This window comes from Aethina tumida, chromosome 1 (genome assembly GCF_024364675.1).
Source record: "Aethina tumida isolate Nest 87 chromosome 1, icAetTumi1.1, whole genome shotgun sequence".
Taxonomy (NCBI): domain Eukaryota; kingdom Metazoa; phylum Arthropoda; class Insecta; order Coleoptera; family Nitidulidae; genus Aethina; species Aethina tumida.
In genome coordinates this window covers 26,646,428-26,934,785 of record NC_065435.1, presented here as the reverse complement: position 1 = coordinate 26,934,785, position 288,358 = coordinate 26,646,428, and the positions used below count along the sequence as shown (strand labels likewise).

At 33.0% G+C, this 288,358-nt stretch overlaps 1 long non-coding RNA gene across 4 annotated transcripts; it reads left to right on the top strand.

Moving 5' to 3' along the window:
* Positions 1 to 140,386: 140,386 nt before the first annotated feature.
* LOC126264217 (uncharacterized) lies at positions 140,387 to 276,845 on the top strand. 4 transcript variants are annotated; one of them, XR_007546980.1, is made up of 3 exons: positions 140,387 to 140,493; positions 164,944 to 164,983; positions 276,785 to 276,845. It is a non-coding gene; the product is annotated as an uncharacterized LOC126264217 (long non-coding RNA). The 4 variants fall into 4 exon arrangements; XR_007546979.1 differs by lacking the exon at positions 276,785 to 276,845 and adding an exon at positions 229,885 to 230,007; XR_007546977.1 differs by lacking the exon at positions 276,785 to 276,845 and adding an exon at positions 211,389 to 211,511.
* Positions 276,846 to 288,358: the final 11,513 nt, after the last annotated feature.

Genomic DNA, 288,358 nt, shown 5'->3' with positions numbered 1-288,358 from the left:
TTATTTACTGAGAAAAGTAATAAAGTTAACCTAAAACGTCAATACGACATTTGAAAGGTGATTTCTCGTAACATCTGGAATAAGGGTTCTTAAATTGTCAGCAAACAATCAATTGGCATTAATTGAAAAGTTAACCGGCCGAGATAATTACGTAACCTAGCGATTTGCTGTAAATACACATCTACAGCAAGAGAAGTTGTGGACTGCATAAATCCCCCCACATGTGTCATTGTGGACACAAAACGAGACTCAAAGGCAAAAACTAAGATAAATTTACTAGTTGACTCAATAAATTACGTGCACATACAAGAGAGTAGTACTGCAAAATAAGTATGGGATAACTCTTGGTTGACACGCTGTGATGGGCTGCTGCATGATCTCTGTAATACTTCACTTACTGCATGTTAAAACGTAGAGAAATATGTGAGCATAATAATGTGTACTGCTCACAAGCTCAGAAACATTGGTTTCGAAGTTGACGATGAATGGCTATTTACAGTGCTACTCTCCAGTCTACTAGAATCCTATCAACCAATGATTATTGCTATTGAAAGCTCCGGCATGAAGATAACTTCAGTTTCTGTGAAATCAAAACTATCACAAGATGTTAAACAACCTGAAAGTGACTCAACAGTATTGTCAGTCATCAAGAAAACAACCAACAACCAAGTAAGGATTCAAGGTGCTACACTTGTAACAAGTAAGGTCATAAAAGTCCTCAAATGCAAATCCAGGACCAAGAATGTTCAACAAAAAGCAAGTAGTTCATCATATGCTGTTGTGTTTGAGGCAACATCCAGCCAAAATGACCCATGGCAAGTGGCTTCCGGTGCATCGTCACACATGACAAGACGTAAGAACATGCTTGAAAATATGACTCTGTCATACATAAAATCAGAGTCGCAGACAACAAAGTATAATCTGTGCAATGCTCAGTACAAGTGAGGTTGGACCATTATGACGATGAAGGTCAAAACAAAAAGGTGCTTTTTCCAAAAGTATTATGTGTTCCTAAACTGGCAACAGATTTATTGTCTCTAAGTCAGATTATTTGCGGTGGTCGCCAAGTAAAACTTGACGGAACAGTCTGTGTTATGTGAGGGTCGACTGGAATAGTATTAGGACTAGCATTAGTCTTTTCAAATCTGTTTAAAATTTGTTCCACATAAATACTAAAACTTTCTATTTGCATTCCCAAAATATTACTTGGGGTTTCCATTATTTTAATTCCAATATGTGTTTTTCAGTTTTTTTTTAAATTAATTTAGTTCTGATTCATCAATTGAGAATAACAGGCCATCATCAACATAGGCACAACTAGCATTTCTTCTTACTGAAATCAAATTTACTTGAAAGAAGGCAACTTTTTTTAAATTACATATTTTGAATATGGTTTAATTGGACATTGGATGTTTTGTTTATATTGTAACGTCTGGCATATGTCACAAGGAAACGTAATCTTAGCAACATAAATGTTATTTTCTTTTATTTGATAAACAAAATTCTTTCGTTGCTACTGAAACTTGAAGGTTCGTGATTTCCGTGATTTTTCAGGACTCGTAATCGAAACCTTCAAACAAAAAGTTGCCATTATTGTAATTGTTTAAATATTTCACTTTTTTAAATCAACAGTAAATTATCATGGTTGATTCTTTCAGCTTGAATTAGTGAGCGACAATTTTTCTCTTTCACTTTTGGTTGGGTTATCACTCTCCCACAACACTAAGATACCAATGTTTCCATATTTGCTAATTTTATGAAGAAAATTATTATGTTCCTCATGTTTGGATGACAAGTTCAAATAATGTCAACACAACTTTTAGACCAAATCATGAAATATTGATTTCTATTCTACAATTTTCTGCGTAAAGATTTGCAATCTTTTTACAGTAGAAATTTATAAGTAATAGCATTTTTTGTTGGTTTGTTACATATATATTTTTAGTGTCTCCACGTTTTCTTGAGTGTTCCTAACGAGTACGCACGTTTTGACAGCTCTCTGACAACTTAGTCAACTAATGTTGGAATATTTTCGTTCTGGTTAATTGCTGATCTTATAATCGCGATACCGATTATAAAAAGAGGTTATTTTATACGACAAAGCATCGCAGAGCCTGGGATCCTATTAACCAGTATTTTTCTAAATATCTACTTTATAGTGCAACAAGGGCACCATAATTAAAAGGAACGCTTACACTATTATAGACATTCAAGAAGTGAGACACGATTACTTGTTCTACTTATATGTTCCATACTTGCTTTAAAAATGTGTTAAAATCGTGGTAGTAACTCTCCATATGCGTTGAATTGTAAATGGAGTTCTTAGGATGCTTTATTTAAATTTGCAATTTGTAAAAAGAAATAATTTTTGAGGGTATTAGAGAGTTTGATGAATAACCCGAAAAGTTTTGACATTGACAGAATTTGGAAGGGCGTGACAACTAAGTTGACTTATTAATTACTAGTCAGTAATAGATGATGTTAACAGAGAAATGGAAAGATTAAATATTTCTACGCATAATTTCTTCTTCAACAATAACGCATACTTTAAGCTGGAATTTATATGCTAAATTACTGTCCATCCCATTTAAAAATTGTTCTGCAATCAGTGCTTTTTAATAATATCTGTATTCTTGAACCTCTGTGTTTGAACTCTTTCAGCACCAGAATATTCACCAGCTTTTCTTTTACATTTACGCAAATTTATTTTAGTTTGAGCCAAACCAACTTTTCTAGATAAACTACCGCCTAATCTATTACACATTTCTAAATTTCAAACATATTACATTAAAACCTTTTACCTAAAGTGTAACTTTCGAAAATAGTGTTGATTTATTTTTTCTAAAAAACTAATCACTTTATATTACAATCGTTATGATTATCTACAGTGGAAAACTTACTTGACAACTCCAGCCCAGTTAGTTAAGCAAACAATAAATCATGGCAGATTCTATCAAATGCCTTTTAAAAGTCTGTATAAACAACATCAACCTGTAAATGATAACTGTCGAATTGTTATAAATAAGAAGGTTGGTCGCAGAAGATTTACATTTGCAAAACCCGTGTTGACTCTCATTTATAATATTTTGGAACTATGGCATAATTATTTTGGAAATGAATTTTTTTGGACAATTATGGAATACAAAACATTTTTCATACAGGCCTAAATTTGTTACAAGTAAACTATCTCCATTCTTTAAGGTAGGTATAATAAATGAATTTTTCTGTGCATTAGGAAATAAAGCACATTTTAAAAACAAGTTAAATTTCATGGTTAGAGGCTTTGTTAATTATAATCCACAATTCATTCAATACTGTAGAAGGAATATCATAAGGACCTCTATTACTAGATAAATCTGACTTCTGAGTTCATTAAAAACATCAATCTGGAAAAAATTATTATTATTTTTTGAATATAAACAAAAATATTTTCATGACAAAACGATATTGTTTAAATTTGTGTTTGCATTGAAAGCTAAAAAATGAAACAAACAGCACACGTGTAAAGAGTAAATACTTATTTCTTTTGTAGTTTTCGTCTTTTCAACGACGAAATTGTGAGTTACCAAATAATTGTTCAAGTTCAGTTTTGAAATCAAATTACATTTTGTACATATTCAGGTTCCAACAGCAATGAAGGCGATATGTTTATTAATCAAAAGTAAAACATACTTTTGTTGTCTGAAGAATATGCAATGCTTTAATACAATTCAATATACATAAATTTGAACATTAAGGAAATTGGGTACCTCTGGAAACGTCGGCAGACTTTCGGGTTTTATTGAGTTTTTCACTTAGCTTGTCTCTTTTCCGGACACTACACATAGTTTATTGATTTAGTAACCGATGTTACCAGCCAAATTAACAACCCTTCTCTTTCGAATTTGGTAACTATTATAACTAAATTCAAACAGAAGAATGACAAACAACTCACACCAAAATTGTTACTATCAACAATATTCCCTGGCTGCTAACCATACTTTGAACAATTGACAAAAGTTGCTAACAATAAAAGACTTTTCTGTCGTTACCAATGGCAGCGGTAACGATCGTCATTTATCCAAGTTTGTGTAGCAACTACTGAAATCTGTCCATCTTTTGTCTGAATTTAGTTAGTTACTAAATTCAGACAAATAAAAAAAATTGTTTACTTGGTTGGTAACCTTGGTTACCAATTCAAGAAACAACTGAATTAAGTTTTGGTTTTCGTACTATAAACAATTTAATAACTGAATTAGCGGTCATGAAATGCGAAAACAGCAAGCGTGCCTGCAAGAAGTTCGAGTGCTTCAGAGTCCTATTGGGACCACACGGCACTTCGCCAGTTCCATTTCAGAATAAGTTCCTATTAAGAGACAAAAACGGTGAAATAAGAAACTGAAAAAGCGCCTCAAATCCAGGTTCGATTGTCAGAAAGACACAGCTAATTATTGTAAAGCCCCAGTTTTGATCGGCTGCATTAGACTACATTAGACTACCAATTAATTCTCAGTATCGTGTGGGGACTTTAAACATTTTTAAATCTCTGTTAACTTTTGAGTGGCAGTCATAGGGTGTTTTAACTGGATTGTAATCTATCATTCTGAATTTCTCTGAATATATTTTTTTTGTTTAAGTGTTACTCCTTTCTTGCTTTGGTTAATTTCTATTCCAAAAAACACTTAGCATTCTTTGATCTTGATTTCTCAGCTAATTTTCTCTTAATTTCATTACCAGTTTGTTTTTCGACAGTTCTTTAGTACTCCTTAAATTTTTCAAGAAATTCTCCTTTTGACATGAGAAAATACACCTAAATGTTAGAAGATATCTTGATCCACCACTGGTTCTGACTCGCATTGGTCCGCAGATGTCTGAATGAACAATATTCAGTAACTGCTTACTTCTCTGTCAGTAAAGGGTATCCTTGCTTGTTTACCTCGTTGACATATGTCACACCACGTTGGTAATTTATCGTTATCCAATTTTATTTATACTTAATCAAATAATATAAAATATATAAAATAATTGTTTCAAAAGTGCCATACATCTTTGGAAATCTCGCATCCTTTGATACTCTTGAGGTCCGATGGGCTTATGCATAGGATTATGTCCGCATTTACCTTTTTATCTTATTTACATCCACGTTTTAAGCGCTGATTCACTTTTTGTATCAACCTGACATATAACTGGCTTTGATACTTCACCATTAACGAAATCCCAGGTATCGATTTTGTTAAGTAACGCCTCTACCTGAATCCGCCTCGTGTCGAAATTTTCTTTGGATAGAAGTTCAATTCTTGTCCCACACATCGCCATCTCGAATTCCATGTTTCGATAGTACGGACCTACGTTATAACTCATAGTACATATGAGAATTAAGCTTGTTTATTCTAATTATAATTTTAGAATAGTGACGAAGTTATTCTTCCTTAAAATTTAATCTGTACTGTAATCAGTAAATGTGTTTCCTAAAATTATGTCGCATATATCATTTAAGTACTTCTTTCCACTAACTAATTGGAGGTTAAAATTAATTAAATTAACCACAAAACTTAAACAAAATAGTTTTATTTGGAAAGTTATATTATATTTAAATATTTGGGAACCACATTTATAGTCATTTAGTGTAAGTTGAAAAATAAGGATGAAATTGATTCGGAACAGTTCTACCATTAAAGTTATTATAACTCATCTCGACATTTCTTTGCTCTGTCAATTTGTTGACACTGTGGATTCAAACAAATAGAATTATAACAAAAAATATAACTGAACCACAATTTGATGTAATATTAATACAATATAAGATCAAATCAAATTTATTTGAAAGAGGACAACGTGTTTCCAAATCACATATTTCGAATTAGGTTTAATTGAATTAACCATAACTCTTGCCTATAATTGGACAGGCTGACATACATCATAAGGTGACGTAATCTTCCTTCGTTGCTACTGAAATATGAAAGATTGCAAAATGTCACTCAATACAACACTCACTCCCAAATGTTCGTTAATTTTGTAATAACTAATTAATTAAAATTTTATTTATGTGTATATACATCAGGCAAGTTACTTGTTTTCAATTTCATCCCCCACGTCTCTTAGTAGCAAAATATATTTCTGCATTTAAGTATAAAGTTAATGAAAACAATTTCTATTCACATGTTAATTATCTGTCAGATTCACAGACAGTATTCCTTTGATGGAAAATAAATGTCGTCGAGACATCTACAACTGATTTGATTTCAGTGACTCGTAATCGGAACCTTCGGACAGTAGGTTCCTATTATTGTAACTGTTTAAATATGTCACCTTTTTAAATCAAAAAATAATTCACGTAGTTGATTCTTTAAGCAAGAATTAGTGAGCGGCAAATTTCAACTAGGTACTGAATTTCTCTCTTTCACGTTTGGTTGGATTATCACCCTCAAACAACAATAAGATACCAATCTTTCTAATTTTGCTAATTTTATGTCAAAATTTATTTAGATTCCTCATGTCTAGATGACAAGTTCAAATAATGACAACACAATTTATAAACAAAATCAAATCACAATTTTCTGTGTAAAAATTTGCAATCTTTGTTGAGTTGAAATTTATAATTAATAGCTCATTTGTTATTTTGATGAAATTTTCATCTACTTTAGTGCATATATATTTTAAGTGTCTCCACGTTTTCTTGAGAGCTCGTAACCGCTACGCACGTTTTGACAACTTGCTGACAAATTAGACTACTTGGGCATGTTGGGGTATTTTCATTCTAATTAATTGCTAATCTTATAATCGCGATTATAGGAACCTGGGATCATTTTAAGTAGTATTTTTCTAAAAAAACTACTTTACCGTGCAATAAGGTATAACATAACTGAAAAGAAAGATAAACATTCAAGAGGTGACACACAATTTACTTGGTTTATCCATATGCTATATGCAGAATCTTAACATCTACTACATGTCTCATCGGTATTCTAAATAAATGATTTTGCAAGTAAATTGCGTCTCAATTCTTGACTCTGTTATAGCGTAAGCTTTATTTTCAAGAATAAGATATTTTTTCGCATTGTAAATTAAATTATATCAGCAGAATGCCACACAGTTAACTGTGACAGGAAAATAGCTCCTCGATTATTATTATAGGATCCTGTGTTCAGAATATCTCGACAATTTAGAATAACAACTTTGTATACTTGGTAAGGCCATTATAAAATCGGCCAACAAGCAAAATGAAATAACTCCAACATCAGTTGACAGTTAGTTGTAAAAACACACGTACAGAACCAGAGTTCTCAAAAACTTATTCTCTCGTTTTAAGAAATTGTTAATAAATAATTTCATTATTTATTCCATATAGTATTATTCAAGTCTTAACCATTAATTTAAACCACACACATTTTCCATTTAGATTTGATTCACTGATGTTAATCATCAAATTTGACTTCCATTAGAAATTATGTGTTATTCCTCATGAATTACATCTGAAATAAATTAATGGCGTGTATGTAGTTGTTGATTTTTTGAATGGTGAGAGACCTACTGCTCTAAAGTTTCGCAGCATCTCTTGAATGTTGAAATTGTTAATATTTTAAATTAAGTTTTGGGAAAAGTTGTAAATAACAGATGCTAGGTTACAACAAGTGTTCTATTGTTTTTTAAATTTGGATTCCCTTAGATACATAATTTATTGCAGTTAATCAAGGCGGAATATTGTAACAATTACATTAATAACGAAATATATCTATTTTAGAGCTCTGATTTCAAATAGTGTTAATTAATTGTGAAATTCTCGGAAATCAAGCCACATGAAAATTTCCCGTGGGCTTTAATTTTGCTGTATCAAAATATTACCATATCATATCATATTTAAAGTTCACTCAAATAAAGTTAGGACATATGATATATTAACAAAACACTAAAATGTCTTTGAAACTGTAAAAAAGAATCCCGATTTGTATATATATCAAAAGTTAACCAAAGTTATACAATATTACAGAGTACAGAGAGTTTTTAGTGTAAAATATCGTGTTATATATACCGCCCCTTTGGTTGACTGAATCAACGCACTACAACGCCGTATAATCATATTGAGACATCCCTAATTAAAAATCGCTCCGTTATTTTCCTTCTTTCAAAAAAATCTTTGGTCACTGTGTTTTTCATTCTCTTCTACAATATGATTTATTCAATCAATTTTTGAAGATCATATTTGCAATACCCTCAAAAATTATTACTTTTCACAGATTGCAAATTTAAATAAAGTATCTAAGAACTCCATCTACATCCCAACGCATATGGAGAGTTACTACCACGATTTTAACATATTTTTGAAGCTAGTATGGAGCATACAGGTAAAGCAAGTAAATTGTGTCTCACTTCTTGAATGTCTATAAGAGCATAAACTTTCATTTCAATTATGATATACCTTATTACAGATATTTTAGAAGAATACTGCTTAATAGGATACAAGGCTCCGCGATGTTTGATTGTATATAATAACTTCTTCCCATAATCGGTATCGCGATTATTTGATAACCGAATAAGCAGGACGAAAATACTACAACTTTAGTTCTCGATGATGTTGTCAGTGTTTTGTCAAAACATGCCTACTCCCAAGAAAATATGGAAACACTAAAAATATATATGCACTAAAGTAAATGAAAGTTTTAACAAAACTGCAACAGATAAATCTATTAATTATAAATTTCAACCCAACAAAGATTGCAAATCTTTATTTTCCCAGAAAATTGTGAAATAGTATGAATTACTATTTCATGATTTGGTTTATAAATTGTGATAACATTATTTGAACTTGTCATCCAGACATGAAAAATCTAAATAATTTGCGACATAAAATTATCAAATATGGAAAGATTGGTATATTAGTGTTGTTTGAGGGTGATAACTAAAGGTGAAGGAGAAAAATTCAGTGCATAGTTGAAATCTGTCGCTCACTTATTCAAGCTGAAAGAATCAACTACGTGAATTTACTGTTTATTTAAAAAGGTGAAATATTTAAACAGTTACAAAAATAGCAACTTACCGTCTGAAGGTTTAGATTACTAGCCCTGAGAGTCACTGAAATCAAATCAGTTGCAGATCCCTCTTTGACATTTATTGCTGCTGAATAGATTGCTGCTAAGAGAAGTTTCAACTATTATAAGGTGAGGAATATAATTGAAAACAAGATAACTAGCCTGATGTATAAACACTTAAATAAAATTTTAATTAATTTGTAATTACAAAATAAAACGAGTGGGTGTGTGACTGAGTGACATTTTACAAACTTTCAAGTTTCAATAGCAACGAATTGTTTGTCAAAAAATAAAATAACATGTCAAATTTTGTTTCTTTATGGCATATGTCAGAAGTATGTAATTTAGAAAAAAGTTGTCTTCTCTCAAGCAAATTTGATTTGATTCTTACTTTGTATTAATATAACACCAAATTGTGGTTCAGTTATATCTTTTCTTATAATTCGTTTTAATCCACGGTCTCAGCAAATTGACAGAGCAAAGGAATATCGTGATGATTTTTCAATTTGTTATAATATTTTTGATGATAGAACTGTTTCGAATCAATCTCATCCTTGTATTTCAACCTACAGTGGATGACCATAAATGAGATTCCCAAATATTTAAATATAACATAACTTTACAAATAAGACTACTTTGTTTAACTTATGTCGACATTTTAATACTAGTTTGGTGTTATAAAATGGTTTCGACACATTGCCAATTTTTTCAACCTCCAATTATTCAGTGGAAAAATATACAGATATATATATATATATATATATATATATATATATATATATATATATATATACCGTACGAAAAATGCTCTTCGTGTCTGGATGTTGTAAGAGATGGATGCACGACAAAGAGAGAAAAGTTTTGCCCGGTAGTAAGAATCCCTACTCTCAGAGACAATGCGCCAATTAATCTTTGCGAATGCATTTAGTAACTCTCCGTATGGGTAGGGATGTAGTTCGATTTCTTCGGATGCTCCATTTAAATTCCGTAACTTTGTATAATTTTCAATCTGTAAAATGAAATATTTTTTGAGGGTATATCAAAAACAAAAATAAGTATTCTAAAAATAAACTACTTTTTTCAAAATAAAAATGTATCCCAAAAATTAAATAAAATATACTAAAAACAACGTCTGCGGAGACGAACCGCATGCTAAACGCAGCAAAACCAAATGATCCCCTCCAGTCAGTTCGGCCCGCCCACATAATTGCATGTATATCTTTCCTTTTTGTTTACAAAGGGGTATTGATGTTCCGTCTCAATATGCGAGTAGACACGCTCATCATTTTTGATACGGTATAGTTATTTAGGAAACACCTTTTCCGTCATAAATTACAGATTAAAATATAAGCAAAAACAACTACAGCACCATTCTAATATTATAATTACTATAAACATGCTTAATTCTCAGATGTTAGATGAGTTGAAACGTATGCCCATACTATGGAAAACTTTCCATAAAATGAAAGTACCTGCTTTAGTCCTCAGCCTTTTTGATAGATTGTGATTTTTTCTTGTATTTTTTTCGGCTTTCTTGCATATTTTTTCATATTTCATAGCCTCAGAGAAAATAGCATGCCCTCAATCTCCGGAGATCTATCTTTCAACACTCTAATCCGGAGATTGCATGCTTGCATGATATCCAACCCTGTGAATCCGACAGATACAAGAGACCTTGTCTCTTGGCTGTCTAGACCTCTGCGTCTCTTTGGGACATCTTTTCTTTACCATGTAGCGATTGTTACGTACCTCTTTAGTTTTCCCTTCTATTTTCCTAAACCTTTGTGGTTAATTACTCTTAGGCCATGATCTTCGCATCGGTGCCCGGAGAGGCCTCCTTGTTCCAATAAACAAAAATCATAATTTATTCTGAAAACAAATCAATGTGTTGTTTTATGGAGCGTTATTCTGTGTTTAGTTGGGAATTCCTGTAAGTATAAGTAATGAATTTAGCCAAAATTATTCCCTAAAAATAACAGTTTGGTACAATCGGTTTCATTTCTAGCACTACTGTACATAAGTATTTCTTCTAATTACCATTTTCAATGAGAAAGAACCTGTTTTGTATGTGTAATAGTTTTTGCTCGAAGGACCAATGTTTTGTATGTGCTGGACTAGTAAAACTGCCAAGTTTGTTATTTTTCTGTTTATTTTGCTCGGGGCATCTGAACGTTGTGTGTTGCTCTCGAGCTGACTTAAAAGTAAGTAACTTAAAGCTAATTCACCCTAACTAACTAAGGGGAGGGGGTTGCGCATTAGACGTTGCCAATGTTGACAAATGCTCTAACATGCCGCCCGCCTTGAAAATACAATTTTCAATAGACAAATAGAATATAATTAATACATTGGAAATCAGAATAGGAGTCATAATAGAAAAGTCAATCACAAGGTAGCGCACACACTTTCGAAATTGCTCGTTTTAGCACACCGGTTGTGCTTTTTACACTCACTACACGCACTTCTCCATCTTCACCAGGATGTAACTCAAGAATGCGTCCCATACGCCACTGTAGAGGGGGCAGTTGATCGTCCTTAATGATGACAAGAGGTCCTGGTTTGAGGATGTGTTGACCCGCTTGTTTCCATTTCAACCTGGCTTGGAGTTCGGACACGTACTCTTTTTGCCAACGTTGCCAAAAGTGGTGTTTCAGTTGATCCAGTCGTTGGTAATTATTGAGTCGGTTGACAGGAATGTGGGAAAGGATAGGTTCAGGGATTGAAGTTAAACATTTGCTAATTAGAAAATGACTCGGCGTTAACGGAGATAAATCATCTGGATTTGTTGATAATGGACTTATTGGACGCGAGTTGAAAACTGCTTCAATCTGTGACATTACCGTATAAAACTCTTCAAACGTAAACTTATCATTGCCTAATATTCGCCTCAAGTGATGTTTAAAGCTTTTAAAACCAGCTTCCCATATACCTCCAAAATTAGGTGATCGCACAGGAATGAAATGCCACGTAATACCTTCTTTATTCAAGAATTGATTAATATTATCTACGTTAGTGTCAACAAACAGAAATTCTTCTTTCAATGCGGAGTCTGCACCAACAAAGGTGGTGGCATTGTCGGAATATATGTTGGAGGGCAAACCTCGACTAGCGATGAACCTTTTTAACATTTGTAAAAATGCCTCTGTGCTCAAATTAGTTAATAATTCTAAATGGATAGCCTTTGAAGCCATGCAAACGAAGACACAAACATAAGCCTTTATGAATTTTGCACCTCTTGTTATTCTATCTTTCAACAAAAATGGTCCTGCGTAATCCAAACCAACGTTTGTGAAAGGATTGAACTGATTAACGCGGCATTCAGGCAGATTACCCATCAAATATTCCGTATTCGTTGGCTTAGCCTTAAAACATCGAATACATTTCCGAATTATTCCTCGACATACGGTGCGACCTGAGATTGGTCAATAATTATCCCGTACGGAATATAATAATTGTTGAGGTCCGCAATGTAACAGTCTGACATGCTCATTTCTGAGGACCAATTCTGTTAAAACATGACTCTTTGGTAAGATGACAGGATGTTTTTTGTTAAAATTATAATCACCGTTAACTAATCGACCACCCACACGTATTAAATTGTCGTTATCAATAAACGGATTTAAAGACAATAGTCAGCTTTTTTTATTAATTGGCCTTTTATTTACCAAATCATTATACTCAGTAACAAATGTAGTTTGTTGCATTACACGTAGCAAAACTACCATAGAATTTTTTAATTCGGTACAGCTCAGAGGGCCAGATAGTTTTTTTTTTCTTTACAATTTGAAATAAATCTTAACATGTATGCAACAACGCGCTTTAATTTTGTTATCGACGAATATCGTATGAAGATGGATTCGTCTGTAATGGTTGTTTGCAAACAAACAGTTTTTTGCTCTGGAATTATATTCGGTTCAGATTCCGTAAATTCTGGCCATTCTGACTTATCTTTAATGAGCCACTGTGGGCCATTTGACCAAAACGTGGAGGTTTTTAAAACATCTGCATTCGTACCTCGTGATAATAAATCTGCAGGATTTGACTGAGACCTTACATGATTCCATTGTTCTTGTTTTGTAAGTGACTGAATCACACCCACGCGATTTGCAACAAAGGTTTTCCAACGCGATGGACAACCTCGTATCCAACAAAGAACAATCGTGGAATCTGACCAAAATAATTGTGCTTGAATGTTGAGTCTGATTGATCGTCGTACCTTGTCTGTTAATTTTGCGAGTAATGTTGCAGCGCATAATTCAAGCCTTGACAATGATACCTGTTTAATTGGCGCAACCTTTGATTTGGAACAAAGCATTTGAACAAAGTACTGATTTTTAACCTTACATCGTAGGTAAATACAGGCACCGTAAGCCGCTTCAGACGCGTCTGCAAAACCGTGGAGCTCACATTCCTCGTACTCTGGCTTCAACACAAACCGATCAATCTTCAAGTTATTCAAATTTTGAATATTATTTACAAATTCTGACCATAGACTGGATAAATGAACAGATATGGGATCATACCAATCTAGTTTTTGTAACCACAATTTTTGAATAAGGATTTTTCCCAAAATTGTGACAGGTGCAATCAATCAAATATTTGACCTATTGTTGACAAAATGAAACGTTTGGTTGGAAATTGTTGAGAATATTTAAGCTGACTTGTTTCAAATTGAATAATGTCGTTACAAGCATTCCATAGTATACCAAGCGTCTTATTATTGTCATTTGGTCCCAAATGAATTAATCCATCATTTAAATTGTTATTTACTTGAAATTTAGATAACAATTCTGAATCATTACACAACCATTTGCGCAGTTCGAACTTGCCCCGTTGTAAGATGTTTGACAGTTCTCGCTGAATGCGCAGTAACTCTGCCTTTGAATTAGCACCCGTAATCACATCGTCTACATAGAAATCATATTCAATGATCCTGCTAATTTCGGGAAACTCTGTTGAGTGATCCATAGCTAATTGTTTCAAACATCTAACACTTAAGAATGGTGCTGATGCTGTGCCGTAAGTTACGGTTGCCAGCTCATAGGTTTGTATTGCTTCATTTTTGTTGAATCTCCAAAATATTCTTTGCATGCATCGTTCATCAAAATGAACCAGAACTTGACGATACATTTTTGATATATCTCCTGTGAGAACATATTGATTAATTCGGAATCTCAATAGTATGGAAAACAACTCATTTTGTATGGTCGGGCCGCTGCATTGAACATCATTTAGCGAAAGACCGCTACTTGTCTCGGCCGACGCATCAAATACAACACGTATTTTTGTTGTCAAACTTGCTTCTTTTAAAACCGCATGATGAGGTAAATAATATTGAGTACCAATCTTCTCATCACCTACATCCTCGACTTGTTTCATGTGTCCTAGGTCGATATATTCTTGCATGAATTCATCGTAACTTTGTTTTAAATGGCTATTTTTCGCTAATTTTCTTTCTAGCGACTGAAATCTATTTAATGTTCCTTGCCTTGATTCGCCTAGCTGACCTTTTTTGTCGTTAAACGGAATTCGTACAATGAATCTGCCAGACGAGTCGCACTCATAATGATCTTTAAAATGATTCTCGCAAAACTGTTCCCTTTCATTAAATATTTGATACGAATCACCTATTTCCTCTATTTCCCAAAAACGCTTCACGATTTGATCAGTTTTGTTTACGACTAAACAATTGACTGAATGCCTCTGATTCCCTTTACTCCATCCTCCTATAACGATCCACCCAAAGGACGTATTTTGCAGCATAGGATTATGTTTTCCCAGTGAAACACGCTCAGGCAGTAGAACCTTCCAAAATATGTCGGCACCCAATAGGATGTCGATATCATTTTATATATTGAAAGTAGGATCTGCCAAAGTAATACGACTTGGAAGTGTAAAGTTATATTTTGGCATTGTAGTAGAAGGTATGGGTTCTGTGATCTTATTCATAATTAAACATGAAACGCATGTTTTGAATGAACCTTGAACAGAAGAAATGTCGAGTATTGTTTGATATTGAATCTCCGATATAGTTTGACCAACACCAGAAATTTTAAATTGGGTTTTGTGTTTATTTAAATTTAACATTTTAACAGCCCTTTCAGTCGCAAATGAACTTTGGGACCCGTTGTCAAGTAGTGCACGTAGAACTTGATTGTTGCCTTGTGCATCTGTTACATGAATTAAGACTGTTGACAAGTAGACTTGCCTTTGTTCATTTGCCACCGAGTGATTGACAATGGTAACTGGCACTTCAGTGTCAGTGACAATTTCACTGCCAACATGTGTCTCAATATGTAGTAAGGTATTATGCCTTTTGCCACATTTTCGACAACTAAATGAATGGCATGTTTTTGTGTTGTGTCCCTGTCTTAAACAGTTTAGACACAGCTTAAGCCTTTTAGTTTCTGAGATACGGTCATTTATTGAGAGCCCTTTAAATTTATTACAGTTGTAAATTGCATGATCCTTTTTACAATAATAACAACTGACCTTGACAGACACAGTGGCATACGCGCTTGATTTGAATGGTTTGTTCTTTGGCTTTTTAGACCTTTCATGTTCCAGTTTCTCTAAAAGCTCACAACGCCCTTTTAGAAATTTATACATATCCGCCATGTTTGGAATTTGTGAGTTGTTGTTGACGATCTCCCATTCGCGTCGGGTAATATCGTCCATTTTGGTTGCGATTATGTAAATTATAAGAGTATCCCACGTATCTGTCGGCTCGCCCAAAGATTTTAGAGCACGCAAGTTTTTTGTCACAGAGTCGCAGAGATCTCGCAATTGAACATGTGATTCCTTTGTAACATTTGGATGATCGAAAATGGCTTTAATATGATTGTGAATTATTAGGGACTTGTTCTCGAACCTATCTTCTAACAATTGCCAAGTAATATCATAATTATATGCAGTAATTTCAATGGACTCGAGCAGCATCCCCTTGAAGACACGAGCGCAAATAATAAAGTTTTTGAACGTCGGACAAAGATTGATTTGCATGTATCAATGACTTAAATGCATCGCGAAATTCTAGCCAACCGTCATAGTGGCCCTTAAAACAAGGTAGATTTATTGTAGGCAATTTTATACCTGTAATTGGATTGCTCGCGACTGTATCTGATGATGACGTATTCGATTGTGTTTGATTATTTATGGTATAATCGTTGATTAATCTAGTAATTTTTGTTGTAACGTCATAGAATGAATCTTCAAACTCCGCCAATTCAGAACTATCCTCATTACCTTCGAGGTAGTATATTTCTGTAGAAATGGAAGAAAATTCATCTAATATACACGAATGTTTTTCCAAACGAATTCTTAATTGTGCTATTAATTCGTCATTAATGATTGCGGTGTCTATAGAGTTTACGTAATTATGCAACCTGGTCAGCTTGCCTTTGATTGTACGACGTTTACATTGTAATTTCTTAATGCTTTCAGTAGACATTGTGATCGTTTTGTTTTTCAAATGTAAAGAATTTTTTAAATTGGCAAATGTGCATGCAGGTAGTAGATGGGAAACAAAGACTCAAGTGGTTGTAGACACGTGTTACGCAGGCCTTTCGACTTGAAACCAATGGTTGTGGACACGTGCAATGCAGGCCCTTTTGACTTGAAACCCTGGTTTGTTTTTGAAATGACCTTGATGTTGCTATGGTTGTTGATTAGACTTCCTTTTGCTGGAATTCTTCTGGAATCGATGCCAAATCCAAACTTGACTTGCCTGCACTGGTTATTTCAACTGGAACCGTTGCCAATTGAACACTAATTGCTGTTTTCGGTACGACGGAACTTATCGCCACGTATTCTTCTGTGTGTTGAACAGGTGTTTTCCGTTCGCCCTTGCTTCTTGCTAATCTTGTACACGTAAATCCGGCTCGAAGGACCAATGTTTTGTATGTGTAATAGTTTTTGCTCGAAGGACCAATGTTTTGTATGTGCTGGACTAGTAAAACTGCCAAGTTTGTGATTTTTCTGTTTATATTGCTCAGAGCATCTGAACGTTGTGTGTTGCTCTCGAGCTGACTTAAAAGTAAGTAACTTAAAGCTAATTCACCCTAACTAACTAAGGGGAGCGGGTTGCGCATTAGACGTTGCCAATGTTGACAAATGCTCTAACAGAACCTCATTAATAAAGAGAGAATATTTAACTATTAATTTCCTGTGGCATAGACAACTACAGTACTTACATTGCAAAGGCGTACAGGATTTGTACAGAAAGCGACTGGTACACGGTAATAAATTGGATAATGATAAATTACCCATGTGGTGTGACAATGTCAACGAGGTAAGCAAGCAAGGAAACCCTTTACTGACAGAGAAGGAAGAAGTAAGTAGTTACTGAATATTGTTCATTCAGATATCTGCGGACCAATGCGAGTCAGATTCAGCGGTGGATCAAGATATATTCTTACATCAATAGATGATTATAATAGGTGGTTCCAGGTTTTTTCCTTAAGTCAAAGAGAGAAGTTTTTGAAAAATTTAAGGAGTACAAAAGAGCTCTCAAAAAACTAACTGGTAATGAAATTAAAAGAGAATTAGCTGAGAAATTGAAGATCAAAGATTGCTAGGTTTTTCTTTAGAATAGAAATTAACCAAAGTAAGAAAGGAGTAACACTTAAACAAAAAAAATATGTTTTAGAGAAATTCAGAATGGTGGATTGCAATCCAATTAAAACACTATATGACTGCAACTCAAAATTTAACAGAGATTTAAAACCATTCAAAGACCTCACACGATACAGAGAATTAATTGGTACTCTAATGTACTCTAGTGTAACCGGCTTTACAATAATTAGCTGTGTCGTTGGATGTGGTACCGCCTTCCTTTCTGCCAATAGAACCTGGATTTGAGCCTCCTTTTCCTTTTCTTATTTCACTGTTCTTGTCTTTTAATAGGAACTTTAATAGGGTCACTAAATAAAAACGAAAATATCACTACCAACACTTTTCCGTAGTTGCTACCGAAACTTGGTTAAATGACGATCGTTACCTCTGCCATTGACAACGACAGAAAAGTCTCTTATTGTTAGCGACTTTTGTCAATTGTTCAAAGTGTGGGTAGCAACCAGGGAATATTGTTGAAAATTACAATTTTTTTTGAGTTGTTCGTCCTTCTTTTGTCTGAATTTAGTTATAATAGTTACCATAATCGAAAGAGAAGAGCTGTTAATTTGGCTTGTAACCTCGGTTACTAAACCAATAAACCATGTGTAGGGTCCGGAAAAAAGAAAAGCTAAGTGAAGGTGAGATACAGAGAGTGAAATAGTGCTTACACAGCTTTGTCGTCTAAACTAGGGATGCTATCGGTAAACTCTGATAGTACCCCTACTCCTAACGCTAATCCCAAATCTTTGTCCCAACTAGCCACCCCTACTCCTGCAAAGTCTCCCAGCTCCAAAACTCAGAAAACTTCTTGGAACTCGGTCACCCCCAAGGAGGTGATGTCGAAATTGTGTAACTACGACGCACCCCACCATTTATGGTTCAGTGTTGAAATTTATGTATATTGAATTGTATTAAAGTATTTTAGACCAAGTACCCTAAGAATTAGAAGAGCCTTCTCATAGAAAATAAACTCCTTGTTATTAAAGTAATTATTTAACGTTTCTAATTGAATGGAATTATTTGGTAGCACTACTGGCTAGTCGTCTCAGTCTCAGTTTCGGCTCGTATTTTTTGACAACTCACTGACAATCTTGACAACTGATCTTTGTGTAATTTTGTTTTGTTTGGTGTCCGATCCTATAATGCTCTTTGGCGAATTACAGAAAGAGGATATTTCAGTCTGCCAAAGTGTGCGAAAAATGGGATCATATAAATATTAATCAAGGAGATGACCCAGCTTACAAATTCCGATAATATGCATTCCTCAGTTAATTTAATGCTGTCTTGTTAACCCAAAGTAGTTTACCTGAAACATTCTTCTCAATTTACAGCGCAATGTAGCTTAGGCTATTATAAAGAATGAAAAATTATAACACAACTTAAAACAAATAATGTTTCATTTTCTCTTGGGAATCCAATTGTGACTGACGGGATGACCTGTAGGAGTGTACTGAAACTACACATAAACTGTTAAAATTGTAATTTGAATTGTGCGCCTGTAGACAGTTAAGTTGTAATTTTAACACTAAATTCTTAAATATAAGTTTTTCTCCTGAAATAATAAATTCTTCCAAGAAAAATTAACAGGTTATGGAGCCAGAAAAGCCCAGGGAAGCCCAGAATGGCTTACTTACTGAGAAAAGTAATGAAGTTAATCTAAAACGTCAATACGACAATAGAAAAGTGTTTTCTCGTAACATCTGGAATAAGGGTTCTTAAATTGTCAGCAAACAATCAATTGGCATTAATTGAAATGTTAACCGGCCGAGATAATTACGTAACGTGGCGATTTGCTCTAAAAACATACCTACAGCAAGAGGAGTTGTGGAACTGCATAGACCCCACCACATGTGTCATTGTGGACACAAAACGAGACACAAAGGCAAAAACTAAGATAAATTTACTAGTTGTCTAAATAAATTACGTGCACATGCAAGAGAGTAGTACTGCAAAAGAAGTATGGGATACGTTTTCATAAGCATTTGATGACTCTTTGTTGACACGCTGTGATGGGCTGCTGCGTGATCTCTATAATACTTCACTTACTGTATGTCAAAACGTAGAGAAATATGTGAGCAAAATTATGTGTACTGCTCACAAGCTCAGAAACATCGGTTTCGCAGTTGACGATGAATGGCTAGTTACAGTGCTACTCTCCGGTCTACCAGAGTCCTCCTATCAACCTATGATTATTGTTATTGAAAGCTCCGGCATGAAGATAACTTCAATTTCTGTGCAATCAAAACTATCACAAGATGTTAAACAACCTGAAAGTGACTCAACAGTATTCTCAGTCAACAATACCAACCACAAGAAACAAAGTAAGTAAGGGTGCTACACTTGTAATAAGTAAGGTCATAAAAGTCCTCAAATGCAAATCCAGGACCAAGGATCATCAATAAAAGAAGAAATGGAAGAAACAAATCAAATTTACTTGAAAGAAGACAACTTTTTTCTAAATTACATATTTCGAATAAGGTTCAATTGGACATTGGATGTTTTGTTTATATTTTAAGGTCTGGCATATGTCACAAGGAATCGTAATCTTAGCAACATAAATGTTATTTTCTTTTATTTGATAAACAAAATTCCTTCGTTGCTATTGAAACTTGAAAGTTCGTAAAATGTCACTCAGTCCAACACCCACTCCCAAATGTTCGTTTAGTTTTGTAATTACTAATTAATTAAAATTTTATTTATGTGTATATACATCTAGTTATCCTGTTTTCAATTTCATCCCTCACGTCGTCCGTATCACATATTCAAACTAAATTATAATAGTTGGAACTTCTCTTAGCAGCAATCTATTCTAATGGAAATATAAAGTTAACAAACAAAAACAATTTCTTTTCACATGTTAATTATCTATCAGAATCACAGACAGTTTTTGTATGTCGACGATAGATCTGCAACTAATTTGATTTCCGTGACTTTCAGGAACAGTAATCGACATCTCCACAATAATGGCATCAAGTTGCCATTATTGTAATTGTTTAAATATTCCTAACGAGTTCCTAAGGAGTCCGCACGTTTTGACAACTCTGGGAATTTTGACAGCTAATGTGAGAGTATTTCGTTCTGCTTAATTGCTGTACTTATAATCGCGATACCGATTATGGAAAGAGGTTATTTTATACGACAAAACATCGCAGAACCTGGGATCCTACAGCAGTATTTGTGTAAAAAGCTACTTTAATGTGTGGGCAAACGCATCAAGATATGCTCCAGCTTTTCTTTTACATTTACCCAAAGTCATTTTAGTTTGAGCCGAACCAACTTTTCTAGAAAAACTACCGCCCAGTCTATTACTCATTTTTAAATTTCAAACACATTATATTAAAATCTTTTATCTAAAGTATAACTTGCGAATATGGTGTTGATTAATTTTTTTATAAAAACTAATCACTTTACATTACAATCGTTATGATTATTTACAGTGGAAAAATTACTTGTCAAATCCAGCCCATTTAGTTTAGCAAACAATAAATCATGGCAGATTCTATGAAATGCCTTTTAAATGCCTGTATAAACAGCATCAACCTGTAAATGATTATCAAGAGCACCAACTGTCGAGAGGTTATAAATAAGAAGGTTGGTCGCAGAAGATTTACATTTGCAAAATTCATGTTGACTCTCATTTATAATATTTTGGAACTATGGCATAATTATTTTGGAAATGATTTTTTTGGACAATCTTGGTAAACAACAAGTAAACTATCTCCATCCTTTAAGGTAGGTATAACAAATGATTTTCTACGTACGTTAGGAAATAAAGTAGATTTTAAAATCATATTAAATTTCATTGTTAGAGGCTTTGTTAATGAGAATCCACAATTCGTTCAATACTGTAGAAGGAATATCATAAGGACCTCTATTACTAGATAAATCAAGACTTATGAGTTCATTGAAAACATCAATCTGGACAAAATTATAATTACGTTTTGAATATAAACAAAAATATTAGATTTGTGTCTGCATTGAAGGCTAAAAAGTGAAACAAACAGCTAACGAAGTGTAAATACTTATTTCTTTTGTTGTTTTTGTCTTTTCAATGACGAAATTGTAAGAAGTTACCAAATAAGTGTTCAAGATCAGTTTTGAAATCAAATGATATTTTGTACATATTCAGGTTTCAACAGCAATGAAGGCGAAATTTTATATATTTTCTTTGATAAGATAATAATAAAACTTAAACATGTTTTTTAGCTGCTTTTTTTCAATATTGTTAAACTTATAAATTCACATCACATAATTAGGACCTTCCTACTTTCCGCATATTTTGGCAAATTGAAATAACCTCTCTCAGTAATTCGCCAAAGAGCATTATATTATTGGACACCAAACGAAACGAAATTACACAAAGATCAGTTGCCAAGATTGTCAATGAGCTGTCAAAAAATATTAACCGAAACTGAGATCTGAGACGGCTAATCATTAGCGCTGTTTTCTCCCAAACCAATTTAAAAGTTTCTTCTCTATGAGAAGTCCCTTCCAATTCTTAGTGTACTTGGTCTAAAATACTTTAATACAATTCCATATACATAAATTTGAACACTGAACCATAACTGGTGCATTGTAGTTAGACAATTTCGACATCACCTCCTTGGGGGTGACCGAGTTCCTGAGTTTTGGAGCTGGAAGACTTTGCAGGAGTGGGGGTGGCTGGTTGGGATAAAGATTTGGGATTAGCGTTAACAACTCTTCTCTTTCGATTATGGTATCTATTATAACTAAATTCAGACAGAGGAAGGACGAACAACTCAAACAAAAATTGTTACTATCAACAATATTCCCTGGTTGCACTTTGAACAATTGACAAAAGTCGCTAACAATAAGAGACCTTTCTGTCGTTACCAATGGCAGCGGTAACAATCGTCATTTATCCAAATTTGAGTGGCAACTACGGAAAAGAGTTTGTTAAGGAATGAAATTGCACATTGATACTTGGAACCCCTCTGTATAGATGCCCTAACGCAAGCGTCATGCTACGCAGGGTTTTTAGTTCTTAGTTTTTAGTCTTTGACGTTTCTAGCCGAGTGCACACTTTGTAATAATATAATAAACGTTTAGTGTTCTTGTAACATCGACTTTTAATCTCATCACACTCACACCTCAGTTTTCAAAAGTGTTTGTAGTGATATTTTTGTTTTTATTTAGTGTCCCTTTTTGTCTGAATTTAGTTAGTTACCAAATTCAAACAAATGAAAAATTTGTTTACTTGTCTGGTAACCTTGGTTACCAATTCAAGAAACAACTGAATTAAATTTTTGTTTTCGTACTATAAACAGTTTAATAACAGAATTAGCGATAATGAAATGGGAAAACAGCAAATGTGCCTGCAAAAGTCGAGTGGTTCCGAATCCTATTGAAACCGGACGGCACATCGCCAGTTCCGTTCTATAAGAAGTTCCTACTAAGAGACAAAAACCTTGAAAGATGGAAAGGAAAAGGCGGTTCAAATCCAGGTTCTATTGGCAGAAAGAAAGGTCAACCGCCCGGTAAACCCTGAGCACGACTCCGTTCCAAGTTCCGAAAGAGTTAACTATCTAAAGTAAGTAACAACAGCAAAATTCGGCAAAGCGCCACACCGACATCAGACCCCCAAATGCTGTTAGAGATAGCGTTCGTTCTTCTGTTTGAATTTAGTTATAAGAGTTGCCATATTCAGACAAAAGAGAAGAGTTGTTAATTTGGCTGGTAACCTCGGTTACTAAACCAATAAACCATGTGTAGAGTCCACGAAAAAGATAAGCCAAGAGGTACCCGAAAACTAGACGTTAAGATTAAAATCTCGGAACTAGAGGGTGAATTACAACGAATGAAAGTAAGTAATGCAGTAAGCTGTCTGCCTATGGAGGTGTTCTCGAAATCCTGACGACGCATCCCTGTGCTCACCGAAAGGACACGGAAGCACTGGAAGTATTTGTTTCCATTAAGGTCAAAACACAAAAGTTAATAGTTAGAACATGCCTGCTTACAAGGCGACGTGGAATGATAATGCAAGGTACTCAGTAAAACGCTTATTGACTATCTTACAACATTGGTGGGCTGTATACAACTAACTCTGCTCTTACAACTTAACTCTGTTTCTATAACTACGCTCTTCTATTGTTTTTATTCTTCGTTGTCATCACAACCGTTATACACGATGTCTAGATATTCTAACATAACTTGCCTCGAATGAATTGGACCAATGATGAGTAAGTATAGTGTTTGCATGAATACTGAGGTTTACACTTTAAACTATCAATTATGATTGGTTGATTGTGTCTTATGAAATTTTATACAATATGTTCCTATTTTATCTATCTACATGTAAAAAAATTAAGAACTAAGTTTCCTAAGTTGTTCTCCAAAGAGCTTATAAAATTAACTATTCGTTATTCATAGGTAGACATTTGAATTCCGTTCCCATAAACAAATTTCAATTTTGTTCATAAAATCAGGTAGACCAAAAAGTTTTCTTTACTTGTTTACCTCCAAACTTTAATCAGTTCAAATATTTCATACGAACCACATTTCTCTGAAGTTGCTCCTACGCTTCAATTCAAAATTATTAGTTAAATATTCTCGCTTTTATTAATGAGTCCCTGCCTCATTGGAAATGATAATCGGAAGAAATACTTGTGTATAGTAATGCTAGAAATGAAACAGATCGTATCAAACTGTTATTTTTAGGTAATATTTTTGTCTAAATTCATTAATTTACTTACAGGAATCCCAACTAAACAAAGAATAAGAACTTTCATGTATATGACGCTCCTTAAAACAACACATTAATACCTAATTAATTTGTTTTCAGAATAAATTAAGATTGAAATCTTAAAGTACGATGCAAAAAGCAAATGGTGTAAAGATTCTAGTGGCCCAAGAATTGGATTTAAATGTAAGTATAATTTTCATCTGTATTCAAGATTTTTATAATTAATGACATATTTTATGTTAAAACACACAATTAAATTATATAATTTAAATGAAAAACAAATAAAATTGGTATATATAATAAAATTAATCTTTAATATTAATTTTATATATCTTTTTTAAAGTATTTCGACGATTCGTTGGGCACGACGAGTTACGTTCACATGGAAAGGCTGATTACCATCATATAAATGAAGATGAAATGAGCCACGACAAAACCTGACAACATCGGCAAATATTTTCTCTGAGGCTATGAAATATGAATAAAAATCCAAGAAATCCGAAACAAGTACAAAAAAAAATCACAATAAAGAAGAAAACATCATTACCAAGAAACCGTATTCAAAAGTTCTAGCAAAAAGACTGAGGACTGGAATGTTTCCGTTGGAGGTCCACATATCTATCTCTGTATATAGCAAGTACTTTCATTTTATGGAAATGTTTCCATAGTGTGGATCTAGGTTTCAACTCATCTATCATCTGAGAATGAAGCTTGTTTATAGCAATTATAATTTTAGATTAGTGCCGAAGTAATTTTTCCTTAAATTTTAATCTGTACTGTAATCACTAAATGTGTTTCCTAAAAAAATATGTTCCATATAACTCAGTACCTCCACTGAATAGCTGAAGGTTAAAAAAATCGACAATGGGTCGAAACCATTTATTAACAACCAAACTTATATTAAATTAACCACATAACTTAAAGGTACACAAAGTAGTTTTATTTGGAAAGTTATATTATATATAAATATTTGGGAATCACATTTATAGTCATTTAGTGTGGGTTGAAATATAAGTATGAATTTGATTCGGAACAGTTCTACCATTTAGTATAACTCATCTCATCTCGATATTTCTTAGCTCTGTCAATTTGTTGACACTGTGGATTCAAACGAATGGAATTATACCAAAAAATATAACTGAACCACAACTTGATGTAATATTAATACAATGTAAGATCAAATCAAATTTACTTGAAAGACGACATCCCTCACCTCTCTTAGCAACAAAATATATATCGGCATTTAAGTATAAAGTTAACAATGTTAACAAAAACAATTTCTATTCACATGTTAATTATCTGCAGAATCACAGACAGTATTTCTTTGATTCAAAATAAATGTCGACTGATTTGATTTCAGTGACTCGTAATTGAAACCTTCAGACAGTAGGTTGCTATTATTGTAAATGTTTAAATATCTCACCTTTTTAAATCAAAAGATAATTCACCTAGTTGATTCTTTAAGCAAGAATTTGTGAGCGGCAAATTTCAACTAGGTACTGAAATTTTTCTATCACGTTTGGTTGGATTATTACCCTCAAATAACACTAAGATACCAATCTTTCCAAATTTGCTAATTTTATGTCAAAATTTAATTAGATTCCTCATCTCTAGATGACAACTTCAAATAATGTCAGCACATTTTATTAACAAAATCATGAAAAAGTGATTTCTACTTCACAATTTGCTGATTTGAAATCTTTGTTCAGATGAAATTTATAATTAATAGCTCTATCATTTGTAATTTTGTTGAAATTTTCATCTACGTTTGTGCATATATATTTTAAGTGTCTCCACGTTTTCTTGAGAGCTGACAAATTGGACAACTTGGCCTTAGTTGCTGATTTATAATCGCGATTCTAGGAACCTGGGATCCTATTAATTAGTATTTTTCTAAAAAATCTTTATAAACATTCAAGAGGTGAAACACAATTTACTTTACCTACATGCTCCATACTTGCTTTAAAATAAAGTCCAAATCGTGGTGGTGAATCAAAACTTGAAGATTGTGATGCACAATATAAATTGAGCTTTGCGAATGTTATTTGATGGGATAAGAACCCTTTAGAAGATAAATAAAAGTTTTTTGTGCTCTTCGCAATAACTAAATGAACAAGTTTAGAAGGTAAATTTACCAAAAAATAGTTTTGTACATAATCTGGGTTCAATAGCAACGAAGGCAGTTCTTCTTCCTTTCTATTTACCTGGAAGAATATCATCATCTGACACATGTCTGATCGGTATTCCAAATAAATGCTTTTCTAAGAAAATTGTGTCTCAATTCTTGACTCTGTTATAGCGTAAGCTAAATTTTCAATAATAAGATGTTTTTTCGCATTGTAAATTAAATTGTATCAGAAGAATGTTTCACTGTTAACTGTCACAGAAGGAGAGCTCCTCCATTATTATTATAGAATCCTGTGTTCAGAATATCTCGACAATTTAGAATATCATCTTTCTATATTTGGTATCGCCAATATAAAATCGACCAACAAGCAAAATGAAATAACTGAAATATCAGTTGTCAGTTAGTTTTCAAAACAAACGTACAGGACCAGAGTTCTCAAAAACTTATTCTCCTGTTTTAAGAAATTGTTAGTAAATAATTTCATTATTTATTCCATATGGTATTACTCAAGCCTTAACCATTATGTTAAACCCTACACATTTTCCATTTAAATTCAATCCATTGATGTTAATCATCAAATTTGACTCTTTTAAGAAATTATGTGTTATGAATTACATCTGAAATAAATTGATGGCGTGTTTGTAGTTGTTGAGTTTTTGAATGATGAGATACCTAGTGTTCTCAAGTTTCACAGCATCTCTTGAATGTTGAAATTGTTAATATTTCAAATTAAGTTGTAGGAACAATTGTAAATAACAGTTGCTAATTTACAATAAGTGTTGTATTGTTTTTTAAATTTGATTTCCCTTAGCTACATAATTTGTTGCATTTATTCAATCATATTGAAACAGTTACACTAATAACAAAATATATCTATTTTAGAGCTCTGATTTCAAATAGTGTTAATTCGTCATGAAATTCTCGAAAATCAAGTCACATGAAAAATTCCCGTGGGCTTTAATTTTGCTGAATCAAAATATTACCAATCATATTAAAATTCATTTAAGTAAAGTTAGGCATATGATATATTATCAAAACACCAAGATGTCTTAAAAACTGTAAAAAAGAATTCCGATTTGTATATATATCAAAAGTTAATCAAAGTTATACAATATTACATAGTACAGAGAGTATTTAGTGTACAATATCGTGTTATATATACCGCCCCTTTGGTTAACTGAATCAGTGCACTACATCGACGTATAATCAAATTGAGTCATCCCTAATTAAAAATCGCTCCGTTATTTTCCTTCTTCCAAAAAAACCTTTGGTCACTGTGTTTTTCAATCCCTTCTACAATATGATGTATTCAATCAATTTTTGAAGATAATTTTTGCAATACCCTCAAAAATTATTTCTTTTTACAGATGGCAAATTTAAATAAAGCATCCTAAGAACTCCATGTACATCCCAACGCATATGGAGAGTTACTCCACGATTTTAATATATTTTTAAAGCAAGTATGGAGCATATAGGTAAAGCAAGTAAATTGTGTCTCACTTCTTGAATGTCTATAAGAGCATAAACTTTCATTTCAATTATGATATTATTATTATTATTATTATAGATATTTTAGAAGAATACTGCTTAATAGGATACAAGGGTCCGCGATGTTTGGTAGTATAAAATACCTTCATTCTATGATCAGTATCGCGAATAAGCAGAACGAATATACTCCATCTTTAGTTCTCGATGTTGTCAGTGTGTTGCCAAAACACGCATACTGTCAAGAAAATATGGAGACACCAAAAATATATATGCACCAAAGTAGATGAAAATTTTAGCAGAACTGCAAATGATAAAGCCATTAATTATAAGTTTCAACCGAACAAAGATTGCAAATCAATATTTACGCAGAAAATTGTAAAATAGAAATTACTATTTTATGATTTGGTTTATAAGTTGTGTTGATATTATTTGAATTTGTCATCCAGACATGAGGAATCTAAATAATTTGCGATATAAAATTATCAAATATGGAAAGATTAGTATATTATTTGAGGGTGATAACCAATGTTGAAAAAGAAAATTTCAGTGTTGAAATCTGTCGCTCAGTTATTCAAGCTGAGAGAATCACCTACGTGAATTTACTGTTGATTTAAAAAGGTGAAATATTTAAACAGTTACAAAAATAGCAACTTACTCTCTGAAGGTTTAGATTACGTGCCCTGAAAGTCACTGAAATCAAATCAGTTGCAGATCTCTCGTCGACATTTATTTCAAGTTTCAATAGCAACCAATTGTTTGTCAAAAAATAAAATAACATTTATGTTGCTAAGATTACGTTTCCTTATGACATATGTCAGAAGTATGTAATTTAGCAAAAAAGTTGTCTTCTCCCAAGCAAAACTTGATTTGATTCTTATATTTTATTTCACCAAATTGTGGTTCAGTTATATCTTTTCTTATAATTCTATTCGTTTTAATCCACAGTGTCAGCAAATTGACAGAGCAAAGGAATATCGTGATGATTTTTCGATTTTTTATAATATTGTTGATGGTAGAACTGTTTCGAATCAATCTCATCCTTATATTTCAACCTACACTGGAAGACTATAAATGAGATTCACAAATAATTAAATATAACTTAACTTTACAATTAAAATTACTTAGTTTAACTTAAGTCGAAAATTTAGTTTGGTGTTATAAAATGGTTTCGACACATTGTCGATTTTTTCAACCACCAATTTTTCAGTAGAAAGATTTACAGCTATATATAACATAATTATTTATAATATATACAACATAATTATTTAGGAAACGCATTTACCGTCATAGAGTACAGATTACAATAGGAAAAATTTCTTCGCCACAATTATAAAATTATAATTATTATAAACATGCTTAATTCTCAAAATGAAAGTACCTGCTTTATACACAGACAGATATGTGGAACTCCAACGGGAACATTCCAGTCCTCAGCCTTTTTGGTAGAACTTTTGGTAATGCTGTTTTCTTCTTTATTGGAATTTTTGCTTGTACTTTTTTCGATTTCTTGGATTTTTTTTCATATTTCCCGATATGTGGCTTTGTCATAGCACATTTCATCTTCATTTATATGATACTAATCAGTCTGTCAATGTGTCAATTCCTGATGTCCAACGAATCGTCGAAATAGCTTATTTGTTTTTTATTTAAATTAAATAATTTAATTGTGTGTGTTTTAGCATAAAATTTATCATTAATTATAAAAATCTTGAATACAGATGAAAATTATACGTACATTTAAATCCAATTCTTGGGCCACTAGAATCTTTCTAGCATTTGCCTTTTACATCGTACTTTCAGATTTCAATCTTAATTTATTGAATTTATTCTGAAAACAAATTATGTATAAGAGAGGTAGGTTTCGATATGAACTGATTAAAGTTTTGTGGTAACCAAATAAAGAAATCTTTTTGGGCCACTTGATTTTATGAAAAATATTTAATTTTGCTTATGACCACGAAATTCAAATATCTGCAAATGAATAATGAATTGTTAATGTCATAAGCTCTTTATAGAACAACTTAAGAAACATAGTTCTTAATTATTTTTACAGGTAGATCAAGTTGGAACATATTGTATAAAATTTCATAAGATTTGTGCTCTCAATCATTAACATCCATATTGCTTAAAAGTAAATCCCAATCAACTAATGACAAGTGATAGTTCAATGAGTAAACCTCAGAACTCATGAAAACACTAAACTCATCATTAGTCCAATTCACTCTGGGTAGGTTTCAATCTCCAGTTACTAAAAATATATCCACTGATGCACAATGATTGGATTAAAAATCAGAACCACATGCTGGTAAACTGTTCCAATTATTCACTTTTGGCTTTTGACCATAATGGATATAAAGACTTCCAGTACTTTCATGTCTTTTCGGTGAGCACAGGGGTGCGTCATCATCAGACGATTTCGACATCACTTTTATAGGCGTGACCCACTTCGTGGAAAACTTTTGCGTTTCGGAGTTGTGGGGTGGCTAGTTGGGAGAAAGGATTGGTGTTAGAAGTAGGAGTATTTCCAGGATTTACCGAAGGTGTCTGTAGTTTAGCAGACAGCTTACTGCATTACTTACTTTCATTCGTTGTAGTTCACCCTCTAGTTCCGATATTTTAATCTTAAGGCCTCTTGAAGCGCCGGCAGACTTTTGGGTTTTATTGAGATTTTCACTTGGCTTGTCTTTTCTCCTCAAACTACATATAGTTTATTTATCTGAGTTTGAATCCGAATATAAACGCACACTGGTAAAATGTAATATTTTTCAAGGAAAAGAATAATATATATTAGGGCAAATTTTAATATTGATAAGATTTAGATGATTGAGATAATGTTAGAAATTGTTCAGTGTTCAAATTTATGTATTTTGAATTGAATTAAAGCAAAAAGGTCAATACACTAACATTTAGAAAAAAGTTTTCATAGAAAAGAAACACTTAAATTAGTTTGGCAATATTGTGAAGACTGATATGGAATACTGTTCGTATTCTTTGACAACTCCTTGACAATCTTGACAACTGATCTTTGTGTAATTTTATTTTGTTCGGTATCCGATCCTATAATGCTCTTTGGCGAATTACGGAAAGAGGTTATTTCAATCTGCCAAAATGTGGAGAATGTGTATCGTATAAATATTACTCCAGGAGCTGACCCAGCGTACTAAATTTGATAATATGCTTTCCTTAGTTAACTTAATGCTGTCTTGTTAACCCTAATTAGTTTACTTGAAGGATTCTTCTAAAAAAAATCTAATTTACAGCGCAATGTAGTTACACTACTATAAAGAATGAACAATTTTGACACAACTTAAAACAAATAATGTTTCATCTCCTCTTGGGATGCCAATTGTAACTGATGCGATGACCAGGTAGGAGTGCACTGAAACTACACATAAACTGTTAAAATTGTAATTTGAATTGTGCGCCTGTGGACAGTTAAGTTGTAATTTTAACACTAAATTCTTAAATATAAATTTTTCTTGAGAAATAATAAATTCTTTTAAGCCCAGAAAGACTTATTTACTGAGAAAAGTAATAAAGTTAACCTAAAACGTCAATACGACATTTGAAAGGTGATTTCTCGTAACATTTGGAATAAGGGTTCTTAAATTGTCAGCAAAAAATCAATTGGCATTAATTGAAAAGTTAACCGGCCGAGATAATTACGTAACCTGGTTATTTGCTATTGAAACACATCTACAGCAAGAGTAGTTGTGGACTGCATAAAACCCCCCACATGTGTCATTGTGGACACAAAACGAGACACAAAGGCAAAAACTAAGATAAATTTACTAGTTGACTCAATAAATTACGTGCACATACAAGAGTGTAGTACTGCAAAATAAGTATGAGATAAATCTTGGTTGACACGCTGTGATGGGCTGCTGCATGATCTCTGTAATACTTCACATACTGCATGTTAAAACGTAGAGAAATTTATGAGTAAAATAATGTGTACCGCTCACAAGCTCAGAAACATTGGTTTCGAAGTTGACGATGAATGGCTATTTACAGTGCTACTCTCCGGTCTACCAGAATCCTATCAACCAATGATTATTGCTATTGAAAGCTCCGGCATGAAGATACCTTCTGTATCTGTGAAATCAAAACTATCACAAGATGTTAAACAACCTGAAAGTGACTCAACAGTATTGTCAGTCATCAAGAAAATTAAAAACAACCACAGAAACAAAGTAAGGGTCCAAGGTGCTACACTTGTAACAAGTAAGGTCATAAAAGTCCTCAAATGCAAATCCAGAACCAAGAATGTTCAACAAAAAGCAAGTAGTTCATCATATGCTGCTGCGTTTGAGGCAACATCCAGCCAAAATGACCCATGGTAAGTGGCTTCCGATGCATCGTCACACATGACAAGACGTAAGAACATGCTTGAAAATATGACGGCTCCTGTCATACATAAAATCAGAGTCGCAAACAACAAAGTATAATCTGTGCAATGCTCAGAACAAGTGAGGTTGGACCATTATGACGATGAAGGTCAAAACAAAAAGGTGCGTGCTTTTTACAAAAGTATTATGTGTTCCTAAATTGGCAACAAATCTATTGTCTCTAAGTCAGATTATTTGCGATGGTAGCCAAATAAAATTTGACGGAACGAGCTGTGTTATTATGAAGAGCAGAAGTGAGGTAGTATCTTCCTACTGTAGCTTTATGTTAGGGTCGACTGGAACAGTATTAGGATCAGCATTAGTCATTTCAATTCTGTTTAAAATTTGTTCCATATAAATACTAAAACTCTTTTCGGTGTAGAGTCGAATTTGGCATGCCAGCAGCAAGGGAATTGTTTTAACCCATATGGTGACTTGTTCAATTTACATACCATGTTTTCGTCATGATCCAACCCTTCTTGTTAAGTCATAAATAGGTGTCTTCAAGTTCTCCATATTAAAATGCTGTTTTTACGTCTAGTTACTTGATTTTGTGATTATTTTGTACAGCCAAAGATAGTAACGATCGTATTGAACTGATTGTTTGTGCAAAAGTTTCCTGGTAATCAACACGTGCAATTTGTCCATATCATTTCACACACAGATGTGATTTGTAACGTGGTCATTAAATAAATGAATCACTGTCATTAAAGTTATTATAACAAATCCAAAAATTCTCTCGATATTTCTTTTCTCTGTCAATTTGATGACACTGTCAATTAAAACAAATAGAAATATAATAAAAATATAACCACAATTTGATGTAATTTTAATACAATGAAAGAAACAAATCAAAATTACTTGAAAGATGACAACTTTTTTCTAAATTACATATTTCGAATATGGTTTAATTGGTCATTGGACGTTTTGTTTATATTGTAACGTGTGGCACATGTCACAAGGAAACGTAATCTTAGCAACATAAATCTTATTTTCTTTTATTTGATAAACAAAATTCCTTCGTTGCTACTGAAACTTGAAAGTTCGTGATTTCCGTGATTTTTCAGCACTCGTAATCGAAATCCTCAAACAAAAAGTTGCCATTATTGTAATTGTTTAAATATTTCACTTTTTTAAATCAACAGTAAATTAACGTGGTTGATTCTTTCAGCTTGAATTAGTGAGCGACAATTTTCAACTATGCACTGAATTTTTCTCTTTCACATTTGGTTGGGTTATCACTCTCCCACAACACTAAGATACCAATGTTTCCATATTTGCTAATTTTATGACGAAAGTTAATTAGATTCCTCATGTCTGGATGACAAGTTCAAATAATGTCAACACAACTTTTAAACCAAATCATGAAATATTGATTTCTATTCTACAATTTTCTGCGTAAAGATTTGCAATCTTTTTACAGTAGAAATTTATAAGTAATAGCATTCTTTTGTTGATTTATTACATATATATTTTTAGTGTCTCCACGTTTTCTTGAGAGTTGCTATCGAGTACGCACGTTTTGACAACTTTCTGACAACTTAGTCAACTAATGTTGAAGTATTTCCGTTCTGGTTAATTGCTGATCTTATAGGTTATTTTATACGACAAAGCATCGCAGAACCTGGAATCCTATTAACCATTATTTTTCTAAAAATCTACTTTATAGTGCAACAAGGGCAACATAATTAAAAGGAACGCTTACGAAATTATAGACATTCAAGAAGTGAGACACGATTACTTGTTTTACTTATATGTTCCATACTTGCTTTAAAAATATATTAAAATCGTGGTAGTAACTCTCCATATGCGTTGAGTTGTAAATGGAGTTCTTAGGATGCTTTATTTAAATTTGCAATTTGTAATAAGAAATAATTTTTGAGGGTATTAGAGAGTTTGATGAATAACCCGAAAAGTTTTGACAGTGACAGAATATGGAAGGGCGTGACAACTAAGTTGACTTATTAATTACTAGTCAATAATAGTTGATGTTAACAGAGAAATGGAAAGATTAACTATTTCTACACATTATTTCTTCTTCAACAATAACGCATACTTTAAGCTGGAATTTATATGCTAAATTACTGTCCATCCCATCTAAAAATTGTTCTGCAATCAGTGCACCAGAATATTCACCAGTTTTTCTTTTACATTTACGCAAATTTATTTTAGTTTGAACCAAACCAACTTTTCTAGATAAACTACCGCCTAATCTGTTACACATTTCTAAATTTCAAACATATTACATTAAAATCTTTTATGTAAAGTGTAACTTTCGAAAATAATGTTGATTTATTTTTTTTAAAAAACTAATCACCTTACATTACAATCGTTATGATTATCTACAGTGGAAAACTTACTTGACAACTCCAGCCCAGTTAGTTCAGCAAACAATAAATCATGGCAGATTCTATCAGATGCCTTTTAAAAGTCTGTATAAACAACATCAATCTGTAAATGATTTTCAAGAGCAACAACTGTCGAATTGTTATAAATAAGAAGGTTGGTCGCAGAAGATTTACATTTGCAAAATCCATGTTGACTCTCATTTATAATATTTTGGAACTATTTTGAAAATGAATTTTTTTGGACAATTATGGAATACAAAACATTTTTCATACAGGCCTAAATTTGTTACAAGTAAACTATCTCCATTCTTTAAGGTAGGTGTAATAAATGATTTTTTCTGTACATTAGGAAATAAAGCACATTTTAAATACAAGTTAAATTCCATTTTTAGAGGCTTTGTTAATGATAATCCACAATTCATTCAATGCTGTAGAAGGAATATCATAAGGACCTCTATTACTAGATAAATCTGACTTCTGAGTTCATTAAAAACATCAATCTGGAAAAAATTATTATTATTTTTTGAATATAAACCAAAATATTTTCATGACAAAACGATTTTGCTTAAATTTGTGTTTGCATTGAAAGCTAAAAAACGAAACAAACAGCTCACGTGTAAAGACTAAATACTTATTTCTTTTGTAGTTTTCGTCTTTTCAACGATGAAATTGTAAGTTACCAAATAATTGTTCAGTTCAGTTCAGTTTTGAAATCAAATTACATTTTGTACATATTCAGGTTCCAACAGCAATGAAGGCGATATGTTTATTAATCAAAAGTAAAACATACTTCTGTTGTCTGAAGAATATGCAATGCTTTAATACAATTCAATATACATAAATTTGAACACTAAGGAAATCGGGTACCTCTGGAAACGTCGGCAGACATTTGGTTTTTATTGAGATTTTCACTTTTCCGGACACTACACATAGTTCACACACATAGTTTATTGATTTGGTAACCGAAGTTACCAGCAACTCTCCTCTTTCGAATATGGTAACTGAATTGGTCTGAATTTAGTTAGTTACTAAATTCAGACAAATAAAAAAATTTGTTTACCTGGTTGATAACCTTGGTTACCAATCCAAGAAACAACTGAATTAAGTTTAGGTTTTCGTACTGTAAACAGTTTAATAACTGAATTAGCGGTCATGAAATGAGTAAACAGCAAGCGTGCCTGCAAGAAGTTTGAGTGCTTCAGAGTCCTATTGGGGCCACACGGCACATCGCCAGTTTCATTTCAGAAGAAGTTCCTATTAAGAGACAAAAACCGTGAAATAAGAAAATGAAAAGGCGGCTCAAATCCAGGTTCGATTGTCAGAAAGACACAGCTAATTATTGTAAAGCCCCAGTTTTGATCGGCTGGATTAGAGTACATTAGAGTACCAATTAATTCTCTGTATCGTGTGGAGTATTTGAACATTTTTAAATCTCTGTTAACTTTCTAAAATATATTTTTTTTGTTTAAGTGTTACTCTTTTCTTACTTTGGTTAATTTCTATTACAAAAAAAACCTAGCATTCTTTGATCTTCAATTTCTCAGCTAATTCTCTCTTACTTTCATTACAAGTTCGTTTTTCAGCAGTTCTTTTGTACTCCCTAAATTTTTCAAGAAATTCTCCTTTTGACATGAGAAAATACACCTTGCACCATCCACTATTATCGTCTACAAATGTTCGAAGATATCTTGATCCACCTCTGGTTCTAACTCGCTTTGGTCCGCAGATGTCTGAATGAACAATATTCAGGAACTGCTTATTTCTTAATTCTCTGGCAGTAAAGGATGTCCTTGCATATTTACCTCATTGATATATGCCACACCACGTGGGTAATTTATCGTTATCCAATTTTATTTATACTTAATCAAATAATATATAATATATAAAATATATAAAATAATTGTTTCAAAAGTGCGATACATCTTTGGAAATCTCGCATCCTTTGATACACTTGAGGTCCGATGGGCTTATGCATAGGATTATGTCCGCATTTACCTTTTTATCTTATTTACATCCACGTTTTAAGCGCTGATTCACTTTTTTTGTCACCCTGACATCTAACTGACTTTGATACTTCATTAACGAAATTCCAGGTATCGATTTTGGTAAGTAACGCCTCTACCTGAATCCGCCTCGTGTCGAAATTTTCTTTGGATAGAAGTTCAATTCTTGTACCACAGATCGCCATCTCGAGTCCCATGTTTCGATAGTATGGACCTACCTTATAACTCATCCTACATCTGAGAATTGAGCTTCTTTATTCTAATTATAATTTTAGAATAGTGCCGTAGTAATTCTTCCTTAAAATTTAATCTGTACTGTAATCAGTAAATGTGTTTCCTAAAAAATTATGTCGCATATATCTTTTAAGTACTTCTTTCCACTAACAAATTGGAGGTTAAAATTAATTAAATTAACCACAAAACTTAAACAAAGTAGTTTCATTTGGAAAGTTATATTATATTTAAATATTTGGGAACCACATTTATAGTCATTTAGTGTAAGTTGAAATATAAGGATGAAATTGATTCGGAACAGTTCTACCATTAAAGTTATTATAACTCATCTCGACATTTCTTTGCTCTGTCAATTTGTTGACACTGTGGATTCAAACGAATAGAATTATAACAAAAAATATAACTGAACCACAATTTGATGTAATATTAATACAATGTAAGATCAAATCAAATTTACTTGAAAGAAGACAACGTGATTCCAAACCACATATTTCGAATTAGGTTTAATTGAATTAACCATAACTCTTGCCTATAATTGGACAGGCTGACATACATCATAAGGTGACGTAATCTTAGCAACATAAATGTTATTTTCTCTTATTTGACTAACAATCTTCCTTCGTTGCTACTGAAACATGAAAGATTGCAAAATGCAAAATATCACTCAATACAACACTCACTCCAAAATGTTCGTTTAATTTTGTAAGTACTAATTAATTAAAATTTTATTTATGTGTATATACATCAGGCAAGTTACTTGTTTTCAATTTCATCCCCCACGTCTCTTAGTAGCAAAATATATTTCTGCATTTAAGTATAAAGTTAATGAAAACAATTCCTATTCACATGTTAATTATCTGTCAGATTCACAGACAGTATTCCTTTGATGGAAAATAAATGTCGTCGAGACATCTACAACTGATTTGATTTCAGTGACTCGTAATCGGAACCTTCGGACAGTAGGTTCCTATTATTGTAACTGTTTAAATATGTCACCTTTTTAAATCAAAAAATAATTCACGTAGTTGATTCTTTAAGCAAGAATTAGTGAGCGGCAAATTTCAACTAGGTACTGAATTTCTCTCTTTCACGTTTGGCTGGATTATCACCCTCAAACAACACTAAGATACCAATCTTTCTAATTTTGCTAATTTTATGTAAGTTCAAATAATGACAACACAATTTATAAACAAAATCAAATCACAATTTTCTGTGTAAAAATTTGCAATCTTTGTTAAGTTGAAATTTATAATTAATAGCTCATTTGTAATTTTGATGAAATTTTCATCTACTTTAGTGCATATATATTTTAAGTGTCTCCACGTTTTCTTGAGAGCTCGTAACCGCTACGCACGTTTTGACAACTTGCTGACAAATTAGACTACTTGGGCATGTTGGGGTATTTTCATTCTAATTAGTTGCCAATCTTATAATCGCAATTATAGGAACCTGGGATCATTTTAAGTAGTATTTTTCTAAAAAAACTACTTTGCCGTGCAATAAGGTATAACATAACTGAAAAGAAAGATAAACATTCAAGAGGTGACACACAATTTACTTGGTTTATCTATATGCTATATGCAGAATCTTAACATCTACTACATGTCTGATCGGTATTCTAAATAAATGATTTTCCAAGTAAATTGCGTCTCAATTCTTGACTCTGTTATAGCGTAAGCTTTATTTTCAAGAATAAGATATTTTTTCGCATTGTAAATTAAATTATATCAGCAGAATGCCACACAGTTAACTGTGACAGGAAAATAGCTCCTCGATTATTATTATAGGATCCTGTGTTCAGAATATCTCGACAATTTAGAAGAACAACTTTGTGTACTTGGTAAGGCCATTATAAAATCGTCCAACAAGCAAAATGAAATAACTCCAACATCAGTTGACAGTTAGTTGTCAAAACACACGTACACAACCAGAGTTCTCAAAAACTTATTCTCTCGTTTTAAGAAATTGTTAATAAATAATTTAATTATTTACTCCAAATAGTATTATTCAAGTCTTAACCGTTAATTTAAACCACACACATTTTCCATTTAAATTTGATCCACTGATGTTAATCATCAAATTTGACTTTCCTTAGAAATTATGTGTTATTCCTTATGAATTACATCTGAAATAAATTAATGGCGCGTATGTTGTTGTTGATTTTTTGAATGGTGAGACACCTACTGTTCTAAAGTTTCACAGCATCTCTTGAATGTTGAAGTTGTTAATATTTTAAATTAAGTTTTGGGAACAGTTGTAAATTACAGATGCTAGGTTACAACAAGTGTTCTATTGTTTTTTTAAATTTGGATTCCCTTAGATACAGAATTTATTGCAGTTAATCAAGGCGGAATATTGTAACAATTACATTAATAACGAAATATATCTATTTTAGAGCTCTGATTTCAAATAGTGTTAATTAATCATGAAATTCTCGGAAATCAAGCCACATGAAAATTTCCCGTGGGCTTTTATTTTGCTGTATCAAAATATTACCAATTATATTTAAAGTTCACTTAAATAAAGTTAGGAGATAAGATATATTAACAAAACACCAAAATGTCTTAGAAACTGTAAAAAAAAATCCCGATTTGTATATATATCAAAAGTTAACCAAAGTTATACAATATTACAGAGTACAGAGAGTATTTAGTGTAAAATATCGTGTTATATATACCGCCCCCTTGGTTGACTGAATCAACGCACTACAACGCCGTATAATCAAATTGAGACATCCCTAATTAAAAATCGCTCCGTTATTTTCCTTCTTTCAAAAAAATCTTTGGTCACTGTGTTTTTCATTCTCTTCTACAATATGATTTATTCAATCAATTTTTGAAGATAATTTTTGCAATACCCTCAAAAATTATTTCTTTTTACAGAATGCAAATTTAAATAAAGTATCTAAGAACTCCATCTACATCCCAACGCATATGGAGAGTTACTACCACGATTTTAACATATTTTTGAAGCAAGTATGGAGCATACAGGTAAAGCAAGTAAATTGTGTCTCACTTCTTGAATGTCTATAAGAGCATAAACTTTCATTTCAATTATGATATACCTTATTACAGATATTTTAGAAGAATACTGCTTAATAGGATACAAGGCTCCGCGATGTTTGATTGTATATAATTACTTCTTTCCATGATCGGTATCGCGATTATATGATAACCGAATAAGCAGAACGAAAATACTACAACTTTAGTTCTCGATGATGTTGTCAGTGTTTTGTCAAAACATGCCTACTCCCAAGAAAATATGGAAACACTAAAAATATACATGCACTAAAGTAGATGAAAGTTTTAACAAAACTGCAACAGATAAATCTACTAATTATAAATTTCAACCCAACAAAGATTTCAAATCTTTATTTCCCCAGAAAATTGTGAAATAGAAATCACTATTTCATGATTTGGTTTATAAATTGTGTTAACATTATTTGAACTTGTCATCCAGACATAAAGAATCTAAATAATTTACGACATAAAATTATCAAATATGGAAAGATTGGTATATTAGTGTTGTTTGAGGGTGATAATTAAAGGTGAAGGAGAAAAATTCAGTGCATAGTTGAAATCTGTCGCTCACTTATTCAAGCTGAAAGAATCAACTACGTGAATTTACTGTTGATTTAAAAAGGTGAAATATTTAAACAGTTACAAAAATAGCAACTTACCGTCTGAAGGTTTAGATTACGAGCCCTGCAAGTCACTGAAATCAATCAATCAAGTTGCAGATCTCTCGTCGACATTTATTTTCGACAGGTAATTAATATGTGAAACGAAATTGTTTTTGTTAACTTTGTTAATTTTATATTTCCATTAGAATAGATTGCTGCTAAGAGAAGTTTCAACTACTATAAGGTGAGGAATAGAATTGAAAACAAATAAAATTTTAATTAATTTGTAATTAAAAAATAAAACGAGTGAGTGTGTGATTGAGTGACATTTTGCAAACAAGTATCAATAGCAACGAATTGTTTGTCAAAAAATAAAATAACATGTCAAATTACGTTTCTTTATGGCATATGTCAGAACTATGTAGTAATTTATAAAAAAGTTGTCTTCTCTCAGGCATACATTGTATTAATATAACACCCAATTGTGGTTCAGTTATATCTTTTCTTATAATTCGTTTTAATCCACTGTCTCAGCAAATTGACAGAGCAAAGGAATATCGTGATGATTTTTCAATTTGTTATAATATTTTTGATGGTAGAACTGTTTCGAATCAATCTCATCCTTGTATTTCAACCTACAGTGGATGACCATAAATGATATTCCCAAATATTTAAATATAACATAACTATACAAATAAAACTACTTTGTTTAACTTATGTCGATATTTTAATATTAGTTTGGTGTTATAAAATGGTTTCGACACATTGCCGATTTTTTCAACATCCAATTATTCAGTGGAAAAATATACAGATATACACAATATAATTATTTATGAATCACATTTTCCGTCATAAATTACAGATTAAAATATAAGCAAAAACTACTACGGCACAATTCTAATATTATAATTACTATAAACATGCTTAATTCTCAGATGTTAGATGAGTTGAAACGTATGCCCATACCATGGAAAACTTTCCATAAAATGAAAATACCTTCTTTATACACAGACAGATATGTGGAACTTCAACGGGAACATTCCTGTCCTCAGCCTTTTTGATAGAACTTTTGAAGACGGTTTCTTGGTATTGCTGTTTTCTCCTTTATTGTGACTTTTTCTTGACCTTTTTTCGGATTTCTTGCATATTTTTTTATATTTCATAGCCTCAGAGAAAATAGCATGCCCTCAATCTCCGGAGATCTATCTTTCAACACTCTAATCCGGAGATTGCATGCTTGCATGATATCCAACCCTGTGAATCCGACAGATACAAGAGACCTTGTCTCTTAGCTCTCTAGACCTCTGCGTCTCTTTTGAACATCTTTTCTTTACTATGTAGCGATTGTTACGTACCTCTTTAGTTTTCCCTTCTATTTTCCTAAACCTTTATGGTTAACTACTCTTAGGTCATGATCTTCGAATCATTGCCCGGAGAGGGGTTTTTAGTCGGTGAAGTCCGGCACTACGTCTTGTAGATTTCCCCCTCTTTGCTCCAATAAAAAAAAAATCAACTACGTGAATTATTTTTTGATTTAAAAAGGTGACATATTTAAACAGTTACAATTATAGCAACCTACTGTCCGAAGGTTCCGATTACGAGTCACTGAAATCAAATCAGTTGTAGATGTCTCGACGACATTTATTTTCCATCAAAGGAATACTGTCTGTGAATCTGTCAGATCATTAAAATGTGAATAGAAATTGTTTTCATTAACTTTATACTTAAATGCAGAAATATATTTTGCTGCTAAGAGAGGTGGGGGATGAAATTGAAAACAAGTAACTTGCCTGATGTATATACATATAAATAAAATTTTAATTAATTAGTTATTACAAAATTAACGAACATTTTGGAGTGAGTGTTGTATTGAGTGACATTTTGCAATCTTTCATATTTCAGTAGCAACGAAGGAAGATTACGTCACCTTATGATGTATGTCAGCCTGTCCAATTATAGGCAAGAGTTATGGTTAATTCAATTAAACCTAATTCGAAATATGTGGTTTTGAAACACGTTGTCCTCTTTCAAATAAATTTGATTTGATCTTATATTGTATTAATATTACATCAAATTGTGGTTCAGTTATATTTTTTGTTATAATTCTATTTGTTTGATCCACAGTGTCAACAAATTGACAGAGCAAAGAAATGTCAAGATGAGTTATAATAACTTTAATGGTAGAACTGTTCCGAATCAATTTCATCCTTATTTTTCAACTTACACTAAATGACTATAAATGTGGTTCCCAAATATTTAAATATAATATAACTTTCCAAATAAAACTACTTTGTTTAAGTTTTGTGGTTAATTTAATTAATTTTAACCTCCAATTAGTTAGTGGAAAGAAGTACTTAAATGATATATGCGACATAATTTTAGGAAACACATTTACTGATTACTGTACAGATTAAATTTTAAGGAAGAATAACTTCGTCACTATTCTAAAATTATAATTAGAATAAACAAGCTTAATTCTCATATGTACTATGAGTTATAACGTAGGTCCGTACTATCGAAACATGGAACTCGAGATGGCGATGTGTGGGACAAGAATTGAACTTCTATCCAAAGAAAATTTCGACACGAGGCGGATTCAGGTAGAGGCGTTACTTACCAAAATCGATACCTGGGATTTCGTTAATGGTGAAGTATCAAAGCCAGTTATATGTCAGGGTGACACAAAAAGTGAATCAGCGCTTAAAACGTGGATGTAAATAAGATAAAAAGGTAAATGCGGACATAATCCTATGCATAAGTCCATCGGACCTCAAGAGTATCAAAGGATGCGAGATTCCCAAAGATTGAAATTGGAGTCAATCCATGCTTCAAATGGACCGGCACTATTGGAACAATTATTTTATATATTTTATATATAATATTTATTTAAGTATAAATAAAATTGGATAACGATAAATTACCAACGTGGTGTGACATATGTCAACGAGGTAAACAAGCAAGGATACCCTTTACTGACAGAGAAGTAAGAAGTAAGCAGTTACTGAATATTGTTCATTCAGACATCTGCGGACCAATGCGAGTCAGAACCAGTGGTGGATCAAGATATCTTCTAACATTTAGGTGTATTTTCTCATGTCAAAAGGAGAATTTCTTGAAAAATTTAAGGAGTACTAAAGAACTGTCGAAAAACAAACTGGTAATGAAATTAAGAGAAAATTAGCTGAGAAATCAAGATCAAAGAATGCTAAGTGTTTTTTGGAATAGAAATTAACCAAAGCAAGAAAGGAGTAACACTTAAACAAAAAAAATATATTCAGAGAAATTCAGAATGATAGATTACAATCCAGTTTAAACACCTTATGACTGCCACTCAAAAGTTAACAGAGATTTAAAAATGTTTAAAGTCCCCACACGATACTGAGAATTAATTGGTAGTCTAATGTAGTCTAATGCAGCCGATCAAAACTGGGGCTTTACAATAATTAGCTGTGTCTTTCTGACAATCGAACCTGGATTTGAGGCGCTTTTTCAGTTTCTTATTTCACCGTTTTTGTCTCTTAATAGGAACTTATTCTGAAATGGAACTGGCGAAGTGCCGTGTGGTCCCAATAGGACTCTGAAGCACTCGAACTTCTTGCAGGCACGCTTGCTGTTTTCGCATTTCATGACCGCTAATTCAGTTATTAAATTGTTTATAGTACGAAAACCAAAACTTAATTCAGTTGTTTCTTGAATTGGTAACCAAGGTTACCAACCAAGTAAACAATTTTTTTTATTTGTCTGAATTTAGTAACTAACTAAATTCAGACAAAAGATGGACAGATTTCAGTAGTTGCTACCCAAACTTGGATAAATGACGATCGTTACCGCTGCCATTGGTAACGACAGAAAAGTCTTTTATTGTTAGCAACTTTTGTCAATTGTTCAAAGTGTGGTTAACAACCAGGGAATATTGTTGATAGTAACAATTTTGGTGTGAGTTGTTTGTCATTCTTCTGTTTGAATTTAGTTATAATAGTTACCAAATTCGAAAGAGAAGGGTTGTTAATTTGGCTGGTAACATCGGTTACTAAATCAATAAACTATGTGTAGTGTCCGGAAAAGAGACAAGCTAAGTGAAAAACTCAATAAAACCCAAAAGTCTGCCGACGTTTCCAGAGGTACCCAATTTCCTTAGTGTTCAAATTTATGTATATTGAATTGTATTAAAGCATTGCAAATTCTTCAGACAACAAAAGTATGTTTTACTTTTGATTAATAAACATATCCCCTTCATTGCTGTTGGAACCTGAATATGTACAAAATGTAATTTGATTTCAAAACTGAACTTGAACAATTATTTGGTAACTTACAATTTCGTCGTTGAAAAGACGAAAACTACAAAAGAAATAAGTATTTACTCTTTACACGTGAGCTGTTTGTTTCATTTTTTAGCTTTCAATGCAAACACAAATTTAAACAATATCGTTTTGTCATGAAAATATTTTTGTTTATATTCAAAAAATAATAATAATTTTTTCCAGATTGAAGTTTTTAATGAACTCAGAAGTCAGATTTATCTAGTAATAGAGGTCCTTATGATATTCCTTCTACAGTATTGAATGAATTGTGGATTATAATTAACAAAGCCTCTAACCATGAAATTTAACTTGTTTTTAAAATGTGCTTTATTTCCTAATGCACAGAAAAATTCATTTATTATACCTACCTTAAAGAATGGAGTTAGTTTACTTGTAACAAATTTAGGCCTGTATGAAAAATGTTTTGTATTCCATAATTGTCCAAAAAAATTCATTTCCAAAATAATTATGCCATAGTTCCAAAATATTATAAATGAGAGTCAACACGGATTTTGCAAATGTAAATCTTCTGCGACCAACCTTCTTATTTATAACAATTCGACAGTTATCATTTACAGGTTGATGTTGTTTATACAGACTTTTAAAAGGCATTTGATAGAATCTGCCATGATTTATTGTTTGCTGAACTAACTGGGCTGGAGTTGTCAAGTAAGTTTTCCACTGTAGATAATCATAACGATTGTAATGTAAGGTGATTAGTTTTTTAAAAAAAATAAATCAACATTATTTTCGAAAGTTACACTTTACATAAAAGATTTTAATGTAATATGTTTGAAATTTAGAAATGTGTAACAGATTAGGCGGTAGTTTATCTAGAAAAGTTGGTTTGGTTCACACTAAAATAAATTTGCGTAAATGTAAAAGAAAAACTGGTGAATATTCTGGTGCACTGATTGCAGAACAATTTTTAGATGGGATGGACAGTAATTTAGCATATAAATTCCAGCTTAAAGTATGCGTTATTGTTGAAGAAGAAATAATGTGTAGAAATAGTTAATCTTTCCATTTCTCTGTTAACATCAACTATTATTGACTAGTAATTAATAAGTCAACTTAGTTGTCACGCCCTTCCATATTCCATCATTGTCAAAACTTTTCGGGTTATTCATCAAACTCTCTAATACCCTCAAAGATTATTTCTTATTACAAATTGCAAATTTAAATAAAGCATCCTAAGAACTCCATTTACAACTCAACGCATATGGAGAGTTACTACCACGATTTTAATATATTTTTAAAGCAAGTATGGAGCATATAAGTAAAACAAGTAATCGTGTCTCACTTCTTGAATGTCTATAATAGTGTAAGCGTTCCTTTTAATTATGTTGCCCTTGTTGCACTATAAAGTAGATATTTAGAAAAATACTGGTTAATAGGATCCCAGGCTCTGCGATGCTTTGTCGTATAAAATAACCTCTTTTTATAATCGGTATCGCGATTATAAGATCAGCAATTAACCAGAACGAAAATATTTCAACATTAGTTGACTAAGTTGTCAGAGAGTTGTCAAAACGTGCGTACTCGTTAGGAACACTCAAGAAAACGTGGAGACACTAAAAATATATATGTAACAAACCAACAAAAATGCTATTACTTATAAATTTCTACTGTAAAAAGATTGCAAATCTTTACGCAGAAAATTGTAGAATAGAAATCAATATTTCATGATTTGGTCTAAAAGTTGTGTTGACATTATTTGAACTTGTCATCCAAACATGAGGAATCTAAATAATTTTCTTCATAAAATTAGCAAATATGGAAACATTGGTATCTTAGTGTTGTGGGAGAGTGATAACCCAACCAAAAGTGAAAGAGAAAAATTGTCGCTCACTAATTCAAGCTGAAAGAATCAACCATGATAATTTACTGTTGATTTAAAAAAGTGAAATATTTAAACAATTACAATAATGGCAACTTTTTGTTTGAAGGTTTCGATTACGAGTCCTGAAAAATCACGGAAATCACGAACTTTCAAGTTTCAGTAGCAACGAAAGAATTTTGTTTATCAAATAAAAGAAAATAACATTTATGTTGCTAAGATTATGTTTCCTTGTGACATATGTAATTTAAAAAAAGTTGCCTTCTTTCAAGTAAATTTGATTTCAGTAAGAAGAAATGCTAGTTGTGCCTATGTTGATGATGGCCTGTTATTCTCAATTGATGAATCAGAACTAAATTAATTTAAAAAAAAACTGAAAAACACATATTGGAATTAAAATAATGGAAACCCCAAGTAATTTTTTGGGAATGCAAATAGAAAGTTTTAGTATTTATGTGGAAAAAATTTTAAACAGATTTGAAAAGACTAATGCTAGTACTAATACTATTCCAGTCGACCCTCACATAACACAGACTGTTCCGTCAAGTTTTACTTGGCGACCACCGCAAATAATCTGACTTAGAGACAATAAATCTGTTGCCAGTTTAGGAACACATAATACTTTTGGAAAAAGCACCTTTTTGTTTTGACCTTCATCGTCATAATGGTCCAACCTCACTTATACTGAGCATTGCACAGATTATACTTTGTTGTCTGCGACTCTGATTTTATGTATGACAGAGTCATATTTTCAAGCATGTTATTACGTCTTGTCATGTGTGACGATGCACCGGAAGCCACTTGCCATGGGTCATTTTGGCTGGATGTTGCCTCAAACACAACAGCATATGATGAACTACTTGCTTTTTGTTGAACATTCTTGGTCCTGGATTTGCATTTGAGGACTTTTATGACCTTACTTGTTACAAGTGCAGCACCTTGAATCCTTACTTGGTTGTTGGTTGTTTTCTTGATGACTGACAATACTGTTGAGTCACTTTCAGGTTGTTTAATATCTTGTGATAGTTTTGATTTCACAGAAACTGAAGTTATCTTCATGCCGGAGCTTTCAATAGCAATAATCATTGGTTGATAGGATTCTAGTAGACTGGAGAGCAGCACTGTAAATAGCCATTCATCGTCAACTTCGAAACCAATGTTTCTGAGCTTGTGAGCAGTACACATTATTATGCTCACATATTTCTCTACGTTTTAACATGCAGTAAGTGAAGTATTACAGAGGTCATGCAGCAGCCCATCACAGCGTGTCAACCAAGAGTTATCCCATACTTATTTTGCAGTACTACTCTCTTGTATGTGCACGTAATTTATTGAGTCAACTAGTAAATTTTGTTAGTTTTTGCCTTTGAGTCTCGTTTTGTGTCCACAATGACACATGTGGGGGGTTTTATGCAGTCCACAACTTCTCTTACTGTAGATGTGTTTTTACAGCAAATCGCTAGGTTACGTAATTATCTCGGCCGGTTAACTTTTCAATTAATGCCAATTGATTGTTTGCTGACAATTTAAGAACCTTTATTCCAGATGTTACGAGAAATCACCTTTCAAATGTCGTATTGACGTTTTAGGTTAACTTTATTACTTTTCTCAGTAAATAAGCCTTTCTGGGCTTAAAAGAATTTATTATTTCTCAAGAAAAATTTATATTTAAAAATTTAGTGTTAAAATTACAACCTAACTGTCCACAGGCGCACAATTCAAATTACAATTTTAACAGTTTATGTGTAGTTTTAGTGCACTCCTACCAGCTCATCGCATCAGTTACAATTGGCTTCCCAAGAGGAGATGAAACATTATTTGTTTTAAGTAGTGTCAAAATTTTTCATTCTTTATAATAGTGTAAGCTACATTGCGCTGTAAATTAGATTTTTTTTAGAAGAATGCTTCAAGTAAACTAATTAGGGTTAACAAGACAGCATTAAGTTAACTAAGGAAAGCATATTATTATATTTAGCTCGCTGGGTCAGCATCAGTAATATTTATACGATCCACATTCCGCACATTTTGGCAGATTGAAATAACCTCTTTCCGTAATTCGCCAAAGAGCATTATGGGATCGGATACCGAACAAAACAAAATTACACAAAGATCAGTTGTCAAGATTGTCAATGAGTTGTCAAAGAATACGAACCGTATTCCATATCAGTCTTCAGAATTTTGCCAAACTAATTTAAGTGTTTCTTTTCTATGAAACCTATTTTCTAAATGTTAGTGTATTGATCTTTTTGCTTTAATTCAATTCAATATACATAAATTCGAACACTGAACAACTTCTAACATTATCTCAATCATCTAAATCTTATCAATATTAAAATTTGCCCTAATGTATATTATTTATTTCCTTGAAAAATATTACTTTTTACCAGTGTGCGTTTATATTCGGATTCAAATAAAAAATATAAAAATAAATAAATAATAAATAAAAATAAATAAAAAATAAATTTTTATTTATTTATAGATTTTATTATTATTAACCATGAGTGACAATAAAGTATGTATCTAAGGACATTTATATAAAATTTAAAAAAACAAAAGAAAACTTACTGCATTGTCCCGGATGTGAATCGGGACGGTCTCAGTCGGGGATCGTCGTATCGGTACGGATATTCGAACCGGCACGACTTGGGCGCCGTGTCTGAAGGACAAAACTGGTGGGGTGCATATATACATATATATATATATATATATATATATATATATATATATATATATATATATATATCATCAGTTATCAGTTACTAAATCAATAAACTATGTGTAGTTTGAGGAGAAAAGACAAGCCAAGTGAAAATCTCAATAAAACCCAAAAGTCTGCCGGCGCTTCAAGAGGCCTTAAGATTAAAATATCGGAACTAGAGGGTGAACTACAACGAATGAAAGTATGTAATGCAGTAAGCTGTCTGCTAAACTGCAGACACCTTCGGTAAATCCTGGAAATATTCCTACTTCTAACACCAATCCTTTCTCCCAACTAGCCACCCCACACCTCCAAAACGCAAGTTTTCCACGAAGTGGGTCACGCCTATAAAGGTGATGTCGAAATCGTCTGATGATGACGCACCCCTGTGCTCACCGAAAGGACATGAAAATACTGGAAGTCTTTATATCCATTAAGGTCAAAAGCCAAAAGTGAATAATTGGAACAGTTTACCAGCATCTGGTTCTGATTTTTATTCCAATCATTGTGCATCAGTGGATATATATTTAGTAACTGGAGATTGAAACCTGCCCCGAGTGAATTGGACTAATGATGAGTATAGTGTTTTCATGAGTTCTGAGGTTTACTCATTAAACTATCACTTATCATTAGTTGATTGGGATTTACTTTTTAGCAATATGGATGTTAATGATTGTGAGCACAAATCTTATGAAATTTTATAAAATATGTTCCAACTTGATCTACTTGTAAAAATATTTAAGAACTATGTTTCTTAAGTTGTTCTATAAAGGGCTTATGACAATAACAATTCGTTATTCCTTTGCAGATATTTGAATTTCGTTGTCATAAACAAATTTAAATATTTTTCATAAAATCAAGTAGCACAAAAAGATTTCTTTATTTGGTTACCACCAAACTTTAATCAGTTCATATCGAAACATACCTCTCTTATACATAATTAGTTTTCAGAATAAATTCAATAAATTAAGATTGAAATCTGAAAGTACTATGTAAAAGGCAAATGGTGGAAAGATTCTAGTGGTCCAAGAATTGGATTTAATTGTACGTATAATTTTCATCTGTATTCAAGATTTTTATAATTAATGATATATTTTATGCTAAAACACACACAATTAAATTATTTAATTTAAATAGAAAACAAATAAACTATTTCGACGATTCGTTGGACATCAGGAATTAGTTACACATTGACAGACTGATTACTATCATATAAATGAAGATGAAATGAGCTATGACAAAGCCACACGATATCGGGAAATATGAAAAAAAATCCAAGAAATAAAAAAGAATACAAGAAAAAATCCCAATAAAGAAGAAAACAGCATTACCAAAAGTTCTACCAAAAAGGCTGAGGACTGGAATGTTCCCTTTGGAGTTCCACATATCTGTCTGTGTATAAAGCAGGTACTTTCATTTTGAGAATTAAGCATGTTTATAATAATTATAATTTTATAATTGTGGCGAAGAAATTTTTCCTATTGTAATCTGTACTTTATGACGGTAAATGCGTTTCCTAAATAATTATGTTTATATCATAAATAATTATGTTGTATATAGCTGTAAATCTTTCTACTGAATAATTGGAGGTTGAAAAAATCGACAATGTGTCGAAACCATTTTATAACACCAAACTAAATTGTCGACTTAAGTTAAACTAAGTAATTTTATTTGTAAAGTTAAGTTATATTTAATTATTTGTGAATCTCATTTATAGTCTTCCAGTGTAGGTTGAAATATAAGGATAAGATTGATTCGAAACAGTTCTACCATCAACAATATTATAACAAATCGAAAAATCATCACGATATTCCTTTGCTCTGTCAATTTGCTGACACTGTGGATTAAAACGAACAGAATTATAAGAAAAGATATAACTGAACCACAATTTGGTGAAATACAATATAAGAATCAAATCAAGTTTTGCTTGGGAGAAGACAACTTTTTTTCTAAATTAAATACTTCTGACATATGTCATAAGGAAACGTAATCTTAGCAACATAAATGTTTTTTTTTGACAAACAATTGGTTGCTATTGAAACTTGAAATAAATGTAGACGAGAGATCTGCAACTGATTTGATTTCAGTGACTTTCAGGACACGTAATCTAAACCTTCAGACAGTAAGTTGCTATTTTTGTAACTGTTTAAATATTTCACCTTTTTAAATCAACAGTAAATTCACGTAGGTGATTCTCTCAACTTGAACACTGAAATTTTCTTTTTCAACATTGGTTATCACCCACAATTGATATACTAATCTTTCCATATTTGATAATTTTATATCGCAAATTATTTAGATTCCTCATGTCTGGATGACAAATTCAAATAATATCAACACAACTTATAAACCAAATCGTAAAATAGTAATTTCTATTTTACAATTTTCTGCGTAAATATTGATTTGCAATCTTTGTTCGGTTGAAACTTATAATTAATGGCTTTATCATTTGCAGTTCTGCTAAAATTTTCATCTACTTTGGTGCATATATATTTTTGGTGTCTCCATATTTTCTTGACAGTATGCGTGTTTTGACAACACACTGACAACATCGAGAACTAAAGATGGAGTATTTTCGTTCTGCTTATTCGCGATACTGACCATAGAATGAAGGTATTTTATACTACCAAACATCGCGGACCCTTGTATCCTATTAAGCAGTATTCTTCTAAAATATCTGTAATAATAATAATAATAATATCATAATTGAAAAGAAAGTTTATGCTCCTATAGACATTCAAGAAGTGAGACACAATTTACTTGCTTTACCTATATGCTCCATACTTGCTTTAAAAATATGTTAAAATCGTGGTAGTAACTCTCCATATGCGTTGGGATGTAGATGGAGTTCTTAGGATGCTTTATTTATATTTGCCATCTGTAAAAAGAAATAATTTTTGAGGGTATTGCAAAAATTATCTTCAAAAATTGATTGAATATATCATATTGTGGAAGAGACTGAAAAACACAGTGACCAAAGGTTTTTTTGAAAGAAGGAAAATAACGGAGCGATTTTTAATTAAGGATGACTCAATTTGATTATACGGCGTTGTAGTGCATTGATTCAGTCAACCAAAGGGGCGGTATATATAACACGATATTGTACACGAAATACTCTCTGTACTATGTAATATAGTATAACTTTGATTAACCTTTGATATATATACAAATCGGAATTCTTTTTTACAGTTTCTAAGACATCTTGGTGTTTTGATAATATATCATATGCCTAAGTTTACTTAAATGAATTTTAATATGATTGGTGATATTTTGATTCAGCAAAATTAAAGCCCACGGGAATTTTTCATGTGACTTGTTTCGAGAATTTCATGACTAATTAACACTATTTGAAATCAGAGCTCTAAAATAGATATATTTTGTTATTAGTGTAACTGTTCCAATATGATTGATTAACTGCAATAAATTATGTACCTAAGGGAATTCAATTTTAAAAAACAATACAACACTTATTGTAAATTAGTAACTGTTATTTACAATTGTTCCTACAACTTAATTTGAAATATTAACAATTTCAACATTCAAGAGATGCAGTGAAACTTGAGAACACTAGGTATCTCATCATTCAAAAACTCAACAACTACATACACGCCATCAATTTATTTCAGATGTAATTCATAACACATAATTTCTTAAAAGAGTCAAATTTGATGATTAACATCAATGGATTGATTTTAAATGGAAAATGTGTAGGGTTTAACATAATGGTTAAGGCTTGAGTAATACCATATGGAATAAGTTTTTGAGAGACTCTGAAGCCGATGTCGTTTGTCTGCAGGAGACATTCCTAAAACCGGACATGGGATTCTTTATCCCAGGATACTCTATCCTCCGGGCTGATCGTTTTTCTGGAGCAGGTGGAGGGGTTGGCATTCTGATCCGGAACTCCAACAGGCACCAGAGGATCGATACGTCCCTCTTTCTGGGCGAGTCGATTGGAGTCGAACTCGCCCTAGAAAGTGGTCCGCTTAGGATTGTCTCGGCTTATGTTCGACCGACTGAGAGAGTTTCCTGACTCAATCTCCCGTCCATCCTGCATCCCAACTGTCGTACAGTCATTGCTGGGGACTTCAACAGTAAGCACACAGCGTGGGGTTGTGTAAAATCTAACACCAACGGCGGTTTCCTGCTGCGGGCGTCACTGGACTACCGGTTCTCGGTGGAAACCACCGAGACGCCTAACCACTTCCCTGATAGTCCCTCATGCCAACCTGATATCGTTTCCATTTTCCTCTGCAAAAACATCACAGAGGTGCCGGAGGTCATTAACCACCAGGTGTTGTCTTCGGACGACAACCCGATCTCCCTGGCACTTAACGAGAATTGTTGCCAGTGGGAGCCTCGTAAGAGAAAAACCAACTGGTTGCAATTCCGTTATTTAATGGAAACCACCGATTTGCGGTGCAGGATTTTGAACTCTAAAAGGGATATAGACGGTGAAGTGGATAGGCTGTCAAATGACATCCTGACAGCCTTAGAACGGTCGACGCATGCTTGCCCTAACATCTGCAAGCAGCATAGTCTTCCTGGCGAGGTTGTCACCCTCATCAGGAAGAAAAACCGTAGCAGGAAACTTTGGCAGCGTACTCGGGACCCCTTCATCAAGGCCCGGTACAACGCCCTGAGCCGTGAGGTCCGGGTCTGCCTGCTTGAACTCCGGAGCTCCTCGTTCCAGGAGTTCATAGCAGAGGCGGAACTCCATCCTCGTCGGACCTGGAAAGTCATAAGGTCTATCCGAGGGAGGCGTATGCGCTATCCGCTCCTTGTTCATGATGGCATCAAAGTCGTCCTGGACAAGGATAAAGCGGAGGTGTTTGCAGACTCCCTTGAGCGGGAATGCTCTCCAAACGCCAGTCTTCCTGGGTTTGTTGTAGAGCACAACTCCATCAGCCGTCAGGTGGACTCTATGACTTTCCCAAAACCTGATAGTGACATTCTTCCTACTTCTCCCAGCGAAGTCAGAGGTATCCTTAAAGCCCTCAATAACCGGAAAAGTCCCGGCCCAGACACCATCCCCAACGTGGCCCTTAAGAAGCTTGCTACCATTCAGGTGGTAATGCTTACTAACATTATAAATGCGATGCTCCGTCTCCACTACTTCCCGTCGGCATGGAAAGTGGCGATGGTAGTGTCCATTTTAAAACCCAACAAACCTGCCCACCTTGCTAGCAGTTATCGTCCCATTAGCCTCCTTTCTTCGCTAAGCAAAGTGGCGGAGCAGGTTATTCGGACTCGGCTTGAGGAATTTATGGCTGACCAGCACATCCTGCCGAACGCTCAGTTTGGATTTTGTCGAGGCCATGGTACCGGTCATCAGATTTTGCGAGTGACCGAGGACATGGCTGGAAGGCGTAACAAGGGGCAGCATGGTACCATGTTGCTCCTTGATGTCAAGCAGGCATTTGACAGGGTTTGGCACGCTGGTCTAATACACAAACTGGCTTCGTTAAATTTTCCTTCTTATCTGATCGGCACTATCCGCTCTTTCCTTTCCAACCGCTCCTTTCGTTCCAGGGTTGGAAGCGAGTTCTCTTCTTCGAGAACTATTACCGCTGGTGTCCCGCAAGGCTCCAAACTATCTCCTACTCTCTTCAATCTCTATTGTAGCGACATACCATCTTGTCCTAGAGTTACTATAGCAATGTATGCCGATGACGTTGCCTTAATTAGCTCCCACAGATGTATAGTTTATGCGGAGATCCATATTAGGAACTTCCTGCCTAAACTGCTCTGTTGGTACTCTCGATGGAGATTGGAGATCAATCGTTCTAAATACGAAGCTATCTTCTTCTCAAATCGACGAAGGTTGCCACCTAAATTCCTTATCAATGATCACCAAGTTGAGTGGAGTCCCAGCGCCAAGTACCTGGGTGTCATACTTGACAAGAAACTCAGTTTCTCTCGCCAGGTCGCTTTGGTAAAGTGGAATGCTCTAGCAGCCTTTGTTGCTTTTAAATCTTTCTTCCTTTCTAAACGTCTTTCCTCTTTAGTTAAGCTGCGTGTTTTTAACGCGACAGTCCACTCTCTTTTCACTTATGCTTTTCCTATATGGGGCACCGCCGCCCCTTGGCTCATTAGGTCCCTGCAAGGGACCTACATGTGGCTAGTGAGGTCGGCCCTTGGTGTCCCATACTATATTCGTAACAGACAAGTCTGTTTCGAATACAACATTTCCTCTCTTTTGGAGCTGCGGCGCAAACATGCCCTCAATCTCTGGAGATCTATCTTTCAACACTCTAATCCGGAGATTGCATGCTTGCATGACATCCAACCCTGTGAATCTGACAGATGCAAGAGACCTTGTCTCTTGGCTGTCTAGACCTCTGCGTCTCTTTGGGACATCTTTTCTTTAGTATGTGGCGGTTAGCTGCAAACCTCTTTAATTTTTTCCTTCTCTCAATTTTCCTAAACCTATATGGTTATACTCTTAGGCCATGATCTTCGGATCGATGCCCGGAGAGGGGTTTTTAGTCGGTTAGTCCGACACTGCCTTCGACATCCAACAGAATGCGTCTTGTATATTTTCCCCTCTTTGACCCAATAAAAACAAGAGAACTCTGGACCTGTACGTTTGTTTTGACAACTGACTGACAACTGATATTTCAGTTATTTCATTTTGCTTGTTGGTCGATTTTATATTGGCGATACCAAATATAGAAAGATGATATTCTAAATTGTCGAGATATTCTGAACACAGGATTCTATAATAATAATGGAGGAGCTATCCTCCTGTGACAGTTAACAGAGAAACATTCTTCTGATACAATTTAATTTACAATGCGAAAAAACATCTTATAATTGAAAATAAAGCTTACGCTATAACAGAGTCAAGAATTGAGACACAATTTTCTTAGAAAAGCATTTATTTGGAATACCGATCAGACATGTGTTAGATGGTGATATTCTTCCAGGTAAATAGAAAGGAAGAATGTATGAATATTGAATGTGTTTCTTTTGTTTGATAAACAAACTGCCTTCGTTGCTAATGAACCCAGATTATGTACAAAACTTCTTTGGTTAATTTTCCTTCTAAACTTGTTCATTTAGTTATTGCGAAGAGCACAAAAAACTTGAGCAACTTTTATTTATCTTCTAAAGGGTTCTTATCCCATCAAATAACATTCGCAAAGTTCAATTTATATTGTGCATCACAATCTTCAAGTTTTGATTCACCACCACGATTTGAACTTTATTTTAAAGCAAGTATGGAGCATGTAGGTAAAGTAAATTGTGTTTCACCTCTTGAATGTTTATAAAGATTTTTTAGAAAAATACTACTTAATAGGATCCCAGGTTCCTATAATCGCGATTATAAATCAGCAACTAAGGCCAAGTTGTCCAATTTGTCAGCTCTCAAGAAAACGTGGAGACACTTAAAATATATATGCACAAACGTAGATGAAAATTTCAACAAAATTACAAATGATACAGCTATTAATTATAAATTTCATCTGAACAAAGATTGCAAATCAGAAAATTGTAAAGTGGAAATCACTTTTTCATGATTTTGTAAATAAAATGTGTTGATATTATTTGAAGTTGTCATCTAGAGATGAGGAATCTAATTAAATTTTGACATAAAATTAGCAAATTTGGAAAGATTGGTATCTTAGTGTTATTTGAGGGTAATAATCCAACCAAACGTGATAGAAAAAATTCAGTACCTAGCTGAAATTTGCCGCTCACTAATTCTTGCTTAAAGAATCAACTACGTGAATTAACTTTTGATTTAAAAAGGTGAAATAATTAAACATTTACAATAATAGCCACCTACTCTCTGAAGGTTTCGATTACGAGTCACTGAAATCAAATCAGTTGCAGATCTCTCGTCGACATTTATTTTGAATCAAAGAAATACTGTTTGTTATTCTGCAGATAATTAACATGTGAATAGAAATTGCTTTTGTTAACATTGTTAACTTTATACTTAAATGCCGATATATACTTTGTTGCTAAGAGAGGTGAGGGATGTCGTCTTTCAAGTAAATTTGATTTGATCTTGCATTGTATTAATATTACATCAAGTTGTGGTTCAGTTATATTTTTTGGTATAATTCTATTCGTTTGAATCCACAGTGTCAACAAATTGACAGAGCTAAGAAATATCGAGATGAGATGAGTTATACTAAATGGTAGAACTGTTCCGAATCAAATTCATCCTTATATTTCAACCCACACTAAATGACTATAAATGTGATTTCCCAAATATTTATATATAATATAACTTTCCAAATAAAACTACTTTGTGTACCTTTAAGTTATGTGGTTAATTTAATATAAGTTTGATTGTTAATAAATGGTTTCGACCCATTGTCGATTTTTTTAACCTTCAGCTATTCAGTGAAGGTACTGAGTTATATGGAACATATTTTGTTAGGAAACACATTTAGTGATTACAGATTAAAATTTAAGGAAAAATTACTTCGGCACTAATCTAAAATTATAATTGCTATAAACAAGCTTCATTCTCAGATGATAGATGAGTTGAAACCTAGATCTACACTATAGAAACATTTCCATAAAATGAAAGTACTTGCTATATACAGAGATAGATATGTGGAACTCCAACGGAAACATTCCAGTGCTCAGTCTTTTTGGTAGAACTTTTGAATACGGTTTCTTGGTAATGATGTTTTCTTCTTTATTGTGATTTTTTTTTGTACTTTTTTCGGATATCTTGGATTTTTATTCATATTTCATAGCCTCAGAGAAAATATTTGCCGATGTCGTCAGGTTTTGTCGTGGCTCATTTCATCTTCATTTATATGATGGTAATCAGCCTTTCCATGTGAACGTAACTCGTCGTGCCCAACGAATCGTCGAAATACTTTAAAAAAGATATATAAAATTAATATTAAAGATTAATTTTATTATATATACCAATTTTATTTGTTTTTCATTTAAATTATATAATTTAATTGTGTGTTTTAACATAAAATATGTCATTAATTATAAAAATCTTGAATACAGTTGAAAATTATACTTACATTTAAATCCAATTCTTGGGCCACTAGAATCTTTACACCATTTGCTTTTTGCATCGTACTTTAAGATTTCAATCTTAATTTATTCTGAAAACAAATTAATTAGGTATTAATGTGCTGTTTTAAGGAGCGTCATATACATGAAAGTTCTTATTCTTTGTTTAGTTGGGATTCCTGTAAGTAAATTAATGAATTTAGACAAAAATATTACCTAAAAATAACAGTTTGATACGATATGTTTCATTTCTAGCATTACTATACACAAGTATTTCTTCCGATTATCATTTCCAATGAGGCAGGGACTCATTAATAAAAGCGAGAATATTTAAGTAATAATTTTGAATTGAAGCGTAGGAGCAACTTCAGAGAAATGTGGTTCGTATGAAGTGTTTGAACTGATTAAAGTTTGGAGGTAAACAAGTAAAGAAAACTTTTTGGTCTACCTGATTTTATGAACAAAATTGAAATTTGTTTATGGGAACGGAATTCAAATGTCTACAAATGAATAACGAATAGTTAATTTTATAAGCTCTTTAGAGAACAACTTAGGAAACTTAGTCTTAATTTTTTAAAATGTAGATAAAATAGGAACATATTGTATAAAATTTCATAAGACACAATCAACCAATGATAATTGATAGTTTAAAGTGTAAACCTCAGTACTCATGCAAACACTATACTTACTCATCATTGGTCCAATTCACTCGAGGCAAGTTATGTTAGAATATCTAGACATCGTGTATAACGGTTGTGATGACAACGGAGAATAAAAACAATAGAAGAGCGTAGTTATAGAAACAGAGTTAAATTGTAAGAGCAGAGTTAGTTGTATACAGCCCACCAATGTTGTAAGATAGTCAATAAGCGTTTTACTGAGTACCTTGCATTATCATTCCACGTCGCCTTGTAAGCAGGCATGTTCTAACTATTAACTTTTGTGTTTTGACCTTAATGGAAACAAATACTTCCAGTGCTTCCGTGTCCTTTCGGTGAGCACAGGGGTGCGTCGTCAGGATTTCGAGAACACCTCCATAGGCAGACAGCTTACTGCATTACTTACTTTCATTCGTTGTAATTCACCCTCTAGTTCCGAGATTTTAATCTTAACGTCTAGTTTTCGGGTACCTCTTGGCTTATCTTTTTCGTGGACTCTACACATGGTTTATTGGTTTAGTAACCGAGGTTACCAGCCAAATTAATAACTCTTCTCTTTTGTCTGAATATGGCAACTCTTATAACTAAATTCAAACAGAAGTACGAACGTTATGTCTAACTCCATTTGGGGATCTGATGTCGGTGTGGCGCTTTGCCGAATTTTGCTGTTGTTACTTACTTGAGATAGTTAACTCTTTCGGAACTTGGAACGGAGTCGTGCTCAGGGTTTACCGGGCGGTTGACCTTTCTTTCTGCCAATAGAACCTGGATTTGAACCGCCTTTTCCTTTCCATCTTTCAAAGTTTTTGTCTCTTAGTAGGAACTTCTTGTAGAACGGAACTGGCGACGTGCCGTCCGGTTTCAATAGGATTCGGAACCACTCGACTTTTGCAGGCACACTTGCTGTTTTCCCATTTCATTATCGCTAATTCGGTTATTAAACTGTTTATAGTACGAAAACAAAAATTTAATTCAGTTGTTTCTTGAATTGGTAACCAAGGTTACCAGACAAGTAAACAAATTTTTCATTTGTCTGAATTTGGTAACTAACTAAATTCAGACAAAAAGGGACACTAAATAAAAACAAAAATATCACTACAAACACTTTTGAAAACTGAGGTGTGAGTGTGATGAGATTAAAAGTCGATGTTACAAGAACACTAAACGTTTATTATATTATTACAAAGTGTGCACTCGGCTAGAAACGTCAAAGACTAAAAACTAAGAACTAAAAACCCTGCGTAGCATGACGCTTGCGTTAGGGCATCTATACAGAGGGGTTCCAAGTATCAATGTGCAATTTCATTCCTTAACAAACTCTTTTCCGTAGTTGCCACTCAAATTTGGATAAATGACGATTGTTACCGCTGCCATTGGTAACGACAGAAAGGTCTCTTATTGTTAGCGACTTTTGTCAATTGTTCAAAGTGCAACCAGGGAATATTGTTGATAGTAACAATTTTTGTTTGAGTTGTTCGTCCTTCCTCTGTCTGAATTTAGTTATAATAGATACCATAATCGAAAGAGAAGAGTTGTTAACGCTAATCCCAAATCTTTATCCCAACCAGCCACCCCCACTCCTGCAAAGTCTTCCAGCTCCAAAACTCAGGAACTCGGTCACCCCCAAGGAGGTGATGTCGAAATTGTCTAACTACAATGCACCAGTTATGGTTCAGTGTTCAAATTTATGTATATGGAATTGTATTAAAGTATTTTAGACCAAGTACACTAAGAATTGGAAGAGACTTCTCATAGAGAAGAAACTTTTAAATTGGTTTGGGAGAAAACAGCGCTAATGATAAGCCGTCTCAGATATCAGTTTCGGTTAATATTTTTTGACAGCTCATTGACAATGTTGGCAACTGATCTTTGTGTAATTTCGTTTCGTTTGGTGTCCAATAATATAATGCTCTTTGGCGAATTACTGAGAGAGGTTATTTCAATTTGCCAAAATATGCGGAAAGTAGGAAGGTCCTAATTATGTGATGTGAATTTATAAGTTTAACAATATTGAAAATAAGCAGCTAAAAAAGATGTTTAAGTTTTATTATTATCTTATCAAAGAAAATATATAAAATTTCGCCTTCATTGCTGTTGAAACTGATCTTGAACAATTATTTGGTAACTTCTTACAATTTCGTCATTGAAAGACAAAAACAACAAAAGAAATAAGTATTTACACTTCGTTAGCTGTTTGTTTCACTTTTTAGCCTTCAATGCAGACACAAATCTAATATTTTTGTTTATATTCAAAACGTAATTATAATTTTGTCCAGATTGATGTTTTCAATGAACTCAGAAGTCTTGATTTATCTAGTAATAGAGGTCCTTCTGATATTCCTTCTACAGTATTGAACGAATTGTGGATTCTCATTAACAAAGCCTCTAACAATGAAATTTAATATGATTTTAAAATCTACTTTATTTCCTAACGTACGTAAAAAATCATTTGTTATACCTACCTTAAAGGATAGAGATAGTTTACTTGTTGTTTACCAAGATTGTCCAAAAAAATCATTTCCAAAATAATTATGCCATAGTTCCAAAATATTATAAATGAGAGTCAACATGAATTTTTCAAATGTAAATCTTCTGCGACCAACCTTCTTATTTATAACCTCTCGACAGTTGGTGCTCTTGATAATCATTTACAGGTTGATGCTGTTTATACAGGCATTTATTGAATGAAATTGAAAACAGGATAACTAGATGTATATACACATAAATAAAATTTTAATTAATTAGTAATTACAAAACTAAACGAACATTTGGGAGTGGGTGTTGGACTGAGTGACATTTTACGAACTTTCAAGTTTCAATAGCAACGAAGGAATTTTGTTTATCAAATAAAAGAAAATAACATTTATGTTGCTAAGATTACGATTCCTTGTGACATATGCCAGACCTTAAAATATAAACAAAACATCCAATGTCCAATTGAACCTTATTCGAAATATGTAATTTAGAAAAAAGTTGTCTTCTTTCAAGTAAATTTGATTTGTTTCTTCCATTTCTTCTTTTATTGATGATCCTTGGTCCTGGATTTGCATTTGAGGACTTTTATGACCTTACTTATTACAAGTGTAGCACCCTTACTTACTTTGTTTCTTGTGGTTGGTATTGTTGACTGAGAATACTGTTGAGTCACTTTCAGGTTGTTTAACATCTTGTGATAGTTTTGATTTCACAGAAATTGAAGTTATCTTCATGCCGGAGCTTTCAATAGCAATAATCATAGGTTGATAGGAGGACTCTGGTAGACCGGAGAGTAGTAATGTAACTAGCCATTCATCGTCAACTGCGAAACCGATGTTTCTGAGCTTGTGAGCAGTACACATAATTTTGCTCACATATTTCTCTACGTTTTGACATACAGTAAGTGAAGTATTATAGAGATCACGCAGCAGCCCATCACAGCGTGTCAACAAAGAGTCATCAAATACTTATGAAAACGTATCCCATACTTCTTTTGCAGTACTACTCTCTTGCATGTGCACGTAATTTATTTAGTCAACTAGTAAATTTATCTTAGTTTTTGCCTTTGTGTCTCGTTTTGTGTCCACAATGACACATGTGGTGGGGTCTATGCAGTTCCACAACTCCTCTTGGTGTAGGTAAGTTTTTAGAGCAAATCGCCATGTTACGTAATTATCTCGGCCGGTTAACTTTTCAATTAATGCCAATTGATTGTTTGCTGACAATTTAAGAACCCTTATTCCAGATGTTACGAGAAAACACTTTTCAATTGTCGTATTGACGTTTTAGGTCAACTTCATTACTTTTCTCAGTAAGTAAGCCTTTCTGGGCTTCCCTGGGCTTTTCTGGCTCCATAACCTGTTAATTTCTCTTAAAAGAATTTATTATTTCAGGAGAAAAACTTATATTTAAGAATTTAGTGTTAAAATTACAACTTAACTGTCTACAGGCGCACAATTCAAATTACAATTTTAACAGTTTATGTGTAGTTTCAGTACACTCCTACAGGTCATCGCATCAGTCACAATTGGATTCCCAAGAGAAAATGAAACATTATTTGTTTTAAGTTGTGTTATAATTTTTCATTCTTTATAATAGCCTAAGCTATATTGCGCTGTAAATTGAGAATAATGTTTCAGGTAAACTACTTTGGGTTAACAAGACAGCATTAAATTAACTGAGGAATGCATATTATCGGAATTTGTAAGCTGGGTCATCTCCTTGATTAATATTTATATGATCCCATTTTTCGCACATTTTGGCAGACTGAAATATCCTCTTTCTGTAATTCGCCAAAGAGCATTATAAGATCGGACACCAAACAAAACAAAATTACACAAAGATCAGTTGTCAAGATGCGAGTTGTCAAAAAATACGAGCCGAAACTGAGACTGAGACGACTAGCCATTAGTGCTACCAAATAATTCCATTCAATTAGAAACGTTAAATAATTACTTTAATAACAAGGAGTTTATTTTCTATGAGAAGGCTCTTCTAATTCTTAGGGTACTTGGTCTAAAATACTTTAATACAATTCAATATACATAAATTTCAACACTGAACCATAAATGGTGGGGTGCGTCGTAGTTACAAAATTTCGACATCACCTCCTTGGGGGTGACCGAGTTCCAAGAAGTTTTCTGAGTTTTGGAGCTGGGAGACTTTGCAGGAGTAGGGGTGGCTAGTTGGGACAAAGATTTGGGATTAGCGATAGGAGTAGGGGTACCATCAGAGTTTACCGATAGCATCCCTAGTTTAGACGACAAAGCTGTGTAAGCACTCTTTCACTCTCTGTATCTCACCTTCACTTAGCTTTTCTTTTTTCCGGACCCTACACATAGTTTATTGGTTTAGTAACCGAGGTTACAAGCCAAATTAACAACTCTTCTCTTTCGATTATGGTAACTTTTATAACTAAATTCAGACAGAAGAAGGACGAACAACTCAAACAAAAATTGTTACTATCAACAATATTCCCTGGTTGCTACCTTGCCCACACTTTGAATAATTGACAAAAGTCGCCAACAATAAGAGACTTTTCTATAGTTATCAATGGCAGAGGTAACGATCGTCATTTAACCAAGTTTCGGTAGCAACTGCGGAAAAATGTTGGTGGTGACATTTTCGTTTTTATTTAGTGACCCTATAAGTTCCTATTAAAAGACAAGAACAGTGAAATAAGAAAAGGAAAAGGAGGCTCAAATCCAGGTTTTATTGGCAGAAAGGAAGGCGGTACCACATCCAACGACACAGCTAATTATTGTAAAGCCGGTTACATTAGAGTACATTAGAGTACCAATTAATTCTCTGTATCGTGTGAGGTCTTTGAATGGTTTTAAATCTCTGTTAAATTTTGAGTTGCAGTCATACAGTGTTTTAATTGGATTGCAATCCACCATTCTGAATTTCTCTAAAACATATTTTTTTTGTTCAAGTGTTACTCCTTTCTTACTTTGGTTAATTTCTATTCTAAAGAAAAACCTAGCAATCTTTGATCTTCAATTTCTCAGCTAATTCTCTTTTAATTTCATTACCAGTTAGTTTTTTGAGAGCTCTTTTGTACTCCTTAAATTTTTCAAAAACTTCTCTCTTTGACTTAAGGAAAATACCTGGAACCACCTATTATAATCATCTATTGATGTAAGAAGATATCTTGATCCACCGCTGAATCTGACTCGCATTGGTCCGCAGATATCTGAATGAACAATATTCAGTAACTACTTACTTCTTCCTTCTCTGTCAGTAAAGGGTTTCCTTGCTTGCTTACCTCGTTGACATTGTCACACCACATGGGTAATTTATCATTATCCAATTTATTACCGTGTACCAGTCGCTTTCTGTACAAATCCTGTACGCCTTTGCAATGTAAGTACTGTAGTTGTCTATGCCACAGGAAATTAATAGTTAAATATTCTCTCTTTATTAATGAGGTTCTGTTAGAGCATTTGTCAACATTGGCAACGTCTATTGCGCAACACCCTCCCCTTAGTTAGTTAGGGTGGATTAGCTTTAAGTTACTTACTTTTAAGTCAGCTCGGGAGCAACACACAACGTTCAGATGCTCTGAGCAATATAAACAGAAAAATCACAAACTTGGCAGTTTTACTGACTACAAAACATACAAAACATTGGTCCTTCGAGCAGAAACTATTACACATACAAAACATTGGTCCTTCGAGCCGGATTTACGTGTACAAGATTAGCAAGAAGCAAGGGCGAACGGAAAACACCTGTTCAACACACAGAAGAATACGTGACGATAAGTTCCGTCGTACCGAAAACAGCAATTAGTGTTCAATTGGCAACGGTTCCAGTTGAAATAACCAGTGCAGGCAAGTCAAGTTTGGATTTGGCATCGATTCCAGAAGAATTCCAGCAAAAGGAAGTCTAATCAACAACCATAGCAACATCAAGGTCATTTCAAAAACATACCAGGGTTTCAAGTCAAAAGGGCCTGCATTGCACGTGTCCACAACCATTGGTTTCAAGTCGAAAGGCCTGCGTAACACGTGTCTACAACCACTTGAGTCTTTGTTTCCCATCTACTACCTGCATGCACATTTGCCAATTTAAAAAATTCTTTACATTTGAAAAACAAAACGATCACAATGTCTACTGAAAGCATTAAGAAATTACAATGTAAACGTCGTACAATCAAAGGCAAGCTGACCAGGTTGCAAAATTACGTAAACTCTATAGACACCGCAATCATTAATGACGAATTAATAGCACAATTAAGAATTCGTTTGGAAAAACATTCGTGTACATTAGATGAATTTTCTTCCATTTGTACAGAAATATACTACCTCGAAGATAATGAGGATAGTTCTGAATTGGCGGAGTTTGAAGATTCATTCTATGACGTTACAACAAATATTACTAGATTAATCAACGATTATACCATAAATAATCAAACACAATCGAATACGTCATCATCAGATACAGTCGCGAGCAATCCAATTACAGGTATAAAATTGCCTACAATAAATCTACCTTGTTTTAAGGGCCACTATGACGGTTGGCTAGAATTTCGCGATGCATTTAAGTCATTCCAGTTACCATTGTCAATCACTCGGTGGCAAATGAACAAAGGCAAGTCTACTTGTCAACAGTCTTAATTCATGTAACAGATGCACAAGGCAACAATCAAGTTCTACGTGCACTACTTGACAGCGGGTCCCAAAGTTCATTTGTGACTGAAAGGGCTGTTAAAATGTTAAATTTAAATAAACACAAAACCCAATTTAAAATTTCTGGTGTTGGTCAAACTATATCGGAGATTCAATATCAAACAATACTCGACATTTCTTCTGTTTAAGGTTCATTCAAAACATGCGTTTCATGTTTAATTATGAATAAGATCACAGAACCCATACCTTCCACTACAATGCCAAAATATAACTTTACACTTCCAAGTCGTATTACTTTGGCAGATCCTACTTTCAATATATGCAATGATATCGACATCCTATTGGGTGCCGACATATTTCATTGTACGAATTCCGTTTAACGACAAAAAAGGTCAGCTAGGCGAATCAAGGCAAGGAGCATTAAATAGATTTCAGTCGCTAGAAAGAAAATTAGCGAAAAATAGCCATTTAAAACAAACTTACGATGAATTCATGCAAGAATATATCGACCTAGGACACATGAAACAAGTCGAGGATGTAGGTGATGAGAAGATTGGTACTCAATATTATTTACCTCATCATGCGGGTTTAAAAGAATCAAGTTTGACAACAAAAATACGTGTTGTATTTGATGCGTCGGCCAAGACAAGTAGCGGTCTTTCGCTAAATGATGTTCAATGCAGCGGCCCGACCATACAAAATGAGTTGTTTTCCATACTATTTAGATTCCGAATTAAACAATATGTTCTCACAGGAGATATATCAAAAATGTATCGTCAAGTTCTGGTTCATTTTGATGAACGATGCATGCAAAGAATATTTTGGAGATTCAACAAAAATGAAGCAATACAAACCTATGAGCTGGCAACCGTAACTTACGGCGCAGCATCAGCACCATTCTTAAGTGTTAGATGTTTGAAACAATTAGCTATGGATCACTCAACAGAGTTTCCCGAAATTAGCAGGATCATTGAGAATGATTTCTATGTAGACGATGTGATTACGGGTGCTAATTCAAAGGCAGAGTTACTGCGCATTCAGCGAGAACTGTCAAACATCTTACAACGGGGCAAGTTCGAACTGCGCAAATGGTTGTGTAATGATTCAGAATTGTTATCTAAATTTCAAGTAAATAACAATTTAAATGTTGGATTAATTCATTTGGGACCAAATGACAATAATAAGACGCTTGGTATACTATGGAATGCTTGTAACGACATTATTCAATTTGAAACAAGTCAGCTTAAATATTCTCAACAATTTCCAACCAAACGTTTCATTTTGTCAACAATAGGTCAAATATTTGATCCTTTGGGATTGATTGCACCTGTCACAATTTTGGGAAAAATCCTTATTCAAAAATTGTGGTTACAAAAACTAGATTGGTATGATCCCATATCTGTTCATTTATCCAGTCTATGGTCAGAATTTGTAAATAATATTCAAAATTTGAATAACTTGAAGATTGATCGGTTTGTGTTGAAGCCAGAGTACGAGGAATGTGAGCTCCACGGTTTTGCAGACGCGTCTGAAGCGGCTTACGGTGCCTGTATTTACCTACGATGTAAGGTTAAAAATCAGTACTTTGTTCAAATGCTTTGTTCCAAATCAAAGGTTGCGCCAATTAAACAGGTATCATTGTCAAGGCTTGAATTATGCGCTGCAACATTACTCGCAAAATTAACAGACAAGGTACGACGATCAATCAGACTCAACATTCAAGCACAATTATTTTGGTCAGATTCCACGATTGTTCTTTGTTGGATACGAGGTTGTCCATCGCGTTGGAAAACCTTTGTTGCAAATCGCGTGGGTGTGATTCAGTCACTTACAAAACAAGAACAATGGAATCATGTAATCTCAGTCAAATCCTGCAGATTTATTATCACGAGGTACGAATGCAGATGTTTTAAAAACCTCCACGTTTTGGTCAAATGGCCCACAGTGGCTCATTAAAGATAAGTCAGAATGGCCAGAATTTACGGAATCTGAACCGAATATAATTCCAGAGCAAAAAACTGTTTGTTTGCAAACAACCATTACAGACGAATCCATCTTCATACGATATTCGTCGATAACAAAATTAAAGCGCGTTGTTGCATACATGTTAAGATTTATTTCAAATTGTAAAGAAAAAAAAACTATCTGGCCCTCTGAGCTGTACCGAATTAAAAAATTCTATGGTAGTTTTGCTACGTGTAATGCAACAAACTACATTTGTTACTGAGTATAATGATTTGGTAAATAAAAGGCCAATTAATAAAAAAAGCAGACTATTGTCTTTAAATCCGTTTATTGATAACGACAATTTAATACGTGTGGGTGGTCGATTAGTTAACGGTGATTATAATTTTAACAAAAAACATCCTGTCATCTTACCAAAGAGTCATGTTTTAACAGAATTGGTCCTCAGAAATGAGCATGTCAGACTGTTACATTGCGGACCTCAACAATTATTATATTCCGTACGGGATAATTATTGGCCAATCTCAGGTCGCACCGTATGTCGAGGAATAATTCGGAAATGTATTCGATGTTTTAAGGCTAAGCCAACGAATACGGAATATTTGATGAGTAATCTGCCTGAATGCCGCGTTAATCAGTTCAATCCTTTCACAAACGTTGGTTTGGATTACGCAGGACCATTTTTGTTGAAAGATAGAATAACAAGAGGTGCAAAAATCATAAAGGCTTATGTTTGTGTCTTCGTTTGCATGGCTTCAAAGGCTATCCATTTAGAATTATTAACTAATTTGAGCACAGAGGAATTTTTACAAATGTTAAAGAGGTTCATCGCTAGACGAGGTTTGCCCTCCAACATATATTCCGACAATGCCACCACCTTTGTTGGTGCAGACTCCGCATTGAAAGAAGAATTTCTGTTTGTTGACACTAACGTAGATAATATTGATCAATTCTTGAATAAAGAAGGTATTACGTGGCATTTCATTCCTGTGCGATCACCTAATTTTGGAGGTATATGGGAAGCTGGTGTTAAAAGCTTTAAACATCACTTGAGGCGAATATTAGGCAATGATAAGTTTACGTTTGAAGAGTTTTATACGGTAATGTCACAGATTGAAGCAGTTTTCAACTCGCGTCCAATAAGTCCATTATCAACAAATCCAGATGATTTATCTCCGTTAACGCCGGGTCATTTTCTAATTGGCAAATGTTTAACTTCAATTCCTGAACCTGTCCTTTCCCACATTCCTGTCAACCGACTCAATAATTACCAACGACTGGATCAACTGAAACACCACTTTTGGCAACGTTGGCAAAAAGAGTACGTGTCCGAACTCCAAGCCAGGTTGAAATGGAAACAAGCGGGTCAACACATCCTCAAACCAGGACATCTTGTCATCATTAAGGACGATCAACTGCCCCCTCTACAGTGGCGTATGGGACGCATTCTTGAGTTACATCCTGGTGAAGATGGAGAAGTGCGTGTAGTGAGTGTAAAAAGCACAACCGGTGTGCTAAAACAAGCAATTTCGAAAGTGTGTGCGCTACCTTGTGATTGACTTTTCTATTATGACTCCTATTCTGATTTCCAATGTATTAATTATATTCTATTTGTCTATTGAAAATTGTATTTTCAAGGCGGGCGGCATGTTGTCAACATTGGCAACGTCTAATGCGAAACCCCCTCCCCTTAGTTAGTTAGGGTGAATTAGCTTTAAGTTACTTACTTTTAAGTCAGCTCGAGAGCAACACACAACGTTCAGATGCTCCGAGCAAAATAAAGAGAAAAATCACAAACTTGGCAGTTTTACTAGTCCAGCACATACAAAACATTGGTCCTTCGAGCAGAAACTATTACACATACAAAACAGGTTCTTTCTCATTGAAAATGGTAATTAGATGAAATACTTATGTACAGTAGTGCTAGAAATGAAACCGATCGTACCAAACTGTTATTTTTAGGGAATAATTTTGGCTAAATTATACTTACAGGAATTCCCAACTAAACACAGAATAACGCTCCATAAAACAACACATTGATTTGTTTTCAGAATAAATTATGATTTTTGTTTATTGGAACAAGGAGGCCTCTCCGGGCACCGATGCGAAGATCATGGCCTAAGAGTAATTAACCACAAATGTTTAGGAAAATAGAAGGGAAAACTAAAGAGGTACGTAACAATCGCTACATGGTAAAGAAAAGATGTCCCAAAGAGACGCAGAGGTCTAGACAGCCAAGAGACAAGGTCTCTTGTATCTGTCGGATTCACAGGGTTGGATATCATGCAAGCATGCAATCTCCGGATTAGAGTGTTGAAAGATAGATCTCCGGAGATTGAGGGCATGCTATTTTCTCTGAGGCTATGAAATATGAAAAAATATGCAAGAAATCCGAAAAAAGTACAAGAAAAAATCACAATCTATCAAAAAGGCTGAGGACTAAAGCAGGTACTTTCATTTTATGGAAAGTTTTCCATAGTATGGGCATACGTTTCAACTCATCTAACATCTGAGAATTAAGCATGTTTATAGTAATTATAATATTAGAATGGTGCTGTAGTTGTTTTTGCTTATATTTTAATCTGTAATTTATGACGGAAAAGGTGTTGCCTAAATAACTATATATATATATATATATATATATATATATATATATATATATATATATAAATAACTATATATATATATATATTTATATATATATATATATATAAATAACTATATATATATATATATATATATATATATAAATATATATATAGATATATATATATATATATATATATATATATATCTGTATATTTTTCCACTGAATAATTGGAGGTTGAAAAAATTGGCAATGTGTCGAAACCATTTTATAACACCAAACTAGTATTAAAATATCGACATAAGTTAAACAAAGTAGTCTTATTTGTAAAGTTATGTTATATTTAAATATTTGGGAATCTCATTTATGATCATCCACTGTAGGTTGAAATACAAGGATGAGATTGATTCGAAACAGTTCTACCATCAAAAATATTATAACAAATTGAAAAATCATCACGATATTCCTTTGCTCTGTCAATTTGCTGAGACCGTGGATTAAAACGAATTATAAGAAAAGATATAACTGAACCACAATTTGGTGTTATATTAATACAATGTAAGAATCAAATCAAATTTGCTTGAGAGAAGACAACTTTTTTCTAAATTACATACTTCTGACATATGCCATAAAGAAACATAATTTGATATGTTAATTTATTTTTTGACAAACAATTCGTTGCTATTGAAACTTGAAAGTTTGTAAAATGTCACTCAATCACACACCCACTCGTTTTATTTTGTAATTACAAATTAATTAAAATTTTATTTATGTGTTTATACATCAGGCTAGTTATCTTGTTTTCAATTCTATTCCTCACCTTATAATAGTTGAAACTTCTCTTAGCAGCAATCTATTCAGCAGCAATAAATGTCAAAGAGGGATCTGCAACTGATTTGATTTCAGTGACTCTCAGGGCTAGTAATCTAAACCTTCAGACGGTAAGTTGCTATTTTTGTAACTGTTTAAATATTTCTCCTTTTTAAATAAACAGTAAATTCACGTAGTTGATTCTTTCAGCTTGAATAAGTGAGCGACAGATTTCAACTATGCACTGAAATTTTCTCCTTCACCTTTAGTTATCACCCTCAAACAACACTAATATACCAATCTTTCCATATTCGATAATTTTATGTCGCAAATGATTTAGATTTTTCATGTCTGGATGACAAGTTCAAATAATGTTATCACAATTTATAAACCAAATCATGAAATAGTAATTCACACTATTTCACAATTTTCTGGGAAAATAAAGATTTGCAATCTTTGTTGGGTTGAAATTTATAATTAATAGATTTATCTGTTGCACTTTTGTTAAAACTTTCATCTCTACTTTAGTGCATATATATTTTTAGTGTTTCCATATTTTCTTGGGAGTAGGCATGTTTTGACAAAACACTGACAACATCATCGAGAACTAAAGTTGTAGTATTTTCGTCCTGCTTATTCGGTTATCATATAATCGCGATACCGATTATGGGAAGAAGTTATTATATACAATCAAACATCGTGGAGCCTTGTATACTATTAAGCAGTATTCTTCTAAAATATCTGTAATAAGGTATATCATAATTGAAATGAAAGTTTATGCTCTTATAGACATTCAAGAGGTGAGACACAATTTACTTGCTTTACCTGTATGCTCCATACTTGCTTCAAAAATATGTTAAAATCGTGGTAGTAACTCTCCATATGCGTTGGGATGTAGATGGAGTTCTTAGATACTTTATTTAAATTTGCATTCTGTAAAAAGAAATAATTTTTGAGGGTATTGCAAAAATTATCTTCAAAAATTGATTGAATAAATCATATTGCAGAAGAGAATGAAAAACACAGTGACCAAAGATTTTTTTGAATGAAGGAAAATAACGGAGCGATTTTTAATTAGGGATGTCTCAATTTGATTATACGGCGTTGTAGTGCGTTGATTCAGTCAACCAAAGGGGCGGTATATATAACACGATATTTTACACTAAATACTCTCTGTACTCTGTAATATTGTATAACTTTGGTTAACTTTTGATATATATATACAAATCGGGATTCTTTTTTACAGTTTCTAAGACATTTTGGTGTTTTGTTAATATATCTTATCTCCTAACTTTATTTAAGTGAACTTTAAATATAATTGGTAATATTTTGAAACAGCAAAATTAAAGCCCACGGGAAATTTTCATGTGGCTTGATTTCCGAGAGTTTCATGATTAATTAACACTATTTGAAATCAGGGCTCTAAAATATATATATTTCGTTATTAATGTAATTGTTACAATATTCCGCCTTGATTAACTGCAATAAATTATGTATCTAAGGGAATCCAAATTTAAAAAACAATAGAACACTTGTTGTAACCTAGCAACTGTTATTTACAACTGTTCCCAAAACTTAATTTAAAATATTAACAATTTCAACATTCAAGAGATGCTGTGAAACTTTAGAACAGTAGGTGTCTCACCATTCAAAAAATCAACAACTACATACACGCCATTAATTTATTTCAGATGTAATTCATAAGGAATAACACATAATGTCTAAGGAAAGTCAAATTTGATGATTAACATCAGTGAATCAAATTTAAATGGAAAATGTGTGTGGTTTAAATTAATGGTTAAGACTTGAATAATACTATATGGAATAAATAATGAAATTATTTATTAACAATTTCTTGAAACGAGAGAATAAGTTTTTGAGAACTCTGGTTCTGTACGTGTGTTTTGAAAACTAACTGTCAACTGATGTTGGAGTTATTTCATTTTGCTTGTTGGCCGATTTTATAAAGGCCTTACCAAGTATACAAAGTTGTTATTATAAATTGTCGAGATATTCTGAACACAGGATCCTATAATAATAATCGAGGAGCTATTTTCCTGTCACAGTTAACTGTGTAGCATTCTGCTGATATAATTTAATTTACAATGCGAAAAAATATCTTATTCTTGAAAATAAAGCTTACGCTATAACAGAGTCAAGAATTGAGACGCAATTTACTTGGAAAATCATTTATTTAGAATACCGATCAGACATGTAGTAGATGTTAAGATTCTGCATATAGCATATAGATAAACCAAGTAAATTGTGTGTCACCTCTTGAATGTTTATCTTTCTTTTCAGTTATGTTATACCTTATTGCACGGTAAAGTAGTTTTTCTAGAAAAATACTACTTAATATGATCCCAGGTCCCTATAATCGCGAGTATAAGATTAGCAACTAAGCAGAATGAAAGTACCCCAACATGCCCAAGTTGTCTAATTTGTCAGCAAGTTGTCAAAACGTGCGTAGTGGTTACGAGCTCTCAAGAAAACGTGGAGACACTTAAAATATATATGCCCTAAAGTAGATGAAAATTTCATCAAAATTACAAATGATAGAGTTATTAATTATAAATTTCATTTCAACAAAGATTGCAAATTTATACACAGAAAATTGTGATTTGATTTTGTTTATAAATTGTGTTGTCATTAGTTGAACTTGTCATCTAGACATGAGGAATCTAAATAAATTTTGTCATAAAATTAGCAAAATTAGGAAGATTGGTATCTTAGTGTTGTTTGAGGGTGATAATCAAACCAAACGTAAAAGAGAGAAATTCAGTACCCAGTTGAAATTTGCCGCTCACTAATTCTTGCTTAAAGAATCAACTACGTGAATTATTTTTTGATTTAAAAAGTTGACATATTTAAACAGTTACAATAATAGCAACCTACTGTCCGAAGGTTCCGATTACGAGTCACTGAAATCAAATCAGTTGTAGATGTCTCGACGACATTTATTTTCCATCAAAAAAATACTGTCTGTGAATCTGTCAGATCATTAACATGTGAAAAGAAATTGTTTTCATTAACTTTATACTTAAATGCAGAAATATATTTTGCTGCTAAGAGAGGTGGGGGATGAAATTGAAAACAAGTAACTTGCCTGATGTATATACACATACACAAATAAAATTTTAATTAATTAGTAATTACAAAATTAAACGAACATTTTGGAGTGAGTGTTGTATTGAGTGACATTTTGCAATCTTTCATGTTTCAGTAGCAACGAAGGAAGATTACGTCACCTTATGATGTATGTCAGCCTGTCTAATTATAGGCAAGAGTTATGGTTAATTCAATTAAACCTACTTCGAAATATGTGGTTTGGAAACACGTTATCTTCTTTCAAGTAAATTTGATTTGATCTTATATTGTATTAATATTACATCAAATTGTGGTTCAGTTATATTTTTTGTTATAATTCTATTTGTTTGAATCCACAGTGTCAACAAATTGACAGAGCAAAGAAATGTCGAGATGAGTTATAATAACTTTAATAGTAGAAATGTTCAATCAATTTCATCCTTATATTTCAACTTACACTAAATGACTGTAAATGTGGTTCCCAAATCTTTAAATATAATATAACTTTCCAAATGAAACTACTTTGTTTAAGTTTTGTGGTTAATTTAATTAATTTTAACCTCCAATTAGTTAGTGGAAAGAAGTACTTAATCTTATATATCTTATGCGACATAATTTTTTATGAAACACATTTACTGATTACAGTACAGATTAAATTTTAAGGAAGAATTACTTCGGCACTATTCTAAAATTATAATTAGAATAAACAAGCTTAATTCTCAGATGTAGGATGAGTTATAAGGTAGGTCCATACTATCGAAACATGGGACTCGAGATGGCGATGTGTGGGACAAGAATTGAACTTCTATCCAAAGAAAATTTCGACACGAGGCGGATTCAGGTAGAGGCGTTGCTTACCAAAATCGATACCTGGGATTTCGTTAATGGTGAAGTATCAAAGCCAGTTAGATGTCAGGGTGACACAAAAAGTGAATCAGCGCTTAAAACGTGGATGTAATTAAGATAAAAATGTAAATGCGGACATAATCCTATGCATAAGCCCATCGGACCTCAAGAGTATCAAAGGATGCGAGATTTCCAAAGATTGAAATTGGAGTCAATCCAATCTTCCAATGGACCGGCACTATTGGAACAATTATTTTATATATTTTATATATACTATTTATTTAAGTATAAATAAAATTGGATAACGATAAATTACCCACGTGGAGTGACATGTCAACAAGGTAAACAAACAAGGATACCCTTTACTGACAGAGAAGTAAGAAGTAAGCAGCTACTGAATATTGTTCATTCAGACATCTGCGGACCAATGCGAGTCAGAACCAGTGGTGGATCAAGATATCTTCTAACCTTTAGGTGTATTTTCTCATGTCAAAAGGAGAATTTCTTGAAAAATTTAAGGAGCACAAAAGAACTGTCGAAAAACAAACTGGTAATGAAATTAAGAGAGAATTAGCTGAGAAATTGAAGATCAAAGAATGCTAAGTTTTTTTTTGGAATAGAAATTAACCAAAGCAAGAAAGGAGTAACACAGTAAAAAAAATATATTTTAGAGAAATTCAGAATGGTACATTACAATCCAGTTAAAACACCCTATGACTGCCACTCAAAAGTTAACAGAGATTTAAAAATGTTCAAAGTCCCCACACGATACAGAGAATTAATTGGTAGTCTAATGCAGCCGATCAAAACTGGGGCTTTACAATAATTAGCTGTGTCTTTCTGACAATCGAACCTGGATTTGAGGCGCTTTTTCAGTTTCTTATTTCACGGTTTTTGTCTCTTAATAGGAACTTCTTCTGAAATGGAACTGGCGAAGTGCCGTGTGGTCCCAATAGGACTCTGAAGCACTCGAACTTCTTGCAGGCACGCTTGCTGTTTTCGCATTTCATGACTGCTAATTCAGTTATTAACTTGTTTATAGTACGAAAACAAAAATTTAATTCAGTTGTTTCTTGGATTGGTAACCAAGGTTACCAGACAAGTAAACAAATTTTTTCATTTGTCCGAATTTGGTAACTAACTAAATTCAGACAAAACATGGACACTAAATAAACACAAAAATATCACTACAAACACTTTTGAAAACTGAGGTGTGAGTGTGATGAGAATAATAGTCGATGATACAAGAACACTGATCGTTTATTATATTATTACAAAGTGTGCTAGAAACGTCAAAGACTAAAAACTAAGAACTAAAAACCCTGCGTAGCATGACGCTTGCGTTAGGGCATCTATACAGAGTGTTCCAAGTATCAATGTGCAATTTCATTCCTTAACAAACACTTTTCCGTAGTTGCTACTCAAATTTGGATAAATGACGATTGTTACCGCTGCCATTGGTAACGACAGAAAGGTCTCTTATTGTTAGCGACTTTTGTCAATTGTTCAAAGCGCAACCAGGGAATATTGTTAATAGTATCAATTTTTCTTTGAGTTGTTCGTCCTTCTTCTGTCTGAATTTAGTTATAATAGTTACCATAATCGAAAGAGAAGAGTTGATAACGCTAATCACAAATCTTTATCTCAACCAGCCACCCCCACTCCTGCAAAGTCTTCCAGCTCCAAAACTCAGGAACTCGGACACCCCCAAGGAGGTGATGTCGAAATTGTCTGACTACGATGCACCCCACCAGTTATGATTCAGTGTTCAAATTTATGTATATCGAATTGCATTAAAGTATTTTAATCCAAGTAGACTAAGAATTAGAAGAGACTTCTCATAGAGAAGTAACTTTTAAATTGGTTTGGGAAAAAAACAGCGCTCATGATTAGCCGTCTCAGATCTCAGTTTCGGTTAATATTTTTTGACAGCTCATTGACAATCTTGGCAACTGATCTTTGTGTAATTTCGTTTTGTTTGGTGTCCAATCCTATAATGCTCTTTGGCGAATTACTGAGAGAGGTTATTTCAATTTGCCAAAATATGCGGAAAGTGGGAAGGTCCTAATTATGTGATGTGAATTTATAAGTTTAACAGAATTGAGAAAAAGTAGCTAAAAAAGATGTTTAAGTGTTATTATTATCTTATCAAAGAAAATATATAAAATTTTGATATTTGTTAGGAATAGCAATGTCTAATTATCAATTCACACACTTTTGTCGATGCATATTCTTCAGACAACAAAAGTATGTTTTACTTTTGATTAATAAACATATCGCCTTCATTGCTGTTGAAACCTGAATATGTACAAAATATCATTTGATTTCAAAACTGATCTTGAACAATTATTTGGTAACTTCTTACAATTTCGTCATTGAAATGATAAAAACAACAAAAGAAATAAGTATTTACACTTCGTTAGCTGTTTGTTTCACTTTTTTGCCTTCAATGCAGACACAAATCTAATATTTTTGTTTATATTCAAAACGTAATTATAATTTTGTCCAGATTGATGTTTTCAATGAACTCAGAAGTCTTTATTTATCTAGTAATAGAGGCCCTTATGATATTTTTTCTACAGTATTGAATGAATTGTGGATTTTCATTAACAAAGCCTCTAACAATGAAACTTAATATGTTTTTAAAATCTACTTTATTTCCTAACGTACGTAAAAAATCATTTGTTATACCTATCTTAAAGGATGGAGATAGTTTACTTGTTGTTTTCCAAGATTGTCCAAAAAAATCATTTCCAAAATAATTATGCCATAGTTCCAAAATATTATAAATGAGAGTCTACATGAATTTTGCAAATATAAATCTTCTGCGACCAACCTTCTTATTTATAAACTCTCGACAGTTGGTGCTCTTGAAAATCATTTACAGGTTGATGCTGTTTATACAGACATTTAAAAGGCATTTGATAGAATCTGCCATGATTTAATGTTTGCTAAACTAAATGGGCTGGATGTGACAAGTAATTTTTCCACTGTAAATAATCATAACGATTGTAATGTAAAGTGATTAGTTTTTATAAAAAAATTAATCAACACCATATTCGCAAGTTATACTTTAGATAAAAGATATTAATGTAATGTGTTTGAAATTTAAAAATGAGTAATAGATTGGGCGGTAGTTTTTCTAGAAAAGTTGGTTCGGCTCAAGCTAAAATGAATTTGGGTAAATGTAAAAGAAATGATGGATCAAATCTTGGTGCTTTTGCCCACACATTAAAGTAGCTTTTTACACAAATACTGCTGTAGGATCCCAGGTTCTGCGATGTTTTGTCGTATAAAATAACCTCTTTCCATAATCGGTATCGCGGATTATATGTACAGCAATTAAGCAGAACGAAATACTCTCACATTAGCTGTCAAAATTGCCAGAGTTGTCAAAACGTGCTGACTCCTTAGGAACTCGTTAGGAATATTTAAACAATTACAATAATGGCAACTTGATGCCATTATTGTGGAGATGTCGATTACTAGTCCTGAAAGTCACGGAAATCAAATTAGTTGCAGATCTATCGTCGACATACAAAAACTGTCTGTGATTCTGACAGATAACTAACATGTGAAAAGAAATTGTTTTTGTTAACTTTGTTAACTTTATATTTCCATTAGAATAGATTGCTGCTAAGAGAAGTTCCAACTATTATAATTTAATTTGAATATGTGATACGAGGGATGAAATTGAAAACAGGATAACTAGATGTATATACACATAAATAAAATTTTAATTAATTAGTAATTACAAAACTAAACGAACATTTGGGAGTGGGTGTGGGATTGAGTGACATTTTGCGAACTTTCAAGTTTCAATGGCAACGAAGGAATTTTGTTTATCAAATAAAAGAAAATAACATTTATGTTGCTAAGATTACGTTTCCTTGTGACATGTGCCAGACGTTATAATATAAACAAAACATGTCCAATTAAACCGTATTCGAAATATGTAATTTAGAAAAAAGTTGTCTTCTTTCAAGTAAATTTGATTTGTTTCTTTCATAGTATTAATATTACATCAAATTGTGGTTCAGTTATATTTTTAATATATTTCTATTTGTTTTAATCGAAAGTGTCAACAAATTGACAGAGAAAAGAAATATCGAGATGATTTTTCGATTTGTTATAATAACTTTAATGACAGTGATTCATTTATTTAATGACCACGTTACAAATCACATCTGTGTGTGAAATGATATGGTCAAATGTCACGTGTTGATTACCAGGAAACTTTTGCACAAACAGTCAGGTGAGATTCAATAGGATAGTTACTATCTGTGGCTGTACAAAATAATCACAAAATCAAGTAACTAGACGTAAAGACAGCATTTTTATATGGAGAACTTGAACACACCTATTTATGACTTAACAAGAAGGGTTGGATCATGACGAAAACATGGTGTGTAAATTGAACAAGTCACTATATGGGTTAAAACAATTCCCTCGCTGCTGGAATGCAAAATTCGACTCTACACCGAAAAGAGTTTTAGTAGTAATTTTAGTATTTATACGGAACAAATTTTAAACAGATTTGAAATGACTAATGCTAATCCTAATACCGTTCCAGTCGACCCTCACATAAAGCCACAGGAGGAAGATACTACCTCACTTCTGCTGTTCATAATAACACAGCTTGTTTCGTCAAATTTTATTTGGCTACCATCGCAAATAATATGACTTAGAGACAATAGATTTGTTGCCAGTTTAGGAACACATAATACTTTTGTAAAAAGCAGCTTTTTGTTTTGACCTTCATCGTCATAATGGTCCAACCTCACTTGTACTGAACATTGCACAGATTATACTTTGTTGTCTGCGACTCTGATTTTATGTATGACAGGAGCCGTCATATTTTCAAGCATGTTCTTACGTCTTGTCATGTGTGACGATGCACCGGAAGCCACTTGCCATGGGTCATTTTGGAGGGATGTTGCCTCAAACACAACAGCATATGATGAACTACTTGCTTTTTGTTGAACATTCTTGGTCCTGGATTTGCATTTGAGGACTTTTATGACCTTACTTATTACAAGTGTAGCACCCTTACTTACTTTGTTTCTTGTGGTTGTTATTGTTGACTGAGAATACTGATGAGTCACTTTCAGGTTGTTTAACATTTTGTGATATGTTGATTTCACAGAAATTGAAGTTATCTTCATGCCGGAGCTTTCAATAGCAATAATCATTGGTTGATAGGAGGACTCTGGTAGACCGGAGAGTAGCAATGTAACTAGCCATTCATCGTCAACTGCGAAACCAATGTTTCTGAGCTTGAGAGCAGTACACATAATTTTGCTCACATATTTCTCTATGTTTTGACATACAGTAAGTGAAGTATTATAGAGATCACGCAGCAGCCCATCACAGCGTGTCAACAAAGAGTCATCAAATACTTATGAAAACGTATCCCATACTTCTTTTGCAGTACTACTCTCTTGCATGTGCACGTAATTTATTTAGTCAACTAGTAAATTTATCTTAGTTTTTGCCTTTGTGTCTCGTTTTGTGTCCACAATGACACATGTGGTGGGGTCTATGCAGTTCCACAACTCCTCTTGCTGTAGGTATGTTTTTAGAGCAAATCGCCATGTTACGTAATTATCTCGCCCGGTTAACTTTTCAATTAATGCCAATTGATTGTTTGCTGATAATTTAAGAACCCTTATTCCAGATGTTACGAGAAAACACTTTTCAATTGTCGTATTGACGTTTTAGGTTAACTTCATTACTTTTCTCAGTAAGTAAGCCATTCTGGGCTTCCCTGGGCTTTTCTGGCTCCATAACCTATTAAATTTTCTTAAAAGAATTTATTATTTCAGGAGAAAAACTAATATTTAAGAATTTAGTGCTAAAATTACAACTTAACTGTCTACAGGCGCACAATACAAATTACAATTTTATTATTTTATGTGTAGTTTCAGTACACTCCTACAGGTCATCGCATCAGTTACAATTGGATTCCCAAGAGGAGATGAAACATTATTTGTTTTAAGTTGTGTTATAATTTTTAATTCTTAATAATAGCGTAAGCTTCATTGCGCTGTAAATTAGATTTTTTTGAGAAGAATGCTTCAGGTAAACTACTTCGGGTTAACAAGACAGCATTAAATTAACTGAGGAATGCATATTATCGGATTTTGTAAGCTGGGTCAGCTCCTTGATTAATAATTATATGATCCCATTTCCCGCACATTTTGGCAGACTGAAATAACTTCTTTCTGTAATTCGCCATAGAGCATTATAGGATCGGACACCAAACGAAACAAGACTATGAAAAGGCTCTTCTAATTCTTAGTGTACTTGGTCTAAAATACTTTAATACAATTCAATATACAAAAATTTCAACACTGAACGATAAATGGTTCACAATTTCGACATCACTTCCTTGGGAGTGACCGAATTCCAAGATGTCTTCTGAGTTTTGGAGCTGGGAGACTTTGCAGGAGTAGGGGTGGCTAGTTGGGATAAAAATTTGGGATTAGCATTAGGAGTAGGGGTACTATCAGAGTTTACCGATGGTATCCCTAGTTTAGACGACAAAGCTGTGTAAGCACTCTTTCACTCTCTGTATTCTCACCTTCTAGTTCCAAAATTTTATTCCTAAGGAAATCGGGTACCTCTGGAAACGTCAGCAGACGTTTGGGTTTTATTGAGTTTTTCACTTAGCTTTTCTTTTTTCCGGACCCTACACATAGTTTAACAAATTAACAACTCTTCTCTTTCTATTATGGTAACTATTATAACTAAATTCAGACAAATGAAGGACGAACAACTCAAAAAAAAAATTGTAATTTTCAACAATATTCCCTGGTTGCTACCCACACTTTGAACAATTGACATAAGTCGCTAACAATAAGAGACTTTTCTGTGGTTATCAATGGCAGAGTGTTGGTAGTGATATTTTCGTTTTTATTTAGTGACCCTATTAAAGTTCTTATTAAAAGACAAGAACCGTGAAATAAGAAAAGGAAAAGGAGGCTCAAATCCAGGTTCTATTCGCAGAAAGGAAGGCGGTACCACATCCAACGACACAGCTAATTATTGTAAAGCCCCGGTTTTAATCGGTTACATTAGAGTACATTAGAGTACCAATTAATTCTCTGTATCGTGTGGGGTCTTTGAATGGTTTTAAATCTCTGTTAAATTTTGAGTGGCAGTCATACGGTGTTTTAATTGGATTGCAATCTACCATTCTGAATTTCTCTAAAATATATTTTTTTTGTTTAAGTCTTACTCCTTTCTTACTTTGGTTAATTTCTATTCTAAAGAAAAACCTAGCAATCTTTGATCTTCAATTTCTCAGCTAATTCTCTCTTAATTTCATTACCAGTTTGTTTTTCGACAGTTCTTTTGTACTCCTTAAATTTTTCAAAAGCTTCTCTCTTTGACTTATGGAAAAAAACCTGGCACCACCTATTATAATCGTCTATTAATGTAAGAAGATATCTTGATCCACCGCTGAGTCTGACTCGCATTGGTCCGCAGATATCTGAATGAACAACATTCAGTAACTGCTTACTTCTTCCTTCTCTGTCAGTAAAGGGTCTCCTTGCTTGCTCACCTCGTTGACATTGTCACACCACATGGGTAATTTATCATTATCCAATTTATTACCGTGTACCAGTCGCTTTCTGTACAAATCCTGTACGCCTTTACAATGTAGGTACTCCAGTTGTCTATGCCACAGGACCATTTTGTTTGAATTTCTATGCATTATTCATTTGCAGATATTTGAATCCCGTTGCCATAAACAAATTTCAATGTTTTATTTATTAATTCGTTATTCATTTGTAGACATTTGAATTTCGTTGTATATAAACATATTTCAATATTTTTCATAAAATCAAGTAGACCAAAAGTTTTCTTTATTTGTTTACCACAAACCTCTAATCACTTCAAACTTTTGTTTCATAAGAAACACATCTCTCTGAAGTTGCTCCTACGCTTCAATTCAAAATTAATAGTTAAATATTCTCTTTATATTAATGAGGTTCTTTCTCATTGAAAATGGTAATTAGAAGAAATACTTATGTACAGTAGTGCTAGAAATGAAACCGATCATACCCAACTCTTATTTTTAGGGAATAGTTTTGGCTAAATTCATTATTTATATTTACAGGAATTCCCAACTAAACACAGAATAACGCTCCATAAAATAACACATTAATTTGTTTTCAGAATAAATTATGATTTTTTTTATTGGAGCAAAGAAGGGGAAATCTACAAGACGTAGTGCCGGACTTTACCGACTAAAAACCCCTCTCCGGGCACCGATCCGAAGATCATGGCCTAAGAGTAGTTAACCATAAAGGTTTAGGAAAATAGAAGGGAAAATTAAAGAGGTACGTAACAATCGCTACATGGTAAAGAAAAGATGTCCCAAAGAGACGCAGAAGTCTAGACAGCCAAGAGACAAGGTCTCTTGTATCTGTCGGATTCACAGGGTTGGATATCATGCAAGCATGCAATCTCCGGATTAGAGTGTTGAAAGATAGATCTCCGGAGATTGAGGGCATGCTATTTTCTCTGAGGCTATGAAATATGAAAAAATATGTAAGAAATCCGAAAAAAGTACAAGAAAAAATAACAATAACAGAGAAAACAGCATTACCAAGAAACCGTCTTCAAAAGTTCTATCAAAAAGGCTGAGGACTGGAATGTTCCCGTTGGAGTTTCACATATCTGTCTGTATATAAAGCAGTTACTTTCATTTTATGGAAAGTTTTCCACAGTATGGGCATACGTTTCAACTCATCTAACATCTGAGAATTAAGCACGTTTTTAGTAATTATAATATTAAAATTGTGCCGTAGTAGTTTTTGCTTATATTTTAATCTATAATTTATGACGGAAAATGTGTTTCCTAAATAATTATATTTTGTATATCTGTATATTTTTCCACTGAATAATTGGAGGTTGAAAAAATCGGCAATGTGTCGAAACCATTTTATAACACCAAACTAATATTACAATATCGACATAAGTTAAACAAAGTAGTTTTATTTGTAAAGTTATGTTATATTTAAATATTTGGGAATCTCATTTATGGTCATCCACTGTAGGTTGAAATACAAGGATGAGATTGATTCGAAACAGTTCTACCATCAAAAATATTATAACAAATTGAAAAATCATCACGATATTCCTTTGCTCTGTCAATTTGCTGAGACAGTGGATTAAAACGAATTATAAGAAACGATATCTGAATCACAATTTGGTGTTATATCAATACAATGTAAGAATCAAATCAAATTTGCTTGAGAGAAGACAACTTTTTTCTAAATTACATACTTTTGACATATGCCATAAAGAAACGTAATTAGACATGTTATTTTATTTTTTGACAAACAATTCGTTGCTATTGATACTTGAAAGTTTGCAAAATGTCACTCAATCACACACCCACTCGTTTTATTATTGTAATTACAAATTAATTAAAATTTTATTTATGTGTATATACATCAGGCTAGTTATCTTGTTTTCAATTCTATTCCTCACCTTATAATAGTTGAAACTTCTCTTAGCAGCAATCTACTCTAATGTAAATATTAAGTTAACAAAGTTAACAAAAACAATTTCTTTTCACAAATTAATTACTTGTAGAAAATAAATGTCAAAGAGGGATCTGCAACTAATTTTATTTCAGTGACTTTCAGGGCTAGTAATCTAAACCTTCAGACGGTAAGTTGCTATTTTTGTAACTGTTTAAATATTTCACCTTTTTAAAAATTTAGAATTTTTCTCCTTCACCTTTAGTTATCACCCTCAAACAACACTAATATACCAATCTTTCCATATTTGATAATTTTATGTCGCAAATTATTTAGACTCTTCATGTCTGGATGACAAGTTCAAATAATGTTAACACAATTTATAAACCAAATCATGAAATAGTGATTCACACTGTTTCACAATTTTCTGGGGAAATAAAGATTCGCAATCTTTGTTGGGTTGAAATTTATAATTAATAGATTTATCTGTTGCAGCTTTGTTAAAACTTTCATCTCTACTTTAGTGCATATATATTTTTAGTGTTTCCATATTTTCTTGGGAGTAGGCATGTTTTGACAAAACACTGACAACATCATCGAGAACTAAAGTTGTAGTATTTTCGTTCTGCTTATTCGGTTATCATATAATCGCGATACCGATCATGGAAAGAAGTTATTATATACAATCAAACATCGCGGAGCCTTGTATCCTATTAAGCAGTATTCTTCTAAAATATCTGTAATAAGGTATATCATAATTGAAATGAAAGTTTATGCTCTTATAGACATTCAAGAAGTGAGACACAATTTACTTGCTTTACCTGTATGCTCCATACTAGCTTCAAAAATATGTTAAAATCGTGGTAGTAACTCTCCATATGCGTTGGGATGTAGATGGAGTTCTTAAGATACTTTATTTAAATTTGCAATCAGTAAAAAGTAATAATTTTTGAGGGTATTGCAAAAATGATCTTCAAAAATTGATTGAATAAATCATATTGTAGAAGAGAATGAAAAACACAGTGACCAAAATTTTTTTGTAAGAAGGAAAATAACGGAGCGATTTTTAATTAGGGATGTCTCAATATGATTATACGGCGTTGTAGTGCGTTGATTCAGTCAACCAAAGGGGCGGTATATATAACACGATATTTTACACTAAAAACTCTCTGTACTCTGTAATATTGTATAACTTTGGTTAACTTTTGATATATATACAAATCGGGATTCTTTTTTACAGTTTCAAAGACATTTTAGTGTTTTGTTAATATATCATATGTCCTAACTTTATTTGAGTGAACTTTAAATATGATATGATATGGTAATATTTTGATCCAGCAAAATTAAAGCCGACGGGAAATTTTCATGTGGCTTGATTTCCGAGAATTTCATAATTAATTAACACTATTTGAAATCAGAGCTCTAAAATAGATATATTTCGTTATTAATGTAATTGTTACAATATTCCGCCTTGATTAACTGCAATAAATTATGTATCTAAGGGAATCCAAATTTAAAAAACAATAGAACACTTGTTATAACCTAGCATCTGTTATTTACAACTGTTCCCAAAACTTAATTTAAAATATTAACAATTTCAACATTCAAGAGATGCTGCGAAACTTTAGAACAGTAGGTGTCTCGCCATTCAAAAAATCAACAACTACATACACGCCATTAATTTATTTCAGATGTAATTCATGAGGAATAACACATAATTTCTAATGAAAGTCAAATTTGATGATTAACATCAGTGAATCAAATTTAAATGGAAAATGTGTGTGGTTTAAATTAATGGTTAAGACTTGAATAATACTATATGGAATAAATAATGAAATTATTTATTAACAATTTCTTAAAACGAGAGAATAAGTTTTTGAGAACTCTGGTTGGTTCTGTACGTGTGTTTTGACAACTAACTGTCAACTGATGTTGGAGTTATTTCATTTTGCTTGTTGGCCGATTTTATAATGGCCTTACCAAGTATACAAAGTTGTTATTCTAAATTGTCGAGATATTCTGAACACAGGATCCTATAATAATAATCGAGGAGCTATTTTCCTGTCACAGTTAACTGTGTGGCATTCTGCTGATATAATTTAATTTACAATGCGAAAAAATATCTTATTCTTGAAAATAAAGCTTACGCTATAACAGAGTCAAGAATTTAGACGCAATTTACTTAGAAAATCATTTATTTAGAATACCGATCAGACATGTAGTAGATGTTAAGATTCTGCATTTAGCATATAGGTAAACCAAGTAAATTGTGTGTCACCTCTTGAATGTTTATCTTTCTTTTCAGTTATGTTATACCTTATTGCACGGTAAAGTAGTTTTTTTAGAAAAATACTACTTAAAATGATCCCAGGTTCCTATAATCGCGATTATAAGATTAGCAACTAATTAGAATGAAAATACCCCAACATGCCCAAGTAGTCTAATTTGTCAGCAAGTTGTCAAAACGTGCGTAGCGGTTACGAGCTCTCAAGAAAATGTGGAGACACTTAAAATATATACCGTATCAAAAATGATGAACGTGTCTACTCGCATATTGAGACGGAACATCAATACCCCTTTGTAAACAAAAAGGAAAGATATACATGCAATTATGTGGGCGGGCCGAACTGACTGGAGGGGATCATTTGGTTTTGTTGCGTTTAGCATGCGGTTCGTCTCCGCAGACATTGTTTTTAGTATATTTTATTTAATTTTTGGGATACATTTTTATTTTGAAAAAAGTAGTTTATTTTTAGAATACATATTTTTGTTTTTGATACACCCTCAAAAAATATTTCATTTTACAGATTGAAAATCATACAAAGTTACGGAATTTAAATGGAGCATCCGAAGAACTCGAACTACATCCCTACACATACGGAGAGTTACTAAATGCATTCGCAAAGATTAATTTACATTGTGCGCCGACGCGCACCAGCACGGCGCATTGTCTCTGAGAGTAGGGATTCTTACTACCGGGCAAAACTTTACTCTCTTTGTCGTGCATCCATCTCTTACAACATCCAGACACGAAGAGCATTTTTCGTACTGTATGCACTAAAGTAGATGAAAATTTCATCAAAATTACAAATGAGCTATTAATTATAAATTTCAACTCAACAAAGATTGCAAATTTTTACACAGAAAATTGTCATTTGCATTTGTTTATAAATTGTGTTGTCATTATTTGAACTTGTCATCTAGACATGAGGAATCTGAATAAATTTTGACATAAAATTAGCAAAATTAGAAAGATTGGTATCTTAGTGTTGTTTGAGGGTGATAATCCAACCAAACGTGAAAGAGAGAAATTCAGTACCTAGTTGAAATTTGCCGCTCACTAATTCTTGCTTAAAGAATCAACTACGTGAATTATTTTTTGATTTAAAAAGGTGACATATTTAAACAGTTACAATAATAGGAACCTACTGTCCGAAGGTTCCGATTACGAGTCACTGAAATCAAATCAGTTGTAGATGTCTCGACGACATTTATTTTCCATCAAAGGAATACTGTCTGTGAATCTGACAGATAATTAACATGTGAATAGAAATTGTTTTCATTAACTTTATACTTAAATGCAGAAATATATTTTGCTACTAAGAGACGTGGGGGATGAAATTGAAAACAAGTAACTTGCCTGATGTATATACACATAAATAAAATTTTAATTAATTAGTACTTACAAAATTAAACGAACATTTTGGAGTGAGTGTTGTGTTGAGTGATATTTTGCAATCTTTCATGTTTCAGTAGCAACGAAGGAAGATTGTTAGTCAAATAAGAGAAAATAACATTTATGTTGCTAAGATTACGTCACCTTATGATGTATGTCAGCCTGTCCAATTATAGGCAAGAGTTATGGTTAATTCAATTAAACCTAATTCGAAATATGTGGTTTGGAATCACGTTGTCTTCTTTCAAGTAAATTTGATTTGATCTTATATTGTATTAATATTACATCAAATTGTGGTTCAGTTATATTTTTTGTTATAATTCTATTCGTTTGAATCCACAGTGTCAACAAATTGACAGAGCAAAGAAATGTCGAGATGAGTTATAATAACTTTAATGGTAGAACTGTTCCGAATCAATTTCATCCTTATATTTCAACTTACACTAAATGACTATAAATGTGGTTCCCAAATATTTAAATATAATATAACTTTCCAAATGAAACTACTTTGTTTAAGTTTTGTGGTTAATTTGATTAATTTTAACCTCCAATTAGTTAGTGGAAAGAAGTACTTAAAAGATATATGCGACATAATTTTTTAGGAAACACATTTACTGATTACAGTACAGATTAAACTTTAAGGAAGAATTACTTCGGCACTATTCTAAAATTATAATTAGAATAAAGAAGCTTAATTCTCAGATGTAGGATGAGTTATAAGGTAGGTCCATACTATCGAAACATGGGACTCGAGATGGCGATCTGTGGTACAAGAATTGAACTTCTATCCAAAGAAAATTTCGACACGAGGCGGATTCAGGTAGAGGCGTTACTTACCAAAATCGATACCTGGAATTTCGTTAATGAAGTATCAAAGTCAGTTAGATGTCAGGGTGACAAAAAAAGTGAATCAGCGCTTAAAACGTGGATGTAAATAAGATAAAAAGGTAAATGCGGACATAATCCTATGCATAAGCCCATCGGACCTCAAGAGTATCAAAGGATGCGAGATTTCCAAAGATGTATGGCACTTTTGAAACAATTATTTTATATATTTTATATATTTTATATTATTTGATTAAGTATAAATAAAATTGGATAACGATAAATTACCCACGTGGTGTGGCATATATCAATGAGGTAAATATGCAAGGACACCCTTTACTGCCAGATAATTAAGAAGTAAGCAGTTACTGAATATTGTTCATTCAGACATCTGCGGACCAAAGCGAGTTAGAACCAGAGGTGGATCAAGATATCTTCTAACATTTATAGACGATAATAGTGGATGGTGCAAGGTGTATTTTCTCATGTCAAAAGGAGAATTTCTTGAAAAATTTAAGGACTACAAAAGAACTGCTGAAAAACGAACTGGTAATGAAAGTAAGAGAGAATTAGCTGAGAAATTGAAGATCAAAGAATGCTAGGTTTTTTTTGGAATAGAAATTAACCAAAGTAAGAAAAGAGTAATACTTAAACAAAAAAAATATATTTTAGAAAGTTAACAGAGATTTAAAAATGTTCAAAGACTCCACACGATACAGAGAATTAATTGGTACTCTAATGTACTCTAATCCAGCCGATCAAATCTGGGGCTTTACAATAATTAGCTGTCTTTCTGACAATCGAACCTGGATTTGAGCCGCCTTTTCATTTTCTTATTTCACGGTTTTTGTCTCTTAATAGGAACTTCTTCTGAAATGAAACTGGCGATGTGCCGTGTGGCCCCAATAGGACTCTGAAGCACTCAAACTTCTTGCAGGCACGCTTGCTGTTTACTCATTTCATGACCGCTAATTCAGTTATTAAACTGTTTATAGTACGAAAACCTAAACTTAATTCAGTTGTTTCTTGGATTGGTAACCAAGGTTACCAACCAGGTAAACAAATTTTTTTATTTGTCTTAATTTAGTAACTAACTAAATTCAGACCAATTCAGTTACCATATTCGAAAGAGGAGAGTTGCTGGTAATTTCGGTTACTAAATTAATAAACTATGTGTGTGAACTATGTGTAGTGTCCGGAAAAGAGACAAGCTAAGTGAAAATCTCAATAAAAACCAAATGTCTGCCGACGTTTCCAGAGGTACCCGATTTCCTTAGTGTTCAAATTTATGTATATTGAATTGTATTAAAGCATTGCATATTCTTCAGACAACAGAAGTATGTTTTACTTTTGATTAATAAACATATCGCCTTCATTGCTGTTGGAACCTGAATATGTACAAAATGTAATTTGATTTCAAAACTGAACTTGAACAATTATTTGGTAACTTACAATTTCGTCGTTGAAAAGACGAAAACTACAAAAGAAATAAGTATTTACTCTTTACACGTGAGCTGTTTGTTTCATTTTTTAGCTTTCAATGCAAACACAAATTTAAACAATATCGTTTTGTCATGAATATATTTTTGTTTATATTCAAAAAATAATAATAATTTTTTCCAGATTGATGTTTTTAATGAACTCAGAAGTCAGATTTATCTAGTAATAGAGGTCCTTATGATATTCCTTCTACAGTATTGAATGAATTGTGGATTATAATTAACAAAGCCTCTAACCATGAAATTTAACTTGTTTTTAAAATGTGCTTTATTTCCTAATGCACAGAAAAATTCATTTATTATACCTACCTTAAAGAATGGAGATAGTTTACTTGTAACAAATTTAGGCCTGTATGAAAAATGTTTTGTATTCCATAATTGTCCAAAAAAATTCATTTCCAAAATAATTATGCCATAGTTCCAAAATATTATAAATGAGAGTCAACACGGATTTTGCAAATGTAAATCTTCTGCGACCAACCTTCTTATTTATAACAATTCGACAGTTGTTGCTCTTGATAATCATTTACAGGTTGATGTTGTTTATACAGACTTTTAAAAGGCATTTGATAGAATCTGCCATGATTTATTGTTTGCTTAACTAACTGGGCTGGAGTAAGTTTTCCACTGTAGATAATCATAACGATTGTAATATAAAGTGATTAATTTTTTTAAAATAATAAATCAACACTATTTTCGAAAGTTACATTTTAGGTAAAAGGTTTTAATGTAATATGTTTGAAATTTAGAAATGTGTAATAGATTAGGCGGTAGTTTATCTAGAAAAGTTGGTTTGGCTCAAACTAAAATGAATTTGCGTAAATGTAAAAGAAAAACTGGTGAATATTCTGGTGCTGAAAGAGTTCAAACACAGAGGTTCAAGAATACAGATATTATTAAAAAGCACTGATTGCAGAACAATTTTTAAATGGGATGGACAGTAATTTAGCATTTAAATTCCAGCTTAAAGTATGCGTTATTGTTGAAGAAGAAATTATGAGTAGAAATATTTAATCTTTCCATTTCTCTGTTAACATCATCTATTACTGACTAGTAATTAATAAGTCAACTTAGTTGTCACGCCCTTCCAAATTCTGTCAATGTCAAATCTTTTCGGGTTATTCATCAAACTCTCTAATACTCTCAAAAATTATTTCTTTTTACAAATTGCAAATTTAAATAAAGCATCCTAAGAACTCCATTTACAATTCAACGCATATGGAGAGTTACTACCACGATTTTAACACATTTTTAAAGCAAGTATGGAACATATAAGTAAAACAAGTAATCGTGTCTCACTTCTTGAATGTCTATAATAGTGTAAGCGTTCCTTTTAATTATGTTGCCCTTGTTGCACTATAAAGTAGATATTTAGAAAAATACTGGTTAATAGGATCCCAGGCTCTGCGATGCTTTGTCGTATAAAATAACCTCTTTTTATAATCGGTATCGCGATTATAAGATCAGCAATTAACCAGAACGAAAATATTCCAACATTAGTTGACTAAGTTGTCAGAGAGTTGTCAAAACGTGCGTACTCGTTAGGAACACTCAAGAAAACGTGGAGACACTAAAAATATATATGTAACAAACCAACAAAAAATGCTATTACTTATAAATTTCTACTGTAAAAAGATTGCAAATCTTTACGCAGAAAATTGTAGAATAGAAATCAATATTTCATGATTTGGTTCAAAAGTTGTGTTGACATTATTTGAACTTGTCATCCAAACATGAGGAATCTAAATAATTTTCTTCATAAAATTAGCAAATATGGAAACATTGGTATCTTAGTGTTGTGGGAGAGTGATAACCCAACCAAAAGTGAAAGAGAAAAATTGTCGCTCACTAATTCAAGCTGAAAGAATCAACCACGATAATTTACTGTTGATTTAAAAAAGTGAAATATTTAAACAATTACAATAATGGCAATTTTTTGTTTGAAGGTTTCGATTACGAGTCCTGAAAAATCACGGAAATCACGAACTTTCAAGTTTCAGTAGCAACGAAAGAATTTTGATTATCAAATAAAAGAAAATAACATTTATGTTGCTAAGATTACGTTTCCTTGTGACATATGCCAGACGTTACAATATAAACAAAACATCCAATGTCCAATTAAACCATATTCGAAATATGTAATTTAAAAAAAGTTGCCTTCTTTCAAGTAAATTTGATTTCAGTAAGAAGAAATGCTAGTTGTGCCTATGTTGATGATGGCCTGTTATTCTCAATTGATGAATCAGAACTAAATTAATTTAAAAAAAACTGAAAAACACATATTGGAATTAAATTAAAGGAAACCCCAAGTAATTTTTTGGGAATGCAAATAGAAAGTTTTAGTATTTATGTGGAACAAATTTTAAACAGTTTTGAAAAGACCAATGCTAGTCCTAATACTATTCCAGTCGACCCTCACATAACACAGCCTGTTCCGTCAAGTTTTACTTGGCGACCACCGCAAATAATCTGACTTAGAGACAATAAATCTGTTGCCAGTTTAGGAACACATAATACTTTTGGAAAAAGCACCTTTTTATTTTGACCTTCATCGTCATAATGGTCCAACCTCACTTATACTGAGCATTGCACAGATTATACTTTGTTGTCTGCGACTCTGATTTTATGTATGACAGAGTCATATTTTCAAGCATGTTCTTACGTCTTGTCATGTGTGACGATGCACCGGAAGCCACTTGCCATGGGTCATTTTGGCTGGATGTTGCCTCAAACACAACAGCATATGATGAACTACTTGCTTTTTGTTGAACATTCTTGGTCCTGGATTTGCATTTGAGGACTTTTATGACCTTACTTGTTACAAGTGTAGCACCTTGAATCCTTACTTGGTTGTTGGTTGTTTTCTTGATGACTGACAATACTGTTGAGTCACTTTCAGGTTGTTTAACATCTTGTGATAGTTTTGATTTCACAGAAACTGAAGTTATCTTCATGCCGGAGCTTTCAATAGCAATAATCATTGGTTGATAGGATTCTAGTAGACTGGAGAGTAGCACTGTAAATAGCCATTCATCGTCAACTTCGAAACCAATGTTTCTGAGATTTTGAGCAGTACACATTATTATGCTCACATATTTCTCTACGTTTTAACATGCAGTAAGTGAAGTATTACAGAGATCATGCAGCAGCCCATCACAGCGTGTCAACCAAGAGTTATCCCATACTTATTTTGCAGTACTACTCTCTTGTATGTGCACGTAATTTATTGAGTCAACTAGTAAATTTATCTTAGTTTTTGCCTTTGAGTCTCGTTTTGTGTCCACAATGACACATGTGGGGGGTTTTATGCAGTCCACAACTTCTCTTACTGTAGATGTGTATTTACAGCAAATCGCTAGGTTACGTAATTATCTCGGCCGGTTAACTTTTCAATTAATGCCAATTGATTGTTTGCTGACAATTTAAGAACCCTTATTCCAGATGTTACGAGAAATCACCTTTCAAATGTCGTATTGACGTTTTAGGTTAACTTTATTACTTTTCTCAGTAAATAAGCCTTTCTGGGCTTAAAAGAATTTATTATTTCTCAAGAAAAATTTATATTTAAGAATTTAGTGTTAAAATTACAACTTAACTGTCCACAGGCGCACAATTCAAATTACAATTTTAACAGTTTATGTGTGGTTTTAGTGCACTCCTACCAGCTCATCGCATCAGTTACAATTGGCTTCCCAAGAGGAGATGAAACATTATTTGTTTTAAGTAGTGTCAAAATTTTTCATTCTTTATAATAGTGTAAGCTACATTGCGCTGTAAATTAGATTTTTTTTAGAAGAATGCTTCAAGTAAACTAATTAGGGTTAACAAGACAGCATTAAGTTAACTAAGGAAAGCATATTATTATATTTAGTTCGCTGGGTCAGTATCAGTAATATTTATACGATCCACATTCCGCACATTTTGGCAGATTGAAATAACCTCTTTCCGTAATTCGCCAAAGAGCATTATGGGATCGGATACCGAACAAAACAAAATTACACAAAGATCAGTTGTCAAGATTGTCAATGAGTTGTCAAAGAATACGAACCGTATTCCATATCAGTTTTCAGAATTTTGCCAAACTAATTTAAGTGTTTCTTTTCTATGATACCTTTTTTCTAAATGTTAGTGTATTGACCTTTTTGCTTTAATTCAATTCAATATACATAAATTTGAACACTGAACAATTTCTAACATTATCTCAATCATCTAAATCTTATCAATATTAAAATTTGCCCTAATGTATATTATTTATTTCCTTTAAAAATATTACTTTTTACCAGTGTGCGTTTATATTCGGATTCAAACTCAGATAAATTTTTATTTATTTATAGATTTTATTATGATTAACCATGAATGACAATAATGTATGTATCTAAGGACATTTATATAAAATTTAAAAATCAGTTACTAAATCAATAAACTATGTGTAGTTTGAGGAGAAAAGACAAGCCAAGTGAAAATCTCAATAAAACCCAAAAGTCTGCCGGCGCTTCAAGAGGCCTTAAGATTAAAATATCGGAACTAGAGGGTGAACTACAACGAATGAAAGTATGTATTGCAGTAAGCTGTCTGCTAAACTGCAGACACCTTCGGTAAATCCTGGAAATACTCCTACTTCTAATACCAATCCTTTCTCCCAACTAGCCACCCCACACCTCCAAAATGCAAGTTTTCCACGAAGTGGGTCACGCCTATAAAGGTGATGTCGAAATCGTCTGATGATGACGCACCCCTGTGCTCACCGAAAGGACATGAAAGTACTGGAAGTCTTTATATCCATTAAGGTCAAAAGCCAAAAGTGAATAATTGAAACAGTTTACCAGCATCTGGTTCTGATTTTTATTCCAATCATTGTGCATCAGTGGATATATTTTTAGTAACTGGAGATTGAAACCTGCCCCGAGTGAATTGGACTAATGATGAGTATAGTGTTTTCATGAGTTCTGAGGTTTACTCATTAAACTATCACTTATCATTAGTTGATTGGGATTTACTTTTTAGCAATATGGATGTTAATGATTGTGAGCACAAATCTTATGAAATTTTATAAAATATGTTCCAACTTGATCTACCTGTAAAAATATTTAAGAACTATGTTTCTTAAGTTGTTCTATAAAGGGCTTATGACATTAACAATTCGTTATTCCTTTGCAGATATTTGAATTTCGTTATCATAAACAAATTTAAATATTTTTCATAAGCACAAAAAGATTTCTTTATTTGGTTACCACCAAACTTTAATCAGTTCATATCGAAACATACCTCTCTTATACATAATTTGTTTTCAGAATAAATTCAATAAATTAAGATTGAAATCTGAAAGTACTATGTAAAAGGCAAATGGTGGAAAGATTCTAGTGGTCCAAGAATTGGATTTAATTGTACGTATAATTTTCATCTGTATTCAAGATTTTTATAATTAATGATATATTTTATGCTAAAACACACACAATTAAATTATTTAATTTAAATAGAAAACAAATAAACTATTTCGACGATTCGTTGGACATCAGGAATTAGTTACACATTGACAGACTGATTACTATCATATAAATGAAGATGAAATAAGCTATGACAAAGCCACACGATATCGGAAAATATGAAAAAAAAATCCAAGAAAGAAGAAGCTTGCTACCATTCAGGTGGTAATGCTTACTAACATTATAAATGCGATGCTCCGTCTCCACTACTTCCCGTCGGCATGGAAGGTGGCGACGGTAGTGCCCATTTTAAAACCCAACAAACCTGCCCACCTTGCTAGCAGTTATCGTCCCATTAGCCTCCTTTCTTCGCCAAGCAAGGTGGCGGAGCAGGTTATTCGGACTCGGCTTGAGGAATTTATGGCTGACCAGCACATCCTGCCGAACGCTCAGTTTGGATTTTGTCGAGGCCATGGTACCGGTCATCAGATTTTGCGAGTGACCGAGGACATGGCTGGAAGGCGTAACAAGGGGCAGCATGGTACCATGTTGCTCCTTGATGTCAAGCAGGCATTTGACAGGGTTTGGCACGCTGGTCTAATGCACAAACTGGCTTCGTTAAATTTTCCTTCTTATCTGATCGGCACTATCCGCTCTTTCCTTTCCAATCGCTCCTTTCGTTCCAGGGTTGGAAGCGAGTTCTCTTCTTCGAGAACTATTACCGCTGGTGTCCCGCAAGGCTCCAAACTATCTCCTACTCTCTTCAATCTCTATTGTAGCGACATACCATCTTGTCCTAGAGTTACTATAGCAATGTATGCCGATGACGCTGCCTTAATTAGCTCCCATAGATGTATAGTTTATGCGGAGATCCATATTAGGAACTTCCTGCCTAAACTGCTCTGTTGGTACTCTCGATGGAGATTGGAGATCAATCGTTCTAAATCCGAAGCTATCTTCTTCTCAAATCGACGAAGGTTGCCACCTAAATTCCTTATCAATGATCATCAAGTTGAGTGGAGTCCCAGCGCCAAGTACCTGGGTGTCATACTCTCGCCAGGTCGCTTTGGTAAAGTGGAAAGCTCTAGTAGCCTTTGTTGCTTTGAAATCTTTCTTCCTTTCTAAACGTCTTTCCTCTTTAGTTAAGCTGCGTGTTTTTAACGCGACAGTCCACTCTCTTTTCACTTATGCTTTTCCTATATGGGGCACCGCAGCCCCTTGGCTCATTAGGTCCCTGCAAGGGACCTACATGTGGCTAGTGAGGTCGGCCCTTGGTGTCCCATACTATATTCGTAACAGACAAGTCTGTTTCGAATACAACATTTCCTCTCTTTTGGAGCTGCGGCGCAAACATGCCCTCAATCTCCGGAGATCTATCTTTCAACACTCTAATCCGGAGATTGCATGCTTGCATGACATCCAACCCTGTGAATCTGACAGATGCAAGAGACCTTGTCTCTTGGCTGTCTAGACCTCTGCGTCTCTTTGGGACATCTTTTCTTTAGTATGTGGCGGTTAGCTGCAAACCTCTTTAATTTTTTCCTTCTCTCTATTTTCCTAAAACTTTATGGTTATACTCTTAGGCCATGATCGGATCGATGCCCGGAGAGGGGTTTTTAGTCGGTTAGTCCGACACTGCCTTCGACATCCAACAGAATGCGTCTTGTATATTTTCCCCTCTTTGACCCAATAAAAAAAAAAGAGAACTCTGGACCTGTACGTTTGTTTTGACAACTGACTGACAACTGATATTTCAGTTATTTCAATTTGCTTGTTGGTCGATTTTATATTGGCGATACCAAATATAGAAAGATGATATTCTAAATTGTCGAGATATTCTGAACACAGGATTCTATAATAATAATGGAGGAGCTATCCTCCTGTGACAGTTAACAGAGAAACATTCTTCTTATACAATTTAATTTACAATGCGAAAAAACATCCTATTATTGAAAATAAAGCTTACGCTATAACAGAGTCAATTTTCTTAGAAAAACATTTATTTGGAATACCGATCAGACATGTTAGATGATGAAATTCTTCCAGGTAAATAGAAAGGAAGAATGTATGAATATTGAATGTGTTTCTTTTGTTTGATAAACAAACTGCCTTCGTTGCTAATGAACCCAGATTATGTACAAAACTATTCTTTGCTAAATTTACCTTCTAAACTTGTTCATTTAGTTATTGCGAAGAGCACAAAAAACTTGAGCAACTTTTATTTATCTTCTAAAGGGTTCTTATCCCATCAAATAACATTCGCAAAGTTCAATTTATATTGTGCATCACAATCTTCAAGTTTTGATTCACCACCACGATTTGAACTTTATTTTAAAGCAAGTATGGAGCATGTAGGTAAAGTAAATTGTGTTTCACCTCTTGAATGTTAATAAAGATTTTTTAGAAAAATACTACTTAATAGGATCCCAGGTTCCTATAATCGCGATTATAAATCAGCAACTAAGGCCAAGTTGTCCAATTTGTCAGCTCTCAAGAAAACGTGGAGACACTTAAAATATATATGCACAAACGTAGATGAAAATTTCAACAAAATTACAAATGATACAGCTATTAATTATAAATTTCATCTGAACAAAGATTGCAAATCAGAAAATTGTAAAGTGGAAATCACTTTTTCATGATTTTGTAAATAAAATGTGTTGACATTATTTGAAGTTGTCATCTAGAGATGAGGAATCTAAAATTAAATTTTGACATAAAATTAGCAAATTTGGAAAGATTGGTATCTTAGTGTTATTTGAGGGTAATAATCCAACCAAACGTGATAGAAAAAATTCAGTACCTAGCTGAAATTTGCCGCTCACTAATTCTTGCTTAAAGAATCAACTACGTGAATTAACTTTTGATTTAAAAAGGTGAAATAATTAAACATTTACAATAATAGCAACCTACTCTCTGAAGGTTTCGATTACGAGTCACTGAAATCAAATCAGTTGCAGATCTCTCGTCGATATTTATTTTGAATCAAAGAAATACTGTCTGTGATTCTGCAGATAATTAACATGTGAATAGAAATTGCTTTTGTTAACATTGTTAACTTTATACTTAAATGCCAATATATACTTTTTTGCTAAGAGAGGTGAGGGATGTCGTCTTTCAAGTAAATTTGATTTGATCCTGCATTGTATTAATATTACATCAAGTTGTGGTTCAGTTATATTTTTTGGTATAATTCTATTCGTTTGAATCCACAGCGTCAACAAATTGACAGAGCAAAGAAATGTCGAGATGAGTTATAATAACTTTAATGGTAGAACTGTTCCGAATCAAATTCATCCTTATATTTCAACCTACACTAAATGACCATAAATGTGATTCCCAAATATTTATATATAATATAACTTTCCAAATAAAACTACTTTGTGTACCTTTAAGTTATGTGATTAATTTAATATAAGTTTGGTTGTTAACAAATGGTTTCGACCCATTGTCGATTTTTTTAACCTTCAACTATTCAGTGGAGGTACTTAAAAGTTATATGCAACATATTTTTTTAGGAAACACATTTAGTGATTACAGTACAGATTAAAATTTAAGGAAAAATTACTTCGGCACTAATCTAAAATTATAATTGCTATAAACAAGCTTCATTCTCAGATGATAGATGAGTTGAAACCTAGATCCACACTATGGAAACATTTCCATAAAATGAAAGTACTTGCTATATACAGAGATAGAAATGTGGAACTCAAACGGGAACATTCCAGTCCTCAGCCTTTTTGGTAGAACTTTTGAATACGGTTTCTTGGTAATGATGTTTTCTTCTTTATTGTGATTTTTTCTTGTACTTTTTTCGGATTTCTTGGATTTTTTTTCATATTCCATAGCCTCAGAGAAAATATTTGCCGATGTCGTCAGGTTGTGTCGTGGCTCATTTCATCTTCATTTATATGATGGTAATCAGCCTTTCCATGTGAACGTAACTCCTCGTGCCCAACGAATCGTCGAAATACTTTAAAAAAGATATATAAAATTAATATTAAATATTAATTTTATTATATATACCAATTTTATTTGTTTTTCATTTAATTTAAATAATTTAATTGTGTGTTTTAACATAAAATATGTCATTAATTATAAAAATGTTGAATAGAGATGAAAATTATACTTACATTTAAATCCAATTCTTGGGCCACTAGAATCTCTACACCATTTGCCTTTTGCATCGTACTTTAAGATTTCAATCTTAATTTATTCTGAAAACAAATTAATTAGGTATTAATGTGTTGTTTTAAGGAGCGTCATATACATGAAAGTACTTATTCTTTGTTTAGTTGGGAATTCCTGTAAGTAAATTAATGAATTTAGACAAAAATATTCCCTAAAAATAACAGTTTGATACGATCTGTTTCATTTCTAGCATTACTATACACAAGTATTTCTTCAGATTATCATTTCCAATGAGGCAGGGACTCATTAATAAAAGCGAGAATATTTATCTAATAATTTTGAATTGAAGCGTAGGAGCAACTTCAGAGAGATGTGGTTCGTATGAAACAAAAGTTTGAACTGATTAAAGTTTGGTGGTAAACAAGTAAAGAAAACTTTTTGGTCTACCTGATTTTATGAACAAAATTGAAATTAGTTTATGACAACGAAATTCAAATGTCTACAAATGAATAACGAATTAATAAATAAAACATTGAAATTTGTTTATGGGAACGGAATTCAAATGTCTACAAATGAATAACGAATAGTTAATGTTATAAGCTCTTTAGAGAACAACTTAGGAAACTTAGTTTTTAATTTTTTTACATGTAGATAAAGTAGGAACATATTGTATAAAATTTCATAAGACACAATCAACCAATGATAATTGATAGTTTAAAGTGTAAACCTCAGTACTCATGCAAACACTATACTTACTCATCATTGGTCCAATTCACTCGAGGCAAGTTATGTTAAAATATCTAGACATCGTGTATAACGGTTGTGATGACAACGGAAAATAAAAACAACAGAAGAGCGTAGTTATAGAAACAGAGTTAAGTTGTAAGAGCAGAGTTAGTTGTATACAGCCCACTAATGCTGTAAAATAGTCAATAAGCGTTTTACTGAGTACCTTGCATTATCATTCCACGTTGCCTTGTAAGCAGGCATATCTAACTATTAACTTTTGTATTTTGACCTTAATGGAAACAAATACTTCCAGTGCTTCCGTGTCCTTTCGGTGAGCACAGGGGTGCGTCGTCAGGATTTCGAGAACACCTCTATAGGCAGACAGCTTACTGCATTACTTACTTCCATTCGTTGTAATTCACCCTCTAGTTCCGAGATTTTAATCTTAACGTCTAGTTTTCAGGTACCTCTTGGCTTATCTTTTTCGCGGACTCTACACATGGTTTATTGGTTTAGTAACCGAGGTTACCAGCCAAATTAACAACTCTTCCCTTTTGTCTGAATATGGCAACTCTTATAACTAAATTCAAACAGAAGGACGAACGTTATCTCTAACTCCATTTGGGGGTCTGATGTCGGTGTGGCGCTTTGCCGAATTTTGCTGTTGTTACTTACTTTAGATAGTTAACTCTTTGGGAACTTCGAACGGAGTCGTGCTCAGGGTTTACCGCGCGGTTGACCTTTCTTTCTGCCAATAGAACCTGGATTTGAACCGCATTTTCCTTTTCTTCATTCACGGTTTTTGTCTCTTAGTATGAACTTCTTGTGGAACGGAACTGGCGATGTGCCGTCCGGTTCCAATAGGATTCGGAACCACTCGACCTTGCAGGCACACTTGCTGTTTTCCCATTTCATTATCGCTAATTCGGTTATTAAACTGTTTATAGTACGAAAACAAAATTTTAATTCAGTTGTTTCTTGGATTGGTAACCAAGGTTACCAGACAAGTAAACAAATTTTTTCATTTGTCTGAATTTGGTAACTAACTAAATTCAGACAAAAGAGGGACACTAAATAAAAACAAAAATATCACTACAAACACTTTTGAAAACTGAGGTGTGAGTGTGATGAGAATAATAGTCGATATTACAAGAAAACTAATCGTTTATTATATTATTACAAAGTGTGCACTCGGCTAGAAACGTCAAAGACTAAAAACTAAGAACTAAAAACCCTTCGTAGCATGACGCTTGCGTTAGGGCATCTATACAGAGGGGTTCCAAGTATCAATGTGCAATTTCATTCCTTAACAAACACTTTTCCGTAGTTGCTACTCAAATTTGGATAAATGACGATTGTTACCGCTGCCATTGGTAACGACAGAAAGGTCTCTTATTGTTAGCGACTTTTGTCAATTGTTCAAAGTGCACCAGGAAATATTGTTGATAGTAACAATTTTTGTTTGAGTTATTCGTCCTTCCTCTGCCTGCATTTAGTTATAATAGTTACCATAATCGAAAGAGAAGAGTTGTTAACGCTAATCCCAAATCTTTATCCCAACCAGCCACCCTCACTCCTGCAAAGTCTTCCAGCTCCAAAACGCAGGAACTCGGTCACCCCCAAGGAGGTGATGTCGAAATTGTCTAACTACGATGCACCAGTTATGGTTCAGTATTCAAATTTATGAATATTGAATTGTATTAAAGTATTTTAGACCAAGTACATTAAGAATTACAAGAGACTTCTCATAGAGAAGAAAATTTTAAATTGGTTTGGGAAAAAACAGCGCTAATGATTAGCCGTCTCAGATCTCAGTTTCGGTTAATATTTTTTGACAGCTCATTGACAATCTTGGCAACTGATCTTTGTGTAATTTCGTTTCGTTTGGTGTCCAATAATATACTGCTCTAAAGGCGAATTACTGAGAGGGGTTATTTCAATTTGTCAAAATATGCGGAAAGTAGGAAGGTCCTAATTATGTGATGTGAATTTATAAGTTTAACAAAATTGAAAAAAAGCAGCTAAAAAAGATGTTTAAGTTTTATTATTATCTTATCAAAGAAAATATATAAAATTTTGATATTTGTTAGGAATAGCAATGTCTAATTAACAATTCACACACTTTTGTCGATGCATATTCTTCAGACAACAAAAGTATGTTTTACTTTTGATTAATAAACATATCGCCTTCATTGCTGTTGAAACCTGAATATGTACAAAATATCATTTGATTTCAAAACTGATCTTGAACAATTATTTGGTAACTTCTTAAAATTTCGTCATTGAAGAAACAAAAACAACAAAAGAAATAAGTATTTACACTTCGTTAGCTGTTTGTTTCACTTTTTTGCCTTCAATGCAGACACAAATCTAATATTTTTGTTTATATTCAAAATGTAATTATAATTTTGTCCAGATTGATGTTTTCAATGAACTCAGATGTCTTTATTTATCTAGTAATAGATATGATATTCTTTCTACAGTATTGAATGAATTGTGGATTTTCATTAACAAAGCCTCTAACAATGAAATTTAATATACCTATCTTAAAGGATGGAGATAGTTTACTTGTTGTTTTCCAAGATTGTCCAAAAAAATCATTTCCAAAATAATTATGCCATAGTTCCAAAATATTATAAATGAGAGTCCACATGAATTTTGCAAATATAAATCTTCTGCGACCAACCTTCTTATTTATAAACTCTCGACAGTTGGTGCTCTTGAAAATCATTTACAGGTTGATGCTGTTTATACAGACATTTAAAAAGCATTTGATAGAATCTGCCATGATTTATTGTTTGCTAAACTAAATGGGCTGGATTTGACAAGTAATTTTTCCACTGTAAATAATCATAACGATTGTAATGTAAAGTGATTAGTTTTTATAAAAAAATTAATCAACACCATATTCGCAAGTTATACTTTAGATAAAAGATATTAATGTAATGTGTTTGAAATTTAAAAATGAGTAATAGATTGGGCGGTAGTTTTTCTAGAAAAGTTGGTTCGGCTCAAGCTAAACTGAATTTGGGTAAATGTAAAAGAAAAGCTGGAGAATTTCTTGATGCGTTTGCCCACACATTAAAGTAGCTCTTTACACAAATACTGCTGTAGGATCCCAGGTTTTGCGATGTTTTGTCGTATAAAATAACCTCTTTCCATAATCGGTATCGCGATTATAAGTACAGCAATTAAGCAGAACGAAATACTCTCACATTAGCTGTCAAAATTCCCAGAGTTGTCAAAACGTGCGGACTCCTTAGGAACTCGTTAGGAATATTTAAACAATTACAATAATGGCAACTTGATGCCATTATTGTGGAGATGTCGATTACTAGTTCTGAAAGTCACGGAAATCAAATTAGTTGCAGATCTATCGTCGACATACAAAAACTGTCTGTGATTCTGATAGATAATTAACATGTGAAAAGAAATTGTTTTTGTTAACTTTGTTAACTTTATATTTCCATTAGAATAGATTGCTGCTAAGAGAAGTTCCAACTATTATAATTTAGTTTGAATATGTGATACGGACGACGTGAGGGATGAAATTGAAAACAGGATAACTAGATGTATATACACATAAATAAAATTTTAATTAATTAGTAATTACAAAACTAAACGAACATTTGGGAGTGGGTGTTGGACTGAGTGACATTTTACGAACTTTCAAGTTTCAATAGCAACGAAGAAATTTTGTGTATCAAATAAAAGAAAATAATATTTATGATGCTAAGATTACGATTCCTTGTGACATATGCCAGACGTTAAAATATAAACAAAACATCCAATGTCCAATTGAACCTTATTCGAAATATGTAATTTAGAAAAAAGTTGTCTTCTTTCAAGTAAATTTGATTTGTTTCTTCCATTTCTTCTTTTATTGATGATCCTTGGTCCTGGATTTGCATTTGAGAACTTCTATGACCTTACTTATTACAAGTGTATCACCCTTACTTACTTTGTTTCTTGTGGTTGGTATTGTTGACTGAGAATACTGTTGAGTCACTTTCAGGTTGTTTAACATCTTGTGATAGTTTTGATTTCACAGAAATTGAAGTTATCTTCATGCCGGAGCTTTCAATAACAATAATCATAGGTTGATAGGAGGACTCTGGTAGACCGGAGAGTAGCACTGTAACTAGCCATTCATCGTCAACTGCGAAACCGATGTTTCTGAGCTTGTGAGCAGTACACATAATTTTGCTCACATATTTCTCTACGTTTTGACATACAGTAAGTGAAGTATTATAGAGATCACGCAGCAGCCCATCACAGCGTGTCAACAAAGAGTCATCAAATACTTATGAAAACGTATCCCATACTTCTTTTGCAGTACTACTCTCTTGCATGTGCACGTAATTTATTTAGACAACTAGTAAATTTATCTTAGTTTTTGCCTTTGTGTCTCGTTTTGTGTCCACAATGACACATGTGGTGGGGTCTATGCAGTTCCACAACTCCTCTTGCTGTAGGTATGTTTTTAGAGCAAATCGCCACGTTACGTAATTATCTCGGCAGTTAACTTTTCAATTAATGCCAATTGATTGTTTGCTGACAATTTAAGAACCCTTATTCCAAATGTTACGAGAAAACACTTTTCAATTGTCGTATTGACGTTTTAGGTTAACTTCATTACTTTTCTCAGTAAGTAAGCCATTCTGGGCTTCCCTGGGCTTTTCTGGCTCCATAACCTGTTAATTTTTCTTAAAAGAATTTATTATTTCAGGAGAAAAACTTATATTTAAGAATTTAGTGTTAAAATTACAACTTAACTGTCTACAGGCGCACAATTCAAATTACAATTTTAACAGTTTATGTGTAGTTTCAGTACACTCCTACAGGTCATCGCATCAGTCACAATTGGATTTCCAAGAGAAAATGAAACATTATTTGTTTTAAGTTGTGTTATAATTTTTCATTCTTTATAATAGCCTAAGCTACATTGCGCTGTAAATTGAGAAGTATGTTTCAGGTAAACTACTTTGGGTTAACAAGACAGCATTAAATTAACTGAGGAATGCATATTATCGGAATTTGTAAGCTGGTTAATCTCCTTGATTAATATTTATATGATCCCACTTTTCGCACATTTTGGCAGACTGAAATATCCTCTTTCTGTAATTCGCCAAAGAGCATTATAGGATCGGACACCAAACAAAACAAAATTACACAAAGATCAGTTGTCAAGATTGTCATTGAGTTGTCAAAAAATACGAGCCGAAACTGAGACTGAGACGACTAGCCATTAGTGCTACCAAATAATTCCATTCAATTAGAAACGTTAAATAATTACTTTAATAACAAGGAGTTTATTTTCTATGAGAAGGCTCTTCTAATTCTTAAGGTACTTGGTCTAAAATACTTTAATACAATTCAATATACATAAATTTCAACACTGAACCATAAGTGGTGGGGTGCGTCGTAGTTACAAAATTTCGACATCACCTCCTTGGGGGTGACCGAGTTCCAAGAAGTTTTCTGAGTTTTGGAGCTGGGAGACTTTGCAGGAGTAGGGGTGGCTAGTTGGGACACAGATTTGGGATTAGCGTTAGGAGTAGGGGTACTATCAGAGTTTACCGATAGCATCCCTAGTTTAGACGACAAAGCTGTGTAAGCACTATTTCACTCTCTGTATCTCACCTTCACTTAGCTTTTCTTTTATCCGGACCCTACACATGGTTTATTGGTCTAGTAACCGAGGTTACAAGCCAAATTAACAGCTCTTCTCTTTCGATTATGGTAACTATTATAACTAAATTCAGACAAAAGAAGGACGAACAACTCAAAAAAAATTGTAATTTTCAACAATATTCCCTGGTTGCTACCCACACTTTGAACAATTGACAAAAGTCGCTAACAATAAGAGACTTTTCTGTCGTTGTCAATGGCAGAGGTAACGATCGTCATTTAACCAAGTTTCGGTAGCAACTACGGAAAAGTGTTGGTAGTGATATTTTCGTTTTTATTTAGTGACCCTATTAAAGTTCCTATTAAAAGACAAGAACAGTGAAATAAGAAAAGGAAAAGGAGGCTCAAATCCAGGTTCTATTGGCAGAAAGGAAGGCGGTACCACATCCAACGACACAGCTAATTATTGTAAAGCCGGTTACATTAGAGTACATTAGAGTACCAATTAATTCTCTGTATCGTGTGAGGTCTTTGAATGGTTTTAAATCTCTGTTAAATTTTGAGTTGCAGTCATATAGTGTTTTAATTGGATTGCAATCCACCATTCTGAATTTCTCTAAAACATATTTTTTTTGTTTAAGTGTTACTCCTTTCTTACTTTGGTTAATTTCTATTCTAAAGAAAAACCTAGCAATCTTTGATCTTCAATTTCTCAGCTAATTCTCTTTTAATTTCATTACCAGTTAGTTTTTTGAGAGCTCTTTTGTACTCCTTAAATTTTTCAAAAACTTCTCTCTTTGACTTAAGGAAAAAACCTGGAACCACCTATTATAATCATCTATTGATGTAAGAATATATCTTGATCCACCGCTGAATCTGACTCGCATTGGTCCGCAGATATCTGAATGAACAATATTCAGTAACTACTTACTTCTTCCTTCTCTGTCAGTAAAGGGTTTCCTTGCTTGCTTACCTCGTTGACATTGTCACACCACATGGGTAATTTATCATTATCCAATTTATTACCGTGTACCAGTCGCTTTCTGTACAAATCCTGTACGCCTTTGCAATGTAAGTACTGTTGTCTATGCCACAGGAAATTAATAGTTAAATATTCTCTCTTTATTAATGAGGTTCTGTTAGAGCATTTGTCAACATTGGCAACGTCTAATGCGCAACCCCCTCCCCTTAGTTAGTTAGGGTGATTTAGCTTTAAGTTACTTACTTTTAAGTCAGCTCGAGAGCAACACACAACGTTCAGATGCTCTGAGCAATATAAACAGAAAAATCACAAACTTGGCAGTTTTACTAGTCCAGCACATACAAAACATTGGTCCTTCGAGCAAAAACTATTACACATACAAAACATTGGTCCTTCGAGCCGGATTTACGTGTACAAGATTAGCAAGAAGCAAGGGCGAACGGAAAACACCTGTTCAACACACAGAAGAATACGTGGCGATAAGTTCCGTCGTACCGAAAACAGCAATTAGTGTTCAATTGGCAACGGTTCCAGTTGAAATAACCAGTGCAGGCAAGTCAAGTTTGGATTTGGCATCGATTCCAGAAGAATTCCAGCAAAAGGAAGTCTAATCAACAACCATAGCAACATCAAGGTCATTTCAAAAACATACCAGGGTTTCAAGTCAAAAGGGCCTGCATTGTACGTGTCCACAACCATTGGTTTCAAGTCGAAAGGCCTGCGTAACACGTGTCTACAACCACTTGAGTCTTTGTTTCCCATCTACTACCTGCATGCACATTTGCCAATTTAAAAAATTCTTTACATTTGAAAAACAAAACGATCACAATGTCTACTGAAAGCATTAAGAAATTACAATGTAAACGTCGTACAATCAAAGGCAAGCTGACCAGGTTGCATAATTACGTAAACTCTATAGACACCGCAATCATTAATGACGAATTAATAGCACAATTAAGAATTCGTTTGGAAAAACATTCGTGTATATTAGATGAATTTTCTTCCATTTGTACAGAAATATACTACCTCGAAGGTAATGAGGATAGTTCTGAATTGGCGGAGTTTGAAGATTCATTCTATGACGTTACAACAAAAATTACTAGATTAATCAACGATTATACCATAAATAATCAAACACAATCGAATACGTCATCATCAGATACAGTCGCGAGCAATCCAATTACAGGTATAAAATTGCCTACAATAAATCTACCTTGTTTTAAGGGCCAGTATGACGGTTGGCTAGAATTTCGCGATGCATTTAAGTCATTGATACATGCAAATCAATCTTTGTCCGACGTTCAAAAACTTTATTATTTGCGCTCGTGTCTTCAAGGGGATGCTGCTCGAGTCCATTGAAATTACTGCATATAATTATGATATTACTTGGCAATTGTTAGAAGATAGGTTCGAGAACAAGTCCCTAATAATTCACAATCATATTAAAGCCATTATCGATCATCCAAATGTTACAAAGGAATCACATGTTCAATTGCGAGATCTCTGCGACTCTGTGACAAAAAACTTGCGTGCTCTAAAATCTTTGGGGGAGCCGACAGATACGTGGGATACTCTTATAATTTACATAATCGCAACCAAAATGGACGATATTACCCGACGCGAATGGGAGATCGTCAACAACAACTCACAAATTCCAAACATGGCGGATATGTATAAATTTCTAAAAGGGCGTTGTGAGCTTTTAGAGAAACTGGAACATGAAAGGTCTAAAAAGCCAAAGAACAAACCATTCAAATCAAGCGCGTATGCCACTGTGTCTGTCAAGGTCAGTTGTTATTATTGTAAAAAGGATCATGCAATTTACAACTGTAATAAATTTAAAGGGCTCTCAATAAATGACCGTATCTCAGAAACTAAAAGGCTTAAGCTGTGTCTAAACTGTTTAAGACAGGGACACAACACAAAAACATGCCATTCATTTAGTTGTCGAAAATGTGGCAAAAGGCATAATACCTTACTACATATTGAGACACATGTTGGCAGTGAAATTGTCACTGACACTGAAGTGCCAGTTACCATTGTCAATCACTCGGTGGCAAATGAACAAAGGCAAGTCTACTTGTCAACAGTCTTAATTCATGTAACAGATGCACAAGGCAACAATCAAGTTCTACGTGCACTACTTGACAACGGGTCCCAAAGTTCATTTGTGACTGAAAGGGCTGTTAAAATGTTAAATTTAAATAAACACAAAACCCAATTTAAAATTTCTGGTGTTGGTCAAACTATATCGGAGATTCAATATCAAACAATACTCGACATTTCTTCTGTTCAAGGTTCATTCAAAACATGCCTTTCATGTTTAATTATAAATAAGATCACAGAACCCATACCTTCTACTACAATGCCAAAATATAACTTTACACTTCCAAGTCGTATTACTTTGGCAGATCCTACTTTCAATATATGCAATGATATCGACATCCTATTGGGTGCCGACATATTTTGGAAGGTTCTACTGCCTGAGCGTGTTTCACTGGGAAAACATAATCCTATGCTGCAAAATACGTCCTTTGGGTGGAACGTTATAGGAGGTTGGAGTAAAGGGAATCAGAGGCATTCAGTCAATTGTTTAGTCGTAAACAAAACTGATGAAATCGTGAAGCGTTTTTGGGAAATAGAGGAAATAGGTGATTCGTATCAAATATTTAATGAAAGGGAACAGTTTTGCGAGAATCATTTTAAAGATCATTATGAGCGCGACTCGTCTGGCAGATTCATTGTACGAATTCCGTTTAACGACAAAAAAGGTCAGCTAGGCGAATCAAGGCAAGGAACATTAAATAGATTTCAGTCGCTAGAAAGAAAATTAGCGAAAAATAGCCATTTAAAACAAAGTTACGATGAATTCATGCAAGAATATATCGACCTAGGACACATGAAACAAGTCGAGGATGTAGGTGATGAGAAGATTGGTACTCAATATTATTACCTCATCATGCGGTTTTAAAAGAATCAAGTTTGACAACAAAAATACGTGTTGTATTTGATGCGTCGGCCAAGACAAGTAGCGGTCTTTCGCTAAATGATGTTCAATGCAGCGGCCCGACCATACAAAATGAGTTGTTTTCCATACTATTGAGATTCCGAATTAATCAATATGTTCTCACAGGAGATATATCAAAAATGTATCGTCAAGTTCTGGTTCATTTTGATGAACGATGCATGCAAAGAATATTTTGGAGATTCAACAAAAATGAAGCAATACAAACCTATGAGCTGGCAACCGTAACTTACGGCACAGCATCAGCACCATTCTTAAGTGTTAGATGTTTGAAACAATTAGCTATGGATCACTCAACAGAGTTTCCCGAAATTAGCAGGATCATTGAGAATGATTTCTATGTAGACGATGTGATTACGGGTGCTAATTCAAAGGCAGAGTTGCGCATTCAGCGAGAACTGTCAAACATCTTACAACGGGGCAAGTTCGAACTGCGCAAATGGTTGTGTAATGATTCAGAATTGTTATCTAAATTTCAAGTAAATAACAATTTAAATGTTGGATTAATTCATTTGGGACCAAATGACAATAATAAGACGCTTGGTATACTATGGAATGCTTGTCAAGTCAGCTTAAATATTCTCAACAATTTCCAACCAAACGTTTCATTTTGTCAACAATAGGTCAAATATTTGATCCTTTGGGATTGATTGCACCTGTCACAATTTTGGGAAAAATCCTTATTCAAAAATTGTGGTTACAAAAACTAGATTGGTATGATCCCATATCTGTTCATTTATCCAGTCTATGGTCAGAATTTGTAAATAATATTCAAAATTTGAATTACTTGAAGATTGATCGGTTTGTGTTGAAGCCAGAGTACGAGGAATGTGAGCTCCACGGTTTTGCAGACGCGTCTGAAGCGGCTTACGGTGCCTGTATTTACCTACGATGTAAGGTTAAAAATCAGTACTTTGTTCAAATGCTTTGTTCCAAATCAAAGGTTGCGCCAATTAAACAGGTATCATTGTCAAGGCTTGAATTATGTGCTGCAACATTACTCGCAAAATTAACAGACAAGGTACGACGATCAATCAGACTCAACATTCAAGCACAATTATTTTGGTCAGATTCCACGATTGTTCTTTGTTGGATACGAGGTTGTCCATCGCGTTGGAAAACCTTTGTTGCAAATCGCGTGGGTGTGATTCAGTCACTTACAAAACAAGAACAATGGAATCATGTAAGGTCTCAGTCAAATCCTGCAGATTTATTATCACGAGGTACGAATACAGATGTTTTAAAAACCTCCACGTTTTGGTCAAATGGCCCACAGTGGCTCATTAAAGATAAGTCAGAATGGCCAGAATTTACGGAATCTGAACCGAATATAATTCCAGAGCAAAAAACTGTTTGTTTGCAAACAACCATTACAGACGAATCCATCTTCATACGATATTCGTCGATAACCAAATTAAAGCGCGTTGTTGCATACATGTTAAGATTTATTTCAAATTGTAAAGAAAAAAAAACTATCTGGCCCTCTGAGCTGTACCGAATTAAAAAATTCTATGGTAGTTTTGCTACGTGTAATGCAACAAACTACATTTGTTACTGAGTATAATGATTTGGTAAATAAAAGGCCAATTAATAAAAAAAAGCAGACTATTGTCTTTAAATCCGTTTATTGATAACGACAATTTAATACGTGTGGGTGGTCGATTAGTTAACGGTGATTATAATTTTAACAAAAAACATCCTGTCATCTTACCAAAGAGTCATGTTTTAACAGAATTGGTCCTCAGAAATGAGCATGTCAGACTGTTACATTGCAGACCTCAACAATTATTATATTCCGTACGGGATAATTATTGGCCAATCTCAGGTCGCACCGTATGTCGAGGAATAATTCGGAAATGTATTCGATGTTTTAAGGCTAAGCCAACGAATACGGAATATTTGATGGGTAATCTGCCTGAATGCCGCGTTAATCAGTTCAATCCTTTCACAAACGTTGGTTTGGATTACGCAGGACCATTTTTGTTGAAAGATAGAATAACAAGAGGTGCAAAAATCATAAAGGCTTATGTTTGTGTCTTCGTTTGCATGGCTTCAAAGGCTATCCATTTAGAATTATTAACTAATTTGAGCACAGAGGCATTTTTACAAATGTTAAAAAGGTTCATCGCTAGACGAGGTTTGCCTTCCAACATATATTCCGACAATGCCACCACCTTTATTGGTGCAGACTCCACATTGAAAGATGAATTTCTGTTTGTTGACACTAACGTAGATAATATTAATCAATTCTTGAATAAAGAAGGTATTACGTGGCATTTCATTCCTGTGCGATCACCTAATTTTGGAGGTATATGGGAAGCTGGTGTTAAAAGCTTTAAACATCACTTGAGGCGAATATTAGGCAATGATAAGTTTACGTTTGAAGAGTTTTATACGGTAATGTCACAGATTGAAGCAGTTTTCAACTCGCGTCCAATAAGTCCATTATCAACAAATCCAGATGATTTATCTCCGTTAACGCCGGGTCATTTTCTAATTGGCAAATGTTTAACTTCAATTCCTGAACCTGTCCTTTCCCACATTCCTGTCAACCGACTCAATAATTACCAACGACTGGATCAACTGAAACACCACTTTTGGCAACGTTGGCAAAAAGAGTACGTGTCCGAACTCCAAGCCAGGTTGAAATGGAAACAAGCGGGTCAACACATCCTCAAACCAGGACATCTTGTCATCATTAAGGACGATCAACTGCCCCCTCTACAGTGGCGTATGGGACGCATTCTTGAGTTACATCCTGGTGAAGATGGAGAAGTGCGTGTAGTGAGTGTAAAAAGCACAACCGGTGTGCTAAAACGAGCAATTTCGAAAGTGTGTGCGCTACCTTGTGATTGACTTTTCTATTATGACTCCTATTCTGATTTCCAATGTATTAATTATATTCTATTTGTCTATTGAAAATTGTATTTAGTTAGGGTGAATTAGCTTTAAGTTACTTACTTTTAAGTCAGCTCGAGAGCAACACACAACGTTCAGATGCTCCGAGCAAAATAAACAGAAAAATAACAAACTTGGCAGTTTTACTAGTCCAGCACATACAAAACATTGGTCCTTCGAGCAAAAACTATTACACATACAAAACAGGTTCTTTCTCATTGAAAATGGTAATTAGAAGAAATACTTATGTACAGTAGTGCTAGAAATGAAACCGATCGTACCAAACTGTTATTTTTAGGGAATAATTTTGGCTAAATTATACTTACAGGAATTCCCAACTAAACACAGAATAACGCTCCATAAAACAACACATTGATTTGTTTTCAGAATAAATTATGATTTTTGTTTATTGGAACAAGGAGGCCTCTCCGAGCACCGATGCGAAGATCATGGCCTAAGAGTAATTAACCACAAAGGTTTAGGAAAATAGAAGGGAAAACTAAAGAGGTACGTAACAATCGCTACATGGTAAAGAAAAGATGTCCCAAAGAGACGCAGAGGTCTAGACAGCCAAGAGACAAGGTCTCTTGTATCTGTCGGATTCACAGGGTTGGATATCATGCAAGCATGCAATCTCCGGATTAGAGTGTTGAAAGATAGATCTCCGGAGATTGAGGGCATGCTATTTTCTCTGAGGCTATGAAATATGAAAAAATATGCAAGAAATCCGAAAAAAGTACAAGAAAAAATCACAATCTATCAAAAAGGCTGAGGACTAAAGCAGGTACTTTCATTTTATGGAAAGTTTTCCATAGTATGGGCATACGTTTCAACTCATCTAACATCTGAGAATTAAGCATGTTTATAGTAATTATAATATTAGAATGGTGCTGTAGTTGTTTTTGCTTATATTTTAATCTGTAATTTATGACGGAAAAGGTGTTGCCTAAATAACTATATATATATATATATATATATATATATATATATAAATAACTATATATATATATATTTATATATATATATATATATATAAATAACTATATATATATATATATATATATATATATATATATATATAAATATATATATAGATATATATATATATATATATATATATATACATCTGTATATTTTTCCACTGAATAATTGGAGGTTGAAAAAATTGGCAATGTGTCGAAACCATTTTATAACATCAAACTAGTATTAAAATATCGACATAAGTTAAACAAAGTAGTCTTATTTGTAAAGTTATGTTATATTTAAATATTTGGGAATCTCATTTATGGTCATCCACTGTAGGTTGAAATACAAGGATGAGATTGATTCGAAACAGTTCTACCATCAAAAATATTATAACAAATTGAAAAATCATCACGATATTCCTTTGCTCTGTCAATTTGCTGAGACCGTGGATTAAAACGAATTATAAGAAAAGATATAACTGAAACACAATTTGGTGTTATATTAATACAAAGTAAGAATCAAATCAAATTTGCTTGAGAGAAGACAACTTTTTTCTAAATTACATACTTCTGACATATGCCATAAAGAAACAAAATTTGACATGTTATTTTATTTTTTGACAAACAATTCGTTGCTATTGAAACTTGAAAGTTTGTAAAATGTCACTCAGTCACACACCTACTCGTTTTATTTTGTAATTACAAATTAATTAAAATTTTATTTATGTGTTTATACATCAGGCTAGTTATCTTGTTTTCAATTATATTCCTCACCTTATAATAGTTGAAACTTCTCTTAGCAGCAATCTATTCAGCAGCAATAAATGTCAAAGAGGGATCTGCAACTGATTTGATTTCAGTGACTCTCAGGGCTAGTAATCTAAACCTTCAAACGGTAAGTTGCTATTTTTGTAACTGTTTAAATATTTCACCTTTTTAAATAAACAGTAAATTCACGTAGTTGATTCTTTCAGCTTGAATAAGTGAGCGACAGATTTCAACTATGCACTGAATTTTTCTCCTTCACCTTTAGTTATCACCCTCAAACAACACTAATATACCAATCTTTCCATATTTGATAATTTTATGTCGCAAATTATTTAGATTTTTCATGTCTGGATGACAAGTTCAAATAATGTTATCACAATTTATAAACCATATCATGAAATAGTAATTCACACTATTTCACAATTTTCTGGGAAAATAAAGATTTGCAATCTTTGTTGGGTTGAAATTTATAATTAATAGATTTATCTGTTGCAGTTTTGTTAAAACTTTCATCTACTTTAGTGCATATATATTTTTAGTGCTTCCATATTTTCTTGGGAGTAGGCATGTTTTGACAAAACACTGACAACATCATCGAGAACTAAAGTTGTAGTATTTTCGTCCTGCTTATTCGGTTATCATATAATCGCGATACCGATTATGGGAAGAAGTTATTATATACAATCAAACATCGCGGAGCCTTGTATCCTATTAAGCAGTAATATCTGTAATAAGGTATATCATAATTGAAATGAAAGTTTATGCTCTTATAGACATTCAAGAAGTGAGACACAATTTACTTGCTTTACCTGTATGCTCCATACTAGCTTCAAAAATATGTTAAAATCGTGGTAGTAACTCTCCATATGCGTTGGGATGTAGATGGAGTTCTTAGATACTTTATTTAAATTTGCAATTTGTAAAAAGTAATAATTTTTGAGGGTATTGCAAATATGATCTTCAAAAATTGATTGAATAAATCATATTGTAGAAGAGAATGAAAAACACAGTGACCAAAGATTTTTTTGAAAGAAGGAAAATAACGGAGCGATTTTTAATTAGGGATGTCTCAATATGATTATACGGCGTTGTAGTGCGTTGATTCAGTCAACCAAAGGGGCGGTATATATAACACGATATTTTACACTAAAAACTAACACCAAGATGTCTTAGAAACTGTAAAAAAGAATTCCGATTTGTATATATTTCAAAGGTTAATCAAAGTTATACAATATTACATAGTACAGAGAGTATTTAGTGTACAATATCGTGTTATATATACCGCCCCTTTGGTTGACTGAATCAATGCACTACAACGCCGTATAATCAAATTAAGTCATCCTTAATTAATCGCTTAATCGCTCCGTTATTTTCCTTCTTTCAAAAAAACCTTTGGTCACTGTGTTTTTCAATCTCTTCTACAATATGATATATTCAATCAATTTTTGAAGATAATTTTTGCAATACCCTCAAAAATTATTTCTTTTTACAGATGGCAAATTTAAATAAAGCATCCTAAGAACTCCATGTACATCCCAACGCATATGGAGAGTTACTACCACGATTTTAACATATTTTTAAAGCAAGTATGGAGCATATAGGTAAAGCAAGTAAATTGTGTCTCACTTCTTGAATGTCTATAAGAGCATAAACTTTCATTTCAATTATGATATTATTATTATTATTATTATTATTATAGATATTTTAGAAGAATACTGCTTAATAGGATAAAAGGGTCCGCGATGTTTGGTAGTATAAAATACCTTCATTCTATGATCAGTATCGCGAATAAGCAGAACGAAAATACTCCATCTTTAGTTCTCGATGTTGTCAGTGTGTTGCCAAAACACGCATACTGTCAAGAAAATATGGAGACACCAAAAATATATATGCACCAAAGTAGATGAAAATTTTAGCAGAACTGCAAATGATAAAGCCATTAATTATAAGTTTCAACCGAACAAAGATTGCAAATCAATATTTACGCAGAAAATTGTAAAATAGAAATTACTATTTTATGATTTGGTTTATAAGTTGTGTTGATATTATTTGAATTTGTCATCCAGACATGAGGAATCTAAATAATTTGCGATATAAAATTATCAAATATGGAAAGATTAGTATATCATTTGAGGGTGATAACCAATGTTGAAAAAGAAAATTTCAGTGTTCAAGCTGAGAGAATCACCTACGTGAATTTACTGTTGATTTAAAAAGGTGAAATATTTAAACAGTTACAAAAATAGCAACTTACTGTCTCAAGGTTTAGATTACGTGCCCTGAAAGTCACTGAAATCAAATCAGTTGCAGATCTCTCGTCGACATTTATTTCAAGTTTCAATAGCAACCATTTGTTTGTCAAAAAAATAAAATAACATTTATGTTGCTAAGATTACGTTTCCTTATGACATATGTCAGAAGTATGTAATTTAGCAAAAAAGTTGTCTTCTCCCAAGCAAAACTTGATTTGATTCTTATATTGTATTTCACCAAATTGTGGTTCAGTTATATCTTTTCTTATAATTCTATTCGTTTTAATCCACAGTGTCAGCAAATTGACAGAGCAAAGGAATATCGTGATGATTTTTCGATTTGTTATAATATTGTTGATGGTAGAACTGTTTCGAATCAATCTCATCCTTATATTTCAACCTACACTGGAAGACTATAAATGAGATTCACAAATAATTAAATATAACTTAACTTTACAAATAAAATTACTTAGTTTAACTTAAGGCGACAATTTAGTTTGGTGTTATAAAATGGTTTCGACACATTGTCGATTTTTTCAACCTCCAATTATTCAGTAGAAAGATTTACAGCTATGTACAACATAATTATTTATGATATAAACATAATTATTTAGGAAACGCATTTACCGTCATAGAGTACAGATTACAATAGGAAAAATTTCTTCGCCACAATTATAAAATTATAATTATTATAAACATGCTTAATTCTCAAAATGAAAGTACCTGCTTTATACACAGACAGATATGTGGAACTCCAACGGGAACATTCCAGTCCTCAGCCTTTTTGGTAGAACTTTTGGTAATGCTGTTTTCTTCTTTATTGGGATTTTTGCTTGTACTTTTTTTGATTTCTTGGATTTTTTTTTCATATTTCCCGATATGTGGCTTTGTCATAGCACATTTCATCTTCATTTATATGATAGTAATCAGTCTGTCAATGTGTCAATTCCTGATGTCCAACGAATCGTCGAAATAGCTTATTTGTTTTTTATTTAAATTAAATAATTTAATTGTGTGTGTTTTAGCATAAGATATATCATTAATTATAAAAATCTTGAATACAGATGAAAATTATACGTACATTTAAATCCAATTCTTGGGCCACTAGAATCTTTCCAGCATTTGCCTTTTACATCGTACTTTCAGATTTCAATCTTAATTTATTGAATTTATTCTGAAAACAAATTATGTATAAGAGAGGTAGGTTTCGATATGAACTCATTAAAGTTTTGTGGTAACCAAATAAAGAAATCTTTTTGGGCTACTTGATTTTATGAAAAATATTTAATTTTGCTTATGACAACGAAATTCAAATATCTGCAAATGAATAATGAATTGTTAATGTCATAAGCTCTTTATAGAACAACTTAAGAAACATAGTTCTTAATTATTTTTACAGGTAGATCAAGTTGGAACATATTGTATAAAATTTCATAAGATTTGTGCTCTAAATCATTAATATCCATATTGCTTAAAAGTAAATCCCAATCAACTAATGACAAGTGATAGTTTAATGAGTAAACCTCAGAACTCATGAAAACACTAAACTCATTATTAGTCCAATTCACTCGGGGCAGGTTTCAATCTCCAGTTACTAAAAATATATCCACTGATGCACAATGATTGGAATAAAAATCAGAACCAGATGCTGGTAAACTGTTCCAATTATTCACTTTTGGCTTTTGACCATAATGGATATAAAGACTTCCAGTACTTTCATGTCTTTTCGGTGAGCACAGGGGTGCGTCATCATCAGACGATTTCGACATCACTTTTATAGGCGTGACCCACTTCGTGGAAAACTTTTGCGTTTCGGAGGTGTGGGGTGGCTAGTTGGGAGAAAGGATTGGTGTTAGAAGTAGGAGTATTTCCAGGATTTACCGAAGGTGTCTGTAGTTTAGCAGACAGCTTACTGCATTACTTACTTTCATTCGTTGTAGTTCACCCTCTAGTTCCGATATTTTAATCTTAAGGCCTCTTGAAGCGCCGGCAGACTTTTGGGTTTTATTGAGATTTTCAATTCATATAGTTTATTTATCTGAGTTTGAATCCGAATATAAACGCACACTGGTAAAATGTAATATTTTTCAAGGAAAAGAATAATATATATTAGGGCAAATTTTAATATTGATAAGATTTAGATGACTGAGATAATGTTAGAAATTGTTCAGTGTTCAAATTTATGTATTTTGAATTGAATTAAAGCAAAAAGGTCAATACACTGACATTTAGAAAAAAGTTTTCATAGAAAAGAAACACTTAAATTAGTTTGGCAATATTGTGAAGACTGATATGGAATACGGTTCGTATTCTTTGACAACTCCTTGACAATCTTGACAACTGATCTTTGTGTAATTTTATTTTGTTCGGTATCCGATCCTATAATGCTCTTTGGCGAATTACGGAAAGAGGTTATTTCAATCTGCCAAAATGTGGAGAATGTGTATCGTATAAATATTACTCCAGGAGCTGACCCAGCGTACTAAATTTGATAATATGCTTTCCTTAGTTAACTTAATGCTGTCTTGTTAACCCTAATTAGTTTACTTGAAGGATTCTTCTAAAAAAAATCTTATTTACAGCGCAATGTAGCTTACACTACTATAAAGAATGAACAATTTTGACACAACTTAAAACAAATAATGTTTCCTCTCCTCTTGGGATGCCAATTGTAACTGATGCGATGACCAGGTAGGAGTGCACTGAAACTACATATAAACTGTTAAAATTGTAATTTGAATTGTGCGCCTGTGGACAGTTAAGTTGTAATTTTAACACTAAATTCTTAAATATAAATTTTTCTTGAGAAATAATAAATTCTTTTAAGCCCAGAAGGACTTATTTACTGAGAAAAGTAATAAAGTTAACCTAAAACGTCAATACGACAATTGAAAGGTGATTTCTCGTAACATTTGGAATAAGGGTTCTTAAATTGTCAGCAAACAATCAATTGGCATTAATTGAAAAGTTAACCGGCCGAGATAATTACGTAACCTAGCGATTTGCTGTAAATACACATCTACAGTAAGAGAAGTTGTGGACTGCATAAAACCCCCCACATGTGTCATTGTGGACACAAAACGAGACACAAAGTCAAAAACTAATATAAATTTACTAGTTGACTCAATAAATTACGTGCACATACAAGAGAGTAGTACTGCAAAATAAGTATGGGATAAATCTTGGTTGACACGCTGTGATGAGCTGCTGCATGATCTCTGTAATACTTCACATACTGCATGTTAAAACGTAGAGAAATATATGAGTAAAATAATGTGTACCGCTCACAAGCTCAGAAACATTGGTTTCGAAGTTGACGATGAATGGCTATTTACAGTGCTACTCTCCGGTCTACCAGAATCCTATCAACCAATGATTATTGCTATTGAAAGCTCCGGCATGAAGATACCTTCTGTTTCTGTGAAATCAAAACTATCACAAGATGTTAAACAACCTGAAAGTGACTCAACAGTATTGTCAGTCATCAAGAAAATTAAAAACAACCACAGAAACAAAGTAAGGGTCCAAGGTGCTACACTTGTAACAAGTAAGGTCATAAAAGTCCTCAAATGCAAATCCAGAACCAAGAATGTTCAACAAAAAGCAATTAGTTCATCATATGCTGCTGCGTTTGAGGCAAATCCAGCCAGAATGACCCATGGTAAGTGGCTTCCGATGCATCGTCACACATGACAAGACGTAAGAACATGCTTGAAAATATGACGGCTCCTGTCATACATAAAATCAGAGTCGCAAACAACAAAGTATAATCTGTGCAATGCTCAGAACAAGTGAGGTTGGACCATTATGACGATGAAGGTCAAAACAAAAAGGTGCGTGCTTTTTACAAAAGTATTATGTGTTCCTAAATTGGCAACAAATCTATTGTCTCTAAGTCAGATTATTTGCGATGGTAGCCAAATAAAATTTGACGGAACGAGCTGTGTTATTATGAAGAGCAGAAGTGAGGTAGTATTTTCCTACTGTAGCTTTATGTGAGGGTCGACTGGAACAGTATTAGGATCAGCATTAGTCATTTCAATTCTGTTTAAAATTTGTTCCATATAAATACTAAAACTCTTTTCGGTGTAGAGTCGAATTTGGCATGCCAGCAGCAAGGGAATTGTTTTAACCCATATGGTGACTTGTTCAATTTACATACCATGTTTTCGTCATGATCCAACCCTTCTTGTTAAGTGATAAATAGGTGTCTTCAAGTTCTCCATATAAAAATGCTGTTTTTACGTCTAGTTACTTGATTTTGTGATTATTTTGTACAGCCAAAGATGGTAAAGATCGTATTGAACTGATTGTTTGTGCAAAAGTTTCCTGGTAATCAACACGTGCAATTTGTCCATATCATTTCACACACAGATGTGATTTGTAACGTGGTCATTAAATAAATGAATCACTGTCATTAAAGTTATTATAACAAATCGAAAAATCATCTCGATATTTCTTTTCTCTGTCAATTTGATGACACTGTCAATTAAAACAAATAGAAATATAATAAAAATATAACCACAATTTGATGTAATTTTAATACAATGAAAGAAACAAATCAAAATTACTTGAAAGATGACAACTTTTTTCTAAATTACATATTTCGAATATGGTTTAATTGGTCATTGGACGTTTTGTTTATATTGTAACGTGTGGCACATGTCACAAGGAAACGTAATCTTAGCAACATAAATGTTATTTTCTTTTATTTGATAAACAAAATTCCTTCGTTGCTACTGAAACTTGAAAGTTCGTTATTTCCGTGATTTTTCAGCACTCGTAATCGAAATCCTCAAACAAAAAGTTGCCATTATTGTAATTGTTTAAATATTTCACTTTTTTAAATCAACAGTAAATTAACGTGGTTGATTCCTTCAGCTTGAATTAGTGAGCGATTTTTCAACTATGCACTGAATTTTTCTCTTTCACTTTTGGTTGGGTTATCACTCTCCCACAACACTAAGATACCAATGTTTCCATATTTGCTAATTTTATGACGAAAATTATTTAGATTCCTCATGTCTGGATGACAAGTTCAAATAATGTCAACACAACTTTTAAACTAAATCATGAAATATTGATTTCTATTCTACAATTTTCTGCGTAAAGATTTGCAATCTTTTTACAGTAGAAATTTATAAGTAATAGCATTCTTTTGTTGATTTATTACATATATATTTTTAGTGTCTCCACGTTTTCTTGAGAGTTGCTATCGAGTACGCACGTTTTGACAACTTTCTGACAACTTAGTCAACTAATGTTGAAGTATTTCCGTTCTGGTTAATTGCTGATCTTATAATCGCGATACCGATTATAAAAAGAGGTTATTTTATACGACAAAGCATCGCAGAACCTGGAATCCTATTAACCATTATTTTTCTAAAAATCTACTTTATAGTGCAACAAGGGCAACATAATTAAAAGGAACGCTTACGAAATTATAGACATTCAAGAAGTGAGACACGATTACTTGTTTTACTTATATGTTCCATACTTGCTTTAAAAATATATTAAAATCGTGGTAGTAACTCTCCATATGCGTTGAGTTGTAAATGGAGTTCTTAGGATGCTTTATTTAAATTTGCAATTTGTAATAAGAAATAATTTTTGAGGGTATTAGAGAGTTTGATGAATAACCCGAAAAGTTTTGACAATGACAGAATATGGAAGGGCGTGACAACTAAGTTGAATTATTAACTACTAGTCAATAATAGTTGATGTTAACAGAGAAATGGAAAGATTAACTATTTCTACACATTATTTCTTCTTCAACAATAACGCATACTTTAAGCTGGAATTTATATGCTAAATTACTGTCCATCCCATCTAAAAATTGTTCTGCAATCAGTGCACCAGAATATTCACCAGTTTTTCTTTTACATTTACGCAAATTTATTTTAGTTTGAGCCAAACCAACTTTTCTAGATAAACTACCGCCTAATCTGTTACACATTTCTAAATTTCAAACATATTACATTAAAATCTTTTATGTAAAGTGTAACTTTCGAAAATAATGTTGATTTATTTTTTTTTTTAAAAACTAATCACTTTACATTACAATCGTTATGATTATCTACAGTGGAAAACTTACTTGACAACTCCAGCCCAGTTAGTTCAGCAAACAATAAATCATGGCAGATTCTATCAGATGCCCTTTAAAAGTCTGTATAAACAACATCAACCTGTAAATGATTTTCAAGAGCAACAACTGTCGAATTGTTATAAATAAGAAGGTTGGTCGCAGAAGATTTACATTTGCATTTGACTCTCATTTATAATATTTTGGAACTATTTTGAAAATGAATTTTTTTGGACAATTATGGAATACAAAACATTTTTCATACAGGACTAAATTTGTTACAAGTAAACTATCTCCATTCTTTAAGGTAGGTGTAATAAATGATTTTTTCTGTACATTAGGAAATAAAGCACATTTTAAAAACAAGTTAAATTCCATTTTTAGAGGCTTTGTTAATGATAATCCACAATTCATTCAATGCTGTAGAAGGAATATCATAAGGACCTCTATTACTAGATAAATCTGACTTCTGAGTTCATTAAAAACATCAATCTGGAAAAAATTATTATTATTTTTTGAATATAAACCAAAATATTTTCATGACAAAACGATATTGCTTAAATTTGTGTTTGCATTGAAAGCTAAAAAACGAAACAAACAGCTCACGTGTAAAGACTAAATACTTATTTCTTTTGTAGTTTTCGTCTTTTCAACGACGAAATTGTAAGTTACCAAATAATTGTTCAGTTCAGTTCAGTTTTGAAATCAAATTACATTTTGTACATATTCAGGTTCCAACAGCAATGAAGGCGATATGTTTATTAATCAAAAGTAAAATATACTTCTGTTTTCTGAAGAATATGCAATGCTTTAATACAATTCAATATACATAAATTTGAACACTAAGGAAATCGGGTACCTCTGGAAACGTCGGCAGACATTTGGTTTTTATTGAGATTTTCACTTAGCTTGTCTCTTTTCCGGACACTACACATAGTTCACACACATAGTTTATTGATTTAGTAACCGAAGTTACCAGCAACTCTCCTCTTTCGAATATGGTAACTGAATTGGTCTGAATTTAGTTAGTTACTAAATTCAGACAAATAAAAAAATTTGTTTACCTGGTTGGTAACCTTGGTTACCAATCCAAGAAACAACTGAATTAAGTTTAGGTTTTCGTACTATAAACAGTTTAATAACTGAATTAGCGGTCATGAAATGAGTAAACAGCAAGCGTGCCTGCAAGAAGTTTGAGTGCTTCAGAGTTCTATTGGGGCCACACGGCACATCGCCAGTTTCATTTCAGAAGAAGTTCCTATTAAGAGACAAAAACCGTGAAATAAGAAAATGAAAAGGCGGCTCAAATCCAGGTTCGATTGTCAGAAAGACACAGCTAATTATTGTAAAGCCCCAGTTTTGATCGGCTGGATTAGAGTACATTAGAGTACCAATTAATTCTTTGTATCGTGTGGAGTCTTTGAACATTTTTAAATCTCTGTTAACTTTTTAAAATATATTTTTTTTGTGTGTTACTCTTTTCTTACTTTGGTTAATTTCTATTCCAAAAAAAACCTAGCATTCTTTGATCTTCAATTTCTCAGCTAATTCTCTCTTACTTTCATTACCAGTTCGTTTTTCAGCAGTTCTTTTGTAGTCCTTAAATTTTTCAAGAAATTCTCCTTTTGACATGAGAAAATACACCTTGCACCATCCACTATTATCGTCTATAAATGTTAGAAGATATCTTGATCCACCTCTGGTTCTAACTCGCTTTGGTCCGCAGATGTCTGAATGAACAATATTCAGTAACTGCTTACTTCTTAATTATCTGGCAGTAAAGGGTGTCCTTGCATATTTACCTCATTGATATATGCCACACCACGTGGGTAATTTATCGTTATCCAATTTTATTTATACTTAATCAAATAATATAAAATATATAAAATATATAAAATAATTGTTTCAAAAGTGCCATACATCTTTGGAAATCTCGCATCCTTTGATACTCTTGAGGTCCGATGGGCTTATGCATAGGATTATGTCCGCATTTACCTTTTTATCTTATTTACATCCACGTTTTAAGCGCTGATTCACTTTTTTTGTCACCCTGACATCTAATTGACTTTGATACTTCATTAACGAAATTCCAGGTATCGATTTTGGTAAGTAACGCCTCTACCTGAATCCGCCTCGTGTCGAAATTTTCTTTGGATAGAAGTTCAATTCTTGTACCACAGACCGCCATCTCGAGTCCCAAGTTTCGATAGTATGGACCTACCTTATAACTCATCCTACATCTGAGAATTAAGCTTCTTTATTCTAATTATAATTTTAGAATAGTGCCGAAGTAATTCTTCCTTAAAATTTAATCTGTACTGTAATCAGTAAATGTGTTTCCTAAAAAATTATGTCGCATATATCTTTTAAGTACTTCTTTCCACTAACTAATTGGAGGTTAAAATTAATTAAATTAACCACAAAACTTAAACAAAGTAGTTTCATTTGGAAAGTTATATTATATTTAAATATTTGGGAACCACATTTATAGTCATTTAGTGTAAGTTGAAATATAAGGATGAAATTGATTCGGAACAGTTCTACCATTAAAGTTATTATAACTCATCTCGACATTTCTTTGCTCTGTCAATTTGTTGACACTGCGGATTCAAACGAATAGAATTATAACAAAAAATATAACTGAACCACAATTTGATGTAATATTAATACAATATAAGATCAAATCAAATTTACTTGAAAGAAGACAACGTGATTCCAAACCACATATTTCGAATTAGGTTTAATTGAATTAACCTTAACTCTAAAATGTTATTTTCCCTTATTTGACTAACAATCTTCCTTCGTTGCTACTGAAACATGAAAGATTGCAAAATATCACTCAATACAACACTCACTCCAAAATGTTCGTTTAATTTTGTAAGTACTAATTAATTAAAATTTTATTTATGTGTATATACATCAGGCAAGTTACTTGTTTTCAATTTCATCCCCCACGTCTCTTAGTAGCAAAATATATTTCTGCATTTAAGTATAAAGTTAATGAAAACAATTTCTATTCACATGTTAATGATCTGTCAGATTCACAGACAGTATTCCTTTGATGGAAAATAAATGTCGTCGAGACATCTACAACTGATTTGATTTCAGTGACTCGTAATCGGAACCTTCGGACAGTAGGTTCCTATTATTGTAACTGTTTAAATATGTCACCTTTTTAAATCAAAAAATAATTCACGTAGTTGATTCTTTAAGCAAGAATTAGTGAGCGGCAAATTTCAACTAGGTACTGAATTTCTCTCTTTCACGTTTGGTTGGATTATCACCCTCAAACAACACTAAGATACCAATCTTTCTAATTTTTCTAATTTTATGTCAAAATTTATTTAGATTCCTCATGTCTAGATGACAAGTTCAAATAATGACAACACAATTTATAAACAAAATCAAATCACAATTTTCTGTGTAAAAATTTGCAATCTTTGTTGAGTTGAAATTTATAATTAATAGCTCATTTGTAATTTTGATGAAATTTTCATCTACTTTAGTGGACATATATATTATAAGTGTCTCCACGTTTTCTTGAGAGCTCGTAACCGCTACGCACGTTTTGACAACTTGCTGACAAATTAGACTACTTGGGCATGTTGGGGTATTTTCATTCTAATTAGTTGCTAATCTTATAATCGCGAGTATAGGAATCTGGGATCATTTTAAGTAGTATTTTTCTAAAAAAACTACTTTACCGTGCAATAAGGTATAACATAACTGAAAAGAAAGATAAACATTCAAGAGGTGACACACAATTTACTTGGTTTATCTATATGCTATATGCAGAATCTTAACATCTACTACATGTCTGATTGGTATTCTAAATAAATGATTTTCCAAGTAAATTGCGTCTCAATTCTTGACTCTGTTATAGCGTAAGCTTTATTTTCAAGAATAAGATATTTTTTTGCATTGTAAATTAAATTATATCAGCAGAATGCTACACAGTTAACTGTGACAGGAAAATAGCTCCTCGATTATTATTATAGGATCCTGTGTTCAGAATATCTCGACAGTTTAGAAGAACAACTTTGTGTACTTGGTAAGGCCATTATAAAATCGTCCAACAAGCAAAATCTCCAACATCAGTTGACGGTTAGTTGTCAAAACACACGTACAGAACCAGAGTTCTCAAAAACTTATTCTCTCGTTTTAAGAAATTGTTAATAAATAATTTAATAATTTACTCCAAATAGTATTATTCAAGTCTTAACCGTTAATTTAAACCACATACATTTTCCATTTAAATTTGATCCACTGATGTTAATCATCAAATTTGACTTTCCTTAGAAATTATGTGTTATTCCTTATGAATTACATCTGAAATAAATTAATGACGCGTATGTTGTTGTTGATTTTTTGAATGGTGAGACACCTACTGTTCTAAAGTTTCACAGCATCTCTTGAATGTTGAAATTGTTAATATTTTAAATTAAGTTTTGGGAACAGTTGTAAATTACAGATGCTAGGTTACAACAAGTGTTCTATTGTTTTTTTAAATTTGGATTCCCTTAGATGCAGAATTTATTGCAGTTAATCAAGGCGGAATATTGTAACAATTACATTAATAACGAAATATATCTATTTCAGAGCTCTGATTTCAAATAGTGTTAATTAATCATGAAATACTCGGAAATCAAGCCACATGAAAATTTCCCGTGGGCTTTTATTTTGCTGTATCAAAATATTACAAATTATATTTAAAGTTCACTTAAATAAAGTTAGGAGATAAGATATATTAACAAAACACCAAAATGTCTTAGAAACTGTAAAAAAAAATCCCGATTTGTATATATATCGAAAGTTAACCAAAGTTATACAATATTACAGAGTACAGAGAGTATTTAGTGTAAAATATCGTGTTATATATACCGCCCCTTTGGTTGACTGAATCAACGCACTACAACGCCGTATAATCAAATTGAGACATCCCTAATTAAAAATGGTTCCGTTATTTTCCTTCTTTCAAAAAAATCTTTGGTCACTGTGTTTTTCATTCTCTTCTTCAATATGATTTATTCAATCAATTTTTGAAGATAATTTTTGCAATACCCTCAAAAATTAATTCTTTTTACAGAATGCAAATTTAAATAAAGTATCTAAGAACTCCATCTACATCCCAACGCATATGGAGAGTTACTACCACGATTTTAACATATTTTTGAAGCAAGTATGGAGCATACAGGTAAAGCAAGTAAATTGTGTCTCACTTCTTGAATGTCTATAAGAGCATAAACTTTCATTTCAATTATGATATACCTTATTACAGATATTTTAGAAGAATACTGCTTAACAGGATACAAGGCTCCGCGATGTTTGATTGTATATAATTACTTCTTTCCATGATCGGTATCGCGATTATATGATAACCGAATAAGCAGAACGAAAATACTACAACTTTAGTTCTCGATGATGTTGTCAGTGTTTTGTCAAAACATGCCTACTCCCAAGAAAATATGGAAACACTAAAAATATATATGCACTAAAGTAGATGAAAGTTTTAACAAAACTGCAACAGATAAATCTATTAATTATAAATTTCAACCCAACAAAGATTTCAAATCTTTATTTCCCCAGAAAATTGTGAAATAGAAATCACTATTTCATGATTTGGTTTATAAATTGTGTTAACATTATTTGAACTTGTCATCCAGACATGAAGAATCTAAATAATTTACGACATAAAATTATCAAATATGGAAAGATTGGTATATTAGTGTTGTTTGAGGGTGATAATTAAAGGTGAAGGAGAAAAATTCAGTGCATAGTTGAAATCTGTCGCTCACTTATTCAAGCTGAAAGAATCAACTACGTGAATTTACTGTTGATTTAAAAAGGTGAAATATTTAAACAGATACAAACATAGCAACTTACCGTCTGAAGGTTTAGATTACGAGCCGTGCAAGTCACTGAAATCAAATCAGTTGCAGATCTCTCGTCGACTTTTATTTTCGACAGGTAATTAATATGTGAAACGAAATTGTTTTTGTTAACTTTGTTAATTTTATATTTCCATTAGAATAGATTGCTGCTAAGAGAAGTTTCAACTACTATAAGGTGAGGAATAGAATTGAAAACAAATAAAATTTTAATTATTTTGTAATTAACAAATAAAACGAGTGAGTGTGTGATTGAGTGACATTTTGCAAACAAGTATCAATAGCAACGAATTGTTTGTCAAAAAAGAATATAACATGTCAAATTACGTTTCTTTATGGCATATGTCAGAAGTATGTAATTTATAAAAAAGTTGTCTTCTCTCAAGCATATTTGATTTGATTCTTACATTGTATTAATATAACACCCAATTGTGGTTCAGTTATATCTTTTCTTATAATTCGTTTTAATCCACTGTCTCAGCAAATTGACAGAGCAAAGGAATATCGTGATGATTTTTCAATTTGTTATAATATTTTTGATGGTAGAACTGTTTCGAATCAATCTCATCCTTGTATTTCAACCTACAGTGGATGACCATAAATGATATTCCCAAATATTTAAATATAACATAACTATACAAATAAAACTACTTTGTTTAACTTATGTCGATATTTTAATATTAATTTGGTGTTATAAAATGGTGTCGACACATTGCCGATTTTTTCAACATCCAAATATTCAGTGGAAAAATATACAGATATACACAATATAATTATTTATGAATCACATTTTCCGTCATAAATTACAGATTAAAATATAAGCAAAAACTACTACGGCACAATTCTAATATTATAATTACTATAAACATGCTTAATTCTCAGATGTTATTTGAGTTGAAACGTATGCCCATACTATGGAAAACTTTCCATAAATTGAAAGTACCTTCTTTATACACAGACAGATATATGGAATTCCAATGGGAACATTCCTGTCCTCAGCCTTTTTGATAGAACTTTTGAAGACGGTTTCTTGGTATTGCTGTTTTCTCCTTTATTGTGACTTTTTCTTGACCTTTTTTCGGATTTCTTGCATATTTTTTCATATTTCATAGCCTCAGAGAAAATAGCATGCCCTCAACCTCCGGAGATCTATCTTTCAACACTCTAATCCGGAGATTGCATGCTTGCATGATATCCAACCCTGTGAATCCGACAGATAGAGACCTTGTCTCTTGGCTGTCTAGACCTCTGCGTCTCTTTTGAACATCTTTTCTTTACTATGTAGCGATTGTTACGTACCTCTTTAGTTTTCCCTTCTATTTTCCTAAACCTTTATGGTTAACTACTCTTAGGTCATGATCTTCGGATCATTGCCCGGAGAGGGGTTTTTAGTCGGTAAAGTCCGGCACTACGTCTTGTAGATTTCCCCCACTTTGCTCCAATAAAAAAATAATCATAATTTATTCTGAAAACAAATCAATGTGTTATTTTATGGAGCCTTATTCTGTGTTTAGTTGGGAATTCCTGTAAATATAAATAATGAATTTAGCCAAAACTATTCCCTAAATATAACAGTTTGGTAAGATCGGTTTCATTTCTAGCACTACTGTACATAAGTATTTCTGCTAATTACAATTCTCAATGAGGAAGAACCTCATTAATAAAGAGGGAATATTTAACTATTAATTTTGAATTGAAGCGTAGGAGCAACTTCAGAAAGATGTGTTTCTTATGAAATAAAAGTCTGAACTGATTAGAGTTTTGTTGTAAACAAATAAAGAAAACTTTTTGGGCTACTTGATTTTATGGAAAATATTGTAATATGTTTATATACAACGAAATTCAAATGTCTACAAGTGAATAATGCATAGATATTCAAACAAAATGGTCCTGTGGCATAGACAACTAGAGTACCTACATTATAAAGGCGTACAGGATTTGTACAGAAAGCGACTGGTACACGGTAATAAATTGGATAATGATAAATTACCCATGTGGTGTGACAATGTCAACGAGGTAAGCAAGCAAGGAAACCCTTTACTGATAGAGAAGAAAGAAGTAAGCAGTTACTGAATATTGTTCATTCAGATATCTGCGGACCAATGCGAGTCAGATTCAGCGGTGGATCAAGATATCTTCTTACATTAATAGACGAATATAATAGGTGGTGCCAGGTTTTTTCCTTAAGTCAAAGGGAGAAGTTTTTGAAAAATTTAAGGAGTACAAAAGAACTGTCGAAAATCAAACTGGTAATGAAATTAAGAGGGAATTAGCTGAGAAATTGAAGATCAAAGATTGCTAGGTTTTTCTTTAGAATAGAAATTAACCAAAGTAAGAAAGGAGTAATACTTAAACAAAAAAAATATATTTCAGAGAAATTCAGAATGGTAGATTGCAATCCAATTAAAACACTGTATGACTGCCACTCAAAATTTAACAGAGATTTAAAACCATTCAAAGACCCCACACGATACAGAGAATTAATTGGTACTCTAATGTACTCTAAGGTAACCGATCAAAACTGAGGCTTTACAATAACTAGCTGTGTCGTTGGATGTGGTACCGCTTTCCTTTGTGCCAATAGAACCTGGATTTGGGCCTCCTTTTCCTTTTCTTATTTCTCGGCTCTTGTCTTTTAATAGGAACTTTAATAGGGTCACTAAATAAAAACGAAAATATCACTACCAACACTTTTCCGTAGTTGCTACCGAAACTTGGTTAAATGACGATCGTTACCTCTGCCATTGATAACAACAGAAAAGTTTCTTATTGTTAGCGACTTTTGTCAATTGTTCAAAGTGTGGGTAGCAACCAGGGAATATTGTTGAAAATTACAATTTTTTTTTGAGTTGTTCGTCCTTCTTTTGTCTGAATTTAGTTATAATAGTTACCATAATCGAAAGAGAAGAGTTGTTAATTTGGCTTGTAACCTCAGTTACTAAACCAATAAACTATGTGTAGGGTCCGGAAAAAAGAAAAGCTAAGTGAAAATCTCAATAAACCCCAAAAGTCTGCTGACGATTCCAGAGGTACCCGATTTTCTTAGGAATATAATTTTGGAACTAGAAGGTGAGATACAGAGAGTGAAAGAGTGCTTACACAGCTTTGTCGTCTAAACTAGGGATACTATCGGTAAACTCTGATGTTACCCCTACTCCTAACGCTAATCCCAAATCTTTGTCCCAACTAGCCACCCCTACTCCTGCAAAGTCTCCCAGCTCCAAAACTCAGAAAACTTCTTAGAACTCGGTCACCCCCAAGGAGGTGATGTCGAAATTGTGTAACTACGACGCACCCCACCATTTATGGTTCAGTGTTGAAATTTATGTATATTGAATTGTATTAAAGTATTTTAGACCAAGTGCCCTAAGAATTAGAAGAGCCTTCTCATAGAAAATAAACTCCTTGTTATTAAAGTAATTATTTAACGTTTCTTATTGTATGGAATTATTTGGTAGCGCTAATGGCTAGACGTCTCAGTCTCAGTTTCGGCTCGTATTTTTTGACAACTCACTGACAATCTTGACAACTGATCTTTGTGTAATTTTGTATTGATTGGTGTCCGATCCTATAATGCTCTTTGGCGAATTACAGAAAGAGGATATTTCAGTCTGCCAAAATGTGCGGAAAATGGGATCACATAAATATTAATCAACGAGCTGACCCAGCTTACAAAATCCGATAATATGCATTCCTCAGTTAATTTAATGCTGTCTTGTTAACCAAAAGTAGTTTACCTGAAGCATTCTTCTCAATTTACAGCGCAATGTAGCTTAGGCTATTATAAAGAATGAAAAATTATAACACATCTTAAAACAAATAATGTTTCATTTCCTCTTGGGAATCCAATTGTAACTGTTGTGATGACCTGTAGAAGTGTACTGAAACTACACATAAACTGTTAAAATTGTAATTTGAATTGTGTGCCTGTAGACAGTTAAGTTGTAATTTTAACACAAAATTCTTAAATATAAGTTTTTCTTCTGAAATAATAAATTCTTTTAAGAAAAGTTAACAGGTTATGGAGCCAGAAAAGCCCAGGGAAGCCCAGAATGGCTTACTTACTGAGAAAAGTAATGAAGTTAACCTAAAACGTCAATACGACAATTGAAAAGTGTTTTCTCGTAACATCTGGAATAAGGGTTCTTAAATTGTCAGCAAACAATCAATTGGCATTAATTGAAAAGTTAACCGGCCGAGATAATTACGTAACATGGCGATTTGCTCTAAAAACATACCTACAGCAAGAGGAGTTGTGGAACTGCATAGACCCCACCACATGTGTCATTGTGGACACAAAACGCGACACAAAGGCAAAAACTAAGATAAATTTACTAGTTGACTAAATAAATTACGTGCACATGCAAGAGAGTAGTACTGCAAAAGAAGTATGGGATACGTTTTCATAAGTATTTGATGACTCTTTGTTGACACGCTGTGATGGGCTGCTGCGTGATCTCTATAATACTTCACTTACTGTATGTCAAAACGTAGAGAAATATGTGAGCAAAATTATGTGTACTGCTCACAAGCTCAGAAACATTGGTTTCGCAGTTGACGATGAATGGCTAGTTACATTGCTACTCTCCGGTCTACCAGAGTCCTATCAACCAATGATTATTGCTATTGAAAGCTCCGGCATGAAGATAACTTCAATTTCTGTGAAATCAAAACTATCACAAGATGTTAAACAATCTGAAAGTGACTCAACAGTATTCTCAGTCAACAAGAACAACCACAAGAAACAAAGTAAGTAAGGGAGCTACACTTGTAATAAGTAAGGTCATAAAAGTCCTCAAATGCAAATCCAGGACCAAGAATGTTCAACAAAAAGCAAGTAGTTCATCATATGCTGTTGTGTTTGAGGCAACATCCAGCCAAAATGACCCATGGCAAGTGGCTTCCGGTGCATCGTCACACATGACAAGACGTAAGAACATGCTTGAAAATATGACGGCTCCTGTCATACATAAAATCAGAGTCGCAGGCAACAAAGTATAATCTGTGCAATGTTCAGTACAAGTGAGGTTGGACCATTATGACGATGAAGGTCAAAACAAAAAGGTGCTTTTTACAAAAGTATTATGTGTTCCTAAACTGGCAACAAATCTATTGTCTCTAAGTCAGATTATTTGCGATGGTAGCCAAATAAAATTTGACGTTATTATGAACAGCAGAAGTGAGGTAGTATCTTCCCACTGTGGCTTTATGTGAGGGTCGACTGGAACAGTATTAGGATTAGCATTAGTCATTTCAAATCTGTTTAAAATTTGTTCCATATAAATACTAAAACTCTTTTCGGTGTAGAGTCGAATTTGGCATGCCAGCAACAAGGGAATTGTTTTAACCCATATAGTGAATTGTTCAATTTACATACCATGTTTTCGTCATGATCCAACCCTTCTTGTTAAGGCATAAATAGGTGTGTTCAAGTTCTCCATATAAAAATGCTGTCTTTACGTCTAGTTACTTGATTTTGTGATTATTTTGTACAGCCACAGATAGTAACAATCGTATTGAATCTCACCTGACTGTTTGTGCAAAAGTTTCCTGGTAATCAACACGTGACATTTGACCATATCATTTCACACACAGATGTGATTTGTAACGTGGTCATTAAATAAATGAATCACTGTCATTAAAGTTATTATAACAAATCGAAAAATCATCTCGATATTTCTTTTCTCTGTCAATTTGTTGACACTTTCGATTAAAACAAATAGAAATATATTAAAAATATAACTGAACCACAATTTGATGTAATATTAATACTATGAAAGAAACAAATCAAATTTACTTGAAAGAAGACAACTTTTTTCTAAATTACATATTTCGAATAAGGTTTAATTGGACATTGGATGTTTCGTTTATATTTTAACGTCTGGCATATGTCACAAAGAAACGTAATCTTAACAACATAAATGTTATTTTCTTTTATTTGATAAACAAAATTCCTTCATTGCTATTGAAACTTGAAAGTTCGCAAAATGTCACTCAATCCCACACCCACTCCCAAATGTTCGTTTAGTTTTGTAATTACTAATTAATTAAAATTTTATTTATGTGTATATACATCTAGTTATCCTGTTTTCAATTTCATCCCTCATGTCGTCGGTATCACATATTCAAACTAAATTATAATAGTTGGAACTTCTCTTAGCAGCAATCTATTCTAATGGAAATATAAAGTTAACAAAGTTAACAAAAACAATTTCTTTTCACATGTTAATTATCTATCAGAATCACAGACAGTTTTTGTATGTCGACGATAGATCTGCAACTAATTTGATTTCGTGACTTTCAGGACAAGTAATCGACATCTCCACAATAATGGCATCAAGTTGCCATTATTGTAATTGTTTAAATATTCCTAACGAGTTCCTATGGAGTCCGCACGTTTTGACAACTCTGGGAATTTTGACAGCTAATGTGAGAGTATTTCGTTCTTCTTAATTGCTGTACTTATAATCGCGATACCGATTATGGAAAGAGGTTATTTTATACGACAAAACATCGCAGAACCTGGGATCCTACAGCAGTATTTGTGTAAAAAGCTACTTTAATGTGTGGGCAAAAGCACCAAGATATGCTCCAGCTTTTCTTTTACATTTACCCAAATTCATTGTAGCTTGAACCGAACCAACTTTTCTAGAAAAACTACCGCCCAATCTATTACTCATTTTTAAATTTCAAACACATTACATTAATATCTTTTATCTAAAGTATAACTTGCGAATATGGTGTTGATTAATTTTTTTATAAAAACTAATCACTTTACATTACAATCGTTATGATTATTTACAGTGGAAAAATTACTTGTCAAATCCAGCCCATTTAGTTTAGCAAACAATAAATCATGGCAGATTCAATGAAATGCCTTTTAAATGCCTGTATAAACAGCATCAACCTGTAAATGATTATCAAGAGCACCAACTGTCGAGAGGTTATAAATAAGAAGGTTGGTCGCAGAAGATTTACATTTGCAAAATTCATGTTGACTCTCATTTATAATATTTTGGAACTATGGCATAATTATTTTGGAAATGATTTTTTTGGACAATTTTGGAAAACAACAAGTAAACTACCTCCATCCTTTAAGGTAGGTATAACAAACGATTTTTTACGTACGTTAGGAAATAAAGTAGATTTTAAAAACATTTTAAATTTCATTGTTAGAGGCTTTGTTAATGAGAATCCACAATTCATTCAATACTGTAGAAGGAATATCATAAGGACCTCTATTACTAGATAAATCAAGACTTCTGAGTTCATTGAAAACATCAATCTGGACAAAATTATAATTAACATTTTGAATATAAACAAAAGTATTAGATTTGTGTCTGCATTGAAGGCTAAAAAGTGAAACAAACAGCTAACGAAGTGTAAATACTTATTTCTTTTGTTGTTTTTGTCTTTCCAATGACGAAATTGTAAGAAGTTATCAAATAATTGTTCAAGATCAGTTTTGAAATCAAATGATATTTTGTACATATTCAGGTTTCAACAGCAATGAAGGCGATATGTTTATTAATTAAAAGAATATGCATCGACAAAAGTGTGTGAATTATTAATTAGACATTGCTATTCCTAACAAATATCAAAATTTTATATATTTTCTTTGATAAGATAATAATAACACTTAAACATCTTTTTTAGCTGCTTTTTTTCAATTCTGTTAAACTTATAAATTCACATCACATAGTTAGGACCTTCCCACTTTCCGCATATTTTGGCAAATTGAAATAACCTCTCTCAGTAATTCGCCAAAGAGCATTATAGGATTGAACACCAAACAAAACGAAATTATACAAAGATCAGTTGCCAAGATTGTCAATGAGCTGTCAAAAAATATTAACCGAAATTGAGATCTGAGACGGCTAATCATTAGCGCTGGTTTTTCCCAAACCAATTTAAAAGTTTCTTCTCTATGAGAAGTCTCTTCTAATTCTTAGTGTACTTGGTTTAAAATACTTTAATACAATTCGATATACATAAATTTGAACAATGAATCATAACTGATGGGGTGAATCGCAGTTAGACAATTTCGACAACACCTCCTTAGGGGTGACCGAGTTCCTGAGTTTTGGATCTGGAAGACTTTGCAGGAGTGTGGGTGGCTGGTTGGGATAAAGATTTGGGATTAGCGTTATCAACTCTTCTCTTTCGATTATGGTAACTATTATAACTAAATTCAGAGAGAAGAAGGACGAACAACTCAAACAAAAATTGTTACTATCAACAATATTCTCTGGTTGCACTTTGAACAATTGACAAAAGTCGCTAACAATAAGAGACCTTTCTGTCGTTACCAATGGCAGCGGTAACAATCGTCATTTATCCAAATTTGAGTAGCAACTACGGAAAAGTGTTTGTTAAGGAATGAAATTGCACATTGATACTTGGAACCCTCTGTATAGATGCCCTAACGCAAGCGTCATGCTACGCAGGGTTTTTAGTTCTTAGTTTTTAGTCTTTAACGTTTCTAGCACACTTTGTAATAATATAATAAACGATCAGTGTTCTTGTAACATCGACTATTATTCTCATCACACTCACACCTCAGTTTTCAAAAGTGTTTGTAGTGATATTTTTGTGTTTATTTAGTGTCCATCTTTTGTCTGAATTTAGTTAGTTACCAAATTCAGACAAATGAAAAAATTTGTTTACTTGTCTGGTAACCTTGGTTACCAATCCAAGAAACAACTGAATTAAATTTTTGTTTTCGTACTATAAAGAGTTTAATAACTGAATTAGCGATAATGAAATGGGAAAACAGCAAGTGTGCCTGCAAAAGGTCGAGTGGTTCCGAATCCTATTGGAACCGGACGGCACATCGCCAGTTCCGTTCCACAAGAAGTTCCTACTAAGAGACAAAAACCGTGAAAGAAGGAAAGGAAAAGGCGGTTCAAATCCAGGTCCAGGTTCTATCTCATTAATAAAGAGAGAATATTTAACCATTAATTTTGAATTTAAGCGTAGGAGCAACTTCAGAAAGATGTGTTTCTTATGAAATAAAAGTCTGAACTGATTAGAGGTTTGTGGTAAACAAATAAAGAAAACTTTTTGAGCTACTTAATTTTATGAAAAATATTGTAATATGTTTATACCGTATCAAAAATGGTGAGCGTGTCTACTCGCATATTGAGACGGAACATCAATATCCCTTTGTAAACAAAAAGGAAAGATATACATGCAATTATGTGGGCGGGCCGAACTGACTGGAGGGGATCATTTGGTTTTGCTGCGTTTAGCATGCGGTTCGTCTCCGCAGACGTTGTTTTTAGTATATTTTATATAATTTTTGGGATACATTTTTATTTTGAAAAAAGTAGTTTATTTTTAGAATACTTATTTTTGTTTTTGATATACCCTCAAAAAATATTTTATTTTACAGATTGAAAATTATACAAAGTTACGGAATTTAAATGGAGCATCCGAAGAACTCGAACTACATCCCTACGCATACGGAGAGTTACTAAATGCATTCGGAAAGATTAATTTACATTGTGCGCCGGCGCGCACCAGCACGGCGCATTGTCTCTGAGAGTAGGGATTCTTACTACCGGGCAAAACTTTTCTCTCTTTTTCGTGCATTCATCTCTTACAACATCCAGACACGAAGAGCATTTTTCGTACGGTATACAACGAAATTCAAATGTCTACAAGTGAATAATGCATAGAAATTCAAACAAAATGGTCCTGTGGCATAAACAACTAGAGTACCTGCATTATAAAGGCGTACAGGATTTGTACAGAAAGCGACTGGTACACGGTAATAAATTGGATAATGATAAATTACCCATGTGGTGTGACAATGTCAACGAGGTGAGCAAGCAAGGAAACCCTTTACTGACAGAGAAGGAAGAAGTAAGCAGTTACCGAATATTGTCCATTCAGATATCTGCGGACCAATGCGAGTCAAATTCAGCGGTGGATCAAGATATCTTCTTACATTAATAGACGAATATAATAGGTGGTGCCAGGTTTTTTCCTTAAGTCAAAGAGAGAAGTTTTTGAAAAATTTAAGGAGTACAAAAGAACTGTCGAAAATAAACTGGTAATGAAATTAAGAGAGAATTAGCTGAGAAATTGAAGATCATAGATTGCAAGGTTTTTCTTTAGAATAGAAATTTATCAAAGTAAGAAAGGAGTAACACTAAAACAAAAAAAATATATTTTGGAGAAATTCAGAATGGTAGATTGCAATCCAATTAAAACACCGTATGACTGCCACTCAAAATTTAACAGAGATTTAAAACCACTAATGTACTCTAATGTAACCGATCAAAACTGGGGCTTTACAATAACTAGTTGTGTCGTTGGATGTGGTACCGCCTTCCTTTCTGCCAATAGAACCTGGATTTGAGCCTCCTTTTCCTTTTCTTATTTCACGATTCTTGTCTTTTAATAGGAACTTTAATAGGGTCACTAAATAAAAACGAAAATATCACTACCAACACTTTTCCGTAGTTGCTACCGAAACTTTGTTAAATGACGATCGTTACCTCTGCCATTGATAACGACAGAAAAGTCTCTTATTGTTAGCGACTTTTGTCAATTGTTCAAAGTGTGGGTAGCAACCAGGGAATATTGTTGAAAATTACAAATTTTTTTGAGTTGTTCGTCCTTCTTTTGTCTGAATTTAGTTATAATAGTTACCATAATCGAAAGAAAAGAGCTGTTAATTTGGCTTGTAACCTCGGTTACTAAACCAATAAACCATGTGTAGGGTCCGGAAAAAAGAAAAGCTAAGTGAAAAACTCAATAAAACCCAAAAGTCTGCTGACGTTTCCAGAGGTACCCGATTTCCTTAGGAATAAAATTTTAGAACTAGAATGTGAGATACAGAGAGTGAAAGAGTGCTTACACAGCTTTGTCGTCTAAACTGGGGATACTATCGGTAAACTCTGATAGTACCCCTACTCCTAACGCTAATCCAAAATCTTTATCCCAACTAGCCACCCTTGCATCCCCTGCAAAGTCTCGCAGCTCCAAAACTCAGAAGACTTCTTGGAACTCGGTCACTCCCAAGGAGGTGATGTCGAAATTGTGAACCATTTATGGTTCAGTGTTGAAATTTATGTATATTGAATTGTATTAAAGTATTTTAGACCAAGTACCCTAAGAATTAGAAGAGCCTTCTCATAGAAAATAAACTTTTAAATTAGTATGGCAGAACTGTGTAGATAGAAATGGAATACAGGTTACAGTACTTTAAATCACAAACATTTATATAACCTTGTTATTAAAGTAATTATTTACCGTTTCCAATTGAATGAAATTATTTGGTAGCGCTTATGGCTAGCCGTCTCAGTCTCAGTTTCGGCTCGTATTTTTTGACAACTCACTGACAATCTTGACAACTGATCTTTGTGTAAATTTGTTTTGTTTGGTGTCCGATCCTATAATGCTCTTTGGCGAATTACAGAAAGAGGATATTTCAGTGCGAAAAATGGGATCATATAAATACTAATCAAGGAGATGACCCAGCTTACAAATTCCGATAATATGCATTCCTCAGTTAATTTAATGCTGTCTTTTTAACCCAAAGTAGTTTACCTGAAGCATTCTTCTCAAAAAAAATCTAATTTACAGCGCAATGTAGCTTACGCTTTTACATAGAAAGGAAAATTATAACACAACTTAAAACAAATAATGTTTCATCTCCTCTTGGGAATCCAATTGTAACTGATGCGATGACCAGTAGAAACTACACATAAACTGATAAAATTGTAATTTGAATTGTGCGTCTGTAGACAGTTAAGTTGTAATTTTAACACTAAATTCTTAAATATAAGTTTTTCTCCTGAAATAAAAAATTCTTTTAAGAAAAATTAACAGGTTATGGAGCCAGAAAAGCCCAGGGAAGCCGAGAATGGTTTACTTACTGAGAAAAGTAATGAAGTTAACCTAAAACGTCAATACGACAATTGAAAAGTGTTTTCTCGTAACATCTGGAATAAGGGTTCTTAAATTGTCAGCAAACAATCAATTGCCATTAATTGAAAAGTTAACCGGCCGAGATAATTACGTAACGTGGCGATTTGCTTTAAAATCATACCTACAGCAAGAGGAGTTGTGAAACTGCATAGACCCCACCACATGTGTCATTGTGGACACAAAACGAGACACAAAGGCAAAAACTAAGATAAATTTACTAGTTGACTCAATAAATTACGTGCACATACAAGAGAGTTGTACTGCAAAAGAAGTATGGGATACGTTTTCATAAGTATTTGATGACTCTTGGTTGACATGCTGTGATGGGCTGCTGCATGATCTCTATAATTCTTCACTTACTCTATGTCAAAACGTAGAGAAATATGTGAGCAAAATTATGTGTATTGCTCACAAGCTGTGAAACATTGGTTTCGCAGTTGACGATGAATGGCTAGTTACATTGCTACTCTCCGGTCTACCAGAGTCCTCCTATCAACCAGTGATTATTGCTATTGAAAGCTCCGGCATGAAGATAACTTCAATTTCTGTGAAATCAAAACTATCACAAGATGTTAAACAACCTGAAAGTGACTCAACAGTATTCTCAGTCAACAATACCAACCACAAGAAACAAAGTAAGTAAGGGTGCTACACTTGTAATAAGTAAGGTCATAAAAGTCCTCAAATGCAAATCCAGGACCAAGGATCATCAATAAAAGAAGAAATGGAAGAAACAAATCAAATTTACTTGAAAGAAGACAACTTTTTTCTAAATTACATATTTCGAATAAGGTTCAATTAGACATTGGATGTTTTGTTTATATTTTAACGTCTGGCATATGTCACAAGGAATCGTAATCTTAGCAACATAAATATTATTTTCTTTTATTTGATACACAAAATTCCTTCGTTGCTATTGAAACTTGAAAGTTCGTAAAATGTCACTCAGTCCAACACCCACTCCCAAATGTTCGTTTAGTTTTATAATTACTAATTAATTAAAATTTTATTTATGTGTATATACATCTAGTTATCCTGATTTCAATTTCATCCCTCACGTCGTCCGTATCACATATTCAAACTAAATTATAATAGTTGGAACTTCTCTTAGCAGCAATCTATTCTAATGGAAATATAAAGTTAACTAAGTTAACAAAAACAATTTCTTTTCACATGTTAATTATCTATCAGAATCACAGACAGTTTTTGTATGTCGACGATAGATCTGCAACTAATTTGATTTCCGTGACTTTCAGGACTAGTAATCGACATCTCCACAATAATGGCATCAAGTTGCCATTATTGTAATTGTTTAAATATTCCTAACGAGTTCCTAAGGAGTCCGCACGTTTTGACAACTCTGGCAATTTTGACAGCTAATGTGAGAGTATTTCGTTCTGCTTAATTGCTGTACTTATAATCGCGATATCGATTATGGAAAGAGGTTATTTTATACGACAAAACATCGCAAAACCTGGGATCCTACAGCAGTATTTGTGTAAAAAACTACTTTAATGTGTGGGCAAACGCATCAAGATATTCTCCAGCTTTTCTTTTACATTTACCCAAATTCAGTTTAGCTTGAGCCGAACCAACTTTTCTAGAAAAACTACCGCCCAATCTATTACTCATTTTTAAATTTCAAACACATTACATTAATATCTTTTATCTAAAGTATAACTTGCGAATATGGTGTTGATTAATTTTTTTATAAAAACTAATCACTTTACATTACAATCGTTATGAATATTTACAGTGGAAAATCCAGCCCATTTATTTTAGCAAACAATAAATCATAGCAGATTCTATCAAATGCCTTTTAAATGTCTGTATAAACAGCATCAACCTGTAAATGATTTTCAAGAGCACCAACTGTCGAGAGTTTATAAATAAGAAGGTTGGTCGCAGAAGATTTATATTTGCAAAATTCATGTAGACTCTCATTTATAATATTTTGGAACTATGGCATAATTAGTTTGGAAATGATTTTTTTGGACAATCTTGGAAAACAACAAGTAAACTATCTCCATCCTTTAAGATAGGTATAACAAATGATTTTTTACGTACGTTACGAAATAAAGTAGATTTTAAAAACATATTAAGTTTCATTGTTAGAGGCTTTGTTAATGAAAATCCACAATTCATTCAATACTGTAGAAAGAATATCATAAGGACCTCTATTACTAGATAAATAAAGACTTCTGAGTTCATTGAAAACACCAATCTGGACAAAATTATAATTACGTTTTGAATATAAACAAAAATATAAGATTTGTGTCTGCATGGAAGGCAAAAAAGTGAAACAAACAGCTATCGAAGTGTAAATATTTATTTCTTTTGTTGTTTTTGTCTTTTCAATGACGAAATTTTAAGAAGTTACCAAATAATTGTTCAAGATCAGGTTTGAAATCAAATGATATTTTGTACATATTCAGGTTTCAACAGCAATGAAGGCGATATGTTTATTAATCAAAAGTAAAACATACTTTTGTTGTCTGAAGAATATGCATCGACAAAAGTGTGTGAATTGTTAATTAGACATTGCTATTCCTAACAAATATCAAAATTTTATATATTTTCTTTGATAAGATAATAATAAAACTTAAACATCTTTTTTAGCTGCTTTTTTTCAATTCTGTTAAACTTATAAATTCACATCACATAATTAGGACCTTCCTATTCCGCATATTTTGGCAAATTGAAATAACCTCTCTCAGTAATTCGCCAAAGAGCATTATATTATTGGACACCAAACGAAACGAAATTACACAAAGATCAGTTGCCAAGATTGTCAATGAGCTGTCAAAAAATATTAACCGAAACTGAGATCTGAGACGGCTTATCATTAGCGCTGTTTTCTCCCAAACCAATTTAAAAGTTTCTTCTCTATGAGAAGTCTCTTCCAATTCTTAGTGTACTTGGTCTAAAATACTTTAATACAATTCCATATACATAAATTTGAATACTGAACCATAACTGGTGCATTGTAGTTAGACAATTTCGACATCACCTCCTTGGGGGTGACCGAGTTCCTGAGTTTTGGAGCTGGAAGACTTTGCAGGAGTGGGGGTGGCTGGTTGGGATAAAGATTTGGGATTAGCGTTAACAACTCTTCTCTTTCGATTATGGTAACTATTATAACTAAATGCAGGCAGAGGAAGGACGAACAACTCAAACAAAAATTGTTACTATCAACAATATTTCCTGGTGCACTTTGAACAATTGACAAAAGTCGCTAACAATAAGAGACCTTTCTGTCGTTACCAATGGCAGCGGTAACAATCGTCATTTATCCAAATTTGAGTAGCAACTACGGAAAAGTGTTTGTTAAGGAATGAAATTGCACATTGATGCTTGGAACCCCTCTGTATAGATGCCCTAACGCAAGCGTCATGCTACGAAGGGTTTTTGGTTCTTAGTTTTTAGTCTTTGACGTTTCTAGCCGAGTGCACACTTTGTAATAATATAATAAACGATTAGTTTTCTTGTAACATCGACTATTATTCTCATCACACTCACACCTCAGTTTTCAAAAGTGTTTGTAGTGATATTTTTGTTTTTATTTAGTGTCCCTCTTTTGTCTGAATTTAGTTAGTTACCAAATTCAGACAAATGAAAAAATTTGTTTACTTGTCTGGTAACCTTGGTTACCAATCCAAGAAACAACTGAATTAAATTTTTGTTTCCGTACTATAGACAGTTTAATAACCGAATTAGCGATAATGAAATGCGAAAACAGCAAGCGTGCCTGCAAAAGGTCGAGTGGTTCCGAATCCTATTGGAACCGGACGGCACATCGCCAGTTCCGTTCCACAAGAAGTTCATACTAAGAGACAAAAACCGTGAATGAAGAAAAGGAAAAGGTGGTTCAAATCCAGGTTTTATTGGCAGAAAGAAAGGTCAACCGCGCGGTAAACTCTGAGCACGACTCCGTTCGAAGTTCCGAAAGAGTTAACCATCTAAAGTAAGTAACAACAGCAAAATTCGGCAAAGCGCCACACCGACATCAGACCCCCAAATGGAGTTAGAGATAGCGTTCGTTCTTCTGTTTGAATTTAGTTATAAGAGTTGCCATATTCAGACAAAAGAGAAGAGTTGTTAATTTGGCTGGTAACCTCGGTTACTAAACCAATAAACCATGTGTAGAGTCCGCGAAAAAGATAAGCCAAGAGGTACCTGAAAACTAGACGTTAAGATTAAAATCTCGGAACTAGAGGGTGAATTACAACGAATGAAAGTAAGTAATGCATTAAGCTGTCTGCTAAGCTACAGATACCATCCGTAAATCCTGGAAGTACTCCTACTTCTAACCCTAACACCAATCCTTCCTCCCGACCAGCCTCCCCACACCTCCAAAACGCAGAAGTCTTCCACAAAGTGGGATACGCCTATGGAGGTGTTCTCGAAATCCTGACGACGCACCCCTGTGCTCACCGTAAGGACACGGAAGCACTGGAAGTATTTGTTTCCATTAAGGTCAAAACACAAAAGTTAATAGTTAGAATATGCCTGCTTACAAGGCGACGTGGAATGATAATGCAAGGTACTCAGTAAAACGCTTATTAACTATTTTACAACATTGGTGGGCTGTACACAACTAACTCTGCTCATACAACTTAACTCTGTTTCTATAACTACGCTCTTCTGTTGTTTTTATTCTCCGTTGTCATCACAACCGTTATACACGATGTCTAGATATTCTAACATAACTTGCCTCGAGTGAATTGGACCAATGATGAGTAAGTATAGTGTTTGCATGAGTACTGAGGTTTACACTTTAAACTATCAATTATCATTGGTTGATTGTGTCTTATGAAATTCTATACAATATGTTCCTACTTTATCTACATGTAAAAAAATTAAAAACTAAGTTTCCTAAGTTGTTCTCTAAAGAGCTTATAACATTAACTATTCGTTATTCATTTGTAGACATTTGAATTTCGTTGTCATAAACTAATTTCAATTTTGTTCATAAAATCAGGTAGACCAAAAAGTTTTCTTTACTTGTTTACCTCCAAACTTTAATCAGTTCAAACACTTCATACGAACCACATTTCTCTGAAGTTGCTCCTACGCTTCAATTCAAAATTATTAGTTAAATATTCTCGCTTTTATTATTGAGTCCCTGCCTCATTGGAAATGATAATCGGAAGAAATACTTGTGTATAGTAATGCTAGAAATGAAACATATCGTATCAAACTGTTATTTTTAGGTAATATTTTTGTCTAAATTCATTAATTTACTTACAGGAATCCCAACTAAACAAAGAATAAGAACTTTCATGTATATGACGCTCCTTAAAACAACACATTAATACCTAATTAATTTGTTTTCAGAATAAATTAAGATTGAAATCTTAAAGTACGATGCAAAAAGCAAATGGTGTAATGATTCAAGTGGCCCAAGAATTGGATTTAAATGTAAGTATTATTTTCATCTGTATTCCAGATTTTTATAATTAATGACATATTTTATGTTAAAACACAAAATTAAATTATATAATTTAAATGAAAAACAAATAAAATTGGTATATATAATAAAATTAATCTTTAATATTAATTTTATATATCTTTTTTAAAGTATTTCGACGATTCGTTGGGCACGACGAGTTACGTTCACATGGAAAGGCTGATTACTATCATATAAATGAAGATGAAATGAGCCACGACAAAACCTGACGACGTCGGCAAATATTTTCTCTGAGGCTATGAAATATGAATAAAAATCCAAGAAATCCGAAAAAAGTACAAAAAAAAATAACAATAAAGAAGAAAACATCATTACCAAGAAACCGTATTCAAAAGTTCTACCAAAAAGACTGAGGACTGGAATATTTCCGTTGGAGTTCCACATATCTATCTCTGTATATAGCAAGTACTTTCATTTTATGGAAATGTTTCCATAGTGTGGATCTAGGTTTCAACTCATCTATCATCTGAGAATGAAGCTTGTTTATAGCAATTATAATTTTAGATTAGTGCCGAAGTAATTTTTCCTTAAATTTTAATCTGTACTGTAATCACTAAATGTGTTTCCTAAAAAAATATGTTCCATATAACTCAGTACCTCCACTGAATAGCTGAAGGTTAAAAAAATCGACAATGGGTCGAAACCATTTATTAACAACCAAACTTATATTAAATTAACCACATAACTTAAAGGTACACAAAGTAGTTTTATTTGGAAAGTTATATTATATATAAATATTTGGGAATCACATTTATAGTCAATTAGTGTGGGTTGAAATATAAGAATGAATTTGATTCGGAACAGTTCTACCATTTAGTATAACTCATCTCATCTCGATATTCCTTAGCTCTGTCAATTTGTTGACACTGTGGATTCAAACGAATAGAATTATACCAAAAAATATAACTGAACCACAACTTGATGTAATATTAATACAATGTAAGATCAAATCAAATTTACTTGAAAGACGACATCCCTCACCTCTCTTAGCAACAAAATATATATCGGCATTTAAGTATAAAGTTAACAATGTTAACAAAAACAATTTCTATTCACATGTTAATTATCTGCAGAATCACAGACAGTATTTCTTTGATTCAAAATAAATGTCGACGAGAGATCTGCAACTGATTTGATTTCAGTGACTCGTAATCGAAACCTTCAGACAGTAGGTTGCTATTATTGTAAATGTTTAAATATTTCACCTTTTTAAATCAAAAGATAATTCACCTAGTTGATTCTTTAAGCAAGAATTTGTGAGCGGCAAATTACAACTAGGTACTGAAATTTTTCTATCACGTTTGGTTAGATTATTACCCTCAAATAACACTAAGATACCAATCTTTCCAAATTTGCTAATTTTATGTCAAAATTTAATTAGATTCCTCATCTCTAGATGACAACTTCAAATAATGTCAGCACATTTTATTAACAAAATCATGAAAAAGTGATTTCTACTTTACAATTTGCTGATTTGCAATCTTTGTTCAGATGAAATTTATAATTAATAGCTCTAACATTTGTAATTTTGTTGAAATTTTCATCTACGTTTGTGCATATATATTTTAAGTGTCTCCACGTTTTCTTGAGAGCTGACAAATTGGACAACTTGGCCTTAGTTGCTGATTTATGATCGCGATTCTAGGAACCTGGGATCCTATTAATTAGTATTTTTCTAAAAAATCTTTATAAACATTCAAGAGGTGAAACACAATTTACTTTACCTACATGCTCCATACTTGCTTTAAAATAAAGTTCAAATCGTGGTGGTGAATCAAAACTTGAAGATTGTGATGCACAATATAAATTGAACTTTGCGAATGTTATTTGATGGGATAAGAACCCTTTAGAAGATAAATAAAAGTTTTTTGTGCTCTTCGCCATAACTAAATGAACAAGTTTAGAAGGTAAATTTACCAAAAAATAGTTTTGTACATAATCTGGGTTCAATAGCAACGAAGGCAGTTCTTCTTCCTTTCTATTTACCTGGAAGAATATCATCATCTGACACATGTCTGATCGGTATTCCAAATGAAAGCTTTTCTAAGAAAATTGTGTCTCAATTCTTGACTCTGTTATAGCGTAAGCTTTATTTTCAATAATAAGATGTTTTTTCGCATTGTAAATTAAATTGTATCAGAAGAATGTTTCACTGTTAACTGTCACAGAAGGATAGCTCCTCCATTATTATTATAGAATACTGTGTTCAGAATATCTCTACAATTTAGAATATCATCTTTCTATATTTGGTATCGCCAATATAAAATCGACCAACAAGCAAAATGAAATAACTGATATATCAGTTGTCAGTTAGTTTTCAAAACAAACGTACAGGACCAGAGTTCTCAAAAACTTATTCTCCTGTTTTAAGAAATTGTTAGTAAATAATTTCATTATTTATTCCATATGGTATTACTCAAGCCTCAAGTGTTGTATTGTTTTTTAAATTTGATTTCCCTTAGCTACATAATTTGTTGCATTTATTAATCATATTGGAACAGTTACACTAATTTATTCTATCTAATCTATTTTAGAGCTCTGATTTCAAATAGTGTTAATTCGTCATGAAATTCTCGAAAATCAAGTCTCATGAAAAATTCCCGTGGGCTTTAATTTTGCTGAATCAAAATATTACCAATCATATTAAAATTCATTTAAGTAAAGTTAGGCATATGATATATTATCAAAACACCAAGATGTCTTAAAAACTGTAAAAAGAATTCCGATTTGTATATATATCAAAAGTTAATCAAAGTTATACAATATTACATAGTACAGAGAATATTTAGTGTACAATATCGTGTTATATATACCGCCCCTTTGGTTAACTGAATCAGTGCACTACATCGACGTATAATCAAATTGAGTCATCCCTAATTAAAAATCGCTCCGACATTTTCCTTCTTTCAAAAAAACCTTTGGTCACTGCGTTTTTCAATCTCTTCTACAATATGATATATTCAATCAATTTTTGAAGATAATTTTTGCAATACCCTCAAAAATTATTTCTTTTTACAGATGGCAAATTTAAATAAAGCATCCTAAGAACTCCATGTACATCCCAACGCATATGGAGAGTTACTACCACGATTTTAACATATTTTTAAAGCAAGTATGGAGCATATAGGTAAAGCAAGTAAATTGTGTCTCACTTCTTGAATGTCTATAGGAGCATATACTTTCATTTCAATTATGATATTATTATTATTATTATTATTATTATTATTATTATAGATAATTTAGAAGAATACTGCTTAATAGGATACAAGGGTCCGCGATGTTTGGTATTATAAAATACCTTCATTCTATGATCAGAATCGCGAATAAGCAGAACGAAAATACTCCATCTTTAGTTCTCGATGTTGTCAGTGTGTTGTCAAAACAGGCATACTGTCAAGATAATATGGAGACACCAAAAATATATATGCACCAAAGTAGATGAAAATTTTAGCAGAACTGCAAATGATAAAGCCATTAATTATAAGTTTCAACCGAACAAAGATTGCAAATCAATATTTACGCAGAAAATTGTAAAATAGAAATTACTATTTTATGATTTGGTTTATAAGTTGTGTTGATATTATTTGAATTTGTCATCCAGACATGAAGAATCTAAATAATTTGCGATATAAAATTATCAAATATGGAAAGATTAGTATATCATTTGAGGGTCATAAACAATGTTGAAAAAGAAAATTTCAGTGTTGAAATCTGTCGCTCAGTTATTCAAGCTGAGAGAATCACCTACGTGAATTTACTGTTGATTTAAAAAGGTGAAATATTTAAACAGTTACAAAAATAGCAACTTACTGTCTCAAGGTTTAGATTACGTGCCCTGAAAGTCATTGAAATCAAATCAGTTGCAGATCTCTCGTCGACATTTATTTCAAGTTTCAATAGCAACCAATTGTTTGTCAAAAAATAAAATAACATTTATGTTGCTAAGATTACGTTTCCTTATGACATATGTCAGAAGTATGTAATTTAGCAAAAAAGTTGTCTTTTCCCAAGCAAAACTTGATTTCATTCTTATATTGTATTTCACCAAATTGTGGTTCAGTTATATCTTTTCTTATATTTCTATTCGTTTGAATCCACAGTGTCAGCAAATTGACAGAGCAAAGGAATATCGTGATGATTTTTCGATTTGTTATAATATTGTTGATGGTAGAACTGTTTCGAATCAATCTCATCCTTATATTTCAACCTACACTGGAAGACTATAAATGAGATTCACAAATAATTAAATATAACTTAACTTTACAAATAAAATTACTTAGTTTAACTTAAGTCGAAAATTTAGTTTGGTGTTATAAAATGGTTTCGACACATTGTCGATTTTTTCAACAAACAATTTTTCAGTAGAAAGATTTACAGCTATATATAACATAATTATTTATAATATGTATACAACATAATTATTTAGGAAACGCATTTACCGTCATAGAGTACAGATTACAATAGGAAAAATTTCTTCGCCACAATTATAATATTATAATTATTATAAACATGCTTAATTCTCAAAATGAAAGTACCTGCTTTATACACAGACAGATATGTGGAACTCCAACGGGAACATTCCAGTCCTCAGCCTTTTTGGTAGAACTTTTGGTAATGCTGTTTTCTTCTTTATTGGGATTTTTGCTTGTACTTTTTTTGATTTCTTGGATTTTTTTTTCATATTTCCCGATATGTGGCTTTGTCATAGCACATTTCATCTTCATTTATATGATAGTAATCAGTCTGTCGATGTGTCAATTCCTGATGTCCAACGAATCGTCGAAATAGCTTATTTGTTTTTTATTTAAATTAAATAATTTAATTGTGTGTGTTTTAGCATAAGATATATCATTAATTATAAAAATCTTGAATACAGATGAAAATTATACGTACATTTAAATCCAATTCTTGGGCCACTAGAATCTTTCCAGCATTTGCCTTTTACATCGTACTTTCAGATTTCAATCTTAATTTATTGAATTTATTCTGAAAACAAATTATGTATAAGAGAGGTAGGTTTCGATATGAACTGATTAAAGTTTTGTGGTAACCAAATAAAGAAATCTTTTTGGGCTACTTGATTTTATGAAAAATATTTAATTTTGCTTATGACAACGAAATTCAAATATCTGCAAATGAATAATGAATTGTTAATGTCATAAGCTCTTTATAGAACAACTTAAGAAACATAGTTCTTAATTATTTTTACAGGTAGATCAAGTTGGAACATATTGTATAAAATTTCATAAGATTTGTGCTCTCAATCATTAACATCCATATTGCTTAAAAGTAAATCCCAATCAACTAATGACAAGTGATAGTTTAATGAGTAAACCTCAGAACTCATGAAAACACTAAACTCATCATTAGTCCAATTCACTCGGGGCAGGTTTCAATCTCCAGTTACTAAAAATATATCCACTGATGCACAATGATTGGAATAAAAATCAGAACCAGATGCTGGTAAACTGTTCCAATTATTCACTTTTGGCTTTTGACCATAATGGATATAAAGACTTCCAGTACTTTCATGTCTTTTCGGTGAGCACAGGGGTGCGTCATCATCAGACGATTTCGACATCACTTTTATAGGCGTGACCCACTTCGTGGAAAACTTTTGCGTTTCGGAGGTGTGGGGTGGCTAGTTGGGAGAAAGGATTGGTGTTAGAAGTAGGAGTATTTCCAGGATTTACCGAAGGTGTCTGTAGTTTAGCAGACAGCTTACTGCATTACTTACTTTCATTCGTTGTAGTTCACCCTCTAGTTCCGATATTTTAATCTTAAGGCCTCTTGAAGCGCCGGCAGACTTTTGGGTTTTATTGAGATTTTCACTTGGATTGTCTTTTCTCCTCAAACTACATATAGTTTATTTATCTGAGTTTGAATCCGAATATAAACGCACACTGGTAAAATGTAATATTTTTCAAGGAAAAGAATAATATATATTAGGGCAAATTTTAATATTGATAAGATTTAGATGACTGAGATAATGTTAGAAATTGTTCAGTGGTCAAATTTATGTATTTTGAATTGAATTAAAGCAAAAAGGTCAATACACTAACATTTAGAAAAAAGTTTTCATAGAAAAGAAACACTTAAATTAGTTTGGCAATATTGTGAAGACTGATATGGAATACGGTTCGTATTCTTTGACAACTCCTTGACAATCTTGACAACTGATCTTTGTGTAATTTTATTTTGTTCGGTATCCGATCCTATAATGCTCTTTGGCGAATTACGGAAAGAGGTTATTTCAATCTGCCAAAATGTGGAGAATGTGTATCGTATAAATATTACACCAGGAGCTGACCCAGCGTACTAAATTTGATAATATGCTTTCCTTAGTTAACTTAATGCTGTCTTGTTAACCCTAATTAGTTTACTTGAAGGATTCTTCTAAAAAAAATCTAATTTACAGCGCAATGTAGCTTACACTACTATAAAGAATGAACAATTTTGACACAACTTAAAACAAATAATGTTTCATCTCCTCTTGGGATGCCAATTGTAACTGATGCGATGACCAGGTAGGAGTGCACTGAAACTACACATAAACTGTTAAAATTGTAATTTGAATTGTGCGCCTGTGGACAGTTAAGTTGTAATTTTAACACTAAATTCTTAAATATAAATTTTTCTTGAGAAATAATAAATTCTTTTAAGCCCAGAAAGACTTATTTACTGAGAAAAGTAATAAAGTTAACCTAAAACGTCAATACGACAATAGAAAGGTGATTTCTCGTAACATTTGGAATAAGGGTTCTTAAATTGTCAGCAAACAATCAATTGGCATTAATTGAAAAGTTAACCGGCCGAGATAATTACGTAACCTAGCGATTTGCTGTAAATACACATCTACAGTAAGAGAAGTTGTGGACTGCATAAAACCCCCCACATGTGTCATTGTGGACACAAAACGAGACACAAAGGCAAAAACTAAGATAAATTTACTAGTTGACTCAATAAATTACGTGCACATACAAGAGAGTAGTACTGCAAAATAAGTATGGGATAAATCTTGGTTGACACGCTGTGATGGGCTGCTGCATGATCTCTGTAATACTTCACATACTGCATGTTAAAACGTAGAGAAATTTATGAGTAAAATAATGTGTACCGCTCACAAGCTCAGAAACATTGGTTTCGAAGTTGACGATGAATGGCTATTTACAGTGCTACTCTCCGGTCTACCAGAATCCTATCAACCAATGATTATTGCTATTGAAAGCTCCGGCATGAAGATGCCTTCTGTTTCTGTGAAATCAAAACTATCACAAGATGTTAAACAACCTGAAAGTGACTCAACAGTATTGTCTGTCATCAAGAAAATTAAAAACAACCACAGAAACAAAGTAAGGGTCCAAGGTGCTACACTTGTAACAAGTAAGGTCATAAAAGTCCTCAAATGCAAATCCAGAACCAAGAATGTTCAACAAAAAGCAAGTAGTTCATCATATGCTGCTGCGTTTGAGGCAACATCCAGCCAAAATGACCCATGGTAAGTGGCTTCCGATGCATCGTCACACATGACAAGACGTAAGAACATGCTTGAAAATATGACGGCTCCTGTCATACATAAAATCAGAGTCGCAAACAACAAAGTATAATCTGTGCAATGCTCAGAACAAGTGAGGTTGGACCATTATGACGATGAAGGTCAAAACAAAAAGGTGCGTGCTTTTTACAAAAGTATTATGTGTTCCTAAATTGGCAACAAATCTATTGTCTCTAAGTCAGATTATTTGCGATGGTAGCCAAATAAAATTTGACGGAACGAGCTGTGTTATTATGAAGAGCAGAAGTGAGGTAGTATCTTCCTACTGTAGCTTTATGTTAGGGTCGACTGGAACAGTATTAGGATCAGCATTAGTCATTTCAATTCTGTTTAAAATTTGTTCCATATAAATACTAAAACTCTTTTCGGTGTAGAGTCGAATTTGGCATGCCAGCAGCAAGGGAATTGTTTTAACCCATATGGTGACTTGTTCAATTTACATACCATGGTTTCGTCATGATCCAACCCTTCTTGTTAAGTCATAAATAGGTGTCTTCAAGTTCTCCATATAAAAATGCTGTTTTTACGTCTAGTTACTTGATTTTGTGATTATTTTGTACAGCCAAAGATGGTAACGATCGTATTGAACTGATTGTTTGTGCAAAAGTTTCCTGGTAATCAACACGTGCAATTTGTCCATATCATTTCACACACAGATGTGATTTGTAACGTGGTCATTAAATAAATGAATCACTGTCATTAAAGTTATTATAACAAATCGAAAAATCATCTCGATATTTCTTTTCTCTGTCAATTTGATGACACTGTCAATTAAAACAAATAGAAATATAATAAAAATATAACCACAATTTGATGTAATTTTAATACAATGAAAGAAACAAATCAAAATTACTTGAAAGATGACAACTTTTTTCTAAATTACATATTTCGAATATGGTTTAATTGGTCATTGGACGTTTTGTTTATATTGTAACGTGTGGCAAATGTCACAAGGAAACGTAATCTTAGCAACATAAATGTTATTTTCTTTTATTTGATAAACAAAATTCCTTCGTTGCTACTGAAACTTGAAAGTTCGTGATTTCCGTGATTTTTCAGCACTCGTAATCGAAATCCTCAAACAAAAAGTTGCCATTATTGTAATTGTTTAAATATTTCACTTTTTTAAATCAACAGTAAATTAACGTGGTTGATTCTTTCAGCTTGAATTAGTGAGCGACAATTTTCAACTATGCACTGAATTTTTCTCTTTCACTTTTGGTTGGGTTATCACTCTCCCACAACACTAAGATACCAATGTTTCCATATTTGCTAATTTTATGACGAAAATTATTTAGATTCCTCATGTTTGGATGACAAGTTCAAATAATGTCAACACAACTTTTGAACCAAATCATGAAATATTGATTTCTATTCTACAATTTTCTGCGTAAAGATTTGCAATCTTTTTACAGTAGAAATTTATAAGTAATAGCATTCTTTTGTTGATTTATTACATATATATTTTTAGTGTCTCCACGTTTTCTTGAGAGTTGCTATCGAGTACGCACGTTTTGACAACTTTCTGACAACTTAGTCAACTAATGTTGAAGTATTTCCGTTCTGGTTAATTGCTGATCTTATAATCGCGATACCGATTATAAAAAGAGGTTATTTTATACGACAAAGCATCGCAGAACCTGGAATCCTATTAACCATTATTTTTCTAAAAATCTACTTTATAGTGAAACAAGGGCAACATAATTAAAAGGAACGCTTACGAAATTATAGACATTCAAGAAGTGAGACACGATTACTTGTTTTACTTATATGTTCCATACTTGCTTTAAAAATATATTAAAATCGTGGTAGTAACTCTCCATATGCGTTGAGTTGTAAATGGAGTTCTTAGGATGCTTTATTTAAATTTGCAATTTGTAATAAGAAATAATTTTTGAGGGTATTAGAGTGTTTGATGAATAACCCGAAAAGTTTTGACAATGACAGAATATGGAAGGGCGTGACAACTAAGTTGACTTATTAATTACTTGTCAATAATAGTTGATGTTAACAGAGAAATGGAAAGATTAACTATTTCTACACATTATTTCTTCTTCAACAATAACGCATACTTTAAGCTGGAATTTATATGCTAAATTACTGTCCATCCCATCTAAAAATTGTTCTGCAATCAGTGCACCAGAATATTCACCAGTTTTTCATTTACATTTACGCAAATTTATTTTAGTTTGAGCCAAACCAATTTTTCTAGATAAACTACCGCCTAATCTGTTACACATTTCTAAATTTCAAACATATTACATTAAAATCTTTTATGTAAAGTGTAACTTTCGAAAATAATGTTGATTTATTTTTTTTAAAAAACTAATCACTTTACATTACAATCGTTATGATTATCTACAGTGGAAAACTTACTTGACAACTCCATCCCAGCTAGTTCAGCAAACAATAAATCATGGCAGATTCTATCAGATGCCTTTTAAAAGTCTGTATAAACAACATCAACCTGTAAATGATTTTCAAGAGCAACAACTGTCGAATTGTTATAAATAAGAAGGTTGGTCGCAGAAGATTTACATTTGCAAAATCCATGTTGACTCTCATTTATAATATTTTGGAACTATTTTGAAAATGAATTTTTTTGGACAATTATGGAATACAAAACATTTTTCATACAGGCCTAAATTTGTTACAAGTAAACTATCTCCATTCTTTAAGGTAGGTGTAATAAATGATTTTTTCTGTACATTAGGAAATAAAGCACATTTTAAATACAAGTTAAATTCCATTTTTAGAGGCTTTGTTAATGATAATCCACAATTCATTCAATGCTGTAGAAGGAATATCATAAGGACCTCTATTACTAGATAAATCTGACTTCTGAGTTCATTAAAAACATCAATCTGGAAAAAATTATTATTATTTTTTGAATATAAACCAAAATATTTTCATGACAAAACGATATTGCTTAAATTTGTGTTTGCATTGAAAGCTAAAAAACGAAACAAACAGCTCACGTGTAAAGACTAAATACTTATTTCTTTTGTAGTTTTCGTCTTTTCAACGATGAAATTGTAAGTTACCAAATAATTGTTCAGTTCAGTTCAGTTTTGAAATCAAATTACATTTTGTACATATTCAGGTTCCAACAGCAATGAAGGTGATATGTTTATTAATCAAAAGTAAAACATACTTCTGTTGTCTGAAGAATATGCAATGCTTTAATACAATTCAATATACATAAATTTGAACACTAAGGAAATCGGGTACCTCTGGAAACGTCGGCAGACATTTGGTTTTTATTGAGATTTTCACTTAGCTTGTCTCTTTTCCGGACACTACACATAGTTTATTGATTTAGTAACCGATGTTACCAGCCAAATTAACAACCCTTCTCTTTCGAATTTGGTAACTATTACAACTAAATTCAAACAGAAGAATGACAAACAACTCACACCAAAATTGTTACTATCAACAATATTCCCTGGTTGCTAACCACACTTTGAACAATTGACAAAAGTTGCTAACAATAAAAGTCTTTTCTGTCGTTACCAATGGCAGCGGTAACGATCGTCATTTCTCCAAGTTTGGGTAGCAACTACTGAAATCTGTCCATCTTTTGTCTGAAATTAGTTAGTTACTAAATTCAGACAAATAAAAAAAATTGTTTACTTGGTTGGTAACCTTGGTTACCAATTCAAGAAACAACTGAATTAAGTTTTGGTTTTCGTACTATAAACAATTTAATAACTGAATTAGCGGTCATGAAATGCGAAAACAGCAAGCGTGCCTGCAAGAAGTTCGAGTGCTTCAGAGTCCTATTGGGACCACACGGCACTTCGCCAGTTCCATTTCAGAATAAGTTCCTATTAAGAGACAAAAACGGTGAAATAAGAAACTGAAAAAGCGCCTCAAATCCAGGTTCGATTGTCAGAAAGACACAGCTAATTATTGTAAAGCCCCAGTTTTGATCGGCTGCATTAGACTACATTAGACTACCAATTAATTCTCAGTATCGTGTGGGGACTTTAAACATTTTTAAATCTCTGGTAACTTTTGAGTGGCAGTCATAGGATGTTTTAACTGGATTGTAATCTATCATTCTGAATTTCTCTAAAATATATTTTTTTTGTTTAAGTGTTACTCCTTTCTTGCTTTGGTTAATTTCTATTCCAAAAAACACTTAGCATTCTTTGATCTTGATTTCTCAGCTAATTTTCTCTTAATTCCATTACCAGTTTGTTTTTCGACAGTTCTTTAGTACTCCTTAAATATTTCAAGAAATTCTCCTTTTGACATGAGAAAATACACCTAAATGTTAGAAGATATCTTGATCCACCACTGGTTCTGACTCGCATTGGTCCGCAGATGTCTGAATGAACAATATTCAGTAACTGCTTACTTCTTACTTCTCTGTCAGTAAAGGGTATCCTTGCTTGTTTACCTCGTTGACATATGTCACACCACGTGGGTAATTTATCGTTATCCAATTTTATTTATACTTAAATAAATATTATATATAAAATATATAAAATAATTGTTCCTATAGTGCCGGTCCATTTGAAGCATGGATTGACTCCAATTTCAACCTTTGGGAATCTCGCATCCTTTGATACTCTTGAGGTCCGATGGGCTTATGCATAGGATTATGTCCGCATTTACCTTTTTATCTTATTTACATCCACGTTTTAAGCGCTGATTCACTTTTTGTGTCACCCTGACATATAACTTACTTTGATACTTCACCATTAACGAAATCCCAGGTATCGATTTTGGTAAGTAACGCCTCTACCTGAATCCGCCTCGTGTCGAAATTTTCTTTGGATAGAAGTTCAATTCTTGTCCCACACATCGCCATCTCGAGTTCCATGTTTCGATAGTACGGACCTACGTTATAACTCATAGTACATATGAGAATTAAGCTTGTTTATTCCAATTATAATTTTAGAATAGTGACGAAGTTATTCTTCCTTAAAATTTAATCTGTACTCTAATCAGTAAATGTGTTTCCTAAAATTATGTCGCATATATCATTTAAGTACTTCTTTCCACTAACTAATTGGAGGTTAAAATTAATTAAATTAACCACAAAACTTAAACAAAGTAGTTTTATTTGGAAAGTTATATTATATTTAAATATTTGGGAACCACATTTATAGTCATTTAGTGTAAGTTGAAAAATAAGAATGAAATTGATTCGGAACAGTTCTACCATTAAAGTTATTATAACTCATCTCGACATTTCTTTGCTCTGTCAATTTGTTGACACTGTGGATTCAAACAAATAGAATTATAACAAAAAATATAACTGAACCACAATTTGATGTAATATTAATACAATATAAGATCAAATCAAATTTATTTGAAAGAGAACAACGTGTTTCCAAACCACATATTTCGAATTAGGTTTAATTGAATTAACCATAACTCTTGCCTATAATTGGACAGGCTGACATACATCATAAGGTGACGTAATCTTCCTTCGTTGCTACTGAAATATGAAAGATTGCAAAATGTCACTCAATACAACACTCACTCCAAAATGTTCGTTAATTTTGTAATAACTAATTAATTAAAATTTTATTTATGTGTATATACATCAGGCAAGTTACTTGTTTTCAATTTCATCCCCCACGTCTCTTAGTAGCAAAATATATTTCTGCATTTAAGTATAAAGTTAATGAAAACAATTTCTATTCACATGTTAATTATCTGTCAGATTCACAGACGGTATTCCTTTGATGGAAAATAAATGTCGTCGAGACATCTACAACTGATTTGATTTTAGTGACTCGTAATCGGAACCTTCGGACAGTAGGTTCCTATTATTGTAACTGTTTAAATATGTCACCTTTTTAAATCAAAAAATAATTCACGTAGTTGATTCTTTAAGCAAGAATTAGTGAGCGGCAAATTTCAACTGGGTACTGAATTTCTCTCTTTCACGTTTGGTTGGATTATCACCCTCAAACAACACTTAGATACCAATCTTTCTAATTTTGCTAATTTTATGTCAAAATTTATTTAGATTCCTCATGTCTAGATGACAAGTTCAAATAATTACAACACAATTTATAAACAAAATCAAATCACAATTTTCTGTGTAAAAATTTGCAATCTTTGTTGAAATGAAATTTATAATTAATAACTCTATCATTTGTAATTTTGATGAAATTTTCATCTACTTTAGTGCATATATACTTTAAGTGTCTCCACGTTTTCTTGAGAGCTATAGGAACCTGGGATCATATTAAGTAGTATTTTTCTAAAAAATCTACTTTACCGTGCTATAAGGTAAAACATAACTGAAAAGAAAGATAAACATTCAAGAGGTGACACACAATTTACTTGGTTTACCTATATGCTATATGCAGAATCTTAACATCTACTACATGTCTGATCGGTATTCTAAATAAATGATTTTCTAAGTAAATTGCGTCTCAATTCTTGACTCTGTTATAGCGTAAGCTTTATTTTCAAGAATAAGATATTTTTTCGCATTGTAAATTAAATCAGCAGAATGCCACACAGTTAACTGTGACAGGAAAATAGCTCCTCGATTATTATTATAGGATCCTGTGTTCAGAATATCTCGACAATTTAGAATAACAACTTTGTATACTTGGTAAGGCCATTATAAGAGCGGCCAACAAGCAAAATGAAATAACTCCAACATCAGTTGACAGTTAGTTGTCAAAACACACGTACAGAACCAGAGTTCTCAAAAACTTATTCTCTCGTTTTAAGAAATTGTTAATAAATAATTTCATTATTTATTCCATATAGTATTATTCAAGTCTTAACCATTAATTTAAACCACACACATTTTCCAATTAAATTTGATTCACTGATGTTAATCATCAAATTTGACTTTCATTAGAAATTATGTGTTATTCCTCATGAATTACATCTGAAATAAATTAATGGCGTGTATGTAGTTGTTGATTTTTTGAATGGTGAGACACCTACTGTTCTAAAGTTTCGCAGCATCTCTTGAATGTTGAAATTGTTAATATTTTAAATTAAGTTTTGGGAACAGATGTAAATAACAGATGCTAGGTTACAACAAGTGTTCTATTGTTTTTTAAATTTGTATTCCCTTAGATACATAATTTATTGCAGTTAATCAAGGCGGAATATTGTAACAATTACATTAATAACGAAATATATCTATTTTAGAGCTCTGATTTCAAATAGTGTTAATTAATTATGAAATTCTCGGAAATCAAGCCACATGAAAATTTCCCGTGGGCTTTAATTTTGCTGGATCAAAATATTACCATATCATATCATATTTAAAGTTCACTCAAAAAAAGTTAGGACATATGATATATTAACAAAACACTAAATTGTCTTTGAAACTGTAAAAAAGGATCCCGATTTGTATATATATCAAAAGTTAACCAAAGTTATACAATATTACAGAGTACAGAGAGTTTTTAGTGTAAAATATCGTGTTATATATACCGCCCCTTTGGTTGACTGAATCAACGCACTACAACGCCGTATAATCATATTGAGACATCCCTAATTAAAAATCGCTCCGTTATTTTCCTTCCTTCCAAACTTTCAAGTATCAATAGCAACGAATTGTTTGTCAAAAAATAAAATAACATGTCAAATTACGTTTCTTTATGGCATATGTCAAAAGTATGTAATTTAGAAAAAAGTTGTCTTCTCTCAAGCAAATTTGATTTGATTCTTACATTGTATTGATATAACACCAAATTGTGATTCAGTTATATCGTTTCTTATAATTCGTTTTAATCCACGGTCTCAGCAAATTGACAGAGCAAAGGAATATCGTGATGATTTTTCAATTTGTTATAATATTTTTCATGGTAGAACTGTTTCGAATCAATCTCATCCTTGTATTTCAACCTACAGTGGATGACCATAAATGAGATTCCCAAATATTTAAATATAACATAACTTTACAAATAAAACTACTTTGTTTAACTTATGTCGTTATTTTAATATTAGTTTGGTGTTATAAAATGGTTTCGACACATTGCCGATTTTTTCAACCTCCAATTATTCAGTGGAAAAATATACAGATACACACAATATAATTATTTAGGAAACACATTTTCCGTCATAAATTATAGATTAAAATATAAGCAAAAACTACTACGGCACAATTTTAATATTATAATTACTACAAACGTGCTTAATTCTCAGATGTTTGATGAGTTGAAACGTATGCCCATACTGTGGAAAACTTTCCATAAAATGAAAGTAACTGCTTTATATACAGACAGATATGTGAAACTCCAACGGGAACATTCCAGTCCTCAGCATTTTTGATAGAACTTTTGAAGACGGTTTCTTGGTAATGCTGTTTTCTCTGTTATTGTTATTTTTTCTTGTACTTTTTTCGGATTTCTTGCATATTTTTTCATATTTCATAGCCTCAGAGAAAATAGCATGCCCTCAATCTCCGGAGATCTATCTTTCAACACTCTAATCCGGAGATTGCATGCTTGCATGATATCCAACCCTGTGAATCCGACAGATACAAGAGACCTTGTCTCTTGGCTGTCTAGACTTCTGCGTCTCTTTGGGACATCTTTTCTTTACTATGTAGCGATTGTTACGTACCTCTTTAATTTTCCCTTCTATTTTCCTAAACCTTTATGGTTAACTACTCTTAGGCCATGATCTTCGGATCGGTGCCCGGAGAGGGGTTTTTAGTCGGTAAAGTCCGGCACTACGTCTTGTAGATTTCCCCTTCTTTGCTCCAATAAAAAAAATCATAATTTATTCTGAAAACAAATTAATGTGTTATTTTATGGAGCGTTATTCTGTGTTTAGTTGGGAATTCCTGTAAATATAATTAATGAATTTAGCCAAAACTATTCCCTAAAAATAACAGTTGGGTACGATCGGTTTCATTTCTAGCACTACTGTACATAAGTATTTCTTCTAATTACCATTTTCAATGAGAAAGAACCTCATTAATAAAGAGAGAATATTTAACTATTAATTTTGAATTGAAGCGTAGGAGCAACTTCAGAGAGATGTGTTTCTTATGAAATAAAAGTTCGAAGTGATTAGAATTTTGTGGTAAACAAATAAAGAAAACTTTTTGGTCTACTTGATTTTATGAAAAATATTGAAATATGTTTATATAAAACGAAATTCAAATGTCTACAAATGAATAACGAATTAATAAATAAAACATTGAAATTTGTTTATGGCAACGGAATTCAAATATCTGCAAATGAATAATGCATAGAAATTCAAACAAAATGGTCCTGTGGCATAGACAACTGGAGTACCTACATTGTAAAGGCGTACAGGATTTGCACAGAAAGCGACTGGTACACGGTAATAAATTGGATAATGATAAATTACCCATGTGGTGTGACAATGTCAAGGAGGTGAGCAAGCAGGGAAACCCTTTACTGACAGAGAAGGAAGAAGTAAGCAGTTACTGAATGTTGTTCATTCAGATATCTGCGGACCAATGCGAGTCAGACTCAGCGGTGGATCAAGATATCTTCTTACATTAATATACGATTATAATAGGTGGTGCCAGGTTTTTTTTTATAAGTCAAAGAGAGAAGCTTTTGAAAAATTTAAGGAGTACAAAATAACTGTCGAAAAACAAACTGGTAATGAAATTAAGAGAGAATTAGCTGAGAAATTGAAGATCAAATATTGCTAGGTTTTTCTTTAGAATAGAAATTAACCAAAGTAAGAAAGGAGTAAGACAAAAAAAATATATTTTAGAGAAATTCAGAATGGTAGATTGCAATCCAATTAAAACACCGTATGACTGCCACTCAAAATTTAACAGAGATTTAAAACCATTCAAAGACCCCACACGATACAGAGAATTAATTGGTACTCTAATGTACTCTAATGTAACCGATCAAAACTGGGGCTTTACAATAATTAGCTGTGTCGTTGGATGTGGTACTGCCTTCCTTTCTGCGAATAGAACCTGGATTTGAGCCTCCTTTTCCTTTTCTTATTTCACGGTTCTTGTCTTTTAATAGGAACTTTAATAGGGTCACTAAATAAAAACGAAAATATCACTACCAACACTCTGCCATTGATAACCACAGAAAAGTCTCTTATTGTTAGCGACTTATGTCAATTGTTCAAAGTGTGGGTAGCAACCAGGGAATATTGTTGAAAATTACAATTTTTTTTTTGAGTTGTTCGTCCCTCATTTGTCTGAATTTAGTTATAATAGTTACCATAATCGAAAGAGAAGAGTTGTTAATTTGTTAAACTATGTGTAGGGTCCGGAAAAAAGAAAAGCTAAGTGAAAAACTCAATAAAACCCAAACGTCTGCTGACGTTTCCAGAGGTACCCGATTTCCTTAGGAATAAAATTTTGGAACTAGAAGGTGAGAATACAGAGAGTGAAAGAGTGCTTACACAGCTTTGTCGTCTAAACTAGGGATACCATCGGTAAACTCTGATAGTACCCCTACTCCTAACGCTAATCCCAAATTTTTATCCCAACTAGCCACCCCTACTCCTGCAAAGTCTCCCAGCTCCAAAACTCAGAACACATCTTGGAACTCGGTCACTTCCAGAAGGTGATGTCGAAATTGTGAACCATTTATGGTTCAGTGTTGAAATTTTTGTATATTGAATTGTATTAAAGTATTTTAGACCAAGTACACTAAGAATTAGAAGAGCCTTCTCATAATTTTGTTTTGTTTGGTGTCCGATCCTATAATGCTCTATGGCGAATTACAGAAAGAAGTTATTTCAGTCAGCCAAAATGTGCGGAAAATGGGATCATATAAATATTAATCAAGGAGCTGACCCAGCTTACAAAATCCGATAATATGCATTCCTCAGTTAATTTAATGCTGTCTTGTTAACCCGAAGTAGTTTACCTGAAGCATTCTTCTCAAAAAAATCTAATTTACAGCGCAATGAAGCTTACGCTATTATTAAGAATTAAAAATTATAACACAACTTAAAACAAATAATGTTCATCTCCTCTTGGGAATCCAATTGTAACTGATGCGATGACCTGTAGGAGTGTACTAAAACTACACATAAACTAATAAAATTGTAATTTGTATTGTGCGCCTGTAGACAGTTAAGTTGTAATTTTAACACTAAATTCTTAAATATAAGTTTTTCTCCTGAAATAATAAATTCTTTTAAGAAAATTTAATAGGATATGGAGCCAGAAAAGCCCAGGGAAGCCCAGAATGGCTTACTTACTGAGAAAAGTAATGAAGTTAACCTAAAACGTCAATACGACAATTGAAAAGTGTTTTCTCGTAACATCTGGAATAAGGGTTCTTAAATTGTCAGCAAACAATCAATTGGCATTAATTGAAAAGTTAACCGGCCGAGATAATTACGTAACATGGCGATTTGCTCTAAAAACATACCTACAGCAAGAGGAGTTGTGGAACTGCATAGACCCCACCACATGTGTCATTGTGGACACAAAACGAGACACAAAGGCAAAAACTAAGATAAATTTACTAGTTGACTAAATAAATTACGTGCACATGCAAGAGAGTAGTACTGCAAAAGAAGTATGGGATACGTTTTCATAAGTATTTGATGACTCTTTGTTGACACGCTGTGATGGGCTGCTGCGTGATCTCTATAATACTTCACTTACTGTATGTCAAAACGTAGAGAAATATGTGAGCAAAATTATGTGTACTGCTCGCAAGCTCAGAAACATTGGTTTCGCAGTTGACGATGAATGGCTAGTTACATTGCTACTCTCCGGTCTACCAGAGTCCTCCTATCAACCAATGATTATTGCTATTGAAAGCTCCGGCATGAAGATAACTTCAATTTCTGTGAAATCAACATATCACAAAATGTTAAACAACCTGAAAGTGACTCAACAGTATTCTCAGTCAACAATAACAACCACAAGAAGCAAAGTAAGTAAGGGTGCTACACTTGTAATAAGTAAGGTCATAAAAGTCCTCAAATGCAAATCCAGGACCAAGAATGTTCAACAAAAAGCAAGTGGTTCATCATATGCTGTTGTGTTTGAGGCAACATCCAGCCAAAATGACCCATGGCAAGTGGCTTCCGGTGCATCGTCACACATGACAAGACGTAAGAACATGCTTGAAAATATGACGGCTCCTGTCATATATAAAATCAGAGTCGCAGACAACAAAGTATAATCTGTGCAATGTTCAGTACAAGTGAGGTTGGACCATTATGACGATGAAGGTCAAAACGAAAAGGTGCTTTTTACAGAAGTATTATGTGTTCCTAAACTGGCAACAAATCTATTGTCTCTAAGTCAGATTATTTGCGATGGTAGCCAAATAAAATTTGACGGAACAAGCTGTGTTATTATGAACAGCAGAAGTGAGGTAGTATCTTCCCACTGTGGCTTTATGTGAGGGTCGACTGGAACAGTATTAGGATTAGCATTAGTCATTTCAAATCTGTTTAAAATTTGTTCCGTATAAATACTAAAACTACTACTAAAACTCTTTTCGGTGTAGAGTCGAATTTTGCATTCCAGCAGCGAGGGAATTGTTTTAACCCATATAGTGACTTGTTCAATTTACATACCATGTTTTCGTCATGATCCAACCCTTCTTGTTAAGTCATAAATAGGTGTGTTCAAGTTCTCCATATAAAAATGCTGTCTTTACGTCTAGTTACTTGATTTTGTGATTATTTTGTACAGCCACAGATAGTAACAATCGTATTGAATCTCACCTGACTGTTTGTGCAAAAGTTTCCTGGTAATCAACACGTGACATTTGACCATATCATTTCACACACAGATGTGATTTGTAACGTGGTCATTAAATAAATGAATCACTGTAATTAAAGTTATTATAACAAATCGAAAAATCATCTCGATATTTCTTTTCTCTGTCAATTTGTTGACACTTTCGAATAAAACAAATAGAAATATATTAAAAATATAACTGAACCACAATTTGATGTAATATTAAAACTATGAAAGAAACAACTCAAATTTACTTGAAAGAAGACAACTTTTTTCTAAATTACATATTTCGAATAAGGTTTAATTGGACATGTTTTGTTTATATTGTAACGTCTGGCACATGTCACAAGGAAACGTAATCTTAGCAACATAAATGTTATTTTCTTTTATTTGATAAACAAAATTCCTTCGTTGCTATTGAAACTTGAAAGTTCGCAAAATGTCACTCAATCCCACACCCACTCCCAAATGTTCGTTTAGTTTTGTAATTACTGATTAATTAAAATTTTATTTATGTGTATATACATCTAGTTATCCTGTTTTCAATTTCATCCCTCACGTCAATTTCATCCCTCGTATCACATATTCAAATTAAATTATAATAGTTGGAACTTCTCTTAGCAGCAATCTATTCTAATGGAAATATAAAGTTAACAAAGCTAACAAAAACAATTTCTTTTCACATGTTAATTATCTGTCAGAATCACAGACAGTTTTTGTATGTCGACGATAGATCTGCAACTAATTTGATTTCCATGACTTTCAGGACTAGTAATCGACATCTCCACAATAATGGCATCAAGTTGCCATTATTGTAATTGTTTAAATATTCCTAACGAGTTCCTAAGGAGTCAGCACGTTTTGACAACTCTGGCAATTTTGACAGCTAATGTGAGAGTATTTCGATCTGCTTAATTGCTGTACATATAATCCGCGATACCGATTATGGAAAGAGGTTATTTTATACGACAAAACATCACAGAACCTGGGATCCTACAGCAGTATTTGTGTAAAAAGCTACTTTAATGTGTGGGCAAAAGCACCAAGATATGATCCAGCTTTTCCTTTACATTTACCCAAATTCATTTTAGCTTGAGCCGAACCAACTTTTCTAGAAAAACTACCGCCCAATCTATTACTCATTTTTAAATTTCAAACACATTACATTAAAATCTTTTATCTAAAGTATAACTTGCGAATATGGTGTTGATTAATTTTTTATAAAAACTAATCACTTTACATTGCAATCATTATGATTATTTACAGTGGAAAAATTACTTGACAAATCCAGCCCATTTAGTGCAGCAAACAATAAATCATGGCAGATTCTATCAAATGCCTTTTAAATGTCTGTATAAACAACATCAACCTGTAAATGATTTTCAAGAGCACCAACTGTCGAGAGGTTATAAATAAGAAGGTTGGTCGCAGAAGGTTTTGGAACTAAGGCATAATTGGAAGTTTTGGAACTAAGGCATAATTATTTTGGAAATGATTTTTTTGGACAATTTTGGAAAACAACAAGTTAACTACCTCTATCCTTTAAGGTAGGTATAACAAACGATTTTTTACGTACGTTAGGAAATAAAGTAGATTTTAAAAACATTTTAAATTTCATTGTTAGAGGCTTTGTTAATGAGAATCCACAATTCATTCAATACTGTAGAAGGAATATCATAAGGACCTCTATTACTAGATAAATCAAGACTTCTGAGTTCATTGAAAACATCAATCTGGACAAAATTATAATAACGTTTTGAATATAAACAAAAATATTAGATTTGTGTCTGCATTGAAGGCTAAAAAGTGAAACAAACAGCTAACGAAGTGTAAATACTTATTTCTTTTGTTGTTTTTATCTTTTCAATGACGAAATTGTAAGAAGTTACCAAATAATTGTTCAAGATCAGTTTTGAAATCAAATGATATTTTGTACATATTCAGGTTTCAATGAAGGCGATATGTTTATTAATCAAAAGTAAAACATACTTTTGTTGTCTGAAGAATATGCATCGACAAAAGTGTGTGAAATTTTATATATTTTCTTTGATAAGATAATAATAACACTTAAACATCTTTTTTAGCTGCTTTTTTTCAATTCTGTTAAACTTATAAATTCACATCACATAATTAGGACCTTCCCACTTTCCGCATATTTTGGCAAATTGAAATAACCTCTCTCAGTAATTCGCCAAAGAGCATTATAGGATTGGACACCAAACAAAACGAAATTACACAAAGATCAGTTGCCAAGATTGTCAATGAGCTGTCAAAAAATATTAACCGAAACTGAGATCTGAGACGGCTAATCATGAGCGCTGTTTTTTCCCAAACCAATTTAAAAGTTACTTCTCTATGAGAAGTCTCTTCTAATTCTTAGTCTACTTGGATTAAAATACTTTAATGCAATTCGATATACATAAATTTGAACACTGAATCATAACTGGTGGGGTGCATCGTAGTCAGACAATTTCGACATCACCTCCTTGGGGGTGTCCGAGTTCCTGAGTTTTGGAGCTGGAAGACTTTGCAGGAGTGGGGGTGGCTGGTTGAGATAAAGATTTGTGATTAGCGTTATCAACTCTTCTCTTTCGATTATGGTAACTATTATAACTAAATTCAGACAGAGGAAGGACGAACAACTCAAAGAAAAATTGATACTATTAACAATATTCCCTGGTTGCACTTTGAACAATTGACAAAAGTCGCTAACAACAAGAGACCTTTCTGTCGTTACCAATGGCAACGGTAACAATCGTCATTTATCCAAATTTTAGTAGCAACTACGGAAAAGTGTTTGTTAAGGAATGAAATTGCACATTGATACTTGGAACACTCTGTATAGATGCCCTAACGCAAGCGTCATGCTACGCAGGGTTTTTAGTTCTTAGTTTTTAGTCTTTGACGTTTCTAACACACTTTGTAATAATATAATAAACGATCAGTGTTCTTGTAACATCGACTATTATTCTCATCACACTCACACCTCAGTTTTCAAAAGTGTTTGTAGTGATATTTTTGTGTTTATTTAGTGTCCATCTTTTGTCTGAATTTAGTTAGTTACCAAATTCAGACAAATGAAAAAATTTGTTTACTTGTCTGGTAACCTTGGTTACCAATCCAAGAAACAACTGAATTAAATTTTTGTTTTCGTACTATAAACAGTTTAATAACCGAATTAGCGATAATGAAATGGGAAAACAGCAAGTGTGGCTGCAAAAGGTCGAGTGTTTCCGAATTATATTGGAACCGGACGGCACATCGCCAGCAAAAACCGTGAAAGAAGAAAAGAAAAAGGCGGTTCAAATCCAGGTTCTATTGGCAGAAAGAAAGGTCAACCGCCCGCTAAACCCTGAGCACGACTCCGTTCCAAGTTCCGAAAGAGTTAACTATCTAAAGTAAGTAACAACAGAAAAATTCGGCAAAGTGCCACACCGACATCAGACCCAAATGGAGTTAGACATAACGTTAATATAAACAATAAAATAGAATAAAGTATGTTAAAAAACAATAACAATTGACAAATGAAGGCGACCGAGGTAACCTTGGTGATCAAGAAATAGTGAGAGTCAGTTTGAGAGAAACAGCTCAAGAGCTCAGTAGTGGCTGTCTTTTTTGTTGATTCATCCTTTGTATTTCAATTAATTGATTCAATTGATTGAATAAATTACTGCAATTTCTTGCATATTCTCTGAGGTTATGGGCCCAGTGCGTGCAGGATAAAGTTATACAATTGAGGTTGGAAGTCAATTGTAGTGAAGGCAACAGACAAAGATGGCGAACGTTACTGTAAATAACATTCTAAAAATTCAACAACTCGATGGCACGAATTTTAGCAAATGGAAATATCGTGTGGGAATTTTGCTTGATGAAATGGAGTTGAGAAGATCCATCGAGGAATCGTTGGAGGTCATTCTTACAGCGGAAAAAGATGTGACCAGACATCCTACGATTAAGTTGAATGAAAAGAAATGTGTTTCGATATTAGTACAGTCAGTTCAGGATAGCCAACTTGAGTATGTTCGCGAAAAAGCTCGGGCAAAGGACATGTTCGACACATTATGCACGATTTTCGAAAGGAAAAGTGTGGCGTCGCAAGTTTTATTACGAAAACAATTGCTGACAATGAAATACAATGAGTCGGATGATATGATAAGTTTACTTTTGCAATTTGATAAGAGAATTCGAGAGTTAAAGTCAACGGGAGCTACAATGGAAGAGCTTGATGTGGTTGTACATTTGTTGATTACTATGCCATGAGGTTATGATAACCTAGTGACAGCATTGGAAACAATGGATCAATCAAAGTTAACTGTAGAATTTGTTAAAACGGGGTTAATGGATGAGTACAACAAGCGGACTGGTGAAAATGGTTCGAGTAAATCAATTGAGCCTGGAGCAATGTTTGCTGGGAAAAAGACAATTATATGTCATATGTGTAAAAAATCTGGACACAAAAAGGCTCAATGTTTTCGCAATAAAAACAAAAAAGAGAGGTCAAATAGAGAAAGCGCAAACAGAGCAAGCGGTTCATCGATGTATGCAATTGCTGAAGATGGTACCAAAGAGAATTTGGCAGAATCGAAGGCATTTAACGCTCAATTGCAGCAGAATAGCGGTAATTACGCGGAAATAAAATTTGTTTTAGATTCTGGAGCGACTCAGCATATGGTGAATCAGAAGATCTTCGATAAATTTGGAACCAATTGACGAAATAAACATTTCGGTTGCCAAGAAAAATCAAAGCATTGTTGCAAAGCAACGTGGTGACATTCTTGTTAAAACATTTCACCATGGTGACACATCGGTAAAAACAATGGAGGACGTTCTATTCGTGAATGATTTGAAATGCAACTTGATGTCAATTCGAAGACTAACACAAAAGGGATATCGAATTGTGTTTGAGGGTGATTATGCCTATGTATCGCTGAATGGTATCGAAAAGTTTGTCGGACGCGTAAATGGAAGAATGTATGAAGTGACTTTGTTCGTTGACAACAATGTGTTTGCGGGATTTACAGGAGTGAATAAATTGAATACAATATCACAGAATTTATGGCATTTTAGACTTGGTCATCTCAACCGAAATGACATGAAAAAGTTAGCCAATTGTATGGCTATTGGTTTGAGTAACGTAAAAAAAAGGATACACAGTTGTGCGAATCGTGTGTACTTGGAAAACATGTTCGTTCACCGTTTCCAAGAAATTCAAATACACGTTCATTGCGAGTTTTGGAATTGATTCACAGTGATGTTTGTGGACCGTATCCAACGAATGCATACGATGGGTCACGTTATTTTGTGACATTCATGGATGATTATTCGAGAGCATCCATGGTCTATTGCATCAAGAGAAAAAGTGAAACGTTTGGTAAATTCAAGGAATTTGTTGCAATGGCTGAGGCACTTCATGGCTCAAAGGTGTCAAAATTGAGACATGATGGCGGTGGTGAATATACGTCAAACGAATTTAAAGAATACTGTAAACAAAAGGGTATTCAGATGTTAGTCACCGTTGCATACAATCCGGAAATGAATTCAGTATCTGAACGTTTAAATGAAACGCTGCAACACAAGGCTACGATAATGCTTTTGGCCAGTGGGATGGAAAATAAGTTTTGGAATGAAGCAATTATGTCGGCAAATTATATCAAAAATCGATCGCCAACAAACGCGGGTGGAAAGCAGTTTAAAGGCAAGACACCAGCAGAAATTTGGTTTGGAAAGAAACCAGAGCTGTCAAACCTTCGAATATTTGGTTCTGAATGTTACAATCATATTCCACATGAAATGCGGTTGAAATTACAAGCAAAAGCAACAAAATGTATTATGCTTGGTTATGGTGCGACGTTTGGTACGTATCAACTTTGGAATATTGAACAACAGAAGCTAATTTTTAGTCGAAATGTAACATTCAATGAATCATCGGTATTAAATCGATCAAAGTTAGTAGAGGTAATCGGTTCAGAGGCGGTTACAGATAGTGGGAGTACGTGTGACGGTAAAGCAGTTCAACCAAATGATGATGAACAGTCGCGTACTGATAAAACTGGAGAAATCCACAGTACTAATTTGGATTGTGTTGGTAACGGCGTTTATTTGGATAACATGGGTATCAGCGAGGTAACTCAACGAAAGAGCGGGAGAGTAAGAAAGGCACCGCTACGTTACGGTAATTATGCACCTGAATGTGATGCCCATATGGCACTATCATCTATCGAAGGTGAATCACAAGTGTTATCAGCAGAACGATTTGTTGGTGACGATCCGTCCACAATATCGGAAGCAAAACGGCGTAGTGACTGGTCTGAGTGGGAATAAGCAATCAATTGTGAGATGCAGTCGTTAGCAAAGAACAATACTAGGTCTATTTGCGACTTACCTAGAGGAAGAAAAGCAATCACAAATAATTGAAATGTCTTTATGATTCGGATTGCCTTCATTCTATTCTATTGAGAGGCGGTGTTAATATAAACAATAAAATAGAATAAAGTAAGTTAAAAAACAATAACAATTGACAAATGAAGGCGACCGAGGTAACCTTGGTGATCAAGAAACAGTGAGAGTCAGTTTGAGAGAAACAGCTCAAGAGCACAGTAGTAGTTGTCTTTTTTGTTGATTCATCCTTTGTATTTCAATTAATTGATTGAATAAATTACTGCAATTTCTTGCATATTCTCTGAAAAGTAAGTAACAACAGCAAAATTCGGCAAAGAGCTACACCGATATCAGACCCCCAAATGGAGTTAGACATAACGTTCGTCCTTCTGTTTGAATTTAGTTATAAGAGTTGCCATATTCAGACAAAAGAGAAGAGTTGTTAATTTGGCTGGCAACCTCGGTTACTAAACCAATAAACCATGTGTAGTGTCCGCGAAAAAGATAAGCCAAGAGGTACCCGAAAACTAGATGTTAAGATTAAAATCTCGGAACTAGAGGGTGAATTAAAACGAATGAAAGTAAGTAATGCAGTAAGCTGTCTGCTAAACTACAGATACCATCGGTAAATCCTGGAAGTACTCCTACTTCTAACCCTAACACCAATCTGTCCTTCCGACCAGCCACCCCACACCTCCAAAACGCGGAAGTCTTCCACAAAGTGGGATACTCCTATGGAGGTGGTCTCGAAATCCTGACAACGCACGCCTGTGCTCTTCTGTTGTTTTTATTCTCCGTTGTCATCACAACCGTTATACACGATGTCTAGATATTCTAACATAACCTGCCTCGAGTGAATTGGACCAATGATGAGTAAGTATAGTGTTTGCATGAGTACTGAGGTTTACACTTTAAACTATCAATTATCATTGGTTGATTGTGTCTTCTGAAATTTTATACATTATGTTCCTACTTTATCTACATGTAAAAAAATTAAAAACTAAGTTTCCTAAGTTGTTCTCTAAAGAGCTTATAACATTAACTATTCGTTATTCATTTGTAGACATTTGAATTCCGTTCCCATAAACAAATTTCAATTTTGTTCATAAAATCAGGTAGACTAAAAAGTTTTCTTTACTTGTTTACCACCAAACTTTAATCAGTTCAAACTTTTATTTCATACGAACCACATCTCTCTGAAGTTGCTTCTACGCTTCAATTCAAACTTATTAAATATTCTCGCTTTTATTAATGAGTCCCTGCCTCATTGGAAATGATAATCGGAAGAAATACTTGTGTATAGTAATGCTAGAAGTACGATGCAAAAGGCAAATGATGTAAAGATTCTAGTGGCCCAAGAATTGGATTTAAATGTAAGTATAATTTTCATCTGCATTCAAGATTTTTATAACTAATGACATATTTTATGTTAAAACACACACAATTAAATTATTTAATTTAAATGAATAACAAATAAAATTGGTATATATAATATGATTAATCTTTAATAATTTTATATATCTTTTTTAAGGTATTTTGACGATTCGTTGGGCACGAGGAGTTACGGTCACATGGAAAGGCTGATTACCATCATATAAATGAAGATGAAATGAGCCATGACAAAACCTGACGACATCGGGAAATATTTTCTCTGAGGCTATGAAATATGAAAAAAAATCCAAAAAATCCGAAAAAAGTACAAGAAAAAATCACAATAAAGAAGAAAACAGCATTACCAAGAAACCGTCTTCAAAAATTCTACCAAAAAGGTTGAGGTCTAGAATGTTCCCGTTGGAGTTCCACATATCTATCTCTGTATATAGCAAGTACTTTCATTTTATGGAAATGTTTCCATAGTGTGGATCTAGGTTTCAACTCATCTATCATCTGAGAATGAAGCTTGTTTATAGCAATTATAATTTTAGATTAGTGCCGAAGTAATTCTTCCTTAAATTTTAATCTGTACTGTAATCACTAAATGTGTTTCCTAAAAAAATATGTTGCATATAACTTTTAAGTACCTCCACTGAATAGTTGAAGGTTAAAAAAATCGACAATGGGTCGAATCCATTTATTAACAACCAAACTTATATTAAATTAACCACATAACTTAAAGGTAAACTAAGTAGTTTTATTTGAAAAGTTATATTATATATGAATATTTGGGAATCACATTTATAGTCATTTAGTGTAGGTTGAAATATAAGGAAGAATTTCATTCGAAACAGTTCTACCATTTAGTATAACTCATCTCATCTCGATATTTCTTTGCTCTGTCAATTTGTTGACACTGTGGATTCAAACGAATAGAATTATACCAAAAAATATAACTGAACCACAACTTGATGTAATATTAATACAATGCAAGATCAAATAAAATTTACTTGAAAGACGACATTCCTCACCTCTCTTAGCAACAAAATATATATCGGCATTTAAGTATAAAGTTAACAATGTTAACAAAAACAATTTCTATTCACATGTTAATTATCTGCAGAATCACAGACAGTATTTCTTTGATTCAGAATAAATGTCGACGAGAGATCTGCAACTGATTTGATTTCAGTGACTCGTAATCGGAACCTTCGGACAGTAGGTTGCTATTATTGTAACTGTTTAAACATGTCACCTTTTTAAATCAAAAAATAATTCACGTAGTTGATTTTTTAAGCAAGAATTAGTGAGCGGCAAATTTCAACTAGGTACTGAATTTCTCTCTTTCACGTTTGGTTGGATTATCACCCTCAAACAACACTAAGATACCAATCTTTCTAATTTTGCTAATTTTATGTCAAAATTTATTCAGATTCCTCATGTCTAGATGACAAGTTCAAATAATGACAACACAATTTATAAACAAATGCAAATGACAATTTTCTGTGTAAAAATTTGCAATCTAGCTCTATCATTTGTAATTTTGATGAAATTTTCATCTACTTTAGTGCATATATATTTTAAGTGTCTCAACGTTTTCTTGAGAGCCAGTAACCACCACGCACGTTTTGACAACTTGCTGATAAATTAGACAACTTGGGCATGTTGGGATATTTTCATTCTGCTTAGTTGCTAATCTTATAATCGCGATTATAGGAACCTGGGATCATATTAAGTAGTATTTTTCTAGAAAAACTACTTTACCGTGCAATAAGGTATAACATAACTGAAAAGAAAGATAAATATTCAAGAGGTGACACACAATTTACTTGGTTTACCTATATGCTATATGCAAAATCTTAACATCTACTACATGTCTGATCGGTATTCTAAATAAATGATTTTCCAAGTAAATTGCGTCTCAATTCTTGACTCTGTTATAGCGTAAGCTTTATTTTCAAGAATAAGATATTTTTTCGCATTGTAAATTAAATTATATCAGCAGAATGCTACACAGTTAACTGTGACAGGAAACTAGCTCCTCGATTATTATTATAGGATCCTGTGTTCAGAATATCTCGACAATTTATAATAACAACTTTGTATACTTGGTAAGGCCTTTATAAAATCGGCCAACAAGCAAAATGAAATAACTCCAACATCAGTTGACAGTTAGTTGTCAAAACACACGTACAGAACCAGAGTTCTCAAAAACTTTTTCTCTCGTTTTAAGAAATTGTTAATAAATAATTTCATTATTTATTCCATATAGTATTATTCAAGTCTTAACCATTAATTTAAACCACACACATTTTCCATTTAAATTTGATTCACTGATGTTAATCATCAAATTTGACTTTCCTTAGACATTACATCTGAAATAAATTAATGGCGTGTATGTAGTTGTTGATTTTTTGAATGGTGAGACACCTACTGTTCTAAAGTTTCACAGCATCTCTTGAATGTTGAAATTGTTAATATTTTAAATTAAGTTTTGGGAACAGTTGTAAATAACAGTTGCTAGGTTACAACAAGTGTTCTATTGTTTTTTAAATTTGGATTCCCTTAGATACATAATTTATTGCAGTTAATCAAGGCGGAATATTGTAACAATTACACTAATAACGAAATATATCTATTTTAGAGCCCTGATTTCAAATAGTGTTAATTAATCATGAATCTCTCGGAAATCAAGCCACATGAAAATTTCCCGTGGGCTTTAATTTTGCTGTATCAAAATATTACCAATTATATTTAAAGTTCTCTTAAATAAAGTTAGGAGATAAGATATATTAACAAAACACCAAAATGTCTTAGAAACAGTAAAAAAGAATCCCGATTTGTATATATATCAAAAGTTAACCAAAGTTATACAATATTACAGAGTACAGAGAGTTTTTAGTGTAAAATATCGTGTTATATATACCGCCCCTTTGGTTGACTGAATCAACGCACTACAACGCCGTATAATCATATTGAGACATCCCTAATTAAAAATCGCTCCGTTATTTTCCTTCTTCCAAAAAAATCTTTGGTCACTGTGTTTTTCATTCTCATCTACAATATGATTTATTCAATCAATTTTTGAAGATCATTTTTGCAATACCCTCAAAAATTATTACTTTTTACTGATTGCAAATTTAAATAAAGTATCTTAAGAACTCCATCTACATCCCAACGCATATGGAGAGTTACTACCACGATTTTAACATATTTTTGAAGCTAGTATGGAGCATACAGGTAAAGCAAGTAAATTGTGTCTCACTTCTTGAATGTCTATAAGAGCATAAATTTTCATTTCAATTATGATATACCTTATTACAGATATTTTAGAAGAATACTGCTTAATAGGATACAAGGCTCCCAGAAAATTGTGAAATAGTGTGAATTACTATTTCATGATTTGGTTTATAAATTGTGATAACATTATTTGAACTTGTCATCCAGACATGAAAAATCTAAATAATTTGCGACATAAAATTATCAAATATGGAAAGATTGGTATATTGGTGTTGTTTGAGGGTGATAACTAAAGGTGAAGGAGAAAAATTCAGTGCATAGTTGAAATCTGTCGCTCACTTATTCAAGCTGAAAGAATCAACTACGTGAATTTACTGTTTATTTAAAAAGGTGAAATATTTAAACAGTTACAAAAATAGCAACTTACCGTCTGAAGGTTTAGATTACTAGCCCTGAGAGTCACTGAAATCAAATCAGTTGCAGATCCCTCTTTGACATTTATTGCTGCTAAGAGAAGTTTCAACTATTATAAGGTGAGGAATAGAATTGAAAACAAGATAACTAGCCTGATGTATAAACACATAAATAAAATTTTAATTAATTTGTAATTACAAAATAAAACGAGTAGGTGTGTGACTGAGTGACATTTTACAAACTTTCAAGTTTCAATAGCAACGAATTGTTTGTCAAAAAATAAAATAACATGTCAAATTATGTTTCTTTATGGCATATGTCAGAAGTATGTAATTTAGAAAAAAGTTGTCTTCTCTCAAGCAAATTTGATTTGATTCTTACATTGTATTAATATAACACCAAATTGTGGTTCAGTTATATCTTTTCTTATAATTCGTTTTAATCCACGGTGTCAGCAAATTGACAGAGCAAAGGAATATCGTGATGATTTTTCAATTTGTTATAATATTTTTGATGGTAGAACTGTTTCGAATCAATCTCATCCTTGTATTTCAACCTACAGTGGATGACCATAAATGAGATTCCCAAATATTTAAATATAACATAACTTTACAAATAAGACTACTTTGTTTAACTTATGTCGATATTTTAATACTAGTTTGGTGTTATAAAATGGTTTCGACACATTGCCAATTTTTTCAACCTCCAATTATTCAGTGGAAAAATATACAGATATATATATATATAGTTATTTAGGAAACACCTTTTCCGTCATAAATTACAGATTAAAATATAAGCAAAAACAACTACAGCACCATTCTAATATTATAATTACTATAAACATGCTTAATTCTCAGATGTTAGATGAGTTGAAACGTATGCCCATACTATGGAAAACTTTCCATAAAATGAAAGTACCTGCTTTAGTCCTCAGCCTTTTTGATAGATTGTGATTTTTTCTTGTACTTTTTTCGGATTTCTTGCATATTTTTTCATATTTCATAGCCTCAGAGAAAATAGCATGCCCTCAATCTCCGGAGATCTATCTTTCAACACTCTAATCCGGAGATTGCATGCTTGCATGAAATCCAACCCTGTGAATCCGACAGATACAAGAGACCTTGTCTCTTGGCTGTCTAGACCTCTGCGTCTCTTTGGGACATCTTTTCTTTACCATGTAGCGATTGTTACGTACCTCTTTAGTTTTCCCTTCTATTTTCCTAAACCTTTGTGGTTAATTACTCTTAGGCCATGATCTTCGCATCGGTGCCCGGAGAGGCCTCCTTGTTCCAATAAACAAAAATCATAATTTATTCTGAAAACAAATCAATGTGTTGTTTTATGGAGCGTTATTCTGTGTTTAGTTGGGAATTCCTGTAAGTATAATTTAGCCAAAATTATTCCCTAAAAATAACAGTTTGGTACGATCGGTTTCATTTCTAGCACTACTGTACATAAGTATTTCTTCTAATTACCATTTTCAATGAGAAAGAACCTGTTTTGTATGTGTAATAGTTTTTGCTCGAAGGACCAATGTTTTGTATGTGCTGGACTAGTAAAACTGCCAAGTTTGTTATTTTTCTGTTTATTTTGCTCGGAGCATCTGAACGTTGTGTGTTGCTCTCGAGCTGACTTAAAAGTAAGTAACTTAAAGCTAATTCACCCTAACTAAATACAATTTTCAATAGACAAATAGAATATAATTAATACATTGGAAATCAGAATAGGAGTCATAATAGAAAAGTCAATCACAAGGTAGCGCACACACTTTCGAAATTGCTCGTTTTAGCACACCGGTTGTGCTTTTTACACTCACTACACGCACTTCTCCATCTTCACCAGGATGTAACTCAAGAATGCGTCCCATACGCCACTGTAGAGGGGGCAGTTGATCGTCCTTAATGATGACAAGATGTCCTGGTTTGAGGATGTGTTGACCCGCTTGTTTCCATTTCAACCTGGCTTGGAGTTCGGACACGTACTCTTTTTGCCAACGTTGCCAAAAGTGGTGTTTCAGTTGATCCAGTCGTTGGTAATTATTGAGTCGGTTGACAGGAATGTGGGAAAGGACAGGTTCAGGAATTGAAGTTAAACATTTGCCAATTAGAAAATGACCCGGCGTTAACGGAGATAAATCATCTGGATTTGTTGATAATGGACTTATTGGACGCGAGTTGAAAACTGCTTCAATCTGTGACATTACCGTATAAAACTCTTCAAACGTAAACTTATCATTGCCTAATATTCGCCTCAAGTGATGTTTAAAGCTTTTAACACCAGCTTCCCATATACCTCCAAAATTAGGTGATCGCACAGGAATGAAATGCCACGTAATACCTTCTTTATTCAAGAATTGATTAATATTATCTACGTTAGTGTCAACAAACAGAAATTCTTCTTTCAATGTGGAGTCTGCACCAATAAAGGTGGTGGCATTGTCGGAATATATGTTGGAAGGCAAACCTCGTCTAGCGATGAACCTTTTTAACATTTGTAAAAATGCCTCTGTGCTCAAATTAGTTAATAATTCTAAATGGATAGCCTTTGAAGCCATGCAAACGAAGACACAAACATAAGCCTTTATGATTTTTGCACCTCTTGTTATTCTATCTTTCAACAAAAATGGTCCTGCGTAATCCAAACCAACGTTTGTGAAAGGATTGAACTGATTAACGCGGCATTCAGGCAGATTACCCATCAAATATTCCGTATTCGTTGGCTTAGCCTTAAAACATCGAATACATTTCCGAATTATTCCTCGACATACGGTGCGACCTGAGATTGGCCAATAATTATCCCGTACGGAATATAATAATTGTTGAGGTCTGCAATGTAACAGTCTGACATGCTCATTTCTGAGGACCAATTCTGTTAAAACATGACTCTTTGGTAAGATGACAGGATGTTTTTTGTTAAAATTATAATCACCGTTAACTAATCGACCACCCACACGTATTAAATTGTCGTTATCAATAAACGGATTTAAAGACAATAGTCTGCTTTTTTTATTAATTGGCCTTTTATTTACCAAATCATTATACTCAGTAACAAATGTAGTTTGTTGCATTACACGTAGCAAAACTACCATAGAATTTTTTAATTCGGTACAGCTCAGAGGGCCAGATAGTTTTTTTTTCTTTACAATTTGAAATAAATCTTAACATGTATGCAACAACGCGCTTTAATTTGGTTATCGACGAATATCGTATGAAGATGGATTCGTCTGTAATGGTTGTTTGCAAACAAACAGTTTTTTGCTCTGGAATTATATTCGGTTCAGATTCCGTAAATTCTGGCCATTCTGACTTATCTTTAATGAGCCACTGTGGGCCATTTGACCAAAACGTGGAGGTTTTTAAAACATCTGTATTCGTACCTCGTGATAATAAATCTGCAGGATTTGACTGAGACCTTACATGATTCCATTGTTCTTGTTTTGTAAGTGACTGAATCACACCCACGCGATTTGCAACAAAGGTTTTCCAACGCGATGGACAACCTCGTATCCAACAAAGAACAATCGTGGAATCTGACCAAAATAATTGTGCTTGAATGTTGAGTCTGATTGATCGTCGTACCTTGTCTGTTAATTTTGCGAGTAATGTTGCAGCACATAATTCAAGCCTTGACAATGATACCTGTTTAATTGGCGCAACCTTTGATTTGGAACAAAGCATTTGAACAAAGTACTGATTTTTAACCTTACATCGTAGGTAAATACAGGCACCGTAAGCCGCTTCAGACGCGTCTGCAAAACCGTGGAGCTCACATTCCTCGTACTCTGGCTTCAACACAAACCGATCAATCTTCAAGTAATTCAAATTTTGAATATTATTTACAAATTCTGACCATAGACTGGATAAATGAATAGATATGGGATCATACCAATCTAGTTTTTGTAACCACAATTTTTGAATAAGGATTTTTCCCAAAATTGTGACAGGTGCAATCAATCCCAAAGGATCAAATATTTGACCTATTGTTGACAAAATGAAACGTTTGGTTGGAAATTGTTGAGAATATTTAAGCTGACTTGACAAGCATTCCATAGTATACCAAGCGTCTTATTATTGTCATTTGGTCCCAAATGAATTAATCCAACATTTAAATTGTTATTTACTTGAAATTTAGATAACAATTCTGAATCATTACACAACCATTTGCGCAGTTCGAACTTGCCCCGTTGTAAGATGTTTGACAGTTCTCGCTGAATGCGCAACTCTGCCTTTGAATTAGCACCCGTAATCACATCGTCTACATAGAAATCATTCTCAATGATCCTGCTAATTTCGGGAAACTCTGTTGAGTGACCCATAGCTAATTGTTTCAAACATCTAACACTTAAGAATGGTGCTGATGCTGTGCCGTAAGTTACGGTTGCCAGCTCATAGGTTTGTATTGCTTCATTTTTGTTGAATCTCCAAAATATTCTTTGCATGCATCGTTCATCAAAATGAACCAGAACTTGACGATACATTTTTGATATATCTCCTGTGAGAACATATTGATTAATTCGGAATCTCAATAGTATGGAAAACAACTCATTTTGTATGGTCGGGCCGCTGCATTGAACATCATTTAGCGAAAGACCGCTACTTGTCTTGGCCGACGCATCAAATACAACACGTATTTTTGTTGTCAAACTTGATTCTTTTAAAACCGCATGATGAGGTAATAATATTGAGTACCAATCTTCTCATCACCTACATCCTCGACTTGTTTCATGTGTCCTAGGTCGATATATTCTTGCATGAATTCATCGTAACTTTGTTTTAAATGGCTATTTTTCGCTAATTTTCTTTCTAGCGACTGAAATCTATTTAATGTTCCTTGCCTTGATTCGCCTAGCTGACCTTTTTTGTCGTTAAACGGAATTCGTACAATGAATCTGCCAGACGAGTCGCGCTCATAATGATCTTTAAAATGATTCTCGCAAAACTGTTCCCTTTCATTAAATATTTGATACGAATCACCTATTTCCTCTATTTCCCAAAAACGCTTCACGATTTCATCAGTTTTGTTTACGACTAAACAATTGACTGAATGCCTCTGATTCCCTTTACTCCAACCTCCTATAACGTTCCACCCAAAGGACGTATTTTGCAGCATAGGATTATGTTTTCCCAGTGAAACACGCTCAGGCAGTAGAACCTTCCAAAATATGTCGGCACCCAATAGGATGTCGATATCATTGCATATATTGAAAGTAGGATCTGCCAAAGTAATACGACTTGGAAGTGTAAAGTTATATTTTGGCATTGTAGTAGAAGGTATGGGTTCTGTGATCTTATTTATAATTAAACATGAAAGGCATGTTTTGAATGAACCTTGAACAGAAGAAATGTCGAGTATTGTTTGATATTGAATCTCCGATATAGTTTGACCAACACCAGAAATTTTAAATTGGGTTTTGTGTTTATTTAAATTTAACATTTTAACAGCCCTTTCAGTCACAAATGAACTTTGGGACCCGTTGTCAAGTAGTGCACGTAGAACTTGATTGTTGCCTTGTGCATCTGTTACATGAATTAAGACTGTTGACAAGTAGACTTGCCTTTGTTCATTTGCCACCGAGTGATTGACAATGGTAACTGGCACTTCAGTGTCAGTGACAATTTCACTGCCAACATGTGTCTCAATATGTAGTAAGGTATTATGCCTTTTGCCACATTTTCGACAACTAAATGAATGGCATGTTTTTGTGTTGTGTCCCTGTCTTAAACAGTTTAGACACAGCTTAAGCCTTTTAGTTTCTGAGATACGGTCATTTATTGAGAGCCCTTTAAATTTATTACAGTTGTAAATTGCATGATCCTTTTTACAATAATAACAACTGACCTTGACAGACACAGTGGCATACGCGCTTGATTTGAATGGTTTGTTCTTTGGCTTTTTAGACCTTTCATGTTCCAGTTTCTCTAAAAGCTCACAACGCCCTTTTAGAAATTTATACATATCCGCCATGTTTGGAATTTGTGAGTTGTTGTTGACGATCTCCCATTCGCGTCGGGTAATATCGTCCATTTTGGTTGCGATTATGTAAATTATAAGAGTATCCCACGTATCTGTCGGCTCGCCCAAAGATTTTAGAGCACGCAAGTTTTTTGTCACAGAGTCGCAGAGATCTCGCAATTGAACATGTGATTCCTTTGTAACATTTGGATGATCGAAAATGGCTTTAATATGATTGTGAATTATTAGGGACTTGTTCTCGAACCTATCTTCTAACAATTGCCAAGTAATATCATAATTATATGCAGTAATTTCAATGGACTCGAGCAGCATCCCCTTGAAGACACGAGCGCAAATAATAAAGTTTTTGAACGTCGGACAAAGATTGATTTGCATGTATCAATGACTTAAATGCATCGCGAAATTCTAGCCAACCGTCATAGTGGCCCTTAAAACAAGGTAGATTTATTGTAGGCAATTTTATACCTGTAATTGGATTGCTCGCGACTGTATCTGATGATGACGTATTCGATTGTGTTTGATTATTTATGGTATAATCGTTGATTAATCTAGTAATTTTTGTTGTAACGTCATAGAATGAATCTTCAAACTCCGCCAATTCAGAACTATCCTCATTACCTTCGAGGTAGTATATTTCTGTAGAAATGGAAGAAAATTCATCTAATATACACGAATGTTTTTCCAAACGAATTCTTAATTGTGCTATTAATTCGTCATTAATGATTGCGGTGTCTATAGAGTTTACGTAATTATGCAACCTGGTCAGCTTGCCTTTGATTGTACGACGTTTACATTGTAATTTCTTAATGCTTTCAGTAGACATTGTGATCGTTTTGTTTTTCAAATGTAAAGAATTTTTTAAATTGGCAAATGTGCATGCAGGTAGTAGATGGGAAACAAAGACTCAAGTGGTTGTAGACACGTGTTACGCAGGCCTTTCGACTTGAAACCAATGGTTGTGGACACGTGCAATGCAGGCCCTTTTGACTTGAAACCCTGGTTTGTTTTTGAAATGACCTTGATGTTGCTATGGTTGTTGATTAGACTTCCTTTTGCTGGAATTCTTCTGGAATCGATGCCAAATCCAAACTTGACTTGCCTGCACTGGTTATTTCAACTGGAACCGTTGCCAATTGAACACTAATTGCTGTTTTCGGTACGACGGAACTTATCGCCACGTATTCTTCTGTGTGTTGAACAGGTGTTTTCCGTTCGCCCTTGCTTCTTGCTAATCTTGTACACGTAAATCCGGCTCGAAGGACCAATGTTTTGTATGTGTAATAGTTTTTGCTCGAAGGACCAATGTTTTGTATGTGCTGGACTAGTAAAACTGCCAAGTTTGTGATTTTTCTGTTTATATTGCTCAGAGCATCTGAACGTTGTGTGTTGCTCTCGAGCTGACTTAAAAGTAAGTAACTTAAAGCTAATTCACCCTAACTAACTAAGGGGAGCGGGTTGCGCATTAGACGTTGCCAATGTTGACAAATGCTCTAACAGAACCTCATTAATAAAGAGAGAATATTTAACTATTAATTTCCTGTGGCATAGACAACTACAGTACTTACATTGCAAAGGCGTACAGGATTTGTACAGAAAGCGACTGGTACACGGTAATAAATTGGATAATGATAAATTACCCATGTGGTGTGACAATGTCAACGAGGTAAGCAAGCAAGGAAACCCTTTACTGACAGAGAAGGAAGAAGTAAGTAGTTACTGAATATTGTTCATTCAGATATCTGCGGACCAATGCGAGTCAGATTCAGCGGTGGATCAAGATATATTCTTACATCAATAGATGATTATAATAGGTGGTTCCAGGTTTTTTCCTTAAGTCAAAGAGAGAAGTTTTTGAAAAATTTAAGGAGTACAAAAGAGCTCTCAAAAAACTAACTGGTAATGAAATTAAAAGAGAATTAGCTGAGAAATTGAAGATCAAAGATTGCTAGGTTTTTCTTTAGAATAGAAATTAACCAAAGTAAGAAAGGAGTAACACTTAAACAAAAAAAATATGTTTTAGAGAAATTCAGAATGGTGGATTGCAATCCAATTAAAACACTATATGACTGCAACTCAAAATTTAACAGAGATTTAAAACCATTCAAAGACCTCACACGATACAGAGAATTAATTGGTACTCTAATGTACTCTAGTGTAACCGGCTTTACAATAATTAGCTGTGTCGTTGGATGTGGTACCGCCTTCCTTTCTGCCAATAGAACCTGGATTTGAGCCTCCTTTTCCTTTTCTTATTTCACTGTTCTTGTCTTTTAATAGGAACTTTAATAGGGTCACTAAATAAAAACGAAAATATCACTACCAACACTTTTCCGTAGTTGCTACCGAAACTTGGTTAAATGACGATCGTTACCTCTGCCATTGACAACGACAGAAAAGTCTCTTATTGTTAGCGACTTTTGTCAATTGTTCAAAGTGTGGGTAGCAACCAGGGAATATTGTTGAAAATTACAATTTTTTTTGAGTTGTTCGTCCTTCTTTTGTCTGAATTTAGTTATAATAGTTACCATAATCGAAAGAGAAGAGCTGTTAATTTGGCTTGTAACCTCGGTTACTAAACCAATAAACCATGTGTAGGGTCCGGAAAAAAGAAAAGCTAAGTGAAGGTGAGATACAGAGAGTGAAATAGTGCTTACACAGCTTTGTCGTCTAAACTAGGGATGCTATCGGTAAACTCTGATAGTACCCCTACTCCTAACGCTAATCCCAAATCTTTGTCCCAACTAGCCACCCCTACTCCTGCAAAGTCTCCCAGCTCCAAAACTCAGAAAACTTCTTGGAACTCGGTCACCCCCAAGGAGGTGATGTCGAAATTGTGTAACTACGACGCACCCCACCATTTATGGTTCAGTGTTGAAATTTATGTATATTGAATTGTATTAAAGTATTTTAGACCAAGTACCCTAAGAATTAGAAGAGCCTTCTCATAGAAAATAAACTCCTTGTTATTAAAGTAATTATTTAACGTTTCTAATTGAATGGAATTATTTGGTAGCACTACTGGCTAGTCGTCTCAGTCTCAGTTTCGGCTCGTATTTTTTGACAACTCACTGACAATCTTGACAACTGATCTTTGTGTAATTTTGTTTTGTTTGGTGTCCGATCCTATAATGCTCTTTGGCGAATTACAGAAAGAGGATATTTCAGTCTGCCAAAGTGTGCGAAAAATGGGATCATATAAATATTAATCAAGGAGATGACCCAGCTTACAAATTCCGATAATATGCATTCCTCAGTTAATTTAATGCTGTCTTGTTAACCCAAAGTAGTTTACCTGAAACATTCTTCTCAATTTACAGCGCAATGTAGCTTAGGCTATTATAAAGAATGAAAAATTATAACACAACTTAAAACAAATAATGTTTCATTTTCTCTTGGGAATCCAATTGTGACTGACGGGATGACCTGTAGGAGTGTACTGAAACTACACATAAACTGTTAAAATTGTAATTTGAATTGTGCGCCTGTAGACAGTTAAGTTGTAATTTTAACACTAAATTCTTAAATATAAGTTTTTCTCCTGAAATAATAAATTCTTCCAAGAAAAATTAACAGGTTATGGAGCCAGAAAAGCCCAGGGAAGCCCAGAATGGCTTACTTACTGAGAAAAGTAATGAAGTTAATCTAAAACGTCAATACGACAATAGAAAAGTGTTTTCTCGTAACATCTGGAATAAGGGTTCTTAAATTGTCAGCAAACAATCAATTGGCATTAATTGAAATGTTAACCGGCCGAGATAATTACGTAACGTGGCGATTTGCTCTAAAAACATACCTACAGCAAGAGGAGTTGTGGAACTGCATAGACCCCACCACATGTGTCATTGTGGACACAAAACGAGACACAAAGGCAAAAACTAAGATAAATTTACTAGTTGTCTAAATAAATTACGTGCACATGCAAGAGAGTAGTACTGCAAAAGAAGTATGGGATACGTTTTCATAAGTATTTGATGACTCTTTGTTGACACGCTGTGATGGGCTGCTGCGTGATCTCTATAATACTTCACTTACTGTATGTCAAAACGTAGAGAAATATGTGAGCAAAATTATGTGTACTGCTCACAAGCTCAGAAACATCGGTTTCGCAGTTGACGATGAATGGCTAGTTACATTACTACTCTCCGGTCTACCAGAGTCCTCCTATCAACCTATGATTATTGCTATTGAAAGCTCCGGCATGAAGATAACTTCAATTTCTGTGAAATCAAAACTATCACAAGATGTTAAACAACCTGAAAGTGACTCAACAGTATTCTCAGTCAACAATACCAACCACAAGAAACAAAGTAAGTAAGGGTGCTACACTTGTAATAAGTAAGGTCATAAAAGTCCTCAAATGCAAATCCAGGACCAAGGATCATCAATAAAAGAAGAAATGGAAGAAACAAATCAAATTTACTTGAAAGAAGACAACTTTTTTCTAAATTACATATTTCGAATAAGGTTCAATTGGACATTGGATGTTTTGTTTATATTTTAAGGTCTGCCATATGTCACAAGGAATCGTAATCTTAGCAACATAAATGTTATTTTCTTTTATTTGATAAACAAAATTCCTTCGTTGCTATTGAAACTTGAAAGTTCGTAAAATGTCACTCAGTCCAACACCCACTCCCAAATGTTCGTTTAGTTTTGTAATTACTAATTAATTAAAATTTTATTTATGTGTATATACATCTAGTTATCCTGTTTTCAATTTCATCCCTCACGTCGTCCGTATCACATATTCAAACTAAATTATAATAGTTGGAACTTCTCTTAGCAGCAATCTATTCTAATGGAAATATAAAGTTAACAAAGTTAACAAAAACAATTTCTTTTCACATGTTAATTATCTATCAGAATCACAGACAGTTTTTGTATGTCGACGATAGATCTGCAACTAATTTGATTTCCGTGACTTTCAGGAACAGTAATCGACATCTCCACAATAATGGCATCAAGTTGCCATTATTGTAATTGTTTAAATATTCCTAACGAGTTCCTAAGGAGTCCGCACGTTTTGACAACTCTGGGAATTTTGACAGCTAATGTGAGAGTATTTCGTTCTGCTTAATTGTTGTACTTATAATCGCGATACCGATTATGGAAAGAGGTTATTTTATACGACAAAACATCGCAGAACCTGGGATCCTACAGCAGTATTTGTGTAAAAAGCTACTTTAATGTGTGGGCAAACGCATCAAGATATGCTCCAGCTTTTCTTTTACATTTACCCAAAGTCATTTTAGCTTGAGCCGAACAAACTTTTCTAGAAAAACTACCGCCCAGTGATTAGTTTTTATAAAAAAATTAATCAACACCATATTCGCAAGTTATACTTTAGATAAAAGATTTTAATATAATGTGTTTGAAATTTAAAAATGAGTAATAATCACTTTACATTACAATCGTTATGATTATTTACAATGGAAAAATTACTTGTCAAATCCAGCCCATTTAGTTTAGCAAACAATAAATCATGGCAGATTCTATGAAATGCCTTTTAAATGCCTTTATAAACAGCATCAACCTGTAAATGATTATCAAGAGCACCAACTGTCGAGAGGTTATAAATAAGAAGGTTGGTCGCAGAAGATTTACATTTGCAAAATTCATGTTGACTCTCATTTATAATATTTTGGAACTATGGCATAATTATTTTGGAAATGATTTTTTTGGACAATCTTGGTAAACAACAAGTAAACTATCTCCATCCTTTAAGGTAGGTATAACAAACGATTTTTTACGTACGTTAGGAAATAAAGTAGATTTTAAAATCATATTAAATTTCATTGTTAGAGGCTTTGTTACTGAGAATCCACTATTCGTTCAATACTGTAGAAGGAATATCATAAGGACCTCTATTACTAGATAAATCAAGACTTCTGAGTTCATTGAAAACATCAATCTGGACAAAATTATAATTACGTTTTGAATATAAACAAAAATATTAGATTTGTGTCTGCATTGAAGGCTAAAAAGTGAAACAAACAGCTAACGAAGTGTAAATACTTATTTCTTTTGTTGTTTTTGGCTTTCAATGACGAAATTGTAAGAAGTTACCAAATAATTGTTCAAGATCAGTTTTGAAATCAAATGATATTTTGTACATATTCAGGTTTCAACAGCAATGAAGGCGAAATTTTATATATTTTCTTTGATAAGATAATAATAAAACTTAAACATCTTTTTTAGCTGCTTTTTTTCAATATTGTTAAACTTATAAATTCACATCAAATAATTAGGACCTTCCTACTTTCTGCATATTTTGGCAAATTGAAATAACCTCTCTCAGTAATTCGCCAAAGAGCATTATATTATTGGACACCAAACGAAACGAAATTACACAAAGATCAGTTGCCAAGATTGTCAATGAGCTGTCAAAAAATATTAACCGAAACTGAGATCTGAGACGGCTAATCATTAGCGCTGTTTTCTCCCAAACCAATTTAAACGTTTCTTCTCTATGAGAAGTCTCTTCCAATTCTTAGTGTACTTGGTCTAAAATACTTTAATACAATTCCATATACATAAATTTGAATACTGAACCATAACTGGTGCATTGTAGATAGACAATTTCGACATCACCTCCTTGGGGGTGACCGAGTTCCTGAGTTTTGGAGCTGGAAGACTTTGCAGGAGTGGGATTAGCGTTAACAACTCTTCTCTTTCGATTATGGTATCTATTATAACTAAATTCAGACAGAGGAAGGACGAACAACTCAAACAAAAATTGTTCCTATCAACAATATTCCCTGGTTGCACTTTGAACAATTGACAAAAGTCGCTAACAATAAGAGACCTTTCTGTCGTTACCAATGGCAGCGGTAACAATCGTCATTTATCCAAATTTGAGTGGCAACTACGGAAAAGAGTTTATTAAGGAATGAAATTGCACATTGATACTTGGAACCCCTCTGTATAGATACCCTAACGCAAGCGTCATGCTACGCAGGGTTTTTAGTTCTTAGTTTTTAGTCTTTGACGTTTCTAGCCGAGTGCACACTTTGTAATAATATAATAAACGTTTAGTGTTCTTGTAACATCGACTTTTAATCTCATCACACTCACACCTCAGTTTTCAAAAGTGTTTGTAGTGATATTTTTGTTTTTATTTAGTGTCCCTTTTTGTCTGAATTTAGTTAGTTACCAAATTCAGACAAATGAAAAATTTGTTTACTTGTCTGGTAACCTTGGTTACCAATTCAAGAAACAACTGAATTAAATTTTTGTTTTCGTACTATAAACAGTTTAATAACCGAATTAGCGATAATGAAATGGGAAAACAGCAAGTGTGCCTGCAAAAGTCGAGTGGTTCCGAATCCTATTGAAACCGGACGGCACATCGCCAGTTCCGTTCTACAAGAAGTTCTTACTAAGGGACAAAAACCTTGAAAGATGGAAAGGAAAAGGCGGTTCAAATCCAGGTTCTATTGGCAGAAAGAAAGGTCAACCGCCCGGTAAACCCTGAGCACGGCTCCGTTCCAAGTTCCGAAAGAGTTAACTATCTAAAGTAAGTAACAACAGCAAAATTCGGCAAAGCGCCACACCGACATCAGACCCCCAAATGGAGTTAGACATAACGTTCGTACTTCTGTTTGAATTTAGTTATTAGAGTTGCCATATTCAGACAAAAGAGAAGAGTTTTTAATTTGGCTGGTAACCTCGGTTACTAAACCAATAAATCATGTGTAGAGTCCACGAAAAAGATAAGCCAAGAGGTACCCGAAAACTAGACGTTAAGATTAAAATCTCGGAACTAGAGGGTGAATTACAACGAATGAAAGTAAGTAATGCAGTAAGCCGTCTGCCTATGGAGGTGTTCCCGAAATCTTGACGACGCACCCCTGTGCTCACCGAAAGGACACGGAAGCACTGGAAGTATTTGTTTCCATTAAGGTCAAAACACAAAAGTTAATAGTTAGAACATGCCTGCTTACAAGGCGACGTGGAATGATAATGCAAGGTACTCAGTAAAACGCTTATTGACTATCTTACAACATTGGTGGGCTGTATACAACTAACTCTGCTCTTACAACTTAACTCTGTTTCTATAACTACGCTCTTCTATTGTTTTTATTCTCCGTTGTCATCACAACCGTTATACACGATGTCTAGATATTCTAACATAACTTGCCTCGAGTGAATTGGACCAATGATGAGTAAGTATAGTGTTTGCATGAGTACTGAGGTTTACACTTTAAACTATCAATTATCATTGGTTGATTGTGTCTTATGAAATTTTGTACAATATGTTCCCATTTTATCTACATGTAAAAAAATTAAGAACTAAGTTTCCTAAGTTGTTCTCTAAAGAGCTTATAAAATTAACTATTCGTTATTCAATTTTGTTCATAAAATCTGGTAGACCAAAAAGTTTTCTTTACTTGTTTACCTCCAAACTTTAATCAGTTCAAACATTTCACACGAACCACATTTCTCTGAAGTTGCTCCTACGCTTCAATTCAAAATTATTAGTTAAATATTCTCGCTTTTATTAATGAGTCCCTGCCTCATTGGAAATGATAATCGGAAGAAATACTTGTGTATAGTAATGCTAGAAATGAAACAGATCGTATCAAACTGTTATTTTTAGATAATATTTTTGTCTAAATTCATTAATTTACTTACAGGAATCCCAACTAAACAAAGAATAAGAACTTTCATGTATATGACGCTCCTTAAAACAACACATTAATACCTAATTAATTTGTTTTCAGAATAAATTAAGCTTGAAATCTTAAAGTACGATGCAAAAAGCAAATGGTGTAAAGATTCGATTCTTTAAGCAAGAATTTGTGAGCGGCAAATTTCAACTAGGTACTGAAATTTTTCTATCACGTTTGGTTGGATTATTACCCTCAAATAACACTAAGATACCAATCTTTCCAAATTTGCTAATTTTATGTCAAAATTTAATTAGATTCCTCATCTCCAGATGACAACTTCAAATAATGTCAGCACATTTTATTAACAAAATCATGAAAAAGTGATTTCTACTTTACAATTTGCTGATTTGCAATCTTTGTTCAGATGAAATTTATAAATAATAGCTCTATCGTTTGTAATTTTGTTGAAATTTTCATCTACGTTTGTGCATATATATTTTAAGTGTCTCCACGTTTTCTTGAGAGCTGACAAATTGGACACCTTGGCCTTAGTTGCTGATTTATAATCGCGATTCCAGGAACCTGGGATCCTATTAATTAGTATTTTTCTAAAAAATCTTTATAAACATTCAAGAGGTGAAACACAATTTACTTTACCTACATGCTCCATACTTGCTTTAAAATAAAGTTCAAATCGTGGTGGTGAATCAAAACTTGAAGATTGTGATGCACAATATAAATTGAACTTTGCGAATGTTATTTGATGGGATAAGAACCCTTTAGAAGATAAATAAAAGTTGCTCAAGTTTTTTGTGCTCTTCGCAATAATTAAATGAACAAGTTTAGAAGGTAAATTTACCAAAGAATAGTTATGTACATAATCTGGGTTCAATAAGAACGAAGGCAGTTCTTCTTCCTTTCTATTTACCTGGAGGAATATCATCATCTGACACATGTCTGATCGGAATTCCAAATAAAAGCTTTTCTAAGAAAATTGTTTCTCAATTCTTGACTCTGTTATAGCGTAAGCTTTATTTTCAATAATAAGATGTTTTTTCGCATTGTAAATTAAATTGTATCAAAAGAATGTTTCACTGTTAACTGTCACAGAAGGATAGCTCCTCCATTATTATTATAGAATCCTGTGTTCAGAATATCTCGACAATTTAGAATATCATCTTTCTATATTTGGTATCGCCAATATAAAATCGACCAACAAGCAAAATGAAATAACTGAAATATCAGTTGTCAGTTAGTTTTCAAAACAAACGTACAGGACCAGAGTTCTCAAAAATTTATTCTCCTGTTTTAAGAAATTGTTAGTAAATAATTTCATTATTTATTCCTTATGGTATTACTCAAGCCTTAACCATTATGTTAAACCCTACACATTTTCCATTTAAATTCAATCCATTGATGTTAATCATCAAATTTGACTCTTTTAAGAAATTATGTGTTATGAATTACATCTGAAATAAATTGATGGCGTGTTTGTAGTTGTTGAGTTTTTGAATGATGAGATACCTAGTGTTCTCAAGTTTCACAGCTTCTTTTGAATGTTGAAATTGTTAATATTTCAAATTAAGTTGTAGGAACAATTGTAAATAACAGTTGCTAATTTACAATAAGTGTTGTATTGTTTTTTAAATTTGATTTCCCTTAGCTACATAATTTGTTGCATTTATTCAATCATATTGGAACAGTTACACTAATAACAAAATATATCTATTTTAGAGCTCTGATTTCAAATAGTGTTAATTCGTCATGAAATTCTCGAAAATCAAGTCACATGAAAAATTCCCGTGGGCTTTAATTTTGCTGAATCAAAATATTACCAATCATATTAAAATTCATTTAAGTAAAGTTAGGCATATGATATATTATCAAAACACCAAGATGTCTTAAAAACTGTAAAAAAGAATTCCGATTTGTATATATATCAAAAGTTAATCAAAGTTATACAATATTACATAGTACAGAGAGTATTTAGTGTACAATATCGTGTTATATATACTGCCCCTTTGGTTAACTGAATCAGTGCACTACATCGACGTATAATCAAATTGATTCATCCCTAATTAAAAATCGCTCCGTTATTTTCCTTCTTTCAAAAAAACCTTTGGTCACTGTGTTTTTCAATCTCTTCTACAATATGATATATTCAATCAATTTTTGAAGATAATTTTTGCAATACCCTCAAAAATTATTTCTTTTTACAGATGGCAAATTTAAATAAAGCATCCTAAGAACTCCATGTACATCCCAACGCATATGGAGAGTTACTACCACGATTTTAACATATTTTTAAAGCAAGTATGGAGCATATAGGTAAAGCAAGTAAATTGTGTCTCACTTCTTGAATGTCTATAAGAGCATAAACTTTCATTTCAATTATGATATTATTATTATTATAATTATTATTATAGATAATTTAGAAGAATACTGCTTAATAGGATACAAGGGTCCGCGATGTTTGGTAGTATAAAATACCTTCATTCTATGATCAGTATCGCGAATAAGCAGAACGAAAATACTCCATCTTTAGTTCTCGATGTTGTCAGTGTGTTGCCAAAACACGCATACTGTCAAGAAAATATGGAGACACCAAAAATATATATGCACCAAAGTAGATGAAAATTTTAGCAGAACTGCAAATGATAAAGCCATTAATTATAAGTTTCAACCGAACAAAGATTGCAAATCAATATTTACGCAGAAAATTGTAAAATAGAAATTACTATTTTATGATTTGGTTTATAAGTTGTGTTGATATTATTTGAATTTGTCATCCAGACATGAGGAATCTAAATAATTTGCGATATAAAATTATCAAATATGGAAAGATTAGTATATCATTTGAGGGTGATAACCAATGTTGAAAAAGAAAATTTCAGTGTTGAAATCTGTCGCTCAGTTATTCAAGCTGAGAGAATCACCTACGTGAATTTACTGTTGATTTAAAAAGGTGAAATATTTAAACAGTTACAAAAATAGCAACTTACTGTCTGAAGGTTTAGATTACGTGCCCTGAAAGTCACTGAAATCAAATCAGTTGCAGATCTCTCGTCGACATTTATTTCAAGTTTCAATAGCAACCAATTGTTTGTCAAAAAATAAAATAACATTTATATTGCTAAGATTACGTTTCCTTATGACATATGTCAGAAGTATGTAATTTAGCAAAAAAGTTGTCTTCTCCCAAGCAAAACTTGATTTGATTCTTATATTGTATTTCACCAAATTGTGGTTCAGTTATATCTTTTCTTATAATTCTATTCGTTTTAATCCACAGTGTCAGCAAATTGACAGAGCAAAGGAATATCGTGATGATTTTTCGATTTGTTATAATATTGTTGATGGTAGAACTGTTTCGAATCAATCTCATCCTTATATTTCAACCTACACTGGAAGACTATAAATGAGATTCACAAATAATTAAATATAACTTAACTTTACAAATAAAATTACTTAGTTTAACTTAAGTCGAAAATTTAGTTTGGTGTTATAAAATGGTTTCGACACATTGTCGATTTTTTCAACCACCAATTTTTCAGTAGAAAAATTTACAGCTATATATAACATAATTATTTATAATATATATACAACATAATTATTTATGAAACGCATTTACCGTCATAGAGTACAGATTACAATAGGAAAAATTTCTTCGCCACAATTATAAAATTATAATTATTATAAACATGCTTAATTCTCAAAATGAAAGTACCTGCTTTATACACAGACAGATATGTGGAACTCCAACGGGAACATTCCAGTCCTCAGCCTTTTTGGTAGAACTTTTGGTAATGCTGTTTTCTTCTTTATTGGGATTTTTGCTTGTACTTTTTTTGATTTCTTGGATTTTTTTTTCATATTTCCCGATATGTGGCTTTGTCATAGCACATTTCATCTTCATTTATATGATAGTAATCAGTCTGTCAATGTGTCAATTCCTGATGTCCAACGAATCGTCGAAATAGCTTATTTGTTTTTTATTTATATTAAATAATTTAATTGTGTGTGTTTTAGCATAAAATATATCATTAATTATAAAAATCTTGAATACAGATGAAAATTATACGAACATTTAAATCCAATTCTTGGGCCACTAGAATCTTTCCAGCATTTGCCTTTTACATCGTACTTTCAGATTTCAATCTTAATTTATTGAATTTATTCTGAAAACAAATTATGTATAAGAGAGGTAGGTTTCGATATGAACTGATTAAAGTTTTGTGGTAACCAAATAAAGAAATCTTTTTGGGCTACTTGATTTTATGAAACATATTTAATTTTGCTTATGACAACGAAATTCAAATATCTGCAAATGAATAATGAATTGTTAATGTCATAAGCTCTTTATAGAACAACTTAAGAAACATAGTTCTTAATTATTTTTACAGGTAGATCAAGTTGGAACATATTGTATAAAATTTCATAAGATTTGTGCTCTCAATCATTAACATCCATATTGCTTAAAAGTAAATCCCAATCAACTAATGACAAGTGATAGTTTAATGAGTAAACCTCAGAACTCATGAAAACACTAAACTCATCATTAGTCCAATTCACTCGGGGCAGGTTTCAATCTCCAGTTACTAAAAATATATCCACTGATGCACAATGATTGGAATAAAAATCAGAACCAGATGCTGGTAAACTGTTCCAATTATTCACTTTTGGCTTTTGACCATAATGGATATAAAGACTTCCAGTACTTTCATGTCTTTTCGGTGAGCACAGGGGTGCGTCATCATCAGACGATTTCGACATCACTTTTATAGGCGTGACCCACTTCGTGGAAAACTTTTGCGTTTCGGAGGTGTGGGGTGGCTAGTTGGGAGAAAGGATTGGTGTTAGAAGTAGGAGTATTTCCAGGATTTACCGAAGGTGTCTGTAGTTTAGCAGACAGCTTACTGCATTACTTACTTTCATTCGTTGTAGTTCACCCTCTAGTTCCGATATTTTAATCTTAAGGCCTCTTGAAGCGCCGGCAGACTTTTGGGTTTTATTGAGATTTTCACTTCATATAGTTTATTTATCTGAGTTTGAATCCGAATATAAACGCACACTGGTAAAATGTAATATTTTTCAAGGAAAAGAATAATATATATTAGGGCAAATTTTAATATTGATAAGATTTAGATGACTGAGATAATGTTAGAAATTGTTCAGTGTTCATATTTATGTATTTTGAATTGAATTAAAGCAAAAAGGTCAATACACTGACATTTAGAAAAAAGTTTTCATAGAAAAGAAACACTTAAATTAGTTTGGCAATATTGTGAAGACTGATATGGAATACGGTTCGTATTCTTTGACAACTCCTTGACAATCTTGACAACTGATCTTTGTGTAATTTTATTTTGTTCGGTATCCGATCCTATAATGCTCTTTGGCGAATTACGGAAAGAGGTTATTTCAATCTGCCAAAATGTGGAGAATGTGTATCGTATAAATATTACTCCAGGAGCTGACCCAGCGTACTAAATTTGATAATATGCTTTCCTTAGTTAACTTAATGCTGTCTTGTTAACCCTAATTAGTTTACTTGAAGGATTCTTCTAAAAAAAAATCTAATTTACAGCGCAATGTAGCTTACACTACTATAAAGAATGAACAATTTTGACACAACTTAAAACAAATAATGTTTCATCTCCTCTTGGGATGCCAATTGTAACTGAAGCGATGACCAGGTAGGAGTGCACTGAAACTACACATAAACTGTTAAAATTGTAATTTGAATTGTGCGCCTGTGGACAGTTAAGTTGTAATTTTAACACTAAATTCTTAAATATAAATTTTTCTTGAGAAATAATAAATTCTTTTAAGCCCAGAAAGACTTATTTACTGAGAAAAGTAATAAAGTTAACCTAAAACGTCAATACGACAATTGAAAGGTGATATCTCGTAACATTTGGAATAAGGGTTCTTAAATTGTCAGCAAACAATCAATTGGCATTAATTGAAAAGTTAACCGGCCGAGATAATTACGTAACCTGGTTATTTACTACAGAAACACATCTACAGCAAGAAAAGTTGTGGACTGCATAAAACCCCCCACATGTGTCATTGTGGACACAAAACGAGACACAAAGGCAAAAACTAAGATAAATTTACTAGTTGACTCAATAAATTACGTGCACATACAAGAGAGTAGTACTGCAAAATAAGTATGGGATAAATCTTGGTTGACACGCTGTGATGGGCTGCTGCATGATCTCTGTAATACTTCACATACTGCATGTTAAAACGTAGAGAAATATATGAGTAAAATAATGTGTACCGCTCACAAGCTCAGAAACATTGGTTTCGAAGTTGACGATGAATGGCTATTTACAGTGCTACTCTCCGGTCTACCAGAATCCTATCAACCAATGATTATTGCTATTGAAAGCTCCGGCATGAAGATACCTTCTGTTTCTGTGAAATCAAAACTATCACAAGATGTTAAACAACCTGAAAGTGACTCAACAGTATTGTCAGTCATCAAGAAAATTAAAAACAACCACAGAAACAAAGTAAGGGTCCAAGGTGCTACACTTGTAACCAGTAAGGTCATAAAAGTCCTCAAATGCAAATCCAGAACCAAGAATGTTCAACAAAAAGCAAGTAGTTCATCATATGCTGCTGCGTTTGAGGCAACATCCAGCCAGAGTGACCCATGGTAAGTGGCTTCCGATGCATCGTCACACATGACAAGACGTAAGAACATGCTTGAAAATATGACGGCTCCTGTCATACATAAAATCAGAGTCGCAAACAACAAAGTATAATCTGTGCAATGCTCAGAACAAGTGAGGTTGGACCATTATGACGATGAAGGTCAAAACAAAAAGGTGCGTGCTTTTTACAAAAGTATTATGTGTTCCTAAATTGGCAACAAATCTATTGTCTCTAAGTCAGATTATTTGCGATGGTAGCCAAATAAAATTTGACGGAACGAGCTGTGTTATTATGAAGAGCAGAAGTGAGGTAGTATCTTCCTACTGTAGCTTTATGTTAGGGTCGACTGGAACAGTATTAGGATCAGCATTAGTCATTTCAATTCTGTTTAAAATTTGTTCCATATAAATACTAAAACTCTTTTCGGTGTAGAGTCGAATTTGGCATGCCAGCAGCAAGGGAATTGTTTTAACCCATATGGTGACTTGTTCAATTTACATACCATGTTTTCGTCATGATCCAACCCTTCTTGTTAAGTCATAAATAGGTGTCTTCAAGTTCTCCATATTAAAATGCTGTTTTTACGTCTAGTTACTTGATTTTGTGATTATTTTGTACAGCCAAAGATAGTAACGATCGTATTGAACTGATTGTTTGTGCAAAAGTTTCCTGGTAATCAACACGTGCAATTTGTCCATATCATTTCACACACAGATGTGATTTGTAACGTGGTCATTAAATAAATGAATCACTGTCATTAAAGTTATTATAACAAATCGAAAAATCATCTCGATATTTCTTTTCTCTGTCAATTTGATGACACTGTCAATTAAAACAAATAGAAATATAATAAAAATATAACCACAATTTGATGTAATTTTAATACAATGAAAGAAACAAATCAAAATTACTTGAAAGATGACAACTTTTTTCTAAATTACATATTTCGAATATGGTTTAATTGGTCATTGGACGTTTTGTTTATATTGTAACGTGTGGCACATGTCACAAGGAAACGTAATCTTAGCAACATAAATGTTATTTTCTTTTATTTGATAAACAAAATTCCTTCATTGCTACTGAAACTTGAAAGTTCGTGATTTCCGTGATTTTTCAGCACTCGTAATCGAAATCCTCAAACAAAAAGTTGCCATTATTGTAATTGTTTAAATATTTCACTTTTTTAAATCAACAGTAAATTAACGTGGTTGATTCTTTCAGCTTGAATTAGTGAGCGACAATTTTCAACTATGCACTGAATTTTTCTCTTTCACTTTTGGTTGGGTTATCACTCTCCCACAACACTAAGATACCAATGTTTCCATATTTGCTAATTTTATGACGAAAATTATTTAGATTCCTCATGTCTGGATGACAAGTTCAAATAATGTCAACACAACTTTTAAACCAAATCATGAAATATTGATTTCTATTCTACAATTTTCTGCGTAAAGATTTGCAATCTTTTTACAGTAGAAATTTATAAGTAATAGCATTCTTTTGTTGATTTATTACATATATATTTTTAGTGTCTCCACGTTTTCTTGAGAGTTGCTATCGAGTACGCACGTTTTGACAACTTTCTGACAACTTAGTCAACTAATGTTGAAGTATTTCCGTTCTGGTTAATTGCTGATCTTATAATCGCGATACCGATTATAAAAAGAGGTTATTTTATACGACAAAGCATCGCAGAACCTGGAATCCTATTAACCATTATTTTTCTAAAAATCTACTTTATAGTGCAACAAGGGCAACATAATTAAAAGGAACGCTTACGAAATTATAGACATTCAAGAAGTGAGACACGATTACTTGTTTTACTTATATGTTCCACACTTGCTTTAAAAATATATTAAAATCGTGGTAGTAACTCTCCATATGCGTTGAGTTGTAAATGGAGTTCTTAGGATGCTTTATTTAAATTTGCAATTTGTAATAAGAAATAATTTTTGAGGGTATTAGAGAGTTTGATGAATAACCCGAAAAGTTTTGACAATGACAGAATATGGAAGGGCGTGACAACTAAGTTGACTTATTAATTACTAGTCAATAATAGTTGATGTTAACAGAGAAATGGAAAGATTAACTATTTCTACACATTATTTCTTCTTCAACAATAACGCATACTTTAAGCTGGAATTTATATGCTAAATTACTGTCCATCCCATCTAAAAATTGTTCTGCAATCAGTGCACCAGAATATTCACCAGTTTTTCTTTTACATTTACGCAAATTTATTTTAGTTTGAGCCAAACCAACTTTTCTAGATAAACTACCGCCTAATCTGTTACACATTTCTAAATTTCAAACATATTACATTAAAATCTTTTATGTAAAGTGTAACTTTCGAAAATAATGTTGATTTATTTTTTTAAAAAAACTAATCACTTTACATTACAATCGTTATGATTATCTACAGTGGAAAACTTACTTGACAACTCCAGCCCAGTTAGTTCAGCAAACAATAAATCATGGCAGATTCTATCAGATGCCTTTTAAAAGTCTGTATAAACAACATCAACCTGTAAATGATTTTCAAGAGCAACAACTGTCGAATTGTTATAAATAAGAAGGTTGGTCGCAGAAGATTTACATTTGCAAAATCCATGTTGACTCTCATTTATAATATTTTGGAACTATTTTGAAAATGAATTTTTTTGGACAATTATGGAATACAAAACATTTTTCATACAGGCCTAAATTTGTTACAAGTAAACTATCTCCATTCTTTAAGGTAGGTGTAATAAATGATTTTTTCTGTACATTAGGAAATAAAGCACATTTTAAAAACAAGTTAAATTCCATTTTTAGAGGCTTTGTTAATGATAATCCACAATTCATTCAATGCTGTAGAAGGAATATCATAAGGACCTCTATTACTAGATAAATCTGACTTCTGAGTTCATTAAAAACATCAATCTGGAAAAAATTATTATTATTTTTTGAATATAAACCAAAATATTTTCATGACAAAACGATATTGCTTAAATTTGTGTTTGCATTGAAAGCTAAAAAACGAAACAAACAGCTCACGTGTAAAGACTAAATACTTATTTCTTTTGTAGTTTTCGTCTTTTCAACGACGAAATTGTAAGTTACCAAATAATTGTTCAGTTCAGTTCAGTTTTGAAATCAAATTACATTTTGTACATATTCAGGTTCCAACAGCAATGAAGGCGATATGTTTATTAATCAAAAGTAAAACATACTTCCGTTGTCTGAAGAATATGCAATGCTTTAATACAATTCAATATACATAAATTTGAACACTAAGGAAATCGGGTACCTCTGGAAACGTCGGCAGACATTTGGTTTTTATTGAGATTTTCACTTAGCTTGTCTCTTTTCCGGACACTACACATAGTTCACACACATAGTTTATTGATTTAGTAACCGAAGTTACCAGCAACTCTCCTCTTTCGAATATGGTAACTGAATTGGTCTGAATTTAGTTAGTTACTAAATTCAGACAAATAAAAAAATTTGTTTACCTGGTTGGTAACCTTGGTTACCAATCCAAGAAACAACTGAATTAAGTTTAGGTTTTCGTACTATAAACAGTTTAATAACTGAATTAGCGGTCATGAAATGAGTAAACAGCAAGCGTGCCTGCAAGAAGTTTGAGTGCTTCAGAGTCCTATTGGGGCCACACGGCACATCGCCAGTTTCATTTCAGAAGAAGTTCCTATTAAGAGACAAAAACCGTGAAATAAGAAAATGAAAAGGCGGCTCAAATCCAGGTTCGATTGTCAGAAAGACACAGCCAATTATTGTAAAGCCCCAGTTTTGATCGGCTGGATTAGAGTACATTAGAGTACCAATTAATTCTCTGTATCGTGTGGAGTCTTTGAACATTTTTAAATCTCTGTTAACTTTCTAAAATATATTTTTTTTGTTTAAGTGTTACTCTTTTCGTACTTTGGTTAATTTCTATTCCAAAATAAACCTAGCATTCTTAGATCTTCAATTTCTCAGCTAATTCTATCTTACTTTCATTACCAGTTCGTTTTTCAGCAGTTCTTTTGTACTCCTTAAATTTTTCAAGAAATTCTCCTTTTGACATGAGAAAATACACCTTGCACCATCCACTATTATCGTCTATAAATGTTCGAAGATATCTTGATCCACCTCTGGTTCTAACTCGCTTTGGTCCGCAGATGTCTGAATGAACAATATTCAGTAACTGCTTACTTCTTAATTATCTGGCAGTAAAGGGTGTCCTTGCATATTTACCTCATTGATATATGCCACACCACGTGGGTAATTTATCGTTATCCAATTTTATTTATACTTAATCAAATAATATAAAATATATAAAATATATAAAATAATTGTTTCAAAAGTGCCATACATCTTTGGAAATCTCGCATCCTTTGATACTCTTGAGGTCCGATGGGCTTATGCATAGGATTATGTCCGCATTTACCTTTTTATCTTATTTACATCCACGTTTTAAGCGCTGATTCACTTTTTTTGTCACCCTGACATCTAACTGACTTTGATACTTCATTAACGAAATTCCAGGTATCGATTTTGGTAAGTAACGCCTCTACCTGAATCCGCCTCGTGTCGAAATTTTCTTTGGATAGAAGTTCAATTCTTGTACCACAGATCGCCATCTCGAGTCCCATGTTTCGATAGTATGGACCTACCTTATAACTCATCCTACATCTGAGAATTGAGCTTCTTTATTCTAATTATAATTTTAGAATAGTGCCGTAGTAATTCTTCCTTAAAATTTAATCTGTACTGTAATCAGTAAATGTGTTTCCTAAAAAATTATGTCGCATATATCTTTTAAGTACTTCTTTCCACTAACTAATTGGAGGTTAAAATTAATTAAATTAACCACAAAACAAAGTAGTTTCATTTGGAAAGTTATATTATATTTAAATATTTGGGAACCACATTTATAGTCATTTAGTGTAAGTTGAAATATAAGGATGAAATTGATTCGGAACAGTTCTACCATTAAAGTTATTATAACTCATCTCGACATTTCTTTGCTCTGTCAATTTGTTGACACTGTGGATTCAAACGAATAGAATTATAACAAAAAATATAACTGAACCACAATTTGATGTAATATTAATACAATGTAAGATCAAATCAAATTTACTTGAAAGAAGACAACGTGATTCCAAACCACATATTTCGAATTAGGTTTAATTGAATTAACCATAACTCTTGCCTATAATTGGACAGGCTGACATACATCATAAGGTGACGTAATCTTAGCAGCATAAATGTTATTTTCTCTTATTTGACTAACATATCTCCCTTCGTTGCAACTGAAACAGGAAAGATTGCAAAATGTCACTCAATACAACACTCACTCCAAAATGTTCGTTTAATTTTGTACTAATTAATTAAAATTTTATTTATGTGTATATACATCAGGCAAGTTACTTGTTTTCAATTTCATCCCCCACCTCTCTTAGTAGCAAAATATATTTCTGCATTTAAGTATAAAGTTAATGAAAACAATTTCTATTCACATGTTAATTATCTGTCAGATTCACAGACAGTATTCCTTTGATGGAAAATAAATGTCGTCGAGACATCTACAACTGATTTGATTTCAGTGACTCGTAATCGGAACCTTCGGACAGTAGGTTCCTATTATTGTAACTGTTTAAATATGTCACCTTTTTAAATCAAAAAATAATTCACGTAGTTGATTCTTTAAGCAAGAATTAGTGAGCGGCAAATTTCAACTAGGTACTGAATTTCTCTCTTTCACGTTTGGTTGGATTATCACCCTCAAACAACACTAAGATACCTTCTAATTTTGCTAATTTTATGTCAAAATTTATTTAGATTCCTCATGTCTAGATGACAAGTTCAAATAATGACAACACAATTTATAAACAAAATCAAATCACAATTTTCTGTGTAAAAATTTGCAATCTTTGTTGAGTTGAAATTTATAATTAATAGCTCATTTGTAATTTTGATGAAATTTTCATCTACTTTAGTGCACATATATATTATAAGTGTCTCCACGTTTTCTTGAGAGCTCGTAACCGCTACGCACGTTTTGACAACTTGCTGACAAATTAGACTACTTGGGCATGTTGGGGTATTTTCATTCTAATTAGTTGCTAATCTTATAATCGCGATTATAGGAACCTGGGATCATTTTAAGTAGTATTTTTCTAAAAAAACTACTTTACCGTGCAATAAGGTATAACATAACTGAAAAGAAAGATAAACATTCAAGAGGTGACACACAATTTACTTGGTTTATCTATATGCTATATGCAGAATCTTAACATCTACTACATGTCTGATCGGTATTCTAAATAAATGATTTTCCAAGTAAATTGCGTCTCAATTCTTGACTCTGTTATAGCGTAAGCTTTATTTTCAAGAATAAGATATTTTTTCGCATTGTAAATTAAATTATATCAGCAGAATGCTACACAGTTAACTGTGACAGGAAAATAGCTCCTCGATTATTATTATAGGATCCTGTGTTCAGAATATCTCGACAATTTAGAAGAACAACTTTGTGTACTTGGTAAGGCCATTATAAAATCGTCCAACAAGCAAAATCTCCAACATCAGTTGACAGTTAGTTGTCAAAACACACGTACAGAACCAGAGTTCTCAAAAACTTATTCTCTCGTTTTAAGAAATTGTTAATAAATAATTTAATTATTTACTCCAAATAGTATTATTCAAGTCTTAACCGTTAATTTAAACCACACACATTTTCCATTTAAATTTGATCCACTGATGTTAATCATCAAATTTGACTTTCCTTAGAAATTATGTGTTATTCCTTATGAATTACATCTGAAATAAATTAATGGCGCGGATGTTGTTGTTGATTTTTTGAATGGTGAGACACCTACTGTTCTAAAGTTTCACAGCATCTCTTGAATGTTGAAATTGTTAATATTTTAAATTAAGTTTTGGGAACAGTTGTAAATTACAGATGCTAGGTTACAACAAGTGTTCTGTTGTTTTTTTAAATTTGGATTCCCTTAGATACAGAATTTATTGCAGTTAATCAAGGCGGAATATTGTAACAATTACATTAATAACGAAATATATCTATTTCAGAGCTCTGATTTCAAATAGTGTTAATTAATCATGAAATACTCGGAAATCAAGCCACATGAAAATTTCCCGTGGGCTTTTATTTTGCTGTATCAAAATATTACCAATTATATTTAAAGTTCACTTAAATAAAGTTAGGAGATAAGATATATTAACAAAACACCAAAATGTCTTAGAAACTGTAAAAAAAAATCCCGATTTGTATATATATGGAAAGTTAACCAAAGTTATACAATATTACAGAGTACAGAGAGTATTTAGTGTAAAATATCGTGTTATATATACCGCCCCTTTGGTTGACTGAATCAACGCACTACAACGCCGTATAATCAAATTGAGACATCCCTAATTAAAAATCGCTCCGTTATTTTCCTTCTTTCAAAAAAATCTTTGGTCACTGTGTTTTTCATTCTCTTCTACAATATGATTTATTCAATCAATTTTTGAAGATAATTTTTGCAATACCCTCAAAAATTATTTCTTTTTACAGAATGCAAATTTAAATAAAGTATCTAAGAACTCCATCTACATCCCAACGCATATGGAGAGTTACTACCACGATTTTAACATATTTTTGAAGCAAGTATGGAGCATACAGGTAAAGCAAGTAAATTGTGTCTCACTTCTTGAATGTCTATAAGAGCATAAACTTTCATTTCAATTATGATATACCTTATTACAGATATTTTAGAAGAATACTGCTTAATAGGATACAAGGCTCCGCGATGTTTGATTGTATATAATTACTTCTTTCCATGATCGGTATCGGGATTATATGATAACCGAATAAGCAGAACGAAAATACTACAACTAAAAATATATATGCACTAAAGTAGATGAAAGTTTTAACAAAACTGCAGCAGATAAATCTATTAATTATAAATTTCAACCCAACAAGGATTTCAAATCTTTATTTCCCCAGAAAATTGTGAAATAGAAATCACTATTTCATGATTTGGTTTATAAATTGTGTTAACATTATTTGAACTTGTCATCCAGACATGAAGAATCTAAATAAATTACGACATAAAATTATCAAATATGGAAAGATTGGTATATTAGTGTTGTTTGAGGGTGATAATTAAAGGTGAAGGAGAAAAATTCAGTGCATGGTTGAAATCTGTCGCTCACTTATTCAAGCTGAAAGAATCAACTACCTGAATTTACTGTTGATTTAAAAAGGTGAAATATTTAAACAGTTACAAAAATAGCAACTTACCGTCTGAAGGTTTAGATTACGAGCCCTGCAAGTCACTGAAATCAAATCAGTTGCAGATCTCTCGTCGACATTTATTTTCGACAGGTAATTAATATGTGAAACGAAATTGTTTTTGTTAACTTTGTTAATTTTATATTTCCATTAGAATAGATTGCTGCTAAGAGAAGTTTCAACTACTATAAGGTGAGGAATAGAATTGAAAACAAATAAAATTTTAATTAATTTGTAATTAAAAAATAAAACGAGTGAGTGTGTGATTGAGTGACATTTTGCAAACAAGTATCAATAGCAACGAATTGTTTGTCAAAAAAGAAAATAACATGTCAAATTACGTTTCTTTATGGCATATGTCAGAAGTATGTAGTAATTTATAAAAAAGTTGTCTTCTCTCAAGCATATTTGATTTGATTCTTACATTGTATTAATATAACACCCAATTGTGGTTCAGTTATATCTTTTCTTATAATTCGTTTTAATCCACTGTCTCAGCAAATTGACAGAGCAAAGGAATATCGTGATGATTTTTCAATTTGTTATAATATTTTTGATGGTAGAACTGTTTCGAATCAATCTCATCCTTGTATTTCAACCTACAGTGGATGACCATAAATGATATTCCCAAATATTTAAATATAACATAACTATACAAATAAAACTACTTTGTTCAACTTATGTCGATATTTTAATATTAATTTGGTGTTATAAAATGGTTTCGACACATTGCCGATTTTTTCAACATCCAAATATTCAGTGGAAAAATATACAGATATACACAATATAATTATTAATGAATCACATTTTCCGTCATAAATTACAGATTAAAATATAAGCAAAAACTACTACGGCACAATTCTAATATTATAATTACTATAAACATGCTTAATTCTCAGATGTTATTTGAGTTGAAACGTATGCCCATACTATGGAAAACTTTCCATAAATTGAAAGTACCTTCTTTATACACAGACAGATATGTGGAACTCCAATGGGAACATTCCTGTCCTCAGCCTTTTTGATAGAACTTTTGAAGACGGTTTCTTGGTATTGCTGTTTTCTCCTTTATTGTGACTCTTTCTTGACCTTTTTTCGGATTTCTTGCATATTTTTTCATATTTCATAGCCTCAGAGAAAATAGCATGCCCTCAACCTCCGGAGATCTATCTTTCAACACTCTAATCCGGAGATTGCATGCTTGCATGATATCCAACCCTGTGAATCCGACAGATACAAGAGACCTTGTCTCTTGGCTGTCTAGACCTCTGCGTCTCTTTTGAACATCTTTTCTTTACTATGTAGCGATTGTTACGTACCTCTTTAGTTTTCCCTTATATTTTCCTAAACCTTTATGGTTAACTACTCTTAGGTCATGATCTTCGGATCATTGCCCGGAGAGGGGTTTTTAGTCGGTAAAGTCCGGCACTACGTCTTGTAGATTTCCCCCTCTTTGCTCCAATAAAAAAATAATCATAATTTATTCTGAAAACAAATCAATGTGTTATTTTATGGAGCCTTATTCTGTGTTTAGTTGGGAATTCCTGTAAATATAAATAATGAATTTAGCCAAAACTATTCCCTAAAAATAACAGTTTGGTAAGATCGGTTTCATTTCTAGCACTACTGTACATAAGTATTTCTGCTAATTACAATTCTCAATGAGGAAGAACCTCATTAATAAAGAGGGAATATTTAACTATTAATTTTGAATTGAAGCGTAGGAGCAACTTCAGAAAGATGTGTTTCTTATGAAATAAAAGTCTTAACTGATTAGAGTTTTGTTGTAAACAAATAAAGAAAACTTTTTGGGCTACTTGATTTTATGAAAAATATTGTAATATGTTTATATACAACGAAATTCAAATGTCTACAAGTGAATAATGCATAGAAATTCAAACAAAATGGTCCTGTGGCATAGACAACTAGAGTACCTACATTATAAAGGCGTACAGGATTTGTACAGAAAGCGACTGGTACACGGTAATAAATTGGATAATGATAAATTACCCATGTGGTGTGACAATGTCAACGAGGTAAGCAAGCAAGGAAACCCTTTACTGATAGAGAAGAAAGAAGTAAGCAGTTACTGAATATTGTTCATTCAGATATCTGCGGACCAATGCGAGTCAGATTCAGCGGTGGATCAAGATATCTTCTTACATTAATAGACGAATATAATAGGTGGTGCCAGGTTTTTTCCTTAAGTCAAAGGGAGAAGTTTTTGAAAAATTTAAGGAGTACAAAAGAACTGTCGAAAATCAAACTGGTAATGAAATTAAGAGGGAATTAGCTGAGAAATTGAAGATCAAAGATTGCTAGGTTTTTCTTTAGAATAGAAATTAACCAAAGTAAGAAAGGAGTAATACTTAAACAAAAAAAATATATTTCAGAGAAATTCAGAATGGTAGATTGCAATCCAATTAAAACACTGTATGACTGCCACTCAAAATTTAACAGAGATTTAAAACCATTCAAAGACCCTACACGATACAGAGAATTAATTGGTACTCTAATGTACTCTAAGGTAACCGATCAAAACTGAGGCTTTACAATAACTAGCTGTGTCGTTGGATGTGGTACCGCTTTCCTTTGTGCCAATAGAACCTGGATTTGGGCCTCCTTTTCCTTTTCTTATTTCTCGGCTCTTGTCTTTTAATAGGAACTTTAATAGGGTCACTAAAAGTGAGTTAAAAGTTTCTTATTGTTAGCGACTTTTGTCAATTGTTCAAAGAGTGGGTAGCAACCAGGGAATATTGTTGAAAATTACAATTTTTTTTTGAGTTGTTCGTCCTTCTTTTGTCTGAATTTAGTTATAATAGTTACCATAATCGAAAGAGAAGAGTTGTTAATTTGGCTTGTAACCTCAGTTACTAAACCAATAAACTATGTGTAGGGTCCGGAAAAAAGAAAAGCTAAGTGAAAAACTCAATAAACCCCAAAAGTCTGCTGACGTTTCCAGAGGTACCCGATTTTCTTAGGAATAAAATTTTGGAACTAGAAGGTGAGATACAGAGAGTGAAAGAGTGCTTACACAGCTTTGTCGTCTAAACTAGGGATACTATCGGTAAACTCTGATGTTACCCCTACTCCTAACGCTAATCCCAAATCTTTGTCCCAACTAGCCACCCCTACTCCTGCAAAGTCTCCCAGCTCCAAAACTCAGAAAACTTCTTGGAACTCGGTCACCCCCAAGGAGGTGATGTCGAAATTGTGTAACTACGACGCACCCCACCATTTATGGTTCAGTGTTGAAATTTATGTATATTGAATTGTATTAAAGTATTTTAGACCAAGTGCCCTAAGAATTAGAAGAGCCTTCTCATAGAAAATAAACTCCTTGTTATTAAAGTAATTATTTAATGTTTCTAATTGAATGGAATTATTTGGTAGCACTAATGGCTAGACGTCTCAGTCTCAGTTTCGGCTCGTATTTTTTGACAACTCACTGACAATCTTGACAACTGATCTTTGTGTAATTTTGTTTTGTTTGGTGTCCGATCCTATAATGCTCTTTGGCGAATTACAGAAAGAGGATATTTCAGTCTGCCAAAATGTGCGAAAAATGGGATCATATAAATATTAATCAAGGAGCTTACAAATTCCGATAATATGCATTCCTCAGTTAATTTAATGCTGTCTTGTTAACCAAAAGTAGTTTACCTGAAGCATTCTTCTCAATTTACAGCGCAATGTAGCTTAGGCTATTATAAAGAATGAAAAATTATAACACATCTTAAAACAAATAATGTTTCATTTCCTCTTGGGAATCCAATTGTAACTGTTGTGATGACCTGTAGAAGTGTACTGAAACTACACATAAACTATTAAAATTGTAATTTGAATTGTGTGCCTGTAGACAGTTAAGTTGTAATTTTAACACAAAATTCTTAAATATAAGTTTTTCTTCTGAAATAATAAATTCTTTTAAGAAAAATTAACAGGTTATGGAGCCAGAAAAGCCCAGGGAAGCCCAGAATGGCTTACTTACTGAGAAAAGTAATGAAGTTAACCTAAAACGTCAATACGACAATTGAAAAGTGTTTTCTCGTAACATCTGGAATAAGGGTTCTTAAATTGTCAGCAAACAATCAATTGGCATTAATTGAAAAGTTAACCGGCCGAGATAATTACGTAACATGGCGATTTGCTCTAATAACATACCTACAGCAAGAGGAGTTGTGGAACTGCATAGACCCCACCACATGTGTCATTGTGGACACAAAACGCGACACAAAGGCAAAATTAAGATAAATTTACTAGTTGACTAAATAAATTACGTGCACATGCAAGAGAGTAGTACTGCAAAAGAAGTATGGGATACGTTTTCATAAGTATTTGATGAATCTTTGTTGACACGCTGTGATGGGCTGCTGCGTGATCTCTATAATACTTCACTTACTGTATGTCAAAACGTAGAGAAATATGTGAGCAAAATTATGTGTACTGCTCACAAGCTCAGAAACATTGGTTTCGCAGTTGACGATGAATGGCTAGTTACATTGCTACTCTCCGGTCTACCAGAGTCCTATCAACCAATGATTATTGCTATTGAAAGCTCCGGCATGAAGATAACTTCAATTTCTGTGAAATCAAAACTATCACAAGATGTTAAACAATCTGAAAGTGACTCAACAGTATTCTCAGTCAACAAGAACAACCACAAGAAACAAAGTAAGTAAGGGAGCTACACTTGTAATAAGTAAGGTCATAAAAGTCCTCAAATGCAAATCCAGGACCAAGAATGTTCAACAAAAAGCAAGTAGTTCATCATATGCTGTTGTGTTTGAGGCAACATCCAGCCAAAATGACCCATGGCAAGTGGCTTCCGGTGCATCGTCACACATGACAAGACGTAAGAACATGCTTGAAAATATGACGGCTCCTGTCATACATAAAATCAGAGTCGCAGGCAACAAAGTATAATCTGTGCAATGTTCAGTACAAGTGAGGTTGGACCATTATGACGATGAAGGTCAAAACAAAAAGGTGCTTTTTACAAAAGTATTATGTGTTCCTAAACTGGCAACAAATCTATTGTCTCTAAGTCAGATTATTTGCGATGGTAGCCAAATAAAATTTGACGTTATTATGTAGGTAGTATCTTCCCACTGTGGCTTTATGTGAGGGTCGACTGGAACAGTATTAGGATTAGCATTAGTCATTTCAAATCTGTTTAAAATTTGTTCCATATAAATACTAAAACTCTTTTCGGTGTAGAGCCGAATTTGGCATGCCAGCAGCAAGGGAATTGTTTTAACCCATATAGTGACTTGTTCAATTTACATAACATGTTTTCGTCATGATCCAACCCTTCTTGTTAAGTCATAAATAGGTGTGTTCAAGTTCTCCATATAAAAATGCTGTCTTTACGTCTAGTTACTTGATTTTGTGATTATTTTGTACAGCCACAGATAGTAACAATCGTATTGAATCTCACCTGACTGTTTGTGCAAAAGTTTCCTGGTAATCAACACGTGACATTTGACCATATCATTTCACACACAGATGTGATTTGTAATGTGGTCATTAAATAAATGAATCACTGTCATTAAAGTTATTATAACAAATCGAAAAATCATCTCGATATTTCTTTTCTCTGTCAATTTGTTGACACTTTCGATTAAAACAAATAGAAATATATTAAAAATATAACTGAACCACAATTTGATGTAATATTAATACTATGAAAGAAACAAATCAAATTTACTTGAAAGAAGACAACTTTTTTCTAAATTACATATTTCGAATAAGGTTTAATTGGACATTGGATGTTTCGTTTATATTTTAACGTCTGGCATATGTCTCAAAGAAACGTAATCTTAACAACATAAATGTTATTTTCTTTTATTTGATAAACAAAATTCCTTCATTGCTATTGAAACTTGAAAGTTCGCAAAATGTCACTCAATCCCACACCCACTCCCAAATGTTCGTTTAGTTTTGTAATTACTAATTAATTAAAATTTTATTTATGTGTAAATACATCTAGTTATCCTGTTTTCAATTTCATCCCTCACGTCGTCGGTATCACATATTCAAACTAAATTATAATAGTTGGAACTTCTCTTAGCAGCAATCTATTCTAATGGAAATATAAAGTTAACAAAGTTAACAAAAACAATTTCTTTTCACATGTTAATTATCAGTCAGAATCACAGACAGTTTTTGTATGTCGACGATAGATCTGCAACTAATTTGATTTCCGTGACTTTCAGGACAAGTAATCGACATCTCCACAATAATGGCATCAAGTTGCCATTATTGTAATTGTTTAAATATTCCTAACGAGTTCTTATGGAGTCCGCACGTTTTGACAACTCTGGGAATTTTGACAGCTAATGTGAGAGTATTTAGTTCTTCTTAATTGCTGTACTTATAATCGCGATACCGATTATGGAAAGAGGTTATTTTATACGACAAAACATCGCAGAACCTGGGATCCTACAGCAGTATTTGTGTAAAAAGCTACTTTAATGTGTGGGCAAAAGCACCAAGATATGCTCCACCTTTTCTTTTACATTTACCCAAATTCATTGTAGCTTGAGCCGAACCAACTTTTCTAGAAAAACTACCGCCCAATCTATTACTCATTTTTAAATTTCAAACACATTACATTAATATCTTTTATCTAAAGTATAACTTGCGAATATGGTGTTGATTAATTTTTTTATAAAAACTAATCACTTTACATTACAATCGTTATGATTATTTACAGTGGAAAAATTACTTGTCAAATCCAGCCCATTTAGTTTAGCAAACAATAAATCATGGCAGATTCTATCAAATGCCTTTTAAATGTCTGTATAAACAGCATCAACCTGTAAATGATTTTCAAGAGCACCAACTGTCGAAAGGTTATAAATAAGAAGGTTGGTCGCAGAAGATTTACATTTGCAAAATTCATGTTGACTCTCATTTATAATATTTTGGAACTATGGCATAATTATTTTGGAAATGATTTTTTTGGACAATTTTGGAAAACAACAAGTAAACTACCTCCATCCTTTAAGGTAGGTATAACAAACGATTTTTTACGTACGTTAGGAAATAAAGTAGATTTTAAAAACATTTTAAATTTCATTGTTAGAGGCTTTGTTAATGATAATCCACAATTCATTCAATACTGTAGAAGGAATATCATAAGGACCTCTATTACCAGATAAATCAAGACTTCTGAGTTCATTGAAAAATATTAGATTTGTGTCTGCATTGAAGGCTAAAAAGTGAAACAAACAGCTAACGAAGTGTAAATACTTATTTCTTTTGTTGTTTTTGTCTTTCCAATGACGAAATTGTAAGAAGTTATCAAATAATTGTTCAAGATCAGTTTTGAAATCAAATGATATTTTGTACATATTCAGGTTTCAACAGCAATGAAGGCGATATGTTTATTAATCAAAAGTAAAACAAACTTTTGTTGTCTGAAGAATATGCATCGACAAAAGTGTGTGAATTGTTAATTAGACATTGCTATTCCTAACAAATATCAAAATTTTATATATTTTCTTTGATAAGATAATAATAACACTTAAACATCTTTTTTAGCTGCTTTTTTTCAATTCTGTTAAACTTATAAATTCACATCACATAATTAGGACCTTCCCACTTTCCGCATATTTTGGCAAATTGAAATAACCTCTCTCAGTAATTCGCCAAAGAGCATTATAGGATTGAACACCAAACAAAACGAAATTATACAAAGATCAGTTTGCCAAGATTGTCAATGAGCTGTCAAAAAATATTAACCGAAATTGAGATCTGAGACGGCTAATCATTAGCGCTGGTTTTTCCCAAACCAATTTAAAAGTTTCTTCTCTATGAGAAGTCTCTTCTAATTCTTAGTGTACTTGGTTTAAAATACTTTAATACAATTCGATATACATAAATTTGAACAATGAATCATAACTGGTGGGGTGAATCGCAGTTAGACAATTTCGACATCACCTCCTTGGGGGTGACCGAGTTCCTGAGTTTTGGATCTGGAAGACTTTGCAGGAGTGTGGGTGGCTGGTTGGGATAAAGATTTGGGATTAGCGTTAACAACTCTTCTCTTTCGATTATGGTAACTATTATAACTAAATTCAGACAGAAGAAGGACGAACAACTCAAACAAAAATTGTTACTATCAACAATATTCCCTGGTTGCACTTTGAACAATTGACAAAAGTCGCTAACAATAAGAGACCTTTCTGTCGTTACCAATGGCAGCGGTAACAATCGTCATTTATCCAAATTTGAGTAGCAACTACGGAAAAGTGTTTGTTAAGGAATGAAATTGCACATTGATACTTGGAACACTCTGTATAGATGCCCTAACGCAAGCGTCATGCTACGCAGGGTTTTTAGTTCTTAGTTTTTAGTCTTTGACGTTTCTAGCCGAGTGCACACTTTGTAATAATATAATAAACGATCAGTGTTCTTGTAACATCGACTATTATTCTCATCACACTCACACCTCAGTTTTCAAAAGTGTTTGTAGTGATATTTTTGTGTTTATTTAGTGTCCATCTTTTGTCTGAATTTAGTTAGTTACCAAATTCAGACAAATGAAAAAATTTGTTTACTTGTCTGGTAACCTTGGTTACCAATCCAAGAAACAACTGAATTAAATTTTTGTTTTCGTACTATAAAGAGTTTAATAACCGAATTAGCGATAATGAAATGGGAAAACAGCAAGTGTGCCTGCAAAAGGTCGAGTGGTTCCGAATCCTATTGGAACCGGACGGCACATCGCTAGTTCCGTTCCACAAGAAGTTCCTACTAAGAGACAAAAACCGTGAAAGAAGGAAAGGAAAAGGCGGTTCAAATCCAGGTTCTATTGGCAGAAAGAAAGGTCAACCGCCCGGTAAACCCTGAGCACGACTCCGTTCCAAGAGTTAACTATCTAAAGTAAGTAACAACAGCAAAATTCGGCAAAGCGCCTCACCGACATCAGACCCCCAAATGGAGTTAGACATAACGTTAATATAAACAATAAAATAGAATAAAGTATGTTAAAAAACAATAACAATTGACAAACGAAGGCGACCGAGGTAACCTTGGTGATCAAGAAACAGTGAGAGTCAGTTTGAGAGAAACAGCTCAAGAGCTCAGTAGTAGCCGTCTTTTTTGTTGATTCATCCTTTGTATTTCAATTATTTGATTGAATAAATTACTGCAATTTCTTGCATATTCTCTGAGGTTATGGGCCCAGTGCGTGCAGAATAAAGTTATACAATTGAGGTTGAAAGTCAATTGTGGTGAAGGCAACAGACAAAGATGGCGAACGTTACCGTAAATAACATTCTAAAAATTCAACAATTCGATGGCACGAATTTTAGCAATTGGAAATATCGTGTGGGAATTTTGCTTGATGAAATGGAGTTGAGAAGATTCATCGAGGAATCGTTGGAGGTCATTCTTACAGCGGAAAAAGATGTGACAAAACATCCTACGATTAAGTTGAATGAAAAGAAATGTGTTTCGATATTAGTACAGTTAGTTCATGATAGCCAACTTGAGTATGTTCGCGAAAAAGCTCGGGCAAAGGATATGTTCGACACATTATGCACGATTTTCGAAAGGAAAAGTGTGGCGTCGCAAGTTTTATTACGAAAACAATTGCTGACAATGAAATATAATGAGTCAGATGATATGATAAGTTACCTTTTGCAATTTGATAAGAGAATTCGAGAGTTAAAGTCAACGGGAGCTAAAATGGAAGAGCTTGATGTGGTTGTACATTTGTTGATTACTATGCCAAGAGGTTATGATAACCTAGTGACACCATCGGAAACGATGGATCAATCAAAGTTAACTGTAGAATTTGTTAAAACTCGGTTAATGGATGAGTACAATAAGCGGACTGGTGGAAATGGTTCAAGTAAATCAATTGAGCCTGGAGCAATGTTTGCTGGGAATAAGACAATTATATGTCATTTGTGTAAAAAGCCTGGACACAAATAGGCTCAATGTTTTCGCAATAAAAACAAAAAAGAGAGGTCAAATAGAGAAAGCGCAAACAGAGCAAGCGGTTCATCGATGTATGCAATTGCTGAAGATGGTACCAAAGAGAATTTGGCAGAATCGAAGGCATTTAACGCTCAATTGCAGCAGAATAGCGGTAATTACGCGGAAATAAAATTTGTTTTAGATTCTGGAGCGACTCAGCATATGGTGAATCAGAAGATGTTCTTCGATAAATTTGGAACCAATTGATGAAATAAGCATTTCGGTTGCCAAGAAAAATCAAAGCATTGTTGCAAAGCAACGTGGTGACATTCTCGTTAAAACATTTCACCATGGTGACACATCGGTAAAAACAATGGAGGACGTTCTATTCGTGAATGATTTGAAATGCAACTTGATGTCAATTCGAAGACTAACACAAAAGGGATATCGAATTGTGTTTGAGGGTGATTATACCTATGTATCACTGAATGGTATCGAAAAGTTTGTCGGACGCGTAAATGGAAGAATGTATGAAGTGACTTTGTACGTTGACAACAATGTGTTTGCGGGATTTACAAGAGTGAATAAATTGAATACAATATCACAGAATTTATGGCATTTTAGACTTGGTCATCTCAACCGAAATGACATGAAAAAGTTAGCCAATTATATGGCTATTGGTATGAGTAATGTAAAAAAAAGGATACACAGTTGTGCGAATCGTGTGTACTTGGAAAACATGTTCGTTCACCGTTTCCAAGAAATTCAAATACACGTTCATTGCGAGTTTTGGAATTGATTCACAGTGATGTTTGTGGACCGTATCCAACGAATGCATACGATGGGTCACGTTATTTTGTGACATTCATGGATGATTATTCGAGAGCATCCATGGTCTATTGCATCAAGAGAAAAAGAAAGAAAAGTGAAACGTTTGGTAAATTCAAGGAATTTGTTGCAATGGCTGAGGCACTTCATGGCTCAAAGGTGTCAAAATTGAGACATGATGGCGGTGGTGAATATACGTCAAACGAATTTAAAGAATACTGCAAACAAAAGGGTATTCAGATGTTAGTCACCGTTGGTTCAGTATCTGAACGTTTAAATGAAACGCTGCAAAACAAGGCTACGACAATGCTTTTGGCCAGTGGGATGGAAAATAAGTTTTGGAATGAAGCAATTATGTCGGCAAATTATATCAAAAATTGATCGCCAACGAACGCGGTTGGAAAGCAGTTTAAAGACAAGACACCAGCAGAAATTTGGTTTGGAAAGAAACCGGAGCTGTCAAACCTTCGAATATTTGGTTCTGAATGTTACAATAATATTCCACATGAAAAGCGGTTGAAATTACAAGCAAAAGCAACAAAATGTATTATGCTTGGTTATGGTGCGGCGTTTGGTACGTATCAACTTTGGGATATTGAACAACAGAGCTGATTTTTAGTCGAAATGTAACATTCAATGAATCATCGGTATTAAATCGATCAAAGTTAGTAGAGATAATCGGTTCAGAGGCGGTTACAGATAGTGGGAGTACGTGTGACGGTAAAGCAGTTCAACCAAATGATGATGAACAGTCGCGTACTGATAAAACTGGAGAAATCCACAGTACTAATTTGGCTTGTGTTGGTAACGGCGTTTATTTGGATAACATGGGTATCAGCGAGGTAACTCAACGAAAGAGCGGGGGAGTAGGAAAGGCACCGCAACGTTACGGTAATTTTGCACCTGAATGTGATGCGCATATGGCACTATCATCTATCGAAGGTGAATCACTAGTGTTATCAGCAGAACGATTTGTTGGTGATGATCCGTCCACAATTACGGAAGCAAAACGGCGTAGTGCTAAGAGGTACTCGAAAACTAGACGTTAAGATTAAAATCTCGGAACTAGAGGGTGAATTACAACGAATGAAAGTAAGTAATGCATTAAGCTGTCTGCTAAGCTACAGATACCATCGGTAAATCCTGGAAGTACTCCTACTTCTAACCCTAACACCAATCCTTCCTCCCGACCAGCCACCCCACACCTCCAAAACGCAGAAGTCTTCCACAAAGTGGGATACGCCTATGGAGGTGTTCTCGAAATCCTGACGACGCACCCCTGTGCTCACCGAAAGGACACGGAAGCACTGGAAGTATTTGTTTCCATTAAGGTCAAAATACAAAAGTTAATAGTTAGAACATGCCTGCTTACAAGGCGACGTGGAATGATAATGCAAGGTACTCAGTAAAACGCTTATTGACTATCTTACAACATTGGTGGGCTGTATACAACTAACTCTGCTTTTACAACTTAACTCTGTTTCTATAACTACGCTCTTCTGTTGTTTTTATTATCCGTTGTCATCACAACCGTTATACACGATGTCTAGATATTCTAACATAACCTGCCTCGAGTGAATTGGACCAATGATGAGTAAGTATAGTGTTTGCATGAGTACTGAGGTTTACACTTTAAACTATCAATTATCATTGGTTGATTGTGTCTTATGAAATTTTATACAATATGTTCCTACTTTATCTACATGTAAAAAAATTAAAAACTAAGTTTCCTAAGTTGTTCTCTAAGGAGCTTATAACATTAACTATTCGTTATTCATTTGTAGACATTTGAATTCCGTTCCCATAAACAAATTTCAATGTTTTATTTATTAATTCGTTATTTATTTGTAGACATTTGAATTTCGTTGTCATAAACTAATTTCAATTTTGTTCATAAAATCAGGTAGACCAAAAAGTTTTCTTTACTTGTTTACCACCAAACTTTAATCATTTCAAACTTTTATTTCATACGAACCACATCTCTCTGAAGTTGCTCCTACGCTTCAATTCAAAATTATTAGATAAAAATTCTCGCTTTTATTAATGAGTCCCTGCCTCATTGGAAATGATAATCAGAAGAAATACTTGTTTATAGTAATGCTAGAAATGAAACAGATCGTATCAAACTGTTATTTTTAGTGAATATTTTTGTCTAAATTCATTAATTTACTTACAGGAATTCCCAACTAAACAAAGAATAAGTACTTTCATGTATATGACGCTCCTTAAAACAACACATTAATACCTAATTAACTTGTTTTCAGAATAAATTAAGATTGAAATCTTAAAGTACGATGCAAAAGGCAAATGGTGTAAAGATTCTAGTGGCCCAAGAATTGGATTTAAATGTAAGTATAATTTTCATCTGTATTCAAGATTTTTATAATTAATGACATATTTTATGTTAAAACACACACAATTAAATTATTTAATTGGTATATGTAACAAAATTAATCTTTAATATTAATTTTATATATCTTTTTTAAAGTATTTCGACGATTCGTTGGGCACGAGGAGTTACATTCACATGGAAAGGCTGATTACCGTCATATAAATGAAGATGAAATGAGTCACGACGAAACCTGACGACATCGGGAAATATTTTCTCTGAGGCTATGAAATATGAATAGAAATCCAAGAAATCCGAAAAAAGTACAAGAAAAAATCACAATAAAGAAGAAAACAGCATTACCAAGAAACCGTCTTCAAAAGTTCTACCAAAATGGCTGAGGACTTGAATGTTCCCGTTGAAGTTTCACATATCTATCTCTGTATATAGCAGGTACTTTCATTTTATGGAAATGTTTCCATAGTGTGGATCTAGGTTTCAACTCATCTATCATCTGAGAATGAAGCTTGTTTATAGCAATTATAATTTTAGGTTAGTGCCAAAGTAATTCTTCCTTAAATTTTAATCTGTACTGTAATCACTAAATGTGTTTCCTAAAAAAATATGTTGCATATAACTTTTAAGTTCCTCCACTAAATAGTTGAAGGTTAAAAAAATCGACAATGGGTCGAAACCATTTATTAACAACCAAACTTATATTAAATTAACCACATAACTTAAAGGTCAACAAAGTAGTTTTATTTGAAAAGTTATATTATATATAAATATTTGGGAATCACATTTATAGTCATTTAGTATAGGTTGAAATATAAGGATGAATTTGATTCGGAACAGTTCTACCATTTAGTATAACTCATCTCATCTCGATATTTCTTAGCTCTGTCAATTTGTTGACACTGTGGATTCAAACGAATAGAATTATGCCAAAAAATATAACTGAACCACAACTTGATGTAATATTGATACAATGCAAGATCAATTCAAATTTACTTGAAAGACGACAACGTGTTTCTAAACTACATATTTCGAATTAGGATTAATTGAATTAACCATAACTCTTGCCTATAATTGGACAGGGTGACATGCTATAAGGTGACGTAATCTCGGTTAGACGAGACCCCGTGTTTTGTTAGTTACAGTTTTTCTGTTTCTGTTTTTGTTTTTAATAACATAGCAAAACGAAAAACCAACTAACTAATATATGTTGTTGTTTCTCTCGTTTTGCTATGTTATTAAAAAAACAAAAACAGAAACGGAAAAACTGTAACTAACAAATACGGGGTCTCGTCTAACCGACAAGACGAATCCCCAAGCAAAGGGCTGAGTCTCAACAGATCGCAGCGTGGAAACTGCTCTACCGAGTACAACACCCCGCCAGGTACGTAAGTCGTCTGCAGACAATTCCGAGTTCCAACATCGAAATGTTTGAACACCCATGGTAGACCGCCAAGAAGCCTGGTCGAACTTAGCAAGATAGATCCTGCCGTCGACCGATGGCTGCGCGCGGTAAACGGGGCTCGTGCGACGACCGACGCGAACGTCGACCGCCTAGTAAAGTCACATTGTTTTGAGCCTTTCGACTCTCGGAACTCCAAGAAATATCGTTGCCACCTTTGACTAGAAAGGATACGGCCTTAGAGGCGTTCAGGCATAATCCCACGGATGGTAGCTTCGCACCATCGCCCGCTCGAGCGAGTGCGTGAACCAAATGTCCGAACCTGCGGTTCCTCTCGTACTGAGCAGGATTACTATCGCAACGACCGGTCATCAGTAGGGTAAAACTAATCTGTCTCACGACGGTCTAAACCCAGCTCACGTTCCCTTTTTACGGGTGAACAATCCGACGCATGGCGAATTCTGCTTCGCAATGATAGGAAGAGCCGACATCGAAGGATCAAAAAGCGACGTCGCTATGAACGCTTGGCCGCCACAAGCCAGTTATCCCTGTAGTAACTTTTCTGACACCTCTTGCTGAAAACTCTTCAAGCCAAAAGGATCGATAGGCCGTGCTTTCGCAGTCCCTATGCGTACTGAACATCGAGATCAAGCCAGCTTTTGCCCTTTTGCTCTACGCGAGGTTTCTGTCCTCGCTGAGCTGGCCTTAGGACACCTGCGTTATTCTTTGACAGATGTACCGCCCTAGTCAAACTCCCCGCCTGGCAGTGTCCTCGAATCGGATCACACGGGAGCGTTAAACGGCGACCGAAACGCGGCCAAGCCCATGACCGACCGAAACGAGAGAAAACCGCGCGAACGATCTCCCCAACGTTAACGGAACGATCAAGAATCGTGACACGCGAACGGAACGCCACTCTGCGTGCTTGGTTCTAGAATGCCATGACAGCCGAAACCTGTGTTAAAGGTACGGCGCACGCGTTCCGCCTTACCGAGTAAGTAAAGAAACGAGTGGTATTTCACCGGCGATGTTGCCATCTCCCACTTATGCTACACCTCTCATGTCTCCTTACAGTGCCAGACTAGAGTCAAGCTCAACAGGGTCTTCTTTCCCCGCTAATTTTTCCAAGCCAGTTCCCTTGGCAGTGCTAGATAGTGGGTAGGGACAGTGGGAATCTCGTTAATCCATTCATGCGCGTCATTAATTAGATGACGAGGACAGTAGGTTGCTATTATTGTAAATGTCTAAATATTTCACCTATTTAAATCAAAAGATAATTCACGTAGTTGATTCTTTAAGCAAGAATTAGTGAGCGGCAAATTTCAACTAGGGTCTGAATTCACGTTTGGTTTGATTATTACCCTCAAACAACAATAAGATATCAATTTTCCAAGTTTGCTAATTTTATGTCAAAATTTAATTAGATTCCTCATCTCTAGATGACAACTTCAAAAAATGTCAACACAATTTATTTACAAAATCATGAAAAAGTGATTTCTACTTTACAATTTTCTGATTTGCAATCTTTGTTCACTTGAAATTTATAATTAATAGCTCTTTCATTTTTAATTTTGTTGAAATTCTCATCGACGTTTGTGCATATATATTTTAAGTGTCTCCACGTTTTCTTGAGAGCTGACAAATTGGACAACTTGGCCTTAGTTTCTGATTTATAATCGCGATTATAGGAACCTGGGATCCTATTAAGTAGTATTTCTCTAAAAAATCTTTATAAACATTCAAGAGGTGAAACACAATTTACTTTACCTACATGCTCCATACTTGCTTTAAAATAAAGTTCAAATCGTGGTGGTGAATCAAAACTTGAAGATTGTGATGCACAATATAAATTGAACTTTGCGAATGTTATTTGATGGGATAAGAACCCTTTAGAAGATAAATAAAAGTTGCTCAAGTTTTTTGTGCCCTTCGCAATAATTAAATGAACAAGTTTAGAAGGTAAATTTACCAAAGAATAGTTATGTACATAATCTGGGTTCAATAACAACGAAGGCAGTTTGTTTATCAAACAAAAGAAACACATTCAATATTCATACATTCTTCCTTTCTATTTACCTGGAAGAATATCATCATCTAACACATGTCTGATCGGTATTCCAAATAAATGCCTTTCTAAGAAAATTGTGTCTCAATTCTTGACTCTGTTATAGCGTAAGCTTTATTTTCAATAATAAGATGTTTTTTCGCATTGTAAATTAAATTGTATAAGAAGAATGCTTCACTGTTAACTATCACAGGAGGATAGCTCCTCGATTATTATTATAGAATCCTGTGTTCAGAATATCTCGACAATTTAGAATATCATCTTTCTATATTTGGTATCGTCAATATAAAATCGGCCAACAAGCAAAATGAAATAACTGAAATATCAGTTGTCAGTTAGTTGTCAAAACAAACGTACAGGACCAGAGTTCTCAAAAACTTATTCTCCTGTTTTAAGAAATTGTTAGTAAATAATTTCATTATTTATTCCATATGGTATTACTCAAGCCTTAACCATTATGTTAAACCCTACACATTTTCCATTTAAATTTAATCCATTGATGTTAATCAAAGTTGACTTTTTTTAGAAATTATGTGTTATTCCTTATGAATTACTTCTGAAATAAATTGATGGCGTGTATGTAGTTGTTGAGTTTTTGAATGATGACCTAGTGTTCTAAAGTTTCACAGCATCTCTTGAATGTTGAAATTGTTAATATTTTAAATTAAGCTTTGGGAACAGTTGTAAATTACAGATGCTAGGTTACAACAAGTGTTCTGTTGTTTTTTTAAATTTGGATTCCCTTAGATACAGAATTTATTGCAGTTAATCAAGGCGGAATATTGTAACAATTACATTAATAACGAAATATATCTATTTCAGAGCTCTGATTTCAAATAGTGTTAATTAATCTTGAAATACTCGGAAATCAAGCCACATGAAAATTTCCCGTGGGCTTTTATTTTGCTGTATCAAAATATTACCAATTATATTTAAAGTTCACTTAAATAAAGTTAGGAGATAAGATATATTAACAAAACACCAAAATGTCTTAGAAACTGTAAAATAAAATCCCGATTTGTATATATATCGAAAGTTAACCAAAGTTATACAATATTACAGAGTACAGAGAGTATTTAGTGTAAAATATCGTGTTATATATACCGCCCCTTTGGTTGACTGAATCAACGCACTACAACGCCGTATAATCAAATTGAGACATCCCTAATTAAAAATCGCTCCGTTATTTTCCTTCTTTCAAAAAAATCTTTGGTCACTGTGTTTTTCATTCTCTTCTACAATATGATTTATTCAATCAATTTTTGAAGATAATTTTTGCAATACCCTCAAAAATTATTTCTTTTTACAGAATGCAAATTTAAATAAAGTATCTAAGAACTCCATCTACATCCCAACGCATATGGAGAGTTACTACCACGATTTTAACATATTTTTGAAGCAAGTATGGAGCATACAGGTAAAGCAAGTAAATTGTGTCTCACTTCTTGAATGTCTATAAGAGCATAAACTTTCATTTCAATTATGATATACCTTATTACAGATATTTTAGAAGAATACTGCTTAATAGGATACAAGGCTCCGCGATGTTTGATTGTATATAATTACTTCTTTCCATGATCGGTATCGCGATTATATGATAACCGAATAAGCAGAACGAAAATACTACAACTTTAGTTCTCGATGATGTTGTCAGGGTTTTGTCAAAACATGCCTACTCCCAAGAAAATATGGAAACACTAAAAATATATATGCGCTAAAGTAGATGAAAGTTTTAACAAAACTGCAACAGATAAATCTATTAATTATAAATTTCAACCCAACAAAGATTTCAAATCTTTATTTCCCCAGAAAATTGTGAAATAGAAATCACTATTTCATGATTTGGTTTATAAATTGTGTTAACATTATTTGAACTTGTCATCCAGACATGAAGAATCTAAATAATTTACGACATAAAATTATCAAATATGGAAAGATTGGTATATTAGTGTTGTTTGAGGGTGATAATTAAAGGTGAAGGAGAAAAATTCAGTGCATAGTTGAAATCTGTCGCTCACTTATTCAAGCTGAAAGAGTCAACTACGTGAATTTACTGTTGATTTAAAAAGGTGAAATATTTAAACAGTTACAAAAATAGCAACTTACCGTCTGAAGGTTTAGATTACGAGCCCTGCAAGTCACTGAAATCAAATCAGTTGCAGATCTCTCGTCGACATTTATTTTCGACAGGTAATTAATATGTGATAGGTGAGGGATAGCAACGAATTGTTTGTCAAAAAATAAAATAACATGTCAAATTACGTTTCTTTATGGCATATGTCAGAACTATGTAGTAATTTATAAAAAAGTTGTCTTCTCTCAAGCATATTTGATTTGATTCTTACATTGTATTAATATAACACCCAATTGTGGTTCAGTTATATCTTTTCTTATAATTCGTTTTAATCCACTGTCTCAGCAAATTGACAGAGCAAAGGAATATCGTGATGATTTTTCAATTTGTTATAATATTTTTCATGGTGGAACTGTTTCGAATCAATCTCATCCTTGTATTTCAACCTACAGTGGATCACCATAAATGATATTCCCAAATATTTAAATATAACATAACTATACAAATAAAACTACTTTGTTTAACTTATGTCGATATTTTAATATTAATTTGGTGTTATAAAATGGTTTCGACACATTGCCGATTTTTTCAACATCCAAATATTCAGTGGAAAAATATACAGATATACACAATATAATTATTTATGAATCACATTTTCCGTCATAAATTACAGATTAAAATATAAGCAAAAACTACTACGGCACAATTCTAATATTATAATTACTATAAACATGCTTAATTCTCAGATGTTAGATGAGTTGAAACGTATGCCCATACCATGGAAAACTTTCCATAAAATGGAAGTACCTTCTTTATACACAGACAGATATGTGGAACTCCAACGGGAACATTCCTGTCCTCAGCCTTTTTGATAGAACTTTTGAAGACGGTTTCTTGTTATTGCTGTTTTCTCCTTTATTGTGACTTTTTCTTGACCTTTTTTCGGATTTCTTGCATATTTTTTCATATTTCATAGCCTCAGAGAAAATAGCACGTCCTCAATCTCCGGAGATCTATCTTTCAACACTCTAATCCGGAGATTGCATGCTTGCATGATATCCAACCCTGTGAATCCGACAGATACAAGAGACCTTGTCTCTTGGCTGTCTAGACCTCTGCGTCTCTTTTGAACATCTTTTCTTTACTATGTAGCGATTGTTAGGTACCTCTTTAGTTTTCCCTCCTATTTTCCTAAACCTTTAAGGTTAACTACTCTTAAGTCATGATCTTCGAATCATTGCCCGGAGAGGGGTTTTTAGTCGGTAAAGTTCGGCACTACGTCTTGTAGATTTCCCCCTCTTTGCTCCAATAAAAGAAAATCATAATTTATTCTGAAAACAAATCAATGTGTTATTTTATGAAGCCTTATTTTGTGTTTAGTTGGGAATTCCTGTAAATATAAATAATGAATTTAGCCAAAACTATTCCCTAAAAATAACAGTTTGGTACGATCGGTTTCATTTCTAGCATTACTGTACATAAGTATTTCTGCTAATTACAATTCTCAATGAGGAAGAACCTCATTAATAAAGAGAGAATATTTAACTATTAATTTTGAATTGAAGCGTAGGAGCAACTTCAGAAAGATGTGTTTCTTATGAAATAAAAGTCTGAACTGATTGGAGGTTTGTGGTAAACAAATAAAGAAAACTTTTTGGGCTACTTGATTTTATGAAAAATATTGTAATATGTTTATATACAACGAAATTCAAATGTCTACAAGTGAATAATGCATAGAAATTCAAACAAAATGGTCCTGTGGCATAAACAACTAGAGTACCTACATTATAAAGGCGTACAGGATTTGTACAGAAAGCGACTGGTACACGGTAATAAATTGGATAATGATAAATTACCCATGTGGTGTGACAATGTCAACGAGGTGAGCAAGCAAGGAAACCCTTTACTGACAGAGAAGGAAGAAGTAAGCAGTTACTGAATATTGTCCATTCAGATATCTGCGGACCAATGCGAGTCAAATTCAGCGGTGGATCAAGATATCTTCTTACATTAATAGACGAATATAATAGGTGGTGCCAGGTTTTTTCCTTAAGTCAAAGAGAGAAGTTTTTGAAAAATTTAAGGAGTACAAAAGAACTGTCGAAAATAAACTGGTAATGAAATTAAGAGAGAATTAGCTGAGAAATTGAAGATCATAGATTGCAAGGTTTTTCTTTAGAATAGAAATTAATCAAAGTAAGAAAGGAGTAACACTAAAACAAAAAAAATATATTTTAGAGAAATTCAGAATGGTAGATTGCAATCCAATTAAAACACTGTATGACTGCCACTCAAAATTTAACAGAGATTTAAAACCATTCAAAGACCCCACACGATACAGAGAATTAATTGGTACTCTAATGTACTCTAAGGTAACCGATCAAAACTGAGGCTTTACAATAACTAGCTGTGTCGTTGGATGTGGTACCGCTTTCCTTTCTGCCAATAGAACCTGGATTTGGGCCTCCTTTTCCTTTTCTTATTTCTCGGCTCTTGTCTTTTAATAGGAACTTTAATAGGGTCACTAAATAAAAACGAAAATATCACTACCAACACTTTTCCGTAGTTGCTACCGAAACTTGGTTAAATGACGATCGTTACCTCTGCCATTGATAACAACAGAAAAATTTCTTATTGTTAGCGACTTTTGTCAATTGTTCAAAGTGTGGGTAGCAACCAGGGAATATTGTTGAAAATTACAATTTTTTTTTGAGTTGTTCGTCCTTCTTTTGTCTGAATTTAGTTATAATAGTTACCATAATCGAAAGAGAAGAGTTGTTAATTTGGCTTGTAACCTCGGTTACTAAACCAATAAACTATGTGTAGGGTCCGGGAAAAAGAAAAGCTAAGTGAAAAACTCAATAAACCCCAAAAGAGTGCTTACACAGCTTTGTCGTCTAAACTAGGGATACTATCGGTAAACTCTGATGGTACCCCTACTCCTAACGCTAATCCCAAATCTTTGTCCCAACTAGCCACCCCTACTCCTGCAAAGTCTCCCAGCTCCAAAACTCAGAAAACTTCTTGGAACTCGGTCACCCCCAAGGAGGTGATGTCGAAATTGTGTAACTACGACGCACCCCACCATTTATGGTTCAGTGTTGAAATTTATGTATATTGAATTGTATTAAAGTATTTTAGACCAAGTGCCCTAAGAATTAGAAGAGCCTTCTCATAGAAAATAAACTCCTTGTTATTAAAGTAATTATTTAATGTTTCTAATTGAATGGAATTATTTGGTAGCGCTAATGGCTAGACGTCTCAGTCTCAGTTTCGGCTCGTATTTTTTGACAACTCACTGACAATCTTGACAACTGATCTTTGTGTAATTTTGTTTTGATTGGTGTCCGATCCTATAATGCTCTTTGGCGAATTACAGAAAGAGGATATTTCAGTCTGCCAAAATGTGCGGAAAATGGGATCACATAAATATTAATCAACGAGCTGACCCAGCTTACAAAATCCGATAATATGCATTCCTCAGTTAATTTAATGCTGTCTTGTTAACCAAAATTAGTTTACCTGAAGCATTCTTCTCAATTTACAGCGCAATGTAGCTTAGGCTATTATAAAGAATGAAAAATTATAACACATCTTAAAACAAATAATGTTTCATTTCCTCTTGGGAATCCAATTGTAACTGTTGTGATGACCTGTAGGAGTGTACTGAAACTACTCATAATCTGTTAAAATTGTAATTTGAATTGTGCGCCTGTAGACAGTTAAGTTGTAATTTTAACACTAAATTCTTAAATATAAGTTTTTCTTCTGAAATAATAAATTCTTTTAAGAAAAATTAACAGGTTATGAAGCCAGAAAAGCCCAGGGAAGCCCAGAATGGCTTACTTACTGAGAAAAGTAATGAAGTTAACCTAAAACGTCAATACGACAATTGAAAAGTGTTTTCTCGTAACATCTGGAATAAGGGTTCTTAAATTGTCAGCAAACAATCAATTGGCATTAATTGAAAAGTTAACCGGCCGAGATAATTACGTAACATGGCGATTTGCTCTAAAAACATACCTACAGCAAGAGGAGTTGTGGAACTGCATAGACCCCACCACATGTGTCATTGTGGACACAAAACGAGACACAAAGGCAAAAACTAAGATAAATTTACTAGTTGACTAAATAAATTACGTGCACATGCAAGAGAGTAGTACTGCAAAAGAAGTATGGGATACGTTTTCATAAGTATAAGTGATCTCTATAATACTTCACTTACTGTATGTCAAAACGTAGAGAAATATGTGAGCAAAATTATGTGTACTGCTCGCAAGCTCAGAAACATGGGTTTCGCAGTTGACGATGAATGGCTAGTTACATTGCTACTCTCCGGTCTACCAGAGTCCTCCTATCAACCAATGATTATTGCTATTGAAAGCTCCGGCATGAAGATAACTTCAATTTCTGTGAAATCAACATATCACAAAATGTTAAACAACCGGAAAGTGACTCAACAGTATTCTCAGTCAACAATAACAACCACAAGAAGCAAAGTAAGTAAGGGTGCTACACTTGTAATAAGTAAGGTCATAAAAGTCCTCAAATGCAAATCCAGGACCAAGAATGTTCAACAAAAAGCAAGTAGTTCATCATATGCTGTTGTGTTTGAGACAACATCCAGCCAAAATGACCCATGGCAAGTGGCTTCCGGTGCATCGTCACACATGACAAGACGTAAGAACATGCTTGAAAATATGACGGCTCCTGTCATACATAAAATCAGAGTCGCAGACAACAAAGTATAATCTGTGCAATGTTCAGTACAAGTGAGGTTGGACCATTATGACGATGAAGGTCAAAACAAAAAGGTGCTTTTTACAAAAGGATTATGTTTTCCTAAACTGGCAACAAATCTATTGTCTCTAAGTCAGATTATTTGCGATGGTAGCCAAATAAAATTTGACGGAACAAACTGTGTTATTATGAACAGCAGAAGTGAGGTAGTATCTTCCCACTGTGGCTTTATGTGAGGGTCGACTGGAACAGTATTAGGATTAGCATTAGTCATTTCAAACCTGTTTAAAATTTGTTCCGTATAAATACTAAAACTACTACTAAAACTCTTTTCGGTGTAGAGTCGAATTTTGCATTCCAGCAGCGAGGGAATTGTTTTAACCCATATAGTGACTTGTTCAATTTACATACCATGTTTTCGTCATGATCCAACCCTTCTTGTTAAGTCATAAATAGGTGTGTTCTCCATATAAAAATGCTGTCTTTACGTCTAGTTACTTGATTTTGTGATTATTTTGTACAGCCACAGATAGTAACAATCGTATTGAATCTCACCTGACTGTTTGTGCAAAAGTTTCCTGGTAATCAACACGTGACATTTGACCATATCATTTCACACACAGATGTGATTTGTAACGTGGTCATTAAATAAATGAATCACTGTCATTAAAGTTATTATAACAAATCGAAAAATCATCTCGATATTTCTTTTCTCTGTCAATTTGTTGACACTTTCGAATAAAACAAATAGAAATATATTAAAAATATAACTGAACCACAATTTGATGTAATATTAATACAATGAAAGAAACAAATCAAATTTACTTGAAATAAGACAACTTTTTTCTAAATTACATATTTCGAATAAGGTTTAATTGGACATGTTTTGTTTATATTGTAACGTCTGGCACATGTCACAAGGAAACGTAATCTTAGCAACATAAATGTTATTTTCTTTTATTTGATAAACAAAATTCCTTCGTTGCTATTGAAACTTGAAAGTTCGCAAAATGTCATTCAATCCCACACCCACTCCCAAATGTTCGTTTAGTTTTGTAATTACTAATTAATTAAAATTTTATTTATGTGTATATACATCTAGTTATCCTGTTTTCAATTTCATCCCTCACGTCAATTTCATCCCTCGTATCACATTTTCAAATTAAATTATAATAGTTGGAACTTCTCTTAGCAGCAATCTATTCTAATGGAAATATAAAGTTAACAAAGCTAACAAAAACAATTTCTTTTCACATGTTAATTATGTCAGAATCACAGACAGTTTTTGTATGTCGACGATAGATCTGCAACTAATTTGATTTCCATGACTTTCAGGACTAGTAATCGGCATCTCCACAATAATGGCATCAAGTTGCCATTATTGTAATTGTTTAAATATTCCTAACGAGTTCCTAAGGAGTCAGCACGTTTTGACAACTCTGGCAATTTTGACAGCTAATGTGAGAGTATTTTGTTCTGCTTAATTGCTGTACATATAATCCGCGATACCGATTATGGAAAGAGGTTATTTTATACGACAAAACATCACAGAACCTGGGATCCTACAGCAGTATTTGTGTAAAAAGCTACTTTAATGTGTGGGCAAAAGCACCAAGATATGATCCAGCTTTTCTTTTACATTTACCCAAATTCATTTTAGCTTGAGCCGAACCAACTTTTCTAGAAAAACTACCGCCCAATCTATTACTCATTTTTAAATTTCAAACACATTACATTAAAATCTTTTATCTAAAGTATAACTTGCGAATATGGTGTTGATTAATTTTTTATAAAAACTAATCACTTTACATTGCAATCGTTATGATTATTTACAGTGGAAAAATTACTTGACAAATCCAGCCCATTTAGTGTAGCAAACAATAAATCATGGCAGATTCTATCAAATGCCTTTTAAATGTCTGTATAAACAACATCAACCTGTAAATGATTTTCAAGAGCACCAACTGTCGAGAGGTTATAAATAAGAAGGTTGGTCGCAGAAGGTTTTGGAACTAAGGCATAATTGGAAGTTTTGGAACTAAGGCATAATTATTTTGGAAATGATTTTTTTGGACAATTTTGGAAAACAACAAGTTAACTACCTCTATCCTTTAAGGTAGGTATAACAAACGATTTTTTACGTACGTTAGGAAATAAAGTAGATTTTAAAAACATTTTAAATTTCATTGTTAGAGGCTTTGTTAATGAGAATCCACAATTCATTCAATACTGTAGAAGGAATATCATAAGGACCTCTATTACTAGATAAATCAAGACTTCCGAGTTCATTGAAAACATCAATCTGGACAAAATTATAATAACTTTTTGAATATAAACAAAAATATTAGATTTGTGTCTGCATTGAAGGCTAAAAAGTGAAACAAACAGCTAACGAAGTGTAAATACTTATTTCTTTTGTTGTTTTTATCTTTTCAATGACGAAATTGTAAGAAGTTACCAAATAATTGTTCAAGATCAGTTTTGAAATCAAATGATATTTTGTACATATTCAGGTTTCAACAGCAATGAAGGCGATAAGTTTATTAATCAAAAGTAACACATACTTTTGTTGTCTGAAGAATATGCATCGACAAAAGTGTGTGAATTGTTAATTAGACATTGCTATTCCTAACAAATATCAAAATTTTATATATTTTCTTTGATAAGATAATAATAACACTTTTTTAGCTGCTTTTTTTCAATTCTGTTAAACTTATAAATTCACATCACATAATTAGGACCTTCCCACTTTCCGCATATTTTGGCAAATTGAAATAACCTCTCTCAGTAATTCGCCAAAGAGCATTATAGGAATGGACACCAAACAAAACGAAATTACACAAAGATCAGTTGCCAAGATTGTCAATGAGCTGTCAAAAAATATTAACCGAAACTGAGATCTGAGACGGCTAATCATGAGCGCTGTTTTTTCCCAAACCAATTTAAAAGTTACTTCTCTATGAGAAGTCTCTTCTAATTCTTAGTCTACTTGGATTAATATACTTTAATGCAATTCGATATACATAAATTTGAACACTGATTCATAACTGGTGGGGTGCATCGTAGTTAGACAATTTCGACATCACCTCCTTGGGGGTGTCCGAGTTCCTGAGTTTTGGAGCTGGAAGACTTTGCAGGAGTGGGGGTGGCTGGTTGAGATAAAGATTTGTGATTAGCGTTATCAACTCTTCTCTTTCGATTATGGTAACTATTATAACTAAATTCAGACAGAAGAAGGACGAACAACTCAAAGAAAATTTGATACTATTAACAATATTCCCTGGTTGCACTTTGAACAATTGACAAAAGTCGCTAACAATAAGAGACCTTTCTGTCGTTACCAATGGCAACGGTAACAATCGTCATTTATCCAAAATTGAGTAGCAACTACGGAAAAGTGTTTGTTAAGGAATGAAATTGCACATTGATACTTGGAACACTCTGTATAGATGCCCTAACGCAAGCGTCATGCTACGCAGGGTTTTTAGTACTTAGTTTTTAGTCTTTGACGTTTCTAACACACTTTGTAATAATATAATAAACGAACAGTGTTCTTGTAACATCGACTATTATTCTCATCACACTCACACCTCAGTTTTCAAAAGTGTTTGTAGTGATATTTTTGTGTTTATTTAGTGTCCATCTTTTGTCTGAATTTAGTTAGTTACCAAATTCAGACAAATGAAAAAATTTGTTTACTTGTCTGGTAACCTTGGTTACCAATCCAAGAAACAACTGAATTAAATTTTTGTTTTCGTACTATAAACAGTTTAATAACCGAATTAGCGATAATGAAATGGGAAAACAGCAAGTGTGCCTGCAAAAGGTCGAGTGTTTCCGAATTATATTGGAACCGGACGGCACATCGCCAGCAAAAACCGTGAAAGAAGAAAAGAAAAAGGCGGTTCAAATCCAGGTTCTATTGGCAGAAAGAAAGGTCAACCGCCCGCTAAACCATGAGCACGACTCCGTTCCAAGTTCCGAAAGAGTTAACTATCTAAAGTAAGTAACAACAGAAAAATTCGGCAAAGCGCCACACCGACATCAGACCCCCAAATGGAGTTAGACATAACGTTAATATAAACAATAAAATAGAATAAACTATGTTAAAAAACAATAACAATTGACAAATGAAGGCGACCGAGGTAACCTTGGTGATCAAGAAATAGTGAGAGTCAGTTTGAGAGAAACAGCTCAAGAGCTCAGTAGTGGCTGTCTTTTTTGTTGATTCATCCTTTGTATTTCAATTATTTGATTGAATAAATTACTGCAATTTCTTGCATATTCTCTGAGGTTATGGGCCCAGTGCGTGCAGGATAAAGTTATACAATTGAGGTTGGAAGTCAATTGTGGTGAAGGCAACAGACAAAGATGGCGAACGTTACTGTAAATAACATTCTAAAATTACAACAACTCGATGGCACGAATTTTAGCAAATGGAAATATCGTGTGGGAATTTTGCTTGATGAAATGGAGTTGAGAAGATCCATCGAGGAATCGTTGGAGGTCATTCTTACAGCGGAAAAAGATGTGACCAGACATCCTACGATTAAGTTGAATGAAAAGAAATGTGTTTCGATATTAGTACAGTCAGTTCAGGATAGCCAACTTGAGTATGTTCGCGAAAAAGCTCGGGCAAAGGACATGTTCGACACATTATGCACGATTTTCGAAAGGAAAAGTGTGGCGTCGCAAGTTTTATTACGAAAACAATTGCTGACAATGAAATACAATGAGTCGGATGATATGATAAGTTTACTTTTGCAATTTGATAAGAGAATTCGAGAGTTAAAGTCAACGGGAGCTACAATGGAAGAGCTTGATGTGGTTGTACATTTGTTGATTACTATGCCATGAGGTTATGATAACCTAGTGACAGCATTGGAAACAATGGATCAATCAAAGTTAACTGTAGAATTTGTTAAAACGCGGTTAATGGATGAGTAAAACAAGCGGACTGGTGAAAATGGTTCGAGTAAATCAATTGAGCCTGGAGCAATGTTTGCTGGGAAAAAGACAATTATATGTCATATGTGTAAAAAATCTGGACACAAAAAGGCTCAATGTTTTCGCAATAAAAACAAAAAAGAGAGGTCAAATAGAGAAAGCGCAAACAGAGCAAGCGGTTCATCGATGTATGCAATTGCTGAAGATGGTACCAAAGAGAATTTGGCAGAATGGAAGGCATTGCAGCAGAATAGCGGTAATTACGCGGAAATAAATTTTGTTTTAGATTCTGGAGCGACTCAGCATATGGTGAATCAGAAGATCTTCGATAAATTTGGAACCAATTGACGAAATAAGCATTTCGGTTGCCAAGAAAAATCAAAGCATTGTTGCAAAGCAACGTGGTGACATTCTCGTTAAAACATTTCACCATGGTGACACATCGGTAAAAACAATGGAGGACGTTCTATTCGTGAATGATTTGAAATGCAACTTGATGTCAATTCGAAGACTAACACAAAAGGGATATCGAATTGTGTTTGAGGGTGATTATGCCTATGTATCGCTGAATGGTATCGAAAAGTTTGTCGGACGCGTAAATGGAAGAATGTATGAAGTGACTTTGTTCGTTGACAACAATGTGTTTGCGGGATTTACAGGAGTGAATAAATTGAATACAATATCACAGAATTTATGGCATTTTAGACTTGGTCATCTCAACCGAAATGACATGAAAAAGTTAGCCAATTGTATGGCTATTGGTATGAGTAACGTAAAAAAAAGGATACACAGTTGTGCGAATGGTGTGTACTTGGAAAACATGTTCGTTCACCGTTTCCAAGAAATTCAAATACACGTTCATTGCGAGTTTTGGAATTGATTCACAGTGATGTTTGTGGACCGTATCCAACGAATGCATACGATGGGTCACGTTATTTTGTGACATTCATGGATGATTATTCGAGAGCATCCATGGTCTATTGCATCAAGAGAAAAAGTGAAACGTTTGGTAAATTCAAGGAATTTGTTGCAATGGCTGAGGCACTTCATGGCTCAAAGGTGTCAAAATTGAGACATGATGGCGGTGGTGAATATACGTCAAACGAATTTAAACAATACTGCAAACAAAAGGGTATTCAGATGTTAGTCACCGTTGGTTCAGTATCTGAACGTTTAAATGAAACGCTGCAAAACAAGGCTACGACAATGCTTTTGGCCAGTGGGATGGAAAATAAGTTTTGGAATGAAGCAATTATGTCGGCAAATTATATCAAAAATCGATCGCCAACGAACGCGGTTGGAAAGCAGTTTAAAGACAAGACACCAGCAGAAATTTGGTTTGGAAAGAAACCGGAGCTGTCAAACCTTCGAATATTTGGTTCTGAATGTTACAATCATATTCCACATGAAAAGCGGTTGAAATTACAAGCAAAAGCAACAAAATGTATTATGCTTGGTTATGGTGCGACGTTTGGTACGTATCAACTTTGGGATATTGAACAACAGAAGCTGATTTTTAGTCGAAATGTAACATTCAATGAATCATCGGTATTAAATCGATCAAAGTTAGTAGAGATAATCGGTTCAGAGGCGGTTACAGATAGTGGGAGTACGTGTGACGGTAAAGCAGTTCAACCAAATGATGATGAACAGTCGCGTACTGATAAAACTGGAGAAATCCACAGTACTAATTTGGCTTGTGTTGGTAACGGCGTTTATTTGGATAACATGGGTATCAGCGAGGTAACTCAACGAAAGAGCGGGAGAGTAGGAAAGGCACCGCAACGTTACGGTAATTATGCACCTGAATGTGATGCGCATATGGCACTATCATCTATCGAAGGTGAATCACTAGTGTTATCAGCAGAACGATTTGTTGGTGACGATCCGTCCACAATATCGGAAGCAAAACGGCGTAGTGACTGGTCTGAGTGGGAATAAGCAATCAATTGTGAGATGCAGTCGTTAGCAAAGAACAATACTAGGTCTATTTGCGACTTACCTAGAGCAAGAAAAGCAATCACAAATAATTGAAATGTCTTTATGATTCGGATTGCCTTCATTCTATTCTATTGAGAGGCGGTGTTAATATAAACAATAAAATAGAATAAAGTAAGTTAAAAAACAATAACAATTGACAAATGAAGGCGATTGAGGTAACCTTGGTGATCAAGAAACAGTGAGAGTCAGTTTGAGAGAAACAGCTCAAGAGCACAGTAGTAGTTGTCTTTTTTGTTGATTCATCCTTTGTATTTCAATTAATTGATTGAATAAATTACTGCAATTTCTTGCATATTCTCTGAAAAGTAAGTAACAACAGCAAAATTCGGCAAAGAGCTACACCGATATCAGACCTCCAAATGGAGTTAGACATAACGTTCGTCCTTCCGTTTGAATTTAGTTATAAGAGTTGCCATATTCAGACAAAAGAGAAGAGTTGTTAATTTGGCTGGCAACCTCGGTTACTAAACCAATAAACCATGTGTAGTGTCCGCGAAAAAGATAAGCCAAGAGGTACCCGAAAACTAGATGTTAAAATCTCGGAACTAGAGGGTGAATTAAAACGAATGAAAGTAAGTAATGCAGTAAGCTGTCTGCTAAACTACAGATACCATCGGTAAATCCTGGAAGTACTCCTACTTCTAACCCTAACACCAATCTGTCCTTCCGACCAGCTACCCCACACCTCCAAAACGCAGAAGTCTTCCACAAAGTGGGATACTCCTATGGAGGTGGTCTCGAAATCCTGACAACGCACCCCTGTGCTCTTCTGCTGTTTTTATTCTCCGTTGTCATCACAACCGTTATACACGACGTCTAGATATTCTAACATAACCTGCCTCGAGTGAATTGGACCAATGATGAGTAAGTATAGTGTTTGCATGAGTACTGAGGTTTACACTTTAAACTATCAATTATCATTGGTTGATTGTGTCTTCTGAAATTTTATACATTATGTTCCTACTTTATCTACATGTAAAAAAATTAAAAACTAAGTTTCCTAAGTTGTTCTCTAAAGAGCTTATAACATTAACTATTCGTTATTCATTTATAGACATTTGAATTCCGTTCCCATAAACAAATTTCAATGTTTTATTTATTAATTCGTTATTTATTTGTAGACATTTGAATTTCGTTGTCATAAACTAATTTCAATTTTGTTCATAAAATCAGGTTATGTTAAAACACACACAATTAAATTATTTAATTTAAATGAAAAACAAATAAAATTGGTATATATAATATGATTAATCTTTAATAATTTTATATATCTTTTTTAAGGTATTTTGACGATTCGTTGGGCACGAGGAGTTACGGTCACATGGAAAGGCTGATTACCATCATATAAATGAAGATGAAATGAGCCACGACAAAACCTGACGACATCGGCAAATATTTTCTCTGAGGCTATGAAATATGAATAAAAATCTAAGAAATCCGAAAATAGTACAAGAAAAAATCACAATAAAGAAGAAAACATCATTACCAAGAAACCGTATCCAAAAAGGCTGAGGACTGGAATGTTTCCATTGGAGTTCCACATATCTATCTCTGTATATAGCAAGTACTTCCAATTTATGGAAATGTTTCCATAGTGTGGATCTAGGTTTCAACTCATCTATCATCTGAGAATGAAGCTTGTTTATAGCAATTATAATTTTAGATTAGTGCCGAAGTAATTTTTCCTTAAATTTTAATCTGTACTGTAATCACTAAATGTGTTTCCTAAAAAAATATGTTGCATATAACTTTTAAGTACCTCCACTGAATAGTTGAAGGTTAAAAAAATCGACATTAGGTCGAAACCATTTATTAACAACCAAACTTATATTAAATTAACCACATAACTTAAAGGTACACAAAGTAGTTTTATTTGGAAAATTATATTATATATAAATATTTGGGAATCACATTTATAGTCATTTAGTGTGTGTTGAAATATAAGGATGAATTTGATTCGGAACAGTTCTACCATTTAGTATAACTCATCTCATCTCGATATTTCTTTGCTCTGTCAATTTGTTGACACTGTGGATTCAAACGAATAGAATTATACCAAAAAATATAACTGAACCACAACTTGATGTAATATTAATACAATGCAAGATCAAATAAAATTTACTTGAAAGACGACATTCCTCACCTCTCTTAGCAACAAAATATATATCGGCATTTAAGTATAAAGTTAACAATGTTAACAAAAACAATTTCTATTCACATGTTAATTATCTGCAGAATCACAGACAGTATTTCTTTGATTCAAAATAAATGTCGACGAGAGATCTGCAACTGATTTGATTTCAGTGACTCGTAATCGGAACCTTCGGACAGTAGGTTGCTATTATTGTAACTGTTTAAACATGTCACCTTTTTAAATCAAAAAATAATTCACGTAGTTGATTTTTTAAGCAAGAATTAGTGAGCGGTAAATTTCAACTAGGTACTGAATTTCTCTCTTTCACGTTTGGTTGGATTATCACCCTCAAACAACACTAAGATACCAATCTTTCTAATTTTGCTAATTTTATGTCAAAATTTATTCAGATTCCTCATGTCTAGATGACAAGTTCAAATAATGACAACACAATTTATAAACAAATTCAAATGACAATTTTCTGTGTAAAAATTTGCAATCTAGCTCTATCATTTGTAATTTTGATGAAATTTTCATCTACTTTAGTGCATATATATTTTAAGTGTCTCAACGTTTTCTTGAGAGCTAGTAACCACCACGCACGTTTTGACAACTTGCTGATAAATTAGACAACTTGGGCATGTTGGGATATTTTCATTCTGCTTAGTTGCTAATCTTATAATCGCGATTATAGGAACCTGGGATCATATTAAGTAGTATTTTTCTAGAAAAACTACTTTACCGTGCAATAAGGTATAACATAACTGAAAAGAAAGATAAACATTCAAGAGGTGACACACAATTTACTTGGTTTACCTATATGCTATATGCAAAATCTTAACATCTACTACATGTCTGATCGGTATTCTAAATAAATGATTTTCCAAGTAAATTGCGTCTCAATTCTTGACTCTGTTATAGCGTAAGCTTTATTTTCAAGAATAAGATATTTTTTCGCATTGTAAATTAAATTATATCAGCAGAATGCTACACAGTTAACTGTGACAGGAAAATAGCTCCTCGATTATTATTATAGGATCCTGGGTTCAGAATATCTCGACAATTTAGAATAACAACTTTGTATACTTGGTAAGGCCATTATAAAATCGGCCAACAAGCAAAATGAAATAACTCCAACATCAGTTGACAGTTAGTTGTCAAAACACACGTACAGAACCAGAGTTCTCAAAAACTTATTCTCTCGTTTTAAGAAATTGTTAATAAATAATTTCATTATTTATTCCATATAGTATTATTCAAGTCTTAACCATTAATTTAAACCACACACATTTTCCATTTAAATTTGATTCACTGATGTTAATCATCAAATTTGACTTTCATTAGAAATTATGTGTTATTCCTCATGAATTACATCTGAAATAAATTAATGGCGTGTATGTAGTTGTTGATTTTTTGAATGGTGAGACACCTACTGTTCTAAAGTTTCACAGCATCTCTTGAATGTTGAAATTGTTAATATTTTAAATTAAGTTTTGGGAACAGTTGTAAATAACAGTTGCTAGGTTACAACAAGTGTTCTATTGTTTTTTAAATTTGGATTCCCTTAGATACATAATTTATTGCAGTTAATCAAGGCGGAATATTGTAACAATTACACTAATAATGAAATATATCTATTTTAGAGCCCTGATTTCAAATAGTGTTAATTAATCATGAAACTCTCGGAAATCAAGCCACATGAAAATTTCCCGTGGGCTTTAATTTTGCTGTATCAAAATGTTACCAATTATATTTAAAGTTCTCTTAAATAAAGTTAGGAGATAAGATATATTAACAAAACACCAAAATGTCTTAGAAACAGTAAAAAAGTATCCCGATTTGTATATATATCAAAAGTTAACCAAAGTTATACAATATTACAGAGTACAGAGAGTATTTAGTGTAAAATATCGTATTATATATACCGCCCCTTTGGTTGACTGAATCAACGCACTACAACGCCGTATAATCAAATTGAGACATCCCTAATTAAAAATGGTTCCGTTATTTTCCTTCTTTCAAAAAAATCTTTGGTCACTGTGTTTTTCATTCTCTTCTACAATATGATTTATTCAATCAATTTTTGAAGATAATTTTTGCAATACTCTCAAAAATTATTTCTTTTTACAGATTGCAAATTTAAATAAAGTATCTTAAGAACTCCATCTACATCCCAACGCATATGGAGAGTTACCACCACGATATTAACATATTTTTGAAGCAAGTATGGAGCATACAGGTAAAGCAAGTAAATTGTGTCTCACTTCTTGAATGTCTATAAGAGCATAAATTTTCATTTCAATTATGGTATACCTTATTACAGATATTTTAGAAGAATACTGCTTAATAGGATACAAGGCTCCCAGAAAATTGTGAAATAGTGTGAATTACTATTTCATGATTTGGTTTATAAATTGTGATAACATTATTTGAACTTGTCATCCAGACATGAAAAATCTAAATAATTTGCGACATAAAATTATCAAATATGGAAAGATTGGTATATTAGTGTTGTTTGAGGGTGATAACTAAAGGTGAAGGAGAAAAATTCAGTGCATAGTTGAAATCTGTCTCTCACTTATTCAAGCTGAAAGAATCAACTACGTGAATTTACTGTTTATTTAAAAAGGTGAAATATTTAAACAGTTACAAAAATAGCAACTTACCGTCTGAAGGTTTAGATTACTAGCCCTGAGAGTCACTGAAATCAAATCAGTTGCAGATCCCTCTTTGACATTTATTGCTGCTGAATAGATTGCTGCTAAGAGAAGTTTCAACTATTATAAGGTGAGGAATAGAATTGAAAACAAGATAACTAGCCTGATGTATAAACACATAAATAAAATTTTAATTAATTTGTAATTACAAAATAAAACGAGTAGGTGTGTGACTGAGTGACATTTTACAAACTTTCAAGTTTCAATAGCAACGAATTGTTTGTCAAAAAATAAAATAACATGTCAACTTATGTTTCTTTATGGCATATGTCTGAAGTATGTAATTTAGAAAAAAGTTGTCTTCTCTCAAGCAAATTTGATTTGATTCTTACATTGTATTATAACACCAAATTGTGGTTCAGTTATATCTTTTCTTATAATTCGTTTTAATCCACGGTCTCAGCAAATTGACAGAGCAAAGGAATATCGTGATGATTTTTCAATTTGTTATAATATTTTTGATGGTAGAACTGTTTCGAATCAATCTCATCCTTGTATTTCAACCTACAGTGGATGACCATAAATGAGATTCCCAAATATTTAAATATAATATAACTTTACAAATAAGACTACTTTGTTTAACTTATGTCGATATTTTAATACTAGTTTGGTGTTATAAAATGGTTTCGACACATTGCCAATTTTTTCAACCTCCAATTATTCAGTGGAAAAATATACAGATATATATATATATATATATATATATATATATATAGTTATTTAGGAAACACCTTTTCCGTCATAAATTACAGATTAAAATATAAGCAAAAACAACTACAGCACCATTCTAATATTATAATTACTATAAACATGCTTAATTATCAGATGTTAGATGAGTTGAAACGTATGCCCATACTATGGAAAAATTTCCATAAAATGAAAGTACCTGCTTTAGTCCTCAGCCTTTTTGATAGATTGTGATTTTTTCTTGTACTTTTTTCGGATTTCTTGCATATTTTTTCATATTTCATAGCCTCAGAGAAAATAGCATGCCCTCAATCTCCGGAGATCTATCTTTCAACACTCTAATCCGGAGATTGCATGCTTGCATGATATCCAACCCTGTGAATCCGACAGATACAAGAGACCTTGTCTCTTGGCTGTCTAGACCTCTGCGTCTCTTTGGGACATCTTTTCTTTACCATGTAGCGATTGTTACGTACCTCTTTAGTTTTCCCTTCTATTTTCCTAAACCTTTGTGGTTAATTACTCTTAGGCCATGATCTTCGCATCGGTGCCCGGGGAGGCCTCCTTGTTCCAATAAACAAAAATCATAATTTATTCTGAAAACAAATCAATGTGTTGTTTTATGGAGCGTTATTCTGTGTTTAGTTGGGAATTCCTGTAAGTATAAGTAATGAATTTAGCCAAAATTATTCCCTAAAAATAACAGTTTGGTACGATCGGTTTCATTTCTAGCACTACTGTACATAAGTATTTCTTCTAATTACCATTTTCAATGAGAAAGAACCTGTTTTGTATGTGTAATAGTTTCTGCTCGAAGGACCAATATTTTGTATGTGCTGGACTAGTAAAACTGCCAAGTTTGTGATTTTTCTGTTTATTTTGCTCGGAGCATCTGAACGTTGTGTGTTGCTCTCGAGCTGACTTAAAAGTAAGTAACTTAAAGCTAATTCACCCTAACTAACTAAGGGGAGGGGGTTGCGCATTAGACGTTGCCAATGTTGACAAATGCTCTAACATGCCGCCCGCCTTGAAAATACAATTTTCAATAGACAAATAGAATATAATTAATACATTGGAAATCAGAATAGGAGTCATAATAGAAAAGTCAATCACAAGGTAGCGCACACACTTTCGAAATTGCTCGTTTTAGCACACCGGTTGTGCTTTTTACACTCACTACACGCACTTCTCCATCTTCACCAGGATGTAACTCAAGAATGCGTCCCATACGCCACTGTAGAGGGGGCAGTTGATCGTCCTTAATGATTACAAGATGTCCTGGTTTGAGGATGTGTTGACCCGCTTGTTTCCATTTCAACTTGGCTTGGAGTTCGGACACGTACTCTTTTTGCCAACGTTGCCAAAAGTGGTGTTTCAGTTGATCCAGTCGTTGGTAATTATTGAGTCGGTTGACAGGAATGTGGGAAAGGACAGGTTCAGGAATTGAAGTTAAACATTTGCCAATTAGAAAATGACCCGGCGTTAACGGAGATAAATCATCTATTTGTTGATAATGGACTTATTGGACGCGAGTTGAAAACTGCTTCAATCTGTGACATTACCGTATAAAACTCTTCAAACGTAAACTTATCATTGCCTAATATTCGCCACAAGTGATGTTTAAAGCTTTTAACACCAGCTTCCCATATACCTCCAAAATTAGGTGATCGCACAGGAATGAAATGCCACGTAATACATTCTTTATTCAAGAATTGATTAATATTATCTACGTTAGTGTCAACAAACAGAAATTCTTCTTTCAATGCGGAGTCTGCACCAACAAAGGTGGTGGCATTGTCGGAATATATGTTGGAGGGCAAACCTCGTCTAGCGATGAACCTTTTTAACATTTGTAAAAATGCCTCTGTGCTCAAATTAGTTAATAATTCTAAATGGATAGCCTTTGAAGCCATGCAAACGAAGACACAAACATAAGCCTTTATGATTTTTGCACCTCTTGTTATTCTATCTTTCAACAAAAATGGTCCTGCGTAATCCAAACCAACGTTTGTGAAAGGATTGAACTGATTAACGCGGCATTCAGGCAGATTACCCATCAAATATTCCGTATTCGTTGGCTTAGCCTTAAAACATCGAATACATTTCCGAATTATTCCTCGACATACGGTGCGACCTGAGATTGGCCAATAATTATCCCGTACGGAATATAATAATTGTTGAGGTCCGCAATGTAACAGTCTGACATGCTCATTTCTGAGGACCAATTCTGTTAAAACATGACTCTTTGGTAAGATGACAGGATGTTTTTTGTTAAAATTATAATCACCGTTAACTAATCGACCACCCACACGTATTAAATTGTCGTTATCAATAAACTGATTTAAAGACAATAGTCTGCTTTTTTTATTAATTGGCCTTTTATTTACCAAATCATTATACTTAGTAACAAATGTAGTTTGTTGCATTACACGTAGCAAAACTACCATAGAATTTTTTAATTCGGTACAGCTCAGAGGGCCAGATAGTTTTTTTTTACAATTTGAAATAAATCTTAACATGTATGCAACAACGCGCTTTAATTTTGTTATCGACGAATATCGTATGAAGATGGATTCGTCTGTAATGGTTGTTTGCAAACAAACAGTTTTTTGCTCTGGAATTATATTCGGTTCAGATTCCGTAAATTCTGGCCATTCTGACTTATCTTTAATGAGCCACTGTGGGCCATTTGACCAAAACGTGGAGGTTTTTAAAACATCTGCATTCGTACCTCGTGATAATAAATCTGCAGGATTTGACTGAGACCTTACATGATTCCATTGTTCTTGTTTTGTAAGTGACTGAATCACACCCACGCGATTTGCAACAAAGGTTTTCCAACGCGATGGACAACCTCGTATCCAACAAAGAACAATCGTGGAATCTGACCAAAATAATTGTGCTTGAATGTTGAGTCTGATTGATCGTCGTACCTTGTCTGTTAATTTTGCGAGTAATGTTGCAGCGCATAATTCAAGCCTTGACAATGATACCTGTTTAATTGGCGCAACCTTTGATTTGGAACAAAGCATTTGAACAAAGTACTGATTTTTAACCTTACATCGTAGGTAAATACAGGCACCGTAAGCCGCTTCAGACGCGTCTGCAAAACCGTGGAGCTCACATTCCTCGTACTCTGGCTTCAACACAAACCGATCAATCTTCAAGTTATTCAAATTTTGAATATTATTTACAAATTCTGACCATAGACTGGATAAATGAACAGATATGGGATCATACCAATCTAGTTTTTGTAACCACAATTTTTGAATAAGGATTTTTCCCAAAATTGTGATAGGTGCAATCAATCCCAAATTATCAAATATTTGACCTATTGTTGACAAAATGAAACGTTTGGTTGGAAATTGTTGAGAATATTTAAGCTGACTTGTTTCAAATTGAATAATGTCGTTACAAGCATTCCATAGTATACCAAGCGCCTTATTATTGTCATTTGGTCCCAAATGAATTAATCCAACATTTAAATTGTTATTTACTTGAAATTTAGATAACAATTCTGAATCATTACACAACCATTTGCGCAGTTCGAACTTGCCCCGTTGTAAGGTGTTTGACAGTTCTCGCTGAATGCGCAGTAACTCTGCCTTTGAATTAGCACCCGTAATCACATCGTCTACATAGAAATCATTCTCAATGATCCTGCTAATTTCGGGAAACTCTGTTGAGTGATCCATAGCTAATTGTTTCAAACATCTAACACTTAAGAATGGTGCTGATGCTGTGCCGTAAGTTACGGTTGCCAGCTCATAGGTTTGTACTGCTTCATTTTTGTTGAATCTCCAAAATATTCTTTGCATGCATCGTTCATCAAATTGAACCAGAACTTGACGATACATTTTTGATATATCTCCTGTGAGAACATATTGATTAATTCGGAATCTCAATAGTATGGAAAACAACTCATTTTGTATGGTCGGGCCGCTGCATTGAACATCATTTAGCGAAAGACCGCTACTTGTCTTGGCCGACGCATCAAATACAACACGTATTTTTGTTGTCAAACTTGATTCTTTTAAAACCGCATGATGAGGTAAATAATATTGATTCGTACAATGAATCTGCCAGACGAGTCGCGCCCATAATGATCTTTAAAATGATTCTCGCAAAACTGTTCCCTTTCATTAAATATTTGATACGAATCACCTATTTCCTCTATTTCCCAAAAACGCTTCACGATTTCATCAGTTTTGTTTACGACTAAACAATTGACTGAATGCCTCTGATTCCCTTTACTCCAACCTCCTATTACGATCCACCCAAAGGACGTATTTTGCAGCATAGGATTATGTTTTCCCAGTGAAACACGCTCAGGCAGTACAACCTTCCAAAATATGTCGGCACCCAATAGGATGTCGATATCATTGCATATATTGAAAGTAGGATCTGCCAAAGTAATACGACTTGGAAGTGTAAAGTTATATTTTGGCATTGTAGTAGAAGGTATGGGTTCTGTGATCTTATTCATAATTAAACATGAAACGCATGTTTTGAATGAACCTTAAACAGAAGAAATGTCGAGTATTGTTTGATATTGAATCTCCGATATAGTTTGACCAACACCAGAAATTTTAAATTGGGTTTTGTGTTTATTTAAATTTAACATTTTAACAGCCCTTTCAGTCACAAATGAACTTTGGGACCCGTTGTCAAGTAGTGCACGTAGAACTTGATTGTTGCCTTGTGCATCTGTTACATGAATTAAGACTGTTGACAAGTAGACTTGCCTTTGTTTATTTGCCACCGAGTGATTGACAATGGTAACTGGCACTTCAGTGTCAGTGACAATTTCACTGCCAACATGTGTCTCAATATGTAGTAAGGTATTATGCCTTTTGCCACATTTTCGACAACTAAATGAATGGCATGTTTTTGTGTTGTGTCCCTGTCTTAAACAGTTTAGACACAGCTTAAGCCTTTTAGTTTCTGAGATACGGTCATTTATTGAGAGCCCTTTAAATTTATTACAGTTGTAAATTGCATGATCCTTTTTACAATAATAACAACTGACCTTGACAGACACAGTGGCATATGCGCTTGATTTGAATGGTTTGTTCTTTGGCTTTTTAGACCTTTCATGTTCCAGTTTCTCTAAAAGCTCACAACGCCCTTTTAGAAATTTATACATATCCGCCATGTTTGGAATTTGTGAGTTGTTGTTGACGATCTCCCATTCGCGTCGGGTAATATCGTCCATTTTGGTTGCGATTATGTCAATTATAAGAGTATCCCACGTATCTGTCGGCTCGCCCAAAGATTTTAGAGCACGCAAGTTTTTTGTCACAGAGTCGCAGAGATCTCGCAATTGAACATGTGATTCCTTTGTAACATTTGGATGATCGATAATGGCTTTAATATGATTGTGAATTATTAGGGACTTGTTCTCGAACCTATCTTCTAACAATTGCCAAGTAATATCATAATTACATGCAGTAATTTCAATGGACTCGAGCAGCATCCCCTTGAAGACACGAGCGCAAATAATAAAGTTTTTGAACGTCGGACAAAGATTGATTTGCATGTATCAATGACTTAAATGCATCGCGAAATTCTAGCCAACCGTCATAGTGGCCCTTAAAACAAGGTAGATTTATTGTAGGCAATTTTATACCTGTAATTGGATTGCCCGCGACTGTATCTGATGATGACATATTCAATTGTGTTTGATTATTTATGGTATAATCGTTGATTAATCTAGTAATTTTTGTTGTAACGTCATAGAATGAATCTTCAAACTCCGCCAATTCAGAACTATCCTCATTATCTTCGAGGTAGTATATTTCTGTACAAATGGAAGAAAATTCATCTAATATACACGAATGTTTTTCCAAACGAATTCTTAATTGTGCTATTAATTCGTCATTAATGATTGCGGTGTCTATAGAGTTTACGTAATTTTGCAACCTGGTCAGCTTGCCTTTGATTGTACGACGTCTACATTGTAATTTCTTAATGCTTTCAGTAGACATTGTGATCGTTTTGTTTTTCAAATGTAAAGAATTTTTTAAATTGGCAAATGTGCATGCAGGTAGTAGATGGGAAACAAAGACTCAAGTGGTTGTAGACACGTGTTACGCAGGCCTTTCGACTTGAAACCAATGGTTGTGGACACGTGCAATGCAGGCCCTTTTGACTTGAAACCCTGGTATGTTTTTGAAATGACCTTGATGTTGCTATGGTTGTTGATTAGACTTCCTTTTGCTGGAATTCTTCTGGAATCGATGCCAAATCCAAACTTGACTTGCCTGCACTGGTTATTTCAACTGGAACCGTTGCCAATTGAACACTAATTGCTGTTTTCGGTACGACGGAACTTATCGCCACGTATTCTTCTGTGTGTTGAACGGGTGTTTTCCGTTCGCCCTTGCTTCTTGCTAATCTTGTACACGTAAATCCGGCTCGAAGGACCAATGTTTTGTATGTGTAATAGTTTCTGCTCGAAGGACCAATGTTTTGTATGTTTTGTAGTCAGTAAAACTGCCAAGTTTGTGATTTTTCTGTTTATATTGCTCAGAGCATCTGAACGTTGTGTGTTGCTCTCGAGCTGACTTAAAAGTAAGTAACTTAAAGCTAATTCACCCTAACTAACTAAGGGGAAGGGGTTGCGCATTAGACGTTGCCAATGTTGACAAATGCTCTAACAGAACCTCATTAATAAAGAGAGAATATTTAACTATTAATTTCCTGTGGCATAGACAACTACAGTACTTATATTGCAAAGGCGTACAGGATTTGTACAGAAAGCGACTGGTACACGGTAATAAATTGGATAATGATAAATTACCCATGTGGTGTGACAATGTCAACGAGGTAAGCAAGCAAGGAAACCCTTTACTGACAGAGAAGGAAGAAGTAAGTAGTTACTGAATATTGTTCATTCAGATATCTGCGGACCAATGCGAGTCAGATTCAGCGGTGGATCAAGATATATTCTTACATCAATAGATGATTATAATAGGTGGTTCCAGGTTTTTTCCTTAAGTCAAAGAGAGAAGTTTTTGAAAAATTTAAGGAGTACAAAAGAGCTCTCAAAAAACTAACTGGTAATGAAATTAAAAGAGAATTAGCTGAGAAATTGAAGATCAAAGATTGCTAGGTTTTTCTTTAGAATAGAAATTAACCAAAGTAAGAAAGGAGTAACACTTAAACAAAAAAAATATGTTTTAGAGAAATTCAGAATGGTGGATTGCAATCCAATTAAAACACTGTATGACTGCAACTCAAAATTTAACAGAGATTTAAAACCATTCAAAGACCTCACACGATACAAAGAATTAATTGGTACTCTAATGTACTCTAATGTAACCGGCTTTACAATAATTAGCTGTGTCCTTGGATGTGGTACCGCCTTCCTTTCTGCCAATAGAACCTGTATTTGAGCCTCCTTTTCCTTTTCTTATTTCACTGTTCTTGTCTTTTAATAGGAACTTTAATAGGGTCACTAAATAAAACCGAAAATGTCACTACCAACACTTTTCCGCAGTTGCTACCGAAACTAATTATTTAACGTTTCTAATTGAATGGAATTATTTGGTAGCACTACTGGCTAGTCGTCTCAGTCTCAGTTTCGGCTCGTATTTTTTGACAACTCACTGACAATCTTGACAACTGATCTTTGTGTAATTTTGTTTTGTTTGGTGTCCGATCCTATAATGCTCTTTGGCGAATTACAGAAAGAGGATATTTAAGTCTGCCAAAATGTGCGAAAAATGGGATAATATAAATATTAATCAAGGAGATGACCCAGCTTACAAATTCCGATAATATGCAATCCTCAGTTAATTTAATGCTGTCTTGTTAACCCAAAGTAGTTTACCTGAAACATTCTTCTCAATTTACAGCGCAATGTAGCTTAGGCTATTATAAAGAATGAAAAATTATAACACAACTTAAAACAAATAATGTTTCATTTTCTCTTGGGAATCCAATTGTGACTGATGCGATGACCTGTAGGAATGTACTGAAACTACACATAAACTGTTAAAATTGTAATTTGAATTGTGCGCCTGTAGACAGTTAAGTTGTAATTTTAACACTAAATTCTTAAATATAAGTTTTTCTCCTGAAATAATAAATTCTTCTAAGAAAAATTAACAGGTTATGGAGCCAGAAAAGCCCAGGGAAGCCCAGAATGGCTTACTTTCTGAGAAAAGTAATGAAGTTAACCTAAAACGTCAATACGACAATAGAAAAGTGTTTTCTCGTAACATCTGGAATAAGGGTTCTTAAATTGTCAGCAAACAATCAATTGGCATTAATTGAAAAGTTAACCGGCCGAGATAATTACGTAACGTGGCGATTTGCTCTAAAAACATACCTACAGCAAGAGGAGTTGTGGAACTGCATAGACCCCACCACATGTGTCATTGTGGACACAAAACGAGACACAAAGGCATAAACTAAGATAAATTTACTAGTTGTCTAAATAAATTACGTGCACATGCAAGAGAGTAGTACTGCAAAAGAAGTAAAAACTAAGATAAATTTACTAGTTGACTCAATAAATTACGTGCACATACAAGAGAGTAGTACTGCAAAATAAGTATGGGATACATCTTGGTTGACACGCTGTGATGGGCTGCTGCATGATCTCTGTAATACTTCACATACTGCATGTTAAAACGTAGAGAAATATATGAGTAAAATAATGTGTACCGCTCCCAAGCTCAGAAACATTGGTTTCGAAGTTGACAATGAATGGCTATTTACAGTGCTACTCTCCGGTCTACCAGAATCCTATCAACCAATGATTATTGCTATTGAAAGCTTCGGCATGAAGATACCTTCAATCAAAACTATCACAAGATATTAAACAACCTGAAAGTGACTCAACAGTATTCTCAGTCAACAATACCAACCACAAGAAACAAAGTAAGTAAGGGTGCTACACTTGTAATAAGTAAGGTCATAAAAGTCCTCAAATGCAAATCCAGGACCAAGGATCATCAATAAAAGAAGAAATGGAAGAAACAAATCAAATTTACTTGAAAGAAGACAACTTTTTTCTAAATTACATATTTCGAATAAGGATCAGTTGGACATTGGATGTTTTGTTTATATTTTAAGGTCTGGCATATGTCACAAGGAATCGTAATCTTAGCAACATAAATGTTATTTTCTTTTATTTGATAAACAAAATTCCTTCGTTGCTATTGAAACTTGAAAGTTCGTAAAATGTCACTCAGTCCAACACCCACTCCCAAATGTTCGTTTAGTTTTGTAATTACTAATTAATTAAAATTTTATTTATGTGTATATACATCTAGTTATCCTGTTTTCAATTTCATCCCTCACGTCGTCCGTATCACATATTCAAACTAAATTATAATAGTTGGAACTTCTCTTAGCAGCAATCTATTCTAATGGAAATATAAAGTTAACAAAGTTAACAAAAACAATTTCTTTTCACATGTTAATTATCTATCAGAATCACAGACAGTTTTTGTATGTCGACGATAGATCTGCAACTAATTTGATTTCCGTGACTTTCAGGAACAGTAATCGACATCTCCACAATAATGGTATCAAGTTGCCATTATTGTAATTGTTTAAATATTCCTAACGAGTTCCTAAGGAGTCCGCACGTTTTGACAACTCTGGGAATTTTGACAGCTAATGTGAGAGTATTTCGTTCTGCTTAATTGTTGTACTTATAATCGCGATACCGATTATGGAAAGAGGTTATTTTATACGACAAAACATCGCAGAACCTGGGATCCTACAGCAGTATTTGTGTAAAAAGCTACTTTAATGTGTGGGCAAACGCATCAAGATATGCTCCAGCTTTTCTTTTACATTTACCCAAATTCAGATTAGCTTGAGCCGAACCAACTTTTCTAGAAAAACTACCGCACAATCTATTACTCATTTTTAAATTTCAAACACATTACATTAATATCTTTTATCTAAAGTATAACTTGCGACTATGGTGTTGATTAATTTTTTTATAAAAACTAATTACTTTACATTACAATCGTTATGATTATTTACAGTGGAAAAATTACTTGTCAAATCCAGCCCATTTAGTTTAGCAAACAATAAATCATGGCAGATTCTATCAAATGCCTTTTAAATGTCTGTATAAACAGCATCAACCTGTAAATGATTTTGAAGAGCACCAACTGTCGAGAGTTTATAAATAAGAAGGTTGGTCGCAGAAGATTTATATTTGCAAAATTCATGTAGACTCTCATTTATAATATTTTGGAACTATGGCATAATTATTTTGGAAATGATTTTTTTGGACAATCTTGGAAAACAACAAGTAAACTATCTCCATCCTTTAAGATAGGTATAACAAATGATTTTTTACGTACGTTAGGAAATAAAGTAGATTTTAAAAACATATTAAGTTTCATTGTTAGAGGCTTTGTTAATGAAAATCCACAATTCATTCAATACTGTAGAAAGTATATCATAAGGACCTCTATTACTAGATAAATAAAGACTTCTGAGTTCATTGAAAACATCAATCTGGACAAAATTATAATTACGTTTTGAATATAAACAAAAATATTAGATTTGTGTCTGCATTGAAGGCAAAATAGTGAAACAAACAGCTAACGAAGTGTAAATACTTATTTCTTTTGTTGTTTTTGTCTTTTCAATGACGAAATTTTAAGAAGTTACCAAATAATTGTTCAAGATCAGTTTTGAAATCATATGATATTTTGTACATATTCAGGTTTCAACAGCAATGAAGGCGATATGTTTATTAATCAAAAGTAAAACATACTTTTGTTGTCTGAAGAATATGCATCGACAAAAGTGTGTGAATTGTTAATTAGACATTGCTATTCCTAACAAATATCAAAATTTTATATATTTTCTATGATAAGATAATAATAAAACTTAAACATCTTTTTTAGCTGCTTTTTTTCAATTTTGTTAAACTTATAAATTCACATCACATAATTAGGACCTTCCCACTTTCCGCATATTTTGGCAAATTGAAATACCTCTCTCAGTAATTCGCCAAAGAGCATTATAGGATTGGACACCAAATAAAACGAAATTACACAAAGATCAGTTGCCAAGATTGTCAATGAGCTGTCAAAAAATATTAACCGAAACTGAGATCTGAGACGGCTAATCATGAGCGCTGTTTTTTCCCAAACCAATTTAAAAGTTACTTCTCTATGAGAAGTCTCTTCTAATTCTTAGTCTACTTGGATTAAAATACTTTAATGCAATTCGATATACATAAATTTGAACACTGAATCATAACTGGAGGGGTGCATCGTAGTTAGACAATTTCGACATCACCTCCTTGGGGGTGACCGAGTTCCTGCGTTTTGGAGCTGGAAGACTTTGCAGGAGTGGGGGTGGCTGGTTGGGATAAAGATTTGGGATTAGCGTTAACAACTCTTCTCTTTCGATTATGGTATCTATTATAACAAAATTCAGACAGAGGAAGGACGAACAACTCAAACAAAAATTGTTACTATCAACAATATTCTCTGGTTGCACTTTGAACAATTGACAAAAGTCGCTAACAATAAGAGACCTTTCTGACGTTACCAATGGCAGCGGTAACAATCGTCATTTATCCAAATTTGAGTGGCAACTACGGAAAAGTGTTTGTTAAGGAATGAAATTGCACATTGATACTTGGAATCCCTCTGCATAGATGCCCTAACGCAAGCGTCATGCTACGAAGGGTTTTTAGTTCTTAGTTTTTAGTCTTTGACGTTTCTAGCCGAGTGCACACTTTGTAATAATATAATAAACGATTAGTTTTCTTGTAACATCGACTATTATTCTCATCACACTCACACCTCAGTTTTCAAAAGTATTTGTAGTGATATTTTTGTTTTTATTTAGTGTCCCTCTTTTGTCTGAATTTAGTTAGTTACCAAATTCAGACAAATGAAAAAATTTGTTTACTTGTCTGGTAACCTTGGTTACCAATCCAAGAAACAACTGAATTAAATTTTTGTTTTCGTACTATAAACAGTTTAATAACCGAATTAGCGATAATGAAATGCGAAAACAGCAAGTGTGCCTCCAAAAGGTCGAGTGGTTCCGAATCCTATTTGAACCGGACGGCACATCGCCAGTTCCGTTCTACAAGAAGTTCCTACTAAGAGACAAAAACCGTGAAAGAAGGAAAGGAAAAGGCGGTTCAAATCCAGGTTCTATTGGCAGAAAGAAAGGTCAACCGCCCTCTAAACCCTGAGCACGACTCCGCTCCAAGTTCCGAAAGAGTTAACTATCTAAAGTAAGTAACAACAGCAAAATTCGGCAAAGCGCCTCACCGACATCAGACCCCCAAATGGAGTTAGACATAACGTTCGTACTTCTGTTTGAATTTAGTTATAAGAGTTGCCATATTCAGACAAAAGAGAAGAATTGTTAATTTGGCTGGTAACCTCGGTTACTAAACCAATAAACCATATGTAGAGTCCACGAAAAAGATAAGCCAAGAGGTACCCGAAAAGTAGACGTTAAGATTAAAATCTCGGAACTAGAGGGTGAATTACAACGAATGAAAGTAAGTAATGCAGTAAGCTGTCTGCCTATGGAGGTGTTCTCGAAATCCTGACGACGCACCCCTGTGCTCACCGAAAGGACACGGAAGCACTGGAAGTATTTGTTTCCATTAAGGTCAAAACACAAAAGTTAATAGTTAGAACATGCCTGCTTACAAGGCGACGTGGAATGATAATGCAAGGTACTCAGTAAAACGCTTATTGACTATCTTACAACATTGGTGGGCTGTATACAACTAACTCTGCTCTTACAACTTAACTCTGTTTCTATAACTACGCTCTTCTATTATTTTTATTCTCCGTTGGCATCACAACCGTTATACATGATGTCTAGATATTCTATCATAACTTGCCTCGAGTGAATTGGACCAATGATGAGTAAGTATAGTGTTTGCATGAGTACTGAGGTTTACACTTTAAACTATCAATTATCATTGGTTGATTGTGTCTTATGAAATTTTATACAATATGTTCCTATTTTATCTACATGTAAAAAAATTAAGAACTAAGTTTAATAAGTTGTTCTCTAAAGAGCTTATAAAATTAACTATTCGTTTTTCATTTGTAGACATTTGAATTCCGTTACCCATAAACAAATTTCAATTTTGTTCATAAAATCAGGTAGACCAAAAAGTTTTCTTTACTTGTTTACCTCCAAACTTTAATCAGTTCAAACATTTCATACGAACCACATTTCTCTGAAGTTGCTCCTACGCTTCAATTCAAAATTATTAGTTAAATATTCTCGCTTTTATTAATGAGTCCCTGCCTCATTGGAAATGATAATCGGAAGAAATACTTGTGTATAGTAATGCTAGAAATGAAACAGATCGTATCAAACTGTTATTTTTAGGTAATATTTTTGTCTAAATTCATTAATTTACTTACAGGAATCCCAACTAAACAAAGAATAAGAACTTTCATGTATATGACGCTCCTTAAAACAACACATTAATACCTAATTAATTTGTTTTCAGAATAAATTAAGATTGAAATCTTAAAGTACGATGCAAAAAGCAAATGGTGTAAAGATTCTAGTGGCCCAAGAATTGGATTTAAATGTAAGTATAATTTTCATCTGTATTCAAGATTTTTATAATTAATGACATATTTTATGTTAAAACACACAATTAAATTATATAATTTAAATGAAAAACAAATAAAATTGGTATATATAATAAAATTAATCTTTAATATTAATTTTATATATCTTTTTTAAAGTATTTCGACGATTCGTTGGGCACGACGAGTTACGTTCACATGGAAAGGCTGATTACCATCATATAAATGAAGATGAAATGAGCCACGACAAAACCTGACGACGTCGGCAAATATTTTCTCTGAGGCTATGAAATATGAATAAAAATCCAAGAAATCCGAAAAAAGTACAAAAAAAAAATCACAATAAAGAAGAAAACATCATTACCAAGAAACCGTATTCAAAAGTTCTACCAAAAAGACTGAGGACTGGAATGTTTCCGTTGGAGTTCCACATATCTATCTCTGTATATAGCAAGTACTTTCATTTTATGGAAATGTTACCATAGTGTGGATCTAGGTTTCAACTCATCTATCATCTGAGAATGAAGCTTGTTTATAGCACTCAGTACCTCCACTGAATAGCTGAAGGTTAAAAAAATCGACAATGGGTCGAAACCATTTATTAACAACCAAACTTATATTAAATTAACCACATAACATAAAGGTACACAAAGTAGTTTTATTTGGAAAGTTATATTATATATAAATATTTGGGAATCACATTTATAGTCATTTAGTGTGGGTTGAAATATAAGGATGACTTTGATTCGGAACAGTTCTACCATTTAGTATAACTCATCTCATCTCGATATGTCTTAGCTCTGTCAATTTGTTGACTCTGTGGATTCAAACGAATAGAATTATACCAAAAAATATAACTGAACCACAACTTGATGTAATATTAATACAATGTAAGATCAAATCAAATTTACTTGAAAGACGACATCCCTCACCTCTCTTAGCAACAAAATATATATCGGCATTTAAGTATAAAGTTAACAATGTTAACAAAAACAATTTCTATTCACATGTTAATTATCTGCAGAATCACAGACAGTATTTCTTTGATTCAAAATAAATGTCGACGAGAGATCTGCAACTGATTTGATTTCAGAGACTCGTAATCGAAACCTTCAGACAGTAGGTTGCTATTATTGTAAATGATTAAATATTTTACCTTTTTAAATCAAAAGATAATTCACCTAGTTGATTCTTTAAGCAAGAATTTGTGAGCGGCAAATTTCAACTAGGTACTGAAATTTTTCTATCACGTTTGGTTGGATTATTACCCTCAAATAACACTAAGATACCAATCTTTCCAAATTTGCTAATTTTATGTCAAAATTTAATTAGATTCCTCATCTCTAGATGACAACTTCAAATAATGTCAGCACATTTTATTAACAAAATCATGAAAAAGTGATTTCTACTTTACAATTTGCTGATTTACAATCTTTGTTCAGATGAATTTTATAATTAATAGCTCTATCATTTGTAATTTTGTTGAAATTTTCATCTACGTTTGTGCATATATATTTTATGTGTCTCCACGTTTTCTTGAGAGCTGACAAATTGGACAACTTGGCCTTAGTTGCTGATTTATAATCTCGATTCTAGGAACCTGGGATCCTATTAATTAGTATTTTTCTAAAAAATCTTTATAAACATTCAAGAGGTGAAACACAATTTACTTTACCTACATGCTCCATACTTGCTTTAAAATAAAGTTCAAATCGTGGTGGTGAATCAAAACTTGAAGAATGTGATGCACAATATAAATTGAACTTTGATGGGATAAGAACCCTTTAGAAGATAAATAAAAGTTGCTCAAGTTTTTTGTGCTCTTCGCAATAACTAAATGAACAAGTTTAGAAGGTAAATTTACCAAAAAATAGTTTTGTACATAATCTGGGTACAATAGCAACGAAGGCAGTTCTTCTTCCTTTCTATTTACCTGGAAGAATATCATCATCTGACACATGTCTGATCGGTATTCCAAATAAATGCTTTTCTAAGAAAATTGTGTCTCAATTCTTGACTCTGTTATAGCGTAAGCTTTATTTTCAATAATAAGATGTTTTTTCGCATTGTAAATTAAATTGTATCAGAAGAATGTTTCACTGTTAACTGTCACAGAAGGATAGCTCCTCCATTATTATTATAGAATCCTGTGTTCAGAATATCTCGACAATTTAGAATATCATCTTTCTATATTTGGTATCGCCAATATAAAATCGACCAACAAGCAAAATGAAATAACTGAAATATCAGTTGTCAGTTAGTTTTCAAAACAAACGTACAGGACCAGAGTTCTCAAAAACTTATTCTCCTGTTTTAAGAAATTGTTAGTAAATAATTTCATTATTTATTCCATATGGTATTACTCAAGCCTTAACCATTATGTTAAACCCTACACATTTTCCATTTAAATTCAATCCATTGATGTTAATCATCAAATTTGACTCTTTTAAGAAATTATGTGTTATGAATTACATCTGAAATAAATTGATGGCGTGTTTGTAGTTGTTGAGTTTTTGAATGATGAGATACCTAGTGTTCTCAAGTTTCACAGCATCTCTTGAATGTTGAAATTGTTAATATTTCAAATTAAGTTGTAGGAACAATTGTAAATAACAGTTGCTAATTTACAATAAGTGTTGTATTGTTTTTTAAATTTGATTTCCCTTAGCTACATAATTTGTTGCATTTATTCAATCATATTGGAACAGTTACGCTAATAACAAAATATATCTATTTTAGAGCTCTGATTTCAAATAGTGTTAATTCGTCATGAAATTCTCGAAAATCAAGTCATATGAAAAATTCCCGTGGGCTTTAATTTTGTTGAATCAAAATATTACCAATCATATTAAAATTCATTTAAGTAAAGTTAGGCATATGATATATTATCAAAACACCAAGATGTCTTAAAAACTGTAAAAAAGAATTCCGATTTGTATATATATCAAAAGTTAATCAAACTTATACAATATTACATGGTACAGAGAGTATTTAGTGTACAATATCGTGTTATATATACCGCCCCTTTGGTTAACTGAATCAGTGCACTACATCGACGTATAATCAAATTGAGTCATCCCTAATTAAAAATCGCTCCGACATTTTCCTTCTTTCAAAAAAACCTTTGGTCACTGTGTTTTTCAATCTCTTCTACAATATGATATATTCAATCAATTTTTGGAGATAATTTTTGCAATACCCTCAATAATTATTTCTTTTTACAGATGGCAAATTTAAATAAAGCATCCTAAGAACTCCATGTACATCCCAACGCATATGGAGAGTTACTACCACGATTTTAACATATTTTTGAAGCAAGTATGGAGCATACAGGTAAAGCAAGTAAATTGTGTCTCACTTCTTGAATGTCTATAAGAGCATAAACTTTCATTTCAATTATGATATTATTATTATTAATATTATAGATAATTTAAAAGAATACTGCTTAATAGGATACAAGGGTCCGCGATGTTTGGTAGTATAAAATACCTTCATTCTATGATCAGTATCGCGAATAAGCAGAACGAAAATACTCCATCTTTAGTTCTCGATGTTGTCAGTGTGTTGCCAAAACACGCATACTGTCAAGAAAATATGGAGACACCAAAAATATATATGCACCAAAGTAGATGAAAATTTTAGCAGAACTGCAAATGATAAAGCCATTAATTATAAGTTTCAACCGAACAAAGATTGCAAATCAATATTTACGCAGAAAATTGTAAAATAGAAATTACTATTTTATGATTTGGTTTATAAGTTGTGTTGATATTATTTGAATTTGTCATCCAGACATGAGGAATCTAAATAATTTGCGATATAAAATTATCAAATATGGAAAGATTAGTATATCATTTGAGGGTGATAACCAATGTTGAAAAAGAAAATTTCAGTGTTGAAATCTGTCGCTCAGTTATTCAAGCTGAGAGAATCACCTACGTGAATTTACTGTTGATTTAAAAAGGTGAAATATTTAAACAGTTACAAAAATAGCAACTTACTGTCTGAAGGTTTAGATTACGTGCCCTGAAAGTCACTGAAATCAAATCAGTTGCAGATCTCTCGTCGACATTTATTTCAAGTTTCAATAGCAACCAATTGTTTGTCAAAAAATGAAATAACATTTAGGTTGCTAAGATTACGTTTCCTTATGACATATGTCAGAAGTATGTAATTTAGCAAAAAAGTTGTCTTCTCCCAAGCAAAACTTGATTTGATTCTTATATTGTATTTCACCAAATTGTGGTTCAGTTATATCTTTTCTTATAATTCTATTCGTTTTAATCCACAGTGTCAGCAAATTGACAGAGCAAAGGAATATCGTGATGATTTTTCGATTTGTTATAATATTGTTGATGGTAGAACTGTTTCGAATCAATCTCATCCTTATATTTCGACCTACACTGGAACACTATAAAAGAGATTCACAAATAATTAAATATAACTTATCTTTACAAATAAAATTACTTAGTTTAACTTAAGTCGAAAATTTAGTTTGGTGTTATAAAATGGTTTCGACACATTGTCGATTTTTTCAACCACCAATTTTTCAGTAGAAAGATTTACAGCTGTATATAACATAATTATTTAGGAAACGCATTTACCGTCATAGAGTACAGATTACAATAGGAAAAATTTCTTCGCCACAATTATAAAATTATAATTATGATAAACATGCTTAATTCTCAAAATGAAAGTACCTGCTTTATACACAGACAGATATGTGGAACTCCAACGGGAACATTCCAGTCCTCAGCCTTTTTGGTAGAACTTTTGGTAATGCTGTTTTCTTCTTTATTGGGATTTTTGCTTGTACTTTTTTTGATTTCTTGGATTTTTTTTTTCATATTTCCCGATATGTGGCTTTGTCATAGCACATTTCATCTTCATTTATATGATAGTAATCAGTCTGTCAATGTGTCAATTCCTGATGTCCAACGAATCGTCGAAATAGCTTATTTGTTTTTTATTTAAATTAAATAATTTAATTGTGTGTGTTTTAGCATAAAATATATCATTAATTATAAAAATCTTGAATACAGATGAAAATTATACGTACATTTAAATCCAATTCTTGGGCCACTAGAATCTTTCCAGCATTTACCTTTTACATCGTACTTTCAGATTTCAATCTTAATTTATTGAATTTACTCTGAAAACAAATTATGTATAAGAGAGGTATGTTTCGATATGAACTGATTAAAGTTTTGTGGTAACCAAATAAAGAAATCTTTTTGGGCCACTTGATTTTATGAAAAATATTTAATTTTGCTTATGACAACGAAATTCAAATATCTGCAAATGAATAATGAATTGTTAATGTCATAAGCTCTTTATAGAACAACTTAAGAAACATAGTTCTTAATTATTTTTACAGGTAGATCAAGTTGGAACATACTGTATAAAATTTCATAAGATTTGTGCTCTCAATCATTAACATCCATATTGCTTAAAAGTAAATCCCAATCAACTAATGACAAGTGATAGTTTAATGAGTAAACCTCAGAACTCATGAAAACACTAAACTCATCATTAGTCCAATTCACTCGGGGCAGGTTTCAATCTCCAGTTACTAAAAATATATCCACTGATGCACAATGATTGGAATAAAAATCAGAACCAGATGCTGGTAAACTGTTCCAATTATTCACTTTTGGCTTTTGACCATAATGGATATAAAGACTTCCAGTACTTTCATGTCTTTTCGGTGAGCACAGGGGTGCGTCATCATCAGACGATTTCGACATCACTTTTATAGGCGTGACCCACTTCGTGGAAAACTTTTGCGTTTCGGAGGTGTGGGGTGGCTAGTTGGGAGAAAGGATTTGTGTTAGAAGTAGGAGTATTTCCAGGATTTACCGAAGGTGTCTGTAGTTTAGCAGACAGCTTACTGCATTACTTACTTTCATTCGTTGTAGTTCACACTCTAGTTCCGATATTTTAATCTTAAGGCCTCTTGAAGCGCCGGCAGACTTTTGGGTTTTATTGAGATTTTCACTTGGCTTGTCTTTTCTCCTCAAACTACATATAGTTTATTTATCTGAGTTTGAATCCGAATATAAACGCACACTGCTAAAATGTAATATTTTTCAAGGAAAAGAATAATATATATTAGGGCAAATTTTAATATTGATAAGATTTAGATGACTGAGATAATGTTAGAAATTGTTCAGTGTTCAAATTTATGTATTTTGAATTGAATTAAAGCAAAAAGGTCAATACACTAACATTTAGAAAAAAGTTTTCATAGAAAAGAAACACTTAAATTAGTTTGGCAATATTGTGAAGACTGATATGGAATACGGTTCGTATTCTTTGACAAGCCCTTGACAATCTTGACAACTGATCTTTGTGTAATTTTATTTTGTTCGGTATCCGATCCTATAATGCTCTTTGACGAATTATGGAAAGAGGTTATTTCAATCTGCCAAAATGTGGAGAATGTGTATCGTATAAATATTACTCCAGGAGCTGACCCAGCGTACTAAATTTGATAATATGCTTTCCTTAGTTAACTTAATGCTGTCTTGTTAACCCTAATTAGTTTACTTGAAGGATTCTTCTAAAAAAAATCTAATTTACAGCGCAATGTAGCTTACACTACTATAAAGAATGAACAATTTTGACACAACTTAAAACAAATAATGTTTCATCTCCTCTTGGGATGCCAATTGTAACTGAACTGCACTGAAACGACACATAAGCTGTTAAATTTTAATTTGAATTGTGCGCCTGTGGACAGTTAAGTTGTAATTTTAACACTAAATTCTTAAATATAAATTTTTCTTGAGAAATAATAAATTCTTTTAAGCCCAGAAAGACTTATTTACTGAGAAAAGTAATAAAGTTAACCTAAAACGTCAATACGACAATTGAAAGGGGATTTCTCGTAACATTTGGAATAAGGGTTCTTAAATTGTCAGCAAACAATCAATTGGCATTAATTGAAAAGTTAACCAGCCGAGATAATTACGTAACCTGGTTATTTGCTATAGACTGCATAAAACCCCCCACATGTGTCATTGTGGACACAAAACGAGACACAAAGGCAAAAACTAAGATAAATTTACTAGTTGACTCAATAAATTACGTGCACATACAAGAGAGTAGTACTGCAAAATAAGTATGGGATAAATCTTGGTTGACACGCTGTGATGGGCTGCTGCATGATCTCTGTAATACTTCACATACTGCATGTTAAAAAGTAGAGAAATATATGAGTAAAATAATGTGTACCGCTCACAAGCTCAGAAACATTGGTTTCGAAGTTGACGATGAATGGCTATTTACAGTGCTACTCTCCGGTCTACCAGAATCCTATCAACCAATGATTATTGCTATTGAAAGCTCCGGCATGAAGATACCTTCTGTTTCTGTGAAATCAAAACTATCACAAGATGTTAAACAACCTGAAAGTGACTCAACAGTATTGTCAGTCATCAAGAAAATTAAAAACAACCACAGAAACAAAGTAAGGGTCCAAGGTGCTACACTTGTAACAAGTAAGGTCATAAAAGTCCTCAAATGCAAATCCAGAACCAAGAATGTTCAACAAAATTCAAGTAGTTCATCATATGCTGCTGCGTTTGAGGCAACATCCAGCCAAAATGACCCATGGTAAGTGGCTTCCTATGCATCGTCACACATGACAAGACGTAAGAACATGCTTGAAAATATGACGGCTCCTGTCATACATAAAATCAGAGTCGCAAACAACAAAGTATAATCTGTGCCATGCTCAGAACAAATGAGGTTGGACCATTATGACGATGAAGGTCAAAACAAAAAGGTGCGTGCTTTTTACAAAACTATTATGTGTTCCTAAATTGGCAACAAATCTATTGTCTCTAAGTCAGATTATTTGCGATGGTAGCCAAATAAAATTTTACGGAACGAGCTGTGTTATTATGAAGAGCAGAAGTGAGGTAGTATCTTCCTACTGTAGCTTTATGTTAGGGTCGACTGGAACAGTATTAGGATCAGCATTAGTCATTTCAATTCTGTTTAAAATTTGTTCCATATAAATACTAAAACTCTTTTCGGTGTAGAGTCGAATTTGGCATGCCAGCAGCAAGGGAATTGTTTTAACCCATATGGTGACTTGTTCAATTTACATACCATGTTTTCGTCATGATCCAACCCTTCTTGTTAAGTCATAAATAGGTGTGTTCAAGTTCTCCATATAAAAATGCTGTCTTTACGTCTAGTTACTTGATTTTGTGATTATTTTGTACAGCCACAGATAGTAACGATCGTATTGAACTGATTGTTTGTGCAAAAGTTTCCTGGTAATCAACACGTGCAATTTGTCCATATTATTTCACACACAGATGTGATTTGTAACGTGGTCATTAAATAAATGAATCACTGTCATTAAAGTTATTATAATAAATCGAAAAATCATCTCGATATTTCTTTTCTCTGTCAATTTGATGACACTGTCAATTAAAACAAATAGAAATATAATAAAAATATAACCACAATTTGATGTAATTTTAATACAATGAAAGAAACAAATCAAAATTACTTGAAAGATGACAACTTTTTTCTATCTTACATATTTCGAATATGGTTTAATTGGTCATTGGACCTTTTGTTTATATTGTAACGTGTGGCACATGTCACAAGGAAACGTAATCTTAGCAACATAAATGTTATTTTCTTTTATTTGATAAACAAAATTCCTTCGTTGCTACTGAAACTTGAAAGTTCGTGATTTCCGTGATTTTTCAGCACTCGTAATCGAAATCCTCTAACAAGAAGTTGCCATTATTGTAATTGTTTAAATATTTCACTTTTTTAAATCAACAGTAAATTAAAGTGGTTGATTCTTTCAGCTTGAATTAGTGAGCGACAATTTTCAACTATGCACTGAATTTTTCTCTTTCACTTTTGGTTGGGTTATCTCTCTCCCACAACACTAAGATACCAATGTTTCCATATTTGCTAATTTTATGACGAAAATTATTTAGATTCCTCATGTCTGGATGACAAGTTAAAATAATGTCAACACAACTTTTAAACCAAATCATGAAATATTGATTTCTATTCTACAATTTTCTGCGTAAAGATTTGCAATCTTTTTACAGTAGAAATTTATAAGTAATAGCATTCTTTTGTTGATTTATTACATATATATTTTTAGTGTCTCCACGTTTTCTTGAAAGTTGCTATCGAGTACGCACGTTTTGACAACTTTCTGACAACTTAGTCAACTAATGTTGAAGTATTTCCGTTCTGGTTAATTGCTGATCTTATAATCGCGATACCGATTATAAAAAGAGGTTATTTTATACGACAAAGCATCGCAGAACCTGGAATCCTATTAACCATTATTTTTCTAAAAATCTACTTTATAGTGCAACAAGGGCAACATAATTAAAAGGAACGCTTACGAAATTATAGACATTCATAAGTGAGACACGATTACTTGTTTTACTTATATGTTCCATACTTGCTTTAAAAATATATTAAAATCGTGGTAGTAACTCTCCATATGCGTTGAGTTGTAAATGGAGTTCTTAGGATGCTTTATTTAAATTTGCAATTTGTAATAAGAAATAATTTTTGAGGGTATTAGAGAGTTTGATGAATAACCTGAAAAGTTTTGACAATGACAGAATATGGAAGGGCGTGACAACTAAGTTGACTTATTAATTACTAGTCAATAATAGTTGATGTTAACAGAGAAATGGAAAGATTAACTATTTCTACACATTATTTCTTCTTCAACAATAACGCATACTTTAAGCTGGAATTTATATGCTAAATTACTGTCCATCCCATCTAAAAATTGTTCTGCAATCAGTGCACCAGAATATTCACCAGTTTTTCTTTTACATTTACGCAAATTTATTTTAGTTTGAGCCAAACCAACTTTTCTAGATAAACTACCGCCTAATCTGTTACACATTTCTAAATTTCAAACATATTTCATTAAAATCTTTTATGTAAAGTGTAACTTTCGAAAATAATGTTGATTTATTTTTTTTTAAAAACTAATCACTTTACATTACAATCGTTATGATTATCTACAGTGGAAAACTTACTTGACAACTCCAGCCCAGTTAGTTCAGCAAACAATAAATCATGGCAGATTCTACCAGATGCCTTTTAAAAGTCTATATAAACAACATCAACCTGTAAATGATTTTCAAGAGCAACAACTGTCGAATTGTTATAAATAAGAAGGTTGGTCGCAGAAGATTTACATTTGCAAAATCCATGTTGACTCTCATTTATAATATTTTGGAACTATTTTGAAAATGAATTTTTTTGGACAATTATGGAATACAAAACATTTTTCATACAGGCCTAAATTTGTTACAAGTAAACTATCTCCATTATTTAAGGTAGGTGTAATAAATGATTTTTTCTGTACATTAGGAAATAAAGCACATTTTAAAAACAAGTTAAATTCCATTTTTAGAGGCTTTGTTAATGATAATCCACAATTCATTCAAGGAATATCATAAGGACCTCTATTACTAGATAAATCTGACTTCTGAGTTCATTGAAAACATCAATCTGGAAAAAATTATTATTATTTTTTGAATATAAACCAAAATATTTTCATGACAAAACGATATTGCTTAAATTTGTGTTTGCATTGAAAGCTAAAAAACGAAACAAACAGCTCACGTGTAAAGACTAAATACTTATTTCTTTTGTAGTTTTCGTCTTTTCAACGACGAAATTGTAAGTTACCAAATAATTGTTCAAGTTCAGTTTTGAAATCAAATTACATTTTGTACATATTCAGGTTCCAACAGCAATGAAGGCGATATGTTTATTAATCAAAAGTAAAACATACTTCTGTTGTCTGAAGAATATGCAATGCTTTAATACAATTCAATATACATAAATTTGAACACTAAGGAAATCGGGTACCTCTGGAAACGTCGGCAGACATTTGGTTTTTATTGAGATTTTCACTTAGCTTGTCTCTTTTCCGGACACTACACGTAGTTCACACACATAGTTTATTGATTTAGTAACCGAAGTTACCAGCCAAATTAACAACTCTCCTCTTTCGAATATGGTAACTGAATTGGTCTGAATTTAGTTAGTTACTAAATTCAGACAAATAAAAAAATTTGTTTACCTGGTTGGTAACCTTGGTTACCAATCCAAGAAACAACTGAATTAAGTTTAGGTTTTCGTACTATAAACAGTTTAATAACTGAATTAGCGGTCATGAAATGAGTAAACAGCAAGCGTGCCTGCAAGAAGTTTGAGTGCTTCAGAGTCCTATTGGAGCCACACGGCACATCGCCAGTTTCATTTCAGAAGAAGTTCCTATTAAGAGACAAAAACCGTGAAATAAGAAAATGAAAAGGCGGCTCAAATCCAGGTTCGATTGTCAGAAAGACACAGCTAATTATTGTAAAGCCCCAGTTTTGATCGGCTGGATTAGAGTACATTAGAGTACCAATTAATTCTCTGTATCGTGTGGAGTCTTTGAACATTTTTAAATCTCTGTTAACTTTCTAAAATATATTTTTTTTGTTTAAGTGTTACTCTTTTCTTACTTTGGTTAATTTCTATTCCAAAAAAAAACCTAGCATTCTTTGATCTTCAATTTCTCAGCTAATTCTCTCTTACTTTCATTACCAGTTCGTTTTTCAGCAGTTCTTTTGTACTCCTTAAATTTTTCAAGAAATTCTCCTTTTGACATGAGAAAATACACCTTGCACCATCCACTATTATCGTCTAAAAATGTTCGAAGATATCTTGATCCACCTCTGGTTCTAACTCGCTTTGGTCCGCAGATGTCTGAATGAACAATATTCAGTAACTGCTTACTTCTTAATTCTCTGGCAGTAAAGGGTGTCCTTGCATATTTACCTCATTGATATATGCCACACCACGTGGGTAATTTATCGTTATCCAATTTTATTTATACTTAATCAAATAATATAAAATATATAAAATATATAAAATAATTGTTTCAAAAGTGCCATACATCTTTGGAAATCTCGCATCCTTTGATACTCTTGAGGTCCGATGGGCTTATGCATAGGATTATGTCCGCATTTACCTTTTTATCTTATTTACATCCACGTTTTAAGCGCTGATTCACTTTTTTTGTCACCCTGACATCTAACTGACTTTGATACTTCATTAACGAAATTCCAGGTATCGATTTTGGTGAGTAACGCCTCTACCTCAATCCGCTTCGTGTCGAAATTTTCTTTGGATAGAAGTTCAATTCTTGTACCACAGATCGCCATCTCGAGTCCCATGTTTCGATAGTATGGACCTACCTTATAACTCATCCTACATCTGAGAATTAAGCTTGTTTATTCTAATTATAATTTTAGAATAGTGCCGAAGTAATTCTTCCTTAAAATTTAATCTGTACTGTAATCAGTAAATGTGTTTCCTAAAAAATTATGTCGCATATATCTTTTAAGTACTTCTTTCCACTAACTAATTGGAGGTTAAAATTAATTAAATTAACCACAAAACTTAAACAAAGTAGTTTCATTTGGAAAGTTATATTATATTTAAATATTTGGGAACCACAATTATAGTCATTTAGTGTAAGTTGAAATATAAGGATGAAATTGATTCGGAACAGTTCTACCATTAAAGTTATTATAACTCATCTCGACATTTCTTTGCTCTGTCAATTTGTTGACACTGCGGATTCAAACGAATAGAATTATAATAAAAAATATAACTGAACCACAATTTGATGTAATATTAATACAATATAAGATCAAATCAAATTTACTTGAAAGAAGACAACGTGATTCCAAACCACATATTTCGAATTAGGTTTAATTGAATTAACCATAACTCTTGCCTATAATTGGACAGGCTGACATACATCATAAGGTGACGTAATCTTAGCAACATAAATGTTATTTTCTCTTATTTGACTAACAATCTTCCTTCGTTGCTACTGAAACATGAAAGATTGCAAAATATCACTCAATACAACACTCACTCCAAAATGTTCGTTTAATTTTGTAAGTACTAATTAATTAAAATTTTATTTATGTGTATATACATCAGGCAAGTTACTTGTTTTCAATTTCATCCCCCACGTCTCTTAGTAGCAAAATATATTTCTGCATTTAAGTATAAAGTTAATGAAAACAATTTCTATTCACATGTTAATTATCTGTCAGATTCACAGACAGTATTCCTTTGATGGAAAATAAATGTCGTCGAGACATCTACAACTGATTTGATTTCAGTGACTCGTAATCGGAACCTTCGGACAGTAGGTTGCTATTATTGTAACTGTTTAAACATGTCACCTTTTTAAATCAAAAAATAATTCACGTAGTTGATTCTTTAAGCAAGAATTAGTGAGCGGCAAATTTCAACTAGGTACTGAATTTCTCTCTTTCACGTTTGGTTGGATTATCACCCTCAAACAACACTAAGATACCAATCTTTCTAATTTTGCTAATTTTATGTCAAAATTTATTCAGATTCCTCATGTCTAGATGACAAGTTCAAATAATGACAACACAATTTATAAACAAATTCAAGTGACAATTTTCTGTGTAAAAATTTGCAATCTAGCTCTATCATTTGTAATTTTGATGAAATTTTCATCTACTTTAGTGCATATATATTTTAAGTGTCTCCACGTTTTCTTGAGAGCTCGTAACCGCTACGCACGTTTTGACAACTTGCTGACAAATTAGACTACTTGGACATGTTGGAGTATTTTCATTCTAATTAGTTGCTAATCTTATAATCGCGATTATAGGAACCTGGGATCATTTTAAGTAGTATTTTTCTAAAAAACCTACTTTACCGTGCAATAAGGTATAACATAACTGAAAAGAAAGATAAACATTCAAGAGGTGACACACAATTTACTTGGTTTATCTATATGCTATATGCAGAATCTTAACATCTACTACATGTCTGATCGGTATTCTAAATAAATGATTTTCCAAGTAAATTGCATCTCAATTCTTGACTCTGTTATAGCGTAAGCTTTATTTTCAAGAATAAGATATTTTTCCGCATTGTAAATTAAATTATACCAGCAGAATGCTACACAGTTAACTGTGACAGAAAAATAGCTCCTCGATTATTATTATAGGATCCTGTGTTCAGAATATCTCGACAATTTAGAAGAACAACTTTGTGTACTTGGTAAGGCCATTATAAAATCGTCCAACAAGCAAAATCTCCAACATCAGTTGACAGTTAGTTGTCAAAACACACGTACAGAACCAGAGTTCTCAAAAACTTATTCTCTCGTTTTAAGAAATTGTTAATAAATAATTTAATTATTTACTCCAAATAGAATTATTCAAGTCTTAACCGTTAATTTAAACAACGCACATTTTCCATTTAAATTTGATTCACTGATGTTAATCATGAAATTTGCCTTTCCTTAGACATGTGTTATTCCTTATGAATTACATCTGAAATAAATTAATGGCGTGTATGTGGTTGTTGATTTTTTGAATGGTGAGACACCTACTGTTCTAAAGTTTCACAGCATCTCTTGAATGTTGAAATTGTTAATATTTTAAATTAAGTTTTGGGAACAGTTGTAAATTACAGATGCTAAGTTACAACAAGTGTTCTATTGTTTTTTTAAATTTGGATTTCCTTTGATACAGAATTTATTGCAGTTAATCAAGGCGGAATATTGTAACAATTACATTAATAACGAAATATATCTATTTCAGAGCTCTGATTTCAAATAGTGTTAATTAATCATGAAATACTTGGAAATCAAGCCACATGAAAATTTCCCGTGGGCTTTTATTTTGCTGTATCAAAATATTACCAATTATATTTAAAGTTCACTTAAATAAAGTTAGGAGATAAGATATATTAACAAAACACCAAAATGTCTTAGAAACTGTAAAAAAAAATCCCGATTTGTATATATATCGAAAGTTAACCAAAGTTATACAATATTACAGAGTACAGAGAGTATTTAGTGTAAAATATCGTGTTATATATACCGCCCCTTTGGTTGACTGAATCAATGCACTACAACGCCGTATAATCAAATTGAGACATCCCTAATTAAAAATCGCTCCGTTATTTTCCTTCTTTCAAAAAAATCTTTGGTCACTGTGTTTTTCATTCTCTTCTACAATATGATTTATTCAATAAAATTTTGAAGATAATTTTTGCAATACCCCCAAAAATTATTTCTTTTTACAGAATGCAAATTTAAATAAAGTATCTAAGAACTCCATCTACATCCCAACGCATATGGAGAGTTACCACCACGATATTAACATATTTTTGAAGCAAGTATGGAGCATACAGGTAAAGCAAGTAAATTGTGTCTCACTTCTTGAATGTCTATAAGAGCATAAACTTTCATTTCAATTATGATATACCTTATTACAGATATTTTAGAGGAATACTGCTTAATAGGATACAAGGCTCCGCGATGTTTGATTATATATAATTACTTCTTTCCATGATCGGTATCGCGATTATATGATAACCGAATAAGCAGAACGAAAATCCTACAACTTTAGTTCTCGATGATGTTGTCAGTGTTTTGTCAAAACATGCCTACTCCCAAGAAAATATGGAAACACTAAAAATATATATGCACTAAAGTAGATGAAAGTTTTAACAAAACTGCAACAGATAAATCTATTAATTATAAATTTCAACCCAACAAAGATTTCAAATCCTTATTTCCCCAGAAATTTGTGAAATAGAAATCACTATTTCATGATTTGGTTTATAAATTGTGTTAACATTATTTGAACTTGTCATCCAGACATGTACAATCTAAATAATTTACGACATAAAATTATCAAATATGGAAAGATTGGTATATTAGTGTTGTTTGAGGGTGATAATTAAAGGTGAAGGAGAAAAATTCAGTGCATAGTTGAAATCTGTCGCTCACTTATTCAAGCTGAAAGAATCAACTACGTGAATTTACTATTGAGTTAAAAAGGTGAAATATTTAAACAGTTACAAAAATAGCAACTTACCGTCTGAAGGTTTAGATTACGAGCCCTGCATGTCACTGAAATCAAATCAGTTGCAGATCTCTCGTCGACATTTATTTTCGACAGGTAATTAATATGTGAAACGAAATTGTTTTTGTTAACTTTGTTAATTTTATATTTCCATTAGAATAGATTGCTGCTAAGAGAAGTTTCAACTACTATAAGGTGAGAAATAGAATTGAAAACAAATAAAATTTTAATTAATTTGTAATTAAAAAATAAAACGAGTGAGTGTGTGATTGAGTGACATTTTGCAAACAAGTATCAATAGCAACGAATTGTTTGTCAAATAATAAAATAACATGTCAAATTACGTTTCTTTATGGCATATGTCAGAACTATATAGTAATTTATAAAAAAGTTGTCTTCTCTCAAACATATTTGATTTGATTCTTACATTGTATTAATATAACACTCAATTGTGGTTCAGTTATATCTTTTCTTATAATTCGTTTTAATCCACTGTCTCAGCAAATTGACAGAGAAAAGGAATATCGTGATGATTTTTCAATTTGCTATAATATTTTTGATGGTAGAACTGTTTCGAATCAATCTCATCCTTGTATTTCAACCTACAGTGGATGACCATAAATGAGATTCCCAAATATTTAAATATAACATAACTTTACAAATAAAACTACTTTGTTTAACTTATGTCGATATTTTAATATTAGTTTGGTGTTATAAAATGGTTTCGACACATTGCCGATTTTTTCAACATCCAATTATTCAGTGGAAAAATATACAGATATACACAATATAATTATTTATGAATCACATTTTCCGTCATAAATTACAGATTAAAATATAAGTAAAAACTACTACGGCACAATTCTAATATTATAATTACTATAAACATGCTTAATTCTCAGATGTTATTTGAGTTGAAACGTTTGCACATACTATGGAAAACTTTCCATAAATTGAAAGTACCTTCTTTATACACAGACAGATATGTGGAACTCCAATGGGAACATTCCTGTCCTCAGCCTTTTTGATAGAACTTTTGAAGACGGTTTCTTGGTATTGCTGTTTTCTCCTTTATTGTGACTTTTTCTTGACATTTTTTTCGGATTTCTTGCATATTTTTTCATATTTCATAGCCTCAGAGAAAATAGCATGCCCTCAACCTCCGGAGATCTATCTTTCAACACTCTAATCCGGAGATTGCATGCTTGCATGATATCCAACCCTGTGAATCCGACAGATACAAGAGACCTTGTCTCTTGGCTGTCTAGACCTCTGCGTCTCTTTTGAACATCTTTTCTTTACTATGTAGCGATTGTCACGTACCTCTTTAGTTTTCCCTTATATTTTCCTAAACCTTTATGGTTAACTACTCTTAGGTCTTGATCTTCGGATCATTGCCCGGAGAGGGGTTTTTAGTCGGTAAAGTCCGGCACTACGTCTTGTAGATTTCCCCCTCTTTGCTCCAATAAAAAAATAATCATAATTTATTCTGAAAACAAATCAATGTGTTATTTTATGAAGCCTTATTCTGTGTTTGGTTGGGAAGTCCTGTAAATATAAATAATGAATTTAGCCAAAACTATTCCCTAAAAATAACAGTTTGGTAAGATCGGTTTCATTTCTAGCACTACTGTACATAAGTATTTCTGCTAATTACAATTCTCAATGAGGAAGAACCTCATTGATAAAGAGAGAATATTTAACTATTAATTTTGAATTGAAGCGTAGGAGCAACTTCAGAAAGATGTGTTTCTTATGAAATAAAAGTCTGAACTGATTAGAGTTTTGTTGTAAACAAATAAAGAAAACTTTTTGGGCTACTTGATTTTATGAAAAATATTATAATATGTTTATACACAACGAAAGTCAAATGTCTACAAGTGAATAATGCATAGAAATTCAAACAAAATGGTCCTGTGGCATAGACAACTAGAGTACCTACATTATAAAGGCGTACAGGATTTGTACAGAAAGCGACTGGTACACGGTAATAAATTGGATAATGATAAATTACCCATGTGGTGTGACAATGTCAACGAGGTAAGCAAGCAAGGAAACCCTTTACTGATAGAGAAGGAAGAAGTAAGCAGTTACTGAATATTGTTCATTCAGATATCTGCGGACCAATGCGAGTCAGATTCAGCGGTGGATCAAGATATCTTCTTACATTTATAGACGAATATAATAGGTGGTGCCAGGTTTTTTCCTTAAGTCAAAGAGAGAAGTTTTTGAAAAATTTAAGGAGTACAAAAGAACTGTCGAAAATCAAACTGGTAATGAAATTAAGAGAGAATTAGCTGAGAAATTGAAGATCAAAGATTGCTAGGTTTTTCTTTAGAATAGAAATTAACCAAAGTAAGAAAGGAGTAATACTTAAACAAAAAAAATATATTTCAGAGAAATTCAGAATGGTAGATTGCAATCCAATTAAAACACTGTATGACTGCCACTCAAAATTTAACAGAGATTTAAAACCATTCAAAGACCCCACACGATACAGAGAATTAATTGGTACTCTAATGTACTCTAAGGTAACCGATCAAAACTGAGGCTTTACAATAACTAGCTGTGTCGTTGGATGTGGTACCGCTTTCCTTTCTGCCAATAGAACCTGGATTTGGGCCTCCTTTTCCTTTTCTTATTTCTCGGCTCTTGTCTTTTAATAGGAACTTTAATAGGGTCACTAAATAAAAACGAAAATATCACTACCAACACTTTTCCGTAGTTGCTACCGAAACTTGGTTAAATGACGATCGTTACCTCTGCCATTGATAACAACAGAAAAGTTTCTTATTGTTAGCGACTTTTGTCAATTGTTCAAAGTGTGGGTAGCAACCAGGGAATATTGTTGAAAATTACAATTGTTTTTTGAGTTGTTCGTCCTTCTTTTGTCTGAATTTAGTTATAATAGTTACCATAATCGAAAGAGAAGAGTTGTTAATTTGGCTTGTAACCTCGGTTACTAAACCAATAAACTATGTGTAGGGTCCGGGAAAAAGAAAAGCAAAGTGAAAAACTCAATAAACCCCAAAAGAGTGCTTACACAGCTTTGTCGTCTAAACTAGGGATACTATCGGTAAACTCTGATGGTACCTCTACTCCTAACGCTAATCCCAAATCTTTGTCCCAACTAGCCACCCCTACTCCTGCAAAGTCTCCCAGCTCCAAAACTCAGAAAACTTCTTGGAACTCGGTCACCCCCAAGGAGGTGATGTCGAAATTGTGTAACTACGACGCACCCCACCATTTATGGTTCAGTGTTGAAATTTATGTACATTGAATTGTATTAAAGTATTTTAGACCAAGTGCCCTAAGAATTAGAAGAGCCTTCTCATAGAAAATAAACTCCTTGTTATTAAAGTAATTATTTAACGTTTCTAATTGAATGGAATTATTTGGCAGCGCTAATGGCTAGACGTCTCAGACTCAGTTTCGGCTCGTATTCTTTGACAACTCACTGACAATCTTGACAACCGATCTTTGTGTAATTTTGTTTTGATTGGTGTCCGATCCTATAATGCTCTTTGGCGAATTACAGAAAAAGGATATTTCAGTCTGCCAAAATGTGCGGAAAATGGGATCACATAAATATTAATCAACGAGCTGACCCAGCTTACAAAATCCGATAATATGCATTCCTCAGTTAATTTAATGCTGTCTTGTTAACCAAAAGTAGTTTACCTGAAGCATTCTTCTCAATTTACAGCGCAATGTAGCTTAGGCTATTATAAAGAATGAAAAATTATAACACATCTTAAAACAAATAATGTTTCATTTCCTCTTGGGAATCCAATTGTAACTGTTGTGATGACCTGTAGGAGTGTACTGAAACTACACATAAACTGTTAAAATTGTAATTTGAATTGTGCGCCTGTAGACAGTTAAGTTGTAATTTTAACACTAAATTCTTAAATATAAGTTTTTCTTCTGAAATAAATTCTTTTAAGAAAAATTAACAGGTTATGGAGCCAGAAAAGCCCAGGGAAGCCCAGAATGGCTTACTTACTGAGAAAAGTAATGAAGTTAACCTAAAACGTCAATACGACAATTGAAAAGTGTTTTCTCGTAACATCTGGAATAAGGGTTCTTAAATTGTCAGCAAACAATCAATTGGCATTAATTGAAAAGTTAACCGGCCGAGATAATTACGTAACATGGCGATTTGCTCTAAAAACATACCTACAGCAAGAGGAGTTGTAGAACTGCATAGACCCCACCACATGTGTCATTGTGGACACAAAACGAGACACAAAGGCAAAAACTAAGAAAAATTTACTAGTTGACTAAATAAATTACGTGCACATGCAAGAGAGTAGTACTGCAAAATAAATATGGGATACGTTTTCATAAGTATTTGATGACTCTTTGTTGACACGCTGTGATGGGCTGCTGCGTGATCTCTATAATACTTCACTTACTGTATGTCAAAACGTAGAGAAATATGTGAGCAAAATTATGTGTACTGCTCGCAAGCTCAGAAACATTGGTTTCGCAGTTGACGATGAATGGCTAGTTACATTGCTATTCTCCGGTCTACCAGAGTCCTCCTATCAACCAATGATTATTGCTATTGAAAGCTCCGGCATGAAGATAACTTCAATTTCTGTGAAATCAACATATCACAAAATGTTAAACAACCTGAAAGTGACTCAACAGTATTCTCAGTCAACAATAACAACCACAAGAAGCAAAGTAAGTAAGGGTGCTACACTTGTAATAAGTAAGGTCATAAAAGTCCTCAAATGCAAATCCAGGACCAAGAATGTTCAACAAAAAGCAAGTAGTTCATCATATGCTGTTGTGTTTGAGGCAACATCCAGCCAAAATGACCCATGGCAAGTGGCTTCCGGTGCATCGTCACACATGACAAGACGTAAGAACATGCTTGAAAATACGACGGCTCCTGTCATACATACAATCAGAGTCGCAGACAACAAAGTATAATCTGTGCAATGCTCAGTATAAGTGAGGTTGGACCATTATGACGATGAAGGTCAAAACAAAAAGGTGCTTTTTCCAAAAGTATTATGTGTTCCTAAACTGGCAACAGATTTATTGTCTTTAAGTCAGATTATTTGCGGTGGTCGCCAAGTAAAACTTGACGGAACAGGCTGTGTTATGTGAGGGTCGACTGGAATAATATTAGGACTAGCATTAGTCTTTTCAAATCTGTTTAAAATTTGTTCCACATAGATACTAAAACTTTCTATTTGCATTCCCAAAAAATTACTTGGGGTTTCCATTATTTTAATTCCAATATGTGCTTTTCAGTTTTTTTTTAAATTAATTTAGTTCTGATTCATCAATTGAGAATAACAGGCCATCATCAACATAGGCACAACTAGCATTTCTTCTTACTGAAATCAAATTTACTTGAAAGAAGGCAACTTTTTTTAAATTACATATTTCGAATATGGTTTAATTGGACATTCGATGTTTTGTTTATATTGTAACGTCTGGCATATGTCACAAGGAAACGTAATCTTAGCAACATAAATGTTATTTTCTTTTATTTGATAAACAAAATTCTTTCGTTGCTACTGAAACTTGAAAGTTCGTGATTTCCGTGATTTTTCAGGACTCGTAATCGAAACCTTCAAACAAAAAGTTGCCATTATTGTAATTGTTTAAATATTTGACTTTTTTAAATCAACAGTAAATTATCGTGGTTGATTCTTTCAGCTTGAATTAGTGAGCGACAATTTTTCTCTTTCACTTTTGGTTGGGTTATCACTCTCCCACAACACTAAGATACCAATGTTTCCATATTTGCTAATTTTATGAAGAAAATTATTTAGATTCCTCATGTTTGGATGACAAGTTCAAATAATGTCAACACAACTTTTAAACCAAATCATGAAATATTGATTTCTATTCTACAATTTTCTGCGTAAAGATTTGCAATCTTTTTACAGTAGAAATTTATAAGTAATAGCATTTTTTGTTGGTTTGTTACATATATATTTTTAGTGTCTCCACGTTTTCTTGAGTGTTCCTAACGAGTACGCACGTTTTGACAACTCTCTGACAACTTAGTCAACTAATGTTGGAATATTTTCGTTCTGGTTAATTGCTGATCTTATAATCGCGATACCGATTACAAAAAGAGGTTATTTTATACGACAAAGCATCGCAGAGCCTGGGATCCTATTAACCAGTATTTTTCTAAATATCTACTTTATAGTGCAACAAGGGCAACATAATTAAAAGGAACGCTTACACTATTATAGACATTCAAGAAGTGAGACACGATTACTTGTTTTACTTATATGTTCCATACTTGCTTTAAAAATGTGTTAAAATCGTGGTAGTAACTCTCCATATGCGTTGAATTGTAAATGGAGTTCTTAGGATGCTTTATTTAAATTTGCAATTTGTAAAAAGAAATAATTTTTGAGGGTTTTAGAGAGTTTGATGAATAACCCGAAAAGTTTTGACATTGACAGAATTTGGAAGGGCGTGACAACTAAGTTGACTTATTAATTACTAGTCAGTAATAGATGATGTTAACAGAGAAATGGAAAGATTAAATATTTCTACTCATAATTTCTTCTTCAACAATAACGCATACTTTAAGCTGGAATTTATATGCTAAATTACTGTCCATCCCATTTAAAAATTGTTCTGCAATCAGTGCTTTTTAATAATATCTGTATTCTTGAACCTCTGTGTTTGAACTCTTTCAGCACCAGAATATTCACCAGCTTTTCTTTTACATTTACGCAAATTCATTTTAGTTTGAGCCAAACCAACTTTTCTAGATAAACTACCGCCTAATCTGTTACACATTTCTAAATTTCAAACATATTACATTAAAATCTTTTATGTAAAGTGTAACTTTCGAAAATAATGTTGATTTATTTTTTTTTAAAAACTAATCACTTTATATTACAATCGTTATGATTATCTACAGTGGAAATCTTACTTGACAACTCCAGCCCAGTTAGTTCAGCAAACAATAAATCATGGCAGATTCTATCAGATGCCTTTTGAAAGTCTGTATAAACAACATCAACCTGTAAATGATAACTGTCGAATTGTTATAAATAAGAAGGTTGGTCGCAGAAGATTTACATTTGCAAAATCCGTGTTGACTCTCATTTATAATATTTTGGAACTATGGCATAATTATTTTGGAAATGAATTTTTTTGGACAATTATGGAATACAAAACATTTTTCATACAGGCCTAAATTTGTTACAAGTAAACTATCTCCATTCTTTAAGGTAGGTATAATAAATGAATTTTTCTGTGCATTAGGAAATAAAGCACATTTTAAGAACAAGTTAAATTTCCTGGTTAGAGGCTTTGTTAATTATAATCCACAATTCATTCAATACTGTAGAAGGAATATCATAAGGACCTCTATTACTAGATAAATCTGACTTCTGAGTTCATTAAAAACATCAATCTGGAAAAAATTATTATTATTTTTTGAATATAAACAAAAATATTTTCATGACAAAACGATATTGTTTAAATTTGTGTTTGCATTGAAAGCCAAAAAATGAAACAAACAGCTCACGTGTAAAGAGTAAATACTTATTTCTTTTGTAGTTTTCGTCTTTTCAACGACGAAATTGTAAGTTACCAAATAATTGTTCAAGTTCAGTTTTGAAATCAAATTACATTTTGTACATATTCAGGTTCCAACAGCAATGAAGGCGAAAAAAACCTACTTTTGTTGTCTGAAGAATATGCAATGCTTTAATACAATTCAATATACATAAAATATATATTTTTTTTTTTGTTTAAGTGTTACTCCTTTCTTGCTTTGGTTAATTTCTATTCCAAAAAACACTTAGCATTCTTTGATCTTGATTTCTCAGCTAATTTTCTCTTAATTTCATTACCAGTTTGTTTTTCGACAGTTCTTTAGTACTCCTTAAATTTTTCAAGAAATTCTCCTTTTGACATGAGAAAATACACCTAAATGTTAGAAGGTATCTTGATCCACCACTGGTTCTGACTCGCATTGGTCCGCAGATGTCTGAATGAACAATATTCAGTAACTGCTTACTTCTTACTTCTCTGTCAGTAAAGGGTATCCTTGCTTGTTTACCTCGTTGACATATGTCACACTACGTGGGTAATTTATCGTTATCCAATTTTATTTATACTTAAATAAATATTATATATAAAATATATAAAATAATTGTTCCAATAGTGCCGGTCCATTTGAAGCATGGATTGACTCCAATTTCAATCTTTGGGAATCTCGCATCCTTTGATACTCTTGAGGTCCGATGGGCTTATGCATAGGATTATGTCCGCATTTACCTTTTTATCTTATTTACATCCACGTTTTAGGCGCTGATTCACTTTTTGTGTCACCCTGACATATAACTGGCTTTGATACTTCACCATTAACGAAATCCCAGGTATCGATTTTGGTAAGTAACGCCTCTACCTGAATCCGCCTCGTGTCGAAATTTTCTTTTCTTTCTACCTCGGTCGAAAGTACGTATTTTGCTCCCCGGTTCCACGATAGGAAATAGTATTTTTCTGTAGTGGAACCGGGGAGCAAAATACGTACTTTCGACCGAGGTAGTAAGAGAAATAGTATACACTACACGGGAAAAAAGTTCCATGTTTCGATAGTACGGACCTACGTTATAACTCATGGTACATATGAGAATTAAGCTTGTTTATTCTAATTATAATTTTAGAATAGTGACGAAGTTATTCTTCCTTAAAATTTAATCTGTACTGTAATCAGTAAATGTGTTTCCTAAAAAATTATGTCGCATATATCTTTTAAGTACTTCTTTCCACTAACTAATTGGAGGTTAAAATTAATTAAATTAAACACAAAACTTAAACAAAGTAGTTTTATTTGGAAAGTTATATTATATTTAAATATTTGGGAACCACATTTATAGTCATTTAGTGTAAGTTGAAATATAAGGATGAAATTGATTCGGAACAGTTCTACCATTAAAGTTATTATAACTCAACACGACATTTCTTTGCTCTGTCAATTTGTTGACACTGTGGATTCAAACGAATAGAATTATAACAAAAAATATAACTGAACCACAATTTGATGTAATATTAATACAATATAAGATCAAATCAAATTTATTTGAAAGAGGACAACGTGTTTCCAAACCACATATTTCGAATTAGGTTTAATTGAATTAACCATAACTCTTGCCTATAATTGGACAGGCTGACATACATCATAAGGTGACGTAATCTTCCTTCGTTGCTACTGAAATATGAAAGATTGCAAAATGTCACTCAATACAACACTCACTCCAAAATGTTCGTTAATTTTGTAATAACTAATTAATTAAAATTTTATTTATGTGTATATACATCATGCAAGTTACTTGTTTTCAATTTCATCCCCCACCTCTCTTAGCAGCAAAATATATTTCTGCATTTAAGTATAAAGTTAATGAAAACAATTTCAATTCACATGTTAATTATCTGTCAGATTCACAGACAGTATTCCTTTGATGGAAAATAAATGTCGTCGAGACATCTACAACTGATTTGATTTCAGTGACTCGTAATCGGAACCTTCGGACAGTAGGTTGCTATTATTGTAACTGTTTAAATATGTCACCTTTTTAAATCAAAAAATAATTCACGTAGTTGATTCATTAAGCAAGAATTAGTGAGCGGCAAATTTCAACTAGGTACTGAATTTCTCTCTTTCACGTTTGGTTGGATTATCACCCTCAAACAACACTAAGATACCAATCTTTCTAATTTTGCTAATTTTATGTCAAAATTTATTTAGATTCCTCATGTCTAGATGACAAGTTCAAATAATGACAACACAATTTATAAACAAAATCAAATCACAATTTTCTGTGTAAAAATTTGCAATCTTTGTTGAAATGAAATTTATAATTAATAACTCTATCATTTGTAATTTTGATGAAATTTTCATCTACTTTAGTGCATATATATTTTAAGTGTCTCCACGTTTTCTTGAGAGCTCGTAACCACTACACACGTTTTGACAATTTGCTGACAAATTAGACAACTTGGGCATGTTGGGGTATTTTCATTCTGCTTAGTTGCTAATCTTATGATCGCGATTATAGGAACCTGGGATCATATTAAGTGGTATTTTTCTAAAAAATCTACTTTACCGTGCAATAAGGTAAAACATAACTGAAAAGAAAGATAAACATTCAAGAGGTGACACACAATTTACTTGGTTTACCTATATGCTATATGCAGAATCTTAACATCTACTACATGTCTGATCGGTATTCTAAATAAATGATTTTCTAAGTAAATTGCGTCTCAATTCTTGACTCTGTTATAGCGTAAGCTTTATTTTCAAGAATAAGATATTTTTTCGCATTGTAAATTAAATTATATCAGCAGAATGCCACACAGTTAACTGTGACAGGAAAATAGCTCCTCGATTATTATTATAGGATCCTGGGTTCAGAATATCTCGACAATTTAGAATAACAACTATGTATACTTGGTAAGGCCATTATAAAATCGGCCAACAAGCAAAATGAAATAACTCCAACATCAGTTGACAGTTAGTTGTCAAAACACACGTACAGAACCAGAGTTCTCAAAAACTTATTCTCTCGTTTTAAGAAATTGTTAATAAATAATTTCATTATTTATTCCATATAGTATTATTCAAGTCTTAACCATTAATTTAAACCACACACATTTTCCATTTAAATTTGATTCACTGATGTTAATCATCAAATTTGACTTTCATTAGAAATTATGTGTTATTCCTCATGAATTACATCTGAAATAAATTAATGGCGTGTATGTAGTTGTTGATTTTTTGAATGGTGAGACACCTACTGTTCTAAAGTTTCGCAGCATCTCTTGAATGTTGAAATTGTTAATATTTTAAATTAAGTTTTGGGAACAGATGTAAATAACAGATGCTAGGTTACAACAAGTGTTCTATTGTTTTTTTAAATTTGGATTCCCTTAGATACATAATTTATTGCAGTTAATCAAGGCGGAATATTGTAACAATTACATTAATAACGAAATATATCTATTTTAGAGCTCTGATTTCAAATAGTGTTAATTAATTATGAAATTCTCGGAAATAAAGCCACATGAAAATTTCCCGTGGGCTTTAATTTTGCTGGATCAAAATATTACCATATCATATCATATTTAAAGTTCATTCAAATAAAGTTAGGATATATGATATATTAACAAAACACTAAAATGTCTTTGAAACTGTAAAAAAGAATCCCGATTTGTATATATATCAAAAGTTAACCAAAGTTATACAATATTACAGAGTACAGAGAGTTTTTAGTGTAAAATATCGTGTTATATATACCGCCCCTTTGGTTGACTGAATCAACGCACTACAGCGCCGTATAATCATATTGAGACATCCCTAATTAAAAATCGCTCCGTTATTTTCCTTCTTACAAAAAAATCTTTGGTCACTGTGTTTTTCATTCTCTTCTACAATATGATTTTTTCAATCAATTTTTGAAGATCATTTTTGCAATACCCTCAAAAATTATTACTTTTTACAGATTGCAAATTTAAATGAAGTATCTTAAGAACTCCATCTACATCCCAACGCATATGGAGAGTTACTACCACGATTTTAACATATTTTTGAAGCTAGTATGGAGCATACAGGTAAAGCAAGTAAATTGTGTCTCACTTCTTGAATGTCTATAAGAGCATAAACTTTCATTTCAATTATGATATACCTTATTACAGATATTTTAGAAGAATACTGCTTAATAGGATACAAGGCTCCGCGATGTTTGATTGTAATATAGTTATTATATACATACATTATTTCCATGATCGGTATCGCGATTATATGATAACCGAATAAGCAGAACGAAAATACTACAACTTTAGTTCTCGATGATGTTGTCAGTGTTTTGTCAAAACATGCCTACTCCCAAGAAAATATGGAAACACTAAAAATATATATGCACTAAAGTAGAGATGAAAGTTTTAACAAAGCTGCAACAGATAAATCTATTAATTATAAATTTCAACCCAACAAATATTGCAAATCTTTATTTCCCCAGAAAATTGTGAAATAGTGTGAATCACTATTTCATGATTTGGTTTATAAATTGTGTTAACATTATTTGAACTTGTCATCCAGACATGAAGAATCTAAATAATTTGCGACATAAAATTATCAAATATGGAAAGATTGGTATATTAGTGTTGTTTGAGGGTGATAACTAAAGGTGAAGGAGAAAAATTCTTAAATTTTTAAAAAGGTGAAATATTTAAACAGTTACAAAAATAGCAACTTACCGTCTGAAGGTTTAGATTACTAGCCCTGAAAGTCACTGAAATCAAATTAGTTGCAGATCCCTCTTTGACATTTATTTTCTACAAGTAATTAATTTGTGAAAAGAAATTGTTTTTGTTAACTTTGTTAACTTTATATTTACATTAGAATAGATTGCTGCTAAGAGAAGTTTCAACTATTATAAGGTGAGGAATAGAATTTAAAACAAGATAACTAGCCTGATGTATATACACATAAATAAAATTTTAATTAATTTGTAATTACAAAATAAAACGAGTGGGTGTGTGATTGAGTGACATTTTGCAAACTTTCAAGTATCAATAGCAACGAATTGTTTGTCAAAAAATAAAATAACATGTCAAATTACGTTTCTTTATGGCATATGTCAAAAGTATGTAATTTAGAAAAAAGTTGTCTTCTCTCAAGCAAATTTGATTTGATTCTTACATTGTATTGATATAACACCAAATTGTGATTCAGTTATATCGTTTCTTATAATTCGTTTTAATCCACGGTCTCAGCAAATTGACAGAGCAAAGGAATATCGTGTTGATTTTTCAATTTGTTATAATATTTTTGATGGTAGAACTGTTTCGAATCAATCTCATCCTTGTATTTCAACCTACAGTGGATGACCATAAATGAGATTCCCAAATATTTAAATATAACATAACTTTACAAATAAAACAACTTTGTTTAACTTATGTCGATATTTTAATATTAGTTTGGTGTTATAAAATGGTTTCGACACATTGCCGATTTTTTCAACCTCCAATTATTCAGTGGAAAAATATACAGATATACACAATATAATTATTTAGGAAACACATTTTCCGTCATAAATTATAGATTAAAATATAAGCAAAAACTACTACGGCACGATTTTAATATTATAATTACTACAAACGTGCTTAATTCTCAGATGTTAGATGAGTTGAAACGTATGCCCATACTGTGGAAAACTTTCCATAAAATGAAAGTAACTGCTTTATATACAGACAGATATGTGAAACTCCAACGGGAACATTCCAGTCCTCAGCCTTTTTGATAGAACTTTTGAAGACGGTTTCTTGGTAATGCTGTTTTCTCTGTTATTGTTATTTTTTCTTGTACTTTTTTCGGATTTCTTGCATATTTTTTCATATTTCATAGCCTCAGAGAAAATAGCATGCCCTCAATCTCCGGAGATCTATCTTTCAACACTCTAATCCGGAGATTGCATGCTTGCATGATATCCAACCCTGTGAATCCGACAGATACAAGAGACCTTGTCTCTTGGCTGTCTAGACTTCTGCGTCTCTTTGGGACATCTTTTCTTTACGATTGTTACGTACCTCTTTAATTTTCCCTTCTATTTTCCTAAACCTTTATGGTTAACTACTCTTAGGCCATGATCTTCGGATCGGTGCCCGGAGAGGGGTTTTTAGTCGGTAAAGTCCGGCACTACGTCTTGTAGATTTCCCCTTCTTTGCTCCAATAAAAATAAATCATAATTTATTCTGAAAACAAATTAATGTGTTATTTTATGGAGCGTTATTCTGTGTTTAGTTGGGAATTCCTGTAAATATAAATAATGAATTTAGCCAAAACTATTCCCTATAAATAACAGTTGGGTACGATCGGTTTCATTTCTAGCACTACTGTAAATAAGTATTTCTTCTAATTACCATTTTCAATGAGAAAGAACCTCATTAATAAAGAGAGAATAATTAACTATTAATTTTGAATTGAAGCGTAGGAGCAACTTCAGAGAGATGTGTTTCTTATGAAATAAAAGTTTGAAGTGATTAGAGTTTTGTGGTAAACAAATAAAGAAAACTTTTTGGTCTACTTGATTTTATGAAAAATATTGAAATATGTTTATATACAACGAAATTCAAATGTCTACAAATGAATAACGAATTAATAAATAAAACATTGAAATTTGTTTATGGCAACGGAATTCAAATATCTGCAAATGAATAATGCATAGAAATTCAAACAAAATGGTCCTGTGGCATAGACAACTGGAGTACCTACATTGTAAAGGCGTACAGGATTTGTACAGAAAGCGACTGGTACACGGTAATAAATTGGATAATGATAAATTACCCATGTGGTGTGACAATGTCAACGAGGTGAGCAAGCCAGGAAACCCTTTACTGACAGAGAAGGAAGAAGTAAGCAGTTACTGAATGTTGTTCATTCAGATATCTGCGGACCAATGCGAGTCAGACTCAGCGGTGGATCAAGATATTTTCTTACATTAATAGACGATTATAATAGGTGGTGCCAGGTTTTTTTTCCATAAGTCAAAGAGAGAAGCTTTTGAAAAATTTAAGGAGTACAAAAGAACTGTCGAAAAACAAACTGGTCATGAAATTAAGAGGGAATTAGCTGAGAAATTGAAGATCAAAGATTGCTAGGTTTTTCTTTAGAATAGAAATTAACCAAAGTAAGAAAGGAGTAAGAC